Source organism: Medicago truncatula, chromosome 5 (assembly GCF_003473485.1).
Source record: "Medicago truncatula cultivar Jemalong A17 chromosome 5, MtrunA17r5.0-ANR, whole genome shotgun sequence".
Classification (NCBI taxonomy): Eukaryota; Viridiplantae; Streptophyta; class Magnoliopsida; order Fabales; family Fabaceae; genus Medicago; species Medicago truncatula.
This window is the reverse complement of record NC_053046.1, coordinates 11611871-11900228: the sequence shown is the minus strand read 5'-3', so window position 1 is coordinate 11900228 and position 288358 is coordinate 11611871. Positions and strand designations below refer to the sequence as shown.

The following is a 288358-nucleotide window of genomic DNA, read 5'->3' as shown; positions in this document are numbered from 1 at the left end:
TAGAATACTAGGGAATAATAAGGAAGCTACTAGACACTACTAAATAAGCACTAGGGAAGTCATAACTTTTCTAGGACCTTCTAGGCTTATGTACTAGAGTATCCATATCTCTAGACTTTTATTTGTTTCTAGATATTTCTAGTTGGTAATGGAGAGCCTTCCTAGAGTAGTATAAATAAGGCTCACCACCTAGTGTTTTGGATCGTCAAGCATTGAATCATTCAAGTAATATAACTTTTCTTTGAGAATATTAGAGTGTTTCTCTATTTTCTCTACCTTTCCTTTTGTCCCTGAGCCAGATTTGGCATCAGAGCTGGTTATGATACCTCGGAGTTGAGTTTGAGCGAAAAAATAAACGGAAAGTGAGTTTACAAGTGAGCAAGGAGTTGCCTTTGTGAAACTTCACTTTGCGGCCATTTTGATCGCAAAACTAACACCGTCATTTTGTCTGAGCGAAGAAATCAACGGAAAGTGAGTTTTCAAGTGAGAGTAAGGAGTTTCTTTCTCAAAACTTCACTTTGCGGTAATTTGTTCAGCTAACACCACAAACAAAACAACCACGCACCATCACAATCTTCACCCAAAAAAAAGATCATCGACCACCATTGTCAAAATGCCACCTAGAAGAAAAAACGAAATATCTTTTCATGAAATTGAGATGGAAGAAATGAGGCGACAAATTCAACTACTACAGGAGACTATCAACATCAAACAAGCCTTATTGGAAGCAAACCAAAGAAGATTTGATGATGAAGGCTTCGGTAGAGACTCTTCATCATCTAGAAGCAGTCGCTTACACCAATGTCAACCTCGGATGAAGCATATCAAGGTCGACATTGCATATTTCGAAGGAGAACTACAACTAGATGAGTTTGTTGATTGGCTCCAGGCTATTGAACACGTATTTGTGAAGGAAAAAGCAAGATCAAGACGTGGGAAAAAATGCGTCAAAAACTAACCTGTAAGTATTTACCTCCTCATTATTATCAAGCCAATTTTACTCAAAAACAATTTCCAAAAAAATCTTCATACCAACCTCTTTTCCCCACCAAAAATCATATCAATTCTCAAAACCCACTAACCCACCAACCTATTTCCTCATTCAAACCCCAATATAATACATTCATAGAGAGAAATACCAAGACACCTAAATGTTTCAAGTGTCAAGGGTATGGGCACATAGCCTTAGATTGTGTGAATCGTAAAGTATTCACCATCGTCAATGAGGAGATAAACAATATTTTTGAAGAAGAAAGGGAAGACGTCTATGAATCATTTGAAGATGAGACGCTGGGAGAACCAATCTATGATAAAAAATATGTTGGTGTTGACTTTTGTGAAGAGTGTGCAGAAGAGCGAAAAGGAGATCCAATATATGATGAATATGGTCTCGGTAACATTCATGAAGCCTTTGAAAAAGAGGAGCATGATGAACCAATATATGACAAAAAATATATTCCTGCTGAATATGGTGAATCTTTGGAGGTTGAAAGAAGCTTGCAAACAACAATAACGAAAGACATGGTTTGTAATGTCATCATCGATAACAAAATCTGTGAGAATGTTGAATCTAATTATATGGTGGAAAAATTGAAGATGCCGACAAAGGAGCACCCACATCCATACAAGTTGCAATAGCTCAACAAGGATGATGAGGTAAAATTATCTCAACACTCAACTGTTTCATTTTCCATTGACAACAATTATACGAAAATGTATGGTGTGATGTTATTCCAATGGATACTTGCCACATTCATCTTGGGAGGCCTTGGTAATATGATCATCATGCATTATTCGATGGTTATGCCAAGACCTGCACTTTCGTGACGGATGCGATTAAAATCAAGTTTGCACCTCTGCCACTCAATGAAGGAAAAGAGGAATTCAAACCACTTGGATTTTTAGCCGACATGCAACCATTCAAGGATAAAATAAAGTTATGTCTGCTTCGTCCAGTTCCTAAGCCACCTTGGGAAGACGTTAATATTGATTTTTCCCTTGGATTACTTTGAACTCAACAACTAAAGGATTCTAAAATGGTAGTCGGGGACAAGTTTTCAAGAATGGCTCATTTCATCCTATGTTAGGAGGTTAGAAATGTTGTCTTGAGGAAGAAGAAGAAGAGCTTGACTCGAGGACGAGTCTCTTCCAACCCGGGGAGAATGATAGAGAATGGTGAAGAATAATATGGAAGACTCTTGAATACTATGGAATAATGTGGAAGTCTCTAGAAGACTAAAGAATAATATAGAAGTCTCTAAAATACTAGGGAATAATAAGAAAGCTACTAGACACTACTAAATAAGCACTAGGGAAGTCTTAAATTTTCTAGATCCTTCTAGGCTTATGTACAAGAGTATCCATATCTCTAGACTTTTCTTTGTTTCTAGATATTTCTAGTTGGTAATGGAGAGCCTTCCTAGAGTAGTATAAATAAGGCTCACCACCTAGTGTTTTGGATCATCAAGCATTGAATCATTCAAATAATATAACTTTTCTTTGAGAATATTAGAGTGTTTCTCTATTTTCTCTACCTTTCCTTTTGTCCCTGAGCCAATAACGATGTTTAACAATTAGATGAGTGATTTGAGTGCATTTCTGCTTTTATATATATTGATCATTATGTGTTGATTGTACATATTGATGAAGTGAAATGCAGGTTATGCAAGATCATTGGCAAATGTACCTTCTCCAAGTGTGATTTGCTGAAGACCCACAAATTAGAAGTTAAAATTTGAGTTATTATGCCCTGTTGTAGAAGTGATTGTAAGTTGTAACTTGATAGTATGTCACTTGTCTGATTTATATATATATATATATATATATATATATATATATATATATATAGATTTTGATTCCGTGAAGTTGCGGGCGTAGGCAATATGTATGTTGATAATTATCAAATGATCCGTCATCAACTCCTAAAATAACTTAACGGTGAAGATAGTGATTGTTATTGACGATTGATTGGGTTGGATAAACAATTCTAAGAGGTCTTACATGCCTTGACCGGTGATGGGTATTGGTACCACTCCATTGGATAAATGGATGATCATGTCGGGTATGAGTTTTATCATTGCACAAAGATACAAGCATGTGGTGGTTCTACTTGAAGGTAAGAAAAACACAAGAAAGTGGGGGTTGAATTGTGTTGGATTTTTATGAAAATATTTTTAAGAGTTTAAACAAAACAATGCATAAAGATAATCAGAGAGAGATCGGAGTAAGAGAAAGAGAGACAACACAAGCAGATTTATCGTGGTTCACACCACAATTATAGGTTACTTCTAGATCCCTTGCACTTTAAAGGTACTTTTTACTATAATCACACAAGATTACAATTGGTCCAACACACAAGTCTGAGATTTCCTTGCGTTGTACAAAAGGACTTATACAATTAGAGTTTACAAATGGATTAGTATATGTTTACACTTTCAGAACTCTAATAATGTGAAACTAACTTTAAGAACAAGAAATTCTAGGATACTAAGTTTGTAAGAAATTTTTTAAGTGTTTCGGTGCTTTTGAATTTGACAAATTTTTCGCAATTGTAATAATTCGTAATCTCTTAATTTCTTCAAACTCATCAGGTCCTTATATAGGAGCAAAATAATAAAGTCTTTGATTGAAGATTTCCAACTAACCAAATTCATCATTGAGAAAATTGACCAAATTTTGGAAACTTTGCCTTATTGGATAATATTGTTGAATATTACTTTGAGAAATCCATTGTTTCTTATAGAATGAGGTGTTACATTATCTTTTCCTTTGAATTTCTTTGTTTTTTTCTGCACGTGGTCAAAAGAAGACAAATTGTACTATCAGAGCTTGAAAGGGACCTTCCATGAGAGGAAGACAAAACTGATCAAAGTCACTCAGACTGCTGACATCATCAAAACTTGTTTCCTTCAAAGATTGAATCCATCAGAGCTTGTTCTGATTAGAGTCTTCAAGACATTTTCTGATCATGACTTTGACTTTTCGTTTATCATTTTCTAAGTCTTAAGTAGTTTCCAACGCTTTTCTTTAGTACCATAAAGTTTTCCTTGTGCTCATAACATGATGTATCAAAGCTAAAAACTTGACCTTGAAGTTAAACTTTAATTATTTGGTCATTCGCACTTGAACACACATTATAATACCAAATTGTTCTTTCATACAATGTTATCATCAAAACCTTAGAGACATTGTTGTAAAACCCACTTTGGTTCAAGACTACTGTTCATCGAGAACGGGTAATCAGAAACATTTTCCCTCTAGAGACCGAATGTGTCTAGAACATGTGAATGACAACCATTTTATTATGGTTTATTTGAAGGATGGTTGTCCAATTCCTCCTATTTCCATGCTATGGAGACAACTTTGTCGAGAAGATGCAAAAAAATGGGATGAAAGATTTATGTCCGTAGGATGATTTCTTATAATGAACTAAGTCAGACGGCATGTTATGAGATGATAATTTTTACACCTTGACCCTGAAGAGAAGGTTGATTCTCATAACAAGGTCATAGATGAAGTCAAGGTTGAAAAGTATGAAAGCCTTGGACTTGATGATTGTAGTATACATGTTGGGGCGGATTAGTTACAATGTATATCATTAACAACTGCATAATGATTTTTTGAGATAATTATAAACTCTTCACTTTTATATTTTTTTATATAATGAAAATTTGTTGAAGCAACAAAGATATAAAATCATTTCAAGCATGTTGTTTAAATCTAGTCACATTTCAGATTCTAAATGTAATCCTATAAATCCACAAAATCATTAGTATTTCATAATACGAACAAAGGTTTTTGAAAAAAAAATAAGGCGCACGAGAAACTCATAAGTAGAGAAAAGTATTGAATTTGCATGATATAAATTCCCACGCAAACCGTAAAAAAGCCTACACAAATAGCATTTTGCGGTGGAAAAAGGCCGTAGCAAAAAACCCACTCGCAAATTGTTGCGGCGGAAACTGGCCACAACAAAAGCCAATATGCATTTGCATGGGAAATCAGCCAACGCAAAATCCAAGATGCAGGCTTACAAAAAGTGGCATTTGCGTGTCCGCCACAAAAGTCAATCTGACAAAGAAAGTCTATTTGCGTGGAACTCTCAGTCCGCAGCAAAGTACAAGGATTTTGTGTGGGATTATGGCCCACGCTAATGCCACAATTTAAAAAAATATATTTGGATCTTTTTGCATGGGAAATATTCTGTCGCAAAAATAAATATATGTATATATATATATATATATATATATATATCATTTTAATATAAAACATAATTTTAAAAAGTAAATATTAAATATAAAAATATAACTTACCAAAATAAAAAAGGTAAATATAAAATAAATAGTTAAACATAAAAATATAACTTACCAAACTAAAAAAGTTGCGGGAAAAGGTAGAGAAATAGACAAAAAAAAGTTAAAGAATAGAAGTTGTACAGAGATGATAGAGAAGTTGTAGAGAGTAGTAGTGTAAGAGTGAATGAAAGAGAAAAATATAGGAATTTTTTTTTTAAGGTGCATTTGTATGGGTCTGTTTTCGCCGCAAAGGCCACGTTTTGATAGGTGAGTTTTGCGGAGGCTTTTATCCGACACAAATACCAACATTAAAAATAGTATAGCCAGTAGTGATTAGCAACGACTATTATCTGACGCAAAATTCATTCTTAGACACTTGCCCCAGCATTTGTGTGCGCCGTTTTTTACAACGGCCCCAACATTTGCGTGAGCTTTCTTCTGCCCCAAATTTCAAAATTCAAAAGCCATAAACTTGCCGCAAATGTTTTTAATATTTATTTTTATCAGAAATACATTTGTGTGGGGTTGTTTCCGCCGTAAATGCATATATACCTGCATCAAATTTCCGTGGGCTTAAAATCCGCAGCAAATAGCGGCTGCTAAACCTTAAATTCATGTAGTGTGAGTAATAATGGGTTATGCATTCTGATGGGCTGACCCAACTTATATTTGAATATTAACATTTTTCAATAAATATTTTGAAAAAAAAAACAGTTTTCAATAAATATAGATGCAATGGTCAACAAAGATACTCTTATTTCACATACATAAAAAATGATAAATGACAAGCTTAATTATATATTTGGTCCCTTAATTAATTTACAGGTTTCATTTTGGTCTCATAACTAATAAAAATTTTGTTTTAGTCCCTTGAATCTATGGTGGATCAACATTTAAGGGACCATAACGAAATTTTTAGGGTCCTGCTAACCCATGCCCTAGGGGCACTGGTTAAGCATACTATAAAAGGGATTTATTACCATAAAAGGAAACTACTTTTGACTTTATTATAAATTAATTACACAATTTCAATGTATTAACTACTATATAATTTCCTTTTTTATATCCTTAGCTAGTGTCCCGGGGACACCGCTTAGCATTTTCCATTATGTTATTACAATACTATATTCAAATGTGCCTTTCATTGTAAAATTTTGATTGACATTGAATGGAAATTAATGTAAATACATACCATCTAAATTAACATTCATCAACCAATTTGCTTTGATTCTAGTGGCAAGGAGCTCCTTCCAAGGACGTACCCGAGAAATATCGGGTTCGATTTCGAGGGGGAACAACGTTTGGCCAGTGCGCATGCCTCTACGTATGAGCCGAATTAATCGCCCACCTTTGATGGGTTGGAAACCGGTGTGAAAGAAAGAAAAAAAAAATTAACATTCATCAACTAAATTGCATTTGTTCCCTAAAAAAAACTAAATTGCTTGTCTTTGCAAAAAATATTTACACCGTCCCTAAATTGATATAGTTATACACAACGACCGAAATTTATAATAGTTTGAGGAAAACTTAGAAACTCAAGCGCATATATATATATTTTGATTCTTAAAGAGTGCTACTAGGACATTCATTAACATTTTCTATAATAGATTAGTCTATAGCATAGTTTTGCATCATCATAGTCAACATATTTATAATACGTGAGTATCTTACGATTTTGATGTGCAAGCTTTTCTAAAGTTAGATCTGCGATATTTTTAAAGGAAATTGTCCCACATTTTAAAAACTAAAGGATAAAAATCTTAAATATTTCTATAACAGGGATAGAAATTATGAATGAGTTAAAATAAGTGACTACTAAATCTGTATTTAAATCTAGTACTCAATATTAAAATTATTATGGTTGGTTTCTCATCAATTAAAGCCTGTGAACTGAAGAGTTACTTCAAGCGATTGTACTCTGAAGATATTTACTACTAGTACTACTGTACTACTTACTACCTATTGACCCTTTATGGCTTTGTCCTTGTTCTGCATTTACGTTGAAGAGCCACGGTTTAATATTTTTCTGAAACCATAACTATACTTCTTACTATGTGAAAGTGGAGAACAGTATGTGTTTAATACATTCAAGAGAGCATTTATATATTGGTTGAGATAGAGGCGTTACTTTTTACCAAGGTTTTTGCACTTTCATTTTTTAGCTAACTGCATGCATGTGCCTCAATAAAACTACTCCAGTAGAGTAGAAAGATGCAATGAATGAATTGATCATTTACTGCACTAGTTGCATCAACAATACAGCAAACATGTTGCAGAAATTATTGACATTATACTGTAGCTACAATGTCATTAGTTTCAATAAGTTTCTTACGAATTACTACTACCATTGTAGCTGCAAAAATATTATTTTCTTCATTCAATTCTTTTGAAATTATGGGTCGGTTGGTTTTGTGACTTTGTTGCCCTCTTCTAAAAAATTTAGTTGAGTTGAATTACAATTACTTTAGGACCAATCTAAATCAAGGAAAATACTAATTTATTAAAGATGAAAATTATGTATTAGAAATCGTGCCAAATTATTTCACAAACATTTAAGAAGTTAATTTTTTCAATAAATATTTACTCCCTCGGTATTTTATTATAAATCATTTTTTTAAGAAAATGTGTTTTATTATAAGTCATTTTACAATATCAATATATTGATATGATTGTCCACGTGAACTTAGCTCAGTTGGTAAGGACAATGCATAATATATGCAAGGTTTAGGGTTCGAATCTCGACCACCACAGAAAAATAATATTAATATGATCATATTTTTTCTATCATATTATTTACCATTTAACGGGTGTCTCCGGAGCACTATTTAAGGACGCAAAGTAGTAAATGTTTATGAAAATGCATATAATCAATGTATTGGAAATTAAAATATTTAACTTTTTAAAGAATAACTGTTTAATTTAAAATGCTTAAAAATGCATTAGAATCACTCGTTAACAAGACCTTATTTTTAAAAACAATCAAATCAATGTTCATCTTCGATAAGGTGAAATGGAGAAAGTCTTTCATAAACACATACCTAAATCAATATTATTTGGGCACACTCACATGAAATCAACAAAAACAAAAATAATCGGTCACATCAATTGACATCATTTAATTCTACTCTCTTTCAATTTTGTTGATTTAGGTATGCCATGAAAGACTCTCACGGTGAAATGTCAATATCTATCAAGAGAATATGATGGAGATATTAATATACATCCCTTTCACAAGTCTGCGCATTAAACAGTGTGTATATGCCAACCAAAAATGTTGTTTTTTTCTACGAAGACCATAAGGATAAGGTCAACTGGCCAAGCCCAAGTGTCATGTTCCCATGTTGGTTTCCTACTTATTAATTTTCCACAATACTAACAACAACAAAAACATGATATATACAAGTCATCGATTAAATATTGAGTTCCTAACAGAAATATAAATCGATTAGTATTGATTATATTCTTTTGACTGGAAATATTGATCTTATATTTTTATAAATAAAAAACTAGGGAAATGGGATTATGTTTCTGTTTAAGGTAGATAACACCATAGCGTTCAAGGAACATAAATTTAAATTTACCTTTGAGATTATGGATGAGATTTGACCAAGTGACGTTTACTTGCTTTAATACCCCCGCAAGCAACCAGACACAACAATCTATTTATGTATTTTTTTACATTAAATATAATTTTGTGACAACTTTTACACAATTTCCTCTCTCATGTTCTTATTTTTTGTTCTTATTCTCTTTTTTTATTTGTCTCTCTTTATAGTTTTTTATCAATAAAAAGAGAGAAGAAGAATGTTGTTTCAAAAGTATTCACAAATCGGTTTGTACAAATATTATTACTCTCTAAATTTTACTAACATAAATGATCAATTTAAAAATAAAAACTAAAAAGATTAATCTAGTACAAATGTTAAACTTAAATGATTCCTTGATGCACTTGATCAAAATATTACTAAAAAGATTAATTTGTGAGTGATATAGGCCATACTGAAAAGTAGAGTTGTCAAATGGACTCATATGAGTGAGCCAACATGTTTGCTGAAAAGTATGTTTGCTAAATTAGTTGTCGAAATTGAGTCTGATTTAAGTATTAATGGGTTATGAAGTCCGATGAGCTAACCCAACAACCATTTGAATATTAACATTTTTTTTTCAATAAATATAGATGGAATGTACAACAAACTACTCTTTTTTTACACACACATCAAAAGTGATAAATGACACGAATTATTTCTCTGCAAGGTTATATTAAAATGTGTCTTTCACGTTAAATTTTGATTGACAAGGAATGAATCAACATTATGTTCATAAGAAAATCAATGCAAATACATACCACCTAAATTAACATTCATCAAATAAATCAAATGCATTTCCATAAAATAATAATACCTTTCCTAAATTGATTTCGTTATAATATAATGGTGGAATTCACTTTGAGGTGGAACCCACTATCTACTTTTTATGCCGATCTTTCGTCAAAGAAACCTTCCTTTAAATATAAATGTGAATAAGACCCAACTTATAATTTTGATTAAATCCATAGTAGTTATTTTTTTTGGTTATCAAATTTGGATTTTAAACAAATTAGTTTGTGATGCAGTAAATATTCTTGACCATGGGATCAAAAATAAATGTTTGAGATTGAACAACATGGTAAACGGTCATCCATCACCGCATAATTGAAGCTGTTGAATCGTAGATCTACCGTCGAGATTGCCTACTACTTAAAGCAACTATAATATGGATCCAGGTAAAAAAATATCTGTTGGAACATGTCCAAAAACAACAAAATCTATAATAGATTATTAGTCTATAGCATCGATAGTTTTGCATGATCATAGTCAATAGTCAACACACACTTATATAATATCCGTCAGTATCTTACGATTTTGATGTGCATGCTTTTCTAAAGTTAGATCTGCGCATTGTAAGTACTTAACTTTCTCTAACTTTTTTCCTTTTGTCATTTCCTCTGTAATAATTATCAGTTGCTTCCTTTGTATTTGCACAAACCAAACTTTGCGCTATGTACACACTCGAAGTGTCATCCATAAATTTTCCAGTAGATAAAAATTACGAGTCCACCAATTGAAAGGGTAAAAGGGACCAACATATATTAACTTGTTGTTCCATTTTTGGTCTTTCATTTCATCATCCAGAATCAGAAAAAAAATGGCAAGCATTTCAGCAAATGCAATAGTTCTTGAACCACTAACAAAAGACAACTACGATAACTGGAGCTGTTTGGTGAGAAACTATCTTGAGGGGCATGATCTGTGGGGAGTTGTGACTTCTGTTTCTAAAATGGGTGTGGGATCTAAAGAAGAGGTGGAAGCATGGAACAAGGTCAATGCTAAGGTTTTGCATATTATTCAACTAGCATGCGGATCAGAGAATCTTACGCATATTAGAGATTTTGATAGTGCTAAGGAAGCTTGGAATTATTTTAGTGCATTATACGGTTCGGAATTGAAAGCCGAGTCGGACATTGAGCAAGGTACGCGAAACTCAAAATCAGTCAATTTAATCTCTAGCATCTCAATTCTCAAGAACACGAGCTTATGAGTTGAGATACTCCTTCTGATCTTATTTATAAGAAGCTTTTAGGTCAACAAAATTTGGTTAAAAATTTGGACCAAATACGTTAACTTTATTGACTCAACTATCTCTTATAAGTAGCACTTGATTGAGTATTTTATATTACTTATTCATCTTAAATTTAGTGTTCTCTTTTCTATTTTTTTTCTTCAAAATATTTGTTCATCTTATAATATTAATACAACATTTTATATTATTTCTTATTGAACTTCATTCCATGTCTTCTAAAACTTACATCAGGTGCCTTGCTTTTCTTCGAATTACATAATTTTTCAATAAAAGACTCAAAACACCTATGAAATTGTCTGGTTTAGGGAAGAAACAAAATCACATGATTCGATTTGAAAACATTACAAAATATCCATTAAACGTTGAGAAACTTCTCTAAAATACTTCTTTATTGATCCAAATTAATTAAAAATATGCTAAAAATAACGTAAAACAACATGTCATCACAAAACAACAAAAATGTCCTCCATAGTAAAGCCCATCACATAAGTCTTTGCAAAATTCTCCTTAAGGCCTAAAGTCATCTCAAAGGCACCTGAGAATTGACTTAATCGCACACAAATTGGCCACCGATGCTTCCCATATAAAAAGAGTATCATTTTCATACTAAAGATGGAACACCGACAACCCATTGTGTACCACTTTAAAACAACATCACATACCTAAAGATGCTTCAGCTCTCAACAATCATACGAAAAAGGAAAGGAGCAAGCAGGTAACACTGCTTGAGGTCTCTTTGAATATTGAGCTCTTACACTGAGCATCCATTAGTAACCATTGATAGATTACCCATTGATTACATGTGTTTTTGACACTTCTCTTCTCTCAATACATGTGTCCCTTTATGTCTAACACTATTAAGTTTGGTGTGTAGATATAAAACTTATGGGTGGCTCTGAATGAATAGACTCTAATATACCAACTTAAAATTGTATATTATAACTAATGAGTAACTCATCTCTACAAAATCGACTTGTAGATGAATAATCTAACTCTTTATAAACTATTTTTTGAATACAATTAATCATGAATTGGCACTCCATTGACCATTATTTTAAGGTGGTCATGTGTGTTTGTTTATGTATCCATTAACCAACCAGAATGCGTTTAAATACATATAAATTTAATATAATCAAATATACGTGATATTCTTTAACCATAATTTGAATTTAAATATATACTTGAAAATCGAGGTTAATAACATTTAACATTAGAGTTAACTTTGTTGATTAAATTATCAATGACATTTGACACAGTGTATATTCATTTTTGGTGTTAACGCTCAGTTTCTTAAGGAAAAGTGGCATACATGTTATATTTCTTAACCATCTAACAAACATTATTAACAACTATTTTAATTGTATTAAATTTATTTTCTCATTAAATAGGACTATCTTCTTATATAAATGTTTGTAGCCACATTGTACCCATCTTTTATAGAGTTATGGAGAAACTACACTATCACGTGTTAGAAAGTACGTTGGATGAAAATTCCAAAGTGTACTACAATCAAGCAATTAAGTTGTTTAGCACATGTAGACGTTCTCTTTTAGAAAAAAAAAACACACGTTAGTAGGGAAAGGAAAATGAAAGAATATGTATAACTATTGTTTAATTTTATGAATTTAAATAGAGTTGTATTTTTGGCAAATACTTGACATCAAAACTCGACAACTTCGTCAGACAGTTAACACAGTGTAAATATAGTTAATTGCATTCAATCAGATGGTTAAATAAGAAAATAAGGTGCGGCAACTCATTTGCATATTCGAAGAAAGAATTTCTGAGCGGTCTTGTAGACATCAAATGAGTGTTCTTTCTAGTAAGTTAGTTATGTAGACATAAATTTTTTTTGGCTTTGTCGATATGCAGTATTTCCCTTGTCGATATTGTCATTATTTTTTAACAAGTACTTTCAAGTTCTTCTGAATCTGTAAATTTCCTTTCTATAACCAATTAGTACTTTGTTGAGCCCTAAATTAAATGAGGATATCACATTCCACAAAAATAATTTGTAGAGTGAGAGATGTTTCTTTTTTTAAAAATATTTTCAAGCAATTTTATTTTATGTGGAACTTAGGTTTTTTTTTACCAATAATAATGCTAGCAATAGCCACACACTCTCTTTAACACACTCATTTTCAATATATATACATGATTGTAGCTTAAAATACATGTTAATTTGCAGGTGTGGTAGATGATAGTCTCCTTCACCATAGACCACTCCATAGGTTTATTGAAAGCGGTAATTGGAATGATGCAAAATTATTCATGAAAAGGGATGAAGCATCTATGTTTTCCACGTCTTCATCGGGAAGGAGTATTCTTCATGTTGCAGCGATTGCTGGTCACGAAGAAATTGTGAAGAAATTGGTGAAAGAAGGGAAAGATAAGTTAGTGAAAATGAAAGACAATCGTGGATACACAGCCCTAGCTCTTGTTGCTGAGTTGACTGGAAACACCAAAGTGGCAAAGTGTATGGTAGAAAAGAAGGGAGGGCAAGTTGTTGACCAGGACCTATTATCTATGAAAACCAACAATGGTGAAATTCCAGTTCTTCTTGCTGCAGCTAAGGGACACAAAGAAATGACTAGTTATCTTGTTCCTAAAACTCGGGTGGAAGAAATGACAGATAAAGATTTTCACAATGCTGTTTTGCTTCTAACGCGATGTATCAATGCAGAAATATTTGGTAAATGGTGACATATCTTGGATTAAATTAAAGTTATCTTAATGTTAATGGATTTTTTTTTTACGAAATGCTAATATGTTGTCATATTAGATGCGGCTTTGAGTTTACTCCAACGATTCCCGCAATTGCCACTTACCCACAAATCAGAATCAGATGGCGTGCAGCCCTTATACGCATTGGCACGCATGCCTTCTGTGTTCCCAAGTGGCAACAAATATGGATTCATAAGAAGATTTATTTACAAAAGTAAGTCTATAATTTGGTTTTTTCTTATTGGTGTATTGACTATTACCATAAATGCAAAATAAAAACTATTGACAACTAAAACCATTTGTTGATTACTTAAAAAAAAAAAATTGTTGATTGACAATGTTATTTATGTATGAAAATTTATACGAAAGTGTTTCCTATGAACCGGTTGGATATATTTAAAGTTCATGGAGAATCATGACTAATCCATTTTGTTTTCAGTTTTGAGATTACGAAAAGTGCAAAACTTATATGGAATTGTAACAAATGTTGTTCTACCGGAAAAACAACTCACAACATCTTCCACAGGTACGGATTGCACAACTTATCTAAGTTGATAACAAATAATTTCTTAAATTTATGTTTTTTTAATAGCAAAGATAAGATAATGTTATAAATAGTTAAAGGATAAGTATAGATCATACAAACACCATCAAGACCTATAGGTCCTGGCAGACCTGATAGCGAGAAGAAAAACCAAAGCAGGTAACAAGAACCCAAACGCACCTCGACTATATATACCAAAAATATGAGAGAGAGAGAGAGAGAGAGAAAGAGAGAGACAGAGAGAGAGAGCACCCAAAGGGGTATGACAACACTCACAATAGGTACCCCACAGACCGCTGCATGTTCCAGCACATGAGAGGTTGCACCTCCCAATCGTAGTAAGAGCAAGAGCTCGCATGACATTTAGTCAAGAATCATTTCTAGGTAAAAAAACTTCTCCCTATCCACCAAAGGTTCAACAGGAGCATCGACTCAAGCAAAGATTGAATCATTGCAAGAGATCCATATATACCACACAACAACATGCCAAACCAAGACGAGCCCCTAGTCTAACCCTCTTCCCCAAACCTAACCCCAAAAAACACGCAAACAACCTAAAATCTCATGGGGAAACAAACGACCAACCGAACCACGCTTAGATAGACCATACGAAGCAAGAATAACACAATCATAAGTAACAAACATATGGTCACCCGACTTGTCCGGATTCCCACAAAAGACACACCTTGAACCACCCTAATGGTTAAACCATCCTACGTCTAATCAAATTATGTCTTGTTGGCAACCTATCCTGGAGATCTTGCCACGAGAAAACAAGGACCTTGTACGGGCTCCACAGTCTCCAAACTCTCGGCAAAGTCAAAACCATTGTCCCTGTCAGAGCTCTCTATACCCATCGAAATAACCATATAGGTTGATGTCATAGAATTTTTTTTCCCAATATCATTTATCAATACAAATCATCACCCCTATTAGAACAAGGAGGCCTCGCGACAACATATTAAATCGATGTAATCGAATTGTTAAATTTTTTATGTTCAATTGCTAATAATAAAGTCATTTAATTTAATATTTGTTGCGATGATATTAAACTTTAGATAAAATTTTATTAATTTAATTTTGAAAAAGTAAAATATGCATGTTCATTTGATATATGTAATCATAGCAAATTAAGAAAAAAAAATTTGTCCAAAAAAAAGAAGCAACATAATCAATTTTTGTTTTCTCATTTTCTATACATACTTGAATGAAATGTTCAAAATCTTATTCTCTCTTTCTACTTTAGGAAGAATCTTTGGATGGATGTTCAATATTTTGAAAATTTCGCAAGTACATTTCTTAGGTACTGTGTTTGTCTTGGTTCCTTCATAGATGATGAAGTCTTTCTGCCATCATTATTTTTCCTGTCATTAATTATTATTCTTATAAATATTGATCATATATGCCTTTTCAATTTTGATGACATCTTTTTCAGGTCGAATACTTATTCATATTCACATGTTATTTCAGGATTTAGTAATATTAAAGTTGTCTGGTAAGTCAACCAAAATTGAAAACATTTTGTTTTCTTTTCTCTCTTATGTGCTTATTGGAAATTATTCATATAGAAAAATTAGGTAATAATTGAAAAATTATTAAAGTTAGTTAGTTAGTATAAGAATAATAGACTGATGTGTTGTCGTAATAATGGCTATGGTGCGTGATTCAGTCATCGCGCATGTTGTGTTAAGACAACACATCAAGTATTTTTCCCGCTCATGCTAGCAATTGCTTCAGATGCAACAAAAAATAAGTGCTTTTACCATCTAAGTTGTAGAGAAGTTTGAATTCACGGGTTTTAATCCAGCCCCAACCCCAACCTATCAAGTATTTTGCAGTTGTTTATCATTTAATTTGTACAAACCGGAACAAAGTAGTCTATATTTACTTCAGTGTTGTTGTATTAATTAAAAATATTGAGTTGATCACTAATTAATTCCCTCTCTCCAATTCTATGATGACCAGCGATAAAAGAAATATACGATCAGAAAATGATGCATCGTCTAGTGCTTGAAATATTGAATTGCTTGTCCCAAAAAATTCAAGAATTTAAGGAATCTGAACTGAGAGAGGCTTCAGCATACGATGCAATATTGAAAGCAGCTAAGCATGGAAATATTGAGTTCATAGTTGCAATGAAAAAAGCTAACCCTGACCTCTTATGGTCTATTGATAAAAATAAAAGAGGCATATTTTCACATGCAATTTTGAACCGTAGAAAAGAAGTCTTCCAACTCATACATGATGCAAGTGTAAATGGACGAAAGGAAATTGTTAGATGTCGTGTAGATGCATTTGATAATACCCTCTTACATCTTGCTGGAAATTTAGGGCCCTCCTTTGATCTTCACCGTAGATCTGGTCCTGCTCTCCAAATGCAAAGAGAGATTTTATGGTTTCAGGTAAGTAATACATGTCTCATAGTATATATTTTCACATGCACACAAAAATAGGGTAGTTTGAGTCTTATACGTGCTTTAATAGGTGATATAGAAGATCTGCTTGCAGTAGCGTATCTATGACCTTAGTTTAGAGTTTCAAACTTTTGAGTTCTTGAATTTCTTAGCTATATTGGTGCAAAATTAATATCATAAGGTTCAAAATGCAAAATAAATAGGAGTATACATGCTTTCTTATTTTTAGTTCACAGGGGTCATCTGAACCTACTCAAATGGGCAAGATCCTCCCTTGGCTGCTTGTATTGACTTGTTTGAATTTATCTATTTATATAACTGTTTTTGAGACAGTTTGAGAGAGCTTGTAGAAACGGTTTATGACATGTGTCTTAGAAATTTCTTATGAAAACAGTTTATTGTGAAAACCGTATGACTTGCTTTTATCTTGTATTATAGAAATATGATATGTTTAGATTGACTTATTTTAGCTTATTTATTGACATAAGTAGTGAGAGTAATATTTGAGAAAATTAATAGAAACAACCAATGAAATATCACAAGCCGTTTTCACCTTATTTCTTTAAGCTCTCTAGTTTAACCTATAAAAATAGGTTATAACTTCAACGAAAACAATTTAACTTTATTTTATCTTTTGTTATAAAAATGGTTTATACATAAACACTTATCATGATAAGCGTTTATGTTATGAATTGCAAAATAAATTGTTTATATATAGACATGACCATAGTTTATACAAAGTGCCTATATGATACACACTTATGTTATAAACGTTAGTTAAGCTATTTATCCAAAAATATATTCTTAATTATAGCAAAATGGATTTCAGGAGCTGGCTGCATCATAAAACTAACTACATAGGATTTAATTTCCTTCATTTTATGAAATGGATGATTGCAGGAAGTGGAGAAAATCGTGCACCCCAAGTGTAAGGAAGCCAAAAACGTAGAAGATAAGAAGCCCCGTGAGATATTTACAGAAAGTCACAAGGAGCTAGTGAAAGCTGGAGAAAAATGGGCAAAAGATACAGCTGGTTCATTTACACTTGTTGCTACACTCATCACAACCATCATGTTTGCTGCAGCTTTCACTGTCCCTGGTGGAAACAATCAAGACAGTGGAATTCCCCTCTTCTTGAAGGACAAAACATTTAATGTTTTTATAATAGCAGATGCAATATCTCTTTTCACTTCCTCAACTTCAATCCTCCTCTTCATTGGAATTCTAACGGCACGTTATGCAGAAAAGGATTTCCTAAAGTCTTTGCCGCTTAAGTTACTTTTCGCTCTCATTATGCTTTTTTTCTCCGTGGTGTCCATGATGGTTTCCTTTTGTGCTTCACTTGCTATGCTCTTAAAGGGACATGAAGGAGTCATAATAACAGCTATGTCATTCGCAAGTATTCCGGTGATTGTTCTTGTACCTTCACAGTTGCGACTCTTCATTGAGATTTTCAAGTCTACAGTATTGGCCAAATGAAACTTACTGATTATTTATTACTAATTATGACTATGCATTCATGAAGTCATATATGTATTTGATAGCATGCAAGTGCTAATTAAATTCTCTAGGGTATTTTTGTTAGACACCAATTAATATGCTTTAGAATACCATAAGTACTATCAACTAGTTGCATGTGGAATTTGATTCAAATATTGCAGTAAGAGACTGTGGAATCTGATAGAATTTATGCAGAAAAATTTGAACAGTAACATCTGTTTTTGCATTGTTCGATCACAAATATTATAGGTTCCATCGATGGAAAAATAAAGAAAGGTCTTGTAATGAACCATTGACCACTGTTGTTCACAAAAGCTTTTATATATTCCCATATTTTTGGTGCAGCTATCATGCTGGCCTATTAGAAAAAGAAACATATTTATGAAATTTAAATTGATTATATTAGTTTAGGCTGGTTTGAAAAAACTGAACTTTTATAAGTAAAGTTTCAGATTTATTTCTAGTAAAATTTGCAAAATAAACAAGGCGAAGAGAGGATATCTGAAGATGACCAATTAGTATAAAAGCACTTTTTTAAGAGAAATGTTAGTAATTTTTTTTAGAGCGACATATATTGGTACGTTAATTGTTATGTTAGTATGTTAATTGTTGATGCAGCTTGCTTTTTTGAAGGAAGGAATATGACTTGATGAATATGCTAGCTAAGTATATGTTTGAATAAGTATGATGGCTTAGTAGGATCGATGAATCCAACGAGATAATGTGATCACAACATACAGTCAAGGTGCATGGAATATGGAAATATAGTATGTTTGGTATGTACTTATTTGTGCCGTTAAATTTGTACTTGTCTACATTCCCTTTTTTTATCGCATTATATATTCTTATCTCGTTCATCTAATTTTCTTATGTCTTTAGCTATGTTTGCACTAGAATTTTGAGGAGATGGCAAACCATGGATGCACAAATTTTGGTCATGGCAGAGCACGGCCTGGTGCATGTCGTGGATAAAGCCAGAAGAGACATACATATATGCTCAAATCTTGTGTTCAAACTAGATCATAATTGAGATTTAGTAACATTTGACAAATGTAACTAAATCATGAAAAATGTTATTAATTATATCTAGCAACATTAAAATAATTGTGTAAAGGCCATTTTACTAAAGAGTTTCAGTAACAATTTTGATGTGTTACGGCGAATCTAAAACGGCGAACAATAGGTTTTGTATAAAATTGAAATACGAACTTTGAAAAGCAAGTACCAACAACCGCAAGCGCGACGATTCACGATGCTTTTTCGGCAAGCGACAACAAAGATAGCAAAAATCAATGAATCCTTATCAAAATTTTAAGCTAATCAATTGAAACCAAAATAAACTTGAAATCATGAATCCATTGAAACCGAATCGAAGATGAATAATAAAGGTGAATCAATTGAAAATCGAGATTCGAGATGAAGATCAAATTTTTCAAGCGCAAATTCAAGATAACCATCATAAACAATGATTGAGAACAAAACCATGAACCAGCGAGATTGAATATTCGTGAGAGAATACGCAGCGTAGATTCCATTGAAATTAGTGTGTTACCACTGTCACATTTTATGAATCATTGGTCGAGAACGAAATTTCTCTGAGGGAATGAGAAGCAAAGATAACGAGTGAAAGAGACATGGTGAAGTAAAATATGGAGTATCTTGAACCAAAAGATAGTGTTATGTTGACCCAAAAATATTATAAAATATTAGCATTAAGACGGGTACTTTGTGCTAGTTTGTCTGCATTTTTTATTGAGATAATGCGTATAAATTATAACCAGTAATTTTTATGAATTTTTTTATTAAAATTATAGGTATAGTTATTTTTCACTTTCATACTGTATCAAACTAAATGTATTTTTTTCAATTACACCAACAATATAAAAATATATAATATAAATTCTTATCTTTTTTAATGACACCAACAATATCGTATTGTTATAAGCCAGTTTATTTAAGGGCATTATTGGAAGTGAATAAACCACCCCAAAATCATGTATTCTCTTTATACATAGTATAGTTTAAAAGTAGTGTCCCCGCTGTCACAATATTTTTCAACTATTGTTACGAATAATGGTTATTTAGTTACACTTTTACTCATATTACCATCGTTGTGTTACTAAATATCATTATTGTAGTAGTGCAAGTTCTCTGAATATGGAGAATTAAAACTCAAATATGTCATTTATTCACCTAGAATCACCGACAACGTGTAATTATTGATCTCCCCCGAAAAATGTAGTTATTGATCTCATCAACAAATTCCCTTCTCTTCCATTTTATTTTGTGTAATTGTGTTTCAAAAATATATGTTTACTTTGGTTTCTCATTACTCATATGCCTTTATACGGTTAAAAATGCCAAGACTTACTCATAGTCTTTACTTTAGGTATTGTCACATTTAACACAGATTTTTATATGTCTGGCGCTCCAAAATATATATATTATCAACACTATCTTCATGTTTGGGTATAAGGTAATATCCTTTTTTTGTATTTTCTTTTTCTACGTTACTACTTTCCTTCATTTATTCTTCTTTCTAAGCATTAAAAATTTCGTGAAAAACTCTGACTCTTGACATTGGATAGAGACTGCTCTTAGCACACAAAAATCTGTCATTGGGCTTTCACAGTTTGAAGGTAATGTTATGTTTTGTTATCCTTATGGTATTTTTTGTTTCGTAGATTGCTGTTAATTATGAGTTTATTGTTGTCTAGTGAGATAGTTTACTACGTTTTCATATTTTTAGTTTTTTTTTTTCATGTAGTATTGGTAGATATAAAGTGTACTCTGATTTTTTTTTTTTATGCTTATTTGCTTATTTACCTAGCATTTAGTTGTGATGGTCGTAGCATGGATTGGGCGTCAAATTACCTATCAAAATATTTCCTAGCTAACTGGCAATTAATATTTAGAATTTCCTAGCTATTTTCAAACTGATACCTAGCAAAATACTATTCAAAATTTAAGTTTCCTAACTATTTGCCTAGGATATGGCCGCAATAATTTTAAAGTAAATCTCTAGCCGCAAGTTCCTAGCAATTTCGTTGTTTCTTCCTAGCTATTTATATTATTATAATTTTATTTTTTTAGTGTATCTAATCAAAACGTGATTAAGCTAGATTGTGAAAAATATACTTAAAATGTCGATTACTAGTCGATAAATAGTCATTGATTCACAATCACTAATTATTAGTGTATGCTTGCACTATTCACAACGGAAATAAAGATACGACACATGTTCTTAGAACTAACAGACATTTTTCAATCCGCTATAATACATAACAACGTAGCAGAAAATAATCGAAGACAAAAGTTTACAACCTAAACCACGGAGACGTGCCATAGCACAACTTCTGTCCTTTCACAACTTGGTCCTGCAACGAGATCTTCATCCTTGATGCTTCAAGTTTATCAAAGTGCCTCTGAGATGGCAAGCACATAACAAGGCATATTCACTAACCTTGACCATTTTAGTTCCTTTGTCAACAACAAGAGCTTGAATGTCCTTTAATCACCAATCTTTCAACAACCTGTATAATAGAAAGCATCAGCTTAAACATTATCAATGAGTTGTTAACGTCTGCCTTTGAATTAAAAGTTTTAGAATAATCTGGGTCTCGAATTGTAGTGTTTCAAGGTGCAGTGCAAGGTCTGAGAAATAGGGTAATCTAATAGATGGGGGGAGAAAGATAAAATAGATAGCATTACAAGCAACAACCATAAAATATAATCTCATAAGGTCTCCAATAGTGTTTCACTCTGACTTAAGTCTTTTTTCTGTCATGTTTCAGTATTCTTATAGAATTTTTATATTTTGAAGAAGCATTTTTCTTATAGTATTAATTTGTTTTTTATGGGATTAATCTAATAGTATTAATGCAGTACTTCACAAATTACTCATTTATATATGATAAAATATTGAGTGTAGTTTCTTTAATAATATGCTATATGGAAACTTTACCTCCTGCATATATTCTCTATATACTGTTATGAATTTGAGCCTTAAACTCTTCATTCTAATTTATTCGAATAACAAGGTTGACATTTGGCTTATCAGGATAAAAGTTGGAAGACGAATGTAGGAAGGCTGCCTTAATTTGATAAAAAAATGCCTTGTGTTGTAATATTGGAATCACAAAGACAGAGACAAAAGAAAAAAAAAAGATGTAATGAAGGACAAATGTGTGCCCATGTTCTGTTGCAACGAGTTGTCTAATGTAATTGTAAGTAGAAGTGTCAAATCGTCGATTAAAACAAATTCTTGAGAAAACAGTGGCTTCATTTAGGAAGGATTGGTTTAAAAAGTTTGTGGGCATATATGACAGCTTTTAAGACTTGCAGAAGGTTTTCACCTTATCAGTTAGTTGTCTAAAAGTTATCCCATTGTACAAATATCATTTCTCACCAACATGTATTTTTCACCAGCTATTGGATGGTGTTTTCAAAAATAGTAAACATACTAATATAATTTCATCCTCTAATTCTGTGGTCTAGCAATTTCTGAAAATCAACACTAATAAATAACTTAAACATTACAAGAAATAAATCATGAAAGAAGAATCAGTAAAAGTAGAATTCAAATCTTGATCACAAGTGATCCATGAAGTCTTGAGGATTTTCCTTCACCAGTTTGTTTTTGATATGAGCAATTTGTGGCCAATCATCACCTGTGTCTGGTTGACACCTTGGCAATAACAAAGGGCAATCCATAATAATCAAAGTATTTAGAGACTGAAGCATTTCCATTCCTTTGGGAAGAGAATCTAAATTTCTGCATTCAGAAAGAACCAGTCTTTCAAGTGAAGTGAGGTTACCTATACTTTCTGGTAAAGAAGTTAAACCATGACAATCATAAATCCTCAAGTCTTTCAAAGTTTTCACGTTTTCAACTCCCCATGGAAGGGACTTCAGTTTTGGAATACTCCTTAATGTAAGAGATTGAAGGTTTTTCAGACCCTCCCATTCAGTCAGACCATCCCATTCAGTTCCGGCGGATTTGTCAATGTCCAGAACAAGTTGTTCACATCTTTCAATAGAAAGTGATATGAGTGAGCTTAAAAACTTGAAACCTTGTGGTAGAGACTCCAAAATAAAACAATCTCTAATGTGAAGTTCCTCAAGTGAAATGAAGTTTTTAAGCCAACTCTCTGGTGGAGATTGGTCAATGCGCTCAATTACCATGGACTTCAATTTCGAGAAGGGTTGTGATTGTGAACTAGATGTTTCAGTGCTTTCAGTACTGTCAGCATAATGCATTGTATCCCTCATTGATCTTACGTTCGACTCCACCAGAACGAGCTCATCATCAAGACCGGGATAGAGCAGCATGCAAGCTAATTGAGGACAGTATTGGATATTTAGCTTTGAAATGCAACTGAAAGATGGTCTATCATTGTCCCATATGTCATTTTCCCACCAACCTTTTAGTTTAAGACAATCTGAGATTGTTAGTTCCTTCAAGGATGGAAAGAATATAGGTGTATCAGCTTGATTGTTCTTTGCAATAAATTTCAAAGAGTCCAATCTCCGAAGTTGGAGAACCTTGAGATGTGGAAGCTCATCCATTGGTGGGAGAAATTCGCATTTGGGACAGTCATTCAAGGTAAACTTAACAAGGCATTGAAGTGAAGCGAGCCAGTTAGACAATGTGTGACCGTTGTACCCGACAACTAATAGCACTTGCAGATTTGGATGTGGCTGGAGACAATCAAGCGATTTCTTGTCTTTCTCGACATTGCTTTCTTCGTCCTCCTCATCGTGATCCCATCTTAGAGTCAAGAACTCAAGGTGTTGTTTATTTTTCAAAAAATCATCTTTAGCAGCTTCTTTTGATGGAGAGAACTTGATTTGTTCCAGATGCATAATTTCCAAGTGGCCCCTCAGATTGTTAAGATCTGTGAGTGATCTTAGTCCTCCCGTGACTTGTTTCTTGCTGGCTACGAAAAGTGACAATGTTTGCAAAGAAGTGAGCTTACTTATTCCACTTGGCATTTGAGTTAGATCCAAGCATCCATCTAAGTCAAGATGGTTAAGGCAACTCAAATCATCCATGTCTTTTGGCAATTCTTTGAGGACATGACATCGAGACAGTTTCAACGTTTGCAAGTGGATAAGATTTGTTATGCAACTAGGAAGCTTCTCCATGTTGTTATGTGAAAGATCTAGATACCTCAAGTACTTCACATCCTCAATAGAGCTTGGAACTGTCTTGATCCCCAAGTCATGTAGATCCAACACGCGTAGCGAGTACTTGAAGGTGTCGAAGATCTTATCACAAGTTGACGTTGTCATCTTTACCTCGTGCGGAAGACGAGGGTTGTTAATGTTGTATGGCAAAAGAATGGTCCTTAGTTTCTTTGCTGTCTGAAACACCGAATCAGGGATCTCACATGAAAGATCTAAAGCAAAATTGAACGAAACTCGCAGCGTCCCGCCACGAACTCTCTCCCCCATCACATCCACGGTGATGTTTTCGTCACCAGCAATTTCTTGTCTTGCGAGTTTATGCATTAACCGATTCATTCTATATAAGTAGTTGTTCATGTTGTTCCTCACAACACCGCAGTACTTCTGGTGGTCACTTTCTTCTTCCGCTTGATGGAAAACCAAAGGAACAAAGTCTTCGAAACAAGCATGACCAAATTGTTGTTCTGGATTGATAAGAAACCCTTCACCAGTCCAGAGTTGAATCAATCTCTCTGCATCAATCAAATAATCTTCTGGAAACAATGAACAATATGCAAAGCATAATTTCTGATAAGTGGGAAGATCGTCGTAATAGATAAGCTTCACCTTTTCTAGTGCTTCCCGAATCCATTCTTCACCACCAACACCACTATGCTTCGTCATCACCTTTGCAACGATCACTATCAAAAGGGGGACCCCACCACAGTCCCTCATGATCTCCAAGCTCTGCTCAGGTTTGGGTTTGGATTCGGGTTCGATGGTGCTTTGTGCTTTTTTGGTTGAAGTAATTGGTCCATAAATCTGCTGAAACAATGACCAAGATTCCTTTTGATTAAGCCCCTGCAACTTCAAAACATATGTAGCACCAATATTGTTGGCGACATGGTTGCTACATGTGGTAATGAGTATCACGGTATTGGTACGGCCACCAGCAACCTCCATCAATTTCTTCTGTAACTTCTCGAGGTCATCATGCTTATTAATCGCAATTCTCAAATCATCTATAATAAGTAAGCGGGGTTTGCCATTGGTGGTGGTCGTCATGGTGCAGGTAGGTATCTCATGGTGAGGTATCTGATGTGAGGATTCAACATCCAAGGTTTCGCCCATGAGACCATTCATCGAAATTTGTTCGAATTCAAAATTCGCTTTGACTTGCTCGTCCTCACAAACGAGATGAGCAAGTTTTGTTTTCCCAATTCCAGTAACACCAACAATAGCAATAAAAACAGGAACAGCAGCATCCGTATCGGCGCTCTTCAGGTTCAGCAGTTGATCTATAATTTCTTTCTTCTCATTTTCTCTTCCAACAGCTACAAAGTCATCGTATGCAAACTTTCTTCTATCATCTGTATCAACTGCTGCTGCTGCTGCTCCCTTTGCATCTTCCTCGTTCAGCAAGCGTTTGAGTTCGTCTGTGGCTTCCTCATTCAGCAAGCGTTTGAGTTCGTCTGTGGCTTTCTTCACTTGGAGCGTGGCTTTGAAACGATCCTTTACTTTTAAGCCAACACTTGTACTCTCCTTTTGTCGGAGATCCTCCATCAAATCATTCAAATCGATGAGTACTTCTTTAACCTTTTGAAGCCAAGGTTGAGGAAAAAGAAGGCTGTCGGAGTGGTGTGTTTGGACTTTGTCATTGATCTGCTTAATATCTTTTTCAAGCTGCTTGATGTCAATTCTTGATAGCTTATTTGCAAGGGGTTTTAGGGAGTTCATCCATTGTAGGATGTTGGAGATGGAATGGGAAAGCATGGCTACGTCCATTGATTTTTTCTTTTGTGCTACGTCCATTGATCTTGTGTTTTGTGTGTGAATATTTTCAACAAAAATGGACGGATAAGTGGAAGAAGACTATTGCTCACTATTATCTGTATTAATCACTAAATTTTTCAATTTCATTATCTTAAGTACCCTCCTAATCTGAAGTTCGACCGTAAGATGAATTCTTCAACTTAACAATAAAACTCGAGTTCTACCAAACTATTCATATTTTTGTGAAGTTCATTAACCACACTAAAGTTTAATTGATTGGTTTCAACTCTTTTAATTTAATCAATAATAATATACAACAATAGATTATGATTTAATATACAACAATAGATGATGATTTATTGCTTACTAATTGATTAATTGATGAAGATTAATTAAGAATATAGAAACAAAGCTTAATCGATGGTTTCAACTACTTTCCTGCTGGGTACCAAAGTCAAACAAGAGAACCTACTAATTTTAAAATGTTGCAACTTGCAATACTTGCATTTTGGCTGATAGAATCCGTTCATTTTTTTTTTTGTCAGTATTGTGGAAAATAACAAGTAGGAAACCAACATGGAAACATGACACATGGGCTTGGCCAGTTGGCCTTATGGTCTTCGTAGGAGAAAATTACATTTTTTTTTTTTTGTTAGTATTGTGGAAAATTAACAAGTAGGAAACCAACATGGGAACATGACACTTAGGTTTGGCCAGTTGACCTTATGGTCTTTGTAGAAAAAAAGAACTTGTTACTATATTTGATTTTTTTTTAAGAAAAATGTTAATATGTCATAAATAAATACTCTCTCCGTTCCTTTTTAATTGTCGTTTAAGGGTGAATTTTTTGTTCTTATTTAACTGTCGTTTTCGTATTTTAAGGGTACGATTTGTCAATTATTTTGTTAGTTAATCATATCTTTTTCTTTGTTTGGTTACTCTTATCTTTTTCAATAAAACTAATTAATGTTGTATATTTGGAAAACTCCATGAATGTTCAAAATGAAGAAAGAGAGACTCATTGGAATTGTTTATGGAAGGTGAAGATGGAGAAATGGTTGCAGATTCATTTGATCATTTGACAATTGTTTTTTATGAGATAAAAATAACATATTAAATTTATTGAGAAGATAAAGTATGTGCCAAAAAATAAGAATATATTTGTGGATTACATTGAGGGTATAATAGGAAGAAAAAAAATGCTAAAATACACTTCGCTATTTTTGTATTAATTTTCTAAAACGACACTTAAAAAACTTGATATCATAATACAATGGCTTTGATATTGATGCTATTTTTTATAGTTGTTGGTAAGTCTTTTCACGGTTAGATTTAGAGATAGCAAAAACTTTAGTTATGCAAAGTGGATGTAACAACATTAATGGAGTGCTATTAGTCCTCGCTACTCTCGCTTCATTCCTTCCTAAACTCTAGTTGTCGCCACTTTTTATCTACCAAAGAAATGATTTAAGGTCAATTTTGATCCAAAATCATCCCTCCGAATTATTTTTCCTTCTTCATTAGTTAAACAAGTGTTTTTCACATATTTTGAGTCTTCTATAGTTTGTTTTTGTGATTTCATCGTCTTTGCACGACTTTATTTTTTTTTATTTATCATCTTTGCGGTGTGTTTTTTATTTTCCATTTTGGTGTGATGTTTATTTGATTTAGGTTGAAAGATTAACTTTGAGAAAATACAGACTCCACCTAGTATTTCTGCACTCTTGACTTTTGATTTATTGTGAGACTTTCGTTAATATATCTTACTCCATCTGATCCTTATTATAAGAAGCAAACAAAAACATCAAAATCAATACAATCATTAATTGATTTAACTTTTTAAATATTTTTATAAATATATCCTTATAGAAAGTTACATCCACTAATAATAAAATAATAATCAGTAAATGAGGTGTATAAAAGTCTTTTAAACAATAATTATACTTTAAAAGTTGTAACATTTTCAAATATGACCTAAACTTTTTTTGAACATTTTCTTATATCAAAAACGTTAGGGAGTATTTAATGTATAAAGAATTAGGTAAATATGCTTTTTGTGATACAGATTTTATATGGACCGAAGAAACTTCAGACTTGTATTTCTATAATCTTAGTTTATGGTTTATTGTCAAATTTTCGTTGACAAAATCATATTTAACGTAAAAGAATAGATAAATTGATTGTAGCACGTGGTTGTTTAAAGCAAGTGAATGTGACTTTTTTCATTTCATCAAGTTTGGATAAGATCGATATTTTTTTGGAGGTTTCACATCCCATCCATGCTAGTGTTCTTAGAGAAAGCTATGTTCCTTGAACGCTATGTTGTTATCTACCTTAAACTGAAATATAATCCCCTTTCCCTATTTTTTTTATTTGTTGAATGTAATATCGATATTTCCAGTGAAAAGAATAAAATCAATATCAATCTATTTTTATTTCTTTTAAGAAATCAATATTTAATCGATGACTTGTGTATATCATGATCCTTTTTTTGTCAGTATTGTGGAAAATTAACAAGTAGGAAACCAACATGGGAACATGACACTTGGCTTGGCCAGTTGGCCTTACGGTCTTCGTAGAAAAACCAACATTTTTTTGTTGGTATATACACACTATTTAGTGCGAAGACTTGTGAAAGGGATATATATTAAACACCACTTCTTTTTTAATTATTTCCATCACATTCTCACGATAGATAGAGACACTTCACCTTACAGAAGTTGAACAATGATTTGAGAGAAACAAAATTAATAATACGGAGTTGAGTTTGATGAAAAGAGAATAATGATGTTTATGGTTTATCACTGAAAGAATTAGGTGTAATTATAACTAACAAAAATATCAATTTGTTGTTCTCGTGATCTTAACTCAGTTGACAATGTATAATATATGTAAGGTTTGGAGTCGAACCCCAGACACCACAAAAAAAATATATATATCAATTTGAGACTAAAAAATAAAAAGAATGATCTTGTACAAACGTTAAACTAAAAAAATATCACTATTAGCTCTCTTTCATTTATATGATATTTGTTTTTATCTCTCTTCTGGACTCTCGTCTTGTGCTCGGATTGGTTTTAATGAGATTTTACTTATTGAGAAAAATGAAAATTATGATTTTTTTTTTTATGATGTTTTTGAAATGAAGGAGCGGGAAGAGAAGGAAGAAAAACCTTATGGCGACCTAAATAGAGGGGAAAATAGCAAATATAGAGAGCGACAATTTGGGATCGATTTGTCATACTGAAAAGTAGAATTGTCAAATAGGTTGGCCTGAGCTCACTCCATCTCGAATCGGTGAGTTCGCACTTATAATTGAGCTTGAGTGGGTCAACGTGTTTGCTAAGAAGATTGGTTTTCCCACTTAAAGAATTGATCTCCCACACCTCAAAATTACTCTCAATACTCCTAACGACAGTTAACTGCCGTTAACTTTTTAACATGTCGGTTACTGTCGTTATAGGCTATTTAGGTGATTTTGAGGAATGGAAGAGCAATTCTTTAGATGTAAAGAGCAATCTTCGTTTGCTAAATAAGTTGTCAAAATTGAGCTCGACTTAAGTATTAAGTGGTTATATAGTTTGATGGGTTAATCCAATCCATGTTTGAATATTATTAACATTCTTTTTTCAAGAAATATAAATGCAATGTACAACAAAGCTGCTCTTTTTTCACACACATCGAAAGTGATAAATGAAACAAATTAATTCTTTGCAAAACTATATTCAAATATTTATGTCATGTAAAATTTTGATTGACAAGGATTTATTCAACATTATGTTCATATGAAAATCAATGCATACCACCTAAATTAACATTCATCAAATAAACCACATCTTTTAGTTTGACCCATTTATCCTAATAAGATGTTAGATTTATTTATTATTTTTATATTTTTAATGTGGCATCTGAAAGCTTAGTGGCCCAGGCCAGCCTATGTTTTTTTATTTTTTTTTATTTTAAAGATTTGTAAAAAAGATGCAACATAAGAACTTTCCAGGCAGGCCAGTCTATGTTAAATACATACTAGAGGGCTAGATCAGAAAGATAAATCATTTTTTCATGCTTTTTTTACAACTCAACTCATAATAAAATACAGGTATGATCGGTTAGCCTTGTGGGTCAAACCCATTTAAACATATCAATTGAAGAAAATTGCTTTTCTGACATAGAAAACTTCACAATGACACAAGTAAATGACATAATTGCCTCTAGCGGCAATTAACAATCGTTCAATAATACGCCGGCAGTTAACACCCGCTGGCACTAACGGCAATTAACTGCCGTTCACATCAGTAAACAGAATTAGTGCAGTCTGCCATGGTTTTTCCAGCCATTTTGGCCTGTTTGTACCTATAATTTCAAACGCCAATTCCGCATGAATCAAACTGAAACAACAACATCCAGCAATCCCAAACATCAACATTTCATAGTTTATCAATTATTCGGTAATATTACACAAAACCGATAATGCGTTAACGTTTCACAATTGTTTGAAATTCGTCAAATTTTCCACAATATGCAACACATTACACGTAAAGTACATTAATTTGTAATAAATGCGAAACTCAAATATATTGATATATATATATATATATATATATATATATATATATATAATTAGTTAAAGGTTAGTTACATATCACCCAAAAAAATTGGTCATTACATTATATATCCCAAAAAAATACGTCGGCGCGTATCGACCAAAAAATGAATTAACACCGACCAAAAAGAGTCGCATTTCATCTAATAAAAGCAAATCATCTAAATGTTCCAGAACATCTTCACAATTGGTGTTTGCTTTAACCGGAGTGTCATCAAGCATAATAGGATTGTTTGATTTGTTGGTTTCTTTGGTGGAATCGGGGTCTCTCTTTTAGCTCTATGTCTATGAGCGTTCAGAAACGATCGTGTTGATCCAAGAATTCATCCTCTCATGTTGCCGCCTCTTCACTCCTGTGAAGCCTCCACTCCGTGGATGATGAAGGTAGTGGGCAACCATCTTTCAACGAAAGAAGGAAAAAATGATTTCGGATTAGACCAAGGAAAATAATGTTGCTTTTCAGGTTAACCGGAGGGGGACCTCTAAGTGGGAAAAAAGTCTCGGAGATCTAGTCTAAGTGGGTAGTCGTCTCTAACACCGGCCTATTGTAACATGATGCAACGATGTGTCCCATATCCGGCAATGTCAACCATTTGTCGGGAGGTGCAAAACTAATAGGATTTTTGGGAGGATGCAATCCATCCAAGATGTAGTTGTAGCGGGGCTCGCTTGCATATATCTCAATGTATTTGCTCCTATGTTCTTTCAACTCTTTAATAAGTGCTATCCGCACCATAACATGACTTTCTTCCATCAAACCCACGGATTCGGCTATAGCCCTAAACCCACAATGTCCGTCACCAATAACATCCACAATTCCCTCAATGTATGGTCTCATGAATTTTGGCATGTAATTCATAGGATTCGATGGATCATAATTTCTTGAAACCAAGCTAGGCTTAGGAACCGGAACCGGAGAAATGCCAATGCGAGCATCTTTTCTTTTAGGTTGTGAAGATTTTTTTCGTGGGGAAGATTGACTTTTCGGATGTTGAGAATCAATAGTCTCTCACGAAGATGGGATCCTACGTGTAGTTTTGATTTTTTTGGGAGCTCCTTTGGTTGGCACCTTTCTTGGAGGTGGTGACAAAATTGTGCTCTCCGAAAACGCTAACAACCGCAAACCCTCTTTGATTTCTAGTTTCATTTGGAACGGAACTCTTTCGAGACGTTTTTGGATACCACGCCACTCCTCCGCGACAGAAAAAAAATCTTCATTACTTTCTTCTTCACCCATATACAACTTATGTCAATGCGGGTGTATCTCATCCAATCGAATGGACTTGTTGTGACGGATTTTCATAGCAATGAAGCATGGACAAGGTAGGCCATACGACATCCTTTGAACACAACCTCAAGTTTTCTTCTCGATGCACAAGGTTTTCCTAGCACGCTCTTCTTCCACAAAAATAAAGTTCATGGCTTGTCTAGACACGTGATCCCCCAACCCGGAGTACAAAGTGACATCTTTGTACCTATGTTCCAAGATCGTAACACTCCTACCAAACGATGATTGTATCTCCCCAAATTGGTTTGCCAACATCTCATATATTTTTTGCCAACATGTACCCAAATCACCTTTGGAGGTGGACAAATATTCATTCACCACATCATGAGCTTCTTCAACTCTATTTGTGGTACTACACCCAAGATGTAACACAAGGTCCGTCCATGCCCTCACTAGTTTGTCCTTAAAAGGCTTCAAAATGGTAGTTTCAACATAGTGAAGAAACTTTGGATAATCCTTACAAGCATCTTGGAATTCCACTAGATTACCCGCATATAACTCTTGAGTAGGAGATTCAACCAATTTTTCTCATGCATCAAATATGGTATCAACTAACTTACTATGCTTCTCCTCGTAGACAATCTTCTTTTGCCAATCCACCACAACAATATTTTGTTTAACTTTACAATCGGTGATGATTTTTGATCTAACATTTTTGCCAACATGGAAATAACAAAGTATTGCACTACTACCGGGGAGAACATTTGCTACGGCATTCATCATACCCGTGTCCCTGTCGGTCACTACCACCTTAGGCATATCACTATTTGGTCCAAGAAGTTTAAGCAACATTTTCAAAGCCCAAGTAAAGTTATCCTCCTTCTCCGACGTCATAAATGCAAAACCAACCGAATATGTCAAATAAGTTAAGGTGACTCCAACTATTTCAAACAATAGCATCCTATACAAGTTGGTTTTGTACGTGGAATCCATTATCAAAACAGTCGGAAAATTGTTAAACAACTTTACCGATTTTGGATGAGTCCAAAATATGTCTTGAACGGTTTGACTTTCCCTTTTTTCTCTTACGTAATAAACATATCCATTCTCTTCCAACTTTGTGATTAGATATTGCATCTCCGTCAAGTCACCCCTTTTTGCCTTTTTGAATTTATGACGTTCTTTGTAGACTTGCTTGATATTTTTCATGGACTCTTTCCTTTTCTTCTTCAAATTTGTGAAAATATTTTTTGGTTTCACTGAAAAATCGATCAAGTCATGTACAATCTTCTTGTCGTCCTCCATTAATCTTCCGGCAAGAAGGTTCCCAGCTACATACCTCACCATCTCATGGTTGTGAACGCCATTAAGAATAGCCAATTTCCAAGCATTGTTTTCCCTCACGACATATCCACGCACCTTGAACAACCACCTACATTTTCTTGATCCCGTTGCTTCATGCTTCACTTTTCTCTTCGGTAATTTGTGTTCGCCGCTCCGTTCACAAATCAACTCTAACATAGCATTTCTACCTTCACAAGATCTTCTAATGATAACCGTAAATCCAGCCCTATTTGCTTGTCGACGGACCCAACCGAGCAATTCCTCTTTATCTTTCCATGTATCTCGTGTCGAAAATAAATGAGCCGTGTCCACTTAGTTGTCACGAAGTTCACACACATCGGAATTGACGCTTGAAGCCTCTGCTTTAACGAAAGCTTCAACCTTCACGGAAGCTTCGACCTTAATAGGAGCTTCAACCTTAACGGAATCGGCAACACTAGGTTTTCGATCACCCGGATCATCATCTGCATTCTCAACCGTATCTATAAATAAACAACATATAATTTGTAAACTAATTAATAAACATGTATCTAATATCATATAATAACATAAACAAACAAAAAAAAAATTGAGAAAAAAAAATTGGGCAGAAGCACTGCCAAATGAAGTTTGGAAAAATTTTCTAAGTGTCCTGCGGCAGTTAATAGCCGCTCACACCTAGCGGTAGTTAACTGCCGCTAATTCTCGTGACAGTACAAAAAAAAAAAAGCAATTGAAAATATTCATTGTAAAAAAAGCAATTTTCTCAATTGAAATGGTATTTGAACGTAGGAACTTATAATGGTTGGATCCACTTTGTGGCAGGGCCCCACGTGGCCCAAACAAGGACTTTAGACCTAAAAAATGTTATGTACAAAAAAAACCTCAAAATATTTTAATTTACTTATAAATATATAACATGAAAATTTATTAATAAATATTTCACATGTTGAGTTGGTAAAAGTGAAGGCCTCACTACAAAACTGTTTTTTTTTTTTTAAATTATAAAAAGCTTGTGTAGTTTTTTCAATTGTAAAAAACCTCGCAATAAAAATTGTTTTAGGCCTCTAAATTAATTTGTTGGGCTGACCCTCCTTTGTAGTGGAACCTACCATCTAATTTTTATGTTGATCTTTGTTCAACCAAAACTCTTTGTTCTCTTTGGGTACGGAGCAGGATGGGGAGGGGTGGAGGTGGAGGCGTAGATTGTAGGCTTGGGAGGAGCTTTTACTAGAGGAGTGTAGGGCGTTACTATTTGATATCTCTTTGGTTCCTAATGTTTCAGATTTTTGGGAGTGGCTTCCAGATACTGCAGAGGGGTACTCTGTGAGAGGTGCCTATGATTTGTTGACGATTGGGGATGATTCTCATATGGGATTACCCTTTGAGTTAGTGTGGCAACCTCAGGTTCCTTTGAAGGTTTCAGTTTTTGCGTGGCGGCTTATCCGAGATCGATTACCAACGAAAGCTAATCTGGCGATTCATGGTGTTGTCCCTGCGGATGATATCTTATGTGTTTCTGGTTGTGGTCACGTGGAGACAGCCGGTCATTTATTTTTATCTTGTACTACATTTGCATCTTTGTGGCAGCAGGTGCGTGATTGGATTGGTTTTTCAGGAGTGGACCCTAACATCATTACAGACCATCTGGTGCAGTTTACTCATTTGGCAGGTGTTGGTAAAGCAAAAAGATCATTCTTGCAGCTTATTTGGCTGTTGTGTGCTTGGGTTTTGTGGAGTGAGCGTAACAACCGTCTTTTCAATAATTCTTTTAATATTGTCCCTCAATTGTTAGATAATGTTTAATTGTTATCTTTGGGGTGGCTGAAAGCTAAAAAGGCTGTGTTTGTTTATGGTACGCTGAGATGGTGGTCCGACCCTTTTGCTTGTTTGGGGTTGACTACCTAGTGTAAACCTCTGTTTGTTGTTCCTTAAACTCTTGTATTTTTAGTGGTATCCTAGGCACACCTTATGCTTGGACATTGCTGTTTGGTGTGTTATTTATTTTCATTTTGATTTCTTAAAAAAAAAAAAACAATTATCAAGAAGTCCAAAGCTTGTAGTTTTGATTAAATCTATAGTAGTTTTTATTTTATTTTATTATCAAATTTAGATTTCACAAAAATTAGTTTGTGACACGGGAGATATTGTCGACCATCGGATCAAAAATAAATGTTTGTGATCAAACACAACATGAAACTGCCAATCCATCACCGCATAATTGAAGTCATTGAACCGTATCCAAGTCAGAAAAATCTATAATAGATTAGTCTATAACATCTATAATTTTGCATGATCATAGTCAACATATATATAATACCCGTGAGTATCGTACGATTTTGATCTGCAAGTTTTTCTAAAGTTAGATCTGCGCATTGTAAGTACTTGGCTTTCTCTAACTTTTTTTTTGTCATTTCCTCTATAATAATTATTAGTTGCTCCCTTTGTAATCATTTGCACAAACCAAACTTACCACTCTATACACACTCGAATATTCATCCATAAATTTTCTAGTAGATCAAAATTACGAGTCCACCAATTGAAAGGGACCAAAATATACTAAGTTGTTTCATTTTCATCATCCAGAATCAGAAAAAATGTCAAGCATTGCAGCAAGTGGAATAGTTCTTGAACCACTAACAAAAGACAACTACGATAATTGGAGCTGTTTGGTGAGAAACTATCTTGCAGGGCATGATCTGTGGGGAGTTGTGAGTTCTGTTTCTACAATAGGTGTGGGATCTAAAGAAGAAGTTGAAGCATGGAATAGGGATAATGCTAAGGCTTTGCATATTATTCAACTAGCATGTGGATCAGAGAATCTTGCACATATTAGAGATTTTCATACTGCTAAAGATGCTTGGAATTATTTTAGTGCATCATACGGCTCAGAATTGAAAGCCTACTCCGACATTGAACAAGGTACATGAAAAATCCGTCAATTTAATCTCCAATATGTCAATAAATGTACTTACTTATAAATTGACATATTTTATAGACTTCAGAAACATTTTTTTTCTTCATATTTATATAATTTAGGTATTAAATTCAAGAGAGGTTGGCAATTTATAAAATGGTCATGCTAACTAATGTCTTTGAACACTAATTAAAGAAAGAAAAAATAATTGCATTTTGATAAACATTTTCACACTTTTAAAGTTGACTATACAAGTTTCAATGCATTATTCCTTAAAAAAAATTCCAATAGATTATTACTATACGAGTATTGCTAACCAGTGCTCTCAGGACAATGGTTAATGAATCTAAAAATAGAAATTTTGTCTTGAAAATATAAGATGTTACTTTTGATAAAGTAATGATTACACATATTTTTCATAAAAACTTACTTGTTTTAAATATTTAATCATTGCCCTTAAGACACTAGTTAGCATTCTCCTTACTATATTTGTTTCTTTAACTAATGTCTAGGGCATTAGTTAACATTATACATTGATAAATTAAATTGATGTTTGATTAATTTTTTATTTCATAATGATATATTTTTTTATATAATCAACGGATTTGTTTTTAAAATAGATAATTGAACAATTATGCTATTTACAAAGTATTATCAGATAGAGATAAGGTTGCTCCATCCCCGTGAACTTACACTCAGTTGAAAGGGATATTGCATATTATATGCAGGAGCCGCTGTTTGAATCCCGAACACTCCGTTTCTCCAAAATTAAATTGTGTGAAATCTAGTCACTAGACAACGTAACCAAAAGAAAAAGAGATAAGGTTGCTCCGTGGCCGAAATGAGAGAGTTAAAGAGTGAAGTAATAAAAGTAATATTAAATTTGATTTCCACCTTGTTAATATTAACACGTTAACAATTATTACATATTAGTATTTAATTTCCAAAATATTGTATCACATCATGTTTGTACATACAATTTTATTATGAGTAACAAATTTCCATCTTTGCCAACATACTATAATTTTGGTCTTTGACCATATGTGGCCATTCTAAAATATCCGTGTAGTTTATGACCTTCGAATATGTTATTAACTCTTTCTAATGTTTATAACACATTCCTGTCATACCCCAAATTTGGACCATTTGAAATCTTTTTTGTCCACATTTTTTAATAGTTCAGATTCTCTTTTATTCGTTTTTTTACCTTTTAAAACTCGTGTTTTTCGTCATTAATCATTTAAAAACTTTCATCTTGCATTTAAGTCCTCGCTTGCATTTTTTACAACATTTAAAATCACTCCATTTGCATTTTTATAAACGCATTTTATAATCTTTTTAGTCATAACAGACAAGTCATTTTAAAATGGCTAATCGCATTTTAAAAGGCGTTTTTTTTATTAATCTTTTCAATCGAAATTTCGGCAGGGAGGATACTTTGAAGTACCTCATGTCAGATTCCGAAGGGACTTTTTTATTTTCTTTTTAGGCTAGTTTGTTTATTATTATTTATTCTTTTTATTTTTATTTTTTTTAGAAAAAACAAAAAGAAGTCACTCACGTGACCTCTTTCTTTCTTTTCTTTTCTTTTTATTTTTTTTATTATTTTTTTATTTATTTTATTCATTTTGTTTTTTTATTTATCTATTTATCTTTTTGGTCAAATCTTTTTCTCCAAGTCTCAGCTGCAGGGGCATTTTGGTCATTTGTTTGTACCAGAGCCAACCCTAGTTTGTCACTATAAAAACACTGTCAATCATTGGGAAATGGGTCAGAGAAAAATCACTGTACACACAGATCCAACCAGCACTCATTCACAATCACAATCAACAAACCCTAAAACCTTTTCTCTTCCATCCAATTTCAGATCAAATCACCCAAAATTCATAAAAAAAATCATATGAACATGATGAACACAAAGATTTACAGAATCATTTTTCACACATAAACCCCACAAATTCGAATACATCACGCAACCACAACAACAAGAGCTTGCACCGAACCGGAACAAGGGAGAGAAAGCCGAACCGGAGCTCAAGGGAGAGAAAGCCGAACCGGAGCAAAAGGGAGAAAACCGGACCGGAGAGAGAGAGCTACGGACTGGAGAGAGAGAGAGAGAGGTAGTTTTTTGCTCATTTTCTGTGAATGTTCTTTGTTAGATCTAGGCTTGTAGAAGCTTGTTTTCAAAAATCTAAGTTAGGATTCATACAAAACAAGAAAAAGGATTGTTAAAAACGTAAAAAAAAATTCAAACGGAGGAGTTTTGTAACTCCGGCGCGGCGGCGCCGCCTGTTGGCCGGCGGCCACCACGCCGGAAAATGCACAGTCCCACCGGAGAAGAAGGCTGCAATTGCAGACCTTCTCTCACTAGAAATTTTTAGAGAGAGGGAGGAAAGGAAAAATAGAAAAAAACCGGTCCCTATTGCCTTTTATAAGCATGTGTGAACCGGTCTGGTTCATCTGAACCGGACCGGTCCATTTGATTCCTTTCTCCTTTCTTTCTAAACCTTTAGATCCTTTTCTTTTTTTAATCCAACGGTCATGTATGTGCAATCTATGGTGTTACTTAGTATACTTTCAGATCTAGACTATTTGATTTTTTAATCTAATGGTCAGGGATGATTCTGTTAAATCACACGCATGTCCTTTGCTTGCAGTATTCCATGTTCTGCTTTGTCCAACTGTTGGATCTTAGATCCTATGGCCATGATGAATCCAGGGGTTGAACCTGGACCATTGATTTAATCCAATGGTCCAGAATTAATCCTGCTGAGCCAATGTTTTATTATTTTCATTTGTTATTATTTTTATTTTTTAAATGCTGTTTTTTTATTTCTTTTTGACATTTTATGTTTAGAAAAATTCCAAAAAATGTTTTTCTCACTATTTTAATTTTCTATAATTGTTAAAAATCCATCCTATTTTTTTCCTTTTAATTTGTTTTTTTTTATTATTTCTTATATGATGATCTTAAATTTTTTTATTATTTTCATTCTTGCTTATTATTTCTTATGTCTCATTCATCCTAATATTTCTTGTGATTACTAACCATTTAATTTTTGTCTTAAATCATAGCATGCATATTTAATTTTCTCATCATTTTATCTTGTCATTGGCTTAGTATGTATAAATAGGGAATTGATGTAATTTTATTTCTTGCATTTTATTTTGGCATAAAGGCCTTAGGGTTGTATTTAGGAATTGATGTAATAATGTAGGTAACACAAGCACCGACACATGCACCGACACTACCACATTTTTATTTACCGCTTTCCGTTAATTTTTTACGACGTTACGTTAGTTTTCACCGTTAGCTTAGAAAAAATCATTTTTCACAAAAAAAATCAAATATGCAAAACTTCAAAAATCTTTTTCTTAATAACTTTTTTCCTTTATTTTCTTAATCAAATTCTCAATCAATTTTAATTCAACTTCAATCATTTTCAAAATTTAAAATCAATCAACCTCACTTGTTTTCTTTATCTCATGCCTTGAGGCCTCTTTCTCTTCTTAAAACCCATTTTCGAAAAAATCTTAAAATCAACCTAACCCACCAAAGAAATTCTTGAGTGGAACTACGTCGGTTTTGATCCCTTTCTCAAAAAGGGTACGTAGGCAGAGGACTCGTCCTTCCAAATCAAATAAAAATAACCAAAAACATACTTCTTCTCCCTCCATTCTTTCACTTAGACGTTAGGCAATATTTTTTCAAATAAACAAGTAGTTTAGCACAAAATAATCTAGGTAAGAGGTTCCTATGGAATACCATAGACGCTTAGGATGCTAGCACCTTCCCTTCGCGTAACCAACCCCCGAATCCAAAGTCTCGATAAGGGTTTTTACTCATTTTTTCCCTTCCCAAGAATAAAAATCGAGAGTTCAAAGATCGACGATTCAAATCAATTAATGGTTTGACATCCGAAAATCGCGAGCACAGAAATGGCGACTTCACTGGGGACACTTAGGTCCTATGCGGGTTAAACCCACCTTACTTTCTTTATTTTGTGCTTTATTATTTGTTTATATCTTGTAAATATTTGCTTACATGTTTACCTTATTACGTGAGGGGTGAGAAAATAAGCTCTACACCCGAGCTTGAGGGAAACTTAAGATAGGACGGCGGTATAATCATAGTTCCATGCCAAGAGTACTCTTCGGTATTGGCACATGTGATAACCCCACTCAACGGAGGGATCTTGGAAGTATATGTCGTCAACGTGAGTACTCATGTTTGGCATGCTATTTTCAAGTGACCTTTGAAGTTGAGGACCTTTAGTCACCTTTAACCCCTCTTGGCCTTTTAGGACGTAGTGCGGTGGCTAATCGAGAGTACTCTTGAATTAGTTGATACGCGATACTACACCCAAATGAGACTTTCCGACGAATATAATTGGAATGGGAGTACTCCTGTCACCCGATAAATATTCGGAAGTGGTTAAAGACTTTGGGAACTTGGTAGAACCCGTGATACAGGTACATTTGAAACCATAGTCCTTACCAAATGGCGTTGTTACCATTGACTCCAACGTTGTGGAACTTACCCTCACCATGTATTCTATCCACTTAGCATAACCATGCATACATGCATTCATTCATAAACAACCTTTTCCATCAAAAAAAATTTTTTTGAAGGACTTAGACAAGTTTTTGTAAACATCACGGATATGGACCTTGTAAGAATGAACACCGAGAAATACAACTTCCAAAATCTTAACTAAGCTTTTAGCTTATGTTAAAGAACTTCTTCCTTGGTTTCGTTCTTACCTTTGGAAAAAGAAACCTATTGTAAATATCTTGACAATTTTCAAATGAAACCATGTTCCTCTGCCATGTTTACATTTCACTTTAACAAGTCCTTCAAAAAAAAATAAAAAATAAAAAATAAATAAAAAAAAAATCTATTTTTGCATAAGCATATCATGCATCATTTTGCATTCATAGTTTCTAGTCTGTATCTCACACTGTGTCTTCTCCATAAAAGGGTCAATTCATTAGTAAAGTGGTCAGATGTCTTCATCCAAGTTCGGCTCATATATGCAGACACTCGTGCAAACACAAAAGATGGATCAACTTGAGCAAGAGGTCCACGAGCTTCGTGGAGAAATAACAACACTTCGGGCTGAGGTAGAGAAGTTAACTAGCCTTGTATCTTCATTGATGGCTACAAAGGATCCACCGCTTGTCCAACAAAGGCCTTAGGCACTATGTCAGCCAATATGCATGAAACGGTCTCGACAACAGGGTTCTCAGCGGTTTATCCCTCAAAATCAGTCTCCTCAACCGCTTATACCTCAAAATCAGGCCCAAAAAGCATCGCAGTGTGACCCGTTTCCTGTGAAATATGCGGATTTGCTTCCCATTTTGCTGAAGACGAACCTTGTTCAAACCCCGTCACCTCCTCATGTGCCAAATACGCTGCCTCCCGGGTATCGTCCTGACCGCAATTGTGCCTTCCATCAAGGGGCACGAGATCATGACACTAAGCAGTATTATCCTTTGAAGGAAAAAGTTCAGAAGTTGATTGAAGACCCAGATATAAAAGTGCTACTTCAACAACAACATCTGGCTTCTCACTCTGTTGCTGCTGTTACACCCATCACCAATGTTCAAGATCCGGGTTATCAACCCCAGTTTCAACCAAGCCAACAACAATATCTGGCTCCTCTCTCTGTTTCTGCTGTTATGCCCATCATGAACGCGGTCCAAGATCTGGGTTATCAGTCCCAATCTCAACAATATCAACAACAACCTCGACTACAGGCTCCAAGAATAAAATTTGATCAAATTCCAATTAAATATGCAAAGTTGCTTCCCTATTTGCTTGAGAGGAACCTTGTCCAAACCAGGCCACCTCCTCCGATACCGAAAATATTGCCGGCTCGATGGAGACCTGATCTCTTTTGTGTTTTCCATCAAGGGGCACAAGGTCATGATGTCGAGCGCTGTTTTTCTTTGAAGATTGCGGTCCAGAAACTGATTGAAGACGATCTCATACCTTTCGAAGAGTTTGGATCTGAATGTGCAAGTTAATCCTCTATCGGATCTTTGGACCTTGTGGTGGCATGTGGAGTGTTTAGTTGCAATTTGGTATTTGTTGATGTTTATTTCTACTACTCTTTTGTTCAATTAATATGTTTGTTTGTTGCTTTATGTTTTTCCAAAAAAATCCTTTCGTCCCACCCGAGGCGAGAGTGAATTTGTTTAGGGATTTTTGCTTTATGTATTTTCATCATTAGTGAAAGGTCGTCTTGATCCCGACTTTGTTTTATTTTGTGCTTTTTCTGGAAAAATGGTAATACAAAAAACAAAAAAAAACTGTTTCTTTAATCATTTCCACATATCTGCATAATCATAATGTTTATATCAATAATCAAATCATGCATTAATAAACCCGTTGAACACTTAAACCATGTACTCTCTCTCGACTTTGAGTTCCTTGTATCCGAGGTTGAAGAAGAGGATGATGAAGAAGCTTCCACTGATATTTCTCGCCTACTGGGGCATCTTGGCCGTCGAAGCTGCAAATATCAAGAGAGATTGTCCAGAAGAGGACTTTCATGTACAAAGACCGGCACGAGATGCCACCATTTTCCTTGCAAGGATATTGTACTTCAAGTAAACACTTCAGCAGGGGCAACCCCCCTCCATCCCTCAGTATACAACATAAAGGCAATGCCTCACATGAAGGTCAAAGTCCCATCAACGGGAGTTCCAATGAAAGCTAAGCTTGATTGAATTTAAAAGTGTTATTGCCGTATGGCGTGAACAATTGTATCAAAAGCATGTTTTCAACAAGAGAAGGCTCGTCCCCATGAATGTCAAGAGAGTGGCATTGTGCTCAAAAGTTATGCTATCTGATTTAAACAAACTCCAGGAGCAATGAATGCCTAATACAAAGCATGAGGTTAAACTTGTATGTCCTGTGTATACCGATGCAGTCAAGAAATACTTTGTTAAAATGAAAAAGCTCGATAAGTCGCAAACCGGAAAAGGCGGCTTAGGCAAAAAAAGAGCGCGTCTCGATGGACTGAAAACCCGAAAGGGCGGTCCATGCAAAAGTTAGAGACATATAAAAAAAAAAAAATGATTATCCTGATAGGTTGAAACCCGCAAGGGCGATCTATGCAAAAGTTAAGGATCATGACAAAGTAACTGCATCTGGTCGGACATGACTCATATGGGGCATTTCAGCCGTCAAAAGACCTCCGACTCATGGCAAGGTAATTGCATCAAATCAGATATGATTCATCTGGGGCATCTTAGCTGTTAAAGGGCTTCCGATCTGAAGCGTCTGCAAATCAAAGACTCAAAACAGTGGAATTCAAAGTTGGTAGAGGAAACAGTGGTTATTGTGTTCAACGTACCTTTTCCATATAATTACCATTTTTCCAAACTTTTAAAATCTGTGGAGCCACGCCTTGGCAGGCCACCATTCCATTTACATTAACTTGAGCTTGTGCCCATTTATTTAAAATTCTCATTTATTCTGTTTGCAAATTTTTCTTCTATTTTTGATGTTAATACCTAAAGCAAAAAAATTCAAAAAAAAATCTTTTAAAAAAAAAAAAAAAAAAAAAAACTTTTATCATGTCTTTTGAAAAGCATAAACAACAAGTACATCTTCTTTGAACTTATGAGCAGGTGAAACATACATCAACATCCGTCTCAAGGACAGTTAAACTCTGCAAGGTTGGCATGACTAAAAGCTGTGAGATGACCTCTGTCAAAAAAAAAAAAGTAAAAAGCTTGCTAAGTCGAAAACCCGAAAGGGCGGCTTAAGCCAAAAATGAGCGTCCCGGTGGACTGAAAACCCGAAAGGACGGTCCAGGCAAAAATTAGGGGCATACAAACAAAAAGAACATGTTCCCGGTGGATTGAAAACCCGAAAGGGCGGTCCAGGCAAAAGTTAGGGATTCAAAAAATATAAAAAAAAAAAAAAAAAAAAAAAATGAAATAAAAAAAAAGAGACAGAGACATCACAGTGCAAGAGGGTCAAATGGAAGAATGCACTCGGTATTGGTTTGCAAATGGCAACTTCTGCCTATGGTTTGATGTATGGCGACTTCTGCCAAAACATGGGTTGGTACCTCTCTAGTGGTTTGATTGAAGGCGATTTCTGCATGTGGGTTGATTAATGGCAACTTCTGCTTGTGGTTTGATTAATGGGTCATTTTCCCTTCAAGTGGTTTGATTATGGGGCATTCTCCCTTCAGTGGTCTGATTAATGGTTTGTTTCCCCTGCCAGTGGTTTGATATCGTGCTTTACCCCAACATTAATTTGATTCATCGCCAGTGATTTTATTTCCAATGAAGATTGCTGAGTGTTTGTACTGCGATGTCATTCAACCTCCTATCTTACCTATCCAGTCTTGTTTGTCAGTTTCACCTGTTAGATACAGTCATACGGTCCTACAAGTTTCATGCGTATATTCATACATTCATTCATATACATATACATGCATATAACTTTCATGCACATTTAACATGCATACAAATATCATTTATACATAAATTGCATTACCATCCAGTGTCTTATTCCAATTGTATCTCATTCAAAGCGTCATCACTAGTGTGGCTGATCCAGAGATGTCACCAATCCACAATATTTCAGATGGCACGTTCTTCTTTGAACAGTTTGGAAATCCATTTTACCTCGCTTCCTCAGTATTTCAAACGACATGTTCTCCATCGAACAGTTTGAAAATACAGAAGTATGTGTCAACAGTTGGTCCGAAACTAACAGGTTCAACGAAGAAGCAGTAGTCATTGCAAAAAAAAAAAAAAAAAAAAAAAAAAAAAAACAAAAAAATGAGCGCCCTGGTGGATCAAAAACCCGAAAGGGCGGTCCAGGCAAAAAATTAGGGGCACACGAAAAAATACCTCCCCGGTGGATCCAAAATCCGAAAGGACGATCCAGGCAAAAGTTAGGGATTTCAAAATATATACAAAAAGCAATGACTATTCAGACAAGACAGTACGACATTGTGTTTGTGGAATGGCGACTTCTACCCCAGCTTTTGACCATTGGGTCTTACCCCAGCAGTGGCTTGATTGCATCTCCAGTGACTTTATCCCCAATGAAAGTTTCGAGCGTTCGCACAGTGATGCCGGACTATTCTCCTTGTGGACATGCCCAATCTGGTCTCAACCAATCTTACCATTGCATTGTTATACAAATCTCATACATACTCATTCATTCATGCATACATAGCACGCATATAAAGATCATTCATACATAGTTGCATTTTTACCCAATGACTTATTTCAATATCCTTAGATATCACCCCCAGTGTGTCTAACTCCAAAATGTCATCAAATCAAACATGTTCCAAAGGGGCAGGTCTCACCAGTAATCAGTCTATACAATTCCCCGTTGTCTTCAGACAAATTCCTTGTTCCCCTCAACTTTATCTTTATCAAGTCACTCCCCTGATACCAAGCTTTACATTGTCTTTACTTTCACCGGAGGCTTTGCTTTTAGCAAATGCCAATGGTCTGTCTTGCCTTTATTTTTTACCGTGTGTGCGCTATCCCACAATGTTAGCAAACCCTATCGGTCCATCATGTCTTTACTTTCGCCACTTGTCGGCCAATCATGTCTTTACTTTCGCCACTTGTCGGCTAAATCATGTCTTTACTTTCGCCACTTGTCGGCCAATCATGTCTTTACTTTCGCCACTCGTCGGCTAAATCATGTCTTTACTTTCGCCACTCGTCGGCCAATCATGTCTTTACTTTCGCCACTTGTCGGCCAATCATGTCTTTACTTTCGCCACTTGTCGGCTAAATCATGTCTTTACTTTCGCCACTTGTCGGCCAATCATGTCTTTACTTTCGCCACTCGTAGGCTAAATCATGTCTTTACTTTCGCCACTTGTCGGCTAAATCATGTCTTTACTTTCGCCACTCGTCGGCCAATCATGTCTTTACTTTCGCCACTCGTCGGCTAAATCATGTCTTTACTTTCGCCACTCGTCGGCTAAATCATGTCTTTACTTTCGCCACTCGTCGTCTTTACTTTCGCCACTCGTCGGCTAAATCATGTCTTTACTTTCGCCACTCGTCGGCTAAATCATGTCTTTACTTTCGCCACTCGTCGGCCAATCATGTCTTTACTTTCGCCACTCGTCGGCCAATCATGTCTTTACTTTCGCCACTCGTCGGCCAATCATGTCTTTACTTTCGCCACTCGTCGGCCAATCATGTCTTTACTTTCGCCACTCGTCGGCTAAATCATGTCTTTACTTTCGCCACTCGTCGGCCAATCATGTCTTTACTTTCGCCACTCGTCGGCTAAATCATGTCTTTACTTTCGCCACTCGTCGGCCAATCATGTCTTTACTTTCGCCACTGGTCGGCTAAATCATGTCTTTACTTTCGCCACTCGTCGGCTAAATCATGTCTTTACTTCCGCCACTTGTCGGCTAATCATGTCTTTACTTCCGCCACTCGTCGGCTAATCATGTCTTTACTTTCGCCATTCGTCGGCTAAATCATGTCTTTACTTTCGCCATTCGTCGGCTAAATCATGTCTTTACTTCCGCCACTTGTCGGCTAATCATGTCTTTACTTCCGCCACTTGTCGGCTAATCATGTCTTTACTTTCGCCACTCGTCGGCTAAATCATGTCTTTACTTTCGCCACTCGTCGGCTCAATCATGTCTTTACTTTCGCCATTCGTCGGCCAATCATGTCTTTACTTGCGCCACTCGTCGGCAAATCATGTCTTTACTTCCGCCACTCGTCGGCTAATCATGTCTTTACTGTTGCCACTCGTCGGCTAATCATATCCTTGTCTTTACTGTTGCCACTCGTCGGCTAATCATATCCTTGTCTTTACTGTTGCCACTCGTCGGCTAATCATATCCTTATCTTATCTTGAAGCAACGTTAATAAACATCATCGTTCATACTCTAGTTGTTTCAAGCTATCTCACGGCGACTTTAAGCATTATTTATCAGTTCTTTCCCCAGTGATACCTATCCAATTGAACCCCAGTCAGTCTTTATGCATTATCTTTACATTCATACTTGCATCATGTTCAGTCATATCATCACATTCATCAGCATCACATCCCTGGCATTTCAAACGGTCCAAAATTGGCGTTTTTTATATATTTAAGTCTCCTCGACCCTTTGGTTTAAAAGGTCCCCTTTTAAACCCTTCGTGACGAAGAAACTTAAATAGGGGCATCTGTCATACCCCAAATTTGGACCATTTGAAATCTTTTTTGTCCACATTTTTTAATAGTTCAGATTCTCTTTTATTCGTTTTTTTACCTTTTAAAACTCGTGTTTTTCGTCATTAATCATTTAAAAACTTTCATCTTGCATTTAAGTCCTCGCTTGCATTTTTTACAACATTTAAAATCACTCCATTTGCATTTTTATAAACGCATTTTATAATCCTTTTAGTCATAACAGACAAGTCATTTTAAAATGGCTAATCGCATTTTAAAAGGCGTTTTTTTTATTAATCTTTTCAATCGAAATTTCGGCAGGGAGGATACTTTGAAGTACCTCATGTCAGATTCCGAAGGGACTTTTTTATTTTCTTTTTAGGCTAGTTTGTTTATTATTATTTATTCTTTTTTATTTTTATTTTTTTTAGAAAAAACAAAAAGAAGTCACTCACGTGACCTCTTTCTTTCTTTTCTTTTCTTTTATTTTTTTTTATTATTTTTTATTTATTTTATTCATTTTGTTTTTTTATTTATCTATTTATCTTTTTGGTCAAATCTTTTTCTCCAAGTCTCAGCTGCAGGGGCATTTTGGTCATTTGTTTGTACCAGAGCCAACCCTAGTTTGTCACTATAAAAACACTGTCAATCATTGGGAAATGGGTCAGAGAAAAATCACTGTACACACAGATCCAACCAGCACTCATTCACAATCACAATCAACAAACCCTAAAACCTTTTCTCTTCCATCCAATTTCAGATCAAATCACCCAAAATTCATAAAAAAAATCATATGAACATGATGAACACAAAGATTTACAGAATCATTTTTCACACATAAACCCCACAAATTCGAATACATCACGCAACCACAACAACAAGAGCTTGCACCGAACCGGAACAAGGGAGAGAAAGCCGAACCGGAGCTCAAGGGAGAGAAAGCCGAACCGGAGCAAAAGGGAGAAAACCGGACCGGAGAGAGAGAGCTACGGACTGGAGAGAGAGAGAGAGAGGTAGTTTTTTGCTCATTTTCTGTGAATGTTCTTTGTTAGATCTAGGCTTGTAGAAGCTTGTTTTCAAAAATCTAAGTTAGGATTCATACAAAACAAGAAAAAGGATTGTTAAAAACGTAAAAAAAAATTCAAACGGAGGAGTTTTGTAACTCCGGCGCGGCGGCGCCGCCTGTTGGCCGGCGGCCACCACGCCGGAAAATGCACAGTCCCACCGGAGAAGAAGGCTGCAATTGCAGACCTTCTCTCACTAGAAATTTTTAGAGAGAGGGAGGAAAGGAAAAATAGAAAAAAACCGGTCCCTATTGCCTTTTATAAGCATGTGTGAACCGGTCTGGTTCATCTGAACCGGACCGGTCCATTTGATTCCTTTCTCCTTTCTTTCTAAACCTTTAGATCCTTTTCTTTTTTTAATCCAACGGTCATGTATGTGCAATCTATGGTGTTACTTAGTATACTTTCAGATCTAGACTATTTGATTTTTTAATCTAATGGTCAGGGATGATTCTGTTAAATCACACGCATGTCCTTTGCTTGCAGTATTCCATGTTCTGCTTTGTCCAACTGTTGGATCTTAGATCCTATGGCCATGATGAATCCAGGGGTTGAACCTGGACCATTGATTTAATCCAATGGTCCAGAATTAATCCTGCTGAACCAATGTTTTATTATTTTCATTTGTTATTATTTTTATTTTTTAAATGCTGTTTTTTTATTTCTTTTTGACATTTTATGTTTAGAAAAATTCCAAAAAATGTTTTTCTCACTATTTTAATTTTCTATAATTGTTAAAAATCCATCCTATTTTTTTCCTTTTAATTTGTTTTTTTTATTATTTCTTATATGATGATCTTAAATTTTTTTATTATTTTCATTCTTGCTTATTATTTCTTATGTCTCATTCATCCTAATATTTCTTGTGATTACTAACCATTTAATTTTTGTCTTAAATCATAGCATGCATATTTAATTTTCTCATCATTTTATCTTGTCATTGGCTTAGTATGTATAAATAGGGAATTGATGTAATTTTATTTCTTGCATTTTATTTTGGCATAAAGGCCTTAGGGTTGTATTTAGGAATTGATGTAATAATGTAGGTAACACAAGCACCGACACATGCACCGACACTACCACATTTTTATTTACCGCTTTCTGTTAATTTTTTACGACGTTACGTTAGTTTTCACCGTTAGCTTAGAAAAAATCATTTTTCACAAAAAAAATCAAATATGCAAAACTTCAAAAATCTTTTTCTTAATAACTTTTTTCCTTTATTTTCTTAATCAAATTCTCAATCAATTTTAATTCAACTTCAATCATTTTCAAAATTTAAAATCAATCAACCTCACTTGTTTTCTTTATCTCATGCCTTGAGGCCTCTTTCTCTTCTTAAAACCCATTTTCGAAAAAATCTTAAAATCAACCTAACCCACCAAAGAAATTCTTGAGTGGAACTACGTCGGTTTTGATCCATTTCTCAAAAAGGGTACGTAGGCAGAGGACTCGTCCTTCCAAATCAAATAAAAATAACCAAAAACATACTTCTTCTCCCTCCATTCTTTCACTTAGACGTTAGGCAATATTTTTTCAAATAAACAAGTAGTTTAGCACAAAATAATCTAGGTAAGAGGTTCCTATGGAATACCATAGACGCTTAGGATGCTAGCACCTTCCCTTCGCGTAACCAACCCCCGAATCCAAAGTCTCGATAAGGGTTTTTACTCATTTTTTCCCTTCCCAAGAATAAAAATCGAGAGTTCAAAGATCGACGATTCAAATCAATTAATGGTTTGACATCCGAAAATCGCGAGCACAATTCCCATTAGACACCCTTTATTTTAATTTTATATTTTCAACTTAAAGTTGATTAGTAATAGTGTGAAAACGAAGACAAAAATTAGAAATAATAAGATAAGACCAAAGATAAAGTAATATCGTAAAGGATCTCGTTAACTTGTATTCTAAAGGCACAAGATAAGAAGTCGAATATAAAAGTTTAATTTTAAAAATTATACATTTATAATCTTAAAACTTTAAAATTTATATATTCAATAAAGCATTAAATTTATTAATTTTATTTTTAATTTTAAATCATTATCTTGTATCATAATGACACAACTTAACATTTTCTCAGTGTGAAAACACATGCATATGAAAAATTCTTTAATGATAAACCAGCCATAAATGAGGCTACGTTTAAAAAATTATTAAAATTTCTCTTTCATCCACAAATGATGATAGTACGATTTAAAATTAACGTATTAAAATTTCTCTTTCATATCATAAAATAAGTCAAGGTTGACTTTGAATTTTAAATTAACATTTACCACAAAAAAAAATTTAAATTAGCAAATTCTTTGGGATCATTTAGCATTATGCTTCAAAGAAAGAAAACAAATTAAATATATATTACATTCATTCCACATCTTTGCTAGTTGTGTTTGGTTTCAATGTTTGGTAGTTTTACCATCTTACTTTTTGGTAAAAAAAACAATGGCTGTTTTAAAAATCTACTGTGGAATTGATCTTTGTTTTTCGATCCTTAAAGTATTTATGCTATTTGCATTAAAAAAATCAAAATAAGATTTATAAAAAATTTATTTTGATGCTACATATACCAATTAAATGGTTTTTTAATTAATGTTTAAAAAATAAGAAGTTAACAAAGATGTGGAAAGAAAGGAGTACAAAATGAAAATAACAAGATTATTACTAGAATGAACACAAGTTTATTTAATTAAGTGTTTTGACTCCCTAGAAGCTTGGAAAATAATGTTGTCAAAAAAAAAAAAAAACTCAGAAGATAGAACCGAGCATAATTTTTTTTCTTCCTTTAAGTAGTCTAGTGGTTAAAATTCATCTTAAAAGTTAAGTTCGAATTTCAATGCACTAGTTCGAACTCCAATGTACTGTTCTAGAACTATGCTAAAAACTTGAATTTGTATGTTTTTTTTTTTTCTTTCTAAAAACAAAGTTAAGTTGGCTTTTGGAGCTCATCACTTTTTTTTTTATCTAAATTATCATAAACGTCTTTTTCACGCATATTTTCGCTCACTTGTTGAAGATTTGACAACAGCTCAACAAACAGGCTACACCCTTACCCCATATCCATTGGCTTTGAGTTTGACAACATAGTCATTATTTTTTAACAAGTAATTTCAATTTTTTGTAAAAAAAAAAAAAAAATCTAATTTCAATTTCTTCCGTATAATTCCTTTCTATAATGGATTGATACGTAGTTGACTATAAAATAAACCTAGGATTTTGTATTGTATTTCACAAAACTGTTTTCTAAGGTCAATGATATCATTTTTTGAAAAGAGTTCAAGCATTATCTCTATTTTATATGCTGGACTTAAGTTTTACTCAGAATAACGTTAACAATATCAACACACTCTTTAATAAGAAAAATGTTCTTCTCCCGACAAGTTTTGCTCACTCTCAACCAAACTTTAAAAAATAATTCCAGTATGAGTTAACTCACGCATGTGTTAAGCCAGCATGAGTTAACTCATGCGTGACTCTGTGAGTTAAATCACGTTGTGTCTCTGCAAAATACCAGAATATGCAAAAACTCAATTTTCCCTAATTTTCTTCATTCCTTCATTCATTCAACATCCATTCATTTAATTGCATCCATTTTTTCATCATTCATTCAAGCATTCATTCAATCATTCATTCACTCATAATTAAAATACACATAATAAAACCTTAAATTACGCAAAATATCATAAAAACGCAAAAGCGCAAGTGTAAATATATTACATCCATATCCGACAAAATGTCATAAAAATACTACAAATATACAAATGTCATAAGATAAGACCTTAATCCTCCTGTGGACTATGACTTCTACTCATCCTCCCCGGAGCCGCCACCTCCTCCCGCACTGTATACTCGGCCCAGATGCTCTCCATAAAGCCGACAATGATAGGATTTGAATACACATTAGGAACCCCGCATCACTGTCTACTATGGCTATGATATTCCGGATGATCTGGAATGGGTCAGGAGCCTGTCTGGCCCACTGCTGCTCATCAATAACCTCCTCGTAGGGAGGGACAAGAGCTATGTAGTCGGGAACGGCCGCATGGGCGATCTTAAAAGGATGGGATACACGGTAGATCCATTTGATGTACCCCACCGAATGCTTCCAGACCTCGTCCTCTGGGACCGGATCACCCCTTTCCTGCTGGCTAATGACATGGACATCAAACTCCATGAAGGCCATAACCACCTCCTATAGCGCGAGCTCCACAGTCGTCGTAGGAGGTCTGAGAATGGTTTGGACGTAGCCGTACTGCCTCAGAACCCTCTCCGACAAGTGACGACACATCCTGTCTTTGCCGGCCATAATCCATTCGGACATATCTGAGAGCCTCTCTCCCTTAAGTCTGTCAGGCCTCTGAGACGTATGTCCACGATATTTTCAAAAAGCAACGGACATTGTGTCATTTCTAACTATTCTACAACAACGGTTAAATTTCGGCAGTGTCATTTAGTTTGTAAACTACCACATTGCAGTCAAACTAACTATAATAAAAAATAACAAACCAATTTCTGATTAATTTCATCATTAACAATCCAAAAAACAAACAAAATTTTATTGAAACATTTTACCAAACTCCTAGAGTCTAACTTTCAATCAACTTAAAATCTAACAAATTTTAAACCCTAAACTACCACATTGCATTCTAAACAGGCTAAAATATGGTTTTAGTCCGTGCAAATATGCCTCGTTTTGGTTTTAGTCCCTGTAAAAAATAAATGTTTTTGGTCCCTACAAAATTTTGTTTTTAAAAATAGTCCCTGGTGGGACTATTTTCAAAAACAAAAATTTTTGCAGGGACCTTTTTTAAAAACAAAAAATTTTGCAGAGACCAAAAACTACAAAATTGGTTCTTTTAAAATGTGTCACGTAAATTATCACAAAAGTGGGGCCAAGGACTATTTTCAAAAACAAATTTTTTTTTCGCAGGGACTAAAACCAAAACAATGCATATTTGCAGGGACTAAAACCATATTTTAGCCTTCTAAATAACATCTAAACTACAATTCCTAACCTAATTCATCACTAACAATCCTAAAAATTAACATGCAAACCAAATTTCTAAAAACCTAAAAATGTAAAATTCATACAAAAAATAAAAAATTTCAACCCAAAAAAAAGAATAAGTAATAGGATAAGCAACACTTACGTATTGATTTGCGTGATTTGATGTTGATTTGGTTGAGTTTTGTAAAATTCGCACTTGAAGGTGAAAAAATCGCATTTGGTGATGTTTTGGGAAGTTTTGAAAAGTGACTGTTATGTTTTAGCATGAGTTATAACAGCACTCTGCGTGACTTAAGTCACGCTGGATTTATAATCTACTTGAATTAACTCACGCTGAAAATATCTAGCGTGACTTAAATCACACAGGGGTATTTTCGTCCATCGAGTTGGGAGGAGTGTTTTTTTTATGGAAGAAGAGCATTTTTCCTTTAATAAATGTTTGCAGTCACACCGTACCCATCTTTTACGAAGAGTTATGGAGAAACTACACACTATCACGTGTTAGAAAGTACGTTGGACGAAAAATTCTAAACACACTATTGATACTACAATCAACCAATTAGGCTCTTTAAAAGAACACGCATTAGCAGGGAAAAGAAAATGAAGGAATATATGTATAGCTAATGTTTTATGCATTTATTTAGAGTTATGTTTTTTTACACATTTGACATCAAATTTCGACAACTTTGGTAGATAGTTTTGTCATATGGTTAAATGGGCTCCATCATATGGTTAAATAAGAAAATAAGGTGCCACAACTCATTTCATATTCGAAGTTTTTGCGCTTATACTATATTGAAGAAAGAATTTCTGAGTGGTCTTGTCGACATCAAAGAAGTGTTCTTGCCGATTAGTTAGTTATGTTGGCTTTGTCTATATTGCCATTATTTTTGAACTAGTACTTTCAAGTTCTTCTGTATAATTCCTTTCTATAACCGAATGATAATTTGTTGACTCGAAAATAAAATTAGGATATTGCATTCCACAAAAATGATTTGTCACGTAAGATGTTAATTTTTAAAACTATTTTCAAGCATGATCCTATTATACGTGGGATCTAGGTTTTTTCCAATTAAAATGCTACCAATAATAGCAACACACTTTCTTTAACGCACATACATCTTACAATACATTACTTTAAAATTTATATGTGTTGTGTACCAAAAAAAAAAAAAATTATATGTGTTCAACCAAATTTACACGTAATTCAAATTAATTAAAGAAAATAGATTGAAAAGTGTCTATTATTTCGCAAGACAGATGTCTCTAGACACTCATTACTACTCTTTTACAACACATATCACGTTTGAAGAATAAATTTGTTTCACTTTACTTTACTTGTCATTTTCAAATTTCAATACAACATTAATTATTAGTTTGTCAATGATACCCTTGCTTATTTATTGTAGATAAAGAGAAATAATATAATGAAATAATAAATAGTTAAAAATAGGCTTAATTGGACATTTGGTCCCCTAAATAATTATGAGTTTACATTTTGGTCTCATAACTCGTAAAATCAACATTTTGGTCCCTCTTGTTTTTCTCCGTTAGTCAAAAAGGTCCTTAGCTGTTAACTTTAACTTTAAATGTCTAAAGTGGAACACAAACAATGTTTGTCCACAATAGACCTTAATATGTCTTTTAATTTTAACCGTTAGATTATTTTTTTTAAAAGAGGACCATTGGATTACACATGTTTATTTTATTTAATGGTGCAACATCATTACCTAATTTTTTGTACTTTTTCTTCATCTTCTTTATTCCTCTTCATCATCATCAACAACAAATTCATCAACATTCATAAAAAAACCCATAAAAACTCATCTTCTCATTCATTCACTGTACCAAAAAAATCCATCTTCTCATCTTCACCAACACTAATTTATTCACTCCATCTTCTCATTTTCGATTTCCACCTAAAAACCCATGAAAAAAACCATTGATTTTTCACTACAACTCATATGATTCCAAATCTGAAGCCAACAACATTTCTATTTAATCAACCCTTATTTATTGATAAAAAGAAAAATGAGGTCATGAATCCAAAGCCCTGCAACTCACTCTCGTGAACTCTTCTTATCTTCGCAAACACCACCACTTTCAGCCACCATTACTTCTCCGTCCGGACTCCTTTGGCAACCCCACCCACCACCATTAAATTTATCTCTTCTTCCTTTTTAATAACCATTAACTTATTTTTAAATTGGTGAGAATTTGAAATACCCCCAATCACCACTTTGTCTCTAAATTTCGGCCAATATGATAGTGTTGTTGTATAAGTGAGTGTGAGAGGGAGAAGAAGAGAGAAGATGATAGTGCTGGAAAAATTAGATGCCGACGGCTCACTATAGGTATAATGGACATGCAATCAAACGGCTAATATCATATCAAAAGTTTTAAACATTAAAAAACTAGCGGATGGGATCAATTTGACTGAGGGAGCAAAACCAAGGGACCAAAATATGAGTTTTACAATTTATGGGACCAAAATGTAAACTCATAATTATTTAGGGGACCAAATGTCCAATTAAGCCTTAAAAATATTATAGAACAAACACATAGAATTTCATCAAAAATAACAAAATTAATTTAATTTCTTGGTATCTGTAATTTCTTCAAAAATGACAAGTAGTGTGAAAAGGAGGGAGTATTAGGTTTCATGTGTGCATATAAATTGTGGGTGACACTTAATGGATAAACTTGGGTACCATATTACTCCCTCCGTCTCAATATGATTTTCTTTCATATTGTTTTTGTCTCAAAATAATTGTCACTTTAAAATAATAATGTAGCATTTATTTTTTTCCACTAGTATACTCTTATTTATTAAATTTCATCTAACTTAACTACTACACTAACTACAATTAATAATAATATTTTAGTAAATAATATTAATTTTATCATTAAAATCAACACAATTAACCATTTTCTTTAACATTGTGCGCAAACCTTAAACCACTATTATTTTGAGAGAGTGAATAAAATTTTGGAAATGATAACAAGACCACTATTATTTTGAGAGAGTGAATAAAATTTTGGAAATGATAACAAGACCACTATTATTTTGAGAGAGTGAATAAAATTTTGGAAATGATAACAAGTGCCTTAAGAGCAGGCACACGTTTGTCTAGTAGAGATAGAAATTTGATATAGAAAATTGTGCATTCTATTTCTCCAAATGTTAAATATTTATACTTTCAAGTCATAATTTCTTTTCATATTTCTTTCCGGTCATTATTATAAGCAAAAATCAATATTTTTTATTCATTCATTAAATGATATATGTGGTCTATAATAAAGACCATATACATCATTAATTGAATGAATCTAAAATGTTGATTTTTGCTTATATTAGTGACCGGAGGGTATATTTTAATACTCCTTCTTTTCACAATATTTGTTGCTTTTGAAAAAATTACACATACCAAACAATCAAATAAATTTTGTAACTTTTTAATAAATTCTTTGTGTTTTTTTTTTTTTGGTCAAGTAGCCTAGTGGCTAGAGCTCACACAATTTAATTGTGGAGAAGTGGAGTGTCCGGGGTTCGAACCTCATATGTCATATCCCTACCAACTGAGCTAAGCTCACAGGGATTGTGTTTTTCTATAATACTCTTAACAATTTATTATAGTTCAATGCAACATTAAATTATATGTTAATATATTATTTTGTTCTATTATTTCTCTTTATGATGAATAGGTAAGAGTATTATTGATAAACCTATAATTAATGTTGCATTGAAACTTGAAAGTGATAAATAAAGTGAAACAAAATTATTCTCTAAGAACGACAAATATTATACTCCCTCCAGTCCTATTTATAAGAGAATTTTGGGTCAACAAAAGTTGATGTATCTAGTTAAAAATTCAGTCCAAATACATTCACTTTTGTTGACCTAAATTTCTCTTATAAATAGGATCGGAGGTAGTAAAACGGTGGGATTATTACCTTTAAAATTTTATATTAGGACTAACTTATCGATCCTTAGAAAACTAACTTTTAGATGACGAATGTCATTCTTCTGAGAACACAATTAAACACAAATTTAAACTTCATTAACCACTAATTTAATTTGTCCATGTGTGTGTATCCGGTAACCAGCTAAAATGTGCTTAAATATACTTACTTTCCATGTAATCAAATACACATATTCTTTAACCATAATTTGAGTTCAAATATGCACTTAAAAAAACGAGGTTAATAACATTGTGATTAGTTATGTTGATTGTATGATTAATGAGTTAGGACACATATTATATTCAATAACCATCCAATAAATATTACTAACAACATACTCAATCTCCGTTAATCATCTATGTCTTTGTTAAATTCATTAGTTTATGTGTCAAAATATCTTTTTCATTTAATTATGAGTATCTTATATAAATGTTTGTAGCTTAGAACATATGTTAATTTGCAGGTGTGGTAGACGATAGTCTCCATCACCATAGATCGCTCCATAGATTTATTGAGAGCGGTAATTGGAAAGATGCAAAAGCATTCATGAATAATGATGAAACATCTATGTTTTCTATGTCTTCTTCGGGAAGGACTATTCTTCATGTTGCAGTGATTGCTGGTCACGAAGAAATTGTGAAGAATTTGGTGAAGGAAGGGAAAGATAAGTTAGTGAAAATGAAAGACAATCGTGGTTACACAGCCCTAGCTCTTGTTTCTGAGTTGACTGGAAATACCAATATTGCAAAGTGTTTGGTAGAGATGAAGGGAGGGCAAGTCATCCGAAAAGACTTGTTATATATGAAGAATAATGATGGTGAAATTCCTGTTCTTCTTGCGGCTGCTAAGGGACACAAAGATATGACTAGTTATCTTTTCGCTAAAACTTATACGTCGGAAGACATGGACGATAAAAAATTTCACAGCCGTGTTTTGCTTCTAACACGGTGCATCAATGCAGAAATATTTGGTATGTGGTGATATGCCTTTGATTAAATTAAAGTTTAATTCATTTTAATTGATTTTTTAATGAAATGCTGACATGTTGTCAAATAGATGTGGCTTTGAGTTTACTCCAACGATTCCAGCAATTGCCACTTGCCCACAAATCCGAATCTGAAACTGAATCAGATGGTGTGCAACCCTTATACGCATTGGCACGCATGCCTCATGTGTTCCCAAGTGGCAGCAGATATGGATTCATACGGCGATTCATTTACAAAAGTAAGTCTATATTCTTTGAGTAATGCTATTTTTCGAAAGGTATAGCATCATGAAGTTATCACAAACTGTGTTTGTCCTTGGATTTTCATTTGGTGGAGTAAACAAATGGTGGGATAGAAAAGAGTGATATGCTAAAGCGTGTATATATATATTAACTGCCTGTGATGAGTTCGCGAGAAAAACTTTCGCTATAAGAAGCACTCTCCATATTCGTTTTGAGTACTGCTATTTAATGCGAAACATTTTAACCCGAGAGCTTCCCGAACTGTTATCCACAGTCAGATCTTCCCTTTACATGAAGTGAATGTTCTGGAAAAAAAAGAAAAAGAGGCGATGGTCATGTTGTATCATACGCTCGTGAATTTGTCGGGAAAAAAGTGTCGGGATATATAGCATTATTCATTCGTTTTATCTGTGTATTGATTATTACCATAAATACAAAATGAAAACTGTTGACAGCTAAACCATCTGTCGAATTTCAATGTTACCTTTTATGTCCTTCGTGTTACAAGTGATCTAAAGTTTTATCTTTTTTGTATACTCTGACTATTGGTAGATAAATTTATGTATGGAAAAATATACTTAAGTGTTTCCTATAGACCAATTGGAAATATTTATTTTGTATTTAATGTTAATGGAGAGCCAAGACTAATCTATTTTAGTTTCCAGTTTTGAGATTACCAGAAAGAAAGATTGCAACAAACGTTGTTCCACAGGAAAAACAGCTCAAAACCAAAACATCTTTCACAGGTATTGATAATTGATTGAACGACTTATCTAACTTGATAACAAATAATTTATTGAATTTATGTAGTCAATACGTTTAATTTTTTGTTCAATTGTTGGATGGATGTTCAATATTTTGAAAATTTCGAAAGTACATCGCTTTGGTAGGTTGTGTTGGTCTTGCTTCATTCACTTTTTGCCATCATGTTTTTTCATGTCATATGTTTTAATCTATTCTCTCTTTTTTTCACTATTGGTGCCTTTCTTTTTCAGGTCAGATACTTATACATATTCACATGTCATTTCAGGATTTAGTAAGATTAAAGTTGTCTGGTAAGTCGATCAAAATTGAAAACTTTTTGTCTTCAATTTTTTTCCCTTATTTATTAGTAGGAAGTTATTCATATAGAAATTTTAGTTAAATAGTTATAATTTAGTACTCCTTCCGTCCTAAAATAAGTTAGTCATTTGTAAATTTCACACATATTAAAAAAAAAAATGGAACGGAGGGAGTATAAGAATAGTAGAGTGTGTGTTTTGATAATGATGGCTATGGTGCGTGACAAATCATATCGCGCATGGTGTGTAACTTTACTAAATCTTATCATACACAATGTGGAATATCAGTGCACCTTCTGCTTCCAATGTGTTTGTTATAAGCCGATGGAGTGTGGTTGTTAGGACTCGTTAGTGGTCGTCTGATCATGATTGGACGATCCAAATTCAAGTTTGGTATTTTTAAAGCTAAAGATTAAATATGTTTTTTTAAGTGTACAGTCAAGATCCGATGGTTATCGTTGTCGGACTGAATCATTGCCGAAAAAAACCGATTTCGGCAAATTCAATTTGGTGCTTGTCAAAACTCAAAGTAAAGTGCTAGCTAGTGTTCGATGCTACCAAAATTAAGTGCTACCACCATCTAATAAGTTGCAGAGTAGTAGGGATTTGTAAGTTTAAATCTACCCCCGAACATATCAAGTATTTTACGGTCTTTTATCATCTAAGTTGCACTAGCTGAAATAAAGTAGTATATTTCTACAGTGTTGTTGTATCAATTAACTTATATTGACTTGAGCACTAATCAATTCCCTCTCTCCAATTCTATGATCACCAGTAATAAAAGAAATATACGATCAGAAAATGACCCACAGTCTAGTGCTTGAAATATTGAATTGCTTGTACAAAAAAATTCAAGAATTTAAGGAATCTGAACTGAGAGAGGCTTCAGCATACGATGCCATGTTACAAGCAGCTAAGCATGGAAATATTGAGTTCATAGATGCAATGAGGAAAGCTAACCCTGACCTCTTATGGGCTATTGATAAAAATAAAAGAGGCATATTTTCACATGCAATTTTGAACCGTAGAAAAGAAGTGTTCCAACTCATACATGATGCAAGTGTAAATGGACGAAAGGAAATTGTTAGATGTCGTGTAGATGAATTTGATAATACCCTTTTGCATCTGGCTGGAAATTTAGGGCCCTCCTTTGATCTTCACCGTAGATCTGGTCCTGCTCTCCAAATGCAAAGAGAGATTTTATGGTTTAAGGTAAGTAAATCATGTCACATAGTATATATTTTCTCACCATACATATGCAAAATAGGTGATATATAAGATCTTTTGAGTTCTAGGGTTCGAACTTTTGAGTTCTTGAACTTCTTGGCTATAGTGGTGCAAAAATATTCATAGGGTTCAAATGCAAAATAAATAAGAATATATATGCTTTTTTTTTTTCTTTCAAGTTCACGGGGTAAATTGAACCCACTCAAATGTACTAAATCTACCCTTGCCTTCTTGTATTTACTTATTTGAATTTATCTGTTGATATAATTCTTTGTGAGATGGTTCAAGAGAGCTTGTAGAAACGGTTTATGACATTTTTTTTCAACGGTGTTCATGACATGTGTCTATAAATAGTTTTCACCTTATTTCATGATAGCGTATGGCTTATGAAAAATGTTTATTGTTTATTTGAAAACAATTTTACGTTATTTTATCTTCTACTATAGAAATATGGTATGTTTGGATTGACTTATTTGAATGTATCCATCAATAAACACTTGTAAGAGTATTTGAGAAAATCAATTGAAACAATTGATGACACATCGTAAGTTCATTTCCCCGTAAGTGTTTAAACGAAAACAATTTAACTTTATTTTGTCTTTTTTTTTATAAAATCATTTTATACATAAGTGTTTATCATGTGTTTAAGATATAAATTGCAAAATAAGTTATTTATACAAACATGATCATAGTTTATGCATAAGCACTTATATGATAAACACTTATGTTACAAGCAGTTAATTAAGCTATTTACCCAAACATATATACTTTACTATAACAAAATGGATTTCAGTAGCTGCCTGCATCATAAAACTAACTACATATAGGATTTAATTTCCTTTAATTTATGAAATGGATGAATGCAGGAAGTGGAGAAAATTGTGCACCCCAAATGTAAGGAAGCCAAAAATTCAGAAGATAAGAAGCCTCATGAGATATTTACAGAAAGCCACAAGGAGCTAGTGAAAGCCGGTGAAAAATGGGCAAAAGAAACAGCAGGTTCATTTACACTTGTTGCTACTCTCATCACAACCATCATGTTTGCTGCAGCTTTCACTGTCCCTGGTGGAAACAATCAAGACAGTGGAATTCCCTTGTTCTTACATGACTACACATTTAATGTGTTTATAATAGCAGATGCAATATCTCTTTTCACTTCTTCAACTTCAGTCCTTCTCTTCATTGGAATCCTTACGGCGCGTTATGCAGAGAAGGATTTCTTAAAGTCTTTGCCACTTAAGTTACTCTTCGGCCTCGTTATGCTTTTTTTCTCGGTTGTGTCGATGATGGTTGCTTTCTGTGCTTCTCTTGCTATGCTCTTGAAGGGACATCAAGGAGTCATAATAACAGCCATATCATTTGCAAGTATTCCAGTTATTGTTCTTGTGCCTTCACAGTTGCGACTCTTTATTGAGATTTTCAAGTCTACAGTTTTATTCAAATGAAACTACTTACTAATTAATTAAGACCATTCATCGAGTCATCATTTATGTATATGATAACAAGTTCGCATGTATCAACTAGTTGTATGCATGCAATACTTTTGGACAAGTGAGCAATAATGTGGCAGGAGATTGCATTGGCAAATTTTGGAAACTGATATAATTTATCCAAAAAATAACAAACAACAAACAGTTACAACTGTTTTTGCATTGTTTACTTTTACTCATCACAAATATTAGCTGCTTCCGTCCATGGAAAAAGAAATTGATTTCAATCTGTTTTGCCATCGTATAATAATAAACCCTTGACCATTATTTTTCAAGCTTATTTCATATGAACATCTTTTAATAAAATTTGATTATATATTATATCATATTTTAATTTCAATTTATAATAATATATTTAAGTAAACAAAAAATTAATGTATACTAATAAGTTTAAACTATTGAAAAGGTTAACAAATTTATAATTTAATTTAAAATACAAAACATAATATCAAATATATTAGTAATAAATAATATTATTCATATTTACCTTAGTAAAATATAGTATAGTAGGTCGGCCTAATAGACATAAAAGACTTTTTTATGGTATGTGGTCTAACCTTTTTTGCTAAATAAGTTTCTAAAAAAGTTTTTGTCTTCTCTATTTAAGAAAAAATTATGGCCTAACCTGACCCGTGTAGGTCGCTCTGACCAATTCCCATCCTTAATGTCAACAAAAGTGAACATGTTAGTCCTGTAAATTACTATATTTTGTAATAAATTAATTTTATTTCAAACTAAGATTGAATAAATTCTAGTTTTGAAATTAGTGAATTTGGACCTACTTAACCATAAACATCCACATAAATAATTTTTAGATGAGCTTGATGAAAAGAGGGTAATGATGAAATTAGTGCACAATTATGCTAATATAAATGATCACATTTAAACTAAACTAAATGATTAATCTGATACAAACGTTAAACTTAAATGATCTCATGATGCACATGACCTAGATATTACTATTATCTCTCTTTCATTTATGATCTCTTTTTATCTCTCTTTTGAACTTACCTTGTGCTTGGACTGGTATTAATGAGATTTAATTTATTGATAAAAATGAAAATTACAATGTTTTTTTAATGCATGTGAAATGAAGGAGCGGGAAGAGAATGAAGAAAAACCTTATGAAGACATAAATAGATGTGAAAGTGGAAAATATAGAGAACAAGAGTTTGGTATAGATAAGACAAACTGAAAAGTAGAGCTATCAAATTGGTTGATCTAACCTCAGTCCATCTCGATTTGGCACTTATAAATAGGCTTGAGTGGGTCTACGTGTTTGCTAAATGGGAAATTTTACCATATACCTTGACACATGTACTTTCACCTCTACAAATTTTTGAAAATTTAAATTTTACCCTCTTTGATATTTAACATTTTACACAATAATTTTTCACCCTTACTTTCAACATCATATTCTGTATAGTTCACCCCCACATATATTCTCTAAGATATGTATTTCCGATTCATTCATCCTATAATATGTTTCTCAAATTTTACCATAACACTCATGCTTTAATTTTCAAAAGGTATAACGAAAAACTCTGCACATCCTTTTCGACCGGAAACCTTGTATCTTAGTGTTTCAGTGAACATATGTCAATTCGACTAGCGTAACTATAGTATTTCCTAAGAACACTATTACTTAATATTATCTCTTTTTAACCATCACAAAATCAGTAGTGATCCTTGATGCTTTCTCTTAGTAGAAAATTAAGGGAAAAAATGAAGAATTTAAATGAAAAAAATAAAGTAGCTGAACCGGAGATATTCATGAAACGATTTCATAAATCAATGATTCAAAGAATAATGTTGATTCTAATAACCCAGAATACGACGTAAATCCAACACAACAATAGGGCAAAAAATTTATGGTAACCCACAAAATCTTGGAATACCTAGAAAATCTCAAACCTCAATCAATTATTCATGTAAACGATTAAGAAAACAAACACAAACCTATGTAGAAACGATTGACAATGACATTATGGTTGATAACTGTATCAGAAAAATCAAATTTAACATTTTGGGCAAAAACATAGTTCCAGGAATGCTTATTGTTTGTTCTGCATCCGTTTTCTCGAAGAAGGTGGGGTGAATGTTTGTTGTGTGTTTTCCAAAAAAAAAAAAAAAAAAGGCGGCCTGAACAAGCGGGAGAGTGATTGAGTTTTATTTTGAGAAATGCTTCTTGGCACGACAATTGATATGCACGACAACACACGAACCATTCCACACCATTGGATGCATATATTTCCTTTTACTTATTAATTTTCTCTCTCCCATGCTTTGCTTTGAATGTGCATGATTTCTGCTATTATTTTATTGTGTGCAATCGTGTGCCGTACTATATAGCACATCTCTTTTATTTTATATATAAAGGGTAAATTTAGAACTTTGTGTTAAATGTTAGGATCAAGGTATCACTGTATGAGGATGGGGTATAACTTCCTGTTAAATGAGCTGTCAAAATTGAGCCCGACCTAAGTATTAATGGGTTATGCATTTTGATGGGATAGCCCAATCCATATTTGACTATTAACATTTTTTCAATAAAGCTACTCCTTTTTTACGCACATCAAAAGTGATAAATGACACAAAATATTTCTTCGCAAAACTTTATTCAAATGTGTCTTTCATGCGAAATTTTGATTGACAAGAAATGAATCAACATTATGTTCATATGAAATCAATGCAAATACATACCACATATACCACCTAAATTAACATTCATAAAATAAACCACATACCTTTATAAAAAATAACAACATTGTCCCTAAATTAATTTTGTTATACATAATGATCGAAATCTTATATTAGTCTGAGAAAAACTGAGGAACTCAAACATATATATTCATAATAAAAACATATATAAGATAATGAACTCAAACATATATATTGATAAAAAAAAAAAAACATATATTGGATGATTGAAGCGGTGGTGCGACAATAGCATCCTGGAAGATAAAGAACTTTTAAAAGCACAAACAGAGAACACCACAAATATTCATTGATTTAGTAGCAGCAGTTTGTAGCATATTTGGTTCCCATGAAAATTTGTTGCGGCAACATATAGATTTTTTTTTATGCCGCAGGAAAATACCCCACACAAATGTTTTTCAGTTTAAAATAAATAAAAAAAAAAAAAACATTTGCGGAGGAACTATGGTATTTGCGGTGGATATAAAGCTAACACTATTCTAGAGCGGGAAAACAACATTTTGATTTGTATTTTGCGGCGGAAAAAAGTTGTCGCCAAACATATAGCAAAAAATTAATAATGTATGTGATCTATAATATAGATAACATGTTAACGTTTATATATATTTTTAGGTTTATTCAATTAATGATACATGTAGTTCATAATATAGATCACATGACTAAGTACACATAATAAAACTTTCATAAATAGTATTCCCTCCATTGTCATTTTTAAGTTCATTCAATTAAAGATGTATGTGGTCCATGATATAGATCACATGCATCATTAATTGAAAGAACCTAAAAAAATTAAAATTTGTTTATAATTAACAATAAAGGGAGTAGTATTTATTAAAAAAAATGGTGAAAAAATTGACACAAATTTCAATGCATAATTTTCATCATTAATACCATATAACATGTGCCCTAACATTTTCCTTGTTTTAGATATGGTTCTACAAAGTCATAGTGACTAGTGAGTCGATTCACCTAAATTTTCTAGAAGACAAATTTCATTACCAGGGCAACAAAGTCATTAAACTAACCGACCCATTATTCCAAAAGTACTAAACGAAGAAAAGGCAGTAAAAAAACTTAATGAAATTCCTCCCTCTCATTCTAAATATATGTTACAATTTTACAATATGTATCATTTACATAGTTTACTTTGACCATATTATTTAGCTAATAGTATGTAAATATAATGTGAGTATACATAATATTGTTTGATATGTCTGAATGAATAATAATTTACAAATATCAAATTTTTATAATCTTTTATTATAGATAATACTCTTTTCGTATCTCCGTGAGCTTAACTCAGTTGGTAGGGATATTGCATTTTATATGCAGGGGCTGAGGTTCGAACCCCACACACTCCACTTCTCCACAATTAAATTGTGTGAGCTCTAGCCACTAGACTACTTGATCAAAAAAATAAAAAATAATACTCTCTTCATTTCAAAATACATGTTTAATTTTTGCAATGTGTACTATTCACTTGACTTACTTTGATCATACTTTTTAACTAATGTATAAATACAAAATATTACCATGTAAGATGTTGTTTGGTTTGTCTCGGCAAATTTTTTAAAGTATTACATTTTTATAATTATTTACTTTAGATAATTAAATATATTAACAGTCAAAATTGTGCATTGACATATTTAAAATGGTTAACTTGGACATGTATTTTAAAACGAAGGAAGTAGTAGAATTTTTTTTTACAAAAAAGGAAGTAGTAGATTTAATGGTCAAAGTTTTGTTTGACTAAGAATTTTTTTTTTTTCTGACCCTTTTGGCCAAAAAAAATTCAGATCTGACCCCCTTTGAAAAAAAAATTCTAAAATGACCCACTTTTGATTTTTTTTTTTTTTTTGTCCTTTTCTGCGTTCCCGCCGTTTGAAATGGCGGGATTGGCCGCCGGTCTGACACGTGTCACATCGTGGCAGGGCAGTTTTTTTTTTTATAATTTTTTTTTGTCATTCCCGCCATTTCAAATGGCGGGACCGATTTTTTTTATTTTTTTTTTCGTTTTTTGCTTTTTTAAATTTATTTGAGAAAAAATTTCAATTTTGCACCCAGGGGGAATCAAACCAGGCGTAAATGGGTCATTGTCATTCTGTGTTACCACTAAGCCAATGTGCCTTTGATGTTAATTTTTGCATCTAATAATATATATACCCTTTTTAAAACCAGTTTCACACACCATAAGGCATGAACCATGCAGTTTTTCATTTTTGTTTTTTTTATTGGATAATTTAGGATCTCCGACGAATATATATATAACTTATCAGTGAAAAATTATCCGACGAAATAATTTTTTTTTCATCGATAAATTATATATATATATATATATATATATATTATTATTATCCGACGAAATATATATTTTTCACCGATAAATTATCCGACGAAATGATATATATATATTATTTCAAGATATATATATTCAAAATAAAATCAAGATTTTGTTCATATTCGAGTAATTTTTCAAAATAAAATATAGAATCCAATTAAAATTATAAAATCTCCTATATTTTTTTTTTTTGTCAAATAGCCTAGTGGTTAGAGAAATTCACCTTAAAATCTAAGCTCATGGGGACCCTATATTTACTTTTTTTATAAGACTTATATTAAAAAAACAAAAATGAATTTTTTTTTTGGAGGGAACAAAAATGAAAAATTGAATGGTTCATGCCTCATGGTGTGTGAAACTGATTTAAAAAATGGTATATATATTATTGGATGCGAAAATTAACATCAAATATATATTGGCTTAGTGGTAACACTGAATGTATCTGGTCTGGTCTACTCTAGTCTATAATGTTAGTAATTTCCGCCACTTGTTTGCAGTATTGTTGTTGATGCAGCTAGTGTACAGTAAATGCTCAATTCATTCATTGCATCTTTCTACTACTGGTGTAGTTTTATTGAGGCACATGCATGTAGTTGAACCAATATATAAATGCATTAAACACATATTGTTCTCCACTTTCACATACTACTTTCTCTTCTTTCTAAATATAAGCAAATTTTACTTTTTAAGTTCATTCAATTAATGATGTATGTGATGTATATTATGAACTACATACATTATTAATTGAATGAACCTAAAAAAATAAAATTTACTTATATTTAGACTGTGTTTGGTAACATAAAAAAGCTAGCTTATAGCTTGTTGGATTAGCTTATAAGCTCGTTAGATGAAAATATGTCGTGGTTGGTAACAAGCTTTTTCATGAGCTTATAGCGTTTTCTGAAAAGCAATTTCAAGTAGCTCTTTAGCTTATAGCTGGTAGCTTTTTATATTTTCTTCCAACTTTAACCCTATTAATTTAAATTAATTTTTTTTTAATTAAACAACTACCCAAGTTCATCTTTATAACCGCCCCATTTTTTCCTTTAAAAAAAATGCCACGTTTTTTTTAAGGAGTACTTTATATATATATATATATATATATATATATATATATATATATATATATATATATATATATATATATATTTTAAGAAAATGCTTTATATTTTGTTATAACTAACCTGCCGCCGTACACCACACAAAAAATAACTAGCCTATTTTTTTTTAAAGGAAAAAATAACTAGTTTATTGTACGTTGTAAAATTTTATATATTCTAGCTCACATTTGGTTTCCACCTTTCTCTTATTTTTAGGATTCATAAAGCAGAGATCAAAATTGTCGGTGAATTTTTTTTTTAGTATTAAAGGTCGAAGAATTTTTTTATGGAGACTAAGACCAAAAGTTTGAATATTTATAGGGACCAAAAACATATTTAACTATAATTAAAAATATTAAAAAATAAATACATTATAAAAAAAATGTGTGTGTCTATATGTATATTAAAAAAAAAAAAAAAAAAAAAACATGTCCTTTTATGTCATTTTATACTTATCAGCCATTTCGACAGCTAATTTTACCAAACACATTATTTTTAATAAGCAAGTTTTTCAGCTATAAGCTATCAGCTATCAGCTAGCTTATAGCTTATTTTTACCAAACAGAGCCTTAGAAACGGAGGAAATATGAAGTATAGTTATCGCGTCAAAAAAAATATTAAATCGTGGCTCTTCGACGCAAATGCTGAAGAATCGGCTGGTGGTGGTAGTAAAATCCCTTTGAAGTAACTCTTCAATTCATAGGTTATAATTGATGAGAAATTAACCAACCATTAATATTATTATTGAGTAGTATTATAACAATCCGAATTTCGTTATTAGGGGAATAATTCCTCTCACGTAGGGATAGAGTTAGAAGGGGGACCAACACAGGTCATGGTCCCCCAGATTTTTATAAATTTTTTTATATTAATGATATTATATTTTTTGTTCATTATATTTATATTCTGTGAACTTTTTATGATATTGTATAATGAACATTTTTTGACTCAATTTATTTAACCTTTAAGACTCAAATTTCTAAGCTTAATTACACTAACTATTAGTATTTTGAATGCATAAGAACGAACTCCCATACCAACGATTCAATGCTCATGATTCTATCTTGAATACATCCTTTTACCTTTGTATTTTGTTGTATCAAGAGACCCCAAAGGTTGTGTCAAGAGATCCCAAAGGCCACCATATTGCAAGAAGGCATAGAAAGCTATACCTATAAATATCGTATTGAAGCTCTATCATTACTAATTTATTGTTTAAACCACACATTTATCTTTGAGAATTTTATAAGTCTTTTTAACTATTTTTTCAACCATTTATCTTTATTTTATTGTTGTGATAAAAATAGTTTTTTTTTTTTTTTTTCAAACAAGTTATTTGATAGAAAGCTATAAGAAGCTATAGCTCCATGATCCTTGTAGGAGCAATATATTTTATACTATAACTTGGGTAGTGTATATTAGCACTTAGTAATTCCACCCATAAATACTCATGGTATTTTGGAAGACACCATGTTCGCAGAAAGCGCATTACAAAAGCGTGTTTTGGAGAATTTCATTTCTGCTTTCTAGCTTATTATCACATTTGCAGAAGCTCACTTTGGAGAAGTGATTTTGAGTCATATTTTAGAAAAGATGGTTTGAAAAGCTCTTATTGGAAGGAAAAATAAATAAACTAGGAAATAGTTGTTATTATGCATTACTCCCCCCTTTCCAAATTATAAGAGGAAAAAAAAAATCACACTTGTCAAAAAACTAAAACATAAGAATTTTTTTAGTATAACTTTTTGTGCTTGGTTTAGAATAAGGGTGAAGTATAAAATGAACCTATAAAAATATTGGTCCATGATGGACCAATTTTTTGTACCGTTAGATCATATGAACCCACCAAATTTTATCATGGTCTATAAACATCAAATCTCACACATCTTCTCTATAACACTCATTTAATCTCTCTACTTTTTTTTTTGTCACATATTTCTTTTTTCATTTAGCAATACAAGTAGTCTTTTTCTTAACGCACTTTGTATTTATCGAGTTTTTAAGTAATATATGAATTAATTTATTTTGTTTTGAAGGGATATGAATTAAATTTCTTAACAAAATAAGTAACATGAATTAAATAAGTATTCAATTGGTTTTTTTTTAAGAAAAAAAATCTAGTTGTTGTTGCTTATGTTATTAAATAACTTCTTTTTTTTTCTTTTTGAATTGTTGTTGTTGTTCTTGTTCTTCCTTTAATATTATTTTTTTAATCTTATGGGTTTCTTATTTTTTGTTTTGTTTTTAAAATAAAATTGTATACTTAAATATTAATGAAAAAAATCTGATACACGTAAAATAAATCTTAAAACTGAAATATTATAAAAAAACTAAAAATAATTTATTTAATTGAATTGAAATATAAAAATTGAAATGAATTAAATTAAAAATATAATTTAATCAAAAGAAATTAATCATGTATTTTGACCAAACAATTAATTTATTAATATGTAAAATATATATTAAATTGATTAATTCAAATTATTAAATATCTTAAATATTAATTGATTTACATTTTATTATGAATTACGAATGTTTTTTTACGTCATTTATATTTTATTATATATTAATGGGTTGTATTTGATGTGGATAGACCATAATAAGAATTGGTTGTTTATTCAATTTAAAGGTTAAAAAAAATTGGTCTATTTTAGACCAAAACTTCATAAGTACAAACTAGAATAACTATCATGGAAGACTTGTTCAAAAAAGAAGGTGATAAATGAAGGAGTAGAAAATAGTACTATGCATTATTAGTTCGTTTAAAAGTCACTATCAAAGACAGTCAACATTTATTTTGCTTACTGGTATACAATTACTCGTACCAAACACACCTTCTCAACATTTATTGGTAGGTCATCATTGATTAGGGCATGCTAGGAATGTGAATAGACTGAACCAGCGAACAAAGGTTTACAACCTAGTATACGATAAATCAGATTAGGGTTTTGTTCGGTAAAATTAGCGGATAATTGATAACTTATACTACATCTGTTCCTAATTATAAGGCATTTTTGAAAAAATAACGGGAATTAAGATAGTGGATATTTGTATTAAATGTGTTTGTAATTACTATTGTTTTTACAATTTTATCCTTTAAGAAAGAGAGTTGGCTTATATTTTCAACATTCTATTTATTGTTGATTGAAGAAAAAGATGTACAATAAACAGGGGAAAAGAAATAATTAATGTAGTTGAAAATAGAAAAGGGTCTTATAAAAAGGGACAAAAAAATTCTCAAAAGGGTCTTATAACTAGGGACGGAGGTAGTAGTCGATAGTTGATGACTGATAATTTTTAGTTGATGAGTGATGACTGATAATCTAGTTGAAGTGTAAAAAAAAACTGGTTGAAGTGTTTGGTAAAATTAGCGATTCAATTAGTTGATAAATGTAAAATGACATAAAAACGTATTCTTAAATCATAATAAATTTATATCAATTGAAATTTAAAATTTATTAATTTAAATATATTAATTTAATAAGTCTTTCATATATTATTTTTAAATTCATAAATTTTCTAATGTTTTATTTAAAATTTATTTTATTCAGTTTTATACTTAATAAAAATATTAAACAAAACCTTTAAAAAAAAATTAAACAAAACTTAATTCTGACTCTAAAAAAAAGTAAACTGTGACAGCACTTTTTCTCAAATTAAATGTAACGTAATACTATTTTAGGTAAAAAGTAACATTTGTTTTTTTAAGGAAAACGTAACATGTGTTTTTTTTTTTTAAGGAAAAACGTAACATATGTTGTTATGCAAACGTGAGCATATTTAAAACAAAGGGTAAAATCGGATTTTAGTTAAAGTAATAAGGGTAAAAATGAGACAAAAAATTATAAACTATAAGCTCAAACGTTACTTAAAATAAAGTCTAAAAAATAGTTTATAAGCTCACGAAAAAAGCTATAAATTTGTGATGAAAAACCATTACCAAACATAATTTTATAAAGGTGTAGACTCTTTTCCAAATCTAAACTAAAAAGGTTAGACCACGTACAATAAAAAAAAAAAAAAAAACCCTTTAGGCTTTTCAAGCGGTCTACGTAAATAAAAATGAATACCATTATCTATTATTTGTTTATTTTTATAAAGGTTATTTATTATTATTAATTATTATATTATATTTTCTACTTTGCATATTTATTATTATAAACTACAATTTTAATATGATATAATATAAGGTTAATTGTTCAAATTGACCATGTAAAAAATTAAACATATATTTTAGTTTTGTAATTTGAGATTCTTCAAATTTTTTACCTCCTATTTTTTCTATAGACATATAGTCAAAAAAGAGACATAGAAGTTGAATTTTTTATTATTTCCTCTAGGCATATTTAGGACGTTAAATATGAGTTTCCACAAAAAAAAAAAAAAAAAAAAATAGAATTTTTCAACAATGGGTGAATTAATTATGAATTTTTAAAAAATTAAAAACTCAAAAAACAAAATAAGGGAAATCTGAACCTATAAATCAAATTTTGAGTTGGTTTTTTGCACACAACTCTATAAAAATACATAGAGACGATCTCTGAAATATTTTGTACCATTCCGGCAACACCTCAATTTATTTTGATTTTTCAACCAAAACATGTAAAATTGCAATTTGTTAAGAGTAACCACTATACTCAAGGGTAAAATTTTGTTCCTTAATTTTTCTATCATGCAGATAACATCGTAATAACATCCGCCACTAAATTTTGGAGTATTTAAACAAGGGACGAATTAATTATGAATATTTTTCCCATAATTATGAATTTTTTAAACAATTCATAATTAATTTGTCGCTCGTTTAAAAACTCCAAAAGTTTATGATGAAGGCTTTTATGATGTTTTAACCATGCCTATAAAATTGGCGAACGAAATTGATCTATGAGTATATGATTACTCATAACAAAATTGCAATTTTGTGCGATTTGATTACAAAAAATAAATAAATAGAGACGTAATCAGTATGTTGTAAAACTTTGTAGATCCCTTTATGTAGTTTTTTAGAGATGTCTGGGTCGAGATTTGCATTATTTTGTTTTTCGGGTTTTTTACCCTTTAATTTTTTTTAATTAATCTATCTTTTATTGAATTTTTTTTGTGGGAAGTCATATTTTAACGTCATAAACATGCTTGAAAAAATAATAATGAAAAAAATTCAACTTCTAGGTCGCTCTTATGAACTTGTGAATACTTGGAAAAATAGAAAGTTAAAAAATAAGAAGAATATCAGATTCAAGGGCTTGAATCTGTGTTTATTTTTTCATAGGGTCATTTTCATATTTCGCGTATATTATAGGGTTAATTTGAGCAATTGACCCTATAATACATAGTCAATTTCTCCAAAAATATGTTAAATATCAAAAGAGAGTTTAATATCATTGATCTATTAGTTTGCTAGTTTGTGTTAATTTTTTTAGATTGCATTACTTATTTGAAGATTTTCATATAAATAGGTTTTTAAACAAGCTAGCAGCCATATCAGACTTTCATAAGGTCATACCCAAACATAAAAAATAAGCATATGGAAGGCCAAAGGCATGACTTAAACCTTAAAATATTGCAAAGGCTAGCTCGACCAAAAGTACTCTCACCCTTACGTGCGGCCATCAGTGGGCTTGAATTTTATAGCCGAAACCGCCCACATTAATCTGCGTAGAACCAATTTTATCTATTTGCTGACTTGTTGATCAAACTGGTCAATGACAGATCCAAGAAAAATTATTAGTGGGGGAGATATCATATTGTATACAATGTTTATATATGAGCACTTATAGGTGAACCACCTTAGGTGGTAACACACATTTGACCTCCACACCAAAATGCAACACGTGGCCTTCATACTTAGGAATGCATAAAACAAAAAACAAAAAAACACTGAAGTGTACGTCTTCTCTTTTGTTTTAGTGAAATGTCTTCTCTCCATCACCAGTGTCTCCTCATCGGCCATCAACCACCGCCGTCGCCACCAACATCTCCACCGCCACCGGCCTCTCTCTCATTCTCTCTCTCTCCCCTTCATCAAACATAGCGCCCCACATTATATTCTCTGCAATTCTCTCACTGTAACTCACCCATTTCCCTTCATCATTTTCTCTAAGAACAGATCTGTTGAGCATGAGTTTATATGGGTGGTGGAGATGAGTTTTGACACTAGTGAGAGCATAATGTTGGCCGGAGTAACAGACTACGTCAGATTTGGTTTTTGTTATTAATGTTGTTGCTGGTTATATTGTGAAGAGAGGGTGAGGATGGCGGAGACGGTGGTGGTGACGACGGAGGATGGTGATGGGGAGGGTGAGAGATCTGAAGGTCGGGATGGTGGCGACGGTGGTGGTGCGGTGAGATGAGAGTGTGAGATATGGTGATGATGGTGGTTAGATTTGAGGGCGATGGTGGTGGTAGTGAGATTTGAGGTCAATGACGGCGGAGATGGTGGTGGTGACGGCGGTGGTTGGTGGCCGGTGAGGAGAAGGAAGGAAAAAAGAAAGAAAGTGTTTCTGTTGCAGAGAGGATTGGAGAGAGTGAAAGGGTTGAAGAAAGGGTTTGTGAAATGACCAAAATGCCCTGCTAATGGGGTGTGTACAAAAGTGGTATGAGACAAGGGTGTCTATGAATCATTTTCCTTTATATATATCAATGCATTTTTGATAAAATAATTTCACAGCTTTCTCTTTAGTGGAAAATTAAAAATAGCAAAATCTATACCTTACTTTTCTGAAGAAGACAAATCGAAAAAAATTAAACCTGTTAAGACGTTGAGATAAACACACTTCAAAGTTAGAAACAACACCACAAGACCAACTTAAATGGGTTAACTATACACTATTTTATACCAAAACAATTAAAGACGCGAAAACATCTATGAATTCAGGTGTTTAAAATTGTTGTATAATTTTTCATTTTCAACACTACTATATATTTTGCTATCTATAATTAAAAAATTAAAATGTTTCAAAACGAAAAAAAAAAAACTAAACAATTAATTTCTCATCTGTCCCTGAAACCAGTCCACCTGCTTGCGGTTCGATTTATGTGGTCTACTCAATTTTGGCTCCCTCTTACGAAAGCCAAAAATTGAGCTGTCTTTTGGCTCCCTCTTATAAGTGCTTAACTCTCTCTAACCTTTTTTTCTATCATTTTCTTTAACTTGTTTTCGTCATTTCCTCATAACTTAATAAATGTCACACACTAAATTGTCATCCACAAAATTTTAGATGGATCCAAATTACCAGTCCACCAATTGAAAAACGGACAAAGAATTACTTAGCTTGTGTCAATAAAAAAAAATATATACTTAGTTTGTTGATCCATTTTTTTCCTTTCATTTGATCATCCACAATCAGAAAAATGGCAGGCATTGCAGCTAGTGGAATAGTTCTTGAACCACTAACAAGAGACAACTACGATAACTGGAGCTGTTTGGTGAAAAACTATCTTGTGGGGCATGATCTGTGGGGCGTTGTTGTTGAACCGATTCCTACTGCTGACGAAAGAGATCAGATATGGAAGATGAAGAATGGGAAGGCTTTGCATATTATTCAACTAGCATGCGGATCTGAGAATCTTGCACATATTACACATTTTCATACTGCCAGAGATGCTTTCAATTATTTTCGTGCAGAATCTTATACCAGGGAATCGATATTCCAATCAGATATTGAGCAAGGTATGTAAATTTACAAGGTCATAAACTCATTTTTTTTCCTTCAATTGTTAGCATCAGTGTTTATGTGTGTATCCATTCCTACAATACCGACTTCTATATTAACCATGCCGCTATTTATAAACTATTTTATGAATATAATTAATCCCGATATTGAACTCCATTAAGCATTACTTTAAGGTGTTCATTTGCGGTGACAAAGTCAGATGGCCGCCATCAAAATAAACTAAAATATATAAAAGATATTGTATACGATATTTAATTTGTAATAAATCAAAAATCGATCATTCAAAATTTAAACTATAAGTCTAAATTGGCAAATAAACAAATTTATCAATTTCAATCATTTTCAATTTCAATTTAACAATATGTAATAAATAAGAATGGTTGAAATTGGCAAAGGAAGCAATGTTAAGTAATAACTGGACAAGAAAAGTAGACTTCTTAAAGTATCAGTTAAGGATGAAGATCCTCTCCATTTGGTAAAATAAATGGAGTTTTGCAAGTTGGAGAGAGATAGACACAAAAAATAGATGGTGGATCCTACCACTAAGTGGGTCCCACCGTCATTAATTATATTTTACTTTTTTTCAAGATTTTATGTGTTTTTATCTCTCCAAATTGAAGAAATGGAGAAACACATAAATGGAGAGGATCTTAACCCTCAATTATGTACCATATGTATATATTTCATTGTTTATTTCTCCAAATTATCATTTATTAAATTACTATCAATTTCTTTAAACCAAATAAATGATATGTAAAGAGAATGTGTAAAATTAAGAATTATGTCATCAAGACGTAACATACATATAGAAAATCAAGTAATTTTGCTCATATAAAAAAAACAGAGTATAACTTTTTTTTAAAATGGGGTGCCATGGCTCCCCCTTGCACCCCTTGATTTCGCTACTGTTCATGTGTGTGTACATTAACTATTCAGTTTGTATTTAAATATACTTCATATTCAGGTAATCAAATGTACATAGTATTCATTAACTAGGATATGTGTTCAAATATACACTTAATATACATTTTAAATATACCATTCAAAATTATAGTCAATAACCATCTACTAAACATTATTAACAACATATAAAATCTGCTCTAATCATCTAAATTATTGTCTAGTGTCAATATATCTTTTTCATTTAATTAGGAGTATATACATGATTGCAACTTAAAATAATATGTTAATTTGCAGGTGTGGTAGATGATAGTCTCCATCAATATAAATCACTCCATAGATTTATTGAGAGCGGTAATTGGAATGATGCAAAAGCATTCATGAAAAGGGATGAAACATCTATGTTTTCTAAGTCTTCTTCGGGAAGGACCATTGTACGCATTGGCACGCATTGGCACGCATGCCTCATGTATTCCCAAGTAGCAGCACATATGGATTTATCCAAGGATTCCTTTACAAAGGTAACTAACTCTATATAGTACATTTTAGCTAAAGAAAAAAAAAAAAAAGAAAAAAAAAAGTGTTTGTAACTTAGAATAGTGTGAAGGTACTGGGAGGGATGGGTTAAAACTTTTTCTTGCAAAATGATGTTTTGGGTAGTAACGTTCAGTTCCGTGTCCGTGTATCCGCTTAACGTGTGTAAATTTTTATTTTACAACTAACTAAACTGTTTGTTAATTCTCATATTTGCCTATTGTATCCTTGATGTTGCAAGTGCTCCTAAGTTTTATCTATTTTCTATCTATTTGTTTGACAATTATTACACCAATGTATGTAAGGAAAAAGTATACGTAAGTGTTTCCTATGGACCGGTAGGATATATTATAGAGAAATTCTAACATGGTCACAAGACCAAATAAATAGTGTTTGGGTATCCCCGTGACCTTAGCTCAGTTTGTAGGGATATTGCATATTATATGCAGGAGCCGGGGTTCGAACCCCGGACACTCCACTTCTCCACAATTAAATTGTGTGAGCTCTAGCCGCTAGGCTACTTGACCAAAAAAAAAAATAGTGTTTGGTCACACATAAATAAGTATTTTTTTAATGATAAGAAAACTGATAAAAAATAATTAAATATTTTAAAGATAATCTCTTTATGTGAGTATATCCAAAATTTATTTATTTAGTTTTGTGACCATGGAAAAACAACTCTATATTATATTATATTATGTATTTAAAGTTAATCAATAGTCAATGCTAATCTTTTTTTGTTTTCAGTTTTGAGATTACCCGAAGAGCATTACTTACATCGGATAATTACGACTCAAAAGGGAAAACAACTCAAAACATATTTCGCAGGTACAAATTGCACATTTCTCTAACGTATATTTTCATTGTTTTACGTTTAGTTGAATATATGTTGTTTTACGTATCTAGTTATACTCAATCTCTTAATTTATTTGAAAAAAGAAACTTTAGTTGTTGAGCACAATGAGGGTTCGTTCATGTGAAGGTAATATAAAGGGAGTTTCCTATTCATGGTAACATATAGCGTTAAGCAATCTGTGCTTACTGCTCAGACCTAGTAACCACGCCTGATAGAAAAAAACAAGAATTCGAAATACATGAACCAAACCAGGCTTACAACATAACTAGGTGGCTACCCAACCCTAAAGAGATTAATAATTTTTGAACGACCACTTTTAAATAATTTTTGTAACAGCTTCTCTCTCATATTTTCATTGTACTTTTATTCTTTCTCTTACTTTTTCTCTCTCTATTGTCCAATAAAAAAAGAGGAAAAAAAGTTTGTCACAATAATTGTTTGATTTTGGTTGTCCAAATATCACTCCTCATAATTTATTACCCTCTCTTTTTAACTATAAGCAAATTTTGACTTTTAAGTTCATTCAATTAATAATGTATGTTGTCTAAAATATAGACCACATACATAATTAATTGAATGAATTTAAAAGTCGAAATTTGCTTATATTTAAAAACGGAGGAAGTATAAAACAATTGTAAAATGGACTAAAATGAAGGTAAAAGGGGAAATTAGAAATTAGAAAGAATAGGAACGTAGGGGGCGAACCTATACATTTGATTTTGGTGTGGCAAAATTTTCAAAGCAATTATATATATTAATAAAGTAAAGCATTGATACCTTAAACTTTAAAGTAAATTGGTTTGGATGAGAGTATTTTACCTTTGGACCTGCGAATCATTTATTAAGCACATATCGCCAGGCCAAGAAAGTAATTGTGATATGTAAACGAATTATATTACATATATATATATATATATATATATATATATATATATATAATTATTTAAGTCAAGTATATAAAAAAAAGGGAAATAATCTTGTGTGGCAATTGCTACACCATATCTTATGGTGGGTCCGCTCTAGGAACAAACATAATTAATGTAGCGAAGGTGAGCAATATTTGAAATTTTGTAATTTGTAAAAGGCTTAAGAGAAATGCTAAGGACAAACTCTCAAACACGCATATTTAAGCCTTGAGAAATGCTAAGGACAAACTCTCAAACACACTCTTTCAACACACTCCAATAACATGTTGACACATCATCCCCATCCTTTGTTTAATTAACCAACAACCTAATATGAAATTGAAATGTATTAAAAATTGGGGTGAGGTGGCTTCCTATTATTGGAGTGTGTTGAAAGAGTGTGTTTGAGAGTTTGTCCTTAGCATTTCTCAAGGCTTAAATATGCGTGTTTTTGGTTTTCGTCCCCGTATCTTTTTTTGTTCTAAAACAACCCTTGTAAGTTAATAACTTTTTGATTTTCGTCCCTCCTGTCAACTTCCGTTACAAAAGCACCTCATTGTCTAACGACGGCTGACGTGGCAAAGGATGATGTGGCAAAAAACGCTTATGTGTCGTGACAGATGATCCCTGACTATATTACAGGGACCAAAACCAAAAACGAAAAGGTACATAGGCACGAAATTAAAAACACCTAAATAACAAAATTTGAAATTTAAAACCCTTGTTCTCTCTCTCTCTCTCTCTCTCTCTCTCTCTCTCTCTCTCTCTCTCTCTCTCTCTCTCTCTCTCTCTCTCTCTCTCTCTCTCTCTCTCTCTCTCTCTCTCTCTCTCTCTCTCTCTCTCTCTCTCTCTCTCTCTCTCTCTCTCTCTCTCTCTCTCTCTCTCTCTCTCTCTCTCTCTCTCTCTCTCTCTCTCGGACCAATTCTAAAAACAAAAATTACAAGAGGGATTAAACGGGGAAAAAAACGACTTATAATTTTCACAGATTTTATTCATCTTCTTCATCCTCTTCTCATCTTCTTTCATCTTAACCCAGATAAACCATCATTCTTCAATCCTAACTCATTAAAATTCTTCCTTCTCGAATCTTTATCTTCAAAACTAAATTCATCATTCACCAAAAAATCATCAAACCCGCACTTTCTTTAATCCCTCTCTATTCTTTTCAATCCTAAACAACATATCCACACCACATTAATAAATTCCACCGGAGTGAAACACAACTTGTAACTCCATAACCCTCAAATTTCTTCAATTCCAATTTTCCAATTCTTTTCAAAAATTGAAGTAGAAATTTTGTATACACCAACCTATTACATTCGTCAGCAACTGAGTTTCACTTTCTAACTGACAATTCATTCTTGTGTTACTTGCCACACATAGTTTCACATCTTCCTTGACTTTGATTCTCTCCAATGTTTCATATGGTTTTTGTTTTACTTGTTGCAAATTTTATCTTCGATTGAAATTTTGACAAATTTGAGTCATAATTTGTTTGAAGTACCATTGCTACTACTTTTTCCCCTGAGCTATCATTTTTTTTACAAACAAAAGCGCACACAGAACAACAAACCAGTAAAAATAAATTATTAGAGTTTGATGAACACTAATAATTGGTGTAATTTGGGAAGAATTGAAAAATTGGTGTAATTTTGTAAGGACAAAGTTGATTTGGTGTAATATGGGAAGAGTCTGCAGGACAAAGCTGATATGGTGTAATTGGTGTAATTTGGGAAGAATTGGAAAATTGGAGAGGATAAGAGACAGAAAGAGGAAGAAGATGGTGAAATGGGTTTTAAATTTCAAATTTTGTAAGTTCACGTTTTTTATTTTCATCCCTCTATTATTTTTCAATTTCGAATTTGGTCCATGTAATATAGCAGGGATCACTTGGAAGGTCGTGTACGCAACTAATGCCATGTCAACGATTGCCACGTCATGCGCCGTTAGAAACTTTGACATTTTTTTAACAGAAGTTGACAGTAGGGACGAAATTCAAAAAGTTATCAACTTACAGGGTTTGTTTTAAAAAAAAAAAAGATACAGGGACGAAAATCAAAAACACGCAAACTTACTCGAACCTTTTACATATTTAAACCTTTGTAAAATAAGTTAATTGACGATTACATCTTATTATATCCAAAATGGAGGGTAAGCAAAATGAAAGTATCTGATAAAATGTGATAGTATACATGTCATTGAGTTCCATTTTATCCCACTCTTTTTAATAACTATCCACATATTATAATCTTATTATTTTATTATACTTCATCCCCTTTCATTCCATCATATACCATCAATTTAAATAGTATGGGTTCAATTCTTATGATTAATGACATTCCACATATACGAGGGTGAATACACAAACTACAGTATATAGGTCCCTTTATATGGATCTTGAAGACTTTTTCAGCTCATATTTCTTTTCCACGTCATATATATGTGCTGAACGGTTCTTTTTCTTTTCCACTTTTGATGTCTCTATATTCAGGTCGAAGGGCAGGTCAAATACTTAAACATATTATCATCTTATTTCAGAATTTAGTGTTATTAAAGTTGTCAGGTAAGTCAGCTCGAATTCTAAACTTTTTTTTGGTCTTTTTTCAGGTTAAACTAGTATGAATATCCATAATAAGTACGGGTTAGAATTTCGTCATATATAAATTATTAGATGAAGATGAAATATTATTTTCATTTCTGTAATTGCCTTTTCTCCAATATGTTGATCCACAACTGTGTCGGATCTCCCATAAGGTCCTACGATTGTATCATAGCTTGATTTAACTTTGTGGGAGAAGCAGGAGGGTTCCTGATGGTGGATTCTAGACGCGGAGAGTCTCATACTTAAGGGAGAGAAGTTAATGTGTCGAATGTGATTTAAAGTTACACATTGGATGCTAGAGTAAAAATGAACCACGTATAAGTAATATGACACATATACCTAATGCCTTGTGAATTTTGGATGTCATTCTCTTTCATGTGAATTTTTACATTCAACCTTTATTGTTTCAAATTCATTCACTTTTTGTCTTTGGCTGCAAATGACAATGAAAAATTACAAATGTATTGAGTTGACAAAATACATGCTCATTAGACCTTTTAAATTATGTGGCAATTTTTAATAGAATTTATTTCTTTGATAAAATAATTATCCAAAAATCTTAACTCCTTCAACAAACTTAATATTACTAGTAGCTCACACTATTCATTATACTTTCACCAACAAAACTCAAAATACTTATTTTCATCCCTTATCTTCTCTAGTGTTCATATTCCTTTTTCACATTCGTTTTTTCATTCTAATTTTTTTCCTATCATGAAAGAAAGGAACATAAATCACCCTCCATAAAATCATCACCAACCAACATTTTTGAACATGTTGTGCCTCCATTTGACCTTATTTAACTATGTCTTGTAATTACTTACGCGGATAATTGCACACTTGATTAAGAGATGTTAATGTGTCAAGTATTAGTTAAAGTTCAAAATTGGATGGAAGAGTAGATTTTGATCAACACATAACTGAGGTGACCCATATATATGTTGTTTTAAGATTTTGGGTCAACATGTGACCAATCTGTTTTGGCTGGGGGTTGTTCTTGGGGCCCTCCTGTGACTGTCTCCATACGTCTTCTTGGGTGTATATTGTACTGTTACTTATATATATATATATATATATATATATATATATATATATATATATATATATGGAATATGATTAAATGACACCATGGTGTCAAACTAAATTTAACACTAAATCTTAACCATCTATTTTAATTAAATCTAAGGTTAGAAATTACTTGGTCTATATGCTCTCTATTTCCTTTTTTTGAGAAGCAAAACAAATCTTTTTCATTCATTACGAGATCATTTATTTCTTTCTTCTTTCTTTTGAATATATTGCTTTCTATTGTTTTACGATGATGAAAAATTGATGAAAAATTAATAAAGTTTTAACCACTTAGCATCACTTAAGAAAATAGGATTTCCATCCACTCAATTCATTTAGAAAATGGTCCGATTAAAATACTCAGGAATTTTGTGGGCCAAGTAAATCACATTTAATTTGAAATTCTAATGTTAGCAATTTAATTTAATTTTGGTCTTGTTTCAACTTCTTAAAGTCATTTTTTTTAGGGAACTCCTTAAGTGATTACAATTCATAAGACTGTGTTCCAGGGATACGTTTTAAACATTTAGCAACCATCCAAATACCTAGTTGTTGTTCTTCATCATCATTGAGACATTGATGCAAGGCAAGTTGAGAGAAAGAGATAGTAATGTAAATGTGTGATATGGTAATAAATAAAAAAGATTTTGTTTTACTTCTCCAAAAAAGGAAATAGAGAGCATATAAACCAAATAATTTATAGCCTTAGATTGAATTACAATAAATGATTAAGATTTGGTGTCAAAATTTAGTTTGACACCATGATGTCATTTGATCCTATCCCTATATATATATATATATATATATATATATATATATATATATATATATATATATTTTGCCATTAAAAAAAATTCCCCTTGTTTGGTGAAATTACATTTCATAAAATCAATAAAATAAACAAATTCGAATTACTGATTCATTCATGATATTGAACGAAGTTACACAACCACAAAAAAATAGAAGAGAAACATAATAGTGGAAGAAAAATGTTGAACAATGAAGTGAAGTAAAAGAGCTCATAATAGTGAGTGAAAGTATGAGAGAGAGTTATAACAGAGAGATTTAATGATGTTAAAATATAATTTAATGGTGTTAAGATGGAAGGGAGGTGTGTGTGTCCATTTGATAACAAAATAAGGGAGGTTAGTGTTTGATTTAAAACTAGAGGGGAGTTTTGTGTTATTTAAGACAACCTTAGGGGAGGTTAGTGTATTTTGCCTACAAACCTAATGTTATTACTCTCAATTTAATATCTTTCAATTTACATTTATGATAATGGTGAATTCATCAATACTGGACAATGACATATTTTTTGACAAAATAAAAATCGATATTCATTCATTAAAATCGATATGTTACATTATTCAACATCGCTAAAAACGTATAGGATGAATCTGCGAACAAACTCACATCATCCAAGATAATAGCATATAACGGCATAATGGCTACAAAAATATATGATAAAATTAAAGTGACCATAATACATGCCTCCAGATTTGCAACATTGACGCTCAAATCTTTGATTGAATAATCGATCTTTCAATATGAATTAAATGAAGAGAAATGATATTTGTACATCCACTTTGTGACAACTTCTTGACAACTTTCCCTCTCATACTCACATTATGTTTTTATTCTCTCTCTTCCTTTTTCTCTCTCCATTTTTTTAAACCAATGAAAAGTGAGAAAAAAGAAGTTGTACCAAAAGTTGTCTAAAATGGTTGTTCAAATATCACTACTCTTAAATGAATACCGCAAAAAATACGGAAAATCAAACAACTTCGTACAAGACGACGAACAACACACCACCACACTCAGATGGCGACATCACGAAGAAAAAAACATATATCTACGTGAAAAATCACTTATTTAGATTGAAATATAGAGAAAAAGATGAAGACAGATGATTTTAGGTCAAAAATTGACCTAAAACCACCACACAATGAAGAAACTTGGAAGAGAAAACCTAAAGAGAAACAACCAATGCGAGATATATATATATATATATATATATATATATATATATATATATATATAGAGTGAGAGAGAGAGAGAGCCTATGACTGATGAAGGATTTTTACCTCTCATAAAACTATTTACACGTAAGTATATATAGGATCGTGTCCACAGGGAGTTGCGTATTTCATAAGCATTTTCACAATATTTGTCACGTTAAGTGTTTGGGTATAAATTGTTTGTTTGTGTAAAACTATTTTCCTAATAGACATAAAAGTAAAACGAGAAGAGATAGGGCTATTCCGCTTGCGGTCAGAGACATCAACCAAGCGTAACAGCTGCAATCTCTCGATCGATTAACGGATTCTAGCTTTTTAAACTATATTATCACAATCACTCGACAATATCATTCGTGTCCAAATGATATCGTTATTTCTAAGGGGTCGTTTAAACATCGATTTCCCAAACATTTAAACGATCACAAAATCGATTGGGTAGTTTAATCGACGATTTCCCAACCGATTAAATTACCCAAAAGCATTAAGTCCTAGATTAAAAGTGATTATCAAATATTAACATCCATGTCTAGAGTGATAACTTAAGATAGATTGTTATTCTATTTCTAGATTCAAAAGTATGTGTCCATATCATTTTGAATCTCAATAAAATAATAAAAGCAAGAATAACAACAATATTGAATAAATTGCTAGAACCATATATTAAAAGATCAAAAGATTACATAATAGCTTGTTTGAATACCTCAAAACTACAAGAGTAGATGTAGCTACATATGTCTATGATAGCTTTGCAAAGGATGAAGAAAGGGTGAAGATTCCATGACAAGATCCATGATGTCTCAACAAATCTTGGCTTGAATCTACTCCTAACTACCTTGCTTTGTGTTTCTCTCTCTAGAAAAGCCCTAGTCTCTCTCTAAAACCAGAAAAATATGAATAAAAATGTAATAATCCCCATGGAAAGAGAAGAGAAAACTATTTATATGGGCTGACTGCGTGCCAGTTCGCTTAAGCGAATAAGAGTTCGCTTAAGCGAACAACCAGGAAATCTCCAGTTGACCATTGAGGTGCTGCCACGTGGTCCCTATCCTCTGAAGTTGGATGAACTTCGCTTAAGCGACGCATAAGCGAACATGTGAGCGAACTTTCCTGGAGCTCACTGGAACTTGGTCGCTTAAGCGAACCATAGTTCGCTTAAGCGAACTGACCTTTCTTCATGAGCGAACTGGAAGCGTGCTTGTAAGCGAACAGAACGGTTGCTCTCTGTAACTGGTTCGCTTAAGCGAACAGGAGTTCGCTTAAGCGAACGGACCTTGGTTCAGGAGCTTCCTTCTTTTCGTCCTTGCTTGTCGTTTCCTGCATAAATGGGGTAGAATCAGACATGTAAAGCATAAATGGTAAAATTGCACTCAAATGGTAGCTTTTCCTTAGATAACTTGCAAAACGAGTCACTAATTTGCCTAAGTTAACACATGAAATATGTTACTTTTGAGCACTTATCAATGACCTACTAGACAAGGACATTTAAAACTATTTTTCTTCTCACTTTCACTTAACATTTTTTTCACTTATTTTGAGACAGAAACAACCGGGGGGAGAGAGAGAGAGAGAGAGAGAGAGAGAGAGGGAGGGAGGGAGTGTGTGTGTGTGTGTGTAACGCCCTATTTCTATTAAAGCGATAAAACACACGAATAAATCATTTATTCAAGAAATAGACGTTACGTCTTCAACAAAACACCAACAACATGCATATATAAAATTTCTCAATAGTCGCAGCGGATATAAATCATACATCTCCAAAATATACATGACAAAAGAACAAAATACATCATCATATAAAATCTCAAAATCCGACATATGGGCAAAATCTCAACAACATAAATCCAGCAAAAGCAATCTAGAATAATCATAAAGACAGACATCCTAGATCAGAGCCTACTCTAAAACTCCAAAGACCGATAACGGAGATAGCTCCCGCTATCCAATCACTCACCAAAAAGCAAACTACTCCTGCACTCCATCTACCCATTCATACAAATAGGTAGGCGGTCAAAACCACTGGGGATTAGCTTCACATAAGCATTCAAGGATTTCATGCATAACACATATACATAACAATCCCTCCTATAATACTAGCATCACATGATTATTATCCCCCATCCCATACATCTCAAGCTATCACATTACTAACATAACATACAAGCATATTCAATCCCTAATCAAGTCATCGACATAAGCTCATCATTTATCAACAACTAGTCAACGAAAGGATTACTGACCTTATTCTTCATTTAGCATACTTAACTCAATAAATACAGTTCATCAATTCAAAGTTATAAGCAGACAATTATTATTATCAAAGGAATCACCACATCATATGTATACACATATACAATTCTCACCTCATCACTATTACCAAAATAATTATCATCAATTAGATTGATCAATGTACATATACACCAATCCACATAATCACAACATTCACCAAATTCTACTAATGCACAAATTCATCAAGTCACATATTCAATTATGACACGACTCATCAATTACTCAAATGCATGAAATGTTCTAGACTCTTCTAGATGCATGCGGTACCGACATCAACAACGTCTAGGCCGTCACCCCATGATGCCAACTGAACATCATAATCACCTCAACTGGATATAAAATATGTCACCATCAGTCATGAATGCATGAACATATGTCTCTAACAACAATGCATATGTTCACACAAACAATTCACCACACCAATATCATACATGCATTCACTAACATATATACATCAATCAATCAACATATATGTATTCATCAATCAATCAACATATATGTATTCACCAACAATATCACAATCATCAATATATATGTATTCACCAATATCAACTTCTTCACATAATTCAATATCAACATACGATTTCCCACATTCCAAGTAAAGTAGAAAATATGTCATACTATGATATCATCACATTCAACATTCATCAATTCATTCTCACACCTTCATATATTCATATCAAGCTATACACAAAAGATTTACAATGCAATCGGCCTTAAGGACCATTTTGGATAAAATCCGTATCAAGTTGTAAAAACGGCCAACATTGACATTTTTCAAAACAAAATAACTTAGCCAAGTTTGAAAACATACAAATCAATCTCAAACAAGCACGTAAACATAAGCTTAGGCCACTTACGAACTATCAAGCATTAGTTCAAAGATTAGCCTAAGTTCGTATGAGAAAACCCAAAGTTCACATATTCCACAATCCCACCCGAAAATCAAGTTTAACTTGATTAAGACATTGTACCAACCTTACAAGCCTTGTCCAAGTTAATATGAGCTGTAGACAAAGCTTGCAATCCTTTTTTTATCACAAAAGATTATTTTCCGATAGTTTTCGAATAACCGAAACGGCATAAAAACAAGTTTCAAACCATTTATAAAATGCAAGTTTGAATAGGTTAATCATGTTCTAGTAGGTTTAAAAGTAAAAACAGTGATTAAACAAGTTGAAAGAGGTATTTTACAAAGCTTGGATTGATTGTCGAAAGCCCGGAACAAAAATCAAAAGGTGCTGAAATTGGGCTTGTTCGCTTAAGCCACCACTTGTTCTCTTAAGTGTCCAAGTTCCAGTAACTCATTGTGGTTGTTCGCTTACAGCTCGCTTAAGCGAACAGTCATAAGTTTTTGCACAAAACTCGGGTTCTAACCCTTTTGCACCCAAAATTCCCAATTTTGATCTCCCAACGCCCAAATATGTTTCCAAAGATTGTTTACAGGTTTATGAACTCAAAAGGCCTTTCAAACACACATTAAACACGAAAACAATTGACATTCAACAAGATTCACCAAATCAACCCATTTTCTCAAAAACCATTAACAACAACTTAATTCACATCACAAACTCATGATTATGAGCACCCAAGTTATGAATCATCAACAAAAATATCCAACAACAACAACAACAACAACAATTAAACATGAATCCCATCACAAATCAACAACAACATAGCACAATTCAACAATTAGAGCACAATTCACAATATACCCATTTATACACCTCATGAACATGAAATTTCATCAACATCAACTCAATTATCATCAAATTCATCTACTCAAACATATCATCGTAACAAGAGCACAAATTTCAACAACTAAGTGCAAAATAATCACTTATTCAAATAAGCACTTATGCATATAATTAGGAGAAGAAATTAAACTAAAGGATTATGAATGAAATCTAACCCCCTTACCTCAATAAGCAACAATCCTAGCAAAAGCTTCAATTTAGCTCCTAGAATCTCTATCACCTCTTGGTTCTTCAAGCTTTCTCCCTTCTAACCCTTTTTCTCCTTCTCTTGAACTTTCTTTCTCTACCTCTCTCAAAATTCTTATGAAATGAATGAAAACCTATTTTTTTTCTAAAGACTAGAATTTATATAAGCTCATCACAATTGGGCTTAACCCGTATTGCCTTAATGGGCTTAACCCATTTACTAAACCGTTCACAAAATATTTTTACTCATTTAACGGTAAAACAATAAAAACGATCACTTACTGGTTCACAACTAAATACCACATTAGTAACTTAATAAAATAATGGTTCTCACTCAAAACACTACAAAATAACCCTCATCATGAAATTACTAATTTACCCTTACTCGCAAAATGACCAAAATACTCTTCTTGCACTAAAACCGATTAAAATGCACCCAATGATAAATAATCACACACAAGCACATAGAAACACATATTAAAACAATTAAAATAAATCTAGCGAAAATTGGACTGTTACAGAGAGAGCCTATGACCTACTGGACAAGGACATTTAAAACTATTTTTCTTCTCACTTTCACTTTACATTTTCTTCACTTATTTTGAGACAGAGACAATATATTTTGGAATTATATATTTTAATAAATAGTTGTAACTAAACTATATTTCACTTACTTTGTAAAGAAAATACATGAGTTATAACTTTTTTTTTAATTAAAATTTAAAATAATATTATTAAAGGATAAAATAGTAAGTAAAATAGTTTAAATGAAGTATAAAATAGGTAATGAAAAAGCCAACTCAAACTCATATATTTTAAAGCTATTTTCTTTATATATAGTAGGGTTAATAGTGCTTTTCACCCCTGTAATATATGTCATTTCCGGTTTTCGCCCCTATAAAATTTTCGGTTTGATTTGCACCCTCGTAAAAAAATTATTTTTCGGAAAACACTCTTAATAGGCCATTCAAAAACCAAAATTTCTTGAAATTTTTTTCTGAAAATGGCCTATTAGGGGTGTTTTCCGGAAAATGAAAATTTTACGAGGGTGCAAATCAAACCGAAAATTTTGTAGGGACGAAAACCGAAAATAGCATATATTACAGGGGTGAAAAACACTATTAACCCTATATAGTATATATACTTTGAAATATCTCTATAGCATGGGGTAATTTGATAATAGTAACATAAATTTATGACAAATTTTTATTTATGACAAATTTTTATAAAGGCTTAAATATGTATTTGATCCTTGCAATTAGGGGTCGTTTAAAAATTGGTCCCTGTATTCGCTAATCCTTGCAAACTAGCCTTGCAATCATTAATCATTTAAAATTTAGTCCTTTGACCAACTTAATCACTGCCACGTCACTAATTTGATGATGTGGCAATCACTGCCAAACATGAAATTCCAATTTTGCCCTTAAGAAGAGGACAAAATATTGAAAAAGGATTGGAAATCCTGGGGTAAAATTGGAATTTCATGTGGCGTGGCAATGATTAAGTGGGGAGATGGACGAAATTTTAAATGATTAAACAATGCAGGGGTAAATTGCCAGGATTAGCGATTACAGGGACCAATTTTTAAACGACCCCTAATTGCAAGGATCAAATACATATTTAAGCCTTTTATAAATTATTCCTATGAAAAGGGACGGGGAAGTATAATTTAGGACGAATAGTATATCATTTAATTATTTAAAAAATAATGAACATTTTCCTGCGCTTTTGATAGTCCCTTGATTGTAAGTTAAGTGTTCAAGGTGGTCCTCAATTTGAAACTTGGCATGGAGAAAGGAAAAGAAATTAATTATGGAAAATGCTAATTAGTGCTCTGAGATATCAGTTAAGGAATCAAATATACTTCCCGTCTTAATAATTGTTAGTATAGTATTTTTGTTTGTCTCAAAATAATTGTCATTTTAGAATAGCAAATCAACATTTTTTTTCCACTATTATACGCTTATTTATTGAATTCCAACCAACTTAACTATTTCACTTAGTATAATTTATAAGAGTATTTTAGTAATGATACTAATTTTACCATTAAAATCAACACAATTTCTTCATCTGTTTTAAACAACTAGTGAACAGATGTCAATAAACAACTTTGACCATTAATATTTTTAATTATATATAATAAAAAATTATAAAATTTTGATATTTAAAAATATTGATTGAGACAAATCAAACAACATCTTACATGTTAATATTTGTATTTATATATTAGTTAAAAAATATGGTCAAAGTACACATTATAAAATTGCGACATGTATTTTAAAACGGAAAAAATAATCATTTTTCTTAAAAACCGTGCACAAAAGTTTAAATAATGTCATTTTCAACTTACAATTTTGTTTTTACTTCCCTAACAGAAGACATCGGTTAACATCAGTCTTCAATTATTTCCTTTTTTCATTTGTGTGTCCTAAATAAAATTTATTTGGGGGTTGTGACCTAACCTTTTTGTATTACTTAATATCAGCTTGAACACGAATTAATTCTTTCTTTCCAACTCTGTGATCAGGAATAAGAGAAATATATAATCAGAAAATAAACCACCGTCGAGTCCTTGAAATATTAGATTGCTGGTCCGAAAAAATTCAAGAATTTAAGGAATCTGAACCGAGAGAGGCTTCAGCATTGGATGCAATGTTGCAGGCAGCTAAGAATGGAAATATTGAGTTCATAGATGCAATGAGGAAAGCTAACCCTGACTTGTTATGGGCCATTGATAAAAATAGAAGAGGCATATTTTCACATGCAATTTTGAACCGTAGAAAAGCTGTTTTCCAACTCATACATGACCCAACTGTAATTGGATCTAATGGACCAATGGAGATTGTTAGCTCTAGAAAAGATGTATTTGGTAATTCGTTGTTGCATCTGGCAGGATATTTAGAGCCTTCCTGTAGTCAACGCAGATATAGTCCAGCTCTGCAAATGCAAAAGGAAATTTTATGGTTTAAGGTATGTAGCTCATGCCACATATACACTTTTACACCCACTTCCTATGAAAACTCATGAAACGTTTTAAGAAAAACAAAATACTTGTATTCAATTCAATTACAATGTCTTAAGGTTAAATAAGTTTTTGGTTTCAATAAATATTATAACCTTTTGTTTTTGTCTTTTTGATTTTTATTTTTTTTTCACTATAAGCCCTCTAAAAAATTTCAATTTACACTTTTGATCTCTGCTTTTATGTCAGGTCATGTGTACTCTTCAAATTTTTGAATGAGTTTTTGTATAAATCTTTAAAATATTTTAAATTTATAATAATCTCTCCCAAGAAAAATTATAATTTTTTAATGAAGTATGAATTAAATATGAATTTTGATGCGCAAAAATATAAATATTTATATTTAATTTATATTTTGTTAAAATATTATAACTTTTTTGAAAGATAATAAGAGTTGATTTAAAAGCAGAAACTAAAAGTGATGATAAAAAAATTTTAGAGGACTAAAAATCGAAGGAAAATTCTATGAGGGTTAAGATGAAAAATTGAATATTTAAAGAGAAATAACATATTTAACCCTAAGGTTTAACCAAAAGTAGTATTATATCCTTAAACACGTAGTATTGTATTCATCAAAGTAACCCTAAGAATTCATTACCGACCAATACATTCTAATGGTTTTGCATACCATGCAGAAAATAAACAAGGATAACCTAATTTATTCCCCAAAAAACATTTCCTTGACATATGTTTCAACCCATCTACCACCTCTGCCACCAAAGTTTTCTAAGATTGATCCACGATTTTTGACTGTGTGTGGAAAAGTAGTTTTAATAATGCTATTAAATAGGAGAAATTAGTTATAGAAACAAAGAGGGTACACAATGCTAGCTAAGAACTATTAACGTCTAATGCACTTCCAAAACCAAAGAATATACTACTACCTCTTCAAATCTACTACTACTTTCGTCCTTCAACATAGGACCCTTTTGTCAAAAATAAAGGAATTAAAAAAGTTGACAATAGTATTAAATTTATATATAGTTACTATTGTTTTTACAAATTTGTCTTTAAAAGAGAGTTATTTTATTGTTTTCTACGTAATATTTATTGTTGATTGAGAAAGATGCAAAATATCAAAATATGTTGGTAAAGAAATAATTTATGTAATTGAAAATATCAAAGAAGGCTTATGTAAAAGGGACAAAAAAAATTTCTTCTCAAAATGATCTTATAATTCGAGGTAGGTAGTACAATTTTGTCATAGTTGACTTGACCACTCCCCATCTAAGATGAGGACAATTAGTTCCAAGATTTGTTTTTTATTTTAAGAATTCCAAGAACTAATAACTTAATTAACTAATTAAAGTAACCAATATCTCATCAAATATTATAAATAAAATAAATAATAATATAATTAATATCCCCTAAAAAATATAATTAATATGAATTTATTCATCAAATAACTAATCAACCAAATGATGACTATCCTATTATTGTCAATATTTATATTTTAGAAAACATCATTTCATAAGAAAAATCATCATTTCATTGTATATAAGGATCATATTAAAAAATATACATTTTGTCGTAGAAAATAATCAATATTCATTGTTATGAATATTAAAAATTAAATTTTATTTCGTTGAAGCTTTTGGTAAATAAAATTTAATTATCTTAGTTGTCAATGATAGAAAATAATTATTTTCTTCAAAAAAAAAAAACTCATTTAATTTATTATTAATTTTACGACTTGGTGTACTGATACACCCAAATTTATTGGGTGTACCATAGAATTTGCCAAAAATAAATTGTTGAACAACATATGACAAATCGATAAAATAATTTTGAAAGATATATATAAAATATTAGAGCATTACACATTCACTGTGTGGGGGCTTTGCACTTCTGAAATTAGACGGAGGAAATAGGACAAGAAGTTTTTAGGTAAGTTATAGTCTAAGTAAAATTGATCAAACATCACATTTACCTCCATTTTGATTATGTCCCAAAACTCCCTAAAGAAAACAAAATTGAAATTATACGACCGCAGACTCTTGTTTCCATTCGACAACACCACTGCCTCAATAATTTCTTCGAAAGGTAAAATACCTCGAAAGATTAATACTTTGCTCTCCCGATAGGCTTGGGAGTTCCAACCCTTTAAGAGTTGGTCAAGCCCACCCAACCTCCTTAAAATGGTTGTAAAGACCTTTACCCCATTCTGATGCATGTCGCTAGGCTTTTCCACCTACCCATAATTTTGACAAAATCATGAAAAGAACTTGTGTTTGTATCCCCATTCTTTAGCCATCTTGATTTTTCCCTTTGAAAAATCATACCATTTTTGCATTTAAGTAGGGATGACAACATTCTACATTCACCGCTAATCTATAACTTCTTTAGTCTTGCACAATGATTTTAATTTTTTCCTATACACCTCTTTGTTCCAACCTTTGATCACACCCTTCAATTTTTTCATTTTCACCTTTAAGGTGTGCCCCCATCCAACCTTGAACTCTGATTTTCCTAAACCATCATCACCCTTGAAAATCTATATTAGCAAGGCAATAGTCATTAAATATAAAGGGTTTTGGATCCCAATCGAACTTCACATACCTCAATCTTATAGAACAGTGGACCAAGTTATCTCTTGGAAGAGCCCACAACGCAATTGGTGGATAGATGGATCGATGATGAGACGGCTAGTTTCCTCCTACCTCCTATGTGAAACCAACATCCTCTCCAAACGAGTCGCACACTGTCCATTTGGTTGAACCCACGTGAATTTCTCTCCCATAAGCGGTAAATCAACTAGCCGTCTCATCATCGATCCATCTATCCACCAATTGCACACAGCCCCCTCCCCTCCTTGCTGAATAGAAATTCTCCACACAACACCGTCTGCTGTTAACCCCTTAATAACCTCCCACTCCCCCACCCTGTAACACCCATGGCTAACGAGAGCAGGGGTGTGGTCGCCGGTGCACAAAACACGACAATGAGTGACTCCCGAAAGCTTCTAGATCACATCGGAATGAGAGGGATCCTAAAGCCGTGTAGCTATGGTACTACTTATATCAACAAAATGCATCTTCTTTTCGGTAGTTCAATCCATAAGAACTCCACAGTTAAGCGTGCTTGACTTACAGCAATTTCGAGATGGGTGACCTACCGGGAAATTTTTCGGTAAGCGTGTGAGTGAGGACGAAATCCGCTTAAAAGACTCTTGTTGGTTTGCGGGGTCAGTCGGCAATCCTAAAAGCAGTGTGTGTTTGGATGGAGGGTTTAAGAGGGGAAGGGAGGGGAGGGTTTAGATTTCATTTTTAAATTACGGACACTATCAATTTTTTTTTTTTGGTACAACTATAAAATATTTTTTTAAGAGCTAACATATTAACATCATAAATGATCATATAATACTTTAATCACACTTAATTTATTTTAGAGAAACATGTTATATAGTTCGTAATTTAAAAAATAAAAACAAACTCTCCCATCCCTCCCCTCCTAAACCCTCAATCCAAACACATCCTAATAAAAATAAACCGGCAATTGGCACCCACTATGCGGCATCAATAGTAGCATTCTTCCCTCATACATGCGATTCTTTTTTAATTTAGTCATTTTCCACTGGACACACCTCTATCTTACCCTTTCAACAAGTTTTTCCCCTTCCTTTCACTTTTTTCTTTTTCTTTGCAATTTATTTACCAAATTACAATAATTTCCCACACCCCACATTAAATACTAGATTTGGTTTTTTTCCTACTCACAATTCTTTTCTTCCCCTTTAATTGGATGATTACCTACTCTATCTCTTTGAATATTCAATTCAATTGCCACTTGCTACGAACCAAACTGCACTTAATCAAAAGATCCAGCGACAATAGAACTTGTGAAATTTTGACTGGCTAATTTTCAGATGTTTTATACGAGACATAAACAAAATATTGAGTAAGATGTTTCAACATCAAGCTAGCATAAAACAAATAGAACAAGGAAAATATAAAGGACTAAAAAGTAAAAGACACAATTGATTTGTTAACCCAGTTCGACGCAACTCACCTACATTTGGGGGCTAACAAGGCAGGAAGGAAATTCACTTGTGTATTCATTATTCTAAGTTCTCAACAAATTCCTCATTTACAACTCTAGACCTAGGACCTACCCGTATTGACTTCAACCTAGGAACTCTTAGATCGATCCCATCTCACTTCCCTCAATCAATCACAGCCCCTGTGATTATCTGATTACAACTCAAAAAGATGAAGTTACCTTCAAACATAAACTACCTCCGTGCTTCACAACTTTGGAGTAGCAACAACTTACAGCTCAATAAAACATAGTCCTTAACATGTATCAAGGTGATACAAAAAAGGCTCACAAATAACAATGACTCAAAACCCTAAAAATCTAAAACTTTAGAAAAGCTATGGTTTTGATACAACTCAACTACATGTCGTGCTCAGTGCATCAATATGATACAAAGAGAGGCTCACAAAATAAAGCACAAGGCTTAACAATGAAACCCTAAGATACTCAATTCAATAACATTGAATTGGTATGAGTCTTCCTATATTTAAATCAAATGTTCTTCTCAGAAATATGTTGAAACTCAATCCGACAAAAGCTTATCATGGTTGACCACACGAAACTCAATCCATAAATTCTATCTTTTTCATTGTATTCTCTCTAAAAGATCGAAAGGCTATAAATGTGAGAGAAGTGCTCTATCTCTCTCTGTGTGTGTTCTTCCTCCGTAAGATTACAAGTGAGAAAAAAAATGTTTGGTTGGTTTTTCTAGCATCAAATTAACTTCAATATTAATATCAAACTCAAATCTTTTCACTTCAAACTAACTTTTGATCTAATCAATTCGATAGTATCAAAGTTATCGAGAATCACGATAACAAATTGTCCGGTGCAGAATGAGTCAATCTAAACATGTTATGAAAAATTCAATGATAATTCTAAATTCTGATTGCATGACATGGTGTGGTTTAATCATAGATTTATTTTTCCTATCTTTATCCAACTGATTTGAGACTACTTTGTTTATTTTTCCTATCAACATAGAACTAAGATGAAACTTCACAGAATCGCAATCCTAGTGATGAAGTGAGATTACTTTGTATTTGAATCTGAAAATTATTTTCCTACTGATTTTGTTACTTTAAGAAACAAATCTCAGAAGTGGGTTTATTTTTCGATGTCGAAAATGCTTTACCTTCAGCTATGAAAGGAATTTTGGGTGTGAATATAGGAGGAAAAAAATAGAGGAGCACCTGGCCTTCTAATTTTTATTAGAGAGAGTACAATGAAAGAGATAGAGTTGGATTTGGTGTGGTAAACCATGATAAGCTTTGGTGGGATGATCTAATCTAATAGTAGGAAGAAGTGGTCCAACTTGAACCAATACTTCAAGTGGTCCAAACTATACTTACCCGGAGTTACATATTATATAGAGATTTGGATTAGGAAGATTAGGTTCGAGGCGGTTTGCAGAGTGAAGGGAGAGGATTCAGGTTAGAGAGAAGGGAGCTATCATATAATCAACATTAAACATTAGCATAGTAGTTAATTTAGTTAATAAAAATAGAATTGTTATTATTATTTATACGACAAGTAAATTTGTTAACAATGAGCAGTATTAATTTTTTAAAATTACTTCGATAGTTATTGGCATTATATTTGTACTGTATTATTCTTTACACACCAAGATACATTTCAGTATGTTAATTTTATGTACCCCATCGATCAATTTTCTTTAATTTATAAAATGGATCGATGCAGACAGTGGAATCAGCAGTGCACCCCAAGTATAAGGAAGCCAAAAACAACGAAGACAAAACTCCTCGTGAGGTATTCACCGAAAATCACGAGAAGCTAGTGAAAGAAGGGGCAACATGGGCAAAAGAGACAGCAGAATCATTTACACTTGTGGCTACACTTATCACAACCATCATGTTTGCTGCAGCTTTCACTGTCCCTGGTGGAAACAATCAAGACAGTGGAATTCCCCTCTTCTTAAAGGACAAAATGTTTAATGTGTTTATAATAGCAGATGCAATATCTCTTTTCACTTCATCAACTTCAGTCCTTCTCTTCATTGGAATTCTCACAGCGCGTTTTGCAGAAAAGGATTTCCTAAAGTCTTTGCCGCTTAAGTTATGTTTCGCCATCTTTGCACTTTTTCTCTCGGTGGTGTCTATGATGGTTGCTTTCTGTGCTTCACTTGCCATGCTCTTGAAGGGAAATCAAGGAGTCATAATAACAACAATTTCATTAGCCAGTATTCCTGTTATTGTTCTTGTACCTTCACAGTTGGAACTCTTCTTTGAGATTTTCAAGTCCACGATATTATCCGATTGAATTTAGTACTAGTGGTACTACATTCACTTCCAAAAAATCAAGAACTTCTACAAATCATTTATCTAAACATACAATCCATCGGGTAAGAGATACTCTTGATTGTATCAACAACCTCTGTAATCGAAGCTTCTTTCTGTGAAAATTTTTAGTCATTGTTTGCTTTCCATAATGACTACACCATTGTGCGCCAGACCAACAACAACCCCTTGGTAATCTTCTTGCTATGGTCACCCCAAGCCATGGAAAGATTTGATACCACACTTTGGCTAGCGAACCTATATCCATTGATTTTCTATGATCGTGTGTATGTGAGAAACTATTATTTGTATTAAAAATACGATGAATGATTGCTTTGGTAATTGGGGTTGAAGAACAAGATACTACTCTCTGCCTATATTGTATGTGCTGCTGTATTAAGAGAAAGTCTTATGTTAATAAGATTTAGAACACTTGAGCACAATTCTTGATTATAATTACAGATGAAAATGGTAACACACACAAAAATAAAAAAAAGGTAAAAGAACTAGTAAATTAAATAATACGGAAATTGTTAGATCGGATGTCGTAATTATGGTTTGAATTCTGGCTCCTTAATTTGTGTGTCTGAATTTCCAATAATTATTGTTGTTTTTTCTTTCGACCAGAAAAAATAGTGCATAATTTTTGAAATATTTAAATGACATGTATTGTATGTGCGTGTTCAAATCATTTTTATTTTGGGTTGTGATCAAGCAAGTGTTGTTCTAGAACCCCATGACGACGACTACAACAATCAAGAATTACCCACTAAGTGCGATCGGCTACATAGATCAAATGATGCCATCAAATACCATATTTTTTATCTAACCTATTAATCTTTATATATTTCTTAATAGTTTCTCTTATAGTTTTTCTATGTCATCATGTGCCTCTAGTAATGCGACTATACCCTTCAATAGACCTACGTACTCTCATTAGAGTTGAATTTAAAGGTCTCCTATTTACATGTTCAAACCAACTAAGTCAAATTTCTAGCATCTTTTCTACAAAAAGTGTTACCCTGAATCTGTTTCTAATATGTAACCAAAAAAAAAAAACTGTTTCTAATATAGTCATTTATAATTCTATATATCTAGTCTTACATACATCTAAGCATCATCTTCATATCCGCCACACTTATTTTACTCTCGTGTTGGTTTGTTACCGTCCAACACTAGCTCCTTTTCATACAATATTGTCAGTCATATAGTTGTACGAAATTTTTGGTGTAGGTTTATTTACTTGTTGGTCGAACTCTATAATACTAAGGTTTTGTCCCCCTAAAAACCGATGAGTTAGAAGGAAGAAAAAAAAAACCATGATATAAGTACAATAAAATAAAAATATATCTACACTAATTCACCCAAATTAGATGTTATAAATAAGAATGATGAGCAATTGATCACAATACGACAGCAAAGCCTTATTGGTGGTTTTCAAAAACTACTTACCGGCTGGCCAGATACGACCAATAATATATATACTAAAAATATGAACAGATCATCTAATCTAACTTGCTTCACGGAACATAAAACAATAATCTAATTTTTGAAATTTCACTTGCAACATTTCTTTGAGACTTGGAACAATATCTTAAATTACCTATCCAATGAGGTACGTAAAATATGTCACATAGAATTAATGGAGATGCACTTTTACATCTACTTCACATGAAAACTGTTGCTTCAAAAAAAACATCACATAAAAACTCCTGATATTACTGTAAGATAATATTTGTCTTGTTTATTTTATACACACAAACACACACATACATATATCAAGAGTCTTGACTACTAAGTCATTACTGACTTGACTATCAAGACATTACCAAATACAAGGATACATCTAAATATAAAAGATATTTACATATTATAATAAAGATACATACTAATATACCTCTATAATCGAAATTGGAGGTTGTCGGATGTTAAGAATATGTCGAAAGTGTTTTCAAAAAGAATATGTTGAAAGTCATCAAATTGTCGTGGAAGGCCATTAGTGATGATATCGGCTATTTGGTATCCTAAAGAAACATGTAGTAGACGAACTTGGCCATACGTAACTTTCTCACGAACAAAATGAATATTCATCTCAACGTGCTTAGTGAGTTAATGTTTAACGATTACCAGATATATATACACGGAGCTTACGTTATCAAAATAGACTAATGTGGCCTTCGAGAATCTAGATAATTATAAAGAGATGACCAGAGAGTTATGTAGTTTACGTTGTAAAGGCTGTTTAAAAATAATTATAAAATGTTAAATTCTCAATCAATGTTAGTGTAAAATTAGTTTACACGACCAATGGTACATATCTTTTTCTCACATATTTTCTTAATGCACGCACACATATTACTTTAATATACATAGAAGGATAGTAAATGATATACACAAGATTAAGGGAATAAATGATATACACACATCTTATTATTGAAAAGTTAATCATCTGCGCCATAAAGCTCCCTATATAGAGGATTCAACTTCCTTTAATTTATGAAATGGATCAATGCAGGATGTGGAGAAAATTGTGCACCCTAAGCGTAAGGAAGCCAAAAACGTAGAAGAGAAAAAGCCTCGTGAGATATTTACCGAAAGCCACAGGGAGCTAGCGAAAGCAGGGGGAAAAATGGGCAAAAGAATTTACACTTATTGCAACTCTCATCACTACTATCATGTTTGCTGCAGCTTTCACAGTCCCTGGTGGAAAAAATCAAGACAGTGGAATTCCTATCTTCTTGCAAGGCAAAATATTTAATGTGTTCATCATAGCAGATGCAATTTCTCTTTTCACTTCTGCAACTTCAGTCATTCTCTTCATTGGAATTCTCACAGGGAGTTTTGCCGAAAATGATTTCCTAAAGTCCGTGCCTCTTAAGTTACTTTTCGCCCTCGTTATGCTTTTTTTCTCTGTGGTGTCCATGATGGTTGCTTTCTGTGCTTCACTTGCTATGCTCTTAAAGGGACATCAAGGAGTCATAGTAACAGCCATGTCATTTGCAAGTATTCCGGTTATTATTCTTGTACCTTTACAGTTGCGACTCTTCATTGAGATTTTCAAGTCTACAGTATTATCCAAATGAAACTTACTAATTAGTAATAATTTATAAGACTATACATTCATCAAGTCATATATGTATATATGATAGCTTGCAAATGCTAATAATTCTCTAGATTATTGTTCTTGGACATCAATTAATGTGCTTTAGAATTCCACAAGCACTATCAACTATCTGTCGCCAGCCACATCCAAATGATGCAACACTTTTGGATAAGTGGTCATTATTAATGTGGAAGGAAAGTTGCATGGGGAATTTGATTCAAGTATTATTGTAAGAGAACTGTGGAATCTAATAGAATTTATGCAGAAAATTACAAACAGTAACATCCGTTTTGGCATTGCTTGCTCACAAATATTATAGCTTCCATCCATTGAAGAATAAAGGTACTGTAATGAACCATTGATTGACCAGTGTTGTGCACAAAAGCTTTTATGTATTCCCATGTTTTCGCAGCAGCCATTGTACTAGCATATTAGGTAGAGAAACACATTTATGGAAATAAAACTGAACTTTTATAATAGTTACATTATATTGGTCTGAGTAAAACTGAATTTTTAGAAATAAAGTTTCAAATTTATCACTAATAGTAGTTGTAAAAAAACATGGCCGAGAGATGATATCTAAAGATGACCAATATAATGTGAAGTTCATGCGTTAACTCCTGCATTTGGTGTTCTACTAAAAATTGAGAATAATACCAACAAAATCTCACCAATTCCTATTATTTCCCAAATCTGATTAAAGTTTCTCACAAACTGCTTCTCTCAATTTTCCTTCATCTTGTGTTTTCACTAGCTCACTTGAAAGTTACAGAATGAATGAATTGATATATCCTAACTTTTTAAAACAATGCTCTAACTAACTCAACAGATAAGGTTATAGAAGTACTAACGGTAAACAAAAACACTTAAACTTGGGCTTGAGAGAAACCAATAAAAGAGGCCTAAACACTATGGGAGACATTGATTTATAAAATATTACAGGGTTGTCAAGAACAACCAATAGCATAAAAAAAGGGAACAAAAGCTTTTGTACGCTAGGCTGGCCTTGAGTTCATTAACTATACCTTGCAAAAACAATATCTTCATTTTTCTTGCATCATGTAAAAAACAACATCTTCGTTCTTTACATGGACGGAATATTTTTGAGTAACATTGCAAAAACAGATGTCACTGCTTGGTTTGGCGCATTGATGGCACTTACGCCAGACTTATTCACTTTACTGGAGAAATGTAGTTTTTTCATCTACCACAAGAGTTAATCAAGGAGTTGATGTTGATTTGGCACACAACCGTGTGGTCAATTCGGAAGGCTCGAAATTATCTAATATTTTCTCAAAAAACATCGACTGCTTCAGAGGTTGTTGACTTTATCAAAAGTATTTTTGGCAGTGGTTTTTAGGAAAACATCTGGGCGCTCATTGTCTATTTTATGAGCATTTTTTTAAGAGGTTGTCAACTCTACCAAAAATACCTTTTTAAGATAATTGACACTTTTTGAGTTGGATAGCAGGAATTTCTATGAATTGAGAATTTCTATGTCGTTTTCTGCTTTAGTAGAGAGGTGTTCAGTAACACAGAAGTTTCTCACTACTTTGTGTAATTGGGATTTTTCTGAATCAAAAGATCAAATATGTAAATTAAAGTTTAATTTTTGTATAATCAGGATAATTGGAAAACTTTCATTGGAATTTATTTGTATAGTGTTTGACGAATTTACCTATATATTGGTATATGCCCAATTACCTACGAAATTTCCCAAGAAAATATTATATAATTTTTTGCAAGAAAATTTCCTGCGGATTTTGTCTTGGATAGTCTGCAGGAAACGAGGAAATTTTTTGTGTAAACCAATGGAAATATCCATCACTATAACCTATAGTGACAGCTTAAAACCCGTAGGTATAGGCCAACTATTGTCTACGAAGAAAGTCCCATTGGTATACACATTTTGGTCAATACCTACGGTTTTTGGAATTTATCTACGGATATTTCCGTCAGTATATGTCAAGCTTCTTTTAGTGAGTCGTGTTAACTTTTTGATTAGATAGTTTGTTTTAAATGTGGGTTTAGTACCACTTGAACTAATTTCCAAAGTGTGGGAGTAGGAACCACTTGTACTCTCTACAATCTACATTTTCATTTCTCAATTAAACTTTGCCATCAAAAAAACAAAAAATAAAATGTCACTAATTGTAATTTTCTGCAAAAAAATCTATCGGTTTCTACATTCCTTGGCCATAATACTTGAAACCTTTCTACAATTCTCTTTGCCAAATTATTCACTTGCATGGATGCGACTACTAGATGCTTGTTCTGAAATTATGTAAACAAAACACTAAATAAGTACAGTCAAGTCAAACAATAGTACTCTGGAGATTAAATTAGCATATGTAAGTGGTTTCAATCGAATAATATTGTAGACTTGAAAATCTCAAGGAAGAGTCGCATTTGTGAAGGTACAAGAACAATAACAGGAACACATGCAAAACACATTGCTGTTATTATGACACCATGATGTCCCTTTAAGAGCATAGCAAGTGAAGCACAAAAGGCAACTATCATGGACACCACAGAGAAGAACAGTGCAATGAGGCCGAAAAGCAACCTGAGTGGTAATGACTTGAGGAAATCCTTTTCAGCATAACGCGCTGTGAGAATTCCAATGAAGAGAAGGACTGAAGTTGAAGAAGTGAAAAGAGATATTGCATCTGCTATTATAAACACATTAAATGTATTGTCATGCAAGAAGAGGGGAATTCCACTGTCTTGATTGTTTCCACCAGGGACAGTGAAAGCTGCAGCGAACATGATGGTTGTGATGAGTGTAGCAACAAGTGTAAATGAACCAGCTGTATCTTTTGCCCATTTCTCTCCAGCTTTCACCAGCTCCTTGTGGCTTTCTGTAAATAGTTCTCGAGGCTTCTTATCGTCTGAATTTTTTGCTTCCTTACACTTGGGATGCACAATTTTCTCCACTGCCTACACAAAAGTATAAAGATTCAATTAATTGATTTTATTTAAGAGCAAACTATGTATATTGTGAAAAAAAATCAACATGTATATAAGGTTAACAAATGAAGTCCATGTTTTACTAGTTTTAAACAAGTCAAAGCATACTTTAAGTTAAGCTCGTTCAAATAAATGAGTTAAGCTCAAGACATTTATTTTCTTGGCAAGTCAACCTTAAAGGTTTACGTGTTCAGCTAGACTGATTTAAAAACCTGGTTAAAATGTACATTATTATAAATTAAAACAAAGTTAATTATATGTATTTTTGAAAGTCTTAAGATTTGATATACATGAATCATGAAACTATATATGGTGAGAAAATATGAATCACCTTGAACCACATAATCTCTCTTTGCATCTGCATAGCAGGACCAGATCTACGATCAAGGTCAGAGGAAGGCCCTAAAAATCCTGCCAAGTGCAACATGGTATTGCCAAAAGCGTCTACACGACATTTAACTATCTCCTTCCGTCCATTTACAGTTCCATCATGTATGAGTTTGAAAACAGCTTTTCTACGGTTCAAAACTGCATGCGAAAATACGCCTCTTTTATTTTTATCAATAGTCCATAAGAGGTCAGGGTTAACTTTTCTCATTGCATCTATGAACTCAATATTTCCATGCTTTGCTGCTTGCAACATTGCATCGTAAGCAGAAGCCTCCCTCAAATCAGATTCGTTTAAAACCGGAATTTTTTTGCACAAGCAACTCAGTATTTTATGAACTACACAGTGGGTAACTTTCTGTTCGTATATTTCCCTTATTCCTGATAGAAACAATTCGAGGTAGTATAGTTAGTGCTTAGGGTCACATAATTCTTGTGTAATCACAACAACATATCCAAATTTGTTAGGCACATACACAACAAAAAATACACATCATTTAATTATGAGGTAATAGTATTAGAAGGATCCTATATATCTTCTTATATTCTATTATATTATTGTAACAATTTCAGTAGAGCGGGGAGAGGAAAAAACTAAAGACAAAATAAGTTTTGAATTTCCGTAACATACCGGACAACTTTAATAATACTGAATTCTGAAATGATACATGAATAAGCACGCGTAATCGACCTGAAAAAATGTGAAGAAAAAAAGAGTCATGTTATTTAAACATCATATACATGTCACATGTGACATTGTGTATACTCCCTCTCACTTTTAACCTTCTACAACTTACACAAATTTTAAACAAGACAGATAAATATCAAAAGATATTGTATTTGACGTTAAAGTTTTGATGTCAAATTATCATTTCTCAGGAAAAAAATAACTGATCAACGTATATATGACAGGGAAAAAATCTTCATCAACTATAACAGGAGGACCAACTTAGTGTGGAATATTCACTCTCACAATTGTGGTGCATCCCTCAAAGAATAAGATAACTAAAACCTACCTAAGAAATTTAATGACAAAATATTTAACAACCATTGATCGAACTTTCTTAATAAAGAAGCAACAAGAGACCTAGAACTATAGTTTTATTTTTACATATTTAATTAGCTATTGTAGTTCTCTCAACAATACAAAATAGATATTACAGTCCTCTATATTACTTTCACGATTCACATATGAATGAATCAAATTAGCCCTCAGTTTTATCAAACAATTACAGTCGTTTCTTTTTTCAAATATTGTATATCTGTAAATTAAAATAACATAAATATTCACCTATATCAGAGATAAACAATTGATAAAAGAAACATTAAAATATACTAATACTGGTTGTGTAATATTACATACCTGTGAAAGAAGTTTTGTGTTGTTTTTCCTTTTCAATAACATTTGCTAGATTCACAATTATCCCATTTAAGTTATGCTTTTCTGGCAATATCAAGACTAAAAACGGAAGTTAGAGCCTCGAACGATTATAGAACGACTATTGTTCATTATGTTCATAGGGAATACAATACAAGTCCCTAATCAAGAGATTTAGGTGCTCAAGGGTGAGGCACCTAAAGCAAGGGATTTATGTCACCCAAGGCCTCAATTTTATATTTTTCAAATGCAATTATATTTCTATATCGAGTGTTATGGAATCAGATTAATGATCGAATCTAACTAGTTATGAATAAGAATATGAGTTATCAAATTTAACTGGATCGACTCACCGTGAGAACACAACTTAATGATTATGTAAGTGTTATAAGCGGTTCTTAAGGCGGCCAAAATATGAGTAGTCATTCGACTTGAAGTAGCTACATTCATCTATGAAGAATTGATGGCATTAATGCCATCAAATGTTATCTTTTTAACAAGGTAATCATAAAGGTTGTGTCTGCAATCAATAATGACCCTAAACACACACATTTGAGATGAACGACCACCCAAGACTTCAATAAGTAAAAAAAAAAAAAGTACTATCTCAAACAAAAGAATCGCGACCTGGTTAAGAAAATATAAAAGAAAGTAGAGTGGTTGATGTGATCTTGATTGATTCACTAAGGCAAATGTTTGGTGCATGCCTCATATACGTGTATACCCTTGTGAGAGAGAAAAAAGGAGACTGGTGTGATAGAAGCAATATGTTGGAGTTGTGATAAGAAGAGAGATATAAAGATAAAATGAGATGTTAAGATATATGAGATGTGATCTGAGACGATGATTGAGAAGGTTGGCCGACCAGGGGAAGCATTTCTCAAGTTAGTTGTTGAGGTGGTGTACATGCAAATCGGTAAGAGAACAAGAGTAAGTGATTTAGATGAAAAGAGTTGTGTATCTTGCATTGCAATGCGGGGGTGTATTTATATGGCTGAGTTGGTAGTCACTAACTAGCGAAGAGCGCATGATTCTTCACCAATTTTTTATTTTAATTTTATAAGATGTATTTTTAAAAAATATTATTAATCAAAATTACATTAGTTACTATATGTAAATTAAAATTTTACCATTGTACTAACACATCATAAACCAAGTGTAGGGCGTGTATTAATTTATTACTAGTTTTAAAAATTGTAATTTGATTCCATTCTCTTGTTTATTTTCTTCTTTTCTACAAGATAACGAGAATATATTTAACTAAATTTGTATCATGTAGTATTTTCTTATGCAGTTTTCCCCTAATTAATCTGCCATTTAAGATGCATGAGATAGAAAAGTGAAACCTTACTTTTGTAAAGGAATTTTCGTATGAATCCATATTTGTTGCCTCTTCGAAACACAGAAGGCATGCGAGCCAATGCATATAATGGTTGTACGCCATCTGATCTGGATTTGGATTTGTGGGCAATAGGCATTTCCGGGAATTCTTGGAGTAAACTCAAAGCCACACCTATCCACATATTATCGGATTAAAGAACAATAGACACACATATGAAAAGCTGAGTTTCTAACATGAAGAAAAGAAGCAATAATTCACTTATGATTCTAAATTCATTATTGTCCCGTCACTCATTGGAAATGATTTATTAACAGATGTTCTAAAAGTATCTCCAATGGTGAATTCCATCAAACATATTAAGATTTTACTTATTTTTAATTGCACTCATTCATCTTTTCACCCACTTATGGAAGCACGGTGATTACAAGTTGTGATACTCGTGTGGAAATTTTGGAAAATACTCTCCTATTAAAATTACATGTTGATGTACTTGTGTCGAAGAATAATCACTGGAGCTTCTCTGAGAACACTTGTTAAGAAACGAAAAAAAAATAAAAATTAATCATGTAATTTGACTCAAGTGGTTAATGAGTTCCACCAAAGGACAAATCGTTCGTGAGAACCCGAGTTTGATTCTTGAGTGGAACAATTAATTGTCAACCTATACTAATCTCATGTTACTTTGAATGGTTAGATTCCAGAAAAAGATTGGTTTAGCAAAAATGTCATGTATCATTTGAGAGTCTTTTTTGTAAGACTTTTTGTTAATGTTCCAAAGGATGAAAGATCCAACTTGGATGCAAAGGCAAAACAACGTATCTTCATCGGTTATAATGACGAGTGCACTGTCCAGGTGTTATATGTTGAAGACATACTTATTGTCGGGAAAAATATTTTCAATATTAACAGGTTAAAGAAGAAATTGGGCAAGTCACAACTGGTATTTCAAGTGAATATGAAAAATTGATATGGAACAGGTTCTTGATGCGTTTGTTGTGGGTAGTTTGATGTATGTAATGGTGCGTCCAAGACCATAAACAACACCTAATGTTTGTAACTAAGTAGATTTTTGTCAAATTCAGATGCAAAGCATTTGAATGTTGTAAAATAGATTTTAAGGCATCTTTGTTGTACTAATTGTATGAAGCTTTGTTTTGGAGATTATAAGCCTATTTTAAGAGAATTTTTTTTCCAGTGCATATTACTTTGTTAGAAAGAGTTCATAACAAGAATTATAGATAGAAAATCTTAGACAGAAACAAACTTTAACATAAATTTGAGAACATAAAACATATATAATTTAATCAAAAGTTTTCATCACTTACCAAATATTTCTGCAGTGATACATCGTGTAAGAAGCAAAACACGATTGTCGAAACTTTTGTCATTCTTGTCATCCAATTTAGTACTATCGTATAGATAGCTTGTCAATTCTTTGTGTCCCTTAGCAGCAGCAAGAAGAAGAGGGATTTCATCATCATTGGTCTTCAGAAATAACAAGTCATGGTCGATAACAGGCTCTGATCCATGTAGTGATGATTTCCCTCGCTTCTTTTCTACCATACACTTTGCTATATTGGTGTTTCCAGTAAGCTCAGCAGCAAGAGCAAGGGCTGTGTATCCACGATTGTCTTTCATTTTCATTAACTCGTATTTCCCTCTCTTCACCAACTTCTTTACAATGCCCTCCCTCCCAGCAATCACTGCGACATGTAGAACGGTCCTCCCCATGGAGGACGTCGAAAATATTGCCATATCATTATTACTATCAGTCATAAATAATTTTGCATCTTTCCACGCGCCACTCTCAATAAACATGTGTAGCGATTTATTTTTAAGGAGACTATCGTCCACCACACCTGCAAATTAATGTATACATTAAGCTAAGAACATATATAAACTGATTGGCAGATTGAAAATTTATTTCTAGATCATCTCTATAAACATTTAAATAAATTTTAAACCATTTGATTTGTTATTGATGTGCTTTGAAGATTAGTGTCTAAAGAATTTTTTGTTTTTTTTTGAAGAATCTCTTAAGAATTTTTATTATTTGAAGTTAATCTTTAATTTAGACACCTAAATAACATATCAAATTATTTTAGATTTGATCAAAAGTTAATTGAAATGGTCAAATGATTATAGATAGATATAATAGTCGTTCAATTATCAAAATATCTCTTCCTTGAAATAAAATATTGTACCTAAATAATGCAATATATGACAAATACGTGTTTATATTTTATATAGGGATCCGTCGATCTAGATAAAAGTTATAATACAACGAATAAAATCAACTTATGTTTTGAACTTATAATTATACACGACACATTTACATATTAATCAACATAAATTTTTGTCATATAGGTTCTTTCAAAAAAAATAAAAAGATATATATATATATATATATATATATATATATATATATATATATTGTCCTATAGGTATAATTTAGATGTTTTAAGGATTATGCATAATATATGTTGGGTTGAGGTTCGAAATTTGGATATCCCACTATTCAGTTTAAAAAATGTGAATTTTTAATTATTAGGCTACTTGACAAAAAAAAGTGCAACTTAAATAATAAAAGATTGCAGAAACATTTAATATGTTGAGACACGAGATTGAATTTCTCTACTAGTTTTCTTTTTTAATAACAATGGGTGATTGTTTCCAGACTAAGAATGACATTTCCAGGAATACATGCATGGCTAGGGAATGATTATACCCATGTTTGTTATGAGGTTGAGAAAAAATATTCCTGGGTATAAAAGATTCATGGGAATGAAGTAACTTTCATAACTTCCCTTATTCAAATGAATTTATTCCCAAGAAAAGAGGTTGGAATGTGCATTGTCATGATGTTATGCATAAATTAAAAAAAAAAAAAAAAAAAAGCTTAAATATGTATTTCATCCTTGTAATTAGGGGTCATTTAAAAATCGGTCTCTGTATTCGCTAATCTTTGCAAACTAGCCTTGCATTCTTTAATCATTTAAAATTTCGTCCTTTGACCCAGTTAATCACTGTCAGGTCATCAAATTAGCAAAATGGCATTGGAATGGACAAAAATACCCTCATCATCCTTCTTCTTTTCTTCAATTTTCCACCGCTTAAACCATTCAACCCTCTTCTTTTTTCTTCATTTCTTTTCTGCAGATCCAACACTGTTGTTCTATATCCTCATCTTATTTCTCCTTCGTGAATAATATCCAATATTTTCAAACATACCCAATATCATTTACATAAAACAAACACCGGAATAGAGGTTTGAATTCAAGGTTTTGCTGGTAATTGTTGGGCCACCAATAAATGCCTCTTGAATAAGTTTCTTCCTAGCACCAATCAAATTTAATATCAAATACAGTTTCCTATAAAACTAACCGTGCAAGCTACTAATACCTCAAACATTTGAGTAATGTAGAGCCAACTTGTTAAATTGAAGATGAATAAAGTGGCACCTCTAATCAATGAAGGCATGAACTTTAAACACAGTAACGAAGATATATGAACATGAAAACTGGCTCTAACAATTGAAATCGGAAAACAAAGTTTACATGTGTCTGATGGAAGCTAGAGAAGGCCATTTGAATCCCTTTCAAATCTTGTATGGAATCCTATCATTAGAGCCAATGTATCACATGGGTACTATAATTATGTTGTTAATCTTTATCATTTACCTGATGGGTTTACATTACCTTTGATAATTAAGTCTTGTTCGAAAATTGGAAGTGTTGGTCATTGTAAAATTGTTCATTGTCATGTTTCGGAGATGGGTTTTAAGAATCATCTTCATGTCGTGAATGAATTGGTGGGTATGTATGGGAAAGTTAGGAGAAGAAGAAGAGGGTGATTTGTGATTTATGTGTTTGGAGAAGAAGAAGAAGAAGAAAGGAAAGAATACGGGTGAGAAGAAGATGAAGATAGGTCCCTCAAAAAAAAATGAAAATCGGGGGTAAAACTGTCATTTCACGTGTGGGTTGACCAATTACCAGAGCCACGTCATCAAATTAATGACGTGACAGTCATTAACTGGGTCAAAGGACAAAATTTTAAATGATTAAAGAATGCAAGGCTAGTTTGCAAGGATTAGCGAATATATGGATCAATTTTTAAACGACCCCTAATTGCAAGGATGAAATACATATTTAAACTAAAAAAAAATGTAACTTCCTATTTTCCAAGGAATGTCAAGTTATTTGCCAAACACTTTTTTTAACAAATACACAGGAATCAAATTTTCATATTTTCATTCCCGAGTATGTTATTTCTGAGAGTAATTTGTGTTTCCCCAAAACAAACGCCCCCTAAGATTGTCTAAGGATCTTGTCATCTTATTTAAATTTTGATATTCTCATCTTTCTTTTTGTTTTCTATAGGTTCCTCTATATCGGGAAACAAAAGGTAGATAATAGAATTTAAACAGTCGGCCAGTTCCTCACGTTGTAAGAGTCTAACCTCTTGCATGGCACTGCGTTGGTATACTATCATCTTTTTTATTGATATGAACATAGAAGAATTAGAAAAATAATAACTATACAAATTTGTACGTTAAATTGACATATACCTTGCTCAATATCTGGATCAGCTGATAAATCTGAGCTATAATGTGTACTCAATTCATTCCAAGCTTCTCTAGCGGATTGAAGATCCTTAATAAGATTAATATTCTCTGGTCCACATGCTAGTTGAATGATATGCAAAGCTTTCCCATTCCTCCTGTTCCAGACCTCAGTTTCTCGTCTAGATCGTGGACCAGTGCTCTCAGAAATAGAAGTCACAAACCCCCACAGATCTTGCCCTAATAGATAATTTCTCACCAGACAGCTCCAGTAATCATAGTTGTCTTTCGTCAGTGGTTCAAAAACTATTGCATTCCCTGAAATATTGCTGCTTGTTCCTTCCATTAATCTACTCCTTCACGATTTGTATTGCGCGCACCTATAATTAATTAGACGATATGTTAGATCAACTTAAAACTACTCCCTCCGTCCCTTTTTATAAGAATAGTTTAAAAAAAAAAAAAAATCAGAAAATAGTCTTATAAAAGGGACGGAAGTGGTAATTAGGATCAACTTAAAACTTTATGAATGACATGAAATTGGAAAAATAAAAAAGACTTTAGAGAAAAGGTACTTTACAAGTTGCTACAACTCCTCTCAAAAAAATAGTTGTAGTTGCTACAACTATGCGCAAACGAAACTTGAGAAACGCGTGCACATCAGAGCCCTGTCAAAATAATGGACATTTATAGAGATTCATAGTTTTTTTTAGGGGAATAATAAATGTTCATATGTTCATGGTTATTGACATGAAAGTATGAACGATTAAAAAAATATGCCCACATGACTTTGTGAAGTAGTTATATTCTATATGTTTTTAAGAGCAATGCTATATCTTGAACAAAAAAAAAAAAAAAAAAAAGCAATGTTATATCTTTAGAAAAATAACATCAAGAATTCTTCAAGAATAAAAAGCAGGTAATCATAATGCACTGTTTGCCACAATTCAAGGAGGTGTGGCTGAAAAATAGGAGGTGAACAAATAAATTATGCAATTAAAACTTCCCAATTCAATTCTCAAGAAATAAGATTGTATATTTTAGCATAAGATAAAAGTGGGTCGTAATTCAAGCTTCTCTTAAGCTAATAGTGTAATTTACTTCAAGAGTAAATGGCCACTTTAGTTTCTATCTCTACACCTCATTGTCACAACGATACTCAGAATTAAATACAAAATAGTCTTTGAATATTCAAAAAGTCTGCGTATATATGAGATTAAATTCCAATTAAATTGGATCCCATTATTATCCCCACTAGTAGCTATTCTACCATACTCTGTCACTGCACCATTCCCATTCAATTTGATCCAACCACACTGTTAGGAGGTTGCCAACAACTGTCACTGCAGCATCTCTCTCATATAATTAATGAAATGATCATGTCACATTAAAACTTCAGAGATTTATTAGTACTCATTAATTAATTATAAACAATTCAGTATTAGTCAACTAATGCATGTTACCATGCTTTTTACGTGTATATATTATATGTAACATTAATGAGGACGATCACATTAAGTATATTTCATGCTTTGAATATTCAATTAATATTTCATGCTTTGAATATTCAATTAATAATATGAGAAACAGAAAGAAAAGAAAAATAGAATTAATGAAGTAATGAAATTCGGGTGGTTAATGAGTAATATCAAGGATGAATTGTTCAGTCGAACCCGGGTTTGAATGAAGCAATTATTGACTAGATTTTAGTTGTCTTTCTTTCAGACTCCGGATTACTAAGGTCTTTTAATGACAATTTTATAAAATTAATTTAATCGACTATTGTTTAGTATGTTATTATTATAGATATAAGGGTTATGCTAACATGTGCATTATTAAAGATTCCACAAATAGGAAGTATTTGTTGAAGAAAAAACCGCAACCATGTTAAAATTGGAAACGAGACATGAATAGGTCGCAAAAACCGCAACCAGTACGTTTTAAATGTAATATTAGTGCTTCTTTTTCGTCCATTTAGAATCACACGGCTATAGAAATTTGTCTGCAGGATGATGATGGGGCTTATGTACTTGCAAAAACTATGAGTATCTCGCCTATGAGTTCAGCTGACGTTAGTGAGGCCCTTGGTTAGTTCCATGCAATCCAATGGTTGTTTGATATGTGTTTTAACAACGTTGACTTTGTGGTTGATTCAAAGACGGCGGTTGATGCTTTCAATTCAAATCGGACCGATGTTACAAAATTTGGTCATATTAGTGCATCATGCGGGGGTCTATATTCTTCTCATTTAACAAACTCTAGTGTGGAGTTTAATCGGAGACAAGCAAACGTGGTCGATTATGTTCTTGCAAGCGAAACCACTTTATCAGCTAGGCCCAACATTTATTTGGATGTATCCAACTGTATTGCATTCTTATTATAAATAAAATGTTATAAGCATCTTTCCTTAAAAAAAATTGAGCGTGATACATATCATATTAATTAGAAAGTACACTAGAACAATAATAATCATTTCTTAAAAAATAGAATAATAATTATTAATATAACATCACTAATGTGAACCTTGTTAAAAATAACATCACGATTCTCGTAAAGAAAAAGATCACCAATGTGAACACAAAATTGGACAGACATAGTCGTAATTTAAAAGTTCAAATTATTGCATGTTGTTTTTATATTTGAGAAATTCTTGTGTAGAAACGTATCTAACACTTGTCATTTACAAACAACGAATAAGAGTGTAACACATAATTAACTTTAAAAAAAAGTAAAATAAATTTACTAAAAATTAGAGTCCTCTTTTCTCTTTCTTCCACCGCTTTTTCTCTATCTTCAACCATTGTTTTTGGCTAAGATCATTGATGTTATCAATGAACAGACTACTATTTAGAAGAAGAAAAAATCTTCATCTTCTTCCTATCAAGACTATCCTTAAATCCAACCCAAAAATACATTTCTTTCACCATTGTTCCTTAAATAGCAGTATTGTTGGGGAACCATATATGCCAGAAAAAATAGATGATGGGAGAGAGAAGGAACAGTTTTTCATTTTTTTGCTAAACAATTTCTTTTTCAATTTTTAATGATGTGCTTGATTTAATTACGTGTCACACTTTTATTCGTTGTTTGTAAATGACAAGTGTTAAGTGCGTTTCTACACAAGAATTTCTCTTTATATTTGAATGATTTTTTTTATGATGTCCATCATTATCTTATCTGTTTATATTATTTTCTTTTCGGTAGTCAAATATCTATATAAACCGGATGTCCATCATTATCTTATCTGTTTAGATCATCAAAGAACTATTATTTGGATTTTTTTTGTCAGATAGTCTAGTCGCTAGAATTCACCTTTTTTAAGGTGAATAAGTTGAGTGTCCGGAGTTCGAACTTCGGCACCTACATATAACAAATGCATGTCCCTGCCCAACTGAGCTATGTTCACGGAGACAAGATTCTATTTCGTAAAGAATTAGTCTTTGAATTTTATATTTATATTGTTTTGTGTCATAATTTTCTCAACACGATAAAATCTTCACAAGTGTAGCAATCTTTTTCGTTTCTTTCATCTTCTTTTTCAAATGACAATATGCTCGTTTCTTGTTTTTTGTCTGTGGTAGATTAAACGTGTCTATTAACCAATAACCAAGTAAGAATGGATTGGACTCCTTAATTAAATGGTAAGTGTTCGATCTCTGGACTATTGAAAAAATTCACTTGGGAATGGATAACCTATTTTGTGTGTCCAGATGTTTCTAATGAAGATTAGTCTGTTAAATGATAGTGAAAAAATCATGCATATAACACGCTAGAAAAAAGTGTGTCTTCCCTTAAAATAAAACAAATTAAATACACACTTTATTTATGTTTACAAAAACAAATTATTCTTGTCTCAAGACAAAACCCGATCAACTCATATATACCTTACTAGAAAAACAAGGAATTTTTTTTTCTTCTGACCCTATCACCAAAAAAAATGTTATGTCTGCCCCTAGTTCAAAATTATTGATACAATTGCCCTTTTTCTTCATTTCATCTGACGAACATACATTTTTTTGTTTTTTTTCAAGTTATATGTTTCAAATGGCGAACAAGCCCTTTAGATTCTCTGTTTAGTTCTATATTTCAGCATACTTATCTGTGTACCAATAGGAAACAAGGATGATGAACATTTTTGGAAGCACACCTCTTCTGGCTGTTTAACTTTCAAAGAGGCACATGCTCACTAGTCTCCCATTGGTCAAAGCACACCTCCTTCAAGATCTATCATGGCTTTGTTCGCCATTTTAAATATAAAACATGAAGGAAAAAAAAAACTAAAAAAAAAAAATCTAAATGGCTTGTTCGCCATTTGAAATATAGAACTTGAAAAAACAAATGCATGTTCGCCATATTTCATTTGGGGAGCAGTCAGAAAAAGGTGAAAAATAGTGTATGTTCGCCAAATAAAATGAAGAACAAGGGAAATTGCATCAATAATTTTGAACTAGGGGTAGACATATCATTTTTTTTCTTGATAGGGTCAGAAGAAAAAAAAAATTCAAAAACAAGTACCAACATACTTGTCTATCAATTTTTTTACTTTCATTGTAATTGTATTTTCTCTAATTTCTATTCATTATAGATTAGAGACGATAAGATAATTGTTCTACATTAAGATGAGGAAAAGATCTTGTAAGATCAAGGTTAAGCTGGCCATCATTTTGCAAAAGTAACCTTGAGAAGTAACTATTCACAAGGAGTTCCAATTCACTAGGATTTTAGACATGGCAACAAAATCCGCCCCCGCCATACTCGGTCGCCCACGCCCACGAGTTTAATGGGGAAAAGCCGATTTAACTGAGTGTGGGGGAAATCTTGATTTTTAGTACGGGGGCGGGGGATGCTTACACCCGCTCCACACCCGCTTTTTGAAATTTACTTTATTATATTTTATAATCTTATTTCTATAAACACCAACCTATTTTAATAAATTATTACTCTTTAGAAACATATTTATTTTAATTATTTTGCTCTTTTGAAATTTTTTTATTAGATCTTTAATTAATAATATAGTTATTGTTTTTTGTTACTATGAAAAAATATACATTTTTTAAATATTTTATAAAAAATAGAGTTTTCGCGGGTGGGGGCGAGGTTGGGTGTTCAATTTTTACCTCAAAAATGGTTTGAGGATGGGGGCGGGTGCGGGGACATGGATGCTTAAATCCGCCCCCGATCCGCCTTGTTGCCATGTCTCTAGGTTCAGTAATCCAGTTACCATCAACATCTTAGACTTAGAGCGAATCGAAAGAATGTTTCCTTCCCTTTAGTAATTTTGCATGGAAAAAACTAGCTGAAAGGATATAATTATGTGCTTAATAGGTCTGATGGCAGAGAATAATCCATCAGACAATAGTAAACAATCATAAATAACTCATAGCTATATTGAATAAGTGATTTCACATATTTTCTTTTCTTTAGTTTGCTTTTGTGATTTCGTCGTCTCTGAACGACTCTGTTTGTTTTGATTTCCCGTCTTTGTGCGGTGTGTTTTTGATTTCCCGTCTTAGTGCGATGTTTATTTGATTCAGATTGAAAGATTAGCTTTGCGCAACTGCAGATCCGATCAATGACAATGACTTTGGCGTCGTCAACGTTGCAGATCCGGAGACTTGAATATAGTCATATTTGTAGGCATATGTACTTTGCCGTTTTATGCTATTAACATGGTTGTTGTGAGTTTGTTCACATATTCATCCTTTTTGTTTTTAGCGAATTTGAATTTGTATTGTATCGATGTACTTTATCAATTTGAATGAATGAATATCGTTTATTTTTGTCAAAAAAAACAAAAACTCATAGCTATAACATATTACAGAAAATCCACTGTTACTTTTATAAAATAAAAAATTTAGATTAAAAAAGGAACACATCATGCAAGAGATCCAAAAAAAAAACATTGGGAATCCATACTGTTTAAACTAAAATAGCCAGTGTGAGGGATTTGGATTAGGGCGGAGTAGCAATCAAGCGGATCTCGGTCGTCATATCAAAATCCGACGGTCTAAATTTTTAAAATAAATTTTGATTTTCTTTAAATTTAAAAAATCAAGTTTAAAATCTAGATTATCTTATCTTAATCGGACTATCGAGATATCTTGATTGCATGCAATTGTGACCGCACACAACTCAAATCCAAGTGACAAATGTCTATATCCTGTAAGCGAATATTGGATTGGATCTTCACCAACATCTTCATCTATGCTCCTTCAAGCTCATTTTTTATAACCTGCAAATCAAAACATTTCAATATACATAACAGTATAATTAGTACCAGATAAATAACATGGCTAGAAGTAAAAGAGAATGAGTAAATTACACACTTCTTTTTAATACATTTTTAAATAGCACAATACTATAAATAAATATACATTTTCCTTTGCTTTTATGAAAAATATATTAGAGAAAATGACACTACTTCCTTGAACGAAACTTGAATTACATTCTCATAGCTTCTTATGTTAAAATCGACACTACCTCACTTAATAAACATGTTAGTCCATTTTAATATAATCAAACTTTTAATGCATATTTTTCTATATTTTTGATTCAGATCATTAACATATTGCTTTATAATCAAACTTTTAATGCATATTACTATCATAAACTATATGAAGCAAATACAAGAACAAATAAAAATCTTAAGGATTTAGCTAAGTCAAATATTAGTACCTGATAAACCTGTAAATTCATTTTTTGCTAGATTTCACAGGTCCCCTAAGTCTTGAGGAGTCTCCTTCACTGACTTATGTTTGATTTGAGCAATTTGTGGCCAATCATCACCCGTTTCAGGTTGACACCTTGGCAATAACAAGGGGCAGTCCATAATGATCAAGGTAAATAGTGACGTGAGCTTTATCATTCCTTTGGGCAGAGAATCCATACTTCTGCATTCAGAAAGAACCAGTTCACGAAGTGAAGTGAGATTGTCTATGGTTTCTGGTAAATGAGTTAAACTAGGGCAATCATAAATCCTTAAATCTTTCAATGATTTCAAGTTTCCAAATCCGCGTGTAAGGGTCACTAGTTTTGGAATACTCCTTAAAGTAAGAGACTCAAGCTTTACAAGACCCTCCCAATAATCGACTTCAGGTTTTTCGAGGTGGAACTCCTGACATCTCTCAATACAGAGAGACTGTAGTGAACAGAGAGTCTTGAAACCTTGTGGTAATGACTTTAAGTTAGGACAATCTCGAATGTGAAGTTCTTTAAGGGAAGTGAAGCCTTCAAGCCAATTCTGTGGTGGAGATTCTTCAATACGCTCGATTACCATGAACTTCAAATTCAAGAGAGGACTTAGTGAAGCTTCTACGGTAGTTTCGGTTTCAGTTTTGGTTTCCCTCATTGATCTTACATTGGAATCTACCAGAACCAACTCTTCATCGAGATTAGTACACAGTGGCACGCATGCTAATTTAGGACAACATCGGATATTTAGTTTTGAAATGCAAGGGAAAGATGGTCTGTTTTTTTTCAATGTCTTATCATTTTCCCACCAACTTTCGAGTTTAGGACAATCCGAAATTGTAAGCTCCTTCAAGGCTGGAAAGAATTCTTGTTTAGAGGAAGAGGAATCTACTTTAGGTTCACTGCTCTTTTCTGCAATGAATTCAAGAGATTCCAACCTCCGAAGATGGAGAGCCTTGAGATTTGGAAGGTGATCGATTGGCGGTAGAAATTTGCATTTAGGACAGTCACTCAAGGTAAACTTAACAAGGCATTGAAGCGAATCGAGCCATTTAGATAAGGTGCGGCCATTGTACCCTACAATGAATAGAACTTTCAAATTGGGAGGTGGTTGGAGACATTCAAGTAACTTCTCGTCGTTGTTGTCTACATCAGCGCCACCGCTGCCACTGCTTCCCTCTTCATCATCATCGCGGTCCCATCTTAGAGTCAAATGCTGAATGTGTTGTTTATTTTTCACAAATTCATCTTTAGCCGCTTCGTTGGATGGAGAGAACTTGACTTGCTCCAGATGCAAAATTTCCAGTTTGTCCTTGAGGTTGTTGAGATTTGTGAGTTCCCTTAGTCCTCCGGTGTCAGCATGTTTCTTGCTGGCCACGAAAAGTGACAATGTTTGTAAGGAAGTGAGTTTATCTATCCCGGTTGGCATGTGAGTTAGATCCAAGCAACCCTCAATGTTAAGATGGCTGAGGCGAGTCAGATCCTTCAAGTCTTTTGGCAATTCCTTGAGGACATGACAGTAGGAGAGTTTCAAGGTTTGCAAATGGATAAGCTTTGTGATGCAACTAGGAAGCTTCTCTATGTTGTTGTGGGATAGATCTAGAAACCTCAAGTATTTCATCTCCTCAATAGAGGTTGGTACAATCTTGATCCCCAAGTCATGTAGATCCAACACGTGCATGGACTTGAAGGTGTTGAAGATCTTATCACAGGTTGGCGTCGTCATCTTCACCTCGTGTGGAAGCCGAGGGTTGTTAATGTTTTTGTATGGCAATAAAATGGTCCTCAGTTTCTTTGCTATAAACATCGAATCTGGAATCCCACACGAAAGATCCAAACCAAAATCAAACGAAGCTCGCAGCATTCCTTCTTCAACTTTTTCTCCCTTTGAATCTACAGTGATGTTTTCGCCACTAGCCACTAACCTTGTGAGTTTATGCATGAACCTGTTCATTCTATAGCACTCCCTCACAACACCGTGTTGGTCTTCGCTGTTTTCTTTCTCCACTTGTTGGAAAACCGAGGCAACAAATTCGTTGAAACCATTTTCTTGTTGACTAATGGAGGAAAACGTGATAAATCCTTCAGCAAACCAAAGTTGAATTAATCTCTCGGCATCAATCAAATGATGTTCTGGAAACAATGAACAAAATGCAAAGCACAATTTATAACATGTGGGAAGATCCTCGTAATATCTAAACTTGAGCTCGTTTAGAAACTCCCTCTCCACGTCTTCTATTTGTCCTCCTTCATCAAGAATCTTGTTCATCAACGCCGCTTTGATCTTTATCGCAAGAGGCACTCCCCCACAATCCTTCACAATCTCCAATCCGTTGTCTTGTTTGTTGTTGGTTGAAGTTGAAGCTGAAGCTGATCTATGAATTTGTTGAAACAACGATTGAGAATCTTTTTCATCAAACCCTTTCAAATCAAATCTAGCAGCAAATCCAGAAATGTTGTTAGCAACTTGGTTGCTACGTGTAGTGATGAGTATTGCACAACCGGTACCACAAGACTCCTTTAATCGTTGCTGCAACTTCTCGAGATCATTCTTAATCTCATTTCTCAAATCATCAAGCACGATTAGGCAGTGTTTACCATCATCAACAGTGGTGGTAGCTGACTTAACTATGGATTCCACATCAAAGGTCTCGTGTAGAAGATCGATCCAAATTGGTTGTAGCCCAAAATTTGCTTTGACTTGCTCATCCTCGCAAACAAGCCGTGCAAGTTTTGTCTTCCCTATTCCCGGAACACCAACAATGACAAAAACACCAACATGAAAATCATCAGTAGAATTGTTCAAGTTAAGTAGTTGATCTACAAGCTCTTTCTTCTCTTTTTCATGAAACCCTCCCAAATCAAATCTAGCAGCAAATCCAGAAATGTTGTTAGCAACCATGTTAGCAACATGGCTGCCACGTGTAGTGATGAGTATTGCACAACCGGTACCACAAGACTCCTTTAATCGTTGCTGCAAATTCTCAAGATCCTTCTTCATCTCATTTTGCAAACCATCAAGCACAATTAGAGGGTGTTTACCATCATTAACAGTGGTGGTAGCTGACTTAACTATTGATTCAACATCAAAGGTCTCGTAGAGAAGATCGATCCAAATTGGCTGTGGCCCAAAATTTGCTTTGACTTGCTCATCCTTGCAAACAAGACGTGCAAGTTTTGTCTTTCCTATTCCTGAAACACCAACAATGACAAAAACACCAACATGAAAAGCATCAGTAGATTTGATCCACTTAAGTAGTCGATCTATAATCTCTTTCTTCTCATATTCTCTTCCAACCACAGTAACTTTCTCAAACACTTCGTTTGAAAACCTTCTGCTACCTGCTGCTGCTTGTTCTAATTCTACAGAGATTAAACTCTTTCCATCCTCACTTAAGCTTTTGAGTTTCCCTTGCTCTTTTGTGACTTGACGCGTAACACTATAACGACTCTTTAAGCTTAACACCCATCTGAAAATCGAAATATTGCCAGCAATACTCTCCTTGAGATTGATATCTTCTATCAAATCGTTAAACTCGACTATCGCTACTTTAACATTTTTCAACCAAGGAAGAATCTTTTCAGAGCTACGGAAGTGACTTTTTTGTGCTTTTTTTACTGTTTCATCGATCTCGTTAAGGTTGTTCCTAAGTTGGTCGATGTCAACTCCTGATAACCGATTTACTAGGGGTTCTTGGGAGCTCTTAATTAATTGTTGGATGTTGGAGATTGAATGGAATATAATTTCTACTTCCATTGATTTAATATGATCGTGTGTATGTGTGAAAATAGTATTAGTATTCAAAAAATGATGGATGAGTGCTTTGGTAATTGGGGTGGAAGAACAAGATAATACTCGCTCCCTATTGTATGTGTTGCTGGGTTAAGAGAAAGTCTTATGTTAATAAGATCTAGAACACTTGAGCAACAATTCTTGATTACAACTACAGCTGAAAATGGTTTAGACACACACGTAAATGCAAAAAGGTAAAAGAAATAATACAAAAAATTTGTTAGATCGAATGTCGTGATCATGGTTTCCCCAACTTGTGTGTCTGAATTTTTAATGATTATTATCATTTTATCTATCGACCAAAAAAATTAGTGCATAATTTTTTAAATATTTAAATGACATGTATTATATGTGCGTGTTCAAATCATTTTTGTTTGTACACCAAAAAAAAAATCATTTTTGTTTGGGGTTGTAATCAAGCAACTATTGTTCTAGGAACCCACAACAATTAATTAAGTACTATATCCACTAAATGAGATTTGTCTATATAGATTAAATGACGCCATCAAATACCAAATTTTTATCTAACTCATTAATATTTATATTTTTCTTAATAGATTTTTCGTTTTTCTATGTTTTCATGTGCCTCTAATAATGCAACTACCCTTCATCAGACCTTTACAATTTAACTTACATGTCTCCTCTTTACATGCTCAAACCACATAAGTTGAGTTTCTACCATCTTTTCTACAATAAGTGTTGCCCCAACTCTATTTTTAATATAATCATTTATAATTCTATCATGTCTAGTCTTATCATACATCTAACGCAACATTCCTCATCTCTGCTATTCGTATTTTACTCTCGTGTTGATTTGTTACCACCCAACATTCTCATACAACATTGTCGATTTTACAGTTATACAATAAAAAATTTCCTTTAGCTTGAACGATAGAGACTCTTGAATTTGATGATTTACATCTTTTTCTATTTCTTAGACGTTTTAAGCAAGATATCAACTAAGTTTTTTAATTTTTTATTGAAAACTAATTTATCTGTTATTTTTACCAAACAGGATATAAGTCTAATTTCTTTTGGATGTGATAACCCAAGTACTTCTAGTAATGCTAAATAATCATGAAAGCTTTCCCTATAAAATAAAAACAAAAACAATCATCAAAGCTTTCATTTTCCACGCTCGATTTATAAAAACATATTACGGCCAAGTCATCAAGCCTTTACATAATCAAATGTATTATAAATAAATGATGAGCAATGACAATGCAGACAGCAAAGATAATTGCTGGTTTTCAACTAGTTTCCTGCCGGCCACGTTCTACAGCCAGTATATAATAATCAAATATGAACAATGATCTAATATCGTGCTTCACGTAAAATAAAAGAATAAAAAAGTTACTCAAATTTTATTATTTTGACACGTTATCCGTCAAAAAGTTGAACTTGAACTTGCACTTGTTAAACATTTATTTAATTATGATCAACTTTATTAGAGCTTTTAGTTAACCAAAAGTCATTGGTTACGTCCATGGATTTTATTTTTTTTGGTTGAACAAGCTACATCCATGGATTTGCTCTTATCCTATTTGTATGAAAATATAATATTCAAAACCGATTGATGAGTCTTCTGGTAAGGAAGAAGAAGAATATTATACTATTCTCTCCTTATTCATGAATGTGTACTAAAATAATCATCAATCATTTTATTTTCCACTCTCCGAAGATTTGTTAAATGAATAAATAAATACAGAAATAGAAAATGGTCAACCTTTTCATAATCGATTAATCGTGTATAAACAAACAAAGTGATTAGGGTCAAGTCGTTAATGAACTCCTTCGAATAAATTGTTCAGAAAAACCCAAACCAAGTTCGTAGTGGAAACGGTTATTGATCAAACGTTCATATTTCGGTCAAACTTCAAATTAGAGAATCTCATACAAGAAGGTTAACGTAAATCGCTTTTGTGGTTTTTAACTACTTACACCAGCTGGCCATACGGCATATATATATATATATATATATATATATATATATATAGTGTGAACTGAACATCTATTCTAGCTTGCTTCACGGAACATATTTCTTTTTTTACAAAGAAATATTATATTATCTATCTAGTGAGGTATTAAATTATGGGTCGGATGCTCTCATGTGACATGGGGTTTAGTTAAATGTATATATCTCCTGACTTCTATTAAAAAAAGGAGAGAGTTTACAATAAATAAAGGGTAGATAAGATTTAAGGGATACACATTTTGAGAAAATGAGAGAGAATTTAAGAAAAAGAATTGAGGAATCCTTGTAATATTTTCACGGAAAATATACTACTTTATGAGTTTTATATTGAAAAATCTCATCTAAGAAATAAAATATATAAACCTTTAATTATTCTCACCTAATTGACTACTATTTTGGAATGGACTCTCCTTTAGAGTATCTCCAACGCATGTTCTTTTCTAGTGTTCTTAGCAATCAAGAACATATTTTTATGTTATATGCATTGGAGATCAATGAGTTGGATGCCACTATGGAAACATAAAGTAAAATAGGAAGTGTGTTATAGATGCTAAGAACAACACTTTAGCAGCTAAGAACAAAAAATTTGTTCGAGCGTTATAGATGCTCTTAGTACCTTAATTAGGAGCATACAGTTGACCTTTCAATTTCACAAAAGGTATCCATATGTTTTGAGCTTTGTCTAACGTGCGCAAGGGTTTTTTTTAGAAGTCAAACTAGTCCGTCAAAATTAACATTGATATAGTCAAATTTGAGATTTTAAGATAAGTGCACTCTAAAATTTTAAGTCAACGTCATCATATGTATATGGGTTGGGTCATCCCGAAAAATTCAGTCAAACCCACCTAAAAAAAGTGGGTTGGCTTGAGTCATTAGGTAGATATGGTTTTAAAAAATAAAAAAAATTTATGGAATGTCGTCATTCGATAGAGATGACATGCTTCTAGATTATTTAAAAACATAATCAATTTGTTTTTGGTAATCTTGACAGATTTTAGGGTCCGTTTGGTTCAACGAAGGGGAGGGGAGGGGAGGGGTTTTAATGGAGAGGAGGGAAAGGGAGGGAAGGGAAGGGGAGATATTTCAATTAAATATATGTTTGGTTCAAATGATGGGAGGGAAAGGGAGGGGAGAGATTTTAATCAAATATATGTTTGGTTCACAAGGGGAGGGGAGGGATTTTAAAACTAAATTACTTTTTTATCCCTCTAATATTAAAATAGTATCACGATTTTTAAATTATCCATTTCATAAAAAATTAAACTTGAAAACTTAGTAACTGTAAACGCCATAAATAATCATACACAAAACTTCTGACAAGATATTGGGTATTCATAAATATTAGAGCACTGATTTATAAAATATATTTATAAAATAATCTACGAAAATATAAAAATATTTATAAAAAAATTATTGTTAGAACTAATTTATAAAATATATTTATAAAAAATCCCTCACAAAATTTGTTGATAATGTTTTAATATATAATACAATTAAAAAATATTAAATAAAAAAATGAGAACAACGTTAGTACAAAAAAAAAAAAAATTCTCGTAAAAAAAATATTAGAAGAAAAGAATATGTGGTTCTACTTAAAAAAATAAATAAATAAGGATGATATATGCATGTTAAGAAAAAAAAAGGGTAATAAGCAGTATATTGAAACACTTAAATTTTAAATAAGGACGATTTTGTCATTTAAGAATGAATATGAGGATAATTATGTCAATATAATTAAAATTGCATTAAATCATTTATCTTTCCCTCCCCTCCCCTCCAAAAAACTCCAATTTGAGGGGGAGCAATAAATGAACTTATAAGGGATTTTGCTCCCCTTCCTCTCCCTCCCCTCCCCTTCTAAAAATTGAACCAAACACAACAAATTTAAAATATTCCCTCCCCTTCCCTCCCCTCCCCATCAAAACCCCCGAACCAAACGGACTAAGGATCTTAAATATTAATAGAAATGTCTAATTTCTGAGACGAACTTAAATATTTACTCAATTTTCTATTAAACATTTTTTAAATCATATTTTCTGAAGAATCTTGGTGTAGATAACTAACATTCTCAAACTTTTTTGATAAGCAAGGAGAGAGGACGGTCAAGAGGTCTCATCGACATCCCAATTAGGTTGGCACTCCGAGAGACCTCCATCCTATGCCGCCAAACTCGAAATTTTATTAAAAAAAGGGGGGGAAATATTTACAAAAGGAGGGGGGACTAGACCAAAACCCTCCAAAAAAAACAGCGAAAAAACAGAGAAAACAATAAAACAACCCAAAAACATACTAAGGAAATTTGTAGTTAGGTAACCTGCATCTGTCTCGAAAGAAATCAATCTTCAACTCATTTGGAAGAGTGACAAGCCGAACCTCACCAACCATGGAATGACCCAAAGCAGCCAACTTATCTGCGCAACTGTTTCCTTTATGGTAGATATGAGAAGAAATAACCTGAATCCCAAGATTGCGAGCTTTATGCCATCTCTAACATTCCAATAGAGGAAATTCATTGATAAGTCGAGAGATGTTCACCCCGAGCACGGGTTTTAGAAGACTGTGTTGCTAAAACTTGTTTAACTTTAAGTTTCTGTTTCTGTTTTCTTGTAAGAACCGATGTGAAGTCTTCCTTCGCTGATCTTTCATCATATTCACGAACTATGTCCCACAAATCTAAACCATGTTGTATATTTTTGCTCGGATGGATCACTTGCTGCTGCAAAATCGTGACCATATGTTCCTCTTCCGTGGGCACACTTTCACTAACTGAAAGTTGTCGGCTCAACAACCACAGGTAACTCAAAGGTAGCGTGTGACCCTTAATGCACATCAATGTGCTCATCAACAGCAACCGATACTTCATGCACCTCATGGTTCTCAATATGTGGTGTATGTAGGGCACTCTTGTTGGGACCTTTAGGACTCTCCTTCAGCTCCCTCGGGCTCGTACGATTATGCTCACTCTCGTGGGAACCTTTGGGACTCTCCTCCAGCTCCCTCGGGCTCGAACGATCGTGTTCCACAACATCAGAAAGCAAATCAGAGGCGTCATCCGCCATGGGGTTCTCCAACACCTCCCGCGATGTCAGATGCAATTGCTCTGCTCTCTTAGAATGCACGGCAACTTGCGCAACTAGGGAACCTCTAACACTGGCATAACATGTGGCAACTCTCCAGGAGTAATACTATCAAACACATTGTGTAATGGAAAACTAAAAGAAGTTAACGAAAAAGACGCGTCCATCTGTGAAGACGCCAGTGTGGAAGTAACCAAAGAAACCGGCCCCAAGTGTGAATGAATTGGCAAACTAGGGGAAGGGACTGAAGCTGGTAAAGCCAATGAAACTGAGGCCAATGATGTTGGTGGAGATGTAGCAACCGGAACCCGCTGAGTGGTAATAACCGTTGAAGCAAACGGAGCTGTAACCCATGTCCAAGTGCTGCCATTAGCCGACGTGGAAGCACCCACATCATTGTTGTTGTAGTTCTACCGAGTAGGCTTGGTAGGGGATGCCTCGGCCACAACAATTTGTTTCCCTCGATCATTCTTGTCTTTTGGTGGTTGCGGATGTAACCAACGACAAGTGGAGACATCATGCGCAATAGAGAAGCAGTGATGACAAAACAACAGTCTCCGCTCATATTGTACCTCAACTTTGAAAGCAAAGCCATCGCGCTCAACAAGAATTTCATCAAAAGTTCTCTTTGAAAGATCAATATCCACTAAAATTCTCACATAATTTCCAAAGGTGAGATTTTGCGTCGTCCCATTGATAAGTGCTCAAAAGTAACATATTTCATGTGTTAACTTAGGCAAATTAGTGACTTGTTTTGCAAGTTATCTAAGGAAAAGCTACCATTTGAGTGCAATTTTACCATTTATGCTTTACATGCCTGATTCTACCCAATTTATGCAGGAAATGACAAGCAATGACCAAAAGAAGGAAGCTCATGAACCAAGGTCCGTTCGCTTAAGCGAACTCCTGTTCGCTTAAGCGAACCAATTACAGAGAGCAACCGTTTTGTTCGCTTACAGGCACGCTTCCAGTTCGCTCATGAAGAAAGGTCAGTTCGCTTAAGCGACCTATGGTTCGCTTAAGCGACCAAGTTCCAGTGAGCTCCAGGAAAGTTCGCTCACATGTTCGCTTGTGAGTCGCTTAAGCGAAGTTTATCCAACTTCAGAAGATAAGGACCACGTGGCAGCACCTCAATGGTCAACTGGAGATTTCCTGGATGTTCGCTTAAGCGAACTCTTCTTCGCTTAAGCGAACTGGCACGCAGTCAACCCTTATAAATAGTTTTCTCTTCTCTTTCCATTCATGCTATTACATTTTTATTCATATTTTTCTGGTTTTAGAGAGAGACTAGGGCTTTTCTAGAGAGAGAAACACAAAGCAAGGTAGTTAGGAGTAGATTCAAGCCAAGATTTGTTGAGACATCATGGATCTTGTCATGGAATCTTCACCCTTTCTTCATCCTTTGCAAAGCTATCATAGACATATGTAGCTACATCTACTCTTGTAGTTTTGAGGTATTCAAACAAGCTATTATGTAATCTTTTGATCTTTTAATATATGGTTCTAGCTTATTTATTCAATATTGTTGTTATTCTTGCTTTTATTGTTTTATTGAGATTCAAAATGATATGGACACATACTTTTGAATCTAGAAATAGAATAACAATCTATCTTAAGTTATCACTCTAGACATGGATGTTAATATTTGATAATCACTTTTAATCTAGAACTTAATGCTTTTGGGTAATTTAATCGGTTGGGAAATCGTCGATTAAACTACCCAAACGACTTTGTGATTGTTTAAATGTTTGGGAAATCGATGTTTAAACGATCCCTTAGAAATAACGATATCATTTGGACACGAATGATATTGTCGAGTGATTGTGATAATATAGTTTAAAAAGCTAGAATCCGTTAATCGATCGAGAGATTGCAGCTGTTACGCTTGGTTGATGTCTCTAACCGCAAGCGGAATAGCCCTATCTCTTCTCGTTTTACTTTTATGTCTATTAGGAAAATAGTTTTACACAAACAAACAATTTATACCCAAACACTTAACATGACAAATATTGTGAAAATGCTTATGAAATACGCAACTCCCTGTGGACACGATCCTATTATACTTACGTGTAAATAGTTTTATGAGAGGTAAAAATCCTTCATCACCCATCAATGTCAATTGGTGTACCTACCGCACTTGCTATTTCCTTCAAAATTCTCTCCCGCCAATATTCTTGCGGTAACTCCACCAATCGAATCCAAAGTGAAACATGAGTCTGTTTTTGAGCAAGATATTTGAAGTCTTTGGTCCATTGTGAAAACTGTAACAAACCCGACTTGAGGTTCACCGTGCCTGCTGCCCATATTCTTCTAAGGTCATGCGCCGAGTCAAAGTGAAAATCATAATAGCCTTTGCCTAGAGGCACCATTTTCCACCCTGCCAATGTTTTTCATAGCTTTCCAATTTTGTTGCTTAGATCACGTGCAAAGTATGGTTTATCTCCCTTGTTAAGAGTCAAACGCGCCCTCAACGCATTTTTGCAATCCTCTAATCCCCTTTGATACTCTTCCTGACCGTGGCCGATTTATATCAACTCAGACCTTGTTTCAACGATATCCGAAAGGTGAAAAGGTAGACCCATGTGTTTCGAACCTGCGGTCCAAAAATCAGCCTGATCCAACGGTTAACAAGTGAGAAATCGTTGTTTTACTGAGACAGACTTCAGAAAAATAGGAGCACCATTCTTTGTTATGTCCCATTCTCAAACTTCTCAAAAATAACATTTTCCATATTTTCAAATAAATCACCTTTGGGGTTATTGTTACGACTTCACTCCCTCGTTTAATTTTTTCTGAAAGACATTACCTCGTTTATTTAAAATCAACTAAAATAATTTTTTTTTAAGAATTTTTTTAAATGGCTTCTTTAAATATCATATATTTCTTTTCTTTTTTGAAGAGGCTAAAATAGAATATATTATCAAATCAAAATGTTTTTCCTAGCACAAGGTGTACCAAGGAAGAACTATTTCACAAAAAATTGTATCTATCAATAACTAAATCTAAAATAGAAATATTTTACTATTCTTACATCTGAAAATGAAAATGAAAATTAAAACTTGATGTGCCAAACGCAACCGGTAATACCAATATTATTAGAAGGGTTAATAGTCTTTTACCCCTTGTAATATAAGTCATTTCCAGTTTTCCCCCCTGTAAAATAGTTTTTTTGAATTTCATCCTTGTAATTTGAAGATTTTTTGGTTTTGGACCTTCATGGAAAATTTTACCCCCTGTAATTTGAGCAAATTTAGGTTTACCCCCTTGTAATTTGAGAAAATTTCGGTTTAACCCCCATGTTAATTTGAGCAAATTTCGGTTTACCCCCTGCCATATCTTCGATTTTGTACAGTCAAAATTCATGAAGGTCCAAAACCAAAAATCTTCAAATTACAAGGACGAAATCCAAAAAATATATTTTACAGGGGGTAAAACTGGAAATGACCTATATTACAGAGGGGTAAAACACTATTAACCCTTATTAGAATAGATATGTTTCGTGGTTTTTTGTTTTTCTGAGTTCGAATCCAGAATTTTTTATTTTTTATGTAAATTTATAGTGGTTATCGTCACTTTTTCTAGAAATGATGTGAACACAATGGGTATCCTTGAAGTTTGGTTGGATACATGTTCATCATCCAATTATTAAATGACATAACATATTTTTATATTAATTTATATGGAAATAAAATCAAAATTTGAATGAATTTTTCCTACGATTATCGGTACCCAACCAAACTTCAAGGTATTTATGGTAAACACTGTCTAATTGTGCTTGGTGGTGGCCGGGGTTTGAACCCCGACCTTGCATATATTATGCATTGTCCCTACCAACTGAGTTAAGCTCACAAGGACTAGTATCATCAATATGGCAGATATGTTAGCAAGTCCACTTGGCTTTTTCGTTTTCGACACCAATATTTTTCGACGGGAAGATGATGTCAAAGAATACAAATTAGAGGAATCTTGTATTTAAATGATAAAATATAAAAAAAAATTGCAGAGAAAACTAAATTTACTTTCTCTAAAAAAATCTATATTTTAATTATGTATTGCAGAGGCAAAAAATAAATTTATAAATATATGGTATCACCATACATTTCTTTAAAAAAAAAAAAAAAACATGGTATCACTATAAATATAAGGTAAAATAAACATCTTTTGATCCAAGTTTTTAAGCAAACATGTTTTTGCCCAAGGGTAATGATGGGAACAATTTAATCAATCAATTTTAGCATGCTTTCGTAAAGTCTTTGAAAGAGGAGAAATACAAAACTTTGAGAGTGGAAGTTAGAGGACTTTAAGCAATTAATGGTGAGAGCAAGAATTCATGGTTGTTTTCTCATGTTCTTTCAACAAAACAAAAAATATCGAATATGAATTAAATTTAGAGTTTTACTTTTCCCACCCTACTGCCTTTTCGCGCGCCCTGCAAAATTTACAAAAATATCCCTGGACCAGATTGTTAGTGCTTTCGGAAAACAAAATTTGGATCAGATGTTATGTGTTTTTTTGTCTTTCTTTGATGTCAAGAGTCTCTGTTGACCATTATATGAACCCCACACAAGCTGCAATGCTATTGTATGGTTTATATGAACGGTCAATAAAGATCATGATACCACCGACACCCATAAAAAAACTAAAAACATTTGAAGAAAATGAAAGAAAAGAGGTGAAGTGAAAGAATGAAGGTATTTGTTGAAGATGAAAGTCTATTTATGGCCTAAAATAAGTCCTAGGTCATTAGTACAGTCAATGAAAACGTGTTAGTGGTCGTAACCGTTCAAACCTACATTAATGGCTCTCTTTCAAAAGAATTCAATGTTGATGCTTTCCGGATTATACATTCTGAAATTTCCTTAACCCTGCAAGAAGTGCCAACTTTTTCCCTCGTCACCATTATCGCATTAATCCGAAAAATATATTCCGGAAAACAGATGTGCATTCCGGATTATATTTTTCGGACTGCATCAGTGTCATGGTCGGTGGTCTGCACCACATGTTTTTGTCGGTGGTCAAGTCAAAAAACGTGTTTTACCACTTTTTTTTTACTACATTTATGACCTCCCAACCGTTTTTGACTCACCCCTCCCTATAAATAGCCTTCCAAACCCCACTTTTTCTCACACCATCCTCTCCCACCCTCTCCTCCTCTTCTTCCTTCTACAACCATGGATTTTCATCGTTGGCCTTTCATAGATAAGGGCCTCGTTGAAACTTTCAGGGTTTGTATGAACGGTTAATGAGGATGGAACCATGCTGCAACGAAGTGCGGTTCCTCTGAGGGTCATGTGGGTCAGTGTAGTTCTTAGCTTGGCATGCCCGGACGTAAGTTTGAGCACCCCCTACCTCCCTCAGGGGCATTGTTCTCTTCTTCCCGCCCTCCTATTCCCTCCTTCTCTGGTTGCCCTCCAATAGGGAACCTACTGCTATGTCCTATCACATAACAGTAGTTAGCCTCTTAGGAGATTAGAAATATATTTAAGATCTTATGTAATAAGTTTAAAAAGCTTGAAAATTATTGTAACGTATTGTTCATATAATAATAAAATGAGTTGTTTTTATGTCTGTCTCTTTATTTTTTATTTTATTTGCATTTTATTTTACGAATTATAAAGCTTAAAATTGTAAAATTTTTGAAAAAACACTATTCCGAATTTTAAAATCCGGATACATCTTCAAAATTTTAACAATACAATCCGAAAAACGAAATCCAAACCAGGGTAAAATTGGAAGAAAAAAAAAAATAGGGCGCGCGAGAAAAAGCATAGGATGGGAAAAGTAAATCCCTTAAATTTATACATAATCCTTCAAAGTTATCCCCCTCTAGAATCCAACTTGCAAACCTACCTCGAGGAAGATCGAGTTATAAATTCATAGGAGCTCACTTGGTATGTAAAGTTGTCCATTGCTGTCACTGCAATCACGTTATATTTGAACCGATTAAGATGGAATGGTTTAAATTTTAACCACAAGTTATATTGAACAAAAATTAGAAACAATCTTAAGATTTAAACCATCAAACCGTTCCAAAGTACAGCACGTATCTAATCCAAAACTCATATAGTCTTTGTATCACCAAAATTCTATCATACTCAACTTCGACCAATTTGTGTCCAGAATCCAGATTTTCATTAAATTGATGACAAATCAAAGCTTGATTATTTGAAAGATGAAGAAATAATAAACAAAAAAACTTAAATAATTGCCCAATGTACTGTGGCTTTACTTTTGCAATTCATGCATACAAAATAAATGCGGGACAGGGGAGTGTATTTTGATGACATCCCCCATCAAATTTCAATCACTATGACATAGATGCCAAAGGAGATTCACATCAGGGCTCATCTGCTTCACATTTTAACTGGCTCATTCTTCAGTACAACAATTCATGTCAGGGTTGAGCATTATACCAAGCTTGCCGGACAAACCAATTGATCCAGTATTAATCAAACTTAAAAGTATTTGGCCATACCACGACCTTCCACACTCAGTTTTGTAGCCTGAAGCTGCTTCTTTTTTGGTGCCCTCAACTGCTGCAATTTCTTATTCATCTGCAGTTAACAATCCACATTGGTCAAATTAATAACTATAGCAGCAGACATGATTTTCAATCTTTATGTTTGTCTCAAGAGTTTCAAAATGAACTTAAAGGTTATAAAAATAATATCTTCATGTTAAGCTCATGCATGTGTTCTCTCTGCAGTGAACTTATTAAACAATTTGAGAGAACCTGTTATATCATCCTATACTTAACTGTATATAGTTATATACTGATGCATCCCTGCTGGCATATGCCCCCATTCTCACACTCACACTATTTTGGTCTTACAATGTACATGCAAAACAAATAATATGCATACAGGAAGAAAAAAAAACAGCATGGCTATGTGTTCATCACTGGCGTAGATTCAACAGATTATTATAGAACGATGGTACCAGAAACAGCATTAGGCCAAAGAATGGGTGCAAAACACCATATGGAGATCACAAAGATTTTGTTCTAAAAACATGATATCCACAAGTTGGGAATGCAAGGGAAGATTACTCAACATCTTGTGACATATATCGTTGCTGAAATTTAAACTAAAAGCCAGAAGTCATTCTATCCAAAATACCAGCAACACCCAAAACATTCATGTAAAAAAGGCATTGAGTATTATTATTGGTAACTGACATCTAGTATCCCATGTTTAAATCATCCAACTTTTATTCATGAAACTATATAATCGAACATATGGCATGTGATATGGCAAATTTGTCAAAGCACAATGTAAAGTCGCTAGGTGATTATTGTGTTTGTTCACACGCCTGCTTATTTATTGGCATAAAAACCGGTTTCCATCTGCCCCATACACTAGAAACTTCACCATTGATATAAGCCGCACACAAACTAAACTTCAAAGGAATTTGCTTGTCATTGGAAGTTGGAAAGGAGCAAAGTAAAAAAGTTGAAACAATATTTGAAACCGTATACACTAAAAGCTTAAAGAACCCAAAAAAAAGGATATAAACGGGTGAAGAAAACCCAGAACTTAAGAACTTAAAAAACACCAACCTTCATACGATGCTGGTCTTGTGTAGCTTGTTTTGCACGTGCTCTGATTTCATCAGGGTCAATTTTAGATTGGGGGCGGATCACAAAATCCAAAGGTGTGGCTTCTGGCCTTGATGCATGTTGCCTGGAAGACGACTCTCCGGACCTAGGCCTGCATTACAATTATAAATTTACCATCCAACTATAAACCGGCTTTTCCTTTAAGTGAAACTGAACAACACATATCATAAACATCGTTCAATCCTTACTGTGAAAGATCCAAATCAAGATCACCGTCTCTTGATTGCATCCCTGCAGCTTTAGCTGCTGGCCTGTAAAAGTTCAAGAAAACTATATAAATCCAACCTGTTACTATGCAATAAGTAAATCTAAACCAAGCAATTCAAAAATAGAAATGTACAAGCATACTTTTTAACCGATGGCCTCCTGTAAGGAACTCTATCATCCTCAGTATTTCGCATGTCTTCAAACCGAGTACTCTTATTGAATATAGGTCGGCTCTGAAATCACAAAAAAGATGACATAAACATAAAATCTTACTAATAATGAACTCATGAAAGGATAACACACATAAAATAATGTCTTCATGAGTCAGCCATTTTAGGTAATTGTAAAGCACGCAAGATAATGCCAAACACAACACAAAGAAGATCCCACCCGAGTTTTCTTCTCTATCATTTAAACACTGTATAAAGCGAAGGGAATTGGACAGCTTTGAAAAAAAGATACAAGATAATGACGGTGCAAGAGTTAAGTAATATCTTATACTTACCCATTTATCAACCAAATCCTTGGCTAATCTCCTATTTACATTGATTTCTTCATCGGACCTTGATAAAAACATAATAACCTGGCAAAACAATGAAAATATCAGTCCAGTATATTACTTCCAAATTCCAATAACAAACTACATTTAGACACCCAATTGTTGTTTCGTTCACATCGTCAACAGAAACCCACCTTTCCAAGACCACTTCTCTTCAGCTGTTCTCTTCTATCATAATGCTCTAGATCTATAGGTAACTGCATAACAAGAAAAACGGATACAATGCTAAATAATCTTAGTAAAAAATAATTGCATCTAAATCATCATAATGGTATGAACTCATTACATCATTCAAAATCTTCAAAATTGCTGTTCGTATGTTGATATTTGGCAGACTTCCATCAGGAAGTGGCTCAAGCCAACTCTTCAATAAATTTAGCACTCCGTGATCTAAAAACTCAAGCTGAAGTTGTTTCCTGTGAAATAGTAGGTCAAAAGTTATTGTTAAAATAAGGAAAAAATTTACCATAACAGTCTAATGTAGAAGGAAATCATCAGCTTACTTTGAAAGAACTTCTATAAGAAGAGGCAACTTCTTGAGTTTATTGACTGCGGGCTTGTGCTGCCGATTAAGCTCAGCATCCTCTTCTGCTGTAACCTCAAGCTCAGCCATAACATTCTCAACTAATAAAGCAATTTCTGCAGGACTTCTCTCGTTCTTCTTCTTTTTCTTCCCCATCTTGAAAAGATCCTTGATTTCATCATCTTCCTCACCTTCCTCAGCCTAGAAAATGACATAAATAGAGAAAAGGTATCAGAAAAGCTTTTGATATTGCAAGAAATCCTATAATTGATTTCATACAAGAACAAAAATCTATGACTAAATTATAACCGAGAAAGTTTGACCTCAAAAAACAACCATTACATATTTCATTTTCCAGCACTCTACAGCTGATTTGAAGAACTTGAAATGGCGAAGTTATCAAACAAATTTTAGTAAAACTGAAGCAAAAAATCTACTAAAAATTAAGGGAATAAATCATCAACCTGTGGAGCATCGCCAGGAGAACGTGGTTCATCGTAACCATACAAAGCAGGTTCTACTCCAGTGTCGTCTATAAAGTTATCATCATCCATATTCCTGGCACCTTCATTATCATCCTTGATGACGGAAACAACAAAGTAAACTAACATCAGATACTATTCACAACCAAAATAGTACTGCAAACATTCACCAGAACACAAAAAAAAAATCTGCCCCACTTAAAAGACATGACTAATAATGATCTATCAGGGAATAACGGAGAGGATTTCCATAAAGTTCACATAATGAAAAATAAAATATCCACTATTCTCATACATAAGACCCTGTTTGGATAAACAACTTAATTTGCAGCTTATCCACTTATTGTGATAAGCGCTTGTATATAAGCTATTTCTATAACAAAAGATAAAATTATTTTATTTTATGTATAATCTATAAGCTGTTTACATAAGCTAACTTAGAAAATCAATGTAAATAAGTTGAAAACAGCTTATGATTATGAACATGTCCTAATCTGTTTTTATAAGTTCTCCCAAACTATCTCACAAGTGTTTATGCCTGTAGTTAAGCACAAATAAGCAAATCCAAACATCCCCTAAAAAGTTCTCTCAAACTGTTTATGCCCGTAGATAAGCCCAAATAAGCCAATCGAAACAGACCCATCTCTTAAATACACAATTTGAAGCTACACTAAAACTCTTAATTGATGAACAAATCAATTGAAATTAGATAACAAACTAAAGTCTAATCACATTCAATAAAATTAATATTGAATCATGAAAAGGATAATCAAAAATCACAAATACCTCAGAATTTCCAGCAAGTGCATCCCACATCTCATTAACTTCACCTTCACGATCATTCCCACTTTTCCCACCAACCCCTCTCTTAGAACCACCAAATCTAGACCCACCCTTTCCACTACTACTACTACCCCCTTTCAGCCTCTTCTCCTTCTTCCCAGACCCACCATCCTTCCCCTTCTTCCTCTTCCTCCCTTCATCCTCCTCCTCCAATTCATCTTCGAGCTCCGATGGCAGCGCCATTGACTGTTTTCCGGTATCACTTTTCTTAATCAAGCGTTTCCTCGGCTTTGATTTCGACGAATCGTTTTCGTAAACCGGTGTCTGTGACCGGGCACGATCGTGAAAATTGTCGACATCTTCTTCTTCGAAATCGTCGAGTTGTTGTGGCTCCGGTGATCCTTCGCCGTCGGATTGTACGTCGTCGTAATCCATCAACGGTTCACCGTCTTCATCACGATACCTAAAAAAAACGAAATTGAATTGAATTGAATCGAATCGACGAAAATCAAAACCCTAACGTGAAAAATTTCGAGAGAGAGCTTACGGATTATCTTCGTAACCCATGGTGGATTGAAAATTGTGTTGCGAATTGGGGAAAGTGTGAATTATTTATTAGAACTAGGATCGGGTTTTTGTGCGTGAATGAAAGAAAGGTTGTGAAGATTGAAGAAGTTTTTTTTTTTTTTTTGGAGAGGATGAAATTGGAAGATGAAAATAAAACGGGTCGGGTGGGTATAAATAATAATAGATGGTGCAAGTGGGTGTATTTTTTTTGACAAAGGTGGAGTGTATTTTGTTTTGTTGTCTTTGGAAGGTCATCAAATTATTTGGACAAGTGAGACTAACTTATGACATGTATTATTTAGATTGAGGGAGTGATCAAATTATAGGTTATGACACTTGATAAATTAGTTGATAACAGCTTGAATTTGTAGAGTTAAGTAAAATTAGTTGTTGAACTAACTTATAAATATAAAATTATATGAAAATAAGTTTATTGTCCGTACAAAATTTTCAAATTTTGCTTTTAGTCCTCCAAAATTGTTCATTAATTTTTAGTCCTAATTTATTCAAAAATATAAGGAAACATTCGTTAAGTCAAAAACATGGACAAAAATTTGTGACGCAAAACGTTGGATGGTTGTTGAAAACTTTTAGAGGCACTTGAGCAAAATAGGTCTTATTTATAATATATAAATAGGTAATGAATAATCACATTAGAATCCACTCATTAGTGGGAGTTATAAGTATCTGGAAGGTTAATAGATGGACATCCACTAATTGATATATTATAACAACATCAAAATTAACTTGTTTTTCAAAAGTTCATAAGACGTTAATTTTGAGGTATCTAATTGACATATCATATGATTTACGATTAATGTAAAATTTTGTAGATTTTATAATATTTTTCAATCCAACGATCGATTTTATAATTCAGTTATACAGCAAACAAATTATCATCGGTGTCATATATTAAGTTTGACACATTGGTGTCAATTGATCTTATCTCATAATTTATATTATTTCTATCAATAACTCTAACTTCTGATCTCTCCGTGAGCTTAGCTCAATTTGCATGAACATTACGTAGTATATGTAGAAGTCTGGTTGATACCTCGGACACCCAACATATTCGTCTTATTATAATATAAAAATGAACTTCTAGTCAGTAGAGTATTATAATGGAAATGTTAAATGCATTGTTTAAGCAACAAAAGGTAGTAATTTTTGTATTTTGACTTTGGTTGACTTGCTTCTAAAATCTGGTTATATCATTGTTTAAACTGTGGGATACATTTTCTCTGGCTAATGAAGATGGTGACCTAGTAAATGAGTCTAAGATTAGCCTGCTAGTTCATCATCCATATGAACACATTTAAGATACATTTTTCAATTTATGTAGTCTTTTATTTGGAGAAATGTCAGTTCACTAAACCATGCCAGTCCTAGGCCGAAGAAAATAAACACTGCGTGGGATTCCACGCCATTATTTGAATTTTGAAATTAAAAAAAAAAAAAAAAAAGTGAAATTTTTACACAATTGAAAGTCTACATAATTACAGAGTTCAAATTCAACTCTTCCATTGATGAGAAGATTATTATCCTGTAGTTCTACCTAATGCACTGTACATACATTTACTACATTTCTCAAGTTCTGAAATGTCGCAAAATAACTCCTGTTTAGAATTGCAATCAATTCATTGGAGTAAAGTTCCATGCATTACATTTACAAACTAAAATGAATAGAAAAAAATCAACAAGTACAGTCTTCTATTTAGCAAGAAAAGGATACTTGGACTCAACATAGTTTTCTTCGTCCCATAAGAATGATCCAAAAGCAACAGATTCCAAAACAAGCATAGTCAAGCCTGAGAAGGTAAGCGAAAGAACTTCATCATTGGTAGTTTCAATCGAACCATCGCCAGAGAGGCGGATATCAGGCCTTCCAAAGAGGGCCTGAGTTTGCTTTTCAATCAATGATATAGCTTCCTTGGAGCGTACGGTAGCAAGTCTCTGAAGTGCCTCCGTATCCAACTGCGTCACATAAGCTCGCAGTCCGGATGATTTGCCTTCACCATCACCAGTATTCATGTCATCCATTTCATAATAACCTTCGTCATCAGGATAGATCCTAATCAAGGAATCTGAATCCCAGAGCTTGTTTGGTGGCGATGGTTCATCAAAACTAATATTTTCTTTACCCAAATCCTGTGGAAGTGTTCCCACTGACCTCTCCAGTTGAAAGCGTTCATCAACCCGTTTGAGAAAATATCCATACATTATTGAAGCAGCGTATAACTTACCCAGCTTGATTTTGCTAATCTGAATAATTGTCTGAAGAGGACCCACAGCCCGTTCTCCTAGTACCAGAGACAAGTGACTCTGTATCATCTCAAATGCCTCTGAAGAATGAACAGCTTCTAACTTAAACTCTTGATTTGGCCATGAATCCACTTGTTCATTAGGATCTGAGGTTGCTGATATTTTTGGGATCATTGAAATTTTGTTCTCTTTAAATTTGTTCACGATTAAGCAGTACATTATCTCTTCCAGTGTTGTGCGCTTTTCTTTCTCTTTAATTTCAGCTATCCTCCTAAAATTCAGATTTAAAAAAGATTGATCACATTTACACTACCAATAACTAAATAAACAAATAACCAATATTCATGCAAATATATTCTACTTTAATGTTTCAATCTTTCAGTGGTTTGGCAGATAAAGGGTGAAGAGCACACAATTCCTAATTAATTTAAATTAACATGAGATGAAAAGAGATAAGGACTATCACTTACTCACAAGTAAGTGTGTGTGTGTACGCACTTGCACATGATCTTAAATTAATAATATAAGTAGCTAGCTCCATGCAGCTGACATGAGAAGATCTTACTGGCATGATGAATATGCATGTGTGTGGCCAGTCTCATAAAGCTAAAGGAAAATATCTTTCAGGTAGGCACTAAGTAAACATTGTATTAGACAAACTAACATTTGAAAGAAAATATGAATTAATATAGTGTTTGGATATGCTGTTAACTCCTCAATCTCACAGCCCAATTCTAATTCTGATGTGTTTTTCAAAGCTATAAACTGCATAACCTAACTAACACATGCTAACTAAGAATTAGATCCAAGTTTTGTTTTACCATTCGTGTATTACCCATGACTGCCTTCTTTTTAAGTCACACACACCACACAAACTTTCAAAAGTAGTCTATCCAAAAAAGCATGGCTTTTTTCATACCACTAAGGCTTCGATCATTAACCATTTATGTATATCAGTAAGAAAATTACAAACTCAAGAAGAAAAATGAAAATAAAAAAAAAAAAATATCACAAAAAGAACCCCTAAAACATTGAATGTGCAGGCAAACGTTCTTACTAGCAATTCACATGAAGACTTTTAGTACTGGAAAGATTTTAGATAGTATGATAACACAATATGTGCCTAGAACAATAGAAAAATTTAAAACCATAAGCAGAGCTTCCATGATTTTTTCATGGGTATGGTTGTCCAAAAGCCCTTTGATTTTTTTAAGTTTTCCTTTCCCCATAGCTAGCTCTAGTCAAATCATGGGAAAGAAGGAAAGGATTACTATACTTACTTGTAAAGGGAATCCTCGTATGATGTAGACGATTCTTCTTTGTTGGCATCTCTTTCAGTCTGAAGTTTCTCTAGCTGCTGATCAATGGTTGCTAAAAACAAATGAGGATGGGTTTGCAAAATTTGTTCCAACAGCTGACCAACTGGTGACTCAAATTGGAGAGGAGGAGAAGGCACAAAATTATCACTTGAATCTGTAGATGCTCTCACAACTAACCCTCTACCTCGAAAACTGTAGGGTTCATTGTAGTGTTTGGCATTATAAGATGGAGGACAACTCTGCAGAGAAAAAAACACGTAACAGCTATTTAGTTGCTGAAAATTCCTCCAACAAAATGACATACATTTTAGTAATATGTGACCAGTTTGAAATTCCTTCAAAAAAAAAAGCAAAAAAACAGTTTGCAAAGACAATAAACCATGCTAATCTATAAAGGAAGCTCATGACAAGTCTAACTGACATATTGTTTACTTTGACAAACTTCACTGTGCAAGTTGTAAGGCAACTATCAAGAAGTAAGTTTAATAATGATATAACCACTGATGATAAGTTATTTAGTGGAAGTATGTAATGGAGAAAAGGGTTCAAGAACAAAACAGACAGGCTCAAAACATCAGAAATAGGCAGGTATTGAAATAGCCTACCTATTAATAAAAATTGTGTAGTTATGAGTTATAGATGGATGAAAACCCATCAGAGATCCGAAAGATACATAAAAACTATTTTTAAGTCTCTGCAAACAAAACAATTTTTAAGCTTAAGGGAAAAAAAAGTTGGAAAAATGCATAGTCAATGTGGGTTCCTTGTAGCCTACACAGTGTTACTAATTGCAGATTGCGGAAAATGGCGGTTTGTTCAAGTTCCAATACACAGTAGTTGCTATAGCGGTGCTATAGGCACTATTTCATAATACTTTGTAATAAATAGCGTAAGAATAACGTTTGTTCAAATTCCGATACACAACAGTGCTATAGTGGCTCTATAGCCACTATTTCATAATATTTTTGTAGGCTTAATTGCACTTTTGGACCCCTATCTTTCTCAAAAGAAGAAATAGTTTGAAAAAGACAATAAGCCATACTAACCTATAAAAGAAGCTAATATACAAGTCTAACTGATGTCTTTTTTACCTTAACAAACTTTATTGTGCAAGTTGCAAGGCAACTAACAAGAAATAAGTTTAACCAATTTTAGTTGCCTTGCAACTTACTTAACTGATTTTGCAACTAAAAGTTTTTTTTTGTTTTACTTTACTGAACTTGCAACTAACTTAACTGATATAGCAATGAAATCCTATCCTCAAACTTCATACAGATTTTATGGGAACAAAATGATAAAAGAAAGTAAAGAATGAATAATATAAAAAGCTTACCTTAAGAAATCCAGTGGAAAGAACATTCTTGGCATCAAAAGAATGGAAATGGCGGAATTCCGGTAACCGGAGAGAGGATGAAGATGGAAGCACCACCATAACGTCGCTGATTGCAGCACCTGAAACTTGCATTGATGCTATTGCTGCAAGTTTCTTGTAGCTGTTTATTATTAAAGTAAATTATATTAATAATAATCAAAGAAAGTGAGGAGAATAAGAAAGAAGAAGAACGTTCTTACATGTTTTTTTCTCTTTGAATTCTGAATTTCGTGACTCTGAAGAACACGGATAACGTAGTGAACGAAACGTGTGCGTCAAAATTAATTTTATAATGACGAGAGAATCTTATATATGGTCGGTCCACGTGGACAAGGATTTAGAATCATGCATTAGTTAAGTAATGGTCTCGATAAATATTCAGAATTTTGTTTTTAATCTCTACAAAATAAAATCTCACTTTTTAATTTATATAAAAAATTTCATCATAATTTTTAGTCCTTATAAAAAATTTTCATTAACATTTTAGTCTCTGTCAAAACTTTCAATCAATATTTTTAGTCCCTAAAATGCTTAAGGAAAATATCACAAGGACTAAAAAATGTGACTTTATTTTGTAGGAATTAAAAACAAAACTTGTGAATATTTATAGGATTAAAAACTTAATTAACCCTAGAATCATTTGATTAAACAAACACTCAACAAGAATATAAGATGAACTTTTTGCTAGCATTAGGTAAGAGCATTGTTTAAGAAAACAGAAAGAAGAAAAAAAAATTCTAAGTCAAACATTTTTTTAGACACACAATATATTTTAAACATCTTATAGGTGTTTGTTAGCATTTTGCATATATGCACTCAATATTTAATCTACCACTAGAGGGAGAAAGAAATTTTTTATAAAAAAAAAAAATTAAATGATATATATGATAGAATTGTGATGTGAAAAAAGGAGAGAACGAAAGAAAATAAGATGTGTGAAAAGTAAGCATGTGTATTGCACTAAAATTTTCAATATTTTTGAAACAATGTTTGCTGGTCTTGGTGCAACTGCGGTTCTTTTGCATTTTTGGTTCTCTTAAGACAAGACATAAAGATAAATTGGTTAAATGGAAGTAATTATTAACAATAAAATTGGTTGATTTAACCAAAATCGGTTAAATCAACCAATTTTATTGTTCATTTAGGGGAGTCTTATTGATTTTGATAAATAAATCATATTGGTTGACATTTTTTTCAATTAAAAAAAATATTCATCTATAATTTTGAGTCTCTTAAACAAGTGATTAATGATTTGATTGTTCGAATAAAAGGGAATAACACACCTTCCATAAGTTCGATCAATTAATAATACCATGGTAATTAAAAATATTAAATTATTCTCTAAACAAATTACTTTTTTTTTCTTTGACAAAAATACATTTAAATTGTTAATCTTTGAAACAAAAATATCTTTGAAACACGCAACCTACGTTTAAGAATATCCCGCTTCTCCTTCCACCGCCACTATATTCGTCCCCTCCGTCGCCACGTCCGCCTCCCTCTATCTCACCACCGTAACCATCTCTCTCTTCATTCTCTCTCAATCCCTTCAATCTTGCATTACATTTCTCAATCCCCATTCATACAACTAAATTTCAATTCTTTTGACCTAATTTCAGCGTTCCGAAAATGGTTTCTGGATTAATCAACGAAAACCCTGTCATATACGAAAGGAAGCAACGTCAACAGCGTTCTACTCAATCTCTTCCTGCTGATGAATACACAGTTGAACCAATCGATCAACAAGAGATTTTTGATATCCTTTTTTTTTTCTTTCTAAATTCCATTTTTTTGTTTCATTATCACTTTTATTGAATTTAGCTGCTAAGAAATTAGAGAAAAATTGATTTAGAGCCTGTTTGGATTGACTTATTTGAGCTTATTTACTGGCAGAAGCATTTGAGAGAACTTATCAAAATAGATTATGACATGTTTATAAGTTGTTTTCAGCTTATTTTCAAAAGCTCTACAAGATAGCTTATGAAAACAGCTTATACGAAGGCAATTCAACTTTATTTTGGTTCCGTTTGTATTGGCTTATGCAAAACAGCCTATGCAAATAAATAAGCTTTTATGTATCATTCCTAAACTTGTCAATGTATTTTATGAAGAAACAACTTATGAAGATACAATTTTTCTTTTTTGAGAACTTATGAATGAACATAGAAGCTTAAGCTTATTTATTTGCATAAGCTATTTTTGATAAGCTAAAAAATAAGCCAATCGAAATGGGCCCTTTATCTTTTGTTATACAAATAGCTTATCATGATAGACGCTTTTGCTATAAGCTGCAAATTAAGTTGTTTATCTAGACAGAGTCTTAATAGTACTATTAATATTTCCTTAACAATTCTCAAATCATATAAGAGATATCAAGGATCCTGAGCATCCTTACTCTTTGGAAGAACTCAAGGTGATAACTGAGGAAGCAGTTGAAGTTGATGATCAGAAGAGTTATGTCAGGTACTTGTGATTTTATTTTCTTTCAAGTGTATGGTTTATACTTGGTGTGGATTATGGAATGATTAATGTGTTTGTTTTATTGGATTATTTTTATCTAGGGTTACGTTTACTCCGACGGTGGAACATTGCAGTATGGCAACAATTATAGGTCTTTGTTTAAGGGTCAAGCTCTTGAGAAGTTTGCCTCCGCGGTACAAGGTAACATTTTTCTTAATTATTTTTCTGAGTTTTGTTTTGTGATGTAATTTAGTTTACTAATAGATGAACTATTTTGTTGCTTCATAATATAATGGATAGAAGTATTTGCACTTGTTTTACTTGTGAATTGCTAAGAGTAATTAGAGAGAGAGATTAGTTTATAGTTTCAGAGTGATGAATTGATCCTTTGCAATGATGATTTATAACATAACATAAAATGTGGTGGGGAAGAGAGTATGAATTGTAACTTTAATTGCACAGTGCTTGACTGCTCTGGATATCTTGTTCTTGCTCGATATTTTCTGCGTCCTTACAGAATAATCAATAATATGAAATGGATGGGATGTATATTTTGTGAGAGGCTGCAAAACTTTTTCCTTGTTGATTTAAATTTGTTGTTTTTGATCTTTGCAATTCACTGAGAGAGAGAGAGAGAGAGAGAGAGAGAGAGAGAGATAAGGTGCTGTAGGAAATCCTCTGTATTTGCTGTCTAAGTCGTCACATAAGGCTCTTGAGAGGAAGGCTGTTTGCATAAGGTAAGATGGGAGGGATTGAAATATTTAATGATTTAAGAGGATATTGAAAGTGGCAAAAAAGAAATGAAGAGGCATGGACAGGCGCAAAGAAGATAGAGTTGTTATATAGGGAAAATGGTGTCTTGAGAAGGAGCTGGCTATGGAAGATGTCCAGTGGATGGTGAATGGCGAAAATGAAGAGGAATAAGAATAGGAAAGAGCAAGTGGTCACACATGGGGTTTAGGCGAGCTAAAATAGGATTAGCCGGGATTAGAATTTAGGGAGACAAACTTATTAGGCAAATTATTCTCTCTCAATTAATAACAGATGATAGCATATACTGTCAATCTATCATTGTCTCCATATTTTTTTAAACGCAGAATAAATTCCAATTTAATTACAGATTGCATGAAATATTCAACTGATCTTTGAAACCCCTATGTTGTTAATATTTGGATTATGTTTGTCTTGATGATTTTTAAATTTTGGTTAGGTGGACATCAGAGTGGCACCTGGATCTCATGCAACTGAAGCTGCAGGTTTTTCTTCTTCATCCTTCTCTTTTTTCTCCCTATGTGTGTGTGTATACTGCACCCATGTGTTTTATGAGGATTTTGTTGTGTACCTAAGCATTCAGTAGTACTTTAAATATCTGATCTAGGGAAGTCATACTGTTTTTTGTGATTGCAATTTCTTTCTTGAAGCAATGCACGCAGCACGCTGTTGATGTACCTTTTACAGAAAAATTGCCTTAGATTTAGATTATTTTGGGGTGAAAATTTTGATTTAGATTTGATGCTTTGTTTTCTTGGATGATTATTTGTTTTACACAAGATTCTCTGAAGGAGCTGAGCAATGAATTGCCACATGTTTCTTTAAATTCTTACTTATGAATCATTGATCATAAGTCATAACTGGACATGAACTTGTTATATTCATTTATCTTGTTCAAAAATATGTTTGCAGTTAACAAACAACTAAATGATAAAGAGCGTGTAGCTGCTGCACTTGAAAATCCAAACCTTGTGGATATGGTTGATGAATGCCTTGCGCCATCTTTTGATTGAAGGAACTTCTTTCCTCCCAATTCTACGAGTTTGCGGGTGCTTTTGTACCTTATGCCAGTAGTCGTTCAACTTTATTTGTATGATATTTTTGTTTTAGATTGCTGAGGACATATTTGTCATGCAATTTGTGCCTACTACATGTAATTGTAGTTCAATATGATTATAGGAATACGCAGTTGAAAAACGTGATAGCTGAGTAGTATCAAGGTTATTTGATTATTAGCTCTAGTGAAGAAAAGGGAAATTCCTTTTATAAGTTGTCAACTTATGTTTCATAGTTATGGTATAGAGTATCTGTTGAATTTATCTCAGTTTATGTCCACATTCCTATGATTACTCTTTATTTTTCTCATAATTAGAGATTGAAGTTTATTTAAATAAAATATATATACTCATTTTGCAGAATAAATTCGATGGTGTACAAGGTTATATAAACCCACTATAATTTCTCTATATATAGTAATCTCCATCTTTTTTATATACCTTGTTTTGAATGTTCTATAATTATCATGTCGGCAATCATCACTACAACGGGCAATTGTCGAATACTAATCCATTGTGTCTTTATCTCTCCAAATGGAAAAAATGGAGAAGATCTTAACTTCTATTTTTCATCCCCATGAAGGGAAATATCGGAAATGTACAAAATGTATGTACATACATTATGATAGGTACCGTAGTTGACGTTCTTCAGCACATTTGTAGGCTTTGAGACAGTTATGGATTTTGAGATATTTATGAACATTTTAAGTAGAGATCAGCACCTACAACACATGGTATTGTAAGTTTGGTCCATCATAATAAATCAACCAATTCGAGTTTGGTTCATATGTATTGCTATTCTAAGTTGAAAATTATCTAATCTTTTCTTTTTGTAGTTAATCTTTAATTTCCAATTAGCAACTTGCCAATGAACGAACATAATCTCCAAGAGATCATGCAAGCCAAATGAGTAACAAAAAAATACATCCAAAATTAAACCAATTACGATTTACGAACAACTCAGTTTTATTCAACTTTATTTATATCTTTGCTTCACCCTCCCATTATGTATTGTAGCCTTCTATCTATTTTTTAAAAACAGTGAACGGTTATTGATACACATTACAGACCGAAAAAGTATTTGAATGTTGTGACACATCAAGAAATCGTGTTTACTGTAAAGCAAATGGCCATCAATTTATTGGAACAAGTTCTGTATCTATTAAATGAAGAAGACACCAGCTCAAGGAGAGCACCCATTGACAATTATAATTAAGGAGAACACAATATTTATATCAGAGTTTTGCTCTCAATAATAACATTACAAAAATATTTTGTTAAAACAATGTATAAAATGAGACGGATGGAGTATTATTTTTTATAATATCAATGTCTACAATCTATTTTTTGAAACATAAAAAATTTGGAACCCAGAATCCCATTAATGGATTTCATGATGTCACAAGGAACATAGTTTCACTAGCTTAACCAAGTCTATGCAACAAAGCCAACCTCTTACAAAACAAGATCCCAAAATAATAGATGATAGCAAGTGACACCAGCTTGATCTTTGGATATCTTGCCCGACAAGACACTCAGCAAGTCAAATAGGCACGACAAGTTCTCCCAAGGATGTCATTTTAAATTCTGCAAGATTCAACAGATTAACACAAACAATTATACAGAAAACTTAATTCCTTCATCATCTGTTGAAGTTCCTTTGAAGACCACAAGCTTCCCCTTCTGTTCTAATAATTTCAATGCACGATTCAAAATAGTTCTGTCTATCCCGTGAAGTTCTGCAGTATATCAAAAACGGGAGCCAATGTCAAAACAATTGCATGGTTCAGCATGCAGAAACTAACAATATATGTAAGCATAATTAAAAAAAAAACGCCCTGAAGTAATAGGGTAACTGATAAATTTACAAATGCAAGTATGTGAAGTAGGTCAAAGGCTATCTGACAATAAGCGACAACACTCAACGATGACGTGAAGTTAATTTAAGCCACTTCTTGTTTCACGCTGAGGGATGGGGTCCATAAGTCAGTTTACTTGGCACCATATGCTGTTCATAACATGTTATGAAATTACACAACCTAAGTTATGCTGCTACTTAGAAACACAATGGCTATTGAATTCAGTGCATCATGAATTTCTCCTATAAGCTACTTGGATACAATACATATACCCTGATGCAGAGACCAGAAGTCATGATGCAAGTCTATAGTTACAAGGAAACATGACAGTCACCAATAAAACATGTGCAATAATTTGGTATTGATTCCGCTTTATCTATATAACTGGGGACACACTTCATATTTTACAATATCTCACTTTAGTTATTGAATTGTCATATCAATTTAGATTGAAATAACACAGTAATTAGATCAAAAGTATTTTATCACGTTTACAATGACTAGTTTTAACTTGAAATATCGAATCACTCTATATTTAATTTTTCATACTTCAATATTAATAATTTTATACTAGCCGTTATGTAATTAATACAGTCGTGCCGTGTCTGGCAATTTTCAAAATCTGTTGCATCATATCCCTGGGCCTATGTCGCACTAGATTCTGTGCGTGTGTGTGCGCACAGCGTATAACTATGGTCTCAACTCCACTTAAAAAAATAAAATATTTAACCCCCACCTTATTTGATCTACTTCCCCTCTTTCGATTAGAAAAGGAGTAAATGATTACTATTTTAAAGTAATCGTGAAGAATCAGATCATACACCAACTTACTTGAGTAACTTTTGAAAGTTACACAATTTACACTTTTTTATTTCAATTCCATTTATATTTAAAATATAAAACAGTCATTCCTCCACCATAAGTAAAAATGTTCTCAAAATAAGCACACCATGGCCACAGCTAGTTGGTTAATGGCTAATTTTAATGGCATATCTTTTGCTGACATGAGATTGTCATGGTTGTAGTCCATTTTGTCTTAAGCTTATTCCCACCACCTATAATGGTTAATTTCATTGTTGTAGTGTATGGTTCTTAGATTACATACTACTAGTCTATAAATAGAAGTATATGAGATTTTCACCTTACATGGCTCCTCTGGTGAATAAATCGATTCAAAAAATATGTAACTGATAAAATAATAAACTATAAGGGTGAATAAGATCAATATTCTCGCCGACCTTTCAAATCCTGAATAGCTCAAAGGTTCTATACTTTTTTTCTACCCATTTCTTTCTGTTTTGAGAAGGTTTCAATTCATAGTACAGGACCCAAACTTGCTGTGGCAAAGGTCACATTATGTGAAAGATAATCGAGCTCTAACATTATGTTGAAGGACTGCTTGAAGGGAAAGTTTAAGCAATTAATAAATGTGCAATGATGATTTTAACTACTTTAAAATGAATGATTTTCAATCTTAAGAATGAAATCATTTAGGATATATATGGTAGAAAAGTTGTGTTAATTGTAAAGTTCAAGCCTAGCATTTTCACTGACCTGTGTGCTGGTATTCGCTTCTAACAATGAGATCTAGTTAGATATTTTAGCATTGAGCTTATATTTTACCCATTTGGAGGGTTATGCATTTACATAACACTATAACTAAACAAGAAAAGTGGCATGTCATTTTACCAACCCAAGTCTTTCACTAGCAGTAAAATTTGTTTACAGTTTTTAAATTTTAAATGTTTGTTTTGCGATAGAGTGTAGTTCATCTATTCCAAAAAAGTATCAACATCAAGTCATAAATATCATCATGCATCAAAAAATGATAAGACATCTATAACGAACAATATATATAATTGCCAAACTTGACCTATCTCAAAATATAGTACTAAATACAACCTACATGCATCATTCAGCACATTACCTGTTCCTTGAGATTCAGTCCCAAAGCGAATTTCCTCTATCGTCACAACACCATCTTCCAGTCCATTATCTTTTGCCTATCAATATTACAGTAAATTCAATTACAAGGCACTAAATAAATATTTTCATTAAGTGATTATCAAACTAGAAATTTAAACTTACAAACTGTAGTAAAATGTCGGCCCAATCTTGAATCCGATGCCAGAGAATAAGACATTTTCTATGTCCTTTATCCATCCATTCTGCTCGTCCTGTCAAACAGAAGAACAAACTTGAGACATTTTTCTCTAACCCAATTACAAGTATTGCAAATCCAAATTAAATACGAAGCATACCCTCGGAAACTAAAGCCGAAAGAAACGCTTCTCTAGCTTCATTAGTAAGAGATCCTGCACTATCAAAAATCTGAAAACCATCATTCGACAAAAAGGTGGAAATAAACAAAACACAAAAATAAACAAAGGCGTGTTCCGATAAACAACTTAATTAATTGCTTGTAGCATAAGAAAAAATAACGTCAAACTATTTTAATATATGCTAGAAGCTGTTTCCATAAGCTAGAGTTTATGAAAATAATCTGAAAACAGCTTATGGACATGTCATAAGTTGTTTCCATAAACTCTCCTCAATAGTCTCACAAGTGCTTATCCTGGTAGATAGGAGGCATGTTTGGATTTGCTTATTTGAGCTTATCCACTGGCATAAGTTTTGTGAGACTGTTTCACAGAACTTATGGAAACAACTTATGACATTGTTCATAAATTGTTTCATCTTATTTTCATAAGTTCTCCACGATAGCATATCAAAACAACTTATAAGCTTATACGAAAACAACATAACTTTAATTTATTTTTTTATATAGAAATAGCTTATACATAAGCACTTATCTTATGATGTAATATTCAAATAAGCTGTTTATTTAAACAGGGACAAACTCAAATAAGGCAATCCAAACAAGCCAAGTATTTATAAATAGGACATATCGACTCGACAAACTCCACGGAAATCATCAAGAAAGCAGGAAATTAAATCCAAACTTACTTTCAATTACAGTGTTTGTAAATAGAGGAAACTCTTCTTCAAGAGCAATCACAAAAAGCTTCTGTGTCTTACAATAATCTAAAATAAGTTCTTTCCATAATTGTATCTGCTTTTCTCTAGTATCCCTTACTGGCTGCAAACTGAAAGAAAAATCCAAATCAATCGCTTTCTCACTATCAACAAATCATAATCATAAGCATTATGCAAAAAAAAAAAAATGAAATTTTTTATTTAAAAATCAAATAGTTACTTGGTTGATTTGAATATGCACAAAAAAGGAATTAACCAACAAAGTTGATATTTAGTTTTGGTAAAATTGAAAAGTAAAAAATGAATCAGAAGGAAAAAAGAGGAATTACGTGAAGTAAGGTGGGTAATTGAAGAAATGAGGTAGTTTGAATTCCCCCAATTTCTGCATCTTTCAGTTGATAATGAAGAATGGAAAAGAGGGAAATGGAATTGTGTTGCGAACCCTAGAACGATGCTGCTGGAGGAAGAAGACGACGACCCTGTTTCGCACTTGTGTTGGTTAAGCTGTTGTGTTGTATTCAAAAAAAGGATTAATAGTAATAAATATTTTGATTAATTTGTCAAACAAAAAAGTAATAAATATTGGTGAATTGCTGTTCCCACATTACTCGTGTGGCACAACCTTATGTAATGTGAGAACATCAATTCTCTAAATATTGTAGTCCACAGTATACTTCTTTGAAGGATTAATAGTAGTAGTATACTTAAAAATAAGATTATATAGTAATTCACTTTGGTGTGATATGAAATTTTAAAACTCTTTTTATTTAATTTCTTTTATGAGATAAATTTAAAGTGAGAGGATGATGTCTCAGTTCAAGGTAGAGAAAATCTTACAAATAGAGAAATATTTACAGACGTATTGACATTTATCTTCCTCCAAAAATATCAAGAAGACTAAAATCCGGATCTTTGAATCTAAACTTGAATGTATAAACTTCTAATTTGTAGGTTTAATAATAGAATAATATGAACAGACACTTGTTTAAGAAAATTTTGTGGTGAAGTGTATGTATGAAACACTATTTCAATTGGTTTTCAAATTAAATTTGCACTTGTATAAATGTATAAATTAATATTGTACCATCATACAAACTTTTTTTACGGTCACAAAATTGACTCATTTCATTCCGTATAAAAAATTGGCAAAGTTATGACTTATGGGCGACATAGTTAGCTTGCGCCCGAATAAAACTTACACTAAAGTTTGGATATCGACCGAGACAAGCTATACAATGATTGAAAATAAGACCAAATTCAGTTTGGTAGTTGAATGGAAAACAAAATGCCGTCAACCACCGGTTTACAATCTAGTTAAATTGAAACCTTATCAAAGTCCAACTCTCCATTCTACTTGATCGCCTCAGCAAGCCCCCCCTCAACCTCTTAGGCTTAAGGGACACCATAAAACACAACTGTTTTTGCAATAACAAACTTACCATGATTTTTACGGATGCACATACCAATTCCAAATATGTTCTGGTTAGTAACCACTGCAGCGTCCACATTGCATTTCAACTTACCGGCATTTGGTTTGCTTCATCGGGGAACTTCCTCCTGCCTAGACTCACCGCGGTTCCCTGTCCTGGACTGGCAGACCTGTTGCCAATTATGCAGGAAATCTCGCGCCAGCATGAAAGACACAGCCGGCCTTTGCTCCACATCCTCCCCAATCTTCTCATTCATTCTTTTACACAAGCACCGAAGTATAGTAACAAAATCAAGCTTGTGTATGCTCAGAATGTCCAACAATTGAAAGATCAATTCTGTGCAACCTTATTGCTATGCCTTTATCTGGTCCCATAAATTTGCATATTCCCATAATCTCAGTCTCGTTCGTACGCATCCCCTAACAGTTCTCCATGTATTTTAAGATGATCATTGTCAATTAAACTCTCCATGAATTATTTTTTGACTGATATATTTTATATGAAGATTTTTATCAAGTGCAGAAGATTAATTCTTTTTAGATTAGCAATGAAAGACCGTTGTTTTTTATTTTCTTCAGTGAAAATATAAGGACATAACAAAAATAACAAATGTGTACAAGAAATGTGAATTGAGACAGGAAAATACCACCCTTAATTTCTAAAGGAACCTTAAGAACAAAATAATCATAAACATAATGAAATTCACCAGTAATCTTTACATGAACAACTTCCATTTTTAAAATGGTGGAAACGAAGACGATCTCTTACAGTAATTTCCCTTTCATAGATCATGGAAATATATTTAGTGTAAGTATGACAGTCACTACACATCCTAAGATTTCTTGTTATTCTTAAAGGAGAACCCTCAGATGTATGTATGAGTCCAAAAGCAATTGCTAACTTCTGACTATGAAATTTCAATCTCTCTTTCTTTTCTTCATCGTCTACATCGAGCAAAACTTGTGATGTATCTGGTATGTACCCTTCAAATTTCAACTGCCATTCCATTTGGTGAATCATCTCATAGATTATGTTCCATTGAGGTATAGACTTGTCTTGTGAAACAAACTTGTACACTTTCCTCTTTGCTTCAATTAAACTAAACCCGGGTGTTTGTACCAAGTTTCTTTCGGCTAATTTTGTTCTGATCTTGGCTACATCGTCCCACTTTTGTGCCTTTGCGTACATATTAGCAAGCACCAAATAATCGCCTGAGTTGTTTTGATTCAACATGAAAAGATTCTCGGCTGCAATCTTGCCAATTTCTAAGTTATGATGAACTTTACAAGCACTTAAAAGGCTCCTCCAAATTACATCATTAGGCTTGATTGACATGCTCTTTATGAGTTCATAGGCTTCCTTTAGCATCCCAAATCTTCCCAACAGATCCACCATGCAACCATAATGCTGAACCGTTGGTTCAATCTTATGCTCAAATTGCATGCTTTTGAAACATTGTAGACCCTCCTCGACAAGACCAGCATGACTGCAAGCACTAAATACGCCAACATAGACAACATCATCTGGTGCCAAACCTTCTTCAATCATTTCTGAGAAAACTTTAAGAGCTTCCTTACCACGTCCATGAATCGCAAGACCAGATATCATTACAGTGTAAGAATATCTATTCTTCTCCGACATATTTTTGAATACGCGTAAACCTTTCTCAAGACATCCACTCTTGACATACATATCAATTAACGAAGTCTTCACAACAACATTGAGTTCACTAATGTTCCTCAACAAGATCCCGTGTATACACTTTCCAAGATCAGGAGACCCTAAATGAGTGCAAGCAGAGAGCACATTAACAAGTGTGCTTTCTTCAACCCTACACCTTCCTTCACTACTCATTTTCCCAAGAAGCATTAGACATTCATTCCACATTTCCACACAAGCATGAGCACCAATAATAGCACTCCATGAAGCAACACTCTTTTCATCCATTCCATTAAACACATCACAAGCATTCTTTATCTCCCCACACTTACCATACATGTTGATCAAACTATTTTGCACAATGACATCACCTTCAAGACCCATCTTAAAAACATGACCATGAACTTGAATTCCTTCATCGACCACGCCTAATAAAGAACAAGCCTTTAAAACAAAAGGATAAGTGAATTTATCAGGCTCAACACCTCTTTCAATCATATCAACATAAAGCAACAAAGCTTCTTCTAGTTTCATGTCATTAACATTTCCTCTAATCATTGTGTTATAGTCAAAACTACTCGGTTCATCGATCTGAGTGAAGATTGAACAAGCATAATCCATGCTACCCCATTTTGTTAGAGCACAAGTTGCAACAAGATTGCTCATACAAAATGTATCAAAGAAAATACCACATTTCAAAACATGGGCATGAACTTGCTTAAATTCTTCCATACTATTGCATCTTTTGAGTAAACATAACCATCTTTTTTCATTGAAACTATTGCACAATTCAATGCTATAGGGTTGATTATTTGGTAGTGATGAAAAATGAGTTTGGCTAAGGACAATTGTCCCAGTCATCCTTTCAGTGATAGTATCATGTTATGTTGCTAAAACTAAAACTACACTTTGTAACCTATTTATTCACTTGGAATAATAAGATAAAAGTGATGTATAAATGTAACATTCTAATGTAATAAGAAAGAATGAACACAAAATATGATATGATAGAAACTAAAGAAGATAAAGTTTTTCACCAGATATGAATCATTTCATTTGAAAGTTGATGAGCTGGTTATTGTGAAGAAGTGTGAAAAGCATTCATTATTTGTGAAAAGAAAACGTGAATTTTGAGAAGTGTTTGTATATTAGAGAGAATTTGAATGTGATCCATGAAATTTCGAAGAAGATTTGAGACCACAATGTTACATTATGGGACAAAGGATATGAGGATAGGATAATGTTTGGTCCCACTAAAGTCTTCTTGCAAGTTAAAGACCTCTTATATATTGACATGTGTATGTTTGAATTTTAGATATACTACAATATATTTTTGAACTTTTTAAATAAATGAGCTTTTTGTCAAAAACTAAATAAATTAATGAACCGAACCACTTGGTATTTTACATATTTTTTCGGGTTTTAATATAGAGGGTTGCTATTTTTTATAAACTTTTTTCTAATCTTAGTCTTTGCTATAATATTTAATGTTTGCTTTTGGTGAATGTTGTTTTGTTTTAATCTATGCAAAATTTGTAAAAAATAAATAAATAAATCTATGCGTACTTTGTTTTTATTAGAGAAAAATACTTATGTAGATAGATACAACCTCAAATCAAAATCATTTAGGTATAATATACATGCATTAAAATATCGATCATTTAATTAATTTTAAAATATATATTATTTAATTCTTTTATCTTTCATATTTTTTCTAATTACGTGTGTTTAAATTACTTATATTTATACTTCTGATCAAGCAAATTTATTTCTATATTAAAATTAACGTAAAAAAAATCTCTATATTAAAATTAATCATGTAGTATGGAGAGTATTTAATTTTCATCCCTCAAATATGGATAACTAAAATAAATGTTGCAAAAAGAGCAACTTAAATAAATATTAGTAACATTTATTCATATTTTTAAAAAAAAATTAAAAAAATATGAATAAATGTTGCGAATATTTTTTTTTATGCCGAGGTCAACACCTACCAAATGGGTCTCTCCTTCTCGGTTTGGTAAAATATTTGAGAGACTATATTTGCAAGCTCTCTAAAATTGACACAAAATCCTTCTTCGACCCTACTTTTTATAGGTCCATATTATGGGTGCATTACATATGCCACCATTACCAATCAGCTCTGAAGCCTAGATACGAGATACGATACAGATACAATCTTGCAAAAATCAGTGTTCTCGTGAGCTCAGCTCAGTTGGTATGGACAATGTATAATATATGAAAAGTCTGGGGTTCAAACCACCACAAAAAAAAAAAAAAAAAAAAATCGTCATAGGCTCGTAGCACATCAACATAAGTATAAATAATATTCACGATTAAGAGAGTGATGATTAATCCAAAAAAGAACACATCAGTACTAAGAGTTAAGTTATTTTATTAACATTAATTGGGAACTATTGGGGCAGGTAGCGGTGCAGGATAATTATCAGATATTCTCTTGATACGTATCGGGAAGTATCAGATAATTATTTAAAAAAAATAAAAATCTTCGGATACTCTTCTGATACGTATCGGACAGATATTAATGTATGATATGTATTAGATACAGTACGTCATCCATTTTAAAGTATCGGGCATTCACAGCCAATAAAACATTTGCTTCTTTATCCATAAGATATGTTATTCCATGGCACATCCTCTCACCTCTGGACTCTCATTGCCTTCCGGTCAAAAGAATCCTACGTTATTTCAAAGGGACTATCACTTGGGGTCTGCATCTCAAACATATCTTATCCCTTGGAGAATTTATAATAGAGACACCCAACTATTATGCCCAACAAAGATATATGACTTGCATTGTCGTTGCTAGGTTAGGGTTCTGTCTCATCTCATGTTATTACTCTCTTGTAAGTGATAATTGCAGCGAGAACAAGGTCATGAATTTGAGAACTCCAACTTTTATTCCAATATCTTGCAAATATATCACTTTTTTCTTTTGGTCATTGATATTTTTATTCCAGTTTGATGTGGTCCGACACATACATAACTCACATTTCATTTGTTATATAGAATTTTTGTAATCTGATTGGTTAAGGTAATGATCATTGATTGAGTAAATTAGTAATGATCTCATTTTCTAGCTCATTATTGAACACAAATATTCTGTTACAAGGTAATGGAAAAAATGAATGAACATAATTGCGCACCCTTCCATGGTTCATGTAAATCATTGCTTTCACTTAAAGTGGGAACACATTTGCATTTACCTGGGAAAAAAGTTATTTTGACTCAATTCATAAAAACATAATTAAAAAATATACACGACTAACAATCATAACAATTTTATTTTTTTAAAAATAGAGTTATATTGCTCTAAAAAACTACATAATCTTTCTTTAAAGACGGTCGTGAATCTTTCTTTGGATGCTGCCTTGATTCTTTTATAATTGTTTCATAGAACCCAAACAAAAACTACATAATCTAACTGTTATTTTTATTCAGTAGAATCAGTACAAACTAGTTTTCAAAGTTGAAAAATACGTAAAAAGTATTTACGGTAGATATATATTAAGTTTTATTATTTTACCTAAAAAATGTTTTATTACTACAATTTGATCTTAAGAATAATTTTATGTACAAAATTATTTTATTCTATCAAGTAAGATCGACTATATTGATCAAACAATATTATAATGTTCTATTATATCTAATATTTTTATCACATTAAAAATATTCCTTTTTTTACAAAACAAAACATAATTAAAAATATATTTCCCTCAAAAAAATAAAAAATATATATTGTTTTGTCAGATTATCCCACTATTATTATAAGAGTATTTTACCACAAATGTCAAAAGATATTTTTTGAAGAAGACAAATGTCAAAAGATTAATATTTGTTAATAATGAGTTTGGATCTCATTATTCAAAGCAAACACAAAGAATAAAATTATTTAAGCATAGATATAACTTGATAATTTTAGCAATGGAAGAGTCAAAGACAATTTCAATAATATTAACATGGTTTTTTTATTTAGATTTTATAATAGGATTTGTCTAACATGTACAATATTGCACATGTTAAAATAACTAAAAGTAGTAAAAAAAAATATTGAAAAACATCAATTATTTATTAAAAGGTTTATATAATTATTATAAAATACACAAGTTTTAAGATTGACTTTCCTTAAAAAAAGTTTTAAGATTGATTTACCATTTTAAATTTTTTAACCGATACAAATTAGAAAAACCCTCATAACATAAGCTAATTGATGAGATTATTCAAACATTATTTTTCAAAAAGGTCCTTTTTGATAATATAATCATTTTTGCTTTTATTTTTTAAAAAGATCAGAAAACAAGCTAGTAATAATACTCCTAACTTTAATTTTTCAAATGTATCTAAAGGTTCTTTAAGTTTTTCGTTTTTCCCAACGTGATCCTTTAAGTTTCAAAAGTCCCAAACAAGTCCTTTAAGTTTCAAAAGTCTCAAACAAGTCCTTTTAATTTTTGAATCGTTTCAAACAAATCCTTTTAAAGGATGATGGTGGTGATTCAAATGTTAGCAACAAAGAGCATTATCCACCATTTGTGATGCCTAAAAAGATGACTAATTTTAAGTGGGTGTTAGGAGGCAGATTTGGTATCAAAGATGAGTTCAAGGAAGCAATTACCAACTATGCTATCTGCAATATGACTTGTTTGAAACGATTCAAAAACTAAAAGAACTTTTGAAACTTAAAGGACCACTTTAAAAAAATGAAAAACTTAAGAAACCTTTAGATGCATTTGACCTTATTTTTTTAGATGAAATTTTTGACAGACTAGATTATTACGTGGTGACTTTAGCTTTTAAATTGTCAACGAGTTAGAAGTTTTGAAGTTTGAAACTCAAATGAAAGTAATAAATGAGGTGGAAAAGTATATCTCACACTCCATTCTAAAGCGTGTGTCTCACTGATGATCTCTGCTTCAAGAATCTAACTTTCCTTTTTATTACTTTTTTTTACTACTTTTTATAAAACAAAGGTAATTTTACTTTTTCTTTCGTACTGCTATTTTCTTAAAAAAGTTATTCAATGGTTTACACTACATGCATGCATGATAGATCAGTAAAAATGTTACTGTATAACCTCTCAAAAAGAAATTATACTGAAAAAAATTATTTACACTACATGAATGATGCATCTAACATAATTTTGAATATTCAATGGTTTTTTCTAACTAAGGAGTCTTTAGATTAGAGTTTTTACTGTTCCTTTTTCTTTGTGGGTGAAATGCTTCGAGAGACAATTCACCTAAATAAGATTAATGACTTTATGATTGTGAGACATTTAGTGAAGCATCAACCTGAAATAAATCTTAATTGATTTCCCTTGTTTGCTAATTTTTGTTTTTTTTTTTACAAGAGTTGTAAGTATCTAATAATGTGATTTTTATCACATTAAATAACATCATCATCATCCCTTAATGAAAATGATTGAACTAAATTGGTTGACAAAATAATTTAGTCGTGAAATTTATGAATAAGCAAAATCATCATCCAATTAGATGACGATAGACATTTTAGTCCATACATCAATTTTTTTATTTTCCTTTTAAGATTACTCCCTCTTGTCCTTATTATAAGAAAATTTTCAAAAAATAAATTGGTCCTATTTATAAACAAATGTCGCAATTTTTTAGGTGTAGTTATTTCTTAAAAGACTTCTATCCCTCATTTAATGTTTCTCTTTTTAATCTTAGTGAGTGTATTTAATATTTCATAATATTTTATGAGGATGTATTTGTAAAAATATTCAAAAAGTTAAATCAATTAATAATTGCATTAATTTTGATATTTTTTGGTTTTATTTCTTATAATAAGGACCGGACTTATAATAAGGACCAGAGGAGAGGAAGTACATCAAATTATTTTTTTGAGTATAATTTGTGAATAGACAAAAATATCCGCCAACTAGAAGACGTCAAGCATTTTAGTCTTTAGGCAAATTTTTGTTTTTTTATCTCACTTTTGCACTACTAGCCTAAATCCTTTAATATATTTTGCTTGTTAAAAAAAAGTTAAATATGTTTTTGACCCCTATAAATATGTCAATTTTTCGTTTTAATTCTTCTAAAATTTTCCTTCAACTTTTAGTCCCTATAAAATTTTCAATCATTACTTCTGATCCCTATTTTAAATTTAATTTTTGTATTTTTTTTTAATGAAATTGTGCAGAAATGTGTAAAATATTCTAAAAGAATTTCCTAAAAAAATTAGAATTTTTTAACAAAACACAAATTAAATATGAATTTTTAACCATAAAAAATATAAAAATTCATGTTTTGTTAAAAAATTCTAATTTTCTTTAGAGTAATTCTTATAATATTTTAAATTTTTCTGGAAAATTATATTAAAAAATTTGAATTCTACATATGAGTTTATTTTAAAAGAAAGACCAAAAGTGAAGATTGAAAATTTTATAGGGACTAAAAGTTGAAGGAAAATTTTAGAGGAACTAAAATGAAAAGTTGACGTATTTATAGGGACAAAAAACATATTTAACCCTAAAAAAATTGTTAGATAGTATGAGGTGGACGTTAAATGCATACGAGACATCGAACATAGATGGCAACCAACCGCCACATAGTAATACATTAAATGGTCTTGTGTTAATGTGAGATGGTTATTACATATGTAAAAATTTAGCCTTTGTTTTATCTCTTACTAAAACCTTTTCTAATAACTCTCCTTACAAAAAAAAAACTTTTTCAATTACCAAGTATCTTCGATTTCCATTCTCTCCAAAACTTGAGTTAACATAGCTCGAAAACCGTCATCCATCCACGCCTTGGATCTCATGATTCTCGACTTTCACTCACAGGTTTGATACGGTCTTCTACTCGTCTACCTCTCTTTTTTGTCTTCCGTTTTTTCCTTTTACTCTCTTCCCCTCAATTGTTTAGGGCATTATTTTTTGTTTTGTTTTGATCAATACATTTGTTTATAAGGTAGTACAATGCATCAGCTTCATACTCTTGAATATTTAAAATAAAATGAGTTCTGAACAACATTTGCATGATTTAGTCATATCGCAATCATCTATAATCCAAATTCAAACACTAGTTAATGTTAGTAATCAATTAGAATTCAGTTCAAATCACCCAATTATTTTCGTACAATGATCGATCTTAATCATCAATCTAAATCGGACGATTGAAAACTAGAACAACGCGACACACGGTACATAATCCAATTCCGATTTAGAGAGAACAAAAAGAAACAAATATTTATTTCTCTTTATTTTATCAATAAATAAATATATAAGTGATGTGGGTCATGTGTAGGGTGAGGAAAATGGCGCGTGGGGGTAATGTGTAGGTGTGTAACTTTGTAAGTGTGATTGTGACAGTAGCCCCCACGAGTTCCGTTGTCTTCCTCTTCACGACCAATTTTTGCTTTAACATAATTAACTATTTGGAGTAACAATAATTAACATTTACAAGGAATCACATCATACATACACACATAGAAAAAAACAGTACACATTGATCATAGCAACATAGATATCATATCGTATATTTTCTTAAAATAACATATAAGAAAAATCCACTAACACATCAAGTACATAGAAGTGAAAAATTAGGATGCGCTTCAGCATATCAAATGTATTTGTACTTGTAATATGACGAGCTTCAACATATCAAGTATCTTTGTACTTGTGTCGGAACATAATAAATATCTTTATAGTTTGAAGTTGTACTTACTTAACAATATCGCATACTCTCTCTTGCTTTATACATAAAATAAAGTTGAATCGACAAATATTTATGTATATTTTATCTAAATTTTAATCAAATACATCAATTTTTGTTGAACAAATTTTCTTTTATATATAGAATCGGACGGAGTAGCAGAGAAGCAACACAAGATTATTATTAACATATTAGAGCAGAAGCACAACATAGATAGGCAATAACTCAAACACTAAGATGATTAACATCTTAACAATGGGGGCCTAAGTAGGACCCATGTCACTACTACTACTACACTACTTCTACTTCATCTTCACTTCTTCATCAACTTCTGCTACTAAATTTCTGAGCTAGCCACCATTTTTCTCTTTCTCATTTCCTTTATCAAATGTGTAGTGGGTTTTGAAAGAGCTTTCTTTTTCACCTATTCAACTTCAAAAGCAATACCACCTTAGATTTAAAGATCAGATTCACTTTCATTCTATAAGGTACACTCTCAAACACTTTCTCTCACTACAAAGTTGAAAGTCTTTTTTTTTTTTTTTTTTTTTTTCTTTCAAAAATGTTATCTTTTTCTTTGGTCTCTTATTCTTAGCTGAAAATTCCAACATTTTGGTATGTTTCTAAATTAATTTTCTTAGGATGGTATTAATTAAACAAAGTAGTTGGACTCTTGAGTTTTTCAACAATTAAAAGAACTATTACTTGCAATGACTATTCTTGTTTTGTTAATACTATAATTCAAAAGGTTGAAAACATTGATTAGTTTGTTTGTTTTCCTTTGTTTTTGTCTGTTTTTGACTGTAGCTATTTCACATCTTTATCAGTCTTATGTTGTTTTTTTTTGTCTCAAGTTATGTTTAGATTAGATACCTTGATTTGAACTTTGCTTATTTAGTTAATTTTTATATGATTTTGGTCTTGCTTATTTTTCTTTATATTTATTTAATTTTTCAATATATATGAAGCTATTCAACTATGAAGGCTTTCAAATTTCAATGTTTGATTGCGGCTGCTTCATGAATCATGACTGTGACTTGTTCTTCATAGGTGTAATAGCCAAAACCTAAAACCACTTTATATAGTAACACAATTCACCTCTTTTTCCTTAAATATTTTTAACATTGATTTGTTTTTAGTGTATATATCTCTATTCTTTCATATGTTGAAATTTATTTAGTTACAATTTTTTTGGATATTTTAGAGGGAACAAGGTGTAGTAGTAGCTATTGATGATGCTGAAAAAAATTAACAATTTGAAACATTGAGGTTTTTAAGTGGTGTTGGTGATTACAAAGATATGGATCATAATAGGGGAGATAATTGGAAGGAAGTGGTGAAGAAGATGCTTCCGCCGGGTGCTTCTGTTCCTGATGACGCTTCTAATCTTGACTACTCAACAGCTTCGGAATATTTAGGTCCGCCGGTTTCTTATGAAGTACCGAAAGTTGAGCCTCTAGATGTGAAATTCAGAGGAATTGAACGAATCCCTTTGCCGATGTCACGTATTTCCGGTGTGACGGGATCTCCTAATCATAGTCCAAGGGTCTCGGGAAGTTCAGAATCCGTGGTTTCTGTGTTACTAAACCCGGATCTTTCTTCCGGTTCGCCTTCAGCTTCACCGGCTTCGGTTCATAATCCTTCAAATGTTGCTTCTAAGCCGGTGATTAATGAGGCGAAGAGGATGCCTGTTGTTACTTTTAATACCGTTGAAAGGACTCAGAGGAAAGAGGTGGTGGAGGTTGTGAAGCCGGCGTATCCGGAGTACGTTGGAGTTGTGAAAGAAAAGAAGAAAAAGAAAATAAGAGTTTGTTATAGGTGTGGTAAAGGGAAGTGGGAAACTAAAGAGTCTTGCATCGTTTGTAATGCGAAGTATTGCAGCAGCTGTGTGCTCAGGGCAATGGGATCAATGCCTGAAGGGCGCAAATGTGTAACATGCATCGGCCAGCCTATTGACGAATCAAAGCGTCTGAAATTAGGGAAATATTCTAGGGTGTTATCCCGACTGTTGAGTCCTCTAGAAGTTAAGCAAATTATGAAAGCGGAGAAAGAATGTTCGGCTAATCAGCTTCAGCCAGAGCAGTTGAGTGTCAACGGATTTCTCCTCAAGCCTGATGAGATGGAAGAATTACTTGGATGTCCCTTACCTCCACGCAAGCTGAAGCCTGGTAGATATTGGTACGACAAAGAATCTGGTCTATGGGGAAAGGTGATGATTTATGCTTTATTTACTGAGAAATTTCTGCTTTAATTATATTTTCAGTTGGCATAGAGTTGACTATTCCAATTTTATCTCCAAAATCATAAGTTTGACTTATGTTATGTTTACATTTGTCCTTGCATCTCATCCATAGTTTTTTTCTTCAAATCATAAGGCTGACTTATCAAATTCAGTGTTGTCAAATAACTCCTATAGCGTAACAGAATTTGAAGAAATTATTACTTTTCTGCACTACACTATTTGGTACAAAGTCTTATCAAACAGAGACTATAGTAGAACTGTAGCATAGCAAATTTAAACAAACTGCTTTTTCTGCAATCTGCGATAGACAAAGTTGTTCAAAATGCTTTATTTTTATTTGTAATCAGTGAGCAGGCTTTAACTTCTGTCGTTATTCATTTGATAGGAAGGGGAAAAACCTGACAGAATCATTAGTTCAAACTTGAATTTCTCTGGCAAACTTAGCACTGATGCTAGTAATGGGAACACTGAAGTTTACATCAATGGTAGAGAGATTACAAAACTCGAATTGAGGGTACTCAGGGTAAGCTTTAGTCTTTGCTTAAATTTGAACAAAATTTATATTTACCAATAGAGTGTTTTTGCCACTATTTTAATATTCGGATGATCCTTATCATTATCATAGAATTTTGGCATCAATGAATTCAATGGAATAACCTTTTTCTTTGAATTTTCAGTTGGCAAACGTGCAGTGTCCACGTGATACTCATTTTTGGGTTTATGATGATGGTCGTTACGAGGAGGAAGGTCAAAAGAATATAAGAGGAAACATTTGGGAGAAGGTATTCACTTAAATACTTGTAGGTGGTAACCTATGAAGCACGGACACTCCTCCGATTAGCCGTGCCTTGGTTTTGGACACGTGTCGTGTCCGACACCGAACGACACCGACACATATAATTACACTAAATTATGCGACTTTCTCAAATTATTAGCGGTGTCGGCATGTCAGTGTCGTGTCCGTGTCCGTATCCGTGCTTCATTGGTGGTAACCTATTTAAGTCATATTAAAGAGTATAGAATAATAATGAAAGAGATGTTTACTTATTTTTTTCATGACAGGCATCGACAAGATTTGTTTCTGCCCTCTTCTCTCTACCCTATCCTCATGGACAGCCTCATGGATCAAGAGACGAGGCTAGTAATTATACCACAGTTCCTAAATATCTTGAACAGAAAAAAACTCAGAAGCTTCTTCTTCTTGGAATTCAAGGGTCTGGAACTAGCACTATGTTTAAGCAGGTATGGCTTTTGTTTCAAATGTGTAAAACTATGTTGCATGAATATGAATACTATACGAGTGTACAAGTACTTCAATATAAATATTAAAACACACATAAACACATATATAACTAAACAATTTTTGTATAAACATGACTAGTGTTTAATATTGATTTTCTTATAACATGATTCTGTTCTGTGGTGATCTTATAATTGCTGAGCAGGCCAAATTTTTGTACGGGAACAAATTTACTGATCAAGAGCTGGAGGACGTTAAACTGATGATACAAAGTAACATGTACAAATATCTTAGCATTTTACTTGATGGAAGAGAGCGTTTTGAAGAGGAGGTTGTTTCTAGAATGAATGGACAAGGTTCGCCTGCTCACATTATGGAAGCTGGTAATATTTTATGTCATGTTGATTTTTTACTTCTAGATAATGTAACGTCATTCGATGCTTCGATTATCATCAACTACCAACTACAAACTAAACACTTCTTAGTGAATCTCTTGATATCTTTCAAGCTTCCTAACCCTAAACATGCATTCGAAACATGCATGCGTACATGATTTCTATTTTATTTAAGAAATGACTAATCTACTACAAATGATTCCGTTTATGAATATAGATTCGGTCGGTGTTAATGTTAATTCTGCGGCTAACGTTTATAGTCATCATCCTGTAATGATATCGGAAACCTTTTGGTGTTTTACCCTATTTCAATCTTTATTCAGGTAGCAATGGTGAAGCTAGTAATACTAGTGAGTGCATCTATTCTCTCAACCCAAGGCTAAAGCATTTTTCTGATTGGCTCCTGGACATTATAGCCACTGGGGATTTAGATGCATTCTTCCCTGCAGCGACACGTGAATATGCACCACTAGTTGAAGAAGTGTGGAAAGATCCAGCGATACAAGAGACCTTCAAAAGAAAAGACGAGCTTCACTTCCTTCCAGATGTTGCGGAGTACTTCTTAAGCCGGGTAATTGCTTATCTAATCATCCTTGAAACCAGAATCTTCTTAAAATTACGGTGTTTTTAAATCTTATTCTTTAGCCATTATTCATTCTTAACATTAAAATTTACAGATGCTATAATTAGGGTCTGTTTAGATTGGTTTATTTGAGCTTATCTACTGTCATGAGCACTTGTGAGACTGTTTAAGAAAGCTTATGACACGTTGTAAGCTGTTTTCAACTTATTTCCGTAAGCTCTCCAGCATAGCTTATGAAAATAGCTTATATGAAAACAGTTTCACTATTTTATATTTTGTTATAAAAATAGCTTATACATTAGCACTTATATGATAAGCACTTCTATGGACTATTGTAAGCACTTAATTAAATTGTTTATCCAAACATGACCTAAGTTTATTGTCTATGCATCATAAATTCATAATAGAAACGGTTATTATTTTAGTAGCAATGTTTTCATTTTCTGCGTTGGAGAGATTAAGGTATTGACTTGTGTACCTAGATAATGTGCTCGTTTTTTTACTTCCAGGCTGTTGAGATATCTAGCAATGATTATGAACCTTCTGAAAGGGACATACTATATGCAGAAGGGGTTACTCAGGGAAATGGTTTGGCTTTCATGGAATTCTCGCTCGATGATCGTAGCCCAAAGTTTGATGCTTATACAGATAACCTTGATGCTCAGTTGCAACCAATGACCAAGTAAGCATATTGAATATCGAGGACGAAAAAAGTGGTTCATATTAAGTACATATTAACAACATTTCTTTGATATCTCAGGTACCAACTCATAAGGGTGAATGCCAAGGGCATGAGCGAAGGTTGCAAGTGGGTTGAAATGTTTGAAGATGTTAGAGCAGTGGTCTTCTGTGTTTCCCTAAGCGACTACGATCAGTTATCTCTTGCACCAGACAGCAATGGCAGCGGAACACTTCTCCAAAACAAGATGATACAAAGCAAGGAGCTTTTTGAAACAATGGTGAGACACCCTTGTTTCAAAGACACTCCTTTAATACTAGTTCTTAACAAATACGACGTCTTCGAGGAAAAGATGAGAAGGGTATCCCTCAACACTTGTGAATGGTTCAAAGATTTTTCTCCCGTGCGCGCACACGACAACAGCCAGTCATTAGCACATCAAGCTTACTTCTACGTCGCGATGAAATTCAAAGACCTTTATGCATCCATCACAGGAAAGAAACTTTTTGTTGCACAAGTTAGGGCAAGGGAAAGAATAACTGTTGATGAAGCATTCAAGTACATAAAAGAGGTTCTTAAATGGGATGAAGAGAAAGATGAAAATTACTATGGTCCACCTGAGGATTCAATTACAGATATGAGTTCATCTTTTTATATTAGACAAGAGTAAATATATTGTCTTTTAAGAATTTTTTTCACCTATTTTGCTATTAAGAGGTTGTTGGAAAAAATGTAACATGCTGGCTAGGTGCTATTTTCTATGATGTTTTTATGTACTAAAAAGTGAAAAGTTGTTGGTGATGGTTTTGTTTTGGTAGAGTTCTTTTTAGGCTGAAACCTTTGTCGTGTATTTGCATGTTTGCATTCTCTTTGCATGTGGAGGCACTGTTCATTAGTTCTGACGTTTTTTTAGACTTGTTGGAAACATTTACTTTTACTATGGTAATAATTGGGAAAGGACAGTTAAAAACATAACATGTACTATAAAATTTTTCCTCTTGTAAGATTTAGGTAGAACATAATGAATCGTTTTATGATTTTTTTTAACCAAGCTTTCATTAGCAATGTCTTGCAAAATACAATGCGGAACATAATGAATAACAATTACATAAAAATTTTATTTTTTGAAGAAGCAATTCCACAAAAGTATGAGAAGTTTATGAAAAAAGTAAGCAATTATTATTGTTTGACCGCATTTTGGGGCTGAATGATGAGTAAAGGAGATATTTTGTTTCGCTAAGATTCTTTGCCATGAAAATCACAACATACGACATGGTGGTCACACTCAAAAAAAAAAAAAAAAGAAAGAAAGTACTAGTACACAAGCTAATAGTCCCTTTGAAATAATCTGGACATTACTTTGAGAGTTGAATTTTTAGCCGTTAGATTACTTCGTAAAAAAAATAAACTCATAAAGAGCATATTTAGTACTCATCGTACAAGCTGGTTTATACTTCAAGGGTTGAGTTTTTAGCCGATAGATTATGTCTTTTTTCAATCATATATGTGTTAAAGAATCCTTACCGTATAAGCCGGTTTTGTAAGGATGAGTTAGACAAAAACTTCAACATGGTATTAGAACATCTCCAAGATCCATTGGGTCACCCCCCATTTATATCCTTGAACCAAGTCCAATAGTGTTGGTCGTGAGACGGTATGTTAAAGAGTCTCACATCAGACAAAATATGATCTGAAAATGTGTTTATAAGTCGGGACAAATCCTCACATCACAATCTGATTTTGCAAGGATGAGTTAGTCCCCAAATTTAAAAAATCATTTTAATTGCTATATATATCTTTGTACATATTGTCAGATGTGTATGATGTTGTCTAGCATTAAATGAGTGCGCCTTTGAATCAAGGATTCGGAGTTCGATCTTTGCCTCACTATCGACAATGAAAATTTGATTCACACTCATACGAGGCAATTTCTTACCATCAAAATCAACTTTAATTGACAAAACAAAAATGTTGAGATTTTTTTATTTTTTTTTTAGTTTCATATAAGTTTTGTTTACTTGAGATAATTCTATTATTTACACAGTTATAATTAAAACCGGACATTTTCAATGACTTTGACGATTATATATAATTTTTTTTTTTGGTTACAGACGATTATATATAATTGATGTTTGTGTAAAAAATCTTTTACATCGGAGATTATATAATTGATGTTCGTGTAAAAAATATTTTACATTGAGATATATATGAATTAAATTCTTTTGAAGGCAACTATAAATGGACAAATTTACTAAATATTGAATTTTTCGTTTTTTTTTAAACACAGTAAAATTTCTAAATATTTTGATTAAATACAAACGTCACATCATCAAGGTTATTATTAATTATTTGAATAATATGGTTCTGGGTCTTTTGTCAGTGTATAGTACAATTTCGTAAATCTGGGTTTCATATGAATATTATTCTTTAAAGACTCTTAAAAAAAAAAGTACAAACTGATTGAAAAAGTAGACTCCGTAGATTTTGTTTTTCACTTCCTTCTATTTAAAATGATTCGATTCTTTTCAAAATTAATCAAAGTATCTATTCATTTTCAATATAAAAATTATTTTTCAAGGAAATGATTTTTCAGAATAGCCTACACATTAATCTATTAGTAAATATTTGTTTTTAAGGATATTTGGAAGTTAAAAATTAGTAAGTATAAGTTATCTTTTAAACTACTCGATACATTTGTTGCTATTTTTTTTTATAAATATTCTTTTTTATTAAGAAGAAATGACAAAACAAAACCAAAACTACAATCTCAAGCGATCTGCGAGCAACTTCAAGAGCATCATTAAAAAGTAAATGATGCAGTTGAGGAGGGTAAAAGATTCAAAACTTTAAAGCATCGAAGAAGAAGCACAATATTTGACAAACCAATCCAAATCTTTAACACTACTAATTTATCTTAAAAGATGGAAAATTTAACATCAAATATTTATACAAAATCAATTCACTCAAAATCAAATTTTATTAATATAAAACCAAACATACACTTGCTCGATTGTGATACTCATTTTATTCCAAAAATAAACAAGGACAAACTTCTAATTAGTACACTTGAAGGATCCAATCAAATCAAATTTTATGACCTAGTAATTGCCATGTGTATATCACGTGCCATTCCCCAGTGTATTTGTCGTTTGTGCCCTTCTGTACTCTCTGTAACATTATAGACTTGCCTTTGCTAAATACTGAAGTTCCCATGTGATACATTAAAGACACCGAGCATTAAAACATGTATATGCAGTGTTAGGTTTATTTCTATATCTACAAGAAAAGAAAAACTAGTACATATAATATTTTACGCTTTATATTAATTATATGGCACCTAGTTATATTTTAAAACTAATATAATATTACTCGATACTAAGTTGCATTCAATAGCAAACAATCTACCAAAATTTTAAATAGGGTAAAATGCATTTCATCCTCCTAATGTGTAGGTGTAATTGCACTTTCTGCACCCAATTTATTAAATTAAGCACTTGAGACCTAATTTGATATGATTTTTTTGTAACTTCCCATTTAATTATAGAATAACTTTCAAAAATACTAGTAAAAATTTAAATAATTTTATAGAATCTAATATAAAGTTAAAGACAAAAGGGTCTTAATAACCATTGTCCTCACGGCAATGGTTAAAGTAACCAAAATTAATAGCTTTACACTGGAAACAACAATTTGACTTTTTACAAGTTGACTTAACTATCTTTTATCATTTTCCAACACAAAATTTCTATTTTTGTTCCTTTATTCAAAACCCCAAGGGCAATGGTTAGCATTTCCCTTTATATTTTTTTACGTTTGAGGGCATCCTATGTTGAAATGTACTATTAATTACTTATACTTTGTGAATTCCTTATGCCCTGGTCTTTTCTCTTGTATAGAAAAGAAAATAACTCTTCAACAAAACAAAATAAAAAATCAAAGCAGACAGTGCTGCAAGCAGAGTTCAACAAACCTGGATGAAAATTTACTATCACAACTCATACCCAGAAAGAAGCCAATTTAAGAAGAACAACTTAGTATGTGTTTGGTAAAGCATCACGTTGAACCAAATCACTAAAACTTTTCACGTCAACGCAGAAGCTACCATTTGGAGCTTCTCAAAATCACGGCAAAAACACTTTGGAAACCGTGAAAAACGTGAGTCTAGCATAGAAAACTCAAAACCATACGCAATACTACTTTGTTGTCTTCAGTGGTAATTGGTAAGTAATTTTATCAGTTATGAGAACAGAATTTTTATAACACAGTAATATTAATAGCAGCAACCAAATGACGCACAAAAGATTTTGCAAAAGAAAATAGTCGCTTAGCTTAATAATTAAATTAGAAGAACTCCTAAAGGGAATAAAAATGGTCGTATCTAAGAAAAATTCCAGGTACATAGTTTTGTCATCACTCTAATGCATAAAAACAGCCTGTTTCAAACTGATGCAACATGTCTCTAGGCATGCAACCATATAGAACCAATAATTTCGAAGCGAAGTACAAGAGGTTGCTATTTCCAGCAATCATTCAAAAGCAGCTGACAAAACGAAATGAAGCGCATAAGTTGGCTATATATGCCCATGTAACTCGGAAGTCTCTTCGTCTTTTGTTGCCTCAGAATGTGTTCGTTATAACATAACAAATTGTTACAATTGGCAAGAAACGAGAACAGAAAATTCACGATCCAATTAAATCAGGTGTTTCTGCCTCGATGGATAACAACGCGGTGTGTACTTTTCCGGTCCAACCGTCCAAACGATCCCGTAAGGATTTTATCTGTTCAATACCCAGAACTCTTGGTTGCACCCAGGAAACATGTACTGTGCCCTCCACTTGATCAATTATACCCTCAATCAGATGAACCTGGAATAAATTTGTTCATATAAAAAATTTAACACATTTGCCAAACACCATATGGTCTTTACAAACAAAAAAAAAACAAGGCCGCATATGTAGATTTAAAGACACTTCAAAAAGCTTTTCTCAAGAAAAGCATGAACTTTTTTTTCAGAATGGAGTATACAATGCTGCATACAAAAGACAGTGAAATTTGCTTATTCATCCTAAGTTATGAACATCTAGGTAAAATAGAACACTGCACTTTTCCAAACCAAAGCAATTTCTAACGGGAACCCTGGAGTCAATCACTTGAGAATAGAAAGATCAGTGAAACAGTGTGTTGGAACACCAAAATGTCAACATCAACAATGGAAGATAAAGAAAGGACGAGAAAAAGAAGAACAAAAAAGTGAAAACTACCATTTTCAAAATACAAAAAGTAAAAGCATTTTTTCAAATTTGAATAGCAAAATTTGTCACAAATGGAAGCAAGCACTAGCATAGTAAAAAAAATGGATCATCAAGTACAGTTTTGGGTGTCAAGATAGCATTAGGAACTAGAACTTGAAACAGAAGAATCAATTTTTTTTTTTTAGGTAAAACGATGAAGCAGGATAAACAACAACAACAACAACAACCCCCAGACCTTATCCCACTAAGCAGGGTAAACAAGAGTAACACAATGTAATGTAATAAATTCACATTTGCCCAACCCATGAGTTGAAAGCTTACTACTTTATATATCGTTATAAAGAAAAAATATATTAGAGAACTTCAAGTTGAACTTACAGATAGGCTCTTCATAAGGAGATGCTCCACATTCTCTATAGAAAGTTTTGTTCGCTCTGCAATAACACTCAAGGGAATCGTTCTATCTTCCGAAGGCCGGCTGCAAATAACCACAATCAATTGAGTGAAAAATAAAACGAACAGATTTAAATTCATCTCCAAATGTGAAAATGTCAACAATATGTTTAATGAATATATACCTGAATATAATTTCCATCAGACACAGAATGTTGATCTTTTCCAACAGCTTCTGTTCGTTTTGAACTAGTGCTGGTTGAGCACTCAAAGCAGCATTATGCACCTGACATAATTCTTGATAACGAACTAAATCACCAGAATTAAATGCCTGCAGAATATAGTAGAGCCATTCCACCTTTGACCCAAGAAGGCTCTTGATCTGTCGAAGGTATAATATATTATGTTATCCAACAATAGTAACTTGAATAGATAAGCAGAGTGAAGAAATTCCAGATAGGAAGCCAAATATTATGATGTAAATACTCACAATAGGATGGGCAAGTAGCTCTCCAAAGTTGTAGATGTTATCCCCCAGCAGAGCAGAAAGGGACAAGTCAAATGCCAAATCCTGACAAATCACAAAAAAAGGTGCATTAACTAATATCATATCTGCAGGTAAATAGAAAGAAATCATAGATGAGTTGGACTACTATGAACTCTCCTCTAACCACTACTTAAAGCAGAAACATCAAAACCAATATTCAGTTTCAATGCTGCCAAAATAAAAGCAAAACCCTTATTGAAAATCCTCTATTAATTTAAGCAAGGATAACAAAGAAATCTCTGTAGTCTAAATGTAATTCAATAATTAAGAAAAACCAATTAGGTTAACCTTTGTATCTGATGATAGATGAAGAAGCGAAGTTTGAAGCTTTACTTATCTTAATTACCATTAAGACCTAGGACGCATGAATAGCTCAAAACTATGTTGTGTTGCATTCGTGTTGGACACAGATTAAAGTTAGGCATTTCCTGAATTTTAAGGTACTTCCTAATGGTATTGTTTTTTTTTTTTTTTTGCCTATTATAAATTTATATATCAACATACAACTAGGAATACCACAATAAAGAAACATTTTAACATTTTGTTACAGTTACAATAACTTAAGCTAATTTTAAAATACTGATTCTCTTTTATATTAATATTTATTTATGTTACTGTTATACTAATTTAAAAGTAGTTTTGGGTAATCAATTACAGTTGTGTCATATCTTACAATTTAAAAAAAAAAAAAACACATTCTAACATCTGCCACATATCATATCTCTGTCCTGTGTTGTATATCTAATATCTAGAATAAGATAACTTTTAACACAATGTTTCATAATAATTTAGCTACACTGTCTCCTAAGTTTCTATGATGTAAAGAACCCAATCATAAGATCCAGATTGATAACTGTGAAACACATGCTCTTATGTCAGTGTAAGGTGTAAGCAAATAGCTATAATTTGAGACAGCACAAAAGGAATAAATAAATCAACAAAACATTTCAAACAGTTCTGCTAACATACCAGCTTGAATGAGTCAGAGAGAGACTCCACTGATGTGTATGCCAAATAGAGAAGAGCACTTTTGTAGAACTCAGCAAATTCCTGACGGGATTTGTGATATTGAGAGGATACCCAGTAGTAGCTCGCATAGACAGTTGGATCAATATCTGTCATACTGTCGAGTGTACTCTTCCCATTTTCCAGAAGATTCTTGCATTCCTTTTGGTCACCTTGCTCAAGCTTGAATAAGGCAATTTGCATCTTAATGTATAGGATAGGCTCTTCTATGCGCTGCTCTCTAGTGGCTTGCAGTTTCTCAATGACCCCTTCAAGATAACCAATGGCAGCTTCTTTCTCAGCATACCGTCGAGAAACCATCACAGCAAAATGTGCAAGCTTGAGAAGGTTGATTTTGGTCTCAAAGTCTGTGATGAAATTGTTATATAACTGTATTATAGCATCACCAGCCTGAAAATTCGAAGCAAGAAAATCCGTCAAACAAATAATTATAAACAACAATAAAAATTTGCACTGCAGTGTAAATTATAACACTAAAAGTCATGTAAACATGATATAAGATGAAAAAGAAATAAGAACTTGCACTGCAGAGTAAATTATCACACTAAAAGCCAAGGCAACATGACATTAGAAAAGATAACAATATGCATAAATTGTGTAACATCCTCAATGGCAGGCAATAGATGAGTGGATGCATTAGTTAAACAATCACTACCACTGAAGAATGAAGTTAAATGTATATTTTGCAAAACTTCTACCATAGATTGCATCTCCGTAAATCAAATGAAAATTTGGACTGAACTCTTCATTTAAATTTCAATGGTAATGAAGCATTCAAATTCAAACGTATTCTAAACAAAGAGTGAACGATTGTTTCCAATGATGGCAAAGATTTGCTAGTTGAGGAAATTTAAATCTCTTCAGCAGCAAAGAATGTGATAAAAAAAAATTAGACAGGTTAGGGATGCAATGGTTTGTGACAAAGATCCGCGTAAAAAATAAAGACACTCAACAACAACAACCAAGCCTTATCCAACTAAGTGGGGTCGGCTACATGGATTAAACTACGCCATAATGTTCTATCATAAACCATATTTAAAATCCAACTCATTAATCTCTAAATCTGTCCTAATAGTTTCTCTTATAGTTTTTACAGGTCTTCCTCTGCATCTTAGGTCTTCCTCTACATCTTTTGATCTGACTATCCTCCCTATGATCTACTCTCCTTACTACAGAATCTACAGGCCTTCTCTCAACATGCCCAAACCACCTAAGCCACTCGACAAATGGGAAAAAAAACTCTACACCAACTTATGATACATTTTATCACTCAAACTATTTATAAAAAATTACAAGGCTAGCTTGATCTTGTTAAAACAGCACATCTACATCGCACTCCGGTCATTCATTGTATTTAACTTATCAATCACGTTTTCAATAAGGCTTAGTTACCATATCTCAAACCATAATAATATAATCATCATAATATATAAAAAGTGAAGCTTTCAGCATAAGTTAAGAACTTCAAACCAAACACTCAATACTTGAATAACGTTAAAAGCAAAATATACAAAACAAAAAAAGGAAAATCTTAACCCACCATTCACATCCCTCCCCAAACAAAAATACAAATCCAAAACAAAAAACCCAAAATTTCAGTTTCCAGCAAAACCCTAATTCTAAATACCCCAACAACAAAAATTCAATTTCATAAACAGCTCAATCAACAAGGCAGCCCAAAACCCTACCTAGCATCCTCGGATCCAAAACAAATAACCCTAATCCCATTCACTCAAAAGTTCCCACCTTTACCACAATTCCAATCAAACCCTAAAAAACAAATCAAAAATACAAAACCCTAAATCAACAAAACTACCAACGTCTCAACTAAACTAGCAAATTAACAGAAACCCTAATTTTAACAAACCTCAAAATTAAAACTAGGTAACAAAATAATTAAACTATTGAAGCAAATTCGAGTGGAAAAAGAGTGTACTAGGAGTGAAAAAATCGAAGAGTTGGACCTGAAAGACGGTAAGAGCGAGAAACTGTTCCAGCTTGAGAGTGAGCTGATGCCATAACTTCTTCTGGTACAGATCCGCAAGAGAATTGTACCATTCACCGAGTTCAGGGTGAGAACTTCGAAGCGATTCAAGGTATTGCAGTGCAGCCATGGCAGCGATTCAAGCGAGAGAAGAAGAAGAAGAAAACTCTGAAAACAAAGAAAGAAAGAAACAAATGCGAAATTCTATTCTTTGTGCTTTTATATTTTTTATTTTAATTATTATTTGTTTTGCTTCGGCAAAAAGAAAAGAATAATGAAGAAAGTACCGGAGTTTGGTTTGTTTCCTTATCTTGGGTTTTAAGCCTAAATTTCTTAAGGCCCATTGGGTTACAATGTTATGTTCTCGACTTTAGGCCCGTTTCGTAATTGTCTCGGCGGCAATTAACTGTCGTTCCTGACAAATGATTGATTATAGAACAAAGTTTTTTCCACTTCGAACAATACTAAGAAACATCATGAAATGACAAGTTTAACCTATTGGCAATTAATTGTCGATGAATTTTACTCGAAGGTAGTTAATTACTGATGGAATTTGAGGTTAAACTTGTTATTTTATGGTATTTCTTAGCCTTGTGTACGGTGGAAAAAACAATTTTCTAAATTGTATGCTTGACAACCTACTTTCACGTCACTATTCTTAAACCAACAAGTTACGATTCTTAAACCAATAAGTTTTGTACACTTATTCAACGTCAAAATACATGCAATGTATTTTTTAACTCGTTTATATTATTCAAAAATTTGTCATATTTTTGCAACTTCTGACTAAAACTCGGAATGATAGTTAACTGACGTAGGTGTCTACGGTAGTTAACCGTCGTTGTCCTCAACATCACTTAACTATCATTGTTGTACAATATTTGATTTTTGCGCTTTTTTCTTCTTCTCATTTTGTTGCATTTAATGATTGAATTCATTATTAATATTTTTTAAAAAACCAATATTATTTTTGGCTTGTAAAAGGAGTGGTGAGTACAAAGCTTCCAAGAGGAAAGTGAAGCATGAAAGCACCAGCTTAAGGAAATGTGGATGTTTGTTTAAGTTGTGTGGTAATTTATAGAAGGAAGATAATGAATGGTGGTTGTCTACTCTTAATGAAATTCACAACTATATGATGGAATCGAAGTTAAAATGTCACCTTCTTGAAGGTAGATTAAGAGAGAAAGGCAAGAAGTTTGTTGGTGATCTCACAAAGAGTTTGGTGCATGCTAAGACTAAATACAAAATATTAAATTTTCATAATAATAACACATATAATATATATCACCAACTTAGAATGATAGATGTATTATTCACCATTAACACTGTTGTAATATTTAAAATTACAGTTTGTCTACTCTTTTAAAAAGAAAACAAAAAATACAGTTTGTCTACAAATCCTGATGTCGTTTTCCCCATCTTATGTACTTAATTGAGTTTTGAACCAAGGTTAAGGGTTGAAAGATTTCACTAAAGTATACCACCTCTATGTTTATTCTAAATTCGAAATTATTATATTTTTTACTATCAATACCAATATATTTTTTGCATCAGAATTATAATTTATCTAATAATCTTCCTAGGACTCTTGCTATTTGCTTCTTGCTACTATCAAGTGCATTCTCAATGAGGAAAGTTGGGCATATGCTGCATGTGTTTGTACTAGGGTTTTTTTTATGAGGATTCAAGAATGTTTTATTGTGAAAAGTGTGAAAAGCATGTTACAAGGGTTTCCCCAAGGTTTTATTCTTTTTTTTTTTTTGTATTTTTAGTTTACTCCTTGCATATCTACTCTTTTACATACTAAAACTTTGTGTTTGTACCTAATTAAGATTAAGATCTGAGTGATGAATAATTATGATTGTGCTTCATTGGTAATTTTTTACCGTGATGCAAGTTTACTTTTCAGCAAAAGTTGTGCTCAAATGCCTGAAATTGCACATAATAGAATGTTTCCACCTGAAATTTCTGGATTGATTGATAGGGCCGTGGATTGATTGAATTGAATGTTTTTTTAGCAAAAAGTTTAAGGACAAATAGGACAACCAAATGATTTGTGCAATGGAACACTTATGCAATAACTCGTAAAAATATTGGTGACAAAATTCTTATTCCAAGGATAGATTTGGTATCTTCAGACTCAAGATTGGCATTTTAAACTTTAAAGAAGGCAATTTCTTATTTCTATTTCGTTTGTTATGACTATAAAAAAAGTCAAAGTCAATCACTTTAAAAGATTGGTTTGTATTTACCAAATCTATTATTACATATATGTTGTTGTATCCAAAGTAACTACAAAAAATGGATTGAAGATGTTGATTTTGGATGAGGATGGTAAAGTTTGTACTACTGCAAACAATGTTATGTATCCGGAGATTTTTGACAACCTTTAAAGCGTGGACCATAGGTATGATATTATGTAAGGGTTGGCATGGTTCGGTTCGGGATGAAAACTGAATCGAACTGAATTGTTTATAAATTTAAAATAATTGAACTAAATTGAAATCGAACTGTTCCAGACCGAACCGAACTGTTGTTATTGGTATTGTTGAAAAAATATAAAAAAATCAAACCAAATCGAATTTTAGAAGTTTTTAAAACCAAACCGTTTCGAACCATACCGAACTGTTGTTATTGGTACAGTTGAAAAAACATAAAAAAAATAAAAAATCAAATGAAATCGAATTTTAGAAGCTTTTAAAACCGAACTCTTTCGAACCGAACTATTTCAGTTCAGTTCTAGAATTGTTGTTAGTAATGGATCGATATTTTTGGTTTGGTTTGGTTTTTTTTCCACCCCAAATATTATGTATGTAAATTTATATTTATAACTAATTTAACGACAATTATAATAATCATTTTTTTACAAGTGTTCAATAAACAGGATTAACCTAATATATGCAAGGTTGGTACCCTGACAAAAAAAAAAAGTTCTTAATTGAAATATTTATTAATACTAGTAAAAATAAGCAAACATTTTTGCAAATCAAATAATTCTTGATCAAACTAATGCGATCCAAATACATAGAATCTTAACTGTGGTCCCTAAAATTTATATACAATTTTTCTTGTGATACCATGATTCCTTGCTTGCACACCACTCTAGAGAGTGAATGCTTTTTTTTTCTTCATTTTCAATCATGTTTCATATAATTGAGATTACAAACCAAACAAGACATTTTAACTCAAATCACATAAAGTGTATCTTTAATTATACATGTGAATTCTGACTTTAGGTGACAACATCATAAGTGGCAATTACTAAACCCACCAACAAAACCCAATCTAAAACAGTCCCACCAAACCATCAAAAACATTTTTAGCACAACAATGATTTTACCTTGTGACTTCATTCCAAAGCAAAGTTATATTATCCTTTATCTTTTACTCTTATATATTAACCCCTCTTTGCCACAAGACAAGAAAAAGTATCAACAAGAACAAAGCAAAATGGTGAAACAAGTGAGAGCTTCACTCACATGTTTTGTTCTTTTCTTTCTTGTCATAGCTACTTCCATGATATCAATAGTTCACTCAACAAACACAGTCACAGTAACAAGAGAGGATCAAGCTCGAAAACCGCGAAAGAGATGGCAAAAGAAGACATGGATGAATCATGGAAGCCATCGTGGTCCTAGGAAACATCTTGTGAATCCAACAACAGAGAATGTTTTTCAGCTGGCTCGTGAGTTTCCTGTGTAGTACTTTTGTTTTCACGTTGTGCTGTATGAATCAGTGAAGTTCATGTTTTTAATGTTACTATAAATAGTTCCAAAAATTTAATTACTTGTGCTAGTGTCTTGTATAGTATGGTATTTGATAATTGATTTTTAATTTGTTATATTAACCATGAGTGCTGTTATAGATTTAAATTTTGTAAATCAGTAGGAAAAAAAACACTGATTTGGTGGAAACAGACATGATCAATCAAATTATCTATATGATCTGCATTTGCTTGATAACTAGTTGGTAGAAAAGATAAGTTTTCAGGTCAATAATTCAATAATATGGCTGAAAAGTACCTGCAACCATTACACTAGAACCCACAACTATAGCTGTTGATTTGTACATTTGGATTAGACGTAGCAGTTACTGATTTTGGTCGTCCGATCCGAAATTGACGGTTACAATGATTTTATAAGGATTTAGTAGATGTGTAATGTGAACCGACTGATCTCAAATCAATGACGCAAATTGACTCATACAGCAGTGGATCTGGATACCTATCTAACCAACGATGGTTACGACGATTTTATTGAAAAACTTGATATAGTAACAAAACAAAACAAACACGTGGTTGGTGATTTTATTGAAAAAAAGTGTTACTGTGATGTCAACATATTGACTTAATTAAACGTACCAATCTTTTGGTTAATTATTATCAATAGATGAAAACTAATTTTGCAAAGGAATTCCTACGTAATACTCTCAACCAATGTGGTTGTCGTTGGTGCAGATGATGCCACTTAACACTATCATAACCTATTTACTTCAATATATATGCACCATAGGCAGTGCCCATATTAAATTAATGTATCAAGAAAAATCCATTTTGGGTGCTTTCAATACTATAGCCGCACTAGGGGTTGCTTAGTGGTTATTATATTAGATTAGATGTTCTAAATCCAAACATGACTCAGCATGAACATTGTTTGTTTCTCATATTTTCCACCAAAATGGACTAATTCAACCATACAATGACACCTCTCACGTAAACAAGATAAATTTACTATAACAATTAATCAATAGCTTGAGAATTTTGATATTCATTTGCGTTTTGCTTAGCAACATTTAACAGAAGCACTACCCTTGATGTGAAGTAGAAAAATATTTTAGTATATGAAATTGAATAAGGTTTGGCCAAAATATCATTCATGATCTTGATTTTGAAGATATGATTCCAACAGTTAGGTAGAAGATTTTATAAAATCATATTTTGGGAATCATGAAAGCAATGGAAATGTGACAAGAAGAATCAAAATATGCTAAATATGAGACACTATGAGCTCATTATTGATTGGGTTTTGCTTTTTTTTTTAATTTTTAAAACATATATTATCTGTTTTAACTTTTTAGCTTTAAAAACAATAATGTAAGATACAATTTTGTAAAACAGTTTTAGTAAAAGCCTAATCAAACAAGTTTTTCAGTTTTTTATTTTGGTTTTTAAAAAGAAAATTCAAGCAGACCATGTGAATAGCTTGACATAGCATTTCTTGGTTACAACCGTTGTGAATTTGCAACAAATTTTGTGTCCTTTCTCAAAAGAAATGGAGAGGTCTATTACTATAGTTTTGAAATGTATATAAATACACATTTCTAAAACCAGGAAAATGACAGTGATTAGGCCTTTATACACCAAAATCATAGTAATTGAACACATTTGATCATTTACATTCTTCACCAGTTTGAACTTCTATCAAGCATGGCCTAAGTAAACTGAAACATTTATCATTAAGTACACACCACGGAAAGCAAGGCAGAAATAAACTCAAACTTCACAATGGACCAAAAGAAGAAATTCGAATTATATTACTCGAGTCATCATATAAAACAGTGAGTAAAAATGTACCTTTGTAATTATTATACATACGCATATTCTGGGGTATATAACATTGAGCTAAGTAAAGGATGACAAAAAATGTATACCACATATAAGTTGATGAAATTCATGACACCAAAATACCACATTAAAAACAATACCAGTTTAAATGCCTGACTCTTCAAGAAGTTTTAGAAGATTATGCTCAGGAGCACTAAGGGATGGTAGGATCATTCGATTAGAGTGAGATCTTCGCGGCCGAGGAGCAGGACCTTCAGACTCAATGGCTCCCCCTTCCTTCATTACTGGCAGGTCGCCTCTTCTACGCACGGTAGCAGATGCCCGTTCTTTCCATATTCTTCCATCCTGATGATTGATGAATAAGATTTGAGAATCAGAAGAGCAAAATGGTATCAATCAATTAATAGTAGTTCACTGTGCTTAAATTGGTATACTTAATTAACCATGCTTGCTTGTTTATATGCAAAGTCTATATTTAACCAAGTGCAATAATAAGCCTCTAGTTGCAGTTTACAACCAAAATAATCATAGTAATTGATGTATTAAATGTATGCTAGATGCTTTATTTGAGAGATTGCAACTGTGCCAAAAGAAGTTAGGAAGGCAAGACGAAAGTAACCGAGCGAAAATACTAATGCAGGCAGGCATCTACTTTTAATAAATTTATAATAGCCCACTTCCAACCCTACCCGTCGCTTCAGCTTTTGAAGTTAAAAGGGAAACAAATTACTCAAGAGTCAATGACTAACAAGCAGTGGTCATGTCACATGTGGGTTTTCAGGGTTTAAACCATGGAACGGACCTTCTCCTTAAAACTCCTTAGGTGACCCTTAATCACTAACCAAGCTACCTAATTGGGACAAAGGTATAGGCAGATTAATTACCATTTCCACCTTGCGAAGTTGTGTGAAACCTCAATTATTCCCTCAGATATAATTCACAATAACGTGCATTAATGGCACTAACTGAGTCGTGTTTTTTTATGGTAGTTACGCTAACAAGTTACATGTGCGTCCTCAAAGGGGTATTAGGAATGTGCTAACAAGTTCCCGCTCCCCAGAAAACTAACCACAAACATATATGTATATAAAAAAAGAAAGTCACATGCACGCACAACAAGAACTAAAAAATTAACACGAGAACAATTTTAGGAAACAACCCAAAAATTTCTTTGAAAGATAGGAAGATACCACAGCATCCCATAATATTGTAGTCAGTAATCTGTGCAATTATGTTGAGCTTTCTAAATAATTGAAGTAAAATCCTCGAAAACTATTCAAAATGCACAACTAAATAAGGTTTTTCCTTGTTTTGGAGCTTGAGCACTTAATCCAGAACAAGGTGAAAGACAAACTCTTTTAAAAGAAATCCAAACAGCACAACCAGATATTACAAATAATACCATGCAGATATTGCAAATGTAGTATCAGGGTTTGAAAATACCGATAAGATAATATCCAATACTGAACACAGATGAAAGACAAACTCTAGTTACAGAAACCCAAACAGCACAACCAGATTTGACACACTTTTAGCCGCCCAAATACTGATTAATAACAATAATAAAATTAGTCTGTTTGAGCTGCTTAAACTTATACCAGTTCTAAATTCAAACGAACAATTTTGTCATATCGTAGCATAAAAGAAAACCAGATATTCATCTTACATTGAGAATAGATGGTTCTGGTAATGGGCACTGAATAGGTCGATCATTATCAAGGGGTTCAACTGGATGTTCAACTGGCTTAAACTCAACAGCCACTTCAATTCCATGAGAAGTTGCAGTGGTAGCACTTGCAGCTACAGCAGCCGCCACCTCTGAGTTTGCAGGCGTCACTTCCCTCTCATCCTGCACAATATGAAGTCGACACACAATGTCACCAATTAAAACTCGTCCACATAACTTACCAAACAGACAAATAAACACAGGACATGTTTGGATTTGAGTTTATCTACTAGCAGAAGCACTGGTAAGCCTATCTGGGAGAGCTTGTAGAAACAGATTATGACATGTCCATAAACTGTTTTTCAGCTTATTTCTATAAGCTCGTATAGCTCATATGAAAACAACTTGACTTTATTTTATCCTTTGTTATTGAAATAGTTTATGCATAACCATTATAAGCGCTTAATTAAACTGTTTATCCAAATAGAGCTATATTTCTAAACCCAATTCCATAAACTTCACATTAAATTTTCCAATCCATCACCAAATCACATCAACACTTCATAAATCAATAATCATTAAACTTAATTGACTTTCTTCAACTACAATCAAAGTCAAATAGTCAAAGCAAATTGTTTCATCCAAATTTGATCCAACAACACAAAAACAAAGAACAAGGCTTTCATATGAAAACACATATTGTAATGATCATAAAACTAAAAACAGAAAGACAAAACACACAAAAAAAAATCATTTTTTTTCTTACCAGAGCACTTTGTGTTCGTCGATGGATATTCTTTCCAACAGAGAATCTAGAAAACAAACCCACCATTTTTTCAGCTGAAAAACCAAAACCCACCAAGAAAAAACGATTTTTTTAACGTTGGTGTGATTTTCTAGTCAAAGGGTCGATTTAAATTCTAGTATTTGACAGTTTTTGTTTTGAACAACGTGAAATCAGTGGTTGCATGAAACGGGTTCTGATCCGGGTAAAGTTCGGCCCGAAGCAAGATGAGAGGAGAGAGAGAGAGTTGAGGAAAGGAATCGTTTACTTGGCGTGAAGGATGATGGGTTTGGTTTGTTGTGCTATAAGTCTTCATTCTTCAACAACAAAAACAATGATAAAAAATAAATGGATTTAATTTTGATACACCGGCGGTGTAAAGTTTTCTACACGTGCATATATGATGAGTAGCGTTATTTGAAAAACCATATGAGATAACTTTTGTAACAACTTCTTTTTTCTCTCTTTTCATTGGTCAAAAACAATGGAGAGAGAAAAAGAAAGAGAGAGAATAAGAGGATATTATGATTATGAGAGAGAAAGTTGTCAAAAATTTGTGAGAAAATGGTTATATAAATATCATTTCTCTTAAATGATACATCCACATAGGTAGTTTAATTGGTGAATGCGACAACAATGAGTTTTGAAAGAGGACGTGTCAAGTTTAATCTCAAGAACTTTTTTATTTTTATGGTGGTTGAAATTTGAACCTCTCAGATCTTATATATATTATGCATTGTTTCTACCAACTGAATTAAACTTACGGAAACTTCTATCTCAAAAACTAACATAACCATTAATATTTGTCTATATAAAAAGAAAAGCCACTATATGATATTGTATTTTAAGTATGTATAAAAAAAGTTACATCGTAGGTGTATAATAGTTAATCATATAAATGATACTGCTTCTATTTTCCTTATTGCAAATCTCTTTCAAACACAAAAAAGAAAATGTTTATAATTACAACTAAGGAATGATAACTGACGTGAGAGATTTTGATTGGCTAAATAGGCAATTATCTTCTGAAATTGTAAATTTTGTCAATTATTCCTTCTGAAATTAACAAAACTTCAATTACCTTTCTGAAATTGCACAATATTAATCAATTTATCTCCTCCGTCAAATTATTCTGTTAGTCAACATGACATTTTGTAAATACCTCTTAAAATTTTGCATTTACGTGCAAAATACCCCCAAAACATATTAAAGGCAAACAATTTTATCCTCAGAAACATGCTCTTGAGACACATTATTGAGCTTGCTCAACCATTCCTCATCTTCGGAGTCCATGTCATAATTTGCGGTTTTCCTTGTCATTGCTCTAGTTATCTCATCCCCATGCTCATGTATATATGTAGCTGGTCGCTGAAAGATAAAATTGTTGTTGCTTTCAGCATAGGAAGAGACCCCATGAACGCCTGGCACTCGAATATCAATAAGACCATGGACATTTGATCGAAACACTCCTTATAAAGGTCTTTAAAGAGATTCCGGTTCCGATGATTGACAAACTCTAATGCGTCTTAAATAATTTAAATATTAAAGTTAACAGTTTTATTGTTTACCTTTAAAATAGTTTGAGTCAAGTATAAGAAAAAATATATATAAATTTTTAAGTTCGGAGGTATTTTGCACATAAGTACAAAATTTTAGGGGGTATTGCAAAATGTCATGTTGATTAACAGAAGAATTTGAAGGAGGGGGTAAATTGATTAACGTTGTGCAATTTCAGAGGTAATTGAAGTTTTGTTGATTTCAGGGGAGTAATTGACAAAATTTACAATTTCAGGGGGGTAATTGCCTATTTACTCGATTTTGATTCTTAATGTAGTGATTAAAGGTTTAATCTTTATATGGGGCTGCCATTAAAGCAAGGGTTTTAGGCCCCCGAGTTTTTTTAGGTCCTATATTATGCCTCATATTTTCGTACGTCAAATTTTATAAACATGTTAACTCGAAGCTCAAGTGGTATGTAAATGAAGAGTCATAGTTCATGTAGCAAGTTTGATTTTGAGTTCAATGCTAACTATTTTATTGGTTATTTGAACCTTGAATTCCTTTTGCCTTCAGATTTCTATCAATCTAATTCGATGTCGGTTGTTTTAAATATATTAGGACAAGTAGTATGTAATCAAAGTTTGTGAAAGTAAAAAATTAATTTATATTTGTAGCATTTCAATATTATTTTGTTATTTTAAGATCTCTAACAATTGATAAATAATGTCTATATTAAATATTATTTTCAACTCGCACGCGGCGCGCGCACGCTCATATATTAAAAAGGTCACGCTCATATATTTGTAGCAACGCCATAACAAAATACTACGGATCAACCGAACCAACCTTGACCGTCAACTTAGAAAGATAAATTTTGTTAATAAAAAAAGTTGAATCAGTTTGTAAAAAAATAATTCGGTTTTGTAAGTATTTTTGTTAATGTTTTTAATTCTTTTTGGGTTAATAGGTCTTTACCCCTTGTAATATAGATTATAAATTTTTTCCATGTGAAATTTTTATTTTAATTGACCCCTGTAAAAAAAATTGATTTACCCTTTAATAGGTCAAATTTTTTGACCTATTAGAAGGTAAATCAAAACAAAAATATTTTACAGAGATAAATCAAAATAAAAATTTTATAGGAGAAAAAATCGAAAATGATCTAAATTACAGGGCCATTCTTTTTTATTGAAAAAATATATAGGGTCTATTTGGTAAACAAAAAAAAAAGAGCTTTTAGCTCTTAGCTTATAGCTTATAAGCTCGTTTCACAAAAAAAGCTCTGTTTGGTAACACTTTTTGACCATAAGTTTATAGCTTATTTCACGAGCTTATAAGTTATTTTTCAGAAGCTATTCTAAGTAGCGTTTGAGCTTATAGCTTATAAATTCTCATTTTTTGTCTCATTTTTACCCTTATCAATTTAACAAAAATTCATATCTACCCTTTGTAATAAATAACTACGTTGAAGAAAAATATGGCACTTTTAATCCCAGATTTCACTTTAACTAAATATATATGCTCACGCTTTTATTTATTTTTACAAAATATATGCTCATGTTTACAAAAATAAAAACTACATTTTTTCTTAAAAAAATATATGTTACGTTTGCCTAAATAAATCATATTACGTTATGTTTAATTTTGTTTTTAAGTCTAAAAACAAAATTTTGTTTGATTTTAGGTCAATACATTTAATTTTTTTTTAGTGGGTAACAATTAATTTTTTTTAAAGGTTTTGTTCAATTTTTTTATAAAGTCTAAAAACTGAAATAAAATCAATTTTAAATAAAACATTAGCCCAATTTATGAATTTAAAAATAACATATAAAAGACATATTAGATTAAATATCAATTGATACAAATTTTATAATCAATTAAAAATACCCTTTTATGTCATTTTACGTTTATAAGTTAGTTGAACCGCTAATTTTACCAAACATTTCAGTTAGCTTATCAGCTAAAAGCTATCGGCTATCTGCTATTTTTACAAAACAGAGCCATAATATCTGTTATTTTACTCTGACAAAGCAGAAAAAAAAAACGTTACATTCAAATGAAATTCAAATAAAGCAAAGTAACAGAGAAGAAAACCTAAGTAGTCGAATCCAAGGTCGACGAAGAACATCGATGATGATGAACAACAACAACAACATCAACATCACCGATGATATCTTAGGCGATGAATGGGACGAAGATTTCCTCAACAGCGTTATTGAAGCTGAAACCGATGCTATCTCTTCCAGTTTCAAACCCCACCCTACAAACCCTTCTTCTTCTTCCACTTCTTTCTCTAACCATCATCAATTCCAACAACAACAACAACAACAACCGCCGAAACCGTTTGTTTCTGGTGGTTTCTCACCTCCTCGAGAGCTTTCTCAAAGACCTGCTCCTACTCTTTTCGATACTCATGATAAAGACATTGAATTTGAGCGATTTAAGGTAATTCTTGAAATCGGTTTTGATTAATTTGTGTTTTTTGTTATATGGGTTTTGTTAAAGTTCTTGCTTATTTGGGAAAATTGGTCATTTTTCATTCTCTGTTTTATGCTGTTGTTTGTCTCAAATAAGAAAAATTATTATTAGTATTAGTGTTTATAAAGGAAAAGAAACAGCATGATTATGATTTCTTTAGTTAAGTCATAAAGATGTTGGCCTAGTGACTTAGGAGTGCGCTTTTCTTTAGCTATCAGGTTCGAATCGTGCAGGCGCTAACAATTCCTGTGTTGGTCCCGTCCATATAGGGCTTTGCTCTAGTTCAATTAGGCTTCTGTTAGTCGACGGTGGGATTGGTCCCCCTGATTAGTCTGTCATTGTGCTGGATACGAGTTTTCAAAAAAAGAGCAATTCAAAGATTATCAAGTGTATTGGAAGTTAAGGGTAAACATAGAGGAACCATGTATGTACATAGATAATGAAGTTTAATCGATGTAATTCTGTGGTTTTACTTTAAAAAGTTTTCAGAATGTTTCTATAGACATTGTAATTGTGAAACATTAAGGTTTCTATTTGTAGTGATCTTTCTTGTTGTGTTGGGGTGTGTGTGTGTTGGAAATGATGAGGTATGAAGATGGCCTTTTCTATGCTGATGTGTTACGATAAATGTTTTTTTTTTTGAAATGTGTTACGGTAAATGTTAAACAGCCCACATGCATGGACTTTTAAATTAGGTTGAGTAAGAACAAAGATGCACATTTTAGTGTATTTCTGCATGTGTTGGATAAACGTGATTTTAAATGAATTTGATTTGTAAAGTTGCTGAGTTTGAAATGAAGTGCTTATTGTTTGAATGTTTTTACTCTCAAAGCTAGTTTGACGTAAATATGTAAAGTTTTCTGCATGTCTGGCTAAGATTTAGAGTCCAAATTATATTTTTATGATGGTGCCCAAATTGTATATTGTTGGGAATATCATGTTTGGCACGCGGTATTATCAATTTTGACACTTTCCACCTTGAATCCCACAATCCTTATACTCATTTGTTTAAATTGGTTGATAACAGGAACATAGGGAGCCAAGATGTGCTTCAAAACAGATTGTGAATCTGGTATGCTAGTGCAATTATACATATTTGTTTGTTTGAATTGGCTGGCTACAAGATTCTGATAGTCAGTGAAAGGCATGCATGCCTCTTACAACTTCTTTGCATGCTTTCAGGAAAAGGAGTGCCTCAAGTTAAAGAACGATAGATGCAAGAAAGAGGATCAGCCCAAATTCGTGTCTTCTGAGAATGAAGAAGATAATGCCCGTGCTAAACGTTCAAAAAGCATAGAGAAGTAAGTCATTTTTCATTAATTTGTTTTGTTTTACACTTTCGATGCACCTCAGAATTAGCGAACTAGAAAGATTGCAGTTTACATCTCCTATATCTTGCAGATTTAAGTCATAGTTGCTTACATATCTTAAATGATGTGGTATATAGGCAGAAACATTGAAAATGAACTGATAGAATTAAAAAGAGACCTTCAAGTTTCTTTTTATAGTGTTATGAATTGAACAATAAAATGTGTAGCTTTTTAGTATATCTATGAGTAAACATGTACCTTTCTGTATATCATGTATATGTATAAATGGCCAGTGGTAAAAGTAACCGGTTCTTATAGTAGACAACCTTGTTACCAATTGGGTCTTGACAAATGGTCTCTACTAATCTAAATGCTCATGCTTCAGCTGAAATAAAGCAGTTTAACTTGGTTAATCCCATCAGCTGAGAGGTTTTTATTCTATTAGCTTGGGTTCGGTTATGGTGCATAAGGAAATCCTTATGCACCCTGCATAAATCCAGAAATGGTTTTGGAATACAACTCACAGAAACCATTTCCACAGCAAAATGGTTTTGACATAATTGGGTTGGGATTTATGCAGGGTGCTGGAAACCATTAAGTACATCTAATGGTTTTGGAGTACAACTCACAAAAACCATTTCTGAATTTATGTAGGGTGCATAAGGATTTCCTTATGCACCATAACCGCAGCCCTATTAGCTTGGGGTTGGCCATGAGGAATAACTTAGAAGTGTCTAATATAACAGCCGTGAGATTGTATTTATATTCCTTCTCTTGTGTTCTCTCTCTCTCTCTCTCTCTCTCTCTCTCTCTCTCTGTTGTTGTGTTGCACTACATGTGGCATAAATCTATTATTAACGAGGGACCATAGTGGCAGGGATTTTGGAATTCGTGCTCCTGACCCTCCTAAAGCCTCTTCAACATTTCAAAGTGGAGTATCTTCAAACTATCCGACTGGTGAGGCATGCGAATAATCCCTCTTCCTCATTTAAAAGAATTTTCTGTTTGCTTCTAACACGGTGGGACACCCTTGACATGTTTTTGTTGTGTTCCAGGTGAGACAACTGCTAAAGATAAAGGGGTTGAAACCGAAATAGTTACTCATCGAGTAGCTCAAGATCTTCCAAGCGATGACCTTTCGGCTCATCTTGACCTCTCCCAGAATTTGCTGGCAGTATGGGGGTCACCAAGTAACAAAATGCTTCGAAGTGATGTTGTATCCAAATTGTTTGCCAGTTGTCAAAAAGAAATTCATTATCTTTTTGGCTACATGAGCACAAGTCCACCTTCTGAAATAACACCAAAACCCATTTTAGATGTAATCTCTTCAAGAGTACCTTTGCATTACCTCAATGATTGTTTCCATACTCCCAAAGTCCATACTCCCGAAGCTACAAAGGTGTCACATCTCTACAATGCATTGACAAAGGTATTAGTTCAACCATGAATTGGTGTATATTTTCCTTTAGAATTCATATCTAAAGTTGCATATTTCTGATCCAATGGGGATATTCCCGACATGAATTAGTAGCTTGGCTTAAAAGTTGAGTGCCTTCAATCCCTCATTGTTGATTCTTGTTTTTTCCTCTAAATAACACGGCTTAAAAATCTTGCATGGGCCGAGTGAGTCTGATTGCTTTTCCTGGTTACATATTAGATACTCTTGTTATTGAGCTGGGTCTATTGTTCATCCATGTTAGTCGAGTTTGCATATGATCCAGTTAATGGTATGTTTTGCAGATAGCTCATGAAACAGATGTATTGGAAACTTTGATACCACCGTTGCTTGATCTATGCAGTATGGAAAATGTGAGTACTTTTATTCTAAATTTGTGAAGAAATGTTATTTTTTTTTTCAAATTCCTTGCGAGATTATACAACTGTTATCTGTGGGTAATCAAATTTTCTTCATAAGCAGTAGCCACTTGTTCTCAAAGGTCCCCCACTTCTTTCTCTTCAATTAAAGTAATAAACTAGCATACTTTAAGGCAACACGACTCCTTTCATTTTTCTATATCAAGTGTGTGTTTGCATTTCTGGTGATAGCCAATCTTCATTAACAGCTACGAGTACTTGTAAGTTGTAATATATATGTGTGTTCATGCACACATGGGCATATAGCTTCCTTTAAAGTGACATTGAATTTAAATGTTCTGTCAATAGTGCGCTATTGTGGTGTAGCAGAGGGCCCCTGGCCTCTACAAGACATGCAGTAGCGGAGCAGTTTAGATTAGCAGCCGTAGCAGCTGCTATAGCGACCAAAATATCGATTGTTGCAGCTGCACCTCATTTAAGACATTTAGGCCCCTTTTTCAATAAGTAATTGATATCCAACATAAATTATGTTGAAGTTATTTTGGTTTTTGATCTCACACTTATCCTTAACTGATTGGACTAAAAATTTGAATGGTGCATATTGAGCATACAATGAGTTGAGAATATTGGATAGTGCAAGTGTTAACCATCCCTTGTCACAAAGACTCTTCCCTTAGTAGAAATTCAAAACATTTGAGCCTTAAACTTTGTAGATACAGTATAGATGAGACTTCTGATATATCTGGTCTCTAAGGTTCAGTTTGGACTGTATTAAATTTCGTAGTAAATTATAAGATGGACATCTTCTCCGCAGTTTTCTTGGCTTAAGTACCTGATTACTTGAGAATTATGATATCTCCAAAATGATATATATTTTTTTATTTAAAATTTGAGCAAGAGCATATGGCCTATGGGTGAATATTGGCTCGTGTAATTTATGCTTTGGTGATATTTTTATTTGAAAATATCCATGCACATGAAAGTTTACATATTGGTCTCTTAAAGTCAAGACAGTAATTTTATCAAGTGTTATTTTTCTCTTGTTTTTTATATTATAGTCTCTGGTGACACATTTTTCCCTTCTACATAGGTTGCTTTTGTCCATAGCTCTCTATGTATACTGCATACTGTTCTGAAGCTCCTACTGGAATCGGAAAAGGATTTCAAAAGAAGGTATGCAATACTTAGTGACATTTTCTGTTGTTTTTAACAACCTTATATTTTTATTGAATTTGTGTCTGTATTGTCCATTCTCACAGTTGCAATTTAAGTTGGTTCCTTACTTCTTCTGAAGTCATTATGGGCCCGTTTGTTATAGATTAAAAAAAGTGATTTTAACTTTGGATTTCCAAAATAGATTTTTATGAGAACTTACTAAAAGATGTCAAAACTATTTCGAGCTTATTTGCTATAAATTAAAAGAGTAATTTTGATATTTAGTGACTTAGATATTCATTGTTAGGGTTTTAACATAATAAAAATCACATTTTTTCAAAAAAATATCTCTCGAAAATGATTTTTATGAAAGGTCTCAAAATAACTTATCAATTCAAGCATTTTTTTTAAAATTATATTATCCAAAAAAGTTATAGCAAAATGATGGAATACTTAAAATGATTTTTTATGAGAAGCTTTTTAAACCATTTTTAAATTTGAAGCCTTTTTTTTCCCCTTTCTAAATTCTCTTTTAAAAAAGATATAACAAATGGATGAAATACTTTAAAAATCATTTTTAAATAAAGCTGTAACAACGAGCTCTATATTTGTATTTCAATTTTTACATCTAAAATCTGAAGGGTGAGCCTTGGCGGCGCAATGGTAAAGTTGTTGTCACGGGTTCAAGTTATGGAAACAACCTATTATGTAAAATAGTGTAACTGTAAGGCTGCATACAATACACCAAAATGGTGGGACCCCTTCCCGAACCCTGCACACGCGGGAACTTTAGTTCACCGGGCTGCCCTTTTTTATACATCTATAATGTAACCATTTGCCCTCTGGTTGACCTTGTGAACCATGATCCTGATGGTTGATGTCTTGTCTGAGTATGATAACTATGACAAAAGACAAGAAAAATCATACCCTATAATTAAATGTGTACACACGTATGTTTTTGCTTGCTTATACATAATACGAGGAACACGAAACTCATATTTATTATGCACTTACCACCTACTGGATGGACATGTTGTGTTTGGATAATTGACCTACCACATACAGTTACTTCTGTGCTTATTTTATCACTGAAACATTCTGGGACTTTTCCCCTTCGTGAAGACTGCTGTAGAATAGGCTTAATTGTATGTTAAGTGACTTTTTCTTTCTTTCATTTCTGCTGTTCATGTTCTTATCAACTTATGATTTGATCTTTCCAGTGCACTCTGCTCAGGGACAGTGTCTTCATGGATGGAATTTGCATTGGGAAGGACCTTTTGGATTTTGACGGGTTGGACGGTGTGATAGATGGGAAGCCCTTTAATGAAGATATGCTAAGCAGAAAAGCGTGCAACTATCCAAGTGCCTTACAACCTCATGTGAATTGGTCTAATATTTTTGACATAATGCACCACATTTCCATGAGGATCACAGAAGAAAACGTGAGACTAGAGACAGTTTCCATCATGATTCTGCTTTTCCTAAGAAGTAGTGCTTACTTTGAGAGGGAGAAGTAAGTTTTTGTGTTCGTCTTTTCTGTTCAAATGTTGGTTCTGAAGATAGATATTATAGTAATGCCATGAGAAATTTGCTTGAATACAGGTTTAGTCAGAACACAGTTTTCAAAACTATTTCGGAATTGCTCAAGAAGGATGCTGGGCTACGTGTAAAAGAGAAAACTCTAAGACTTCTGTACCTAGTACTAAATTGTAAGTGTTCTACATAATCTGATTCCTGCCACCTTTCATTTCAATTGAACCAAGACTTTGACAACATCAAAAAATAAAAAGCAGACCTCATCATTTGGGTTTGGATGAGATTGTTATTTGTTTCATAGTTACCTCTTTTGATTGTTTCATCATGTCCTGCATTTTAGAATATGCGACTCAGTTCATGAATTTTTTGTTACGATGACTGTGTTGACTAGGTTTGAATGTATAACCTCCCGCCTCAACTTTTTTTTTTAATTACCATAAACACGTGAACTTGTACAATCTTAATTAGTTCAGTTCTGCCCGGTGTCCACCTTTAAAAAAGCTCGTATAAGGAGTAGTAGATCGTGGTATTATTTAAATCCTGTTCCATGATGCTTGTTGAATTGAAAATTCTAGGTCTTCAGCTTTAGCATGCCTTGAACCTCCATATACTTTATGGTCTTGAGATGTCTAATTTAGACTGTCATTCTGAGCAGCTCTAGTTTTAGAATTGAGAGTCAATGCCAGTTTGTATCATCTGCTGTGCATTCTATTTATCTGATGCTAACTATTTACGGTATTCTTTTTGAATTTTATTTCATTTGTTGAAGGTCCAAAACTATTGGCCACTTTCTGCCGTGGTTGCAAAGAGGGAGACAGTAGCAGCGGAACGGATGACAATGCATCTGTGCCAGATTTTGAAAATTTTAAAATCATCCTTCTAAGACTGGCTGATTGTCTATCTTTCATTAGATGTGGTTTACTGGTAAGTTTGTTAAGGCTTCGTTTGGAAATGCTCCTGTCTTGTTTGAATGTAAAAATATGCAATTTAGAGGAACTTACAAGAAATGAGTAAAGAAAGACTTCGGAAGGTTTTTAAAATTTCTGCAAACCCTTTTGTTTTAAAATGCTATGCAGTTATCTTACATTTTTATTGTTATTTTCTTTTACGTATGTTGATATATATTTTTTCATCTGAAGATTAAAAGCTTCTTTCTTATTCTCTTTAATGATAGGGATGTGCCAAGCCACTTCAGTCTGTTTTAAAGTTTATGTCATTGTAATTTCAGGAGTTGAAAATAAGCAGAAAGGCTATTCTTGTGCTGTCCTTCCTTGCATCATCGGGACAACCTGGTTTTGAAATCTTTATGGGCCATAGGCTCTCTATTACATTAAGTGTAAACTATCTTCAGTCAATTTTGCAATTACTGTTATCTGAGAATCTCTTTGAAGCCCAAGCAGACAATGAGATGCCAGAAATTTTTAAGGAGAGGTAATAAACTTGATTGACTGAATACTATCATGAAAGTTCTTTACATCTTCACATCTTAGCATTGTGATTAAAGCAAGTCGCTTTGATTTCCTTTAACTCATTTTGAACAATCTGTATTCAGGACATTTCTTATGCGGGAGATATTGATATTACTTAATAGACTAGTATCCAGTCCATCATATTCTGCCATCGTTATACGCGGTTTAACAGAAAAGAGGGCGATGGCTAATTTGACATTTGAGGTCGCAACCGGCTTGTCTCGGAAAGGAAATGAAAACGAGCAGCAGGACAGCATGGTGAAGCAAATAAGACGAACTGAAATCGTTGACCTTGCTTGCCAATTCAAGAATAGGGTAGAGACGCACATACCAGATCACTTGGGATGAAGTCTCCTTCCAATTCCCTTGTTTTATTTTTCTGTACATATATGGATGCATGTATCATTCTACGCCGGTAGGAAATGATGAGAAGCAGATAGGCATGTTAGTCTTTGGAGAGTCGAGATAAAGAAATAAAGTTCTTCGTTACTATAGTTTTAGGTGTGTTTTATACACTTCAAATTTTGACTGGTTCAGGAACAGGCGCCGAGGTTGGGGGAATTTTGGTTGATATGATAGATATATCATATATCTCCCATTCAGATTTTTGTATAATTGGAATACTTCATTTAATGATTCACCTTTTGTCATTTGGATTTAAGTCATTGAAAGTGATTTATCAGTATTTCAAAATGCTATGTTTCCTTTCTTTTAATGGGTTAAGTCCAATGCTATTGTTGACAACTTGGTCAGAAAATTAGACTAATGACTTGTGGTACAAGTGAGTCTCTAGGAAAATCCATACATGTTAAATAATTTCAAAAAAATAAAATAAAATAGCCTATGAGATTCATACTTGTGCACTATGAGATTCATACTATATTTTTAACAAATATTTCCAAATTTTTGATGTTATGGTTTTGGTATGAACATTAACTATATAATTCAGTTAATTTCATGGAATAAAACTATACATTAAAAAAGAGTAAAATCTACTCAAGAAAATAACTGTTCAAAGTTGTGTTAATTACATGTATTTAATAAACGATTGAAGTGGGGAAAGCATAACTCCGAAGTTATTTTAGCTTCTCTTGGCTTGATTTCTAAAAATGAGCCTCACTTGTTTCAATAAGTTATTTGAGCCATCTCCACATAAGTTAAAGGATAAACATATCAATAAGATGAACTATGTGTACAATATTAATTTTCAATCTCAATAACGAGTTTGAACTACTTTTCAATTTCGTGCAACTGCATTTTGCGGTTCTCAAAAAGTAGTTTTAGTTTCCAATTGAGGTAATTTCTATATTTTTCCCATTATCTGTTATTTGCATCTTGTAATATGTTAATGTTATCTATCACTGATAATATTAGAAACTATAGTTTGGGAGTAAATATCAAAAGGAATCATGACTAAAATTGATATTGAAATGAGTACAATGTGCTTTCTTTGCAGAGCTAGCTTATTAGATTAGTATTAACCAACTGACTAACTCACTAACAGTTCTGTAGGTACTACTCAGATTGTAGTGTAGCTGCATAGACATTTGATATGCTAGAGTGCTGGTTCAAACCCACAATTCTCATTTCTCAGCACTTAGTGTTTGTTTGGTAAGACATAAGAATGAGCTTATTGACTTATAGCTTATAATCTCGTATGATTAAAAAAGACCTGTTTGGTAAATGTTATTTAAACACTAAGCTAACTTATCCCCTATCAGCTGTAAGCTAGCTTATAAGTCATCCGCTATCAGCTATTTCTTACCAAACAGAGCCTTAGTGCATTTGTGGTGTGTTTGAGTGGCTTTTTTCTTGCCCCTGATAGTTAGCTTTTAAGGAAGGGTTCCCAAGTACTTAGACACTTATCGAACCTTCTTCCGTAGGATATTTCATTTGAGGGTGTCCAGTGAAAACCCTCACCCTTCAGTTCGCTCTTAATGTCTTTGTTCGATGCAGTAGAAATAAATGATTGAATGATATTCTACTGCAGAAAATTTTAACCGGGAGAGTTGAATTCTCTCTCAGTTTCCTTCCCTTTCCCGATTCCCCTTGTCCGGTTCAGTTTTTAAAACATTGACCGAGAAATAATGCATTATTTATGTAATCATTATAAACATTGGAAATATACTGGAAGAATAATATATATTGATGGTCAAATATAAACAAAGGTGAATTAAAACCTACACCTTTATCTGTAGTGCTGACATATATACATGAAATATGTCATCTCAGTTTGTTAATATACAATATACATAACTTGTTATACACATTTTTCTTATAAGTCTATAATTTAAAGCTACACCTTCCACTGATTCCGGCTTTCATGGCTTCGCCTGAGTGTGCCAGATCGGGGAGAACAATCTCTGCGACTGTCTAGTGCATATACATCCCAGCCACCATCTCTCCAGTAGGTAGAATAAACCTCTGGTATATGTGATACTTTCCAGTAATCTTCTCCTGGACCATGTTGGCATATTGTCAGCATGAGTTCATCTGGCATATCGAAAAACTCTAGAACTTGAAGTTTAGCCAGGTTTTCAATTCCTGATGGCACCTTCTTCAATGACTCACAACGCCCAATGCTCAGTGTTTCAAGCCAAGGCATTGCACCTTTTCCCACTATCACCTGACTGAGTCCTTCAAATTTGTCAAGGCCTAAAACCTTGAGCTTAGTGAACTTCCCACACTTGAAATGCAACAACATGTTTTCACCACCATCATAAACTTGAAGTAGTTCAAGATGTGCAAGGTTTGGCAAATCCTGCAGATATACCAATGGATCATGTTTCAAACAGCTCCATTTCAGAAATAACCTGGCCAGATTATGAAGAGAAGGTATCCAACTTGGTAACTCTTGTAGTCTCCCTGATAAATACAATCTTTGAAGAAATGGAGGGGGTTTACAAAGGGATGTCAAATCAATAAATTTATCCTCACCCTCAGAAGTAACAGATAAGGCACACAGACTAGTCAATTTTTCGATGCACCAACAAAATTCCTTCCCATCTTCCTCTCTGAGTCTCATGATGCCTAATCTTCTTAGCTGGCTTAACTTCTGTAATTGTCTTATTATCATGCCACAACCTTGGTTTGCCTCTACAAAACAAAGCTTTTGCAGTGACTGTAATTTACCTATTTCAAGAGGTGCCTTAAAACCATATTTCGAGTGGAATTGTGCATAACCTTCTACTTTAGACTGATATACAAGCAGATTGCGAAGCTTTTTAACCTTGACTATATCTGCAGGCAATTCTGTAACACGAGTATTCTTAAGATCAAGTGTTTCTAGATTTTGCAACTTTCCTAGTACACATTTTGGAAGCACTTTCACCTGTGTGTTTTTCAAGCTCAGATATGTTAAATGATATAGGTCAACAACTGCTTTTGGAAACTTTCTCAAAGGTGCATCTTGATAATCTAAAACACTGAGGAGTTTGAATCCACCCGGAAACAGTTTTCCGAGAGATAAACTTTCAGTCATTCCAAACATTAAGAGTGAACGAAGTTGAGAAACAGATCTATGTTGCTGTCCATTTGGATTTGGTAGTGTCGGGCCGTGTTGCGCAAGTCGCCGAATCTTTTCAGGCAACACCACATTTTGTTCCTTGACAATTGTTGCAAAGTTTTGATCCTTAGACTTCGAAATGATAATCTCTCGCAGAAGATCATGGATTCTCAAAGTTTTGACTCTTCCATCAGATGTTGTCTCTGCTACTTGTAGTAAGTTTCTGTTTATAAGTTCTTTGAGGTAATCCTCTGCAACATCTTCCATTGTTTTTCCGCTTTTGGCTTCGATAAATCCTTCTGCTATCCATAACCGAATCAATCTCATGCGCTGAATCAGATAGTCCTCAGGAAACATGCTTAAATACAAGAAACAGTACTTTAAATAGTAAGGCAAATCATTAAAACTGAGGCTAAGTACTGTTTTCAGATTATCAAGTTTCCCATTGACTTGAATTTCAGCTCCAAGACTACGGCAAATCATGTCCCATTCGTCTATCCTGTGCTTGTCTTTTGTAGCAAGGACACCACTCATTGCTACAATTGCAAGGGGTAGGCCCTCACATTTTCTTAAGATATAACTACAAATGTCAATTAAGTATGAAGGACATGAGTGACCTTGGAAAGTCTTTCTACAAAATAGATCCCATGCTTCATCTTCTTTCAAGGGTTGTAGGTTATACACCTTACCTTTGGATTCTATGCTGGAAATAGAGGCTATGTCCGATTTGCGTGTCGTGATCATGATCCTGCTACCACAATTGTTTTTTGGAAGTGCATATTTGACAGCTTCCCATTCATGTATATGCCACACATCATCAAATACAACTAGGTACCTGTTAAACCTCTTGTTAGAGAACAATATAAGAGGAGATAAATTGTGACAGTTATGTCAGACCTCTTTGTCAAAAAAATTGTGACAGTTATGTTTTAAGTATTTGTCAGTTACATTGTTTATTTATAGGATTCAATTATAATGAAATTGTTATTTTCTTCTAAATTTATCAATATAGATATCAATTTTTCTATCAGTACCTCCTTCTCTGCAAGAGCTCTTTAATAATCATCTTCAACTTGTCACTGTGCATGTTTTCCAAGCCTTCTGGAACTTTTCGTCTTATTTCAGAAAAAAGTTTTTCGGCCAAGTCTCTGAGTAGCTCCTCAATGCCACAAGATTGCGAAACAGTAACCCAAGCACAAGCTTTGAAGTGTTTTATCACCTCTGGATCATCATATACTTTCTTCACTAAAGTAGTTTTTCCCATCCCTCCCATTCCGGTAACAGAAATTACTTTGCGTCCAGGACAACCTTTAATCAACCACCCAATCAGCCAATTTTTATGTCTGTCTATGCCTACTAGATCAGTGTTGTCCAGGAGAAGAGCATCTCCTCGTTGATCATGCCTTGTTTTACCTGCTTGAGAACATGTTTTGTGTTGTATTAGTCTGGCAAGTGAGTTTTTTATAGAGAAACATATACACTTCCCCTTTTACATGTCTACTTGTTCACTAAGAAACACTGCTATAGATATATACACCGGACACAACACTGATACGTACGCACCAATAATGGTGTCAGACACTACAGACGCAAGTAACTAGAAATGGTTGATAAAACACTGATCACACCTTTTCTTCATTCTTTTTTATTTTTATTTTTATCTTTTTTCTGCTAATAGTAACAATAAATAATAGAAAAAGAAAAAAGTGGTGTGCAAAGTACGGTAAGATTCTTTGATTTTTTTTTTTGTTTCTAACTTAATTTAGGTGAGTTGGACCCTGGGACTCACCAAGGTCAGGGCAGACCTCAAAGTTCAAAGAGCACCGATAAAAATACTTACAAATTGTCCACCAACGAGGTCCTCATGTCGGCAGTGGGAGTTGAACCTACGTCCTTGTAGAGTATAAGTCAACTCCTTACCAACTGAACCAAACTCAGTTTGCAGGTAATATTCTTTGATTAGACCAGCAGCAAATTACTACTGCCAAAAATAATAACTATTTCTAATTGTATAGCTAGAGCAATGAAAAAGAGTGCAAATATATCATAATTAAGTGGCTCCAATGTCCATGACCATTAGGGAACTCACTACTACTTTTATCTTGAAAGAGTATTTGCAGTCAGTAGTACCTGTATAATTGGAATTCGAAGCCTCTGAAGAAGTGTCAAGTTTTTTGAGGAATCTCTTATGAATTGAAAAAATAGTTGTCATGCGAGAGTTGATGCTTTTCAACTCATGAGCAATCCGATAACGAGCTTTCATATTCCTGATGCGAAAAGAAACAGAAAATCTGTTTGTATGATTACGCGCCTGGACAAGAAGTTCCAATTCATCAAGAATATCTTCAGTCTCATGAGCAACATCTCTGACTTGCTTAACCCAAACTTTGAGTTCCTCATCACTCTCTTCTAATGCATCTGCAACCTTTAAGAAGGCTCCTATGAGTTCCAACTGTCCTTTCAGATACACCACTTCGTCTTCAACGCCAGCGAGCAAATTCATCTTATTCTCAAATACAGGCACAAGCCTTTGCAGAAGAAAACTAACTGCACTCTCTGCCATGATCTCTTGATTTCTGGATTAGTGACAATACTCTATGCAAGGTTATAGCTGTTCAAAAAAAAAAAAAAACTCTATGCAAGGTTATAGCAGATTAGTTAGCTTAGACACACTATGATATGCTAACCAGATTTTAGACTTGTTAGTTTTTTTTCTGAGAGGGGGACTTATTAGCTATATGAAGTGGTTTGCTTTATAGTTTTTCATAGCCTTAAAATAAAGGATTTAATTAGGATATTCTATAGCAAAGTTATTTTACATATGCTTCAAATGATGTGTTGCCACAACAATTTACGTGGATGAAAACACGTGAGTTGTCATATTCATTAATTGAGATGTCAACACATCATTGTATGCATGTATAAAATAACTTTACATAGTTGGTGTATAAAAATTAAACTCTAAATACAACACTCTTTGGTGCTTATATAATAATAATAATAATCTCAGGAGGAATGCAATGACTGGTATACTAGGAAATGAGGTGTTATTCACCCCATTTTACAAGTAAAGACAGGAGATAGAGATGCACGACTTTTCTCATCACTAAAAATTGAAACAGGTCAGCATCACAAGTAGTAGATAACAAATTGTCTATCAGGAAACGAAATATTACGTTCAATTAAGAGCTATGAAGCACTATTACGGATACGCAAACACGTATATACTAATATTAATTTGAGAAAGTAAAAGTGATTGAATGTAGCTACACGTAAAAGTGGAGCTAGAAGTTAATTTAATGGTGTCAAAAATAGATCGATATATTTAAAATTGTATTTATATGAGATAAGGTTTAAACATTAATTCATTACTCAATAAATATATAATTGTTTGAAAGAAAAAAAAAACAAATATGAAAGTGGGGGCATTTTTTTCTATAAAAAGATGGTGCATGGTATATTATTATATAAATTTACACTTGTTTGACTAAATAAAATATGGAACTAAAGTATTTTCTAGGTAACATGGATAATGGGGCCACCATTTTTTATTAGAGAAATTAATAATCCTAGTCATTCCAGAAAAAGAGTGGTCGTTCAATTCTTTCTTTCTATTTTCTTTCTTCTTGCATGATGAGATTCAAATTTTGTGTTATTATTTCTCCCTAAAACAAATAACTCTAATAGCTAAAAAACAATGCACAACACAAAAATTCCTTTTTAAACCAGTTCACGCATACCACATGATAAATTTATAAGCATGTGGGGAGAATTGATTTTCGTAAAAAATGATTTTGATTAAAAGTGAGTTGTGTTTGAATTTGAATGCATTCATGTAAAATTGAGTTGAATTATATTCGTGTGTGAAAATCAATTTTATAATCAAAATGTACAAATCTTAGCTTCAAGTAGAATCAATTTTAAATGCATAATAAATTCTACTCGACAGCAATCAAACATGTCAAAATCAATTATACACCACCAAAATCAATTATGGTCCCTCTAGAAGTGGAGCCAAAATACACTAAATCAATGTAAATGAAAACTTTAGGGCTGATCATGGCTCTACTAAGCCACCCCTTAGCTACTCTCGTATGTATTTGACATTGAACATATCTTCAATATAAAATGTAAAGTGTCGATTTTGTTTTGTTTTGGATAGATGAACGAAATGACAATAATCTTTGGAAACTCGCGCGCACAACAAGTGGAGGAATTGAAATTCGAACCTCGATCAGAGAGTCTAATCTAACAATTTTGATATTTTTTTTCTTGTTAAATTAGGACTTGTGGATGTAAAGTGTCAATGTTAGACCGGGGAGAAGTAATTTTAAACAATTTCTTTAACAAAAATAAACATTATTCATTCACTTCAATTAATAGAGTACATCAATACAATACAAATTCAAAGTCGCTAAAAACAAAAATGATGAATATGCGTACAAACTCACAACATCCACGTTAATAATTTAAAATGACAAAATACATAAGCCTACAATATAATTATATTCAAGTGTCTGAAATACTCATGCATCCGGATCTGTAATGTTGAAGACACCTAAGTCATTGATTGAATTTGTACTTGATCAACATTAATCAAATAAACACTTCAATAAGACGGAAAATAAAAACACACCGCACAAGATGAAAAATCAAAACAAATAACTTCATGAGGAAATAACAAAAGCATATGAAAGAAGACTGAAAATATGTGAATATCACTTTTTTTTTGTGGTGGTCAGGATTCGAACCCCAAACCTTGCATATATTATGCATTGTCCTTACCAACTGAGTTAAGTTCACGGCGATAAATATCATTTATTTAACTAAAAGAGGAAATTTTATGTTAAAAAAAAACTAAAAGAGAAATAAAAACATTTTGGATGGATGATTTCGAGTCAACATTGATGATAAAACACCTCTCTTTGATGGATAAAAAAGAAGAAAAATGGTGATAACGAGGGTTTGACATGGAGAAGATGGAAACTATAAAACTAATCTCAAACTTTTTTTTTTTTTTTGAAATAACTAATCTCAAACTATTTATGAAGCCAAAAACAATATTTGTTTATAAAATTAGAAAGAACGCGTGAAGTTGGTCAAATTTTTAAGTTTGTTGATTACTGCATTAAAAGAATTTGTTAGATGGAGATAATATATTGTGTCACGCTAATAGGTGCAACAAGTGCCTTTTAAAAAATAAAAAGAAAAAGGAAATTTTGTATTGAAAAATAGCATTATAAGACTTAAAACATTGACTACACACATTTTAAGATATAATTAATATATTTTTTTTATAGTATTTACCTTCGATTTTTAGAAGAATGAAGTACTGTCGAAATATATATAAAGTTTGACAAAAAATTATTTCACTTAAAAATCAAATACAACATAGCTCACACATATATATTCCTTAAAAAGTTGTATGTTAACATTTTCCGTTTATTTGTTTTTTTTTACACCACTGAAAAAAGTATAGTAATATTAAAAAATAAAAAGGTATTTTGGGAAAGGAATCGAAACCGTTTGCTAGCGTATTCCAAAGAATATGCTGAATTGTAAAAGAGGCAAGAATCTTCGCAGACTTTTGGAAAAATTGGCTCACATCATGTTAAACATAGATACATACTATAGTTGAATTCACATTACTTTGCTTTGAAACAGTGGGCTTTTGACATGTTGACATGGTGAGGACATAATGAGCTATTTCTTTGAAATTAATAAGGATATTGTTTATTGAAGAATGATAAAGTTAGAAGTAACCGTATATTGGTAGGTGTTCAAAATTAAATTCAAAGACAGTTAAGTCGCATATGATGTAAGAGAACTTATGGACTGACTTGTCCATGTAACTTACCAAGTAAAAATGGTTATGCCTTGAGTAGAAAGAAATGGCCTCTATATTGTTATTAAAACGGTGGACATATCACATCATTGTTCTTAGAGATGCGTAACTAATTGTCTATTTGTAAACAAAACATTAAGTTCAACTAAAAGCTATGAAGAACTTATACAGACACACCACCAGCATATAGATGCCAATATCATTTTGAGAAAATAAAAGCGATTGAATAGATATACACGTAGAGGCGGAGTTAGAAGTTGATTTAGGGATGCTAATTGCCAAAGATAAAATTGATTTATTTAAATTTGTATTTATATGAGATAAAATTTAAATATTAATATATTATTCAATAATTAAGTAATTAGGATCAAATGATTGATGAGTTTTATCAAAGAACGAATTATTCAAGAGAACTCGAGTTTAATATCTGAAAGAAACAATTTTTGGTCAAACTTATCTTACTTTTTGGACGAACATCAAATTACCAGGTACCAATTCCATGAAAACCGAAGGGTTAACAACAAAATATATTTATCGCTAAAATTTATAATTGTTTGAAGAAAAAAATGAAAGTGGGGCATTTTTTCTATAAAAAAATGGTGCATAGCATATTACTTTGATATTTTTAAATAAATTTATACTTGTTTGACTAAATAAAATATGACACTGAAGTCTTTTCTAGGTAACATGAATAATGGGGCAACCATTTTTATATTATAGAAATCAATCATCCTAGTCATTTTAGAAAAGGAGTGTTGGTTCAAATTCTTTCTTTCTGTTTTCTTTCTTCTTGAATTATGAGATACAAATCATGTGTTATTCTTTGTAAAGCAAATAACACCACTAGCTAAACAAAATACAAAAGTTTCCTTTTAAACTTAGAAATCATTAATCAATGTAAATAAAATTGAAAATTTTGGGGGTGACTACTGTACCACGTACTAGGCCATCCCCGATGACAACTTTGACTACATGGATATTGATACATATTAGACGTTAAACACCTGTTCGATATGAATTGTCTATATTTGATAGTGTAGAAGAAATCTCAAACTATGTATGTAGCTAAATAGTTTTTTTTTGGACTAAAGCTAAAAACAATAGTTGTTTATTTTAAAATAGAAATAAGCGTGTGAAGTTGGTCAAAATTTAAGTTTCATGATTAATGCATATAGAAAATTTGGTTGACGGAGATAAGATATAGTAAGCATTTTGTACAGGCCAATTTGTTTTACACTTTATTACAGAATAAAAAAACTGTTCTAGTGGTATTAAAAAAGGGTCTTGTTAGATGTACTTCTTAAGGAACTAAAAAGAGAAATAAAAGATATTTTATAGTATTGACTACATTTGAATAAAGATATTTTTAAATTTGAATTCTGAACAAGTGTGTCTGAGATATTTGTTAGCTTAAAAATAAGGTTTTTGGGAAAGGATATGCTAAGTTTGAAAAGGAGCAAGAATCTTTGCAGCCCTGTGGAAAAATTTGCTCGCATTAGATTATACACATACATGTATGTATGTATATAGACACATGCATGCATGTAGATGTTGGACAAGCAAAACTACGTGCATATTATATATCTATGCATTAAAAAACTAACAAAGCCAGTTGAACAATGAACAAGCTTTATATGAGATCAATATCCTATGATTCAGATTTCAAGATCAAAATTTATTATATATTTAATTTTTTCTATTAAAATTAGAGCCGTTTGATTTTGATCAGACAATTGTGAACAATTGACTTCAGCTACTCGACTCGACTACACTTACATTATATTCAATCCATTTTCGACACAACACATAAATTTCCTATGAAACCAAAGAGAGATAAAATCATGTGTTTTGGGTCAAGCATTTGAGGTCTGAAATAAAAGAGTTTAAAAACACGATAAAAACACCCTCAACACCCTGAAACATTTCGGATTTGATAATCTGAACCAGGTGAGAAAGTTGTAAAAAGAAACTCTCAAAAAACTATCCTAGAGCTGACTCGGTCCAAAAAGTTTGCAGAGTTCGAAATGAGAAAGATTGCAAGTCCGTCATATGAAGCTAATATCAAGGGAACTACTGCCTCCCCCTTACATTTCTCCAATAGCACCCCCACACTTCCTTTTGATGAAACCTTTTTTCCAACCAAAATGCCGGTCTTCCTTTGTTAAGTCAATTACTTTTTCAGTTGTATCTACTATATAGTTACGGAGTTGGGAGTTGGTTATTTCTGTTATAACTGTAACCAACAAAGCTTGTACCTTCAGCTCTATATAATAGCATTCTTTCCTTTTGAAATAACAAGTTAGTTCATTATGCTATTTTTCTTTACCTTACACTCCTAAAACCAACAACACCCTAGGGTTTTAAATAGTAGTCGTGGTAACACTTGCGGTCATATCTCGTATTGCAGAGAATGACAGTCAAATATGGTCGATGTGGCCTAAATAGCGGTTGCTTTATGGTCGATGTGGCAGTCTATATCGTTGTCGCAGACCTGTGCCTCACCTCATTCCCACCATCTCTATAAATCTCTCCTTCTCTCAACAGTATTCTCACCCTCAATGCATGTTTGTTCCTTTCTGCCTAAGATCAAGTATTTTAATGATTTGTTGTTTCATAAGAACTATAAGCTAGCAATTTTGTTGTTTCATTATTTGTGTTAATGATTTGTTGTACTATAAGAACTATAATACTAAATATGATAAAACAAAACCAGTACCAGCCAAACAATTGTGAAGTAATAGCCATGGAAATTGACAACTACAAAAAACCATAAATTGAACACACATTTTTATTCTGAAATCTCAAAGAGTTCACAAAAACAGATTATGCTCCCTGATTTATTTGGTTGAAACTTAACATAAATTTGATGTCACTTATGCATACTACTTAATGGAGAACTAAAATATTTCCATCTGTTAAGTATACAACATGACTGCAATATGTTAAAAGAATGAATAAATTAAACATCAAAGTTAAACCTTCCAAAGAGTAGGAAGCTCACGAGTCCTCTTTGCACTCTCTCTCTCTCCAAAAGTCTCTAATGAATAAACATCCCAACCATCATCCCTCCAATAAGTAGAATAAACTGTTGGAACATTTTGTACTCTCCAATAATCTGCCCCTACATTTGGACGGAGTGCCATAATCAATTCATCAGGCATATCGAAGAACTCGATTGTTTTTAGCTTAGTTAAGTGTTCAATGCCTAATGGTACATTCTTGAATGAACCACATCGTTGCATGACCAACTTCTTAAGACCTTTCATTGCTCCTTCTTCAATTATCATACATTTGAGTCCTGCTAAATCATCAAGGCCTAACACCTTTAGACTTGGAAACCCCTTTGCATTGAAATGCAACATTTCACCGACATATACTTGAAGAAATTCAAGATGTCGAAGATTTGGCAAACCTTGAAGATACACAAGAGGATCCTCCTCTAACCTGCTCCACTTTAAGAAAACTCTAACTAAGTTCTTGCAAGAATTTATCCATTGTGGAAACTTCTCTAAGCGTCCGCTCAAGTATAACTGCTGAAGATAGCGAGGAGGGTTTGAAATGTCATGAATATCGATTACCTCATCTTCTTCAATTGCAGTTATGGAAAGTGATCTAAGATTGATCATCTTCTCAATAGATGAACACAAAGCAGCACCATCTTCTTTCCTCATTTTTCTAATGCCTAGCTTTCTAAGTTGAGTGAGTCTTCCTAACTCTACCATCAATGCTCCACTTCCTTGATCTACATCTACGAAACAAAGCTTTTGCAAAGATTGCATGTTTCCTATAGGTGCAGCCACCTTGAAGCCATTCTTTGAGTGGAAATGAGCATAGGACTCAATCTTGTAGCGATACACCAGGAGGTGGCGTAACCGTTTCAGCTCCGCAATTTCAAAAGGTAATTCCATGACACAAGTGTGTTTAAGATCCAATGTTTCCAAGTATTGGAGCTTCTTAATTGAACTTGGAATGTTTTTCACCTTTGTATTCTTCAAACTTAGATGTTTCAGAAGGTAAAGGTTGATAATTTCAAGAGGAAAATCCTCCAAAGGTGCATCCTGCAAGTCTAGTACATTGAGCAACTTAACACCAGTGGAGGAGCATAATTCATGGATAGAAAAATGATTGACTGAATCTGATATTGCAAACATTAGCAGAGACCTAAGTTTGAATATGGTCTTATTCTGTTTAAGTACATTATGTGATGAATTTATGACCGATAAACGACGAACTCGTTCCGGCCATACCATATCTTGTTCTTTGGCTACTGTTGCAAAGTTCTGATCCCTTGACTTGAAATTAACAATTTCTCTTAGAAGGTCATGCATACGACAAGTCTTCATCCTTCCATCACTGGTTTTTTCTACCACTTGGAGCAAACTTCTGTTCAAAAGCTCCTTAAGGTAACGATCTGCAACTTCCTCTAGTGTCTTACCATCTTCACCATTTACAAATCCTTCAGCTACCCACAATCGAATCAATCTCATATGCTCGATAGCGTGAAATTCTGGAAAGACGCTTAAATACAACAAGCATGATTTAAGATGGTAAGGCAATTCATTGAAACTTAAGGAAAGTACTTTCTTCATATCTTCCAATTTGTCATTGCCTTCAATCTCAGAACCAAAACTTCTGCAAACTATCTGCCACTCTTCTATGTTTGATCTTCCTTTTGTAGCCAAAGCACCACTGATTGCCACAATTGCTAATGGTAACCCTCCACACAATTTCAAGATATTCCTACAAACTTCTTCAAGATGAGGAGGACATGAGTTATTATTACCTTGAAATGTCTTCCTACAAAAAAGAGACCAAGCTTCTTGCTCAGGTAAGAATTCAAGGTGAAAATCCTTACCTAATTCAGCACAAGAATACAAAGCTATATCTTTCTTGCGCGTCGTAAGCATCACTCTACTTCCACGGTCATTATTAGGCAAAGCAAGCTTTACAGCATCCCATACATTCACATGCCACACATCATCAAGCACAATTAGGTACCTGCTTCTCTGAAGCAAATCCTTAATCAACTCTTTCAGCTTGTCACTTTTCATCCTTTCAACTGCTTCTGGAACTGGTTTTCCGATGAGAATATGAATCTGTTCAACAAGGTCTTTAAGCAACTCTTCCATTTTGAAAGATTGAGAGAGATTAACCCAAGCATGAATCCTAAAACGCTTCTTGACTTTTGGATCATCATAGACTTGTTTTGCTATTGTTGTCTTCCCTAAACCTCCCATACCATAAATGGAAATCACAGCCCTATTTGATTCATCTTTGAAAAGCAAATCACAGAGCTGCTTCTTTGGATGTTCAATTCCAACTAAATCAGCTTCCTCCAGCAAAAGGGCATCACCTGTTGGAATATTTATTTAAAATTATAATAGCTATTTAACAATTAGGAGTTTTAATTGATTAGTTATCAAATTATGTAATAAAGCTAATTATATTTCTAATTTAATAATGAATTAAATAACTAGTTTATATGGATTCAAATATGAGTGAATATTACTAATGTGATGTCTTGGAATAACAGAACCACAATTGGCCATCACTTAATATATAGGCTATGATATCCAATATAATGGAAATAATGCACCTTCCTTGCCTCTTATCCCCATCTGAAGAGCATATAAGTTCCAGTTGAGGGAGAAGCACTAACCGGTAGGTGTTCATTATCAGCGACTCTCTGAATTTTAGGAGTACTGTTGAGAGACTATTATCAATGAAATCAGGTATTTTTAAAATATCTTTGATAAATCAACACGCCGTAGATCCTAAGGTTGTTGATATGCATGTTCATATATTTATTTGACTTCCACACTAAAGTATGATTATAGTTTTAATTTGTGCATTGAGCATGTATTGTATATAATTAATTATTAACAAAATTAATTCCAAATTACCTTGACTATCAAGTCTTGATGAAAGCCTTTGACTTGAGCTTGAAGGTATGATTGGACGTCTGTGCGAGATAACTTCAACTTTGGATTTGATTCCTTGTATATTTGAAGCAATTTTGCGTCTAGCTTTCATGGTCTTAATTCCAAAAACAATCTTGTGATAAGAAGATTTGATTTTGCCTTGTTGATGATCGACAAGGCGAAGATAGTATTCATCTATAGCATCTTCCATGTCTTGAGCAATATCTCTTACTCTTTTAACCCATACTTTGAGTTCAGGGTCTTTGTCTTCCAATGAATCAGCTAACATCAAGATGGACTTGTGGCGTTCAAGTTCGTCTTTGATGTATTGAACATCTTCACGGACTCCTCTTTGTAGATTTACTTCCTCTTGAAGTAACCATGTTAGCTTGTCCAATAAAAATGATACTGAACTGTCTGCCATTTTTATTTTCTTCCACTTTTTAAGAAGGTTTTGCCTTTATTCTCAATCTATTTTTTTTTGCTCTCGAAATGTTAAAAGTTGCAAACAATTGATGATTTGATTTCTGAGTATTTTCTCTCTTTTGATGATAAGATTTGTATATTCCTTTTCTTGCTTTGCTGGTGTGCTTATATAAACTATTTGCATGCCTTTCGAGGAAATTGTCAACTACCATTATATTACCATAGTATATGACTTCAACAAAACAAAAAATGATAATTTTTTTGTCTTGTCTCATATTTGTCTTCCAGTAACTAGTACTGCTTTAGAGTTTTGGGTTTTGACCTTTACAGTCTTTGATTTTCTTTTTATGAGGTAAATTGCATGTTGATCTAGCATTCTTGTGTCATATGCCATATAGCATATCTCATTATTTTCTTTCATTTTTCTAGACCTTTTTGCCTTTATTTTCAATGTTGTTTTTTTTTTTGCTCTCTAGATGAGAAAGTTTCAAGAACTTGATGATGAGAATTCTGAGTGTTTTTCTCTCTCATTTTTTCTATGACTTTTTTTTATAGGACTTGTACTTGTGGCGAGTACGATATTGAAACTAAAGGTGTTATTTATAGCCATTTGAGCCTTCTTGGGCGAACACATATATTCCTCTGAATCTGGACATTCTAGCCGAATATTTAACACCAAGACACGTGAACGGCAGTTTTGGGATAAGGGAAAGGGGCGTGCCCTTGCTAAAGTACTGGCGCCGCCCTTGTACAGGGCTAGTTAGCATTTGTATGAATATTGACCGTCCACAACCCCCAAACACAACAAGACGAAGTGGTTTAAATTAAAGAAGATGGTCCAAGATTAGTTGCAATTGCAAAAGAGCGATGAGATTTATGGATTCGTTTCCTTGCTTTGCTGGTGTGCATATGCATGCCTTTCAAGGAAATTGTCAACTACCATTATATTATCATATTTTCCCACGATGAAAAGGACGTCGTTGTATCCTATTTGACTTTAACAAAAAAAAAACGAAGACTATTTAGCAAAAACATTTATGAAATTAACTAGTCGAAATATTCACGATGAATGACAAATTTAATTTATATGTCTGTCTCCATCGTGCTACATCATTAATTTGTTTTATATAAATATAATCTTGGGTTTAAATATTTTTCATTCCTACAAATATATATATTTTTGTTTTGTTTTAAGTCCCTCCAAATATAACACTTTTTTTTCCATGTTGTTTTATTTTAGGTACCTGTAATATATTATTTACTTGGGGGAGGACTAGCATATTTAAAAAATAATAATCTTGCATAGATATTATTATCATTGGATTTACAAGATCGATTTGCTACGTACAGACTAAGGAGTGGAGTGTAAGCAATGATGCAAAGAAAATTGATAAATGATTAGTGAAATCATTTGAATATAATACAGATAACAACCTCAGGAACAATCTATTAAAATAAAAGTTTTACTCAACAAAAGTGTTAGTCAAAAAGCATGTTTTGATTCGAACACAATATATATTTACTATCTCCATTTTAATTATATAAAAACTATTGATGAAGATAAACTAATAATTTGTTTGGAAACATTCACGTAAAAGTGATTTAAAAAATTAATTCAAAGCTACAAATTCTTTTATATAAATCGAAAACTACAAATTCTAGTTAGAATCAATTCTTAAGACAAAGTCAAGATTCTTAAAACAAAGTCAAATAATATTATAAAATATCTAAACATGTCGAAATCAATTTTACATCTCTAAAAATAATTTTGACCAATTCAAAAATGAACTAAAACATACTCTTAACTTGATCATCTTAAAAAAAAAAAATGCTCCAACACAGTTTAATCTCCTCCATTCTCGTAGTCTTGTAATATCAATAGAACGTTAGAACATGGATGAATTGTTCAAGTGTACAACGGTATAGAAATCTCACTACGATTCTTCTTTTTCTATGTATTTTCTAGGTAGTTACTTCGTAATTTCCTAATTATTCACCCCTAAGTATATGTATTTTCTAGGTAGTTACTTCCTCATTTCCTAATTAATTCATCCCTAAGTATAGTGCACTGTTGATATTATTATTTTTTACAAAATAAACTTCATTTCATTAAATTTCAATGATTCTATACGAAGATGAACATGATGCTGACAAAATAAAAGGGAATGTCCTCGTGAGCTTAACTCAGTTGGTATGGACAATGCATAAAATATGCAAGGTTCGGGGTTCGAACCCCGACCACCATAAAAAAAAATAAAATGGAACAAAATCTATACCCAAAATATTCCTTCATCCGCAGCAAGTCATGCAGACAAGTAGGCAACAACTCATACAATGAAGGCAACACCGAAGCCGCTGAGTTAACTAAGAATCGTTAACATTAACACCAACCAACAAACTTTTAAGAAAGTTCACTTTTAAACTAGACATTGCCTTAATAAACAAATACAAAACAGTACACAAGGCTCTAACATTCGTCCAGCGTCTCGGATTACCCCCAATCAACATGCCCAAAAAACAAAAGGTAACTTCCCAATTTTGCATTCAACACCGCAGCCGCCTCAGTTAACCAAATATCATTAACACTAACACCAACCAATAAACTCTTATGAAAGTTCACTTTTAAATCAGACATTGCCTCAAACAAATACAAAATAGTACATAAGGCTCTAACAATATTCGTCCAACTTTTACGCCCAAATAACAACGTATTGTCGATAAATTGTAAATGATTACCAACTCGATACCCAAACAAACTAACGGATTACACCACCAATTATGATAACAAAAAACAAAATTAACATGTTTTGCTTTCAACAACAAAAAGAATTGATGCTCAATTTTTTCCCAACATTTCATGATTCGAAGCTTCCTTAGTATTAATTTTTTTTATTAGGGTTTTTCTATCATGTGCAAATTTGCACATGATAAGAAGTTTAAAGTAGTAACTTTGACTTGAAACTTGTGCATTTATATTAAATATGTAAATTTTTAATAATTAATTGTTGGTTTTCAATGAAAAGTTACTACTTTTAGTTTCTTTAACATGTGCAATATTGCACATGTTAGACAAACCCTTTTTATTATTACGATCTCGTCCACCTTTACTTCAGGAGATTTTTATATTTTATTTACCGTGCAAAAAGACGAATTTGTTTGGAAGAATAAATTGTTATAATCTTGAGTGGCTTATGTTTCAATTTTGTAAACCCAAAAAAAATAATGAGCTTATTAGCTTGTGGAACTAAAATAGTCTTGTTTGATAATCATCATTTCATCATATTCATAAACTTATGACTTATTTTTTTAGACGATGTTTCAAAAAAGCATTTGAGCTTGTAGTTTATAACTTATCATTTCTTATTTCACATTTAACCTTATCAATTTATTTAAAATTCATTTTTACCCTTGTTATTTCCTATCGTTTCATCTTGCTTCCGGAAAAAAACGGGTCCCCGTTTTTACACCCCAAATATTGAAAATAAATAAATCTGACTCTTGTTTTATTGTGTGGCTTTTGTTCTCCATCATTCCCTCTTTCATTTTGTTCGGTGTTTGCTCTTTCTCTATGACTGATGAATTGCGTTCATATTCACAAAATGTTTTGGATTGTGGACTTTGATTATATGTGGGTTGAACTAAAGTCTAAAACAATAGAATAGTTTTTAAATTAATGATATCAATTATGCTTTTTCCCAGGAAACATATCATGGTTAACATATTCAGCTACTTTTGTACAAAGAAGTTGCATACCAAATCCACCGTAGGAGTCATTCAACAATATAGGAAAACATGCAATCCTCAAGAACAAAATTGATAACAATTAAACCCAGAAAATATCCATCAGATTGATAAAGTATGTCACATATAGTCTAGAAAATAAATGACAATAGTTAAAATTATAAAATTATGCCGTCCATTGCCTTAAACAAATTTGCTCTAAATTAATATCAACGATAATAATAACCTAACTTTTAATCTTCATTTCCAAACTAAATTAATAGTAATAATAATAATAATAATAATAAACATGACCATCATAAAAGAACTTGTAAATAGTCGATCGTAAATGACAATCGTACATCTTTGATCTGCTCAAGGCACCTTTCTTCCAATCCTTGACTCAATTCAAGATGATAACATCCTCCAATGTAAAGTGACTCGAGAAGAGGACATCCATTCAGAATGGCAAGAAGCCCAATGTCAGTGAGCCTATTTCCATCAAGATGAAGACGGCGAAGTCTAGACATTGTTTCTGAAATAATTAAAGCATCACCATCATCGGCAACTGGTCTATTCCACTCTCTAGAAAATATGAGAGATTTTAAAAGACGGCAAGATCGGCCAAGGACTTCAAGAGACTCCTTCGATAGGCTACATAATGAAATCTCTAACTCCTCTAACTGCAAAAGTTTTCTCACAGCTTTGCAAAATCCTTCATCTGAAATGTATTGGCATTCTACAAGCCGCATGCATCTCAGATTAGTGCCACTGCAAATGCATAAAGCCATCATTAAGCAGCATAAAAATTTAGAAAATAAATCATGGATGATAAAACAATATACGCAATTGAAATATATACAAGAAAAAAGATTCTTTTATCAATTATTATTACTTCTCAACTATGAATTCAAGGAGCTCATCTGTGGCAAAATACTCAACAGAAATCTCTTCTAAATGACCGCAGCTTCGTTCAACAGCATAATGACAGATCTCTGGGAAATTTGCATTAAAGTAACTGCGTTCACCTATCATGCGAATGGTACGCCACATGAGAGGATCCTTGCATATGCTCCACCATAGAGGACATACTATACATGCATTTTTTACTATGTCAATGGTATCAAGCCTCCGAAGAATGTTTGTTATGATGTCTGTCGGAAGTTCAAGCCAATTTGGTACTGTTGCGCTCTCGCTTCCTGTTTCCCTTGCAGAGATTGAACAAGAAGCCATTTCATCACAATGAACAAGATGCTATCGAATTATAACCTTTTATATACACTGCTTGTGGAAACAAAACGTTTCCAATAAATAAACTTTTGAAAAAGATTATTATCATGCCTTTACCTCGATAAATATAAAGGGGCACCTAAACATTGATAGAGAGAATTATGATAGGTTATTGACAAAAATGGTTGTTTAATTTCCAATGGTAATAAAAGCTGCTCTCTGTTTCCAATAAACGTTTTTTGAATTTGCTTGAAAAAGGAGTGTTAAATGATCATTCCCATGATTACAGTTAACCGATTAAAATTACCAAAAAATAAATTGGGAAAGGAAAAGGAAAGGCTGTAGCTACTTAAAAGAGCAATAAACTTTTTTCAGAGAAAAAAAATAACAATCTTGCTAATCGGTGCCTCTAGAGCATTAGTTAAAAAATCCAAAAATAATTTTTTTATCTTGGAAATATAAATTGTCATTTTTCATACATGAGGTACTATTTAACCAATACTCATGAGACACTATTTAATATTTTCCATAAAATAATGAAAGCTAGTAGCAATGTTTTAAAAACCGGACCGAACATCAAACCGACAAGGTAATTGGTTCAAGAGTTCATTGGTCCAACCACTGGATCACTGGTTGAACCTCACGACTAAACCGGATAAAACCATATGACTCGGTTAGAAAACCCAATCTATGACAAATTTGTATAAGGTAGTCCTCTAAATTTGCATAAGGTTGTCCTCTAAAAAAATGGAATTATTAGCGCTCGCCCAAGTCATATTTTTTATTTGTCCCTGTTGAATGTGTATGTGAAGCTTGTGTCTATGGATCCTGGGATTCAACATGCTCCTAGAGCGAAGGTGGTCGCTTTTTCGACCAAATGATATGTTTATCTTTCTTTGGAGCTCCTTTAGTGGTGACCTTTTTTGGCAATGGACGTATAGAAGTTGTTTCCGACAAAACAAACTGTTGAAATTGTTCTTTGATATGAACATTCATGTTGTAACCAGCCTCGTTGAACCAGGCCTACAATGTGTAAAAAAACTGTTAGGTGGAATGTTGTAGAAAACTGGGAAAAAACTGCATTTAGTTCTGTGTCTATGAGGTTTCGAATTATACAATCTAAAACTGGACGACACATTTTAGATTATATAATCTGAAAACCTTCAAGCACCCCAAATCAGGCATCTCAGGTACGTCTGCACGGGGCCTTAAATGCGACCTTTTCAGATTATATAATCTGAAATACATATAGGTGTAGTTGGGATTATATAATCTGAAACATACCAGTACAAAACTGAATGTATAAAAACTGGGCAGAAATAAACACAGTTTTAAGGAATAAGTACATGAAGCAAATCCCACTATGGTAAGAGAGATGTCTGCCTTTTCAGCCTTAGGAGCACCATCATATTCGAACTGCAACCTCTTCCCGTGAGTGGATTTCATCCAAACGGTTGGGGGGTTGTTTTTTATCTTCAATGCAATCGTACACGCACACGACAATTCGTATATGATGAAAATTAAACAACCACACTTAGATTTACCCGTATCACACACAACTGCTCGATCAACCTCGTTTGCGAGATAATGCAAAGTGTTCCTTGTTATGCTTCTAATCAACATAGACCACAACAACTTTCATTTGAACATATGTTCAAGCATGATCATGCTCATCTAGAATAATGTGTTTCCTACTTGCATTTTTCTACATGTAACATGCATTTTTCAATCAAATTATTATAATCAATAAACTAACATAACTTATTTTTAGGTCTATTTATTTTGATATCATATGTCCAGAATTTTTAAGATCAATCAACCTGCTAGTAGTATATTATCTAATAGTCTTTTTTTTGAAGAAATATTACACTCATTGATTCAATGTTTTTTTTCGGTTGATTTATAACTGTACTTTTGTTTTTGAGATTTTTTGGTCTGTACTGTATCTTTAAATTTATTGACCCTTTTAAAATCTTTAAAATCCATTAAAATCCTTTAAAATCTATATCATGAATCCATTAAAATCTTGCAAAGAATCTTGATTGTAAAAAGTCTTTCAAAAAAAGTATTTTAAAATCCCACAAAATCAATACAATCCAACAAAGTCTTTTAAAATCTTCAAGATTTTTTCTATCAAAACAGTCTTTTAAAATCTCAATCCAATACACCCCCCTAAATCACCCACACTACAAGTCATATACTTTTTCAACCGGCTGTGTGTGCAAATTCAGCCCTACTTTGAACCGGTTGCAATTATCAATATATAAAGACTCTTGAGAAGAGTTTATAAAGATGAGGCAATCCTCACCCTGTTGAAATTTGGGGCCCAACTCATCCTTACAAAACCGGCTTATAAGGTGAGGATTGCCTCATCTTTATAAACTCTTCTCAAGAGTCTTGTCTATCCGATGTGGGACTTGGATTTTTTCCAATACACCCCCTCACGCCCAACACTCTTTGGACTTGGTGCGTGAATAGATTTAGGCGGCCCTTGAATTCGACAAGCTCTGATACCATGTTGGAAAGGCAAAAACATTCTCATTGATCAATTGCTTAGAGTGAAATTACATAGGCTAGTGTTTATATATAGATAAACAGTTGACAAAAAAATTAGTTTAAATCTGCCAAAATAACTCTGTAATAAAACTATTAATGATAGAATTAACTCTAATAAAAAACTTATTAACTTGCTAGGAAAAATCAGTTGACTTCTAACTCTATAGCTGTGAGTTAATCTCCTAACAACTTGACTTGATCTCTTTCACATCTTGTCTTTGAGATTTGTAAGACTCAATGTATTAGTCTTCGCAAGCTGCGCGCCATCCATTTGGGTCTTGTAAGACTCGAGATATTACTCTCCGCAAGTTGCGTGCGGAGGATATCGGAATTACGCCAAAAATAAAACAAAACATGTTCAAAAATATACTTTCAGACATATTCCATCTGCAAGCCTACTTGAAAAGAAGAGTAATTTTGTCAAAAAAAGAAAAAAGAGAATTGAGGTATTTATGAACATTGGGGTTGGGGGTGGGAAACAAAGCTTCCATAGGATAATGGGAACGACATTGGGGGTTGGATCAATCAATCAATTTTCTAATAATAGCTTTTCAATTTCGATAAAATTAAAAAATATAGTTAGTTTCCGAATTTAATTTCTTGTTTGAGAATTCTGTAATGTTTGTTTATTTCGCGTTTGCTATTATGCAGGAATTCATAACTTGATTAAGGTCATGATGGAATAAGAAGCTTTTAGCGATTCAGGTAACTTCTATATATTTTTAACATTCACTGTTAACTACATTTATATTATTACTCTTATTTGCATCTTGTAATAGTTTATCTATCATTGATTAAATTCAAAAGGGATCATGATTAAAGTTGATATTGAAATGAGTACAATGTGCTTTATTTATGGAGCAAGTTTATTTGAGTATTAACCTACTAACTATCTAATTAACTCACTAACAAAATCTATTTGGGTTATTAACTCTCCTAACAATTATATAGAATTAAACTATAAACTGTCAGTAGAGTTGATTGTGATTCAGTTAGAGTTAGTTGTAAGACTTGGTTAAAGTTGAGTGTCTACCGTCCTGTAAGTACAACTCGGAAGGTAAAAAGGCTGCAGGTACATTTGATATGTTAGAATGCGGATTAGAATATGAGTTTTGCTGCTAGGCTCTTTGATAATCCAAAAAACAAGTCGAGTGTGTATTAATGCAACTATATCAAGTCCATTGGAAGATAATGCGATATTTACACATAGGGAAATAATGGGATTTGAAAATGAAATATATTGGAAGAATTATATATATTAATGATCAAATTTACACAAAGGTGAAATAAAATCTACACCTTTATTTTGAGTGCTGACATATATACATGAAACAAGTCAGCTCAGTTTGTTAATATACAATATACACAACTTATTCTATATATTTTTGTTATAATTCCCTAATTTAATGCTACACCTTCCACTGATTCCGGCACTCATGGCTTCTCCTGACTGTGCCAGATCGGGGAGAACAATCTCTGAGACTGTCTAGTGCATAAACATCCCAGCCACCATCTCTCCAATAGGTAGAATAAACCTCTGGTATATGTGATACTTTCCAGTAATCTTTTCCCGGACCATGTTGGCATATTGTCATCATGAGTTCATCTGGCATATCGAAAAACTCTAGGACTTTAATTTTAGTCAAATTTTCAATGCCTGATGGCACCTTCTTCAATGACTCACAACGCCCAATGCTCAGTGTTTCAAGGCAAGGCATTGCACCTTTCCCCACTATCACCTGACCGAGTTCTTCAAATTTGTCGATGCCTAAAACCTTGAGCTTATTGAACTTCCCACACTTGAAATGCAATGTGTCACCATCATAAACTTGAAGTAGTTCAAGATGTGCAAGGTTTGGCAAATCCTGCAGATATACCAGTGGATCATGTTTCAAATAGCTCCATTTCAGAAATAACCTGGCCAGGTTATGAAGTGAAGGTATCCAGCATGGTAACTCTTTTAGCCTCCCTGACAAATACAATCGTTGAAGAAATGGAGGCGGTGTAGAAAGAGATGTCAAATCAATAACTTTATTCTCACCCTCAGAAGTAACAGAGAGTGCAGAAAGACTGACTAATTTTTCAATGCAGAAACAGAAATCCTTCCCATCTTCCTCTCTGAGTCTCATGATGCCTAACCTTCTTAGTTGGCTCAGCTCCTTTAAATGTCTTATTATCATTCTGCATCCTTTGTTTGCCTCTACAAAACAAAGCTTTTGTAGTGACTGTAAATTTCCTATTTCAAGGGGGGCTTTAAAACCATATTTGGAGTGAAATTGTGCGTAACCTTCGACTTTAGACTGGTATACAAGAAGATGGCGTAGCTTCTTAACCTTCACTATATCTGTAGGCAATTCTGTAACACAAGTATTCTTGAGATCCAGTGTTTCTAGATTTTGCAACTTTCCTAGTATACAATTTGGAATCGTTTTCACCTGTGTGTTTCTCAAGCTCAGATATGTTAAATGATATAGGTCAACAACTGCTTTCGGAAACTTCTTCAAAGGTGAATCTTGATAATCTAAAACATTGAGGAGTTTGAATCCACCTGGAAACAGTTTGCCGAGGGATAAATTTTCATCCACTCCAAACATTAAGAGAGAACGGAGTTGAGAGACAGATATATGTTGCTGTCCATTTGGAATTGGTAGTGTACCTTGAAGTGAAAGTCGTCGAATCTTTTCAGCCCGTATCACAGTCTGTTCTTTGACAATTGTTGCAAAGTTTTGGTCCTTTGACTTCAAAATAATAATCTCCCTCAAAAGATCATGGATCCTCAAAGTTTTGACTCTTCCATCAGATGTTCGCTCTGCTACTTGTAACAAGTTTCTGTTTATAAGCTTCTTCAGGTAATCCTCTGCAATATCTTCCATTGTTTTTCCTTCTCCGGCTTTGATAAATCCTTCTGCTATCCATAACCGAATCAACCTCATGCGTTGAATCAGATAGTCCTCAGGAAACATGCTTAAGTACAAGAAACAATACTTTAAGTAGTGAGGCAAATCATTAAAACTGAGGCTAAGTACTGTTTTCAGATTATCAAGTTTTCCGTTGATTTGAATTTCAGCTCCAAGACTACGGCAAATCCTATCCCACTCATCTATCCTATGTTTGTCTTTTGTAGCAAGGACACCACTCATTGCTACAATCGCAAGAGGAAGGCCCTCACATTTTCTTAAGATATAACTACATATGTTAATTAAATATGAAGGGCATCGGTGACCTTGGAAAGTCTTTTTGCAAAATAGATCCCATGCTTCATCTTCTTTCAAGGGTTGTAGGTTATATACCTTACCTTTGGATTCTTTGCTGGAAATATTGGCTAAGTTAGATTTACGTGTGGTGAGCATGATCCTGCTGCCATAATTGTTTTTTGGAAGTGCATATCTGACAGCTTCCCATTCATGCCTATGCCACACATCATCAAATACAACCAGGTACTTCCTTCTCTGCAACAGCTTTTTGATAATCATTTTCAACTTGTCTCTATGCATGCTTTCCAGGCCTTTTGGAACTTTTCGTCTTATTTCGGAAAAAAGCTTTTGGGCCAAGTCTCTGAGTAGCTCCTCAATTGCACAAGATTGAGAAACAGTAACCCAAGCGCAGGCATCAAAGTGTTTTATCACCTTTGGATCATCATATACTTTTTTCACTAAAGTAGTTTTTCCCATCCCTCCCATTCCGGTAACCGAAATTACTTTGCGTCCACGAGAACCTTTAATCAACCACCTAATCAACTGATTTTTATGTCTGTCTATGCCCACTAGATCAGTGTTGTCTAAAAGAAGAGCATCTCCTCGTTGATCATGCCATATTTTACCTGCTAGAAATCATGTTTGGTTTGTATTAGTCTGACAAGTGAGAGTTTTGTTATAAAGAAACAAATACATTTCCCTTGTTCAGTAAGAAACACTGCTAATACATATACACCGAACACAACACCGCCACGTATGACCAATAATGATTTAATAAAATAGAAGTGATTGAATATTATCACAGTGTCAGTCAGTTGGTGTCAGACACTACACACACAACACAAGTAACAAGAAACGGTGTGATAAGTGTGTAGAGAACACCGATCACACATTTTTTCTTCCATCTTTTAAATATTTTTTCTTCTAATAGTAACAAGAAATATAGTGTAATTAAAATTTTCCGATTTTTTTTTGTAACTTAGATTTAGGTGATTTGGATCCTGGGACTCACCGAGGCCAGGGCAAGCCTCAAAGCTCAGAGAGTGCTAATAAAAGTACTTACAAATAATAGCATAATTGAGAAAGAGTTTGAAGACTGTTAAAAAGTATTACTTTATATTACTTTATCTGGAAAGAGTATTTGCAGTTAGTAGTACCTGTATAAATGGAATTTGAAGCATCTGAAGCAAAGTCTAGTTTTCTGAGGAATCTCTTGTGGATTGAAAAAATAGTTGTCATGCGAGAGTTGATGTTTTTCAACTCATGAGCAATCCGATAACGAGCTTTCATATTCCTGATGCGTAAAAAAACAAAGAATCTGTTTGTATGATTACGCGCCTGGACAAGAAGTTCCAATTCATCAAGAATATCTTCAGTCTCATGAGCAACATCTCTGACTTGCTTAACCCAAACTTTGAGTTCCTCGTCACTTTCTTCTAACGCATCAGCAACCTTTAAGAAAGCTTTTATGAGCTCCAATTTTTCTTTCAGATACACCACTTCTGCTTCAACCCCTGTGAGCAAATTCACCTCATTCTCGAATACAGGTACAAGCCTTTGCAGAAGAAAATTCACAGCCTCTGCCATGATCTCTAGATCAGTCAAAATACCCTCAGTGACGACTGAACACTTGGTTTTAAGCCTAAGCCCAATAACCAAGCTAAATATAGAAGTTAGAGGAAGAGTTGTTGAGGTGGTAGTTTCGGACCAATAATTTTCAAGATTTTTTGAACTTAGGTTCTATTATTCTGCAAGTCCGTAGCAGACTAATAGAGACAAACTTTGATATGCTAACCAGATTTTCTCATTACCTGAAATTGATATGAGGTCATCACACAAGTAGATAACTAATTTTCTATAAAGAAATGAAACATAATATGCTGCAAGAGTTTGTGTGTTCAACCAAAAGCTATGAAACAATAACACTGACACAAACACGTAAATACCAATATTAATTTGACAAAAAAAGTGACATGTTAGAGAGTCAACACGCCTTCAATCTAAAGTGTCGATGTTAGATAGACTAAAAGTAATCTTAAAGTTTAAAAGAAAAGGAATCTTAAACTACTACTACTATTGTTTATGTCTTTATGAAGCTAAAAACAGTAATTGTTTATAGAATGAAAAAAAGCGCGTGAAGTTTGTCAACTTTATGTTCCTTGATTAATGCATTATGTTTTTTTGGTAGATGGAGATAAGATATATTGGACGGACCGTCCCCATGAGCATACCTTTATTGGTAGGAACATTGCAATATGCAAGGGACATGGTTGATGTTCGAATTCAGGATTCTCCACTCATTCACTTTAAGGGTGAAATTCTAGTCTTTAAACTATTTGACTATTAATACATTTTAGTGAATAAAAAAGTGTGCTAGCGGTATTAAAAAAAATAAAATTGGGAAAGGAAATGGTACCATTTGCTTGCGTATGCCAAGGTATATGCTTAATTGTAAGAAGCCAGAATCTTTGCAGGCTTGTTGAAAAATTGGCTCATAATATATTACACGTTTAGAAATAGAAATATGTACACATAGAAATTGAATGTGTTGAACTAGCAAAATTATACATGCATATTATAATATTGAGCATGTTATAGATACACTCGCATGGTGCCATTGTGAGGACATAATGAGTTATATATTTGACATTAATAAGAATATTGTTCATTGGTCATAACTATACCATGTTCAATGTAATAGTCAAATTTAGTGAAGAATGATAAACTTTGAAGGAACCCCTACTGTAAGGGGACTTATTATTATTAATATTATAAATGGACAAACTATGGATGATGTTCAAAGGCAGTTATGGACCGACCTTCGATGTAATTTACATAAGAGAAAAAATGTATGACTTGAGTGGGAAGAAATGGCATCTATTAGAAATAATGAAACGCTGTTTTCAAACATTATCCATATTAACAAGCTATGTTGAGATATAATCCTCTAAAAAAAGTATATTAGATTGAATTAGTTCTTTTCGTGGGTTTTTTTATTAACAAAAACTCAAATTGGTCATTGACTTCAAAAAAGTATTAGCCACTAATTATTGAACAACAGGAGTCACTTATTGAACCCATAATTTCTTTACAAAGTTTTTGCCATAACATTGTTTGGTAAGGTATATTGCATATCCAAACTATGGGATCTGGTTTGAGGCATTTCTTTTATGTGTCTTATCTTTGAATCTCAACTTCCTTGCATGATCACTTCGTATGATTGGGTAATGATAAACTGTAAATTTTAGATTGGGTTGATACTTGATAAAGAGGGGGATGAAAATGATGCTTGCATATGTGTTTAGGTTCTACCAATGCATGCTCTAGATATCCTAAAATTGGTAATTGCATGTGTAATTGTTATTGACATTGCAATGAAAATAATAGAATCGGTGTGGTGAATGGTTCAGGAATTAGGATCCGAACCAGGTTCAGATCCTAACTCCCGAACCTAGGTTAAATGAAATTGAGGGTAGATTGGGTTTTAACTACCAAACTAAAGTGATCGGGAGATAGGACTCGAGAGGGGCTTTTTTGAAAATTCGAGGGATCTTTGAGCATTTTGAGGGGCCTACTGAGCAGCTTTCAGAAACTATCTCGGAGTCGGAGCTGATGAAGCCCAATAAGCTTGCTGAGTTCGAAATAAGAAAGATTACAAGCCCATCACATGAAGCTAATATCAAGGGAGTTGCTACCTCCCCTTACAATTTTCCTTTGATGAAACTTTTTTTTTTAATCAAAATGTCTTTCTTCCTAGGAATTTAAATAGTATTTGCAGCGACAGTTGTGATTGCATCTCTAATGTTGCAGAAAATTGTGGTAATAAATGGTCGATGCGCCTCAATAGCATACGTGTTGCGGTTTTGACAATCACAAATACCATTATGTCACGGCCTAGATCACCTTCGCATACGTTTACTTGAACCCTCCCCCTCCCCCTCCCCAACCATTCCCTTTAAAGTTTAATCTCTTCCTCTTCTGCCAACAATATCCTTTCTGCACAAGATCATAGTATTTTATTTCTCATGTAGTCTTAATTTTATAAACTTTTGTTGTCAATGTGAATCCCAAGCCACTGTTTTTACTGTTCCATTATTTTTGTTGATGATTTCTTGTACCTATAAGAACTATATTATATGATAAAGAAAAAACACAACCAGCCAAGAAATTATGAAGTACTAGTCATGGAAACCGACAGCTACAAAAGAACCATAAATTGAACATACATTTTTATTCTGAAATCTCAAAGAGTTCACAAAAACAGATTATGCTCCATGATTTATTTGGTTGAAACTTAACATAAATTTGATGTCACTTGTGCATACTACATAATGGAAAACTAAAAAATATCCATCTGTTAAGCATACAACATGATTGCAATATTTAAAAGAATAAATAAATCAAACACCAAAGTTAAACCTTCCAAAGAGTAGGAAGCTCACGAGTCCTCTTTGCGCTACTATGATTGGAATCGCTCTCTCTCTCCCCAAAAGTCTCTAATGAATAAACATCCCAACCACCATCCCTCCAATAAGTAGAATAAACTGTTGGAACATTTTGTACTCTCCAATAATCTGCCCCTACATTTGGACGGAGTGCCATAATCAATTCATCAGGCATATCGAAGAACTCGATTGTTTTTAGCTTAGTTAAGTGTTCAATGCCTAATGGTACATTCTTGAATGAACCACATCGTTGCATAACCAACTTCTTAAGACTTTGCATTGCTCCTTCTTCAATTATCATATGTTTGAGTCCTTCTAAATCATCAAGCCCTAACACCTTTAGACTTGGAAACCCTTTTGCATTGAAATTCAATGTATCACCAACATAAACTTGAAGAAACTCAAGATGTCGAAGATTTGGCAAATCTTGAAGATACACAAGAGGATCCTCCTTTAACCTGCTCCATTTTAAGAAAACTTTGACCAAATTCTTGAGAGAATTTATCCATTGAGGAAACTTCTCTAAACGACCGCTCAAGTATAGCTGCTGAAGATACTGAGGAGGCTTCGAAATGTTGTGAATATCGATTATCTCGTCATCTTCTATTGCAGTTATGTTAAGTGATCTAAGATTGATCATCTTCTCAATAGATGAACACAAAGCAGCACCGTCTTCTTTCCTCATTTTTCTTATGCCTAGCCTCCTAAGTTGAGTGAGTTTTCCTAACTCTACCATCAAGGCTCTGCTTCCTTGATCTACCTCTATGAAACAAAGCTTTTGCAATGATAGCATGTTTCCTATAGGTGCAGCCACCTTGAAGCCATGCCTTGAGTGGAAATGAGCATAGGATTCAATTTCATAGCGATACACCAGGAGATGGCGTAACCGTTTCAGCTCCGCAACTTCAACAGGCAATTCCGTGACATAAGTGTGCTTAAGATCCAATGTTTCCAAGTATTTCAGCTTCTTAATTGAACCTGGAATGCTTTTCACCTTTGTATTTTTCAAACTTAGATGCTTCAGAAGGTAAAGGTTTACAATTTCAACAGGAAAATCCTCCAAAGGTGCATCCTGCAAGTCTAGTACATTGAGCAACTTAACACCAGTGGAGGAGCATAATTCATGGATAGAAAAATGATTGACTGAATCTGATATTGCAAACATTAGCAGAGACCTAAGTTTGAATATGGTCTTGTTCTGTTTATGTACATTATGTGACGAATTTATGACTGATAAACGACGAACTCGTTCCGGCCATACCATATCTTGTTCTTTGGCTACTGTTGCAAAGTTCTGATCCCTTGACTTGAAATTAACAATTTCTCTTAGAAGGTCATGCATTCGACAAGTCTTTATCCTTCCATCACTGGTTTTTTCTACCACTTGGAGCAAACTTCTGTTCAAAAGCTCCTTAAGGTAACGATCTGCAACTTCCTCTAGTGTCTTGCCATTTTCACTATTTACAAATCCTTCAGCTATCAACAATCGAATCAATCTCATATGCTCGATAGCGTGAAACTCCGGAAAGATGCTTAAATACAACAAACATGATTTAAGATGGTAAGGCAATTCATTGAAACTTAAGGAAAGTACTTTTTTCATATCTTCGAGTTTGTCATTGCCTTCAATTTCAGAACCAAAACTTCTGCAAACTATCTGCCACTCTTCTATGTTTGTTCTTCCTCTTGTAGCCAAAGCACCACTTATTGCTACAATTGCTAGTGGCAACCCTCCACACAATTTCAAGATATTCCTACAAACTTCTTCAAGATGAGGAGGACATGAATTACCTTGAAATGTCTTCCTACAAAAAAGAGACCAAGCTTCTTGCTCAGGTAAGAATGCAAGGTGAAAGTCCTTACCTAATTCAGCACGAACTATATCTTTCTTGCGTGTGGTAAGCATCACTCTACTTCCACGGTTGTTATTAGGCAAGGAATGCTTCACATCGTCCCATACTTTCACATTCCATACATCATCAAGAACAATTAGATACCTGCTTCTCTGAAGCAAATTCTTTATCAACTCTTTCAGATCGTCATTATTCATCGTTCCAATTGATCCTGGAGCAGGTTTTCCAAAAACATTATGGAGTTTTTGTACAAGGTCTTTCAGTATCTCTTCCATTTTGATAGATTGGGAGAGATTAACCCAAGCATGAATCCTGAAACGTTTCTTGACTTTTGGATCATCATAAACTTGTTTTGCCAATGTTGTCTTCCCTAAACCTCCCATACCATAGATCGAAATCACTTCTCTCTTTGATTCATCTTTGAAAAGCAAATCAGTCAGCTGCTTCTTTGGTTGATCAATTCCAACTAAATCAGCTTCCTCTAGCAAAAGGGCATCACCTGTTGGAGTATATATTTAAAAATATATTAGCTATTTATCAATCAGAAAGTTTTAATTGATTAATTATCAAACTATGTAATAAAGTTAATTATATTTCTAATTTGATACTAAATTAAAATAATTTTTTTATATGGACTAAAGTATGAGTGAATATTAACTAATGTACAGAATAACAATATCCCAACTGGCCATCACTTTATTATAGGCCAATATACCGGATATAATGCACGTTGCCTCTTATCCCCACCAGAAAAGCTTATAAGGCATAGGGAACACCAGTTGAGGGAGAAGCACAAAGCATAGGTGTTCATTACCAGCAATTCTCAGTATTTTAGGATTGCTGCCGAGAGAATATTATCAATTAAATTAGGTATTCTTAATATCTCTGATAAATCAACATGCCGTAGATCCTAAGGTTGTTTATATACATGTTCGTATACTTATTTGACTTCTGTACTAAAGTATGAATATAGTTCTAATTTGTGTATTAAAGATGTCTAGTATGCAATTAGTTACTATCAAAATTAATTTCAACATCACCTTGACTATCAAGCCTTGATGAAAACCTTTGACTTGAGCTTGAAGCTACATCAGGTATGATTGGACGCCTACGCAAGATAACTTCAACTTTTGATTTGATTCCTTGTATATTTGAAGCTATTTTGTGTCTAGCTTTCATGGTCTTAATGCCGAAAAGAATCTTGTGAAAATAAGATCTGATTTTTCCTTGTTGATGATCGACAAGGCGAAGATAGTATTCATCTATAGCATCTTCCATGTCTTGAGCAATAACTCTAACCCTTTTAACCCATACTTTGAGTTCAGGGTCTTTGTCTTCCATTGAATCAGCTGCCATCAAGATGGCCTTGTGGCGTTCGAGTTCGTCGTTGATGTATTGAACATCTTCACGGACGCCTCTTTGTAGATTTACCTCTTCTTGAAGTAACCAAGTTAGCTTCTCCAACAAAAATGATACTGAACTCTCTGCCATTCTTATTTTCTTCTCACTTTTTTAGACCCTTTTGCCTTTATTTTCAAATATTGCTTTATTTTTTTGCTCTCTAGATGAGAAAAGTTTCAAGAACTTGATGATGAGATTTCTAAGTATTTCTCTCTCTCTCTCTCTCTCTCTTTTTTCTATGACTTTTTTTTAGGACTAGTTGCAATTGCAAATGAGTGATGAGATTTATGGATTCTTTTTCTTGATCTGCTGGTGTGCTTATATAAACTATTGCATGTCTTCCAAGGAAATTGTCAACCATCATTATATATAATATAGCTTTTGCTAGTCTTCGTTTTTTGTTTGACAAATTATTTTTTTGTTTTAAGTCCCTCCAAATATAACACTACTTGGGGGAGGACTAGCATATTTAAAAAATAATAATCTTATATAGATATTATTTTCATTCGATTTACAGGATCGATTTGCTACATACATCCTAAGAAGTGGAGTGTACGCAATGATGTAAAGAAAATTAATTAATGATTAGTGAAGTCATTTGAATATAATACAGATAACAACCTAGAGAGTAATTCAGGTAACAAATTGAGAAAGGTTGTTTTAGAGTTTTGGTGAAGAAGCAATCTGTTAAAAAAAGTTTTACTCAACAAAAGTGTTAATTATAGTCAAGACTCAAGAAGCATGCTTTGATTCTAACGCAGCAATAGATATTTACTATCTCCATTTTAAATGAATTAAACTTTTGCTTTCATCACATAAAAGAATTATTGATGAAGATAAATTAATAATTTTTCATCATTATCTTTATTATATTTTTTACTTAAACTATATTTTTTTCTACTCATGTACACTATATCCTTAGTTGAAACTTGAAAGGTAAACAAGATGTATCTCCTCCGCTCATTAGAACTGGGTGGATAATTACGTAACCTATGTTGAATTGAACTGGTCAAGTTACGGTATAGAAATCTGATCACGATTCTTTCTTTCTATGTATTTTCTAGGTAGTTACTTCCTCATTTCCTAAGTATAGATCATAATATTATTTTTTACAAAATAAACTTCATTTCATTAAAAATCAATAATTCAATACGAAGATGATAAAATAAAAAGGAACAAAATCTATATCCAAAAATAAATATGGGTTGCGTTAACCGGTGCCCTCGGGGCACTGATTAAGGTATCTAAAAAAGGAAAGATTAAATTAAAAAAGATACTTATTTTATTTTTGAAAAATTAATTACACATTTTTCGATGCAAAAACTACTATTGTTTGTTTCCTTAACCAGTACCCAGGAATACGGGTTAACATTTCCAAAAAAATATTCCTTCCTCCGAAGTCATGCGGACAAGTTGGCAACTACTCGTAAATATTGTAGTGGGAGTTATTATGTAGAAAAACTAGTTAGAATATTTACAGATTTTTTTTTTTAATGAGTAAAGGATATTTGACGGATTGAAATGCCAATAAATACAAGTAACAACATTCTACTTTAAAATTGGTCTTTTCCTTAAAAAAAAAAACTACTTTAAAAAAAAATAACAATATTAAAATTAAGAAGGACACATAAAATTAGAGGAGAGTCGTCACTATAATGTGGAGCATGTGGAAAACTAGGAATCTCAAATTGTGACAATAGATATCAGACTCGAATGTTACAGTGTTGGAAAGAGCTAAACACCTTTTAGAAGGTTAGAGGGATGCGAATCGTAAGCAAAATCCCACAAGTCAGAGCAATTTATCCGGTCTGCCAAGCACTTCCCACCAAATATCTCAATTGGAGGAAACCCAGGAGGGGAAGATACAAATGCAATGTTTATGCTTCTTTTTCAAATACTTGCAATAAGGTAGGATTTGGAATGTGCATCCGAGACTCAGATGGGAATCATGTCTGCTCTAAAACAATGTGGTTTACTCCAGTTTGTTATGTCGATGTTGGGGAGGCTCAGGGTCTATATCATGCAATTCGGTGGATACAAGAGCTTCAACTTTCAAATGTTGACTTCGAGGTTGACTCTAAAAGAGTAGCCGATTATTTCAACAAAGGTCGTGGAGATGTCACCGAATTTGGTTCTATTGTGGATAGCAATATCCAATTATGTAGAAATTATTTAACAAACTCTCATGTCGAGTTTATTAGGAGGCAAACGAATGAGGTTGCGCATGCATTAGTTAAGGCAGCCACATCTAGTACTAGCTTCCATGTCTTTGATGATATTCCAACATGTATTTCTGATTTAATCTTTAATGAAATGATATAAGTTATTTTCTCTAAAAAATAATAATTAGAGGGAGAGTAGTCTCGCTACTTTGTATGAAAAAAATAAATAACATTTTAAAATTAAACTACTCATTTTCAAATTTCCTAAAAAAAATGACTGTAAAAACCTCAAACCTTTGCTGGTTGAAAAGTTATTTCTAGAGAATTTTAAACTTTTCAAGTATAAGTAAACTTGTGCCTTTAATTATTTTATGCCCACATTGAGTTAGCAAGGTGATATTCTATATTAAGAGTAAGGAGTAGGGTGGACTAGTTGGAGGGAAGCTAAAATTTCTGGACTAAGTTAATCTTCACCATATAATTTTTGTAAACAATCACAATACTTATACTTAAATGCATGCATATGTAACTTTGGACTTTGAGGAGATTACTACTTTGACATTCAAAATAATTTGTAGCGTTGAAAATGAACATATCATCCAAAAAAAGACATAGGGTAAAACCACAAACATTTAACATCTAAACTTCTCTCCCGTCTCCTTCAAAAAAAAAAAACTTCTCTCCCGTCGTCAACATATTGTCCAGTTGAATTTCAGCCACTTGTCTTTTTCTATTAATTGAAGTTTCAATAATTAAAAAGAATATAAACAATGTGCATCGAAATCCCTCTGTTCAAAACCTCATAGGAGAGAGTTTATGTCCGCTTTAATCTTTAAATTTCTCAAATTGAATTAGCCACCTAAGATTTTGTTCGGCCATTATAAAAAATTGGTTATCTTACGTTAATTTTTATAAGTCTAACTATTAATTTAAATTTCTTACCCAACAAAAGAGTAAAGTTATTAAGTGGAGTTGTCATTGACAACTCGTTATCATCCGACTCATTAAGTGCGTGTTTGGTTACCAGGTAAGAGTCTTAAATGATGTCATTGTTATAGGATTTCTTCAACATTAGTTTAATCATTAAATTTTTTAAACATTGATAAAATCAAATTGAAATACAAAGTAAAACAATGATTATTAAAAGTATTGTATAAAATTAATTTGACTGATTTCAGATTTTTAAAGACTAAAATGATAGTGTCATTTCCCTAAGGCTTTGTTTGGATAATCTAAAACTAACGGAGCGAAACAGAATGGAGCGGAATGGGACGGGACTGAATGGAACGTCATGGAATAAAAATTCCATTCCATTGTTTGAATATTTCAAGACGGAATGAAACTAATTTCCCACTCCATTGTTTGGAAAGTGAACGGAACGGAACATGTTATAACTTTTTATTCCAATTTTACCCTTTAGTTTAAAAATATTAATGTGTAATCAATATATGTTTATTTTGGCATCAAGTAACACCCTAATAAATAAATACATAATAAACATGGGTAATTGAAAAAAATGTTCAGCACTGATTAGTTAGAATAAACAAGTCAATACATGTTCATAATAAGCATAAACGGAAAAAAAAAAAAAAAAAGCGTATAATACTAATTAGTTAGAATTGAAGATAATTGTGCAGTGCATCATAATGATTCTTACATAATTTACGATTGTTGCATAGTAATTTGCCAGTCAATTTCTCTGCGGTAGTAAGTAAACATGTCGGAAACAAAATGGGGAAGTAGTATGAAGTATGGGAAAGGCAAGAAGAAAGAAGGCAGTGAACAGAAGAAGAAAAAAAAACGATGAAAGGAGGAACATTAGTTGATGAAATAGAAAACGCAGGGGCATAGTTGTCATTGTATTATTTATGTATTCCATTCCATTGGATACACACTAATTTGGGGGGAATGAAAATTTGGCTTAATGGGTGGTATTGGATGGAATGAGTTCCATCACACTCCATTCCATTCCATTCATTTTTTGCAAAACCAAACAATGGAATATGGTTTTATCCCACTCCATTCCATTCCATTCCACCACTCTCCATCAATCCAAACATAGCCTAAAAAAGAAAATGACGGTATCATTTAAAAGATAATTTTTTTTGTATGAAATTGTCTGAGAGAACTTACAAAAACAATTGATGCATCTTCATAAGTTATATTCAGCTTACTTCCATAAAGTCTTCAGGATAATTTATAAAAATAATTTATAGAAATAACTTATCTACAAAAACACCTACAATATACCATAAGTTGCAAATTACAATTTTGTTTGTTTGTTTATAAGTAAAAACAAAATACAATTTTTTAGATGCGTTTATATTTTTTTTTCTTTCAAATATCATTTATTATCAAACCATCGATTTGTTCAAATATGAAAAATTTACATTATAATCTAATAACAACGACACACAGTTTAGATTAATTTATCATTTCAAAAGCTCTTCAATCTCTACATTATATATAAAATGGATAGGGGAGTTTAGACCATCACATTATTCAAATTAAACCATTAAACATATTATCTTATAATAATACTATATTGCTTGGGTCATTAAAAAAGAGAGTGAAAATTTAGATTATATTTACAATAGAGGTTAGTTCAATTGGAGGTGCTACTATACTATGCAATAGAGCAAAATATCTCCCACTAGAGAGTCAAAAGTCAAAACCCTAAAAATTTATAAATTGTCTCTATTTTATTATTACCACCCCTTTCAGTTTTCGGGCATCCTCACTTCACTTCACAGCCACCTTCCTCCATCTCCATTTTCTTCGAACCATGGCTCGCAAAAACGACGCCGTTTTATCCACCGAACCAGAACAAGCCCTTAACAACAACACCGAACTCAAATCCTCCAAGAAGAAGACCAAAAAGAACAAACACGAAGAAACCACTCCCAAAAGAAAGCACCAAGACGAAACCAATCTTCAAAACGACACCGAATCAGAGAAGAAAAGTAAGAAGAAGAAAAAGCATAACAAATCAGAGGAAAATAACGACGCTGGTGGTGTGTCGGTTTCTGCGTCGGATGAACCGATTGTGGTGACAGGGAAGAATGCCGGAGATGAGAAATACACGCCGGTTAAGAGGTTTGAGGATTCGGGGCTACCGGAGAATGTGCTTGAGTGTTGTAAGGGTTTTGAGAAACCTTCTCCGATTCAATCACGTGCTTGGCCGTTTTTGTTGGATGGTCGTGATTTGATTGGAATTGCGGCTACTGGGTCAGGTTAGTTTTGATGTTTACTGCATTAATTAATTGAATTTGATTATCATTTTGGTGGTTATTTTATAATTGTTATTTGTTACTTTGTAATATTAATATTTAGTATTAGGGTCTGTTTGAATGGTTTATTTGAGCTTATTTACTTACATAAGTACTTGTTGTGAGACTGTTTGGAAGAATTTGAGAAAACATTGAGAAAACAAGGCCCTGTTTGGATAAATAACTTCATCTGCAGCTTAAGTATTAGCTACTTCCGTAACAAAAGATAAAATAAAGTTAAATTGGTATTGTATAATTTATAACTTTTCATAAGCTATATTGGAGAGCTTATGAAAATAAGCAAACAGCTAATGAACGTGTCATAAGTTGTTTTCATACACACTCTAAAACATTTTGACAAGTGTTTATGTTAGTAGATAAGCTCAAATAAGCCAATCCAAATAGCCCCATGTTCATAAGCTGTTTTCAGCTTATTTCCATAAGCTCATAAGGATATCTTATGAAAACAGCTTATACGTAAACAATTTGACTTTATTTTATCTTTTGTTATAAAAATAGCTTATATATGATAATTGTTAATGCTATAAGCGGCAAACTAAGTTATTTAGGGCCTCAATATAGAGATATAAAACTTTTTATATTGTCAATCTATGGCAAAATCATCATTTGCATGACTTTTGAGTTAGATATGATTAAAGTCAAATATTTTTAATGATCCAACTGTTATGAGAATGTAAAAAGTCTTTATGCATTATGTTCATGTTATTGCTATTTAGTTTGTAATATGTTATTTAACATTATATAAAAATGTAACTATGCATTTGTAAAAATTGAATGAACTTGTACAATCCAAAGTGTGGATTTGTAAATATCTTTTCTTTTTGTTACTAGGGAAGACACTTGCTTTTGGAATACCAGCTATTATGCATGTTATGAATAAGCGGAAGAGTAAGGGTTCGTCCAAGGGTCGGAATCCTCTTTGCCTTATGCTCTCTCCTACGAGAGAGCTAGCTCAACAAGTATGTTTCTGTTAATAAACTGGATTGTTCATTTTTTTATTTCAATTTTAACTCCTATTATATTTGTTAGTTTCATCTTTCATGTGTAAATTTTATTTATTTGGTGCTAAGTGAAATAGCAATATTGCATCATGTATGGCTACTTTCATTGATCCTTTAATTCTATGAACTTGGCCTTTCTATTTTCGATATATTTTTTTGCTTTGAAACATCTAGCTTTTGATTGGGAAGCAAACAGCAAGGGAATGAGTGGAAAATTGTTTTTGATTGGGAAACAAATGACATGGGAATGAGTTGGAAACTGTTAATGGATCCTGATATTATGAGTGGGAAATTACTAATTTTCATTTCTCTTCTATCGCTTGTATTTTAGTTTTTTTTAAAAAAATAGGGTTACTTTTGGCCTGCTTCATAGGAATGAAAATTGGAAAGGGGAAAATTGGTGAGAGAATTTTCAAAGTTTTTTTTTTCATAGTCGCATGGTATTTTCACATGATATATAAGTTTGATTCATTTCTCAATTTTTTTCATCTATTTCTACCTTGATAATGGGTGAGATAATTTTTTTGGTGTTTTTCTCAAGTTACTGAAAATGTTTTTTTTTTCTTTCCGTGGATAACTGGTCTTTCAAATTCAGTAGTTATGTTAGTAGCCTTCCCTTGATACAAAAGGTTTGTGTAAATGACCTGGTTGATAGCCACCCACTTTTCTATTAATAATTATACATACAATACAATAGAACATCAAACCGTTTATCATACTTGTGCTCCCACCTGCTATTGGTCACTTAAATCGTGTAAGAAGCTAATATGGATGCCTCATTACATTGTTTTAACTTACAAGTTATACCTCTTCCTCCAATGGAATGTTATAGCCGAAATTTGATTGCAGATATTTCAGAATGATCTTAATAGTTTTTCTTTTGATCGTACCTGTTAATTGGGTTCTACAATTCACTCTCCCAACCCAATAGAGAGGATGTTATATTTTTAGTACAGTAGAATGTTATTTCTGGTGACTGTCTTAAATTTCCAACTGGGTACTAGATCCATTTATTGATTCACCAAATGATAAAATGTAGCTGTGAGTATTAGATGTTGTTACTGATTCACGAAATAAAAAAATGTAGCTAATAGTTTTCTTTAATTCAATTACAGATATCAGATGTATTGTGTGATGCTGGTAAATCTTGTGGCGTGGAATCAGTTTGTTTGTATGGTGGAACCCCCAAAGGAGCACAAATCTCTGCACTAAAATCTGGCATTGTAAGTCATCAAGTTCTTCCTTCCTTTTGATGGTTTGTATTCAGTCAGATGCAAGTTACAGTTTCATTCTGATTTACTTCCTTATTTAGGTAGATTTTTTCTTTCCCTCTTTTTCTCATAGACAGTTAAATAGTTTATTTCTACTTTTTTTAATCCAGGATATTGTCATTGGAACCCCCGGTCGTATTCAAGATCTGGTTGAAATGGGTATCTGTCGCCTACAAGAAGTATCTTTTGTGGTAAGCTGTTAACTGATTGTCAGAATTCTGTTTTGTCCTCTCTTTAGTTGTTGTTTCAATGAATATTTGCAACAATAGTAGCATAGTACCCTTGTTCTCTCTTATCATTAGTGTTGAAATATACTGGATCTTGAATTTATATACATTTGCATTTCGACTGAATTTTCTTCGACTCTGGATAGACAATTGCCACTTATATTTTTTATGGTCATTTGTTCTACTTCAATTCTATTTTGTTTGTGAAGTAGATGCCGGCTTATAAATCTATAATGAACATTTATAAGTTACGATTTCTTTGTTCTAGGTCCTTGATGAAGCAGATCGGATGCTTGACATGGGTTTTGAACAAATAGTCCGTTCTATACTTGGTCAGACATGTTCTGGTATGAGATGAGACATTTTTATCAGCTATCATCTCTTTTTTCTGTTTAATAACTCCTTCCTTCTAATTTCTTCGGAGCATAGATATATTTTGTTTCAACAATCATTTCCCAGCTTATTTTTTGTTTCACTGAAGTGAGTGTAATTTTCAACAGCTCGTCAAATGGTTATGTTCAGTGCCACATGGCCGTTAGCAGTTCATCACTTGGCTCAGGAATTTATGGATCCCAACCCTGTAAAAGTATGTATCTTCATTTTAAAAAGCTTTGAATTGTTTTTATATATGTTGGCGAAAGATATTTAAACTTGTGACAGGTTGTTGTAGGCTCAGAGGATTTATCTGCCAATCATGATGTCATGCAAATAGTTGAGGTGTGAATGTTATCAAATCTAAATTTTGATATGCAATGTTTATATCCTTTTAACAAATATTAATAATTCCTGATAAATTCATAGGTATTGGATGAGCGTTTACGTGATAAGCGCCTGCTTGCTTTACTAGAAAAATACCACAAATCTCAAAAGTATGTCTGCCTTTGATTCTGTGTTCATTCAATTTCCTCCTTTTTTTTACGGTTGTCAAGTTCCTCTTTTTGCTAAAATATCGTATTTTTTCTCAGGAATCGAGTACTTGTTTTTGTTTTGTACAAATGGGAAACCACACGGGTGGAGAAAATGCTTCAACAAGGGTACTATACTACTATTGTCACAATATGTTTACATTTTTTTAATAATATATACCTGGTGAAAGTACCTGATTACAAGTTATTGCTGGTATAATTGTAATAGCGACTAATGATAAGTTAAATAATGTCTTCAGGGGTTGGAAAGCAGTGTCAATAAGTGGTGACAAATCACAGCATGAGCGCACAAAGGCACTATCATTATTCAAGAATGGAAGCTGTCCTTTGATGGTATGCTGTTTTATATTGTTATTATTGTTAAATCATATCAGTTTGCTGCCCCGGAAGCCAAAAAATATGTATGAACTGGTTTATTGCTGTGTCCCATAACTTTTGATTGTTTTTTCTGCAATACTTTGGGTATGTTGGATAATTGTTATTTTCTAATTGTTTCTTTGCTATCTTTTTCCGATTTATTTTCTCTACTAGTTAAGACTATGTTTTTTATGCAGATTTTTCTGTTCTTATTTCCTTCTCCCTTTCGAAGTTATAGTTTTACAACATGTAGATGAATTCAAATCCACTTTTTTATTCCCCTTGGTCCTTAACAAAAAAGGATAGACTAGTGATTATTAGGATAATAGATTCTCATGATTTAACATAATCACTCAATTAGTCTCCACTCAATGTCATTGTTGCTTTAGTTATTTATTTGTTTTCTCAATCTAATGGGCAGATTGCTACTGATGTGGCGGCACGAGGATTAGATATTCCAGATGTTGAAGTAGTGATCAACTTTAGTTTTCCTCTAACTCTAGAAGATTATGTTCATAGAATTGGGCGGACTGGACGAGCTGGTAAGAAAGGTGTTGCCCATACATTCTTCACACATCTGAATAAGGTAGAATACTGATTCTCTTCTGAATATATTATAGCCTTCAGTTCTCCCATGTCCTTTGTTTCTGTTATATATAAGTGGCGTTTGTCTTCTTTATCCTCTCTCACATGAATGAATGGGAATATTTCAGGGACTTGCTGGGGAGCTTGTGAACGTTTTGAGAGAAGCAGGACAAGTTGTTCCAGACGATCTTTTGAAATTTGGCACACATGTTAAGAAAAAGGTTTGTTTTATTTTCTCTACTTTTGTCTATGTACCAGTTTCGTTTTTTTTCTTTCTCATGAAACTACTAAGATGAACTTTTATTTGTTTTTTACTGTTAAAATATAACTTTCTGCTTTAATATATAGGAGTCCAAGCTTTATGGGGCTCACTTCAAGGAAATTCCTGTTGATGCTCCAAAGTCTAAAAAAATAACATTTGACAACTCTGACGATGAAGACTAAATGCTGGTGACTTACATTTATTTTTGGTTGGATGAATATGTGAAAGCGGTTATTTATTGTTTTTTTTTTTGTCTCATTATTTATTTCTTCAAAAAGGAAATAAGATAATGGTTGAAGTTAAAAGTAGATTAGCTATTCCATTTTTGTTGTACCATGTATCGGTTTGTATTGGGAGCTTTTATTCTTGTTCCTGCAACTCAAGTTGATAATCGAGTTATCATATATCTTTAGCCCCTATGTATGATTTTAAGTTTTCAAAAACATTTGAGGTTTTGTAGTTTTGATTGATTGATCTAGTTAAATTTTTGTCACACTTGTAACCTTGTCCTTTGTTTAGTTGAAAAAGAATTAGCGAGGAAAGAAATAAGGGTGAAATGTAGGAGAGAAGTGAAAACGAATGGAAAATGCATTTTTGTTTTAGCTTGCCAGGTTTTCTGGTTTTAGTGGGTTGGATACCATCCAGAAAGCTGAATGAGCTGTTATTCTTAGAGGTTGAGTTAGTATTGATTACTCTCAAGCTAGTTGGGGACCATGGAGTTTACCAGGCGCCCATCCCAAAACCATTTCAAAACAAAATAGAATCATCCATTGTCCTCAACCTGCATATCCAGAAGTTCGTTACTCATGATTGGACACTTAACTCCCACCATGAGGGAGGATGATTTCCACACAGATTGGTCGACAATGCTTGGAGCAAACCCGTGAATGATTTGATTTTGTTTTGGAATTGTCGTCCTCTTCAAATTCATGATGCTAGTGTTCTTGGATTGAGGCTTGTTTTCTATTTTAATGATAGCAAAATAAGGAAAAGAGGGTGAAACAATTGTTTTTAGTGTCTCTTTTTTGGTAAAATGTAAATGTTACATTCCCCCCATAATTTATTAGGTATCGTTTTTTTTACGAAGTAAAGTTTTTTTTTTTCTTAAGAAGTAAAGTTTATAGCATCTCCTCAATAGAAAATTGCTGAATACATTTATGCTATCAAATGAATGTAGACACTAGCTAACGATGCGACTACTTTTTACTAAAACATGAACTGTTTCATCGACTTGTCTGCAACATTCCATTATATTGTCGAACTCAGAGACATCTTCATTGTAATTGTTGAAATTAACAACACGTAGGATCCAACACAGGAGGGAACCATTATTTTGGGAATGTTTCATGTACCTATTTCATAGCAAGCAAGAGTCTGTCAGCTTCTCCTTCATCTACCCAACACAAAGGAGGGAACCATTCTGATTTGGAAAATATGAAGTTAAAATGATCTTCTCTGATGCAAATGCAAATGCCAATCCCAAAACCTGTTAATTAAGGAAACATCGAATTTATTCTAATATTTTCTCTCATGTCAAAAACTTAATATTTTCTGCTAGGTTAAAATCTTCGTATCTTTCAAAAGTAATTATACCCTTCTACATAAAAATGTTTTGTTAATATAATAGAAGTTTCAGTGTTGTTGCTAGAAGTCTCATTTAAGAAATTTGCCGATTGCTTGCTTTGGAGTGAGAAGTGAAAATTTGTCATTCTTATCGTGAGGCGAATTCGTGTGCAGACGCTCTTGCAAACATGGGTTGTTAGCATATGCATGGGTTGCGTAGGCCAAGTCTTCTAGTGTTAGATGATGTTATGGGAATAGCGACCCATTTGTTTCCAAAAATAAGAATATTTCGTCACAGCTTTTAAGTATCATGATGTAACTTTTTTTAACAATTCAATTATATTAACAAAACATTACTATGTAGATACAACTTTAAATATCAATGTAACTTTTTTAACAACTTCAAATATCAATGTGAAAAGAATCATACATTAGTCCCATAGTGGACCTAAAGGACATTACTATGTAGATACTATGAGGAGGCAATTAAGAGTTTTCTTTTTTTGGACGCAATGAGCCAATTAAGAGTTGAAGACTTTAGTTATGGTATATGATTGAAGCATAAATTAGTTATTGAAAATAATAATTTTAACTTAGAAATAAGTATAACTAATAAATTTGTAAAAAAATATTTAGAAACTAATATAACAAATTAATAGTTAATATGATATGACTTGATAAAAGAACAAGATTAATAAGATATGATTATATGCAAGTGTAAAGCTTTTTTCATACTAGTATTACATACATATCAATTAATCCACTTATATTAGTTTGATGATGTTGACTCAAGACTTTCTCAAATTTGATTATGTATTACATGTCGAATAAATAAATTAAATTAAAATAAGATATAGATAATAAATTTAAGGGGAGCCCTTGATAGTTCATACTTCCCTTCATTGTGTGTGTGTGTGGTTATCTGAGATATAGTAATAAAGATAGATAACTTATATGAGGTCAACATCCCAATATATGCATGCTTTGCGTGTGTGTTTTGCTTACTTATCAGCATGACTTGTTCCAAAGCTTGGTAGGAGGAACTAAGACGGAGCCATTCCAAGGTGGCGGCTCGACTCAGCAGCATGCAAAAACACGAAGATATTTTTTTGGAGGGTAAAATCAATCTTCTTGAAAACTAAATTTATGGAATTATGAGATACAACGTTGTTATACGACTCTTTGAACTCTTTGTTGAATATCTATAACTTTTGGTGTTAGGAAGTTAAGTGTCACAAATATTATAGAAACATATAGTTGTCAAAACATACTTTCTCATTTTTAACCACTTTGCTTAAAACAACTTTGAAAGCTGTTTGTCCTACAATGAAAATCTTAATCCTCAATCCTATTAGTTAAAAAACTCCGGTCAAATCCACACATACATGTTTCTCTGCTATATCCACCCATATACCATAACAGCGGCTGACCTAATTGTCAATTTATTCTGCTGTGGATAGGTCCAGAAGTTTACAAACTTCAAATCTAAACATAATTTTACTAGGAAGGTCCCTTTTAAGGTCATGATGCTTCAGAGCAATTGTTTGGCGAGAAATGTCACTGCTAGTGCTCTAGAACAAATTGCAAGTTGGGGGAACATTACAAATTTCATGTTAGTGTGGGACTACAATTGTGATTTGGGAGCAAGTTGCAATGAATTTTCTAAATATTGCCAAAAAAATTCATAATTAATATATATCTCCATCTGTAACAAAGAATAAATAATAAAACGAGAATACAAATTAATTTTCTCTTCTGCATAGTAGAATTAGAAAATAATACAAATTATATTAACAAATTTAATACTACATTATTTTCTTGATTCTTGTTATTTAGTCAACAAAATCTTATAAATAAGGATGTAGATATGTACAATTAAGGACTTACGAAGTAACCACTTAGAAGACACATGGAAACTTCTGTACAAAGAAATTAAGACACACTATATAGAAACTTCTGTGGAAAAAAAAGACAGAGAGACTAGTGGTTAGCTTTTTATACAGTGAACAACTTAACCAATTTAATTAGTTATAGGATATACCAACACAAAACGGATTCCACTTGTATACCATTAAGGTACCAATGGTATATACCATTGACCAATTATAGTGTGCCACCTACCAATATTACTTTATAAATGTTTTATTTGATATACTTTTTTAAAGGGTGTGCCACGGGCCACATTCTAATTGGACAATGGTATATATCATTATGGTACACAAGTGCTATCCAAACAACGCTCACGCATTTGTATCCTCTCTATGTCAAAAGGTTGCATCTCATGTTCTATTGATATAGATATTTAAAAAAAAAAATTGTTCTATTGATATCGATGTTATTAGGTCACAATTATAAACAAAAATTTATTTGTTAGATTTATTCAATAATTAATATATTTGGTTTATAATACAAACCAAATACATTAGTTATTAAATAAATTTAAATACTAAAATTTTACTTAATTATAATTAAGATCGGAGAGAGTATATATGAGTGGAGGAGAGACGACCATGTTGAAGGAAAATAAAAAATTTAAAGTAAAGTGTAAAAAAATAATAATCAAAGATTACTACTATAACAAACTAATGAACTTGTCAAAAAAAAAAAAACTAACTAATGATTTTTAATTTTTAAATTAAGATTGATATTACTCATTTTAGAGTTGTTATTAGAGGAGCCTAATCCCATGATTGCTTGCACTCCACTCATTAGTACGTATGGAGCAAATCAATATGTAACATGAATGAATGAATCAAAATAATATCCGTGCAACATTTTTTTATATATAAAAGTAAAAACAAAAAACGACGCCGCATGAGTTTTATCATTAATTATGAATACTTTGACTTGTCAATTTCATGATTTTTTTTTCTTTTCTAGTTCATCTATAGTTTTGTTGTTCGCGTCAAATACCATGAAAATCTTTTTCATCGTGGGAAAATGTTGGCTATGTCAACGGTTTCTTAGTACACAAACTACTTACTCGCTCTATCTCATAATAACAAGTCATAATATTTGTTAAAAAGTCTTAGTATTCGTAAAAAAAGAAATATTGTCTTGGAAAGACTATCATTTTTAAGGTGCGTTTGATACACTAAAAAATAGATTATATTGTAATATAAGACAAAACAACACATGATAAATTTTTATAGTATATACAAAACATTACAACAAAAAAGTTATCGTCGCTCCGGTATAAACTATATATACTATACTAATACAATATAATAATGTAAATTATATCGTAATATAATGATTGTTGACCATTTCCTTGAAATACTTGCATATAATAGTCTATATAAGCACACCAGGCACCAGCAAAGCAAGAAAAGGAAATCATAAACCTCATCACCAAGTCCTTACAATTAATTTGCAACTAGTCTTATCAAAAAAAAAAAAGAGAGAAAAAAACAAAAAAATCTCATCATCAAGGTTCTTGAGAGCGCACAAAAAAAGAAGAGAGAGTTAGAAATTTAAGGCAAGACAGTAAAAAGTTGAGAGAAGAAAATGGCAGATAGTTCAGTATCATTTTTATTGGACAAACTGAGTTGGTTACTTCAAGAAGAAGTAATTCTACAAAAAGGGGTCCGTGAAGATGTTCAATACATCAAAGACGAACTCAAACGCCACAATGCCATCTTAACGAGAGATGATGCATTGGAAGACAAAGATCCTGAACTCAAAGTATGGGTTAAAAGGGTAAGAGATATTGCTCAAGATATGGAAGATGCTATAGATGAATACAATCTTCGCCTTGTCGATCATCGACAAGGGAACAACAAAAATTCTTCTTTTCACAAGGTTGCTTTTGACATCAAGACCATGAAACCTAGACACAGAATAGCTTCAGATATTAAAAAAATCAAATCCAAAGTTGAAGCTATCACTCAAGGACGTCCAATGATATCTGGTGTAGGTTCAAGCTCAAGTCAAAGGCGTTCATCAAGGCTTGATAGTCAAGGTAATGTTGGAATTTATTTTGATAATAATTAATTGCATTAGGACATAAGTCAAATAAAAGTATTAGCATGCATATAAACAATTGTAGGATGTACACCATGTTGATTTATCAAAGATATTAAAAAGGTATTGTTTCATTGATTATAGTCTGTCTGTCTGTTGTAATCCTTAAATTCAAAGAGAGGGTTGTGGAATTGGTTGTTAAAACTGCGAGTTAACTCAGTTGTAAACCCGAATTTTAGTAAATTTGAAAATGAAACTGAGTTTACTCAACTGGACATGTAGTGAACTCGACAAACTCGGATAGATTTGGGTGAACTCGCAATAGATTTCAATAGAATTTTTAATCTTTCATTCCATCTCAAAGTTCACATTCTGGTCTTTTTCTTCTTTGTTAGTTTGATTTTGTTCGTGCCGATTTTTTACTTTATAATTGAGTTAAATTTGGACTTATTGATGCATTTATTGTATTATATAAGTATGTACGTCATGTATATATTATTTTTATTTGAGGTAAACTCGTATGAGTGAGTTTACAAACCGAATTTATGAGTCGATTTCACATTGTAAAAATGAGTTTGTTTAAATTCTAGATTTTGACAACTTTGGTTAAGGTAATTAAATAAAATATTTAATCAAATATTCCAACAGGTGATGCCCTTTTGCTAGATGAAGCTGATTTAGTTGGAATTGATCAACCAAAGAAGCAGCTGTGTGATTTGCTTTTCAATGATGAACCAAAGAGAGAAGTGATTTCAATCTATGGTATGGGAGGTTTAGGGAAGACAACATTGGCAAAACAAGTCTATGATGATCCAAAAGTCAAGAAACATTTCAGGATTCATGCTTGGGTTAATCTCTCCCAATCTATCAAAATGGAAGAGATACTGAAAGACCTTGTACAAAAACTCCATAATGTTTTTGGAAAACCTGCTCCAGAATCAATTGGAACGATGAATAATGACGATCTGAAAAAGTTTATCCAGAATTTTCTTCAGAGAAGTCAGAAGTATCTAATAGTGCTTGATGATGTGTGGCATGTGAAAGTATGGGATGGCCTCAATCATGCTTTTCCTAATAACAACCGTGGAAGTAGAGTGATGCTTACGACGCGCAAGAGAGATATAGCTTTGTATTCTTGTGCTGGATTGGGTAAGGATTTTCATCTTGAATTCTTACCTGAGAAAGAAGCTTGGTCTCTTTTTTGTAGGAAGACATTTCAAGATAATTCATGTCCTCCTCATCTTGAAGAAGTTTGTAGGAATATCTTGAAATTGTGTGGAGGGTTGCCACTAGCAATTGTGGCAATCAGTGGTGCTTTGGCGACAAAAGAAAGATCAAACATAGAAGAATGGCAGATAGTTTGCAGAAGTTTTGGTTCTGAGATTGAAGGCAATGACAAATTGGAAGATATGAATAAAGTAATTTCATTAAGTTTAAATGAGTTACCTTCTTATCTTAAATCATGTTTGATGTATTTAACCATCTTTCCGGAATTTCACGCTATGGAGACTTGGAGATTGATTCGGTTGTGGATAGCTGAAGGGTTTGTAAATGGTGAAGATGGTAAGACACTTGAGGAAGTTGCAGACAGTTATCTTAAGGAGCTTTTGGACAGAAGTTTAATCCAAGTTGTGGAAAAAACCAGTGATGGAAGGATGAAGACGTGTCGAATGCACGGTCTTCTAAGGGAAATTGTTAATTCTAAGTCAAGAGATCAGAACTTTGCAACAATAGTTAAAGAACAAGATATGGTATGGCCTGAGCGAGTTCGACGTTTATCGGTCATAAATCCTTCGCATAATGTATTACAACAAAATACGACTACATTTCATCTTAGGTCTCTGCTAATGTTTGGATTATCAGATTTACTCAATCAGTTTTCTCTTCATGAATTATGCTCCTCCAATGGTGTTCAATTTCTCAATGTACTAGACTTGCAGGATGCACCTTTGGATGATTTTCCTGCTGAAATTGTCAACCTTTACCTTCTGAAGTATCTAAGTTTGAAGAATACAAAGGTGAAAAATATTCCAGGTTCCATTAAGAGGCTGCAAAACCTTGAGACATTGGATCTTAAGCACACGTCTGTAACTGAACTGCCTGTTGAAATTGCGGAGCTGAAACGGTTACGCCATCTCCTCGTGTATCGTTACGAGATTGAATCTTATGCTAAATTCCACTCAAGGCATGGCTTCAAGGTGGCTGCACCTATAGGAAACATGCTATCATTGCAGAAGCTTTGTTTCATAGAGGTAGATCAAGGAAGTGCAGCCTTGATGGTTGAGCTAGGAAAACTTACTCAACTTAGGAGGCTAGGCATAAGAAAAATGAGGAAAGAAGATGGTGCTGCTTTGTGTTCATCCATTGAGAAGATGATCCATCTTAGGTCACTCTCCATATTTGCTATAGAAGAAGACGAGGTAATCGATATTCATGACATTTCAAACCCTCCTCGCTATCTTCAGCAGTTATACTTGAGCGGTCGCTTAGAGAAGTTTCCACAATGGATAAATTCTTGCAAGAACTTGGCTAGAGTTTTCTTAAAGTGGAGCAAGTTAGAGGAGGATCCTCTTGTGTATCTTCAAGGTTTGCCAAATCTTCGACATCTTGAATTACTTCAAGTATATGTTGGTGAAATGTTGCATTTCAATGCAAAAGGGTTTCCAAGTCTAAAGGTGTTAGGCCTTGATTATTTAGAAGGACTCAAATATATGACAATCGAAGAAGGAGCAATGCAAGGTCTTAAGAAGTTGGTCATGCAACGATGTAGTTCATTCAAGAATGTACCAGTAGGGATTGAACACTTGGCTAAGCTAAAAGCAATTGAGTTCTTTGATATGCCTGATGAGTTGATTATGGATCTGCGTCCAAATGGAGGCAAAGATTTTTGGAGAGTACAAAATGTTCCAACAGTTTATTCTACTTATTGGAGGAATGATGGTTGGGATGTTTATTCATTAGAGACTTTTGGGGATATAGAGAGTGATGTTGACCATCGTATAGCAATGAGGACTCTTCAGCTTCCTACTCTTTGGAAGGCTTAACTTATTTTGATTGTTATTTATTTATTCTTTTAACACGCTGCGTATATGACAGTGGTGGAAGATTTCTGTTAAATTTATGTTAAGTTTCAACCAAATAAATAAGGGAGTATAATATGTTTTATGAACTCTTTGAGATGCAGAATAAAAATGTATTGTTCAATTTATGGTTCTTTTGTAGCTGTAACTTTTCATGATTAGTACATTACAATTGTTTGGCTGCCGGTGGTTTTTTTAAACAGATATGTAGTAATTCTTAAAAGTACAAGAAACCATTAAGATAAGTAATGGAACAGAAAAAAAATTATCTTTCATGCATAATCTATTACAAGATACATATAAGATTAATATATATGCAGTAACCAGTGAGTGGAAAAAAAAAAAAAAAAACAGAAATTACCTCAATCCCCTAAACCTTTTGTTTCCATGACCTTGATTCTGTTGAGACAATCAAATCATTATTATTTCCTTTATCTTTTACAAGACTATAGACATTGTACTGGTAAAAACAAAGTAAAACTGTATGTAGCATACATTACAACCAAGTTATAGTATTATTTGGTGAGACATTTACAAGCATTGCGTGCCTAGTTCTCGGATCAACTTCCGCTTGAAGACTACCAAGTAAAGAAAATTCTGGTTAACAAATTCTCCAGCACACAAGTTTCTCTGATCTCAAAATACTATAACAATAACAACAACAATCCCATCAAGCTCAAGAAATAAATTCTGGTTTACAAATTCTCCAGCACACAAGTTTCTGAGGAGCTTTGAACACAAAGATAGAATATAATGATATAAAGTAAAGGTTTGTGAGTGAAGTATACTGAGGACTACAGGGAAAACTCTTTTGAAACCAAGGTTAGAACATCTAGAATCAGATTTGGAAGTGTGAATGAGAATATCTAAGGATTTTTCTAAGTTAGTTGAGATGAAAACACCAAAGAGTAACTTGAGCTTTGTAACACCATTACACCAACACTTATGATTGAAGTCTTATCTGTCCACTACTCTTCGACGTCCAACACCAACATATGTGATTACATTCAATTAATTTAGTTTCTTAAATTATTAGACGTTGGTGTGGGTGCTTCATAGAACTTGAGCTTATTTTTATCATAAAAGTTTTTTTTCCTTTCTTTCTTCTAATTATCTACCACATCAATTATGATGTAACAATTGGATACTAGATAAACCGAATCATTTAGATGAGATGTTAAGCAATCTCTTAATTAGAGATTCTGAGTTTGAATCTAGCTTTAAAAATACTACCCTCTAAAACATTATTAAATCTCTCTAGGAGTTTTGTCGCTCATTATAGCCTTATAAGACTTTGATTCGAAGATTACTCTTTTCAATTGCTATAGAGATATCTGATTCGGAAAAAAAAATATCAATTGAAATAGAAATTAAGTTTCAATACACAATGCAGAATAAACACACTCACACTTGTCTTAGACATCAAGTACAAGGTACACAATGCAAAATTTAAAAAATTATAAAATTTGAAATTTTTAGTTTTTTAGATGTCATTTGAAATTCTTAGCTTTTAGGTGTAATTTAAATTGTCTAAATTTAACTTGAACAAAATACTTCAGAAATTCCACAATTTTGAAAATTCTTCAAATTATCATCCAAATAATAAAATTCACCTCAAATTATTTGAATTCCTTCAAAACATTATATTACCTTAAAATATTCATCATTCAAACACACTCTAAAGTTAATAATTCACTTTAGGATGCGTGGACAATATCAATCGTTAATTAACATATTAAATGTATATATTGTAAATACATCGTAACAGGTTACGAGTTTGTTGCATAACAACCGTTAATTTTCTCACTTTACACTTAATCTCTATCCATATATATATATTATGGGTCATGCTAACATGCCTAAAAACATTGTTTAAGGAATACACAAATAGAAAAATTGTATTGGAAATAAAGTCAAAGTAGTTTTAAAGTACTCCCCTCCATCCTAAAATATAAACAAAAATTGATTAATAAAAAGTTAATATATTTGATTCAAAATTTATATAATACGTCAACTTATGTTTTTCTTTTAAGAAGAATACATCAACTTATCAACTTATGTTACTTATTTTTGCTTATGTTTTTCTCTTTAACCCAATAATATATTTAGCCTTCTGAAGCTTTAAGTAAGAAGGTTGGATCACTTCTTTTTGGAAGATTCACATGACAATAGTAACGATGAGTTGATGATCCTTAAAAAAAAAAAAAAGTAATGATGAGTTGAAACAATTTTAAGAAACCGACAATTATACCTCTAAAAACACTTGTTCAGAAAAAATATCATGCGAGAGTCACGTGAATTTTCCACCCCACATCATTATGAAAGTGGCACTTCACCGACTAAATGGCGAAACCGTAAATCCCAACTGAATAAAGGGGCAAAGAATACAAAATTCAAGTTCATTTCACTTTTTGTCTCAAAAAATCTAAAACCAAATCCCGCGTTCCAAATAAGCAGAAAAGTGCGTTTCACTATCACACTCTGAAGTGATTCTCTCAACAGATTCGGTGTTTTCGCACATTTTCTTCGGATCTTAATTCTCACCATGAATCGCAACCACGATCCCAATCCTTTCGAAGAAGAAGAAGTCAATCCATTTTCGGTAATCTCTCTCTCTCCCTCTCTCTCTCTCTCCCTCTCTATTTCCATTTCTATTTTTAGTTTTTTCTCGCTCAGATCCAGCATTCTCTACATTTGTGGCGTACATTATGATAATCTATAAAATTGATCTGATTATCTGATTCGTTATTTGATTTCGGATCTGTTGTTAATTCGCGTAATTATGACTTCGTTTTGATTTTTTGTTCGTTTGGTTTTGAATTGAGGATAAAGTTAGTTGAGAAAGAGTGTGTGTTGATTTGAATTTGAGCGGAGGACTTGGATCTGGAGAAATTAGGTTATGTTGTTTTCTGTGTTCAGCAGCGGTGTTTTTGTGTATTAATTTTGTAAAAATGATTTTAGTTAAATGTAAGATGAATGTTAACTGATTTATGTTTGAATACATTCACCAAATAATGCATTTGAGTGTAAAAATCAAAATCATGTTTGGAGTTAAAAGTTACAAGTTCTAATTTCAAGTTAGAATCAATTACGGGGAAGAAATCAATTCCAACTGAAATCGTCAAAACATGTCAAAATCAATTTTATGTGTCCTGAATCACTTCTAGACCTCCCTACTGTGAAATCAAACACTAGCTAAGTAAATTGGGTTTTCTGTTTTGTTTTAATTCGTGGTTTTGCTTTTGTTTTGTGACGATTAACACAATAACGAGAGTTATGCTGTACAATGTATATGAATAAATATAAGTATAAATGTAAAAGGAATCCATTTGAGGGAATCTATTTTGACATTCATGGGCATAGAGAGGTCTGCAAACACTATCTTCATAAATTATAACTGGGAATATGAAGTTTAGGAACTAATATTTTTAGACTGTTCACTTAACTGTGTACACATCTGAGCAGATGAAGTTTTCGTGGTTTGTTTATCTGTAATTATCTACGACCAAACACAGTGTAGAGGTATTGGGTATGCTGAGGGCACATGATGTTTTGTTGACTATTATAATTTGTAGACCTCTGCTGTGTGTTAAACATATAAACATATCTTCCGTGAAATCCCTGGGCTAATGTATATATGATCTAATATTTATCTATGCAAAGTATGCCATTGCCTTATAGATGCAGTATTCAAATTCCATGCATAGTCTTGCATTTTATCATGAAAACTTATTGCACATAAGTGTGATTGTTTGATATGGTTGGTAGTTGTGTTTCATTGAGTTTTCAGAGGGCTGTTTGTGTAAGTTTGATGCCATTTCAACGTCATAAAATAGTATAGCGATCATTATTTTCAATTTTATATCAAAAGTACAAATGGGTAGTTTTTGGAAACCTCGGCATTTGATGTTTTTTATTTTTTGTTTCATTGAAGTTATTACATTTGTTTTCATTCTATTTATTGTGAACATTTTACAGAATGGTACTGGATCAAAATCACGTGTTCCCTCAGTGGCTTCTGAACCACTAGGCTTTGGTCAAAGACATGATGCTACTGTTGATATTCCTTTGGAGACTTCAAATGTAATCTCATTTCTTATGAACGGATTTTCATAAAAAGTTAAGATTTTTTTTGGTAGGGGGCTGAATTTAATCTTTATGATGTTTATTTAGGGGGACTCCAAGAAAAAAAGTCAAGAGCTAGCAGTGTGGGAAGCTGATTTGAAAAGGAGAGAGAAGGTTGGTTTTGAATTTTTTAGCTGCTGGTTTTGGTTCTTTACCATTCATTTACAGTATTTTAATTGTCAGCATCAACAGTGATGTACGGTGTACTTGTATTCTCTTAAATGCCTGCATAGACAAGTTTTTGCTTCTGCCACTATTAGTCAACTGGTATCCTTTGCTTTTGAGGATTTTGACTCTTTGAAATGCATATGTAGGATATAAAAAGAAGGGAAGATTCTGTTGCTAAAGGTGAATGACGAGATCCTACCATACCAGATTTTCAACCGTCTTTTCATTGCATCTTTATATATACACATTAAGTCAAACTTATTTTTTCTTGTTTTCAAAATATGCTTACCAGCTGGTGTGCCTGTTGATGATAAGAATTGGCCTCCATTTTTCCCAATCATTCACCATGATATTGCCAATGAGATTCCAGTTCATGCTCAGAGATTGCAATATTCAGCCTTTGCTAGTTGGTTGGGTATGGTCACTTAATTATGTTATCCATGTATTAATTTATTAATTATTTTGGTCTGTGAATGTTTTCGAGAAATGTAACTTCTTACCAGCATTTTCTTGGTTAAGTAGCAACTCCATATTGTTAAACCAAAGCAAAGGGCATGCGTGTTTTTTTTTTTTTTTTTTCCGTGATTATAGCTATAGGAATCTTGGCAAGACTCCTATAGCTTTATATCATATTATATCATTTTAATGGTGGGTGAAATGGAATAAAATGAGATGTTTTCTTGGCAAGACTCGTTCCATCGGACATTTATATCATATTATATGCATGCATGCCCTCAAACACAAACATCTACTCTAGAAATCTTGGTTTTCTTTTACTTTTATGTTTTCTGTTCTATTATAGAATCCTGTCTAATTATCTTTTCTTCCTATTTTGATATCATTTGCAGGAATCGTTCTCTGCTTAGTTTTTAATGTAGTTGCAGTGATTGTCTGTTGGATCAGAGGCGGGGGTGAGCTTATTCTATTACTTTCATGTTATTGCCAATTCTCTAGTTTCATGTTGTGGCTTTGGACCTCACTGTGAAGTTTGCAATGTGCAGGTGTTAAAATATTTTTCCTTGCAGTGATTTATGCGCTGCTTGGGATTCCCCTTTCATATGTGCTTTGGTACAGGCCCCTCTATCGTGCTATGAGGTAAATTGCATTTTTCTCTTGTATATTCACTAGCACTTCAACACTGTTTAAACTGTAAACACATAGGGCTAGGTCGACTTAGGGATCCCTTTTAGTTACAGGCAAATGATACATTATGAAATGTTCCTCCTAGCCTGATTGTGCATTATGGTGGTTGTTGCTTATGATTGTTTCTGTTATGCAGGACTGATAGTGCACTGAAGTTCAGTTGGTTTTTCATGTTCTACTTGGTATGTTAATCCATTACAAGATATTAGCATGTTACTTAGTGACCAACTTACTAATTCTTTTGTTAATTGCTTTGACTTGATGCAGCTTCATATAGCATTTTGCATCTTTGCTGCAATTGCACCTCCAGTTGTTTTTCATGGAAAGTCATTAACGTAAGTTCTACAAGCTGTATTGCAGGGTTTACTTATCCGAGTGTAAAATTGTTGATCTCTTTATCTGCTTGGTATTGAATGTAATTTTTGAAGTATACATCAAAAGATAAATCATCCCAATTTTTTTTTAATACATTTAAATACTAAATAAAAAAACAATTATTAATTAATTCTATGTCATTTAAAATGTCACACGTGAACTTCCATTAGTCAAACACGAGTTTACTTAATTAATAGTAGGGACTAAAACTGTTGATAGGAAATTTTGCAGGGACTAAAAGTTGAAGATTTTTGTAGGGACAAATTTTTTTTTTTTTTTAAATTTTATAGGGACCAAAAACATATTTAACCCATAAGAAAAAGATTGATCATCGTAGCTGCAGATCTATGAAGCACAGACTCAGACATGACACCAGACACAGCACAAACACGTCGATACCGATAATAATTTGAGAAAATGACATAATTCAATGTAATCATGCGTCGGTGTTGGACACGATATGTATCTGACACTGGACACGCCTAATCCGAGGAGTATTTGTGCTTCATAGGTGCAGACGAATGCCTCTTACATGTTTTAGCATAAGTCAGCAATGAAACAATATAGTGGGGTATATGTTCATTCTTGATGTTGTTTTGTCATTCGTTTGAGTTCAGGTGGGAAGAAATTGATGTGACTCTAAAATTGATTAAGTTCCCCTTTCAAAACATTTTGGTCTTTCTCATATTGTAGTTGGATGCCATTTTGCGCTGTTATCTCATTGCCACCCTTTTTTTAAGTCATGCTCGTATATTAGCAACTTACCAAGTATTATATTCATTTTCTGTTTCATTGGAATTAATAAATTTAAAATTGCAGGGGCATCCTTGCAGCGATTGATGTGTTCTCAGACCATGTATTGGTTGGGGTAAGTTGTACTCGTCCATATTAGCATTTATTTTGTTGGTGGAATATATTGCATTGGATATTTAGAAGCAGTTCTGTTTAATATTGTGATCAGACATATAAGATTCATTTAGTGATGAAATATTTGCATGCCAAGTTGTAATATTACCCATTTATATATCTGCAGTAATTTAAACCTAAAGGTCTGTTTGATTGTGTTTTGGTTTTTGAAAAACTGTTTTTTTACAAGCATTATGTTTTTTTTTCTTTTCAAAGCAGCATATTAAGCAACAGTTTTACAGAACAAGCTATAATCAAACAACATTACTTACAGTAATCAAACAAGCCCCAAGTCTTGAAGGCAATTAGTGTTCTCAAGCTGATCACCTCTTTCTCCTCTCATATGGAATTATGATCTTATGTATGCATGAGTGACATTAAGTGTCAGATAGTTTAACTACATTTTTATTTCCATGTAGTTATTGGCACTTAAGTGTCTAGACACCAAATGAAATGCAACCAAATAACTGAATGTAGAACCTTTAGTTTAGACGAAGAGATGTAAATTTTGTGGGAATTGAATATGGAACTAGATTTAGTGGTGTCTAGCTACTATAAGGTACGTGTATTAGATCAAAATGACCTGGATGCCCTCGAGTGCAACCAGAGAACATGGATGCATTTTTTTCTTATCACATTTGGTAACTTGAAGTAGTTGAAAGAAAAAATGAAAACCTCCCTGCTTTTCATTTTGAATTTCTTATGTAATTTGTGCGGAAGAAAAATAAATTTCATAACCTTTTAACTGTGCTTACATGCTTTGATCCATCAATATTATTGGTATTCTTGCAGATATTCTATTTGATTGGATTTGGTCTGTTTTGCTTGGAGGCTCTTCTAAGCTTGTGGGTAATTCAGGTGAGGGACAATAGCTTTGATTTACATTCTCAATTTTTATATTGCTTCTAGGCAACAAGATAAGTTATTGTAGTTAAAAGAATTTGAATTTGTACCATTCTCTGCCTCGTTTACTATTCTTGTTTTGATATGAATTATAGCGTGCTATTATAGAACTAATAGATAGACAACATGGAGTTGCTTTAGACGAGGGCCAGAGTAAATTAGAACGGCCTTGTAAGAGTTTAAGAACTCCTTTTGAAGACTGAAGTGTGTTTAACAGGGAATGATTCACCAGTGGTTCTTCATAGATTTGAAATGGTTTCTAGCTATTGGGGGGACGGGTAGCTCACTTGGTTGAGTTTAAGGAAACTAAAAGTATTAGTTTTGTATTGGAAACTATTTTTAAACTTATAAAAAGTTGAATTCACAACTTTTCACCATTTTCCAACACAATATTTCTATTGCCAAGAATGGAAAAGATGATTGATTAAAAACTAGGATTTAAAATAAAAGGCTTTTTTTACTATTGTGTACTCTGGGAAAAACTCAAGACTATGCTTACAATTAAAACTAGGACTGTAGTACTGGGAGCTTATGTTTGGCTACTATTGTATTTAGATAAAGTAGACCACGACTTGTGTTTTTCACTTCACCAGCTACACTTGCAAGTTTCTTTCAGAAGAAATGATTGAAATATTTGCCTGATGGTTGTTTCCTTTTATTTTTGTTGCTTCTGCAGAGAATATACATGTTTTTCCGGGGGCACAAGTGAGACTATGCTCAAGATTTTGTTCTAGCGGCTTTTATAGTGTCAGTCACTATCCAGCGTGGCCTAGTATATTCTCTTTTTTCTCAATCCTCTTCTCCATTCTTTGCAATATCTTTGTGTGGTATTGTTCTGTTGTTTGTCTGTAGTGATTGTACCATAGTTTTGTCTGTACTTGACAGTATAGTGAGAATTATGTGAAACTGATTATGTTTTTAGAATCTCTAGAAAGTTGAAACACTATTTTACTTTTGATATGCATATATGTATTGGATTTCCAGTGTGGATCTAGTTTAGAGGTATTTTTTATTTTATTTTTTCTTCATTTTTTAACAACAAATCAAATAGATTCAAGTGGAAATTATGTACAAATGGTAACAACATGGGATAAAGTACAAGTAACAAAAAAACAACCAAAAAAAATCAATAAACCTCCCGCATCCAACGTGAGCAAAAATGGTCCTTAAGATACATTCTAAGGGGTTAACGAACCATTAATTATATAGTTAAGAAAAACCAATATTTTTTTTTTACCCAAGTGCCATTTCCAATAAATCTAATTGTTCGTTACCCAAGTGCCATTTTCAGATTTTTAAAAAATAAATCTATTTTGTTAAAAAAAAAATCATTTTTAACCTCAATGAAAAGCTATTCCGAGTAGCTTATTCAAAATCTATTTTTTCTAAAAACAAAGTCCCCTTGAATCCTATCCAACCCAAAAACTTTGTAATAAAAGCTTCTGAAATACTTCATAGTGCATGCTTCTGAACATAATAAAATTAAGAACAGCCAAATAACATTTCCCACCAAGTGATTTCAACAACAGAACTTGAAGAGGAGGTGTAGTGTACTCACCTAGCCAAACAACATGGAGGAGGATGAAGCAATGGGAAAATATTGCAAAGCCCCCTTCTCGTGCTTTCCTTTTGTACAAGCTACATTACATAGTTTGATTTAATTTTATTTGTATTGGTCACTATGCAATATAGATCTGCATTGCACAAAATGAGTAAATTACACAATAATGTATTAGAAAACTCCCATTGAAATTGTTTGACAAGATTATACAACACACTAACTTCACACAATCAATCCTAATCTAATGACAAACAATCAAACAAGTAATTATTTACAGTTCTTAAAACCAACTAACAATCAAGAATATGACACACATTTGAATTGTCTAGTATCAAGTGCATCATTTTACTTTTGTAAAAAATAAAGTAAAAGGGTCGTGTGTATTGTACCAAAAAAAGTGTCAAGTGCATAGGTCCTTTTTTTTTAAACCATTGTGAATAGATAAATAATTGAGAAGAATTAAAAAAATTGAAACATTAAGTATTTATCATAATGACAAGAATATTGAATATTGAATGAGTACTGTGTCGTTACCGTTTCTCTTCTTTTTCCTGTCCCTTTCAGAGGGATCTTGGACTGAAGCCCGCTCATTTAAATCAATATGATGAGCTAATGATTTTCTTTTTCTTCTTTCCATGCTTTCTATACCAAAAAAATTTAAAACCAATTTCAGAACCGTAATGAGAAGATATCATAATGACAATAAAAAACACTCATTGTAAAACATCATGTTGCAACTAAAAGCCACTTCAATGGTATCAAAGCAAGAATATTGAAGATTAGTGATTCTCACCCTGTCCTGCTGCTACCGGGGATACAGGCTTAGGATTCGCACCATTCGGATAAGGTCCTGAACCAGGTGGGAAAGCATATGCAGGAACAGCAATGTGAGTTGGAGGTGCCACAGAACGAACATTGCGCTTGGGGCCTGGCTTTTGATAGCGTGGTGATGCCACAGGACGAACATTCTCAACATGGTTCTTAGGTTTTGGAGTTTGAGCATCAGAAAGAGCTGGCCAAGACTTGGTTCCCACAACCAACACAGAAACATCATCACTTTTCTCATCTGCCCAATGTACCTCTTTCTTTTTGCCAAAACTGGGGGCACGACTTCCTTCTGGTACTACTCTCTTCAATGATGACTTAGGAGCAATTGACTCAGCACATGAGCACATGTTTTCACCGGTAACAAAATTAGTTGCTAGACATAAAATAGGTCTAAAGTGACAATAACTTGCACTTATTTGCAGAATAGTTGTGATGTGAATAAATGGTTTATACCACCTTCAAGAACTTTTTGGTTCAATAGACAAATTTAACTTGCACTTGAAGGATACTCTTCTCAATCTTTTATCTCTTACAAAAAGATTAAGAACACGTGCACGATCATAATGTATAACTATTAACCTGGGAAAAAGGTTCAAGTTGACACCAAAATTTGATTCTAAGTAAATATATATGTCTTAGCATCTACAATTATTTCTAAGAATAAATAAAAATGTGTGGTCAATGGGAAGCTGGTAGCTAACAACGCTAACGAAAAGTTCCATGTCAACCTAATAAATACTAATGATGAAAGTCCAAAAAGTTGTATTTTTTGTGGTCATATTGAGGAAATGGTGATTCATCTTTTTCTTCATTGTGAAGTGATCTCAAAGGTATGGCTAAAAGTCATAAAGTGGTTGCAATTCAACTTCATCAAATTTTTGTGTCCACCTTGATTGTTGGACAAATTAAGTGAAGGCAAAGAAGCTTAGACATGGTGCTTGGATTATTTGGCACGCGGCGATATGGGTCATTTGGAAGGCGAGAAATGATAGGTTTTTCAACATTAAAGTCTTGGAGGTAGAGGAGATGATAGATAAAACAATGGTGGTTTCTTGGTATTGGAGTTTGAGTAGATTAAAAATTGCCTCGTGTTTGTTCTACGAGTGGTGTTTGAGCGCAAGAGATTGTTTCGCGAGATAAGCTTGCTGCCATGCTAGACTGCTGAAGTGAGTGGTTTCCTGGTTTTCCTTAGTCTAGGGAGGAATGAATTAAGGGGAGGTTCGGGTTCCTGTTTGTCTACTTTTGTTTTTAGGAGTTGTATTGTGTGGTGGACCATGTGTGTATGTTTTCCTTTGTTTTTGGTCCTTTGGAGGCCTTTGCTTTTGTGCTTTTTTTTCCTCGTCCCTTGCTGTGTTCTTTGGGGGATGGTTTGTAATGTCCCGTCTAGCTCTTCTTGAGCAGATTTGGGCATGGGTTGATTGAGTATCAACGGTGTACCAGATGTACAAATGGGAATCAAGTGTCAGCGGTGTTGTAGCATAGGTAGTATTAATGCAGAGTGTTTGACAACATCGAAGCTAGAGGGGCAGTTCAAGTGTTATTGCAGGGTTTGCAGAGTTTTATGTCAGCATGTGTGTAGAGTTACACGTTGTATGATTCGGAGCTTAACATCCTTTAGAGTTGTAGGCAATTGGTGTTTTGTTTTTATTGTATAATTGTGCTCGTGTATACTGAAGAATTGGTCTGCCATTATCTATTGGGATAGGTGCTGTTTCTGCAGTATTACATGATAAGGTTTTTGGGTCAAATTACTGGGATCATTGAAGTTTTTGCAGTCATTTTATGTAGCTGTCAGTTTAGATGAAAAACTTTTGTTCTCAATTGTATTACATATCAATATCAATAAGCAAATAGTTGAAATCAAATTAACTTCAAAACTTATACCTGCAATCATCTTTCACTGCCAACTATCTTTTATTCAAAAAAGTCTTCTGATGGGAGAAAGCTAATTGAAGAACAAAAACCATACCACATTGAAGGTACAACCTATTACCAGAATACTTCCTTCATCAATATATGCTCAAAAATGAACTCACATTTTATTGTTGAACTCACTATATGACCAAATCCCACATAATTTGGATCATGTACTGCCATATTTATAAATTTTCTCATAATATTATATTATATAACTTGTATAAAATTTCAAATTTATACTGATAGTAATATACATTATGGCTACTCAGACTGAAAAAAGCTTCTGACATAACGACTTTGGTAGTTGAAAAATTCAAATGAAATGCAAAAACACACTAAAAAGATAGAAATCAGTAGGTAACTAAGAGAAGCGTTATACACCAAAACAAGCAGTTCAACAAAGAAAGACACCTATCTAAAGATCAAACAAAATCAGCCACAGATATCCAAGACGTACTCGTCCTATACTCTAAACCCAATCAAACTGGCCTCATGCAAACAGCTCCCCTAATTCAAAGCTCTTTTGCCAACCAGTTGCACATCTTTTCAAGTTTCTTCATAACAGGAGGTGTAGTACCGATTGGATAAAGTAACACCAGATGATATGTTTGTGTTATTTGTTGCAAATTCCTTGTTTGTTGATTAGCAGGAAGAGTGAATAATGAGTCATTACTGTTTCTCTTCTTCTGGTCCCTTTCAGAGGGATCTTGGACCGAAGCCTGCTCATTTAAATCATTATGACGAGCTAATGATTTTCTTTTTCTTCTTTCCATGTTTTCTATAACAAAAAAAACAACTATAAAAATTTGAAACCAATTTCATTAAATTTGAATTAAAGAGATGCATAATATTTTTTGAATGGTAAAAATATATGAGATCAACTAGCCAATTATGTAAGTTAACAAAATTACTACTCAAACCAAGTTAGTCCCCAGCCTCACCCGATTTACTCAAAAAACGAGGCCTTAATCAAATCAACCATGCTTTAATCAGATCAAGTAGCCAATTATATGAGTTAACAAAATTAAAATTACTTGGCCAAGCCTTAATCAGATCAACTAGCCAATTATGTAAGTTAACAAAATTACTTGGCCAATTACTCAAACCAATTACAGAACCATAATGAGAAGATATCATAATGACAGTAAAAAACACTCATCGAAAAACATCATGTTGCAACTAAAAGCCACTTCAATGGTATCAAAGTAAGAATATTGAAGATTTGTGATATTAATCATATAAAGGACAAGATCAATAAAACAATACCCAAAAAAGCACCACAGGGTTAAAGCTAGAATCTTGAAACTTAATGAAGAAAACGATACTAAAATCTTCAACAACAGTAACAGTAACAAAAAAGTCACTATATAAACTCAATGAAGTTCATTCAAAGGTGAAAGAACAGCAAAAATGTTAAGCTAAATGAACAAGCGGTTACTTGCATGAACATGTGCATATATGGAAGATTTTTAATTAGAAATTTTACCCGGGAAGCTTGGAAAATGTTTGGCATCAATGGCACGAGCAGGTGGAGTAAAACCTTGTCCTGCTGCCACCGGGGATACAGGCTTAGGATTCTCAGCATTCGGATAAGGTCCTGAACCAGGTGGGAAAGCATATGCAGGAACAGCAATATGAGGTGGAGGTGCCACAGGGCGAACATTGCGCTTGGGGCCTGGCTTTTGATAGCTTGGTGATGGCATCTTATTCATTGGAGAGAAGTTTCCAGAGCTGTTAGCCTTCTGTTTAATATACACAGAAAATCAGGCAAACACGAAAAACTAGTCAACCCAGAGTTACAAATATTGTAGAATACAATTTTATTTCCATCGAAGGAAAGAAAAAAAAAAAATATGACCTAAATAAATTTGTCAACTCTCCAATAGTTTTTACTCATCGACTCGTTGTTTAATACTGACACGTCATATTTTAATTGTTACTCAATTATACCACTCTTTTGCAAAATCATGAAAAAATGTTTATCTTAACAAAAAAAAAAACTCCATCAAAATCACATTACACTAACATGATCTTTTGCATTTCATTCTCAAACAACAATGCTATCAATTACTATAGAGAACAAACGAACCTGAACAGAAGGAGCTCTAGGAGCAATGTGACCAACACTAGGCACAGAAACAGCTACATTCTCACCCTTAGCAGAAACATTATCAACAAGATTCTTAGCTTTTGGAGTTTGAACATCAGAAAGAGCTGGCCAAGACTTGGTACCGACAACCAACACAGGAACATCAACACTTTTCCCGTCTTCTGCCCAATGTACCCTTTTTCTATTTATTCTCTTTGGGGCATGACTTTCTCCTGGTACTGACTCAGCTTGAATTAAGTTATTTTCGTCAGTGTTTAAAAACAATTTCATGAAAGCACGATCCAACTCAGTTATATCGGTGTTGGATTTCTCCTGTTGGTGTTGTTCCATACTATGCTCAGAGGGATCTTGAACTGAAACCCGTTCATTTAAATTAATCTTACGGGTAATACGTATGATCTTTTTTCTTCGTTCCGTGCTTTCTATATCAAAAAACCATAATATAAATTTAAAACCAAAATTTGAATTATATCGATCGACATGCATAATATTTTTTGAATGGTTAAAACACTCATCGTAAAACATCATGTTGCAACAAAAAGCCACGTCAATGGTATCAAAGCAAGAATATTGAAGATTAGCGATTCTCACCTTGTGCTGCTGCCACCAGGGATACAGGCTTAGGATTCAGACCATTCGGATAAGGTCCTGAACCAGGTGGGAAAGCATATGCTGGAACAGCAACATTCTGAACATGATTATTAGGTTTTGGAGTTTGAGCATCGGAAAGAGCTGGCCAAGACTTGGTTCCAACAACCAACACAGGAACATCGACACTTTTCTGATCTGCCCAGTGAACCCTTTTCTTCATCTTGCCAATACTTGGGGCACGGTGTCTCTTCAATATTGACTTAGGAGCATCAATTTCCCTCTTGTCCTCACTAATCTCAGTATCAGCAATCACCATAATTGCTTTTTTTCAAATAGCAAAAAGATTGAAACTTTACTATCTTCTTGGTATCAATTAATGATGCTGAAAACAAAAATCAAGAGTTGAATCGGTAGAAAAAACCAAAAGGGTATTAAAATATTGACTTAAAAAATGAAAATATAAGAAAAAGGTTGAACCTTTACTTGCCAAATGATGTTGAAAACAAGAATAAGAGATGAATCAGTGTATCAGAAAATAACAAAAAATATCAATTAAACAAGAAAATTTGACAAGATTATATTATAGTGTATCAGAAATCAACAAAAAAGTAACTACATAAACTCAATGAAGTTGATTCTAACAAAGGTGAAAGAACAACAAAAATGTTAAAATTAAGAGAAGAAATTTATTTACCCCAGTTATCACTTCCAACTTCCAAGCGGCAAAACCCTAACTTTCAAGTGAAGAAATCCTAAACCGAGAAGAGTCAGGTGTTGTGAGATAAAGAGAGAGAGAACAACAAACCAATTGATTTTGTGAAAATATAAAAAGCGAGGGAAACCAATTGAGTTGATTTTGTGAGAGAGATATAAAGTGATATATAAACCTTCCCTCTTATATATGAACCCCAAAAATTATAGGACTGCTAAAAGAAATTATTAGATAGAAATGGATCAAAGAATGTGGGGATATGACTTATTAATAGATGAAATTATTTTATCTTTCAAAAAAAAAAAATAGACGAAATTATTTTATAAATTTTATCCCAAAAAGCAATGGATTTACAAAACTCTAAGGTGATTGAAAATTGTCGGGTCTCTAAGCTTTTGTTTGGTTAAAATAGTAGATAGCTGATAAGTTAGCTCTTATGTTTGATGGACAATGACCGATAATTGATGACCAAATACTGATAATGATAGTTGATAAGTTAATTGAAAAATAGTTTGATAAGATTAAAGATTCAAGTATCTGATAAACTTAGAATGACATAAAAGAGTATTCATAAAACCATAACAAATTTTATATCAATCAATATTAAGTATTTAGAATTTATTATTATTATTATTATTGTTGTTGTATGTTTTATTAACAATAATAGATAATTCCTTTAAAAAAATGTGAATGGATAGTTACATCAAATAATATCCATTTCCCATGCTTAAAGGTCGTCCTAAGAGAAGTGATTTCAACTTCATCATTGAGAAAATTCAAACTAGGTTGGCTTCTTGGAAAAACCGACTCCTCAATAATACAGGTAGACTGGCTCTAGATACTTATGTTTTATCATCCATTCCTTCATACTACATGCAAATCAATTGGCTTCCTCAAAACATTTTCGATAGTATTGACCAAACAACAAGGAATTTTATTTGGCGAGGCTCTAGTAACAAGGGTATTCATTTGGTAAATTGGAAGAAAGTTACTACTCCTAAACGTCTTGGTGGCTTGGGTATCAGAACGGCAATGAATGCTAATACTTGTCTTCTTAGGAAGTTAGTTTGGGACATGGTCTAGTAAAAAAATAAGTTATGGGTGAATCTCCTCTCTACTAAATACACAGCGGGGCCACACATCCTCCATGCCAACGCCACCAGCAGCAACTCTCCTTCTTGGGCATCCATTGTTCGTGCCAAAGATGTCCTAACAACTGGTTACTCTTGGCGCGCCGGATCGGGCTCCTCCTCCTTTTGCTTCAGCAATTGGTGTTCTCATGGGTAACTTGGTTCTTTGGTCCCTATTATTGACATTCACGACACTTACCTCACAGTTAAAGATGTGTTAACTGTCACTGGACAACACACTGAAGCTCGCTACACCACTCTCCCGCAAGCAGTCGCGGACACCGTTAATAGTTATCACACAAATTTCAATAACACAGTTGATGATACTTTTATTTGGAGTCACAACATAAATGGTGTTTACTCCACCAAAAGTGGCTACTCCTGGCTTCTCTCCCTTATGGAACCAGCAAATGCTATTACTCCGCATCTTTCTTTGTCTTGGATTTGGAATTTGCAGGTACCGGAGAAATACAAATTCTTTATTTGGCTAGCTTGTCATGACGCGGTTCCGACTCTATCTTTGCTCCATCATAGACACATCGCCGCTTCAGCAACTTGTGGAAGATGCAGTGAGGAGGAGGAAACTTTCATGCATTGCGTTCATGATTGTATAATCTCTCGTGTCATTTGGCAGAAATTTGGTTTCACTAACCAAGACTTTTTTTTCTTCAAATTGCACTCATTGATTGGATAAAAAATGGCACCAATGGCCCCCACACTATTATTTTCCTAGCAAGCTTATGGTGGTCATGGAGACACCGCAATTAGACATGCTTCAACTCTGAAACTTGGTCCACAACACGGCTATGCATCAATTTTCAAAATTCCGTCGACACAATAAAGAAGAGTTTTCAGCATGATGGTGCAGTAACTCATTCAGATCGTATGGTAAGATGGAATAATAACAACCATCTCTGTCATGTCCTGAACGTTGATGGCAGCTGCTTGGGTTCCCCAATCCGAGCCGGTTTTGGTGGTTTGATCCGAAATAGCGGGGGGTCCTTTCTCTCAGGCTTCTCGGGTTACATTCCAAACACAAGTTGTATTCTGTTGGCAGAGCTCACAACTATTAACAAAGGTTTGCAGCTAGCTCTAGATATGGGGTTGGAGGAGTTGGTTTGCTACACAGACTCTCAACTCTCCGTTAACCTCATCACAAGTGACGTTTCCAAGTACCACACTTATGCTGTAATTGTTCAAGATATCAAAGATGTCATGGCTTCTCGCAATTTCACTATACAACACACACTCAGAGAGGGTAATCAATGTGCTGACTGTAACAGCCCGATTTTTAGCTAGATTTATTTTAATTACTTTTATTATGTGTTTTATGTGTTTATGTGTGATTATTCATCATCGAGTGCATTTTCATGGGTTTCCGTGTTAGAAGGGTATTTTAGTCATTTTAGACTTCGGGATATTTTGGTCATTTTGTGAGAACGGGTAAAATTATATTTTTGGTGGGAATTACTTTTAGTGATTATTGAGAATAGTTATTTTACTAAGTTACTAGAGTAAAGTTGACATTTTACCGTTTAGTGACCGTTTGTGACATTTTACCGTTATTAGTTAATTACCTTTTTGAGTGTAGAAACATTTTGGTTTGAATAGAAAATGGGTTAAGTCCATTAGGTTTTGGGTTAGGCTCATTAGAGGATTATACTACAAAACAATTGTCTTAGAGAAAAACCTCATTCATTTCATAAGATATTTTTTGAGAGAGGTAAAGAGAGAAAGTGGGAGAAGAGAAAAACAAGGGTTAGAGAGAAGAGGAACTTGAAGAATTCAAGGGTGTGAATAATCATAGGAGCAAAAGTGAAGCTTGAGTTAATAGTTGGTGATAATTAAGGTAAGGGGGTTAGAATTCATCATAATCACTTTTGTAATTTTCAATTATTTGTATGATAAGTGCTTAATTGGATGAATTAATTAATTGTTCATGAGTGGTGAAATTCGTGCTCTATTTATGATGACATATTTGGATGTATGAAGTTATGAATAATTGAATTGTTGTTAGTTGAAATTCATGTTTCAAGTGTATGAAAAGGGTATATGTTGAAAATATGCTCAATTGGTGAATTATGCTTTGTTGTTGTTGTTGAATTGTGATATGTTTCATGATCAATGGTTGTTGTTGTTGTTTAGTCATATGGTTGATGATAATTCATGGCTTGGGTTTTGCATGATTCATGATTGTTGTTGAGAAATGAGTTGTTGTTCGTGGTTTTGTAAAATGGGTTGATGATGAAGAAGTTTGTTTTTGATGATGGTGAATGAGTTAAGGAAGTTGTTAGATTGAATTAGGATGATATGATTTTCTGTTTTAATCACTTGGTTTTGGAGAGAAATCGTTTTAGGAAGAAAACGGGTTTTTGAGTAAAAGTGGTTTTTAAGCGCTTTTGCAAAATAAGTCATTTTGGGATGAGTTTGATTAAGTTGTTTTAATGTTTAAATGTCAAATTTTCAAGTGTGGTTTGTATGGTCTAAGTGTTAGGAATGCATTGGCGAAAACGGAACTGAAATTGGATTCGAAAACAAGATTTTATGCGCAAAAACGTAAAAATGCATTTTGCTGTATTGGTGAGGTGACACGACTGTGTGTCTAGATGACACGACCGTGTCAGAATCTCCTGTAAGGGATGACACGACCGTGCGTCCTGATGACGTGACCGTGTCAGTTCTGTAGAATCCCAAAACCTCGTTTTTTTCGTGTTTTTGTGTACTTTTAAGCATGCCAATGGATTCCAAGCACCTAACCATATTCAATCAATTTATAATTAAGCTTCTAAGAGTATCATAGCTTGATTCTAACTTTGTTTTGTTTTGAAAAGGAATTGGTTTTGCAATATGGAAGAAATGATATGAACTTGTCGTAACTTGGTAATTTTGATGTTTTTGTCGAAATGAACTTTTGTGAACTAAATAGGATTACAAGTTAAACCTATAGCTCTTATAGACTTAGGTAGGACTTGTATGGTTGGTCAAACAGCTTAATCATGTCAACTGTGATATTTCGGGTGGGAATGTGGAAAACGTGAAATTGGGTTTTCTCATACGAACTTAAGCTATTCTCTAAACTAATGTCTAATAGTTTGTAAGTGGCTTAAGCTCATGACTACATGATTGATTAAGATTGTTTGAGAGCTTTCAACTTGTCTAAGTTGCTTTGTCGTGGGAATTATCAATATTGGTCGTTTGCCACTTGATACGGTTTTTGTTGGAAATGTTTCCTTTGAACCAATTTTCTTATGATCTATCGTGACTATCCTTATATGACTAAGTGAAGATGTGTGAATGAATGATTGTATTGGATATGATGTTTATCATGAGATATGTATGTTATCTTACTTAGAATGTAAGGAATGCTTGAATGGTGAAACTATATGTGATAGTTGATGTTGAATGGTTATATGTTGGATATGATATTTGTCATGAGATGTTATATGTTCTCTTACTTGTAATATGAGAATTGTTTGGAATGGTGAAACTATATGATATAGTTGATGTTGAATGACATTGTTGATTATTGATAATCATGTTGATGTGTGATGGTGAATACTATGATTTATTTGTGTATGGGCATGTTTTCTTGATAATGCAAATGTTGTGGAGATAATCAATATAATTGGATGTTGTCCTATATATTGAGGTGAAAATTGTGGATTGTTGTCGCATTATCGAGTCCTTATACATGTTCATGCATCATAGTCGTGTGGAGACGATGTTTTATTCATCATAGGGCTTCGGCCTGGCAGAGATCTTTTGAGATCTAGATACGATGTTTTATTCGTTATAGGGCTTCGGCTTGGCAGAGATCTTTTGAGATCTGGATATGGGTGACGACCCTGAGATGATTTGGTACCACATGCATATATGTGTCAATAGGTGCATATCATGGCATGAGTCTTATTGATGTATGTGATTGGAGATTGTGTATGAATAACTGTGAATTGATATTTGTTCATTACACATGTGATTGGTGATTGTTCATGAAATATTATTAATGATTGTTCATGGTTTATTGTAACACCCCGTTTTCCCAACTTAAAAATTTCATAAAAATAATCAGAGTATTCACATAAACGGAATGTCACATTCTTTTCTTAAAATCATAAATTGAATAAATAACAATTTATCCTTTAAAATTCAATAACAAAATCCTTAATACTTCGCAACGGAATTTATTCTATAACTAAAACAGTCTTTGGCATGAAGGCCTCTTCATAATTGTCTCATACAAATCCAATCTAAAAACATAGTCTTAAATCTTCAAAAACAATACGTAAGGAATAGAAAAGCAATAACAAAGTTCCTATCCCGTTACGTATCAGAGCACCTAAGACACACGAGAGAGAAACCTCACACGACATCAAATATTCTTGGTTACCTGCAAATTACTCATACGAAGAGCAAGATTTCCAAGCAGAAGGGGTGAGATTTCACAAAACAATAATATTAAGCATATAATTCAACAATTATATTTAACAACATAAAATCATCATAATATTCATCATAGATAATAATGTATCATTTAACACTCCAATCATAGTTCGTATAAACAATTACAACTTCACAACTTATCAACTTAAACATCTTTGACTCGACAAATGCGACTCCAACTTGACTATGCAACTTAGACCTCTTATATGCATGTGGTACCAATCCAGGGCATCAAGCCCCCAACATATTTGAGCGTAAATAGGCTCCCAGGGCATCAAGCCCTCAACTTTATTTGAGCGTAAATAGGCTCCCAGGGCATGAAGCCCTCAACTTAAGTGAGCAAAGGCTCAAGGGCATCAAGCCCCCAACAATGAAATGCTAAGTCATGGACTCGACCTCTTAAACATCTTAAATCGAAAACCTCTTATATAATCCAATAATTTGGAACTTCATCATCTTAATCAACTTAGACCGACTCATGCAGCTTAGTTAAATAACAACAGCAACACAACAGTATACAAAAACAACATGACATAATAATATCAAATGCAAGTCAATAACGTCTCAATTATTCACGTATAATTCAAGTAATGTATATACAATTATATCACAATATAACAACATCAATCATCATAAATCAACTTCACAGATTATCATTAATATTATATATAATATTCATAACTACCCCAAGGTTCAACTCTCAACGACTCGTACGACAAAGATCGCAAAATCCTAAACAAGCATTCTGTAAATGGGTCACTCGCGAGGCGAGAGCCTCTGCTCGCCATGGCGAGTTCAGGTCAGATTCTCAAAGTTTTATTCTAAAATCTATCCAGGTTCAATCTCATTCTACATTCTTTCCTAATCATTATTAAACATGTTCAGGCACTCAAAAGCTTCTAAGGATCAACTCAAAAGTCAAAATCACGAAATTTGGATAGCTCTCTGGTCATGCTCGCTATGGCGAGTTCATCTGCTCGCTATGGCAAGCTGCGACGTGCAACTCGCGAGGCGGGTAAGGTTGTTCGCGTGGCGAGCGATGAAGTTCATCACTCGCCATGGCGGGGATCATAGCTCGGGAGGCGAGCGATGAATGTCGCTATGGGCAGAAGTGCACTTTTTCACAAAAATCTCTCATGGTTTTAAGCCTAATCTTGATTCCAGAATTCATCATAATCATTATCTAAGGTCTAGGGACAATCTCTACATTCTAACAACTTTTCACCGTTTAATCATCAATTCCATCGATTTTAACCTATTTTTCAATTTCCCTAAAACTCATTCTACTTCATGTTAAATCTAACCATTGATTCACATACATAACATATTTGCAAAGTTAGTCTCACCCTTACCTTATAGAATGAAATCGCAGCTCTCGTGTTTCTCCTTTCTCTTGGCTTTTTCTACCTTTTCTCCAAAATTGATCATACGTTCTGTTTTTCTAAACTAGGTCTTTCCTACTTATAACTCCACCATCTATCTTATCTTATTTCTCTATCTCCCCCCAAACTTTCTAAAATCTCATAACAACCCCTACACTCAATATTATTTTATTTTCAAATCTTATTCTATTAAATAATATAATAAGCCACTTAATAAATCACATAATCATATAAATATACTCTAAACTCATTAAAACAATCAAATAAATCAAGTAATTCAAAGAGGGCGTTACACTTATGATTGATGATTGTTCATGATGTATATGATTGGTGACTGCGTATGAATAACTGTGAATTGATATTTGTTCATGACACATGTGATTGATGATTACTGATGTGAGATATTGGAGTTTTGATGTAAGTATATATGAGAATATTATTATTGATCAAGTGCATGATGTTAAATTGAAATATTCATGTTAACTGTTATTTGAATTATGATGATGTAATACTTACCCCTAGTGGATCAGTGATGGACCGCCTGCCTGTCTGTATGGATGGGTAGACGTTGTGCAGGATTAGTTGCTTGGTGAGTTCTTGTGCTTGGTGGATATCGGGAGCTTTCTCCGATATCGGTGTTGAGTTTAGTCGGCTCTGATCTAGGCTTGTTGTGTCGGTCTAGATTAGTTTATTTTGGATTTTGTTATGTTTGGAGATTACCCGTTTGTTGGGATTTTTGAGATGCATCTATGTGATGTGATTTATTTATTCATAACATGTATACTTGGATTTACTCTGGTTTATATTCCGCTGCGACTGTTGAGGTTTATATACATGTTTATTGGTTTTTGAATTTTGAATGTGGCATAGCCTCTATTTCTTGAATAAATGTATTATTCGCATGTTTAATTGCTTTAATAGAAATAGGAGTGTTACACTGACTACATTGCCAAGCTAGGAGCGTCATCAGATTTTGATTTTGTTTTCCATCCGTCCGCACCTCAGGATCTCCTCGACATGTTTAGAACTGATGTCATGGAAACTTTCTTCCCCAGAGCTTAAGTTTTTCTGTTTTTTTTTTTCTTTCCTTTTTTCTGTTTTCCTTTTCTGTTTGTTTATTAGCTTTCTTATAAAAAAAACAATATTTATGCCTCTTTTTTTACTGCATTACCATATTAGATCTAGTCTTTATCTTATATCATATCAAAACCAAAATTTTCTTACTATGATATACAAACATGCATAACATAAATTATCCACAATTCTAAATTTAAGCGCATCACAGTAATATAAATTATCCAAAAAAAATTGTTATTAAAAGTAAATACATCTGTAGGTTCTAATCCTTACCCACGTTATTAACAAACATGCATAACACAAATATCAACAGTTCAAAATTTAAGTACATCTCGTTAACATAAAATTATCCAAAATCTTATGTTACTAAAAGTAAATTTATCTGTAAATTCTATTTCTTACACATGTTCTTTGTACTTGGAGACTAAGGACTAACATCTAGTACCTCACTTCATCTTTAAATCAATCACAACTAAAATTTTATACAACCATTAGACTAAATTTTATAGTCTACAATGATCTAGGTAGACCAAAGTTTACTTACACTACATAGTTCTGAAGATTATACTACATAGTTTTAACAATAAATATACCAAAGAAAAATCTCATGTTCTCGAACAATAACATGTGCCTAATTAAACTTCATATTTTTACACTTACATACCTAATTAAAAAAAGATCCAAAATCCTGACACAGGATCCATGTACATTGGTCAACATGCATCTATTTATATGATAAATCAGCCACTGTTTATCTCTTTCCAATCTGACTCTTAGTCACATCAGAAGCAGAACAGCTTTTGCTGACAACTAAGTATGAGAAACTACTTACAGCTCCGAAGGCAACACCACTGAAGCCGTGTGAAACTCAACTTGTTGTTGGAGGTTCAGGAGTTAGATACACAAATAGCAGGAGGAAGCTCAAAGCAGCCCAAAAACTTGTAACTACAACAGAAATAGATTAAAATAAGTTAGAAATACAGTTGTTGAGTAAATAGACCATCAACACCATCAATTAAACTATGCATACCAAGACCACTTCTTCCTACAAATAATAAGCAAGGGGAGTAACAATCATGTGAGGAAGACCACAGTTGAGAACTCCATCAGTGGTACAATCAATATAGAAAGCCAGCAAGTACATCTCAATCTTGGTTATAAACTTTGCACAATCACATGTATACATAGATAAATGACATGAGGAAATAGGCAACTTATGGTTTAGTAACTCATGTTATGTTGTTGTTACACAAGTACAAGCTAACAAGACTCTTGAGGTTTCCAAGTTGTAGAGGAATAGTTCCTTGAATGTTGTTTTGTACAGCTCACTACATCCAACAAAAAGAGAACCACAGTTAACACTAAAGAATAATAGAGACTAAATTGATGGGTATGCATAAATAAATGAATAAAACCTTACTTCTGAATTTCTAGTGAACTTAAAGTTAAAATTCCATGAAACAAAGTTGAGGCTAGATAAACAAAATGAAAAAAAAAAAAAAAAGTAATTTTGAGAGAGTAATATTAATGAGTTTAACATTATTCAAACATAATGTCAAGGTTTTGAATTTTGAAGTCACCCTCTAAAATTAAGAGCCTTACCTAACTAACTACTTACTTGCGGGTTAATCCAAAGAACAATATAAAACAACTACTGTGTATATATTAGAGTAAAAACTAGAGTATAAATTGATGTAGTGCACTAGTTTACTATTTCAACTCACTTTTACATGAATGCATCCAAACACAAATTTCTTTTAGTCAGAATTGCTTTTTATCAAAACCAATTTCTTTTTTCCTTTTTCTAATTCCTGAGGGTAAGTTAGAAAATATAAATTGACATTTCATCCTAATTAATTATACAAAACAACAAAAATTTCTGTGGGATAAGATTTACTATGTTCAATATAATTAATTACCATCAATGTGATAACCATGATCTTAAAACTCAATATATTATTTTGCATAATTAAAGATGCTGCGTCTAATCCCTAATTAATTAAAATCATATAGATCATATTGACATTTATTCTAAATGATTAATTGCAAAACAGTAGGAAATTAATTTAATTGATTAATCTGTATTTGATGCATGATTAAAGTCGTAGTATCATGCAATCTCCAAAACCGTAAATAATGCAAATACAGACCCAACATATACTGCACAAAGCTCCTATGAATGCCCACATATGATATTATAATGTCATTAGAACTTGACTAAATCACTTACAGTAGCATATAGCATTTCATAGTGATAGCAATATAATAATGCAAGCCAAAAGTTGTTTACGGCAATTAAACTCAATTCACACACAATTGCATGATTAAAACCGTAACATTATTTTGTCAAAAAAAAAAAAAACCGTAACATCATACAAAGTAGGAAAAGTCACATGAAAAGTGGTCTCCGTGCACAGTCTTGTGTCAGTTCAAAACAAATAGGACACGCTACATAATGCATACTGTGCAACACTACATATTGTGCGTAAAGCAATAACTATTTTAAAACTGCGATTTCAAACTATTCTCTGCAATTTTAACACCAAAAATAAAGAATCTACTACAGAATCAAGAAACAAAACATTCTCTTGTGATTTCAAACTATTCTCTGCAATTATAACCCTCAAATTTAAAATTGAAAATTTTGATAAAATTGCCCAAATGCAGAAAACGAAAATCACAAGGCAGAGGATGAAATTGACTCTGATACCATATGTAAATTATTTCATAAAGAACAAAATAAATAACTACTTAAACAGCGGAAACTTAAATTAAAGGATTAAGACATACCTCGCCATTGCTCCTGCTTGAAGAAGTTGAGGCTCTTCTAAAGCTTTCACAATCTCACTTTGATGGTGCAAGTCTCCTGAATAGAGATGTTAGGCTTAGAGAACCAAAATAAATGAACTACACTCCTTTATATAACTTCTGCCATCAAGAAGTTACTGGACGTGCAAAACAAAACTGCTCCTCCACTCACTCATAATGGGCAGTTATTAAATTTAACAGAAAGAATAAAGACCATTTTCTGATTAATGGATAACTACCACTATGTGCACTTAGGGTGTGTTTGGTAAAAATAAGCTATAAGCTATCTGATAGCTGAAAAGCTAGCTTATAGCTGATGGCTGATAGCTTATAGCTGAAAAAGCTCGCTTATTAAAATTAATGTGTTTGATAAAGTTGGTGGTTGAAGTTGATGGTAAATATAAAATGACATAAAAGTACATATCTATTTTATTTATTTATAAACAATTTCACTTAATATATTTATTTTTAAATATTTTAAATATTTTCATCTTTAAAATGGTAAATGTGGTATTAAATTAAATTGTGATTTTTGTGTAATTAAACATTTTAACTTTGATATAATATATCTTTTTTATTTTTTGAAAATTATATAGTTTTATTTGAAATTATAAATAGTATATAAACTAATAGAATGCAAGAGGATCTATATATAAAAGGAAAAAAGAAAGTGCATGGCTGTTCAGCAAACCCGAAAAGAAGAAGAAAAAAATGGCAGTTAGTTTGATAACGTGGGTTTAGTGCTCACTTGTTTTAAAAAATAAAATAAAAATAAAGGTTAAAAATGGAAGAAAGTATAAAAAGCTAAAAGGTATAAGCTAAAAAGCTAATTCTTTTTACCAAACACATCTCATTCTATCAAAACAAACTTATAAGCTAGTCCAACAAGCTATAAGCTAGCTTTTTTGTGTTACCAAACACAACCTTAGTGGGTAGTTACCACTTATTTATTTAAATAAATAAATAACTTAATTAGGGAAAAATCCAACACTCGACATATTTTTTTTCTGGATCCAACAACTTCCCACATGATTTTTGCACGATTTTGGGCTATAAAAAGAGGGGAAACACTCAGTTTTGTCGATCAAAGCTATTTTATATACATAATTCACCAAGAACAGCTTTTATGCAATTTAAAGTTTCAGTCCTATTCTAGTTTATTTATGCGGTACTTTTTTTAACAATCGAAAATGGAATTATATTAACAACAAGAGTCTCATTAGCACAAAGCGTGCCTCAAATACTCGTCAACAAAACACCAAAAAGTAGAAGTCAGTACAACAACGACACCAACTAAGCCAATACCCAAACATTGTAAAGGGCTTGACCACCAACTATGAGTGCCAAACATAAATAGACTTTTCTAGCTTTCAACCAATCTAAGGACAAATATTTTACTTTGTCAAGTAATCTGGGCAAACGAGTCACATGATTATTAAAACACCTATTGTTACGTTCAGTCCATAAGACCCAGACACAGAGTAGCCAAATTAGTTGAAGAAAAGACTTTGTCGCCTTACTCCCACCTGTTATGTGAACAAACTGAACAAAGTGGTCAGACAAAACATTAGTATCCACACCAACAAAACCAATCCAATCACGAATCATCAGTCAAAGTGAAGCGAAGGAAGAGCACGAAAGAAACAAATGTTGTGTCGACTCCAAAGCACCCCAACCACAGACACACAAACCAGCATCTGGTGAAATGACACCTCTGTATATCAGATTCGATTTAGTAGGCAAACGATCACGAAGAAGCCTCCAAGCGAAAACTGATACCTTTAACAGAACCTGTCTGTGCCAAATCATCTCCGTTGCTAAGTCCACCGGAGATAAGTCTGTAGAAGTCAACACGTAATAAGCCCCCGAACTGAATACCCTTGCTTGTGGTCCGGGGTCCACAACCACTAATCTAAAACATTAACAAGCAAAGAAACATCAAACAGAAGAGCCCTACACTCCTCTAACATCTCCTCCTCCCACGCCCACAATCTCCGCCTCCACTGCCACGCCTCACCCCCTCCTCGACCCCAAGGTACTATTGTTGTTATTATTGCTTCTATTCTACTTTAGCTCATGCGGTTGCTTCTGCGGTTCTATTTTATTAAAGTTTCGATCAATTTTCAGGTTTAATTTCCTTTACTGCTTCTTAGTATGAATTCATCAAAAGTTTGTTTATAATATTATTTTAACATGTCTGAGTAGTCTTCATTGAGTGTGGAATGCGAGGATCTTCATACCAATGATACTCTAATAAATTGTATCAGTTCTACATACATACTCTTTAGCAACATTTTTTTCGGTAGCACACAGAAAAAGTTGTTATTATTTACTACTCTCTCCGGTCCTATTTATAAGAGACATTTAGGTCAACAAAAATTGAAATATCTGGTCCAATTTGTTAACTAGATACATTAACTTTTGTTGACCTATTTTAGCCTCTTCAAAAAAAAAAAAAACTTTTATTGACCTAAATTTTTCTTGTAAATAGGACCGGAACTTATTTTACTTAACTATTCCATGTTTTTTTAAAGAACTTTTCATTGTTTTGTTATTTCACTTTTTTTTTCTTTCTCTCTGATTTTTATTTAACTTAATGTGTTGCTGACATTTTCACTATATATTTCACAACTTTTTCGTCCTATTGTTTTCCATCTCAATTTTCCACTCTCATTGCTTCATCATCGTCTCAAAACTTCACAGAACTAATGTTTGCTTTACTTTAGTAACATTTTTATTGCTGCATATTGGCAACGAATTAGCTACCAAATAGGGCGATGAATTATCATTTTTACTTGGCATTAGATAAAGTTGCATCTAAAAATTGTTTGCTAGAGATTGGCTACGAATTAACTACCACAATCGTTACATTTTAAAGTTACTATTAAGACTCTCAAGGGTTACTAGTAACACGGACTTTACCTAACATTTATCAAATAATACTAAATTTCATATATGTTGTAGTGTATGTTAATTGATTGAAACGAGAAGTATATTTTTAGTCCGAAATTTATGTTTTTCAAATAAAAAGTTTATCACGAAAGTAGAAATACCGGGATACCTGTTTCAACTCGAAAAAGCAAAAAAGGAATCTAACTTTAGAAAATTTGGGAAATAATTTTAAACACAGCGAAAATGCTTTTTAATTAATTAACTTAGAATATACAAATTTCCAAAAAAAGGTTTTAAAATTGTAATCGTGCAAGTAGAAGCTGGCATTTATATGTTTAAAATTTGATAACGGGCACATGAAAGCTGAAGGTACCTTTAAATTAGCTTTCTGCTAAAAATGACTTTTTTCGAGTAAGAATTGATTATTTTTCAAATAGGACTTCAAGTTGTAATTCATAACACGCAAAAGCGAGCAATTACAAGGTTTGACCTCTGGCACCGCATGTGTTAGAGTAAGCGGTATCTTTACCATAATCTTTCCCCGCGAAGAAAATAATCTTGTTTTAATTATAAAAATAATTTTTTGTAAGTAGCAACGGTCGACGAGAATTACATTCCGATCTCTCATTATTATTATTTTAATTAAAACTGCTATTTTAATTTTGTACGCAAAACCAACTTTTTCGAATAGCCTTAGATAAACATAGAAACGACAGATATCGGTAAATGTAATTGGTCTATGAGAATTTAACAACCTTTTATACTAAAACCGACATAGTCGTACACTTGCAGCCTATCAAGTTAAAGTTGTATATTGGATGGAAGAATAAATTTTGAAAAATATATAAGTGAGATGACCCATATACCTAAAGTCTTAAGGTTTTTAATGCAGATGTGCTATGTTGAGTTGAAAAAATACATGCATATTAGACATTTTATGCATGCATGTAGTGCCTCTGCTTGACCTTATTTTGACTATATCACATAATTATAGACGCGGATAATTGCACACTTGATTAAAAGTGTTAAATGTTAATTTGTCAAGTGTGACTTAATGTTCTACATTGAAATGGAGAGTAGATTTTGTGCAAAATATATGTGAGATGTCTCATATACGTTATATTGAATGGTTTTGTATGAAGATGTGGTGTCAATTTCACTTGTGTGATTTATATTTGCCAAAAATGATGATACAAAATCATAGATACAACGAGTCTCGCACTTAATGAGATATATCTTGATTAATATATCATATGTGAGCAAAAGTTTCAGATTGGATGCAGTAGTAGATGGTGAGAAAGATAGAAGTGAGATCACTCATATACATAATATCTTATAAATTTGGATGAGTATGTGTTGTCAATCTCACTTGTCTTTTTGCTTTTATAATGATATTATTATCCAACCCATTTTAGGCTCCTCTGAAACTCCCAACTTTATGATATTGTTTTAGGATTGAAAGAGGAAATGAGTGGTTTTGAAAAGAGGAAATGAGATGGAAGGGAAGTTGAAGGATGAGAAGGAGAGGTTGTGAGGAAATCCATTGTGGGAGTTGTGGTGGTGGTTCTTAGATTGTGAGAGAAATGGGAGAGTAAAATTGTGAATTTGGCAAAATTGTATTTGTGTCTCGGAACATAATATATATTTTTTGGCCCCTGCATAACTATTTGATGTTTTATCTTTTCCGACTACAAGAAAAATCAGTGATTTGCTACAAAATTAATAGTAGCTAACTCGTAGTTAATTTTCTCTCAAAAAAAAACTCGTAGTTAATTAATTTCTAGTAAAACTCATTTAGCTACTGTTTTGTTGGGAATTAGTTGCGATACCGTCGTAACATGGATTAGGCGGTAAATTATCTAGCAAAATATTTCCTAGCTAATTGGTAACTAATAAAAATAAAATCCTAGCGACTTTCAAACCAATTTGTAGCAATATAGTATTCAAAAATATATGATTCGTAACTATATCGCTAGGATATTGCTTAAATAGTTTCCCGATAAATTCCTAGCTGCATGATCCTAGAAATTTCGTAGTAATTTACAAGCGTTTCAGTTATTTTTTTAAATAAATTTCGGCGTGCCTTCCCAATAAAATTTGGTTTTTTTTTTTTTTTAATCAAAATTTATTAGGCTAGATTAAACAAAAGTAATCACATCAGATATAATTTCAAAACTATATATCTTTACCATTCATTAAAAGAGCCACCAAGCAGTTTCATGGTATTTTGAAGAAGCGCGCGTGAATGATGGAAAAGAGGGAGAGAATGGTCATATGCCTGGCACATGAGTCACTTAAGTGATGTTTTAATCTCATTCATTGCTTTTAATCCGCAATTTATTCTCACCATTCTCACATAAGTTAGTCATTCTCATGTGATATGCCCCCTATATATATAGGAACAAACTCATATTCAAATGAACTAGGGACACATTTTTACAACTTTTAAGTATTGATCCATAGGTCTAGTATAATCTGTCAAATACATATATATCTTCTTGTTCTTGGGATAGACTTCAAGCTTCATTTTTTTCAAGAGACCTGAAATTGGAGCAATGGGACCCTATAAAACACAATGTGGCATGACTATATTAACATATATTTTGTGCAATGGGACCCTATAAAACAAACCACACACAGTGGCATTTCAAGAGACTCAGAATAACATTCTCAATTCTGTTCAGTCTTCACACTTCCTCATTCTCATATTCAATTAGCAGTGGTGATTAACATCATAAAAACATCATAAACCGAAGTCATCACAACTATATGCTAAGCTAACACAAAATCACCCCGACAATTATTTACAGAACACCGATAAATATTACATTCAAGATAGATGCTTAAACTGTCATCAATGGAACAATATATTACATTGAAGATAGATGCTTAAACTGCAGAATACAATAAGATCACTTGGAAAAACAGATTGGAAAATAGTATATTACCTAGCATCCATGTGATCTTCAGCGAGTTCACCTTGCATTGGTGTTTTGTGCATGGAATGAATCATTGATATGATAAATATCGATGATTTAACTCCTTCTCCTATAACACATTTATTAGAATATAATAAATATCGATGTATGTGTATATAAAAACGTTACTAACTTAACCATCCTTATTTTGTGTTCACCAAAGTTTATAGAGCCTCCTGTGTGCAACACTGCATCAGGTAAGGCAGCTCTATTACAACGATTTGCATCAGACTTCTTCTTCCACTCTGGTTTCAACCAAATGTCGACCAAGCCACCCCATACTTCTGCCTTCATTCCTTTAGGTGCATGACCCTTGGTGTCGACCAAATTCACCGAGTTCACTTCTCGTAAGGCCATTTTTCTTGCATTTTTTAAATGATCAGGGTAGCGGTCCATGCATGTTCTTTCCCATACACTTCTTGCCATATTACAATCATTTTCTGATGTAAACTTATATTTACCCTGCACCATTATAATACAACTATTATAAACTTTCCTAAATATAAATTATACAAGGCTAGAAAACATAAATACTAACCATAAATTCCTTAAATAACTCAGCTTTCATTTCGCCGGGATAATCTTTCCACTTCTCGGCTGGAGTAGGCATTCTCGTGATCACCCTAGTTATAATATCACGGGTCACAGTATGGGGAACAAACCTCCTCCTGCAAGTGGGAAACAAAGTTTGTTAAAATATCAAGTGTTAATATCAGTTTTATCTTTCACTTGCCATAAAGCACTTAAAATTAAAACTGTGTTAATGTCATGTGGTACATTAACTTGAAATAATGTACCAAAGTATAAATTCACAATAAATTGTAAAACTCATGAGCAGCTTACGGGTTAGAGACTGCCTCGACAGATATAAATTTTCTCCTATCATAAGATCCTTCAGCTGAAGGTACTGAAGTTGAGTCGTTAGTTGGTGGATCTGTGGACCGTGGGAAAGAATCCAAAGTAGCCCTGTTCATCTTCTCATCGTTAGAAACGCTTAAACTTCCTGCCGTACCTTTTGTTTCATTTTTTGTATCAGTTCCTCGCATTTTAGAAAAGAAAACAATTATATCGCATGGAAACGTCGTGTAGAAATCATATCATTCGCTTGTTTATCAACAATAAAAATTGGGAAACAAGATGAAAGAAATTACTTCTATACCTTTTCTTGAATCGTTTGTATTAGTTTCTTGTTGATTTTGTTTCTCCCAAATAAACTGCATCCCTTCATCTTCACTATCATTATATGCATAACATTCATCAGCCCCAGGCGGTCCATGCTTTTGCATTTCGTCATTTGCACCTTGCACTGATAAACGAAAACAATTAGCTCATTTGATAAAAACCACACAAAAAATCAATTCAATAGAAATCAGTCAGTCCATGATTTTGTCTTTTATCAACCCTCCCATATAGAGTGGAATGAACACTTCACCAACCACTATAGTTAGATGGTTCTGTAGATCAAGCATACAGAAATCAGAATTATTCTAAGCAGAATTAGGAAATCCAAAGTTAAGAACGCTACCTGTGGAAAATGACATATGTGGTGGTGGTGGTGCTGGACTAGTACATGATTGAGAAGGCTCCGGTGGATCACTAAAACCTCTCCCTTGACCATTTCTAATTCCTCCACTTGATTGCCTCAAATTGTTGGAAATTCCAAAACTGACTCCTCTGCATTTTTTCACATTATTTGCATCAGATGCGGAAAATGACATATGTGGTGGTGGTAGTGCTGAACCAGTACATGGTTGAGAAGACTCCGGTAGATCACTACGACCTATCCCTTGACCATTTCTGATTCCTACGCTTGATTGCCTCAAATTGTTGGAAATTCCAAAACTGACTCCTCTGCATTTTTTCACATTATTTGTAACAGCTGCTTGATGATTGTCTCCTGCATCTTCAATATCGTTGGATGGGTAGTATTCAATAGTATCTTCAAAATCAGAAGTGTAATTATGCTTCTGCTTTGATGCATCATCTATCCCTAGCTTCTGCCTTTTGTTGTGGTCATTCCGGACACCTATATACATAGAGGAAAATAATTTAAAAAGCTGATGTAGTGATATGAACTTTATTAAAAATCTGATGCAAATAGTATCTCGGTTTTAAATTCAAAAGGACTACATCTGGTCCAACTAATATACCTGGGGAAGGCTCTGGTGGATTTCGACCTCTCCCTCTACCAAGCTTTGTTCCTCTACGTCGGATTGCCATGTTAAGATATCTAGAAATAACTTGAACTTATTTTTGTTACAAAATAAATAAACAATGAAACCCTGAAAAACTCAATTTGATGGAAAAAAATACACAATGTGACCGTGAAAAACTCAAATTGATTCTGAATGAACATAGTTGAAAAGGGTAAGGTTATATATTATGAATCTGCATGATTGAAAAAGGAAGGGTTACAAATATCAAAATGAATCTGAATCATATGCTTCCTCATCTAAGAAATCATCATTTTCACTATCTTCATTGTCAGTATATGGAACCTCCATTGGCTTCTTTATTTCATTTATATCCACATCTTCCAATGGGGAATTTGTATCAAACAAGAGAACTTATTCATCTTCTATGAAGACGTTGTTTGTTCCAAAGGATCCATCATCTTGGTAATAATCATCAGCATTCAGCTCATTCAAATCATCTTGTTCATCATTGAAGCTCTCAACTACGAAGAGTTTTCGTCTAACTTTGCAAGCTGCCCACCAATCTGTACTACCCTGCAATTGCTTTGTGGATACACTGTATAGTACACTTGTTGTGCTTGTGAAGCTAAGACAAAGGGCTCATTTGAATTAAGCCTCGAATTGGGTTTAACGTCAACTAATCCATATTTCTCATCAACCTTAACTCCATTAACCGGGTCAAACCAATGACACCGTAAAAGAAGTACCCTATTTTGAGCTCCTAAATACGACAATTCTAGTATCTCTTCAATAGTTCCATAATAGTCTATATCATTCTCACCGTATATGTTTCCTCGAACACATACCCCGCTATTCACTGTAGCTTTATTTTGACCATTTTCCTTGGTGTGAAATCGATACCCATTAACTATTATGCCATTATAACAAGTGACAGATTTAGATGGACCATAACTCATTTGCCGAATCAATTGATCCTCAATTTGTCCGGCACTTACCTGTGAATCACAATAGACACTTATCATTCAATAAAATGATTGTAAATGTTAATATCTTGTGTTCAATAGAAGTGAGAAAACTTACTTGTTGTTTTATCCACCCACTGAAGTTTTTGTCTCTAAGTTCCAATATTTGATCATCGGTGATACCAAGGTGTGTTTGCCTTACTCAAATTGTCTAATCAACATAACAGGAATTAATAATTAATCAATATAACTAAAAAATAATTAGAAAGGTAGAGATATTAAACTTACTGGAGAAATGGCTCGACTTCTTTGCAATTTACAAGCACATAAGTCTCGGCGATTTGAAGCTCCTCATTTGTCAAGAATCTGTTTCTACCTTTCCCAATAGGACGACAAGGGTATTTAAAAATAGACAGGCATTCATCAACGATACCGTGCCCACCATCATCATTTCGAGGAACTTTGGTGTGCCTTGTTTGCAATTTGGGATCAATATACTTGGAAACGTAATTGGAAAAATCTCTTCCAATATATATGCTTCACAAATAGATCCTTCAACTCGCCTTATTTCGTGCCTTTCTTTTCAAATATAATATACAACTCTCAAATGGATACATCCACCTATATTGCACAGGTCCTCCAACCTTAGCTTCATATGGGAGATGCACAAGTAAATGCTCCATTACATCAAAGAATGCTGGAGGAAATATCTTCTCTAACTTGCAAACTATTTCAATAATGGCAAGCTCTGCATTCTCCATATCTGAAACACGTAACTCATTTGCACAAATTTCTTTAAAGAACAAGCTAAGTTCCGTTAATGCTCTCCATATAGGTTTTGGCAACATATCACGAAATGCCAAAGGAATCAACCTTTCCATGAAAACATGACATTCATGACTTTTCATTCCATTTATTTTTCCCTCTTCCACATTGAAACAGCGTGCAATGTTAGATACATATCCATCCAGAAATTTCAATTGTTTGACCCATCCACCCACCATTTTCCTTTGATTATAATTCAACACATAAGTTGCCTTCGGTTTTTTGTACTTGTCATTCTCGACTATTAACTCTAAGGTGGGACGCTTGCATATTTTTTTCATATCTATTCTTGCATTTGCATTGTCCTTTGTCTTTCCCTTTATATCCATAACTGTGTTAAAAAAATTGTCAAAAACATTCTTTTCAACATGCATGACATCTAAATTATGTCTTATTAGATTAGTAGACAAATAGGGCAATTCCCAAAATATGCTCTTCTTCACCCAATTGTGTTTTTTACCAAATCCTGCTTGTCTCATTATGTGAAGTTAAACCAAAACCAAAATCATCTAGGTGATTCACTCTATTTAGGATCTCTATCCCGGAACGTCGGTGTAGTGGTAAAGACTTTTGCATTTTTGACTTCCTAAAAGAGTATCTATCACGACGAAACGGATGTTCTAGAGGAAGAAACCGATGATGACAGTCAAACCAACAAAATTTGCTACCATGCTTTAGTCTAAATGACTTACTCTTCCGCATACAATATGGACAAGCAAGTCTTCCGTGAGTAATCCACCCACTCAGCATTCCATAAGCTGGAAAATCACTTATGGTCCATAGTAATGTTGCTTTCATATTAAACTTTTGCCTTTTCCATGCATCAAAAGTGTTCACACCGTCTTGCCACAAGATCTTTAGCTCGTCAATTAGAGGTCTAAGATACACATCTAGACGTTTACCTGGTGATGTGGGTCCAGGAATTATAAGGCTAAGGAAAATGTACTCCCTTCTCATACACATACTTGGCGGAAGATTGTATGGTGTGACAAAGACAGGCCAATACGTGTATTTACCAGCTGAAACACCAAATGGACTAAAACCATCACTTGAAAGGCCAAGCCTGACATTTCGAACTTCTTGTGCAAACATTGGATAAGTGGCGTCAAAATGTTTCCAAGCCTCGGCATCAGCAGGATGTGTGATTAATGATTTATCATGAGGCACTCCATCTGCATGCCAACACATATATTGTGCAGTACTTTTGGACATATATAGGCGTTGGAGTCTTGGAGTAATAGGAAAATATCGCAAAACAGAGAATGGCACGTCTTTTTCCTTCGCTGAACACCCAGCCTTTGGTTTGAAACGTGGGTGCCCACATACTAAGCAAGCAGAGCAAACTTTTGGGTCTTTGTTTTCTCTATCATACAACATGCAATGGTTAGGACAAGCATCTATTTTCTCATATCCTAATCCTATTTCATTTACCATTTTCTTCGATCTATAAAAATTTTCAGGCAACTTTTCTGTCTCGGGAAGCATGCTCTTAATTATGAGAATCATCCGATCATAACAACTCTCACTCATGTTGAACTCCGATTTCAAATTCAAAAGTTGAGATATAGCAGACAACTTTGTATGTTTGTGGCACCCATCCCATAATGGTTCATCAGCGTCTCTTAGAAGGGTATAAAACTTCGAAGCTGGTGGATTGGGATCCTCATCCAGATTTTGATCTTCTGAAAGATCATCATCCATGGCATCTATAACCATATCCACATATGGATTCCTATTCTCCATCTCTTCACATTATTGAAAAATGATGTTGAACTACTATCTCCCCATTGATTCTCACCGTGAACGGTCTAATTTAAATAATCTTCCATAAACCCATGTTCATACAAATGTTTCCCTACCCAAAATGAATTCTCCCTAATACGGTTCTTACACTTAGAACATGGACAAAAAATACGACCTAATGCGTCAGCAACTCCCGAGTGTCTTTTAGCAACCTTAATGAAATCATCAACTTCATTCTTAAATTCTTCGGTTACTTGGCCATTACAGTCCTTTCTTCGCATCATCCAACTTCGATCGGGTTTCATAATTATGAGAATCTGAGAGACTAAGAGAGCCAAATCTTCAAGTAAATAGACAAAAATAACTTTGGGACCACATTGATCAACCATAAAGAACTATTGTGATCATGGGAAAACAATCAAGATCATTTGGCAAAACATTCCAGATAAAACGTGCATAACCAATTAAGCATCCTTAAGAGAATATTTACGGAATAAACGTCATACCAGTTCTTGCTGAAGCGTTTTATTTTGCTCAATAACAGAAATCCTCTCCTCAGTTACCTTTGAAGTTAGTGTTCTTGCCTGAAATAATAAGAAATTCAAAATGAGCACCAATTTTATTGAAAAACAGAACAAATCCGGGATTTCTGGAACCTATACTCTTGTCAGCAATTTTGTATTATGTAAACTGGTACCTTTTTGTAAAAACAC

General features: G+C 33.1%; 27 protein-coding genes across 37 annotated transcripts; 12 read left to right on the top strand and 15 right to left on the bottom strand.

The window, feature by feature from the left end:
- Nucleotides 1–9977: 9977 nt before the first annotated feature.
- On the top strand, nt 9978–18384 carry LOC112422026 (uncharacterized). 3 transcript variants are annotated; one of them, XM_039834138.1, is made up of 9 exons: nt 9978–10056; nt 10466–10803; nt 13102–13605; nt 13696–13851; nt 14077–14163; nt 15428–15484; nt 15617–15676; nt 16147–16583; nt 17496–18384. In XM_039834138.1, exons 2-9 carry the CDS (start codon nt 10479–10481, stop codon nt 18072–18074), a joined length of 2205 nt encoding a protein of 734 aa, XP_039690072.1. In that variant the 5' UTR covers nt 9978–10056; nt 10466–10478; the 3' UTR covers nt 18075–18384. The 3 variants fall into 3 exon arrangements, with proteins under 3 accessions (XP_039690072.1, XP_039690071.1, XP_024640501.2); XM_039834137.1 differs by lacking the exon at nt 9978–10056 and adding an exon at nt 10080–10233; XM_024784733.2 differs by lacking the exons at nt 9978–10056; nt 15428–15484 and having other exon boundaries at nt 10080–10803.
- Nucleotides 18385–22685: 4301 nt separating this feature from the next.
- LOC11412859 (putative disease resistance protein RGA4) lies at nt 22686–26075 on the bottom strand. The gene has a single exon (XM_003612684.3). It carries the CDS (start codon nt 26073–26075, stop codon nt 22686–22688), a length of 3390 nt encoding a protein of 1129 aa, XP_003612732.2.
- An 8292-nt stretch (nt 26076–34367) lies between these two features.
- On the top strand, nt 34368–34996 carry LOC112422025 (uncharacterized). Its single transcript, XM_024784732.1, has 2 exons — nt 34368–34383; nt 34476–34996. Exons 1-2 carry the CDS (start codon nt 34368–34370, stop codon nt 34994–34996), a joined length of 537 nt encoding a protein of 178 aa, XP_024640500.1.
- Nucleotides 34997–35524: 528 nt separating this feature from the next.
- On the top strand, nt 35525–59306 carry LOC112421770 (uncharacterized). Its single transcript, XM_039834642.1, has 5 exons — nt 35525–35567; nt 35777–36112; nt 57782–58288; nt 58375–58542; nt 59212–59306. Exons 2-5 carry the CDS (start codon nt 35788–35790, stop codon nt 59304–59306), a joined length of 1095 nt encoding a protein of 364 aa, XP_039690576.1. The 5' UTR covers nt 35525–35567; nt 35777–35787.
- A 228-nt stretch (nt 59307–59534) lies between these two features.
- Nucleotides 59535–62392, top strand: LOC11413656 (ankyrin repeat-containing protein ITN1). Its single transcript, XM_024783508.2, has 3 exons — nt 59535–59601; nt 60383–60819; nt 61701–62392. The coding sequence occupies exons 1-3, from the start codon at nt 59565–59567 to the stop codon at nt 62277–62279; spliced, it is 1053 nt and encodes a 350-aa protein (XP_024639276.2). The 5' UTR covers nt 59535–59564; the 3' UTR covers nt 62280–62392.
- Nucleotides 62393–75484: 13092 nt separating this feature from the next.
- Nucleotides 75485–98975, top strand: LOC11426477 (ankyrin repeat-containing protein ITN1). The gene is made up of 6 exons (XM_003612671.4): nt 75485–76146; nt 77348–77571; nt 78332–78412; nt 81837–81908; nt 91790–92232; nt 98021–98975. Exons 2-6 carry the CDS (start codon nt 77511–77513, stop codon nt 98597–98599), a joined length of 1236 nt encoding a protein of 411 aa, XP_003612719.3. The 5' UTR covers nt 75485–76146; nt 77348–77510; the 3' UTR covers nt 98600–98975.
- Nucleotides 98976–101291: 2316 nt separating this feature from the next.
- On the top strand, nt 101292–101699 carry LOC11416969 (uncharacterized). Its single transcript, XM_024784731.1, has one exon. It carries the CDS (start codon nt 101292–101294, stop codon nt 101697–101699), a length of 408 nt encoding a protein of 135 aa, XP_024640499.1.
- A 2141-nt stretch (nt 101700–103840) lies between these two features.
- LOC112421976 (uncharacterized) lies at nt 103841–113122 on the bottom strand. Of its 4 annotated transcripts, none has more exons than XM_024784428.2 (8): nt 112938–113122; nt 112364–112737; nt 109122–109655; nt 107806–107967; nt 106440–106520; nt 105708–105767; nt 105021–105457; nt 103841–104659 (listed from the first exon to the last, which is right to left on the bottom strand). In XM_024784428.2, the coding sequence occupies exons 2-8, from the start codon at nt 112701–112703 to the stop codon at nt 104081–104083; spliced, it is 2193 nt and encodes a 730-aa protein (XP_024640196.1). In that variant the 5' UTR covers nt 112704–112737; nt 112938–113122; the 3' UTR covers nt 103841–104080. The 4 variants fall into 4 exon arrangements, with proteins under 4 accessions (XP_024640196.1, XP_024640195.1, XP_024640194.1 ...); XM_024784427.2 differs by having other exon boundaries at nt 106440–106535; nt 112933–113121; XM_024784426.2 differs by having other exon boundaries at nt 106440–106535; nt 112938–113121.
- A 5050-nt stretch (nt 113123–118172) lies between these two features.
- LOC11412177 (putative disease resistance protein RGA3) lies at nt 118173–123022 on the bottom strand. Its single transcript, XM_003612665.4, has 2 exons — nt 119033–123022; nt 118173–118589 (listed from the first exon to the last, which is right to left on the bottom strand). The coding sequence occupies exon 1, from the start codon at nt 122802–122804 to the stop codon at nt 119067–119069; it is 3738 nt and encodes a 1245-aa protein (XP_003612713.1). The 5' UTR covers nt 122805–123022; the 3' UTR covers nt 118173–118589; nt 119033–119066.
- A 10937-nt stretch (nt 123023–133959) lies between these two features.
- On the bottom strand, nt 133960–138785 carry LOC11414358 (protein IWS1 homolog 1). The gene is made up of 11 exons (XM_003612661.4): nt 138612–138785; nt 138068–138527; nt 137264–137377; nt 136780–137000; nt 136563–136692; nt 136411–136473; nt 136223–136300; nt 135859–135950; nt 135699–135761; nt 135451–135601; nt 133960–134446 (listed from the first exon to the last, which is right to left on the bottom strand). Exons 1-11 carry the CDS (start codon nt 138629–138631, stop codon nt 134348–134350), a joined length of 1491 nt encoding a protein of 496 aa, XP_003612709.1. The 5' UTR covers nt 138632–138785; the 3' UTR covers nt 133960–134347.
- A 1350-nt stretch (nt 138786–140135) lies between these two features.
- On the bottom strand, nt 140136–143917 carry LOC11414357 (UV-B-induced protein At3g17800, chloroplastic). The gene is made up of 4 exons (XM_003612660.4): nt 143785–143917; nt 143546–143705; nt 142174–142451; nt 140136–141164 (listed from the first exon to the last, which is right to left on the bottom strand). Exons 2-4 carry the CDS (start codon nt 143675–143677, stop codon nt 140342–140344), a joined length of 1233 nt encoding a protein of 410 aa, XP_003612708.1. The 5' UTR covers nt 143678–143705; nt 143785–143917; the 3' UTR covers nt 140136–140341.
- A 1024-nt stretch (nt 143918–144941) lies between these two features.
- LOC11412856 (protein AE7) lies at nt 144942–148164 on the top strand. 2 transcript variants are annotated; one of them, XM_024783997.2, is made up of 6 exons: nt 144942–145098; nt 145204–145340; nt 145942–146047; nt 146146–146245; nt 147255–147300; nt 147728–148164. In XM_024783997.2, the coding sequence occupies exons 2-6, from the start codon at nt 145214–145216 to the stop codon at nt 147826–147828; spliced, it is 480 nt and encodes a 159-aa protein (XP_024639765.1). In that variant the 5' UTR covers nt 144942–145098; nt 145204–145213; the 3' UTR covers nt 147829–148164. The 2 variants fall into 2 exon arrangements, with proteins under 2 accessions (XP_024639765.1, XP_024639764.1); XM_024783996.2 differs by having other exon boundaries at nt 144982–145340.
- Nucleotides 148165–149082: 918 nt separating this feature from the next.
- On the bottom strand, nt 149083–153267 carry LOC11413655 (vacuolar protein sorting-associated protein 25). Its single transcript, XM_003612658.4, has 6 exons — nt 153056–153267; nt 152697–152836; nt 151991–152044; nt 151818–151906; nt 151657–151732; nt 149083–149609 (listed from the first exon to the last, which is right to left on the bottom strand). Exons 1-6 carry the CDS (start codon nt 153112–153114, stop codon nt 149488–149490), a joined length of 540 nt encoding a protein of 179 aa, XP_003612706.1. The 5' UTR covers nt 153115–153267; the 3' UTR covers nt 149083–149487.
- A 1518-nt stretch (nt 153268–154785) lies between these two features.
- LOC11412176 (pentatricopeptide repeat-containing protein At1g31920) lies at nt 154786–157009 on the bottom strand. Its single transcript, XM_024783995.2, has one exon. The coding sequence runs from the start codon at nt 156674–156676 to the stop codon at nt 154859–154861; it is 1818 nt and encodes a 605-aa protein (XP_024639763.1). The 5' UTR covers nt 156677–157009; the 3' UTR covers nt 154786–154858.
- Nucleotides 157010–163712: 6703 nt separating this feature from the next.
- LOC11415721 (extra-large guanine nucleotide-binding protein 3) lies at nt 163713–169553 on the top strand. 2 transcript variants are annotated; one of them, XM_003612655.4, is made up of 9 exons: nt 163713–164000; nt 164717–165721; nt 166140–166277; nt 166432–166536; nt 166817–166996; nt 167200–167377; nt 167713–167960; nt 168482–168654; nt 168733–169321. In XM_003612655.4, the coding sequence occupies exons 2-9, from the start codon at nt 164813–164815 to the stop codon at nt 169319–169321; spliced, it is 2520 nt and encodes an 839-aa protein (XP_003612703.1). In that variant the 5' UTR covers nt 163713–164000; nt 164717–164812. The 2 variants fall into 2 exon arrangements, with proteins under 2 accessions (XP_003612703.1, XP_024639761.1); XM_024783993.2 differs by lacking the exon at nt 163713–164000 and having other exon boundaries at nt 164813–165721; nt 168733–169553.
- A 3400-nt stretch (nt 169554–172953) lies between these two features.
- On the bottom strand, nt 172954–178060 carry LOC11415720 (26S proteasome non-ATPase regulatory subunit 13 homolog B). Its single transcript, XM_003612654.4, has 6 exons — nt 177835–178060; nt 175814–176260; nt 174788–174868; nt 174483–174679; nt 174283–174382; nt 172954–173517 (listed from the first exon to the last, which is right to left on the bottom strand). Exons 1-6 carry the CDS (start codon nt 177982–177984, stop codon nt 173332–173334), a joined length of 1161 nt encoding a protein of 386 aa, XP_003612702.1. The 5' UTR covers nt 177985–178060; the 3' UTR covers nt 172954–173331.
- Nucleotides 178061–183358: 5298 nt separating this feature from the next.
- On the bottom strand, nt 183359–186191 carry LOC11426475 (uncharacterized). Its single transcript, XM_003612652.4, has 3 exons — nt 185850–186191; nt 185084–185266; nt 183359–183762 (listed from the first exon to the last, which is right to left on the bottom strand). The coding sequence occupies exons 1-3, from the start codon at nt 185913–185915 to the stop codon at nt 183562–183564; spliced, it is 450 nt and encodes a 149-aa protein (XP_003612700.1). The 5' UTR covers nt 185916–186191; the 3' UTR covers nt 183359–183561.
- A 3200-nt stretch (nt 186192–189391) lies between these two features.
- Nucleotides 189392–197823, top strand: LOC11410096 (protein SENSITIVE TO UV 2). Of its 2 annotated transcripts, none has more exons than XM_024783994.2 (12): nt 189392–189812; nt 190873–190917; nt 191028–191146; nt 192033–192112; nt 192211–192584; nt 192896–192964; nt 194061–194143; nt 195360–195638; nt 195728–195834; nt 196431–196585; nt 196890–197092; nt 197214–197823. In XM_024783994.2, the coding sequence occupies exons 1-12, from the start codon at nt 189498–189500 to the stop codon at nt 197476–197478; spliced, it is 2094 nt and encodes a 697-aa protein (XP_024639762.1). In that variant the 5' UTR covers nt 189392–189497; the 3' UTR covers nt 197479–197823. The 2 variants fall into 2 exon arrangements, with proteins under 2 accessions (XP_024639762.1, XP_013453655.1); XM_013598201.3 differs by having other exon boundaries at nt 192027–192112.
- A 1432-nt stretch (nt 197824–199255) lies between these two features.
- On the bottom strand, nt 199256–203266 carry LOC11411111 (disease resistance protein RPM1). The gene is made up of 3 exons (XM_003612648.4): nt 202766–203266; nt 201670–202048; nt 199256–201470 (listed from the first exon to the last, which is right to left on the bottom strand). Exons 1-3 carry the CDS (start codon nt 203196–203198, stop codon nt 199427–199429), a joined length of 2856 nt encoding a protein of 951 aa, XP_003612696.2. The 5' UTR covers nt 203199–203266; the 3' UTR covers nt 199256–199426.
- Nucleotides 203267–209250: 5984 nt separating this feature from the next.
- On the bottom strand, nt 209251–231508 carry LOC11406512 (disease resistance protein RPM1). 2 transcript variants are annotated; one of them, XM_003612647.4, is made up of 2 exons: nt 212384–213022; nt 209251–211833 (listed from the first exon to the last, which is right to left on the bottom strand). In XM_003612647.4, the coding sequence occupies exons 1-2, from the start codon at nt 212823–212825 to the stop codon at nt 209453–209455; spliced, it is 2823 nt and encodes a 940-aa protein (XP_003612695.1). In that variant the 5' UTR covers nt 212826–213022; the 3' UTR covers nt 209251–209452. The 2 variants fall into 2 exon arrangements, with proteins under 2 accessions (XP_003612695.1, XP_003612691.1); XM_003612643.4 differs by lacking the exons at nt 209251–211833; nt 212384–213022 and adding exons at nt 227740–230324; nt 230866–231508.
- LOC11406513 (disease resistance protein RPM1) lies at nt 221583–225603 on the bottom strand. 2 transcript variants are annotated; one of them, XM_024783991.2, is made up of 2 exons: nt 224685–225603; nt 221583–224156 (listed from the first exon to the last, which is right to left on the bottom strand). In XM_024783991.2, the coding sequence occupies exons 1-2, from the start codon at nt 225112–225114 to the stop codon at nt 221743–221745; spliced, it is 2844 nt and encodes a 947-aa protein (XP_024639759.1). In that variant the 5' UTR covers nt 225115–225603; the 3' UTR covers nt 221583–221742. The 2 variants fall into 2 exon arrangements, with proteins under 2 accessions (XP_024639759.1, XP_003612692.1); XM_003612644.4 differs by having other exon boundaries at nt 221583–224153.
- Nucleotides 231509–236079: 4571 nt separating the features above from the next.
- On the top strand, nt 236080–241773 carry LOC11409569 (DEAD-box ATP-dependent RNA helicase 5). Its single transcript, XM_003612642.4, has 13 exons — nt 236080–236621; nt 237510–237637; nt 238795–238902; nt 239061–239141; nt 239446–239524; nt 239678–239763; nt 239838–239894; nt 239979–240046; nt 240143–240211; nt 240343–240436; nt 240882–241046; nt 241174–241266; nt 241394–241773. Exons 1-13 carry the CDS (start codon nt 236174–236176, stop codon nt 241487–241489), a joined length of 1572 nt encoding a protein of 523 aa, XP_003612690.1. The 5' UTR covers nt 236080–236173; the 3' UTR covers nt 241490–241773.
- Nucleotides 241774–246181: 4408 nt separating this feature from the next.
- LOC11411110 (disease resistance protein RPM1) lies at nt 246182–250037 on the top strand. The gene is made up of 2 exons (XM_003612639.4): nt 246182–246831; nt 247482–250037. Exons 1-2 carry the CDS (start codon nt 246378–246380, stop codon nt 249875–249877), a joined length of 2850 nt encoding a protein of 949 aa, XP_003612687.1. The 5' UTR covers nt 246182–246377; the 3' UTR covers nt 249878–250037.
- A 2281-nt stretch (nt 250038–252318) lies between these two features.
- LOC11416952 (secretory carrier-associated membrane protein 4) lies at nt 252319–258532 on the top strand. The gene is made up of 12 exons (XM_003612637.4): nt 252319–252515; nt 253892–253996; nt 254087–254152; nt 254353–254386; nt 254499–254621; nt 255055–255117; nt 255208–255301; nt 255486–255531; nt 255617–255684; nt 256544–256592; nt 257423–257488; nt 258210–258532. The coding sequence occupies exons 1-12, from the start codon at nt 252459–252461 to the stop codon at nt 258240–258242; spliced, it is 804 nt and encodes a 267-aa protein (XP_003612685.1). The 5' UTR covers nt 252319–252458; the 3' UTR covers nt 258243–258532.
- A 1049-nt stretch (nt 258533–259581) lies between these two features.
- LOC11416951 (uncharacterized) lies at nt 259582–260588 on the bottom strand. The gene is made up of 2 exons (XM_024784730.2): nt 259888–260588; nt 259582–259736 (listed from the first exon to the last, which is right to left on the bottom strand). The coding sequence occupies exons 1-2, from the start codon at nt 260267–260269 to the stop codon at nt 259582–259584; spliced, it is 537 nt and encodes a 178-aa protein (XP_024640498.1). The 5' UTR covers nt 260270–260588.
- A 1516-nt stretch (nt 260589–262104) lies between these two features.
- On the bottom strand, nt 262105–265392 carry LOC11416950 (uncharacterized). The gene is made up of 5 exons (XM_024784000.2): nt 265235–265392; nt 264541–264922; nt 263929–264371; nt 263326–263581; nt 262105–262617 (listed from the first exon to the last, which is right to left on the bottom strand). Exons 2-5 carry the CDS (start codon nt 264854–264856, stop codon nt 262352–262354), a joined length of 1281 nt encoding a protein of 426 aa, XP_024639768.1. The 5' UTR covers nt 264857–264922; nt 265235–265392; the 3' UTR covers nt 262105–262351.
- Nucleotides 265393–281990: 16598 nt separating this feature from the next.
- On the bottom strand, nt 281991–284235 carry LOC120580623 (uncharacterized). Its single transcript, XM_039834641.1, has 7 exons — nt 284110–284235; nt 283485–283985; nt 283119–283265; nt 282803–282998; nt 282498–282627; nt 282098–282421; nt 281991–282029 (listed from the first exon to the last, which is right to left on the bottom strand). Exons 1-7 carry the CDS (start codon nt 284177–284179, stop codon nt 281991–281993), a joined length of 1407 nt encoding a protein of 468 aa, XP_039690575.1. The 5' UTR covers nt 284180–284235.
- Nucleotides 284236–288358: the final 4123 nt, after the last annotated feature.

Bases quoted from the DNA above. Each gene is read 5' to 3' on its own strand.
- LOC112422026 (XM_039834138.1), top strand. From the start codon at position 10,479: ATGGCAAGCATTTCAGCAAATGCAATAGTTCTTGAACCACTAACAAAA. The intron at 13,606-13,695 runs GTAAATGGTGAC...TTGTCATATTAG, and splicing joins TATCAATGCAGAAATATTTG to ATGCGGCTTTGAGTTTACTC. The intron at 14,164-15,427 runs GTACGGATTGCA...TTTCTACTTTAG, and splicing joins ACTCACAACATCTTCCACAG to GAAGAATCTTTGGATGGATG.
- LOC11412859 (XM_003612684.3), bottom strand. From the start codon at position 26,075: ATGGACGTAGCACAAAAGAAAAAATCAATGGACGTAGCCATGCTTTCC.
- LOC112421770 (XM_039834642.1), top strand. From the start codon at position 35,788: ATGTCAAGCATTGCAGCAAGTGGAATAGTTCTTGAACCACTAACAAAA. The intron at 36,113-57,781 runs GTACATGAAAAA...GTTAATTTGCAG, and splicing joins CTACTCCGACATTGAACAAG to GTGTGGTAGACGATAGTCTC. The intron at 58,289-58,374 runs GTATGTGGTGAT...GTTGTCAAATAG, and splicing joins CATCAATGCAGAAATATTTG to ATGTGGCTTTGAGTTTACTC.
- LOC11413656 (XM_024783508.2), top strand. From the start codon at position 59,565: ATGTCATTTCAGGATTTAGTAAGATTAAAGTTGTCTG. The intron at 59,602-60,382 runs GTAAGTCGATCA...TATGATCACCAG, and splicing joins AGTAAGATTAAAGTTGTCTG to TAATAAAAGAAATATACGAT. The intron at 60,820-61,700 runs GTAAGTAAATCA...GGATGAATGCAG, and splicing joins GAGAGATTTTATGGTTTAAG to GAAGTGGAGAAAATTGTGCA.
- LOC11426477 (XM_003612671.4), top strand. From the start codon at position 77,511: ATGCCTCATGTATTCCCAAGTAGCAGCACATATGGATTTATCCAAGGA. The intron at 77,572-78,331 runs GTAACTAACTCT...TTTTGTTTTCAG, and splicing joins CCAAGGATTCCTTTACAAAG to TTTTGAGATTACCCGAAGAG. The intron at 78,413-81,836 runs GTACAAATTGCA...CTCTATATTCAG, and splicing joins ACTCAAAACATATTTCGCAG to GTCGAAGGGCAGGTCAAATA.
- LOC11416969 (XM_024784731.1), top strand. From the start codon at position 101,292: ATGTTTGCTGCAGCTTTCACAGTCCCTGGTGGAAAAAATCAAGACAGT.
- LOC112421976 (XM_024784427.2), bottom strand. From the start codon at position 112,703: ATGGAAGGAACAAGCAGCAATATTTCAGGGAATGCAATAGTTTTTGAA. The intron at 105,768-106,439 runs GTATGTAATATT...ACATTTTTTCAG, and splicing joins ACACAAAACTTCTTTCACAG to GTCGATTACGCGTGCTTATT. The intron at 105,458-105,707 runs GTATGTTACGGA...TGTTTCTATCAG, and splicing joins AGTATTATTAAAGTTGTCCG to GAATAAGGGAAATATACGAA.
- LOC11412177 (XM_003612665.4), bottom strand. From the start codon at position 122,804: ATGGAAGTAGAAATTATATTCCATTCAATCTCCAACATCCAACAATTA.
- LOC11414358 (XM_003612661.4), bottom strand. From the start codon at position 138,631: ATGGGTTACGAAGATAATCC. The intron at 138,528-138,611 runs GTAAGCTCTCTC...CGTTTTTTTTAG, and splicing joins ATGGGTTACGAAGATAATCC to GTATCGTGATGAAGACGGTG. The intron at 135,951-136,222 runs GTAAGTATAAGA...TTGTGATTTCAG, and splicing joins AGGATTTGGTTGATAAATGG to AGCCGACCTATATTCAATAA.
- LOC11414357 (XM_003612660.4), bottom strand. From the start codon at position 143,677: ATGCAAGTTTCAGGTGCTGCAATCAGCGACGTTATGGTGGTGCTTCCA. The intron at 142,452-143,545 runs GTAAGCTTTTTA...TTTTCTCTGCAG, and splicing joins TTTCCACTGGATTTCTTAAG to AGTTGTCCTCCATCTTATAA. The intron at 141,165-142,173 runs GTAAGTATAGTA...TCTGAATTTTAG, and splicing joins TACGAGGATTCCCTTTACAA to GAGGATAGCTGAAATTAAAG.
- LOC11412856 (XM_024783997.2), top strand. From the start codon at position 145,214: ATGGTTTCTGGATTAATCAACGAAAACCCTGTCATATACGAAAGGAAG. The intron at 145,341-145,941 runs ATATCCTTTTTT...AACAATTCTCAA, and splicing joins CGATCAACAAGAGATTTTTG to ATCATATAAGAGATATCAAG. The intron at 146,048-146,145 runs GTACTTGTGATT...ATTTTTATCTAG, and splicing joins GATCAGAAGAGTTATGTCAG to GGTTACGTTTACTCCGACGG.
- LOC11413655 (XM_003612658.4), bottom strand. From the start codon at position 153,114: ATGCAGAAATTGGGGGAATTCAAACTACCTCATTTCTTCAATTACCCA. The intron at 152,045-152,696 runs GTAAGTTTGGAT...TTGATAGTGCAG, and splicing joins TACAAACACTGTAATTGAAA to GATCTCTTACTAATGAAGCT. The intron at 151,907-151,990 runs GTATGCTTCGTA...TCTGTTTGACAG, and splicing joins TTCGGCTTTAGTTTCCGAGG to GACGAGCAGAATGGATGGAT.
- LOC11412176 (XM_024783995.2), bottom strand. From the start codon at position 156,676: ATGACTGGGACAATTGTCCTTAGCCAAACTCATTTTTCATCACTACCA.
- LOC11415721 (XM_024783993.2), top strand. From the start codon at position 164,813: ATGGATCATAATAGGGGAGATAATTGGAAGGAAGTGGTGAAGAAGATG. The intron at 166,537-166,816 runs GTATTCACTTAA...TTTTCATGACAG, and splicing joins GAGGAAACATTTGGGAGAAG to GCATCGACAAGATTTGTTTC. The intron at 167,961-168,481 runs GTAATTGCTTAT...TTTTACTTCCAG, and splicing joins CGGAGTACTTCTTAAGCCGG to GCTGTTGAGATATCTAGCAA.
- LOC11415720 (XM_003612654.4), bottom strand. From the start codon at position 177,984: ATGGCTGCACTGCAATACCTTGAATCGCTTCGAAGTTCTCACCCTGAA. The intron at 176,261-177,834 runs GTCCAACTCTTC...TCGAATTTTCAG, and splicing joins TCGCTCTTACCGTCTTTCAG to GCTGGTGATGCTATAATACA. The intron at 173,518-174,282 runs GTAAGTTCAACT...AATTTATTCCAG, and splicing joins TCCTTATGAAGAGCCTATCT to GTTCATCTGATTGAGGGTAT.
- LOC11426475 (XM_003612652.4), bottom strand. From the start codon at position 185,915: ATGGTGGGTTTGTTTTCTAGATTCTCTGTTGGAAAGAATATCCATCGA. The intron at 185,267-185,849 runs GTAAGAAAAAAA...CATATTGTGCAG, and splicing joins GACGAACACAAAGTGCTCTG to GATGAGAGGGAAGTGACGCC. The intron at 183,763-185,083 runs GTAAGATGAATA...ATCAATCATCAG, and splicing joins CAGAACCATCTATTCTCAAT to GATGGAAGAATATGGAAAGA.
- LOC11410096 (XM_013598201.3), top strand. From the start codon at position 189,498: ATGATGATGAACAACAACAACAACATCAACATCACCGATGATATCTTA. The intron at 189,813-190,872 runs GTAATTCTTGAA...GGTTGATAACAG, and splicing joins TTGAATTTGAGCGATTTAAG to GAACATAGGGAGCCAAGATG. The intron at 197,093-197,213 runs GTAATAAACTTG...ATCTGTATTCAG, and splicing joins CCAGAAATTTTTAAGGAGAG to GACATTTCTTATGCGGGAGA.
- LOC11411111 (XM_003612648.4), bottom strand. From the start codon at position 203,198: ATGGCAGAGAGTGCAGTTAGTTTTCTTCTGCAAAGGCTTGTGCCTGTA. The intron at 202,049-202,765 runs GTACTACTGACT...GTTCTCAAGCAG, and splicing joins TTCGAATTCCAATTATACAG to GTAAAACAAGGCATGATCAA. The intron at 201,471-201,669 runs GTACTGATAGAA...GAGGTTTAACAG, and splicing joins GAGCTCTTGCAGAGAAGGAG to GTACCTAGTTGTATTTGATG.
- LOC11406513 (XM_024783991.2), bottom strand. From the start codon at position 225,114: ATGGCAGAGGCTGTGAATTTTCTTCTGCAAAGGCTTGTACCTGTATTC. The intron at 224,157-224,684 runs GTACTACTAACT...CATGATTTCTAG, and splicing joins TTCAAATTCCATTTATACAG to CAGGTAAAATATGGCATGAT.
- LOC11406512 (XM_003612643.4), bottom strand. From the start codon at position 231,316: ATGGCAGAGAGTTCAGTATCATTTTTGTTGGAGAAGCTAACTTGGTTA. The intron at 230,325-230,865 runs GTGATGTTGAAA...ATACTCCAACAG, and splicing joins ATCAAGGCTTGATAGTCAAG to GTGATGCCCTTTTGCTAGAG.
- LOC11409569 (XM_003612642.4), top strand. From the start codon at position 236,174: ATGGCTCGCAAAAACGACGCCGTTTTATCCACCGAACCAGAACAAGCC. The intron at 239,764-239,837 runs GTATGTATCTTC...AACTTGTGACAG, and splicing joins TGGATCCCAACCCTGTAAAA to GTTGTTGTAGGCTCAGAGGA. The intron at 239,895-239,978 runs GTGTGAATGTTA...ATAAATTCATAG, and splicing joins ATGTCATGCAAATAGTTGAG to GTATTGGATGAGCGTTTACG.
- LOC11411110 (XM_003612639.4), top strand. From the start codon at position 246,378: ATGGCAGATAGTTCAGTATCATTTTTATTGGACAAACTGAGTTGGTTA. The intron at 246,832-247,481 runs GTAATGTTGGAA...ATATTCCAACAG, and splicing joins ATCAAGGCTTGATAGTCAAG to GTGATGCCCTTTTGCTAGAT.
- LOC11416952 (XM_003612637.4), top strand. From the start codon at position 252,459: ATGAATCGCAACCACGATCCCAATCCTTTCGAAGAAGAAGAAGTCAAT. The intron at 254,387-254,498 runs GTGAATGACGAG...TATGCTTACCAG, and splicing joins GGAAGATTCTGTTGCTAAAG to CTGGTGTGCCTGTTGATGAT. The intron at 255,532-255,616 runs GTATGTTAATCC...GACTTGATGCAG, and splicing joins GGTTTTTCATGTTCTACTTG to CTTCATATAGCATTTTGCAT.
- LOC11416951 (XM_024784730.2), bottom strand. From the start codon at position 260,269: ATGTGCTCATGTGCTGAGTCAATTGCTCCTAAGTCATCATTGAAGAGA. The intron at 259,737-259,887 runs GTGAGAATCACT...TTTTTGGTATAG, and splicing joins CCCGGTAGCAGCAGGACAGG to AAAGCATGGAAAGAAGAAAA.
- LOC11416950 (XM_024784000.2), bottom strand. From the start codon at position 264,856: ATGGTGATTGCTGATACTGAGATTAGTGAGGACAAGAGGGAAATTGAT. The intron at 264,372-264,540 runs GTGAGAATCGCT...TTTTTGATATAG, and splicing joins CCTGGTGGCAGCAGCACAAG to AAAGCACGGAACGAAGAAAA. The intron at 263,582-263,928 runs GTTCGTTTGTTC...TATATTAAACAG, and splicing joins CTAGAGCTCCTTCTGTTCAG to AAGGCTAACAGCTCTGGAAA.
- LOC120580623 (XM_039834641.1), bottom strand. From the start codon at position 284,179: ATGGCAATCCGACGTAGAGGAACAAAGCTTGGTAGAGGGAGAGGTCGA. The intron at 282,422-282,497 runs GTTAGTATTTAT...ATAATGGTGCAG, and splicing joins AGTTATTTAAGGAATTTATG to GGTAAATATAAGTTTACATC. The intron at 282,030-282,097 runs GTTAAGTTAGTA...AATGTGTTATAG, and splicing joins GTGAACACAAAATAAGGATG to GAGAAGGAGTTAAATCATCG.